The sequence below is a fragment of the Dendrobates tinctorius genome, unplaced genomic scaffold (genome assembly GCF_039654945.1).
Source record: "Dendrobates tinctorius isolate UK_male_01 unplaced genomic scaffold, ASM3965494v1 ptg000290l, whole genome shotgun sequence".
Lineage (NCBI taxonomy): Eukaryota > Metazoa > Chordata > Amphibia > Anura > Dendrobatidae > Dendrobates > Dendrobates tinctorius.
The window spans coordinates 3,984,254-4,209,704 of record NW_027361957.1 but is presented as its reverse complement, the minus strand read 5'-3'; the positions used below and the strand labels follow the sequence as shown (position 1 = coordinate 4,209,704).

Genomic DNA, 225,451 nt, shown 5'->3' with positions numbered 1-225,451 from the left:
TGAAGGTTTTACAATGGCCCTCACAGTCCCCTGATCTGAACGTCATTGAAAATCTGGGGCTAGACCTCAAAATAGCACTGCATGTAAGACAACCCAGGAATCTTACAGAACTGGAAGAATTTTCCAAGAAAAAAATGGATGAAAAGCCCTCAAGCAAGAATTGAAAGACTCCTGCCTGGCTACAAAAAGCGTTTACAACCTGTAATACTTTCAAAAGGGGGTTCTACTAGGTACTAACCATGCAGGGTGTCCAAACATTTGCATCAGCCCATTTTCCTTTTTGTAATTTTTAAAATGTAAAAGATGACAATATAAATATATTTTTCTGCCCAAAATACAAAGGATATGTTATCGTTAGGCCTTTAACTTGCTTAACTGTTCACAATAACAGTAATTTTGACTAGGGATGCCCAAACTTTTACATGCCACTGTAGTTTTGGAGCCTATCATCAGAATAATGCGCTCCTGAAGCTACCGCTCTATATCCATCACTCATGGTGCCCAATGTAAGAAAAAAGTAAAATATAAAACACACAATGTACATTTTTTTTTTTTTAGTTGCCTTCTATAAATGAAGGTGACTACCCCAACGGGGCTATAGTGACCCGCTCTGCTGCTGGCTTATTACTATTCATCTATACCAACGACAGACCGGACATGGCGCCCTTCGCACAGGACACTAGGGGAGACATTCAGGGGAGACATTGAAGGACAGCACCGCCCTGAGTGAAAATAGCTTAGATTATGGGACCAAACAGATGGGAAGTTAGGAGAAAGATGATTTGCCTTCGGCCCTCTCCTTTAAGGTATAGCTCAGGTGCAGTGAGTCGTCAAGTGTCTCAGCCAGTTCTAGAAAACTACCATAGTTACATGTCATAACTTGCACAGCCACATCTCCTTTGACAGTGGATGCTAGACAGGGCTGTTTTTAATTTTTTTTTATATAGGTGCATGTTGCAGGGGTAGGACCCACTTCTACCAGACAATTATGACATAGTCTGTGGATATACAATGAATGTAAATGCTGCAAATACTGCATTAAAGGTGATGCATCCTTGCAATATTTCATTAGGTAGTATGGGTTCTCAGTCTTAAGTCTGTGGCACTAAACTTCCTGTCAAAAATACTAGTCCTTATATTTAATTCGGCCCTACAGGATTTCCTAGGATCTCTTGAAACTGGATCTATTTCCACATTGACAAATCCTTGTGTCTTCAAGTATGCCTGGCATGGTCTGTCTACTGTATCTGACCAGAACTTGATGAGCCTCATATATGCCTATGAGGTTGGGAGACAAGTGGTTGGGCTGTGGACTATTCTGCTCTGCTACATCAATGCTCTGCAGGGTGAGTGAGCTAATTGGGTGTCATAGGGTGCAAGATGGTTGTGAAGGGGTGCTGGTGTGTGTGTGGGGGGGGGGGGTGGTACAGGGTGCGTGAGATATAAGCGTTTGAGGAGGTGCAGGGTGTGAGAGATATAGAAGTATGAAAGAGTGCATGAGATGGAGATCAGGACTGCACTACAGACCTGTCTCTAATCTCCATCTCTTAACTACTGAAACGCTTGTTCTAATCCGCTAGCTCTCAGATCACTCTGTTCTTGACCCTCTACAATCTGGTTTCTGCTCTTTACACTATACTGAAACTGCCCTCACTAAAGTCTCTAATGATCTATTAACAGTGGTCACTGCTGATTCTCCTGGATCTCTCTGCTTGACACTGGATCATCAGCTTCTCATCACCATGCTATGCTCTATCGACCCTCACTCCTAATGTAACTGTTTAAACTGTCTTAACTTATATTGAATTTACTGTCCCTATATGTCACCGCCTAATTGTAAAGTGCTGTGGAATATGTTGGCATTTTATAAATATTATTATTTTATAGAGGGGTGCTGAGTGCATGTGAGGGGGAGCAGGGTATGAGAGAGGGGCATAAGGGGGTACAGGTTGCGAGAGGGTGCATGCTATGTAGCTGCAGTGTGTATAAGTTAGTGACATAGAGGGCTGCATACTGTGTGTGTGTGTGTGTGTGTGTGTGTGTGTGTGTGAGAGAGAGACTGGAAAATTGCTCACAGGCACAAAATGACAAGTTATCACCTCTCTTCCCACCCCTCATTCTCAACCTGTAATATAGCTTTGGAGTCTGTGTGTAGTGTGACCCTGGCTGTACCACTATGTTATAACAGGTCAGGGGAGGTGAGTTATGTTGCTCCTTGTACAGTGTGTCCTTGACTGTACCGGTATGTGCCCAATTTTCCGTGTGTGAATACAGCCTTAGCCCTTTTTATTACACTGATATTTTGTCCATGTGCACAATTTTCCTGGTGGAATTCATGGCTGCAGACTGCGATATGGGGCTCACTGAAGCTTCCAGTGAGAACTGTTGGAGCCATAATCCAGGTGGTGAAATAACATCATTTCACCATATACCATACATGACCTGTTGCTCCCTGCAAGATTTCAGACAGAGGTGTGAAAAAAATTATCAGAAGAGTTGTCCAAGAGTCAAGGACCACCTGTGGAGCGCTACTTGAAACAGGTACAATTGTTTCAAAGCAAACTATGTCATGCACTCGACCTTTGTGGCCTGTATGCACACTCATCATGCAAGACTCCATTGCTGAACAAAAAGCATGCTTTTATTTCCACATTGAACCATTACATGATGATCTGGAGATAGTAGTATGTAATCTTTGATGTTGAGGTGGGCATATCAGTTCCCTTGGCAAAGCAACCCAGGACCTAGACAGTATGACCCACCCACATTCCAAGTACTCCTCCAGCAGACGTGCCTGCACTCCTTATGCTGGGTAAGTCAGCCAGGACATTATAAAGAATCCATGAAGTGCACACACCACAGTAGGCTTCAAGGTGCTACTGAATAGGGAGTGGATCCCCATTATACAGCTCTGGCAAAAAAGACCACCACATCAAAACCCTGTCATGGGCAGCCCATTCTCCAGACCTGAACCCCATTGAAAACCTCTGGAATGTAATCAAGAGGATGATGGATAGTTACAAGCCATCAAACAAATAAGAACTGCTTAAATTTTTTTGCGCCAAATGCAGTGTGAAAGACTGGTGGCAAGCACTCCAAGACGCCTGAAAGCTGTTTTTAAAAGTCAAGGTTATTCCACAAAATATTGATTTCTGAACTCTTCCCGAGTTAAAACAATAGTATTGTTGTTTCTAAATGATTATGAATTTGTTTTCTTTGCATTATTTGAGGTTTGAAAGCACTAGGTGTTTTAATTTTTTTTTCTCTCTGAAAAGGAGAAATGGTCAAAAAGATGTGTACTCACCGTAAAATCTCTTTCTCTTAGCCTTTAATTGGGGGACACAGAACCGTGGGTGTTATGCTGCTGTCCACTAGGAGGCGACACTATGCATAATCTGAAAAAGATTAACTTTGGCTCCTCCTCTGCAGTATACACCCCTGGATGGCGTCAGCCTTCTCCAGTTTTGTGCAAAAGCATGAGGAATATACCAGAAACATAACCATGCCTGTAAAAAAGGCTACTATAAACAGGCTCAAACAACAATATGAGAACCCAACCGTAACAACGGCCCGCAAGGGCAACAGGGTGGGAGCTGTGTCCCCCAATTAAAGGCTAAGAGAAAGAGATTTTACGGTGAGTACACAAAAATCTCCTTTACTCTGTCGCCTTATTGGGGGACACAGAACCGTGGGATGTCCCAAAGCAGTCCCTGGGTGGGAAGCAGTGGACGAATATTGTGCTGACAGTCCCCTAGACTTGGGGTACTGCCGCCTGCAGGACCCGTCTACCCAGGCTCGCATCTGCTGAGGACTGGGTATGCACTCTGTAGTGTTTTGTAAATGTGTGCAGGCTAGTCCAAGTGGCTGCCCTACACACTTGATGTGCCGAGGCTTGATGCCGAATGGCCCAAGAGGCCCCTACCGCCCGCGTAGAGTGTGCCGTACCGGTAGGCCCTTGCGAACGCCTTCTGGAAGAAGGAAAAGTGAATCAGACTTCCGGAAGGGAGCAGTCCTAGACACGTAAATACGCAATGCCCTGACAAGGTCAAGCGTATGCAGAGCCTTCTCTACCCTATGAACGGGAGCCGGGCAAAGAGACGGTAGTGATATTTCCTCATTGAGGTGGAAGCTGGACACGACCTTCGGAAGGAAGGATGGTACGGTACGGAGAACCACCTTGTCCTGATGAAAAACCAGGAAGGGTTGACTGCAGGAAAGAGCTGAAAGTTCAGACACCCTGCGTAGCGAGGTGATTGCCACCAGGAAAACCACTTTCTGTGATAGAAAGCGGAGTGAGACCACCCTAAGGGGTTCAAAAGGAGGTGACTGTAGTGCTGTCAAGACCAGGTTGAGGTCCCACGTCTCCAACGGACATTTGTAGGGGGGGAACCAATCGGGAAACCCCTTGGAGAAAAGTCTTCACTTGCGGCTTGTCAGCAATACGCCTCTGAAAGAGCACTGAAAGCGCTGACACCTGGCTCTTCAGCGAGCCCAGGGATAGCCCGGCGTCCAGGCCTGACTGAAGGAAACCGAGGACCTTTGGAAGAGAATAGGGAAGTGGGATCTGCCCACGAGATTCGCACCATGTGAAGAAAACCTTCCAGGTACGATAGTAAATCCTGGCTGAAGTTGGCTTTCGAGCCCTGATCATGGTTTTAACGACGTTCGGTGAAAAACCTGCTTGGGTCAAAACCCAGGTCTCAATGGCCACGCCGTCAAATTGAGAGCCCCTGAGTTCTGGTGGAAGAACGGGCCTTGTGACAGGAGGTCAGGACGTGTGGGGAGACGCCAGGGAGCGTCTGCTGTGAGTTGCACGACGTCGGCGTACCATGTACGCCTGGGCCAGTCTGGAGCGATCAGAATGGTGGGAACACCCTCTTGTTTGATCTTCCTCAGGACTCTGGAGATCAGGGGGAGGGGTGAAAAAAATGTACAGAAGCTGGAACTGGGTCCAGTCCTGAACCAGGGCATCTGCTCCGAGCGACCGCGGATCGCGCGTCCTGGCCATGAAATTGGGAACCTTGGCATTGAGATGGGATGCCATCAGATCCACGTCTGGGGTCCCCCTACGATAACAGATCTGACAGAGAGACCACTCCCCCGAGTCCATTCCTTGTCGGCTGAGATAGTCGGCTTCCCAGTTGTCCACACCCGGAATGTGGACCGGGGAGAGTACCAACCTTGCAGCCTCCGCCCATTGTAGGATACGTGTTACTTCGGTCATCGCCTGGATGCTGCGGGTGCCGCCTTGATGGTTCACGTATGCCACTGCCGTGGCATTGTCCGACTGTACTCTGATATGAGAGTCTGCTAGCAAGTGATGGAAGGCTTTCAACGCCAGGAAGATGGCCCGAATTTCCAGGATGTTGATGGGCATGGTCGCTTCCACCTGCCTTGCACTCTGTGATGTAGGTGCACCGCGCCCCAACCCATAAGGCTTCAGTCGGTGGTCAAAACCTTCCATTGACTGGAGAGAAAGGATTTTCCCCTTGCAAGCGAGGTTGGCTCGAGCCACCAGTGCAGGGACCTCCTGGTGTTTGCCGATAACCGGAACTCCCTGTCGAGGGAGAACGTATTCCTGTCCCAGGACTTGAGGATGGCCAGTTCAAGGGGTCTGAGGTGAAACTGGGCAAATGGTACCGCCTCCATTGCTGCTGCCATCCTGCCAAGTACTCTCATGGCATACCGGAGAGATCTGGGGGACTTGCGGAGGAGTGTGTGAACTCCCAGACGGAGAGCCAGTGCCTTGTCCCTGGGGAGAATCACCAGACCCTTGGAGGTGTTGAATAGCATCCCCAGGAAGGTCAGAGACTGACTCGGGGTAGTCGAGGACTTCTGTAAATTGACTAACCATCCCAGGCGCCTCAGAGTGTCGATCGTGATCGAGACGTTGACCTCGCAGTCCTTGAGGGTGGGGGCCTTTATGAGAAGGTCGTCCAGGTATGGAACGACTACTATGCCTCTGGAGTGCAGAACGTCCATGGTAGCTGCCATGACCTTTGTAAATGTTCTGGGAGCTGTGGCGAGACCGAACGAGAGGGCCACAAACTGGTAATGGTCTTGGTTGATTGCAAATCTGAGAAACCTCTGATGGGCGGGAGCAATCGGTATATGCAGGTATGCGTCCTGTATGTCTATGGAGGCGAGATATTCTCCTTTTTCCATGGACGCAACGATTGACCGGAGGGATTCCATGCGGAAGTGACGAACTCTAACATACTTGTTGAGTTGCTTGAGGTCTAGAATGGGTCGGACGCTGCCTCCCTTCTTGGGCACCACGAACAGGTTGGAGTAGAACCCTCGGAAGCGCTCTTCTGCTGGGACTGGCACCATGACTCCTGCTTGCAGGAGGGAAGAAACAGCTTGACGGAAGGCCTGAGCTTTGAGCGGGGATTTTGGAGAGACACAGGGAAAAAACCTGTGCGGTGGGCTGGTAGTAAACTCGATTTTGTATCCTGAAGACACTATTTCCTTGACCCACTTGTCTACTGTAATAAGCAGCCAGACCTGCTGAAAGAGTAGCAGTCGTCCGCCTACAAGTGGGGTGTCTTCCAGAGGGCATGAGTCAAGATGAGGGAAAAGTCTGAGTTTTTCCTCCTTTAGATTTTGCCTGGCTTGCCTTTGACTGCCAGTTCCTTCCTGTCCGGCCTCTGTGCCGCACGTGTTTTCCCTGCGGGGGGAACGATTACGGTTTTGTGCTGGGCATGAGACGGGCCAGCCTGAAGAATTCCGAAAGGATCGGAAACGAGATTGGATTACGTCTTTTAAACGTGCGTTTTGGTCTTAGTTGGGGAGGGAAGTACTTTTGCCCCCGGTAGCATTGGATATCATTGTATCCAGCTTTTCACTGAAAAGACGGCCACTGAAGTACGGGAGATTTGTTAGGGACTTTTTTGAGGCCGCATCCACTTTCCATTCTCTTAGCCAGAGAATACGCCGGATTGTGATGGCGTTTGATGCTATTCCCGCTATCCCTCTTGCAGAGTCCAACGCTGCATGGACCATGTAATCTGCCACTACTGCAATTTGCACCGCCTGGTCCGCCAGCTGAGGATTTGAAGCTTGAAGGCCCTTTTGCAATAGATCAGCCCAGGCCATGATGGCCTTGGCTGCCCAAACTGAAGCAAATGCGGGAGCCAGAGAGGCACCTGCCGCTTCAAAGATTGAACGAGCCATGCGTTCTACTTGTCTGTCTGCTGTGTCCTTGAGGGTTGAACTGTCCGGCAGCGAGAGAAGCATTTGTGCTGCTAGTCTAGAGACTGGAGGGTCCACTTCAGGCGGATCTGTCCAATCCTTGGTGTCTTTCTGTGGAAAGGGGTACCTTGCATCCAAATACTTGCGATTGGCAAATTTTTTCTCAGGCTGCGAAACATGCTTAGAAAGGATTTTTTGAAATTCCGGGTGATTAGGGAAGACCTTCGATGGTTTCTGAACACTTTCAAAGGAAATCTTGTGTTCTGGTGCTTCCGGGGTTGGATCTGAAATGTCCAGCACCCGAAGGATGGAAGAGACGATATCCTCAACTATCGCAGTATTGCTAGGGGGAGCAAAGCGTTCTCTGTTTCGTTATCTGAATTGGAGTCACATATGCCCTCTGAGTCTTGCGCATCGCTAAGGAGCGCCCTAACGGGCGAACTGGAGCAGAGGTTTCCCGTGGTCTGGGATTGTTGTGGAGATCCGCATTGTCCTTCTCTATCAGGGGACGACCTCGGTGACCTGAGGCCACTGTGTCTTTCCCTGGAGGGGGAAGACCTATTGCTATGCGAGGACGCAGATGAACGCGACCTGTGGGTCCGCTTACGCCTCGAACTGTCGGAAGCGCCCTGTTCATGAGACCGGACGTCCCTTTGCTGGGTAAGGTTCATAGCCGAGACATGACCCTGCAGTAATATGGAGGTCAGGTTATCTATAGACTGTGTCAGACTGCGACATCTGAGTCGCCCATTCCAGCGCAGTAGCGGTCGCAGAAGCGTTGGTAGGGACTTCTTGGGGGATCTGATCCTGTTTTTTGGGTACAATACCAGCAGTGCGGGTACGTGCTGCCGCTGGGGAGAGTGGCCTTGCAGGCTGTGCAGACTGCATAAAAGCAGTCTTGCCTGGTTCTTTTCCTTGAGCCCGACATAGTACCTGATTAGTGGAGGCCCTACAGGGGTATCTACGCAGAGGAAAGGAGTAGGAGAGTGCTATAGGAATTCACAGCTGAGTACAAAGAACCCAGCTGTGATCTTACCCCACCGGTGCTCCCCCTTAGGTCCAGCGCTGATAAGTCCCATGTCCTGTGCCCCCCAGAGACTGCTGTGCTGCCTTCCTTCAGGTGCAGCAAGATGGCCACCGGATTCTGAGGTGGAGAGGGAAGGGGGCGGAGAGCTGGAAGAGGGCACACTGAGCTATGTAAAAGCGCGCCCTTCCTGCCTCGATCCGCCCCTTCTATGACCAGAATAAAAGGAAGGCTGGCGGTGGGGCCATGCGCGTGACTGGGGCCCTGTGGAGGGTCCCTTGGGGCGCCATGTAGCTACTGCTGCCGCAGAGACCGGGGCGCATGGAGCCCGGTCTCTGATAAGTGCCGTGCCTCTCTGCACCTCCCCCTGTCCCAAAAGGAGCACACAGGTGGACTAGGGTCCCTGGTGCCTGGTACAGGCCCCTACCTGCGGTGTCTCAACCTAATACCCCCAGAAGGGGATTAGAGAGGGTGCTGCTTTCACCGTCAGGGGCTTAGTCGCCTCGACCTCGACCCAGAGCCGAACGGAACTGAGGAAGGAGGGGGGTCTCGACCTCGAACCAGTACCCGAGGGACTGGTGAGGGAGCGACATGGGGAATAGCCACCTCGACCTCAACCGGGTACCCCTAATGGGGGACCGAGGAGGGAGCCATGCCGGGAGTCTCGCTGGAGACCCGCTTTTCTTCATCTGTAGTCCTTTGGAAAAAAATCCAGGAAAAAGACGGAGTAAAAAAAAAAAAAAAAAAAATTCTTAGGTGTGCCTCCTGCAACACTAAGCAAAAACTGGAGAAGGCAGACGCCGTCCAGGGGTGTATACTGCAGAGGAGGAGCCAAAGTTAATCTTTTTCAGATTATGCATAGTGTCGCCTCCTAGTGGACAGCAGCATAACACCCACGGTTCTGTGTCCCCCAATAAGCCGACAGAGTAATTATTGCTTGGAAATTCGGACACATGTCAGAAGTTTACAGACTAAAAGAACAATTTACTCAAAAATACACCTATAAAGAGAAATCAGACAAACTGAACATTTGAAAGTGGTCTCTTAATTTTTGTCAGAGCTGTACATCCAAGGAATTATTTACCGTACACTCAATTCACTTCAATCAAAAGTGATGATGTTTATTTACAGCTGTATAGGCAGGTACAGACTGGGATTGAAATTCATCCCTGGCATTTGAAATCACACAGGCCCATGGAGTTCCCACCCCCAATCACCAGATGGGGATATATTACTAATATTACCCTGGGTGGAGAAGCCAAGATTTACTACAAGACCAATATTTCTAATGATACCTGTGGCCTGCTGGGGTAAGTGACGGAGTCAGCGACTTTGTGCTTCCTCACAGCTCTTAACAGTATGGGTGTCTTGAGAACAGCGATTCTGTTAACAACATAGCAGACAAGGCGGCCCATGACCAGCAGGCAAGTTGTGCAAAAAGTACTGAAACATTGAACAGTTGGGCAGGTGCGTCCAAAAGTTTACGGAAGGTCACATTAAGTTCACATGAAAAGGTTAGAGTGCATTTTAGGTTCATCCTGAAATTTCACCCGAAAGTGAAATATCCCTAACTTGTGAGTAGTGTATTTAGATTGTATCCTAAATGCTCTATAATACAAGCGTGTGAAGAAGCTTCAACTATCTCCTTCAAAGCATATCCTTTCTCTAGTGAAAATCAAAGTGAGTGGTTCTTGTGTTATCAACTAGTTGATGTACGTACTTCAATGTGAACAAAAAAGCCCACACATGGATATTAGATCTTATGTGCATGCAGCACCCATGAAACCATTTTGTATCTGTGGCTAGATGAATGAACTGTGCCAGTGGTCAATGGTTTATTGAAACTGGAAAACACTTTTAGACATACTAGCTGGTTCTCCAAAATTAGCACTGCTCAGGCCTGGTTTTAAAGAAGACATATATTAGAATATGCCATATTTTTCTTCTAAACACCTCTCTCCTCCAGAAGCACAAGGGAGAAAATTCACAGATCCAATACCACCTAACAAATCCGCACACCAAAGACGCATTACCATCCACTGGAAATCCGCATCAAATCCGCAAGCGTTTTCGCCTTGGGGCTTAAAATTGGAGCCAGTTTTAAGCCCCAACTCCCCCTCTAGCTACGATGTTGGATTGCCATGGCACTTCTGACATCTTGGCTTTAGGTTTTAAAGCCAACTCAGGCTGATTACTCAGCCGTAGCATTTAGGTAGTCGATTGTGTTAGCCACTATCCTGACTTTCTACCATGCTCCATTTATTTTGCTTTCAAGTGGGTCTGCTTACATACTCTGCAGTCAGACCCTGCTCCACCAGCACAAGCAGGTCTCCCGCCTTATCTCCGAGCGAGCCACAGGTCTTAGCTACATCGCTGCTGTGTCTCCATATCTACACAGCACTGCTGCAGGAATGAGTACTCCATTTTGGCATTATGCTGACTCTGCTTCATCAGTTTTGCTACACAGAATCTCTGGCTCCCTTGTGGTCTACCACTCTACTCTTCCAGCGGCAGTCCAGCACTATTACAGCATCCATTGCTCCAGCCTAACCACCTCACTGCATCAACGTCTTCAGTCCGTACTGCAAAATGGTCACTCATTCAGATGAAGACTGAGAATCCACCTTACCAATTGAGATATTACCACCAGGTGAGGAAAAAAAATGGGTTTATAAAGAACTGCCATTTTGAGGATTATGTAATATATTACAAAATGCATCTTTATACATATAGCCTTGATTTAATCATTTCTGTATATCATAAAGGGGTTGTCCACCAGGCTTGGGGAAAAGAAAGCGTGCGGTCACGCTGTGCAACTTTAGACTGGGAACGTGACCGTGTACTCGCTGTCACGATTTGTCGTTAATTCCTGGTGGAAGTAGGTACGCATGCAATTTGCATATTTATGGTTCGGTTACGTGCTGATTAGACGCAATCGACTTCTCTCAATATAGAAGCTGGATGAATCCAGTAGGCATATGAACAATAATGGAAATCATCAGTTTGGACAAGGAATACTAGCAACAGGCGTACACACGACCGCTGTCCCGATTCAAACAGTGTGCTGTCACATAGAATGATTGGCACCACTTGTCCCAAGCATAGACAAACCCTTAGAGATGTTAAATTTAAATCCGTGAAGCACTTTTCCCCAAATAAACTGTAGACATGATATTCTAGTCCAGTGTTATCTCAGTCTTTTATGTTGCGTTTTCTCAACCCATCAGTTGTATGTCCTGCCGTTAGGTTTTGTTCCTCAAGCAGAGAACAGTCTTCTTTACTATGAGACTTAAGCTGCATGGCTGGCTCTTCTGAAACAGGGTCATGTACAGCCAAATCAAGAACATCCGCATCAAGCTTTGAAATGTCTTTTCCTTCTCCTGAGATTTCAGATTTCTGAACGCTGAATGAATCAATCAGATTCTCAAATGTATCTTCACAGGACTGATCTACCGTAAACATAAGAAATTGGTTATCGATCTTGCGCATCGGTGACAAGAACATAAAAAAAAAAAAAAAATCACAGTCTAGTCCAATATCAGGCATCAAATGACATTTCTAAAAAACTTGGAACATGTTAGAGTGGGAAAATTCAACTTTCTTTCTCGCTTCATTGGGGGACACAGGTTACCATGGGTGTATGCTGCTGTCGCTAGGAGGCTGACACTATGCAAATGAGAAAAAGTTAGCTCCTCCCCAGGGCTGTGGAGTCGGTAAGCCAAACCTGTCACTCCGACTCCTCAATTTCCCTTACACCGACTCAGACTCCATGACTCCCACATATATTGCTTATATTTAAGTGAAAAATGTATTGTAGTACAATGTGAACATCAGACATTTAATCATTTTTATGATACAATAATCAAGATATTTAGATAGCACATAATGTATATTTATTGGAATACTTTAGAACACAAGAAACTGTAATAAATTGTAAATATGTAATACACTATATAATATTGATTACATATATACAGTACAGACCAAAAGTTTGGACACACCTTCTCATTCAAAGAGTTTTCTTTATTTTCATGACTATGAAAATTGTAGATTCACTCTGAAGGCATTAAAACTATGAATTAACACATGTGGAATTATATAATTAACAAAAAAAGTGTGAAACAACTGAAAATATGTCTTATATTCTAGGTTTTGCTTTGATTACTGCTTTGCACACTCTTGGCATTCTCTTGATGAGCTTCAAGAGGTAATTACCAGAATATGGTCTTCCAACAGTCTTGAAGGAGTTCCCAGAGATGCTTAGCACTTGTTGGCCCTTTTGCCTTCACTCTGCGGTCCATCTCACCCCCAAACCATCTCGAAAACCAAACCAGGCGTAGCACCTCATCACTCTCCTTCTTAGTCAAATAGCCCTTACACAGCCTGGAGGTGTGTTTGGGGGTCATTGTCCTGTTGAAAAATAAATGATGGTTCAACTAAACGCAAACCGGATGGAATAGCATGCCGCTGCAAGATACTGTGGTAGCCATACTGGTTCAGTATGCCTTCAATTTTGAATAACTCCCCAACAGTGTCACCAGCAAAGCACCATCATACCTCCTCCTCCTCCATGCTTCACGGTGGGAACCAGGCATGTAGACTCCATCCATTCACCTTTTCTGCGTCGCACAAAGACACGGTGGTTGGAACCAAAGATCTCAAATTTGGACTCATCAGACCAAAGCACAGATTTCCACTGGTCTAATGTCCATTCCTTGTGTTCTTTAGCCCAAACATGTCTCTTCTGCTTGTTGCCTGTCCTTAGCAGTGGTTTCCTAGCAGCTATTTTACCATGAAGGCCTGCTGCACAAAGTCTCCTCTTAACAGTTGTTGTAGAGATGTGTCTGCTGCTAGAACTCTGTGTGGCATTGACCTGGTCTCTAATCTGAGCCTCTGTTAACCTGCGATTTCTGAGGCTGGTGACTCGGATGAACTTATCCTCCGCAGCAGAGGTGACTCTTGGTCTTCCTTTCCTGGGGCGGTCCTCATGTCAAAAAAGAAAAAAAAAAATTCCAGCTACTAAAAGATCCATTTATTGAGTGAAAAGACAGTTCACATGATTGTCTCTATTAGGCTAGTTTCACATTAGCGTTTACGGCTGCAGCGTCTGGCTGCGCACGGCCGCCGCTAAGCCCCGCCCCTGCCACGGCTCCGCCAGTAGCTCCGCCTACAGACGCATGACGCTGCATGCGTCCCCTATCTTTAGCACTGGGGACGCAGGCCATGCGCAGTATGCGTTTGGCGGCGCATGTGTCCCTTTGACGCTGCGCCGACTAGTGCCAAACGCAACAGGTTGCAATTTGGTGCGCACGGCGCAGCGTTAAAAGGACCCAAACGCATACTGCGCACGGCCTGCGTCCCCAGTGCTAAAGATAGGAGGCGTGGCAGGGGCGGGGCTTAGCGGCGGCCGAGCGCAGCCCGACGCTGCGGCCGTAAATGCTAATGTGAAACTAGCCTTACGCGTTTCCAACACCCACACTGTGTTCTTTATCAAAACAGCTGACGACAATGCTGGCAAATGCCTTTTTGTACACAGCTATAGCCAATAGAAAGTGATGATACACGTGTCACATACAGTTAATTAAAATTACCCCATATGGGTAATTACTAAGACATGTAGAAAAGCATATATCAATTACTAAGACATATAGAAAAGCATTGAGCAGTTAACTACCATTAATAAAAAATAAACAAAACCACAATTGTTTGCATAATTTAACAATTCAATGTCCGCACATTAATAATGATATAAGATCTCCTTTCGTGCATTTAAACCGCTCGGTGTGCATGTTCCCAAACAGAAGATCCAATAAGCTTCTCTTGTTAATAAGCGTTTTCTGACATTCCCTCCTTGCGGTTGCTTCATAATTCTTTCAATGCCTGTTACTCTGAGAGATGAAATGTTTCTCTGATGGTGAGAAATAAAATGTTTAGGAGCTGAAGAAACATTGCGGTTGAAGCTCCCTACCGAAATAATATCCGTAATATGTTCGGAAATGCGGGTTTTTAGATGTCTGGTAGTACACCCAACGTAACTAAGATTAAGTACATATAATGCAGTTAATCAAATACACAACATTCCTAGAGTTACAATTGATATATTGAGAAATCCTGTATTGTTTGGCATTGTCACAGTTAGAAAACTCATGAGTCACCACAGAGTGAGCGCAGGTTCTACAACGCATAGAACTGCACTTAAAAAAAAAAACAGAATAATTAAGCCATGTTTTTTTAATTTTATCTGGAGAAAATAAACTAGGTGAAATGATGTTACCAATGGTAATTGCCTTTTTGGCTACTATATGACAACCAGGTGACAAAATGTTTTTTTTTTTTTTTTTTGTTGTTATTAAATGGTGGTTAACTGCTAAATGCTTTTCTACATGTCTTAGTAATTCTTACCCATACGGGGTAATTATAATAAACTGTATGTGACACATGTGTATCATTTTCTACTGGCTATAGCTGTGTACAAAAAGGCATTTGCCAGCATTGTCGTCAGCTTTTTTGATAAAGAACACAGTGTGGGTGTTCGAAATGCGTAATAGAGACAATCATGTGAACTCTGTCTTACTTTTCACTCAATAAATGGATCTTTTAGTAGCTGAAATTTTTTTCTTTGTTCTGGAGTAACTACACGCTGGACGACGTGATTCCTTGCTCCCACACACCACAGGCTGTTTTCAAGTGAGCTGGTAAGACCCTTTTTTTTTTTTTTTTTCTTCTCTTGTTCGGTCCTCATGTGAGCCAGTTTCTTTGTAGCGCTTGATGGTTTTTGCCACTGCACTTGGGCAAACTTTCAAAGTTTTCCCAATTTTTCGGACTGACTGACCTTCATTTCTTAAAGTAATGATGGCCACTCGTTTTTCTTTCCTCAGCTGCTGTTTTCTTGCCATAATACAAATTCTAACAGTCTATTCAGTAAGACTATCAGCTGTGTATCCACCAGACTTCTGCACAACACAACTGATGGTCCCAACCCCATTTATAAGGCAAGAAATCCCACTTATTAAACCTGACAGGGCACACCTGTGAAGTGAAAACCATTTCCGGTGACTACCTCTTGAAGCTCATCAAGAGAATGAATGCCAAGAGTGTGCAAAGCAGTAATCAAAGCAAAAAGGTGGCTACTTTGAAGAACCTAGAATATAAGACACAGTATTTTCAGTTGTTTCACACTTTTTTGATAATTATATAATTCCACATGTGTTAATTCATAGTTTTGATGCCTTCAAAGTGAATCTACAATTTTCAGTCATGAAAATAAAGAAAACTCTTTGAATGAGGTGTGTCCAAACTTTTGGTCTGTACTGATATACACTATGACTTATCTAAGCTAAGACAAAGCCTAGATCCTCAGGCTACATTCACACCATGGGTGTAGCCAGGATCAAACCTGGGGGGGGGTGCAGAGCCTCATACTGTTCAGCAGAACCTCATACTGCACACCCCTACACTTGAAAATAAAGCCTGCACCTTAAGAAGAGGTGGTGATGAATGCAGTCTATTTATTCCAACTATCAACTGATGTTGATGTGTTACTGGGCATCCTTTTGGGCAGCGTGCTGGCCAGCGGGAGACCAGCGATCAAAAAAATGTCCTGGCCATTTCTCAATCGTGAGATCGCTGTTGCGTCACAAAACTTGTGACTCAGCAGCGATCTCGCTATGTGTGACGGGGGCTTTAGTCTGTGTCCTACCCGGCTTTCATTCTTTTTGGTACAGATAAGATATGGATAGACAGATATCGATAAATGGATAGATAGAGCAGATTTCTAATCTGCTTTTGCTATTGAAAACATTATCTATGAGCTCAAAAACCTTTCAGGTGATGCGGTTTTTTAAAAAGCTGATCTGCTTTTGCAGCTGAAAAACGTATCCTCAAAAAACGCAGGAAAAACGCTGTGTGTGAATGTAGCCTTAGATCAGGAATAGAACAGCCATTTATAGGACATTTCATAACTTTCCCAAATTCCTATAAAAAAATATTCAGCACATTCTGGATTGAATTACTGTACCCAATTTATTATATATTTTAGGAGTCTGAGTATTTTATACCGACTCCACAGCCCTGCTCCTCCCCAGCAGTATACACCTACCGACAGGCCCAAATTACCTCAGTTTTTGCTTAGTGTCTGACTGTAGGAGGCGGACCTGGATCTAACCAGATCCGCAGTGTTTTTTTCTTACAGGTTTTTGTATGTGTTTATCATTTCACCTTTGTTTTTCAAGATACAGCTAGTCGGGTAACGGTGCAGATCTCTCACCCTGTTTTCCCACATTTAAGCGACCGAGAGAGCAGTGTGGTGTCACCCACATCGCCCACTCTCGAACCCACTGGCAGGACTTTGTCCCCTGTCCCCCGTCGGGGTGTTTCAGGACGACTCTCGTTGGCCAGTCCTTGCCTATTCCCCTCCTCACCCCTCTCCTCGGAGAGGGCTGAGAGGAAGACTGTGGTCACCGGTGGTGGCCTTCCCCCTTATTCCTAAGGGGTGACGCCATCTTCTGCACCGTCAGGAGACTGTGCGGGAATGAGGATCTTACTCCCAGGACACTCTCCCTCCCGAGGGCTCCTGATGTCATCCTCAGCTATGAAGAGGAGCTGGATTCAAGAAACAGGTATGTTCCCCCCCCCCCCACCCCACCGGTAGGCCCCTGCAGCACCCACCGGTATGCTCCTGCAGCTCCTGCTTCTCCCTCTACTCAGGATTCAGATTCAAATTCCGCACCATTTTTTCCTTATAGCGCGCGCTGTCCGGCATTTTACAGCCTTCTTCCTCCGGGCTGTTCAGTTTAGGCCACGTCCCCTCTGCCATTCCCCTTATCAACGGCTTCCTCTTCCCTGCCGCACAGCTCAGTGCGGCTATTCTCTGATCCTCGGACACACCTCCTTGCCGGTGACAGCCAATCGGCACCTTTCTTTCATTTTCCTGCGTAGGGCACGCCCCTGCCTGTTCGTAGGTCCCGACTCTGGCATTAGGCTCATAGCAGACTGGTCACGCCCCCACAGGCATGCCAGCCTATCGGGACGCCGCTTTCAGTTTCTACGGCCGGGCACGCCTCCTTTTTCGGCGCACTCGGTCAATTACAGGGGGTCCCTAAGTCGATAACCCCGCCCACCGTTCAGCGTGTCTTGTGGCGCAGGGTGCACAGCATCCATCTTGAGCTCCTGCAGCGTCTTCTCTCACTCCAGGGACTCCGATACATGCCTCCTGATCAGAGTTCCGGCGGGGGGACACAGCTACCTGCGCTGCTGCATCGCTGGGTGTCTGGTAGGCTCTACTTTCCTCACCCGTGGCCATCTGTTAGCTCCCCTCAGCAGTATCGTCTGCATAGCATCCTGCTGCCATCTTCACATAGGCCCTTACCTATGCCCAACCCTGCAGGAGCCGGCCTCTGGCTATATCCCTACGGTAGTTCACTACGCTTGAGCCCGCTGTAAGAAAAAGTGGGCTTCAGGCCAGCCATCCCCATTCTGCCCATCCTGCAGTCCTTCCATCATGTCTGCCCCTCAGGACACCTCTAACGCCTGGAATGAGAGCACTCCCCCCACCTCCAGAGTGGGCTGTTGCCATGTCCTAGTCAGTATCAGGTCTGATTTGCCATGTCTCAGTCAGTTTCAGACCTCACAAAAATATCACAGTCCCTGGTACAGGTCCTGGAACGTATGCCGCATCTCTCTGCCGCCACCAGGGCTCCGAACACCTCTCACGGTGATTTGCACGCACCTGACCACCACCTTCACAGGGACAGATCAGGAGAAAGGACTAGGAAGCGGACTCTGTCTAGCTTCTCCTCAGATTCGACAGCACCAAGGGTGCCCCTCGTGTCAGATGGAGCTTCTTTGTCAGAGTCTGACTCCGATGCAGATCACACCTCTAGAATGCTCGAACCCTCGAAATAAGAGGAAAATGCTACTGCTCAAGACCAATCCATTTCATTCAAACGGGTAAAACGTCCTTCCAAACTTTTTCCCAATCACAATGAGTTTGATGTCACTACCTCTAGACACTGGGAACATCCCGGGAAACACTTCCCGGGAAGAAAACGACTGGACATCCTTTACCCCTTTAGTTCAGACCTTGTCAGCAAATGGTCTGAATCTCCTAAAATTGCACCCGCCGGTTTCACGCTTAGCATCTCACACAGTCCTGTCCATTCCCGATGCGGCTTCTCAAGGACGCTACGGACAGATAGATTGAGGCTCTAGCCAAATCAGCCTTTGAGGCGTCAGATGCTTCCTTCTGTCCAAACTTTGCCTCCTCATGGGTGGCAAAAGCAATATCTGCCTTGGCAAAGATACTTAGCCAAGGCACTGTGGCAGGACCTCCCACAGGAGAGCTAGCAGATTTAGCAGACCAAATTGGCAATGCGGATAAATACTTGTTGAATGCCTCCCTGGATGCTGCTGCTTGCTCATCAAGAGCAAACAGCAACATTATTACTGTTCGCCGCATTCTTTGGTGGAAGGCGCGGAACGCAGATCCGGCTTCCAAAAAAATCTCTCACTGGCCTTCCTTTCCAGGGCGCCAGGCTCTTTGGGGCCAAGCTAGACCAGATCTTTTTGTATTTCACCTGAGGCAAAAGTACGTCTCTGTCCCAATCCAGGCCTAGACGCCCCTTCAACAGAAAGGGCCCCCAGCCTTTTCGACCTGTCTCTTCCTCAGGTAGATGCTCCCAGCAGGACCGTTCTTCCACACAGGGAGAAAGAAGGAAACCTTCCTTCAAACCTGCCCCTCGCTGGAGGTCTAGGAGCCACCCCTCTATGCCCTCCGTTTCTCACGGCCACAGATTTTCCTCTAAATGATGGGTCACCCCACCTGGGAATCTTTCCAGGGTGGGAGGCAGGCTTCTTCTTTTCAAGGAAACTTGGTTGGTGGCGGTCGACAACGCCTGGGTCAGGGAGACTGTCACATCAGGCTACAAAATAGAATTTTCTTCGCCCCAAAAGGACGTTGCTTCCTCTCTCATCCACCAAAACAGCCCTCTCATGCCCCAGGGCTTTCCCAGGCTGTCTCTTCTCTCCTAAACTCAGGAGTAATCGTACCCGTTCCTTGGCACAAACTGTTTTCCGGGTTTTACTCAAACCTGTTCGTAGTCCCAAAAAAGGACGGTTCCCTTCGCCCGATCTTGGACCTCAAACGGTTGAATCGTCACCTTCGAGTTCGCCACTTTCGAATGGAGTCCTTGTGCTCGGTGATCGCCTCCATGGAGCCGGGGGAATATATCTTTGCTCTGTGGACATTCAGGACGCTTATTTGCATGTTCCTGTTTGTGTGCAGCATCAGAGGTTCCTCAGGTTTGCCATACAGGAGTGCCATTACGGCTCTCCCATTCGGTCTGGCGTCTGCCCCCAGGGTCTTCACGAAGATCATGGCGGTGGTCATGGCCATCCTTCGTTCAAAGGGGATTCTTTTAATCCGTTATCTCGACGATCTCCTGGTCAAGGGTCCATCTCGCCGAGACTGCGATCACAGCCTCCAGATCACTCTGGACACGCTGAGTCTTCTCGGCTGGATAATCAATAAGGGGAAGTCGACCCTGATCCCAACTCAGCGTCTTATATTCCTGGGCATGGAATTCGATACCAGCCAAGCTAGTCTTCCTTCGAAAGAAGAAATTTTTGTCCCTCCGACAGGGGATCAAAGCCCTGAAGCGCCCAGACCCTCTTCCCCTTTGGCTTTGCATGAGAATCCTGGGGAAGACGATTGCCTCCATGGAAGCAGTGCCGTATGCCCAGTTTTACTCCCGCCCTCTCCAGCTGGCCCTCCTGTCTGCTTGGGACAAGACAACGATCTCCCTGGACCCTCCAGTGCCAATCCCTAACCTGGTGGATTGCTTCCCAACTCGGTCCTACGCGGGAGATCCTTCCTTCCCATTCGGTGGCAGGTCATCACCACCGATGCCAGTCTCCTGGGTTGGGGAGCGGTTTTCCTCAATCTCACAGCGCAAGGCCGCTGGGATGGTCAGGAGGATCTCCTCCCCATCTATTGGAGATCAGGGCAATCCTTCTTGCCTTAATCCGCTGGCAGTCCATCCTCACGGGGAAGCCGGTCCGCATCCAGTCAGATAACGCCACGGCCGTGGCGTACATAAATCACCAAGGCAGAACTCGCAGCAAGCAGATCACTCTGGAGGTGGCAAAGATTCTGTGTTGGGTGGAAAACCATGTTCCCACCATATCGGCCGTCAACGTTCCAGGGGTCGACAACTGGGAAGCCGATTTCCTGAGTCGTCAGGGGCTCGTGTCGGGCGAGTGGTCTCTCAACCCCGACGTTTTCCACCAAATTTGTCTGAGGTGGGGAGTTCCGGATGTCGATCTCATGGCTTCTCGAACAAACCACAAAGTTCACCGGTACGTATTCAGATCTCAGGATCCGATGGCCATCGGTTGCGACGCACTTGAGATTCCATGGTCCCAGTTTCGCATGCCTTATCTGTTCCCACCTCTTCCCCTGATTCCAAGAATCATGAAAAAGATAAAGGCAGAAGGGGTCCCCGTCCTGTTAATAGCTCCAGACTGGCCATGGAGGACCTGGTATGCGGAGCTATTGAACATGCTCTCGGACGTTCCCTGGAGGCTTCCAGACCTTCTATCGCAAGGGCCCCTCTTCCACCCGAATTCTCGGTTTCTGAATTTAGTGGCATGGCCGTTGAGGCCGCGGTCCTAAGGAACACAAGTTTTTCCTCAGAAGGTCATCCAGACTATGATTAAGGCAAGGAAGCCAGCGTCATCACACATCACAGATGTTGGAAAGCCTTCTTTCGGTGGTGCGAGGTCAGTTTGTTTCCTATGACCTTCTCTCTTCCCTCCGTTCTTGGTTTTCTACACTCGGGTCTCAACTCCGGCCCTTCCCTCACTACCTGAAAGGGTCAGGTGTCCGCTCTGGCTATCCTCTTCCAAAGGGATCTGGCTTCTCTTCCCCATGTGAAGACTTTTCTTCAGGGCATCGCTCATATAGCGCTCCTTACCAGTCTCCGATCGACCCATGGGATCTAAATCTTGTTTTGAGCGCCCTCCAGCATGCACCCTTTGAGCCGATTCAGGATATTTTTTTCCCTCCTCTCGTGGAAGGTTGCCATCACCTCTATTAGGAGGGTCTCAGAGTTGGCAGCATTGTCCTGTCGTTCTCCTTTCCTAGTTTTGCACCAGGATAAGGTAGTCCTCAGACCGGTTCCTGCCTTTCTCCCAAAGGTAGTCTCTGCCTTTCACATCAATGAGGATATCGTCCTCCCCTCTCGGTGTTCCTCTCTAACTCATCCCTTGGAGTGATCCCTCCACAAGTTGGACATGGTCAGGGCTATTCGAGTCTACCTTGCTAGGACTGCTTCCTTCCGTCAGTCCGATTCCTTGTTTGTCATCTCTGAAGGTTGTCGGAAAGGGTTTCCAGCCTCCAAATCCACCATTGCTCGTTGGATTCGTTCAGCAGTTCTGGAGGCATACCGGGTCCAGGACAAACGGCCTCCTCCAGGGGTGAGGGCTCACTCTACCCGGGCTGTGGGAGCTTCCTGGGCCGTTTGGTACCAGGCTTCGGCCTTGCAAGTTTGCAAGGCTGCTAGCTGGTCTTCCCTCCATACTTTTGTGAGATTTTACAAGGTAGATACTCACACCTCTGCTGACGCAGGCTTGGGTAGGAAGATACTGCAGGCGGCGATCTCCCACCGGCCGACCCAAGTACCCTTCTCTCAGCATTTTTTTCCCACCCTTGGGACTGCTTTTGGACGTCCCATGGTAACCCGTGTCCCCCAATGGAGAAAGAAAGAGGGATTTTTGGTACTTACCATAAAATCTCTTTCTTGGAGCCTTCATTGGGGGACACAGCACCCTCCCTTAATGTTGTACTGTGTTGGCCAATGTGCCGCTGTTTTGGTTGGTACATAGGTTGAGTTCTTATAGTAGCTCCTAATACTGCTTTTGCACCAACTGAGGTAATTCGGGCCTGTCGGTAGGTGTATATTGCTGGGGAGGAGCTAACTTTTTCTTATTTGCATAGTGTCAGCCTCCTAGCGACAGTAGCATACACCCATGGTAACCTGTGTTCCCCAATGAAGGTTCCAAGAAAGAGATTTTATGGTAAGTACCAAAAATCCCTCTTTTCAATCGCTATGATTTCAACTCTTACACATGCAAAGAAGCCTTTACGCCAGGGTATGGCGGCTGTGCCACTAGTATGGAGTATCCTATGGAAGTGCTACCACAGCTTCTCAAGGACAGAGCACTTTCCAGAATTGTATGGTTTTAGAGATCAGCAGCTTTTTTTTTCATTTCTAATCGTAGCTGAAGCCAAAGTTACGACAAGCACACTTCAGATGCAGCCGAGAGATCAAAGGAGACTTCACAAGTAACATTGTTGGGGCAAGTAAGAATTTAAGACATGCAGCGCCCCAGAATTTTTGGCGATTGCCCTTTTAAAAATTATAATGTCATTTATTCATAATGGTTTATTATGCTTTGAGGAAATTTAAAGTGGAGCTTTCTTTGTGTTTTTCAGTTAGTAGACACTTGAATTGCCTGTAGATTGGCGGGATCTGATTCCTGAGATCCCCCACGTATTGTGTAATAGACCTCAGAAAAATGCACAGCTCGCCAGACAGGAGTACACAGTTCCTGTTTGAGCACATTCATAGGACAGGATATGGATTCAATAGAAACCATAGGCATTGAAAAATTATTTCGAAGTTTGATAGACCAAAAAAAAAAAAAAAAAAAAAAAAAAAGTGACGAATCCCTGGAAAATGCAACGTACCTAAATATATATTGTAATAGTGCCTATAGTTTAGAGCAGGAGGGATAGTGCTATGGGGTTGTTTTTCTGGGTTTCCACTGGGCGCTTTATTAGAAGCGAAGAACGAGTTTAGTGCTGCAGTAGTCATAGAAGAATATTTAGAATTGAGAGTCCTCAGTGGTCGATACCTTTTAATGGCTAACGGAAAAGATGGTAACACATTGCAAGCTTTCGAGACTACGCAGGTCTCTGCATCAGGCATTGACTAATACAAAATCTGAAGAATCACATATTTATACACATTATTTATACATATTTATATTTGTGTATCAATATGTGATTCTTCAGATTTTGTATTAGTCTAGCCTGATGAAGAGACCTGCGTAGTCTCAAAAGCTTGCAATGTGTTACCATCTTTTCAGTTAGCCATTAAAAGGTATCAACCACAGAGGACTCTCAATTCTGAATATTCTTCTATCTACTGGCTAACACGGTACAAAGATATATATCTTTCCTGTAGCAGTATTCAAAGACACTTTAGGCTTCTGCATGCTTCAAACTTTGTGGGTCCATTGCTATTCCAGCTCGCCTGTGTCACTGCAAGATCCATAGTTATGGTTTGAGTATGGAATGCAGATTGCAAGTCAAAACTTCTTGTCCAACACCAGTGCCTGACCTCAAATGATCTTACGTAGAGTTTTCCAAGCAACTCAAATGTTCCACAATGCCAGTCCTTAAAAGTCACTAACAGATCATGTTTTCAGGATTTCCTTAGTATTGCACAGGCAATAATGCCATCACCTGTGAATACTAAGGAAATCGTGAAAGCACGATAAGTTGATGGCTCTTGAGGACTGGAACTGGGGAACACTGTTCTGTGCCATACAATGTATGTGGTTTGGCACAAAGTTGTAACAGAAAGTGAGCAACCAGAGCTGGGAGGATCAATTTGCAGGACTCCAGTCCATAAGACAGGTCGAAGTCTCTGACCGCTGTACTGAAGGCTTGCGGATCTCTTGCCTTTTCAGATCCACGGTGCAGCTTTTTATGCTGTTGCAGCATGGTGCGGCTTCATCTTTGCGGCATTACGCAGATCATCGCGCCAGCCCAACTAATCCAAAGCTGTGCTCGGAAAGCAGAAAATTTGCGAACCTCCTGTCCAGAGATCAGACTACTCAAATGGCTGATGGACTGGAGTCCTGAGAATCGATCCGCCCATCTCTATGAGCAAGACTTATGTTTATGATCACACCATTGGACAATTATAGGTGTTGAAAAATTATGGACTCATTACCTGAGTTAATAGTAGATTTATCCATCCCACTCTTCTTCATTAACTGTCTGATAGACAATAGCTGATTCATAATTTCATCTTTCTGCTCAGTAGCTAAAGAATTGACACTAAAAGTGAGCACAAAGACATTCTGCATGAATTATTTACTACCATAAGTCAATTATAACAGTAAAAGTCAACGACGATTTAGATTTCAGCTGAAGACAGTAAAGAGATTAACATGTACTTATGGATATGCCGGGATATGCTGGAAGAAAACCTCATAAAAGGTTGCAGCTGTTGGGCCGGGAAGCACCTAGTCCACAAACTTAACGCAAAGCTGGACTCGCTTTGCATATTTTAGAGTTTATTCAAATGCAACATCCAGTTCTACAGATTAGCCTTACTAATATGTGGAAAATTCAGCCCTGTAGCTGACGAAGTGCTAACGTAGCCCCTAGTCAAGTACAAAGGCTGCCTTACTACCTTAGAATCATTACATTTCATGTGACGATCTCAACAGAAATAGCATGGCTTACCAGCTGGAGAGCGGATCAAGCTGGGTCAGTAATGAATTTAGCATTTTCTCTGTTTGCGAAAGATGTTTTTCTAACTCCAAAAGCTGATTTTCTAGATGATTCACAAAAGAAAAAAGACAATCAAAATATGTTTTTAATTTAACAGATTATCCACTTGTTACTAGAAATACATTTTCAAAACTGTTCTGCAGAAGCAAAAGCGATGTTTCCACTGATATAAGGCCTTTTACTGGATATGAAGTCTGTGTTTCGGGCTTTTTTTACCACTCATGCATGAGCACAGCTATATCTCTATACAACCCATGCAGATTGTGGGGATCTCCATCAGATGCTGCCCATGACTCCTTCCTCCAAGTTCTACATAGGTTCTCTCTCTAAACTGATGCCGTGTCGACTCTGCCCTTGCCTCTCTGCAGGTTCTGCCTGGGATTTCCTCTCCCATTACACAGCTTGTGGTCTACCCTCCCACACCAAATAAGGCCTCATTCAGATGTCAATTTTTTTCTTGCAGGTTCTGTATTTTTTACTGATAGCAATTGTACCCATGTGGTCTGTGGGGTTGTTCGCAATCCGTATATACTTGTGTATAAGCTGACCCGTTTATAAGCAGACCCCCCTAATTTTGCCACAAAAAAATGGGAAAACTTATTGACTCGTGTATAAGCCTAGGGTGGAATCCATAGAATACGCCCCCATATGCTGCTCCATAGAATATGCCCCCATATGCTGCTCCATAGAATATAGGGCAGCATATGGGGGGCATAAACTAAGCCCCCATATGCTGCCCCATAGACTATGCCCCCATATGCTGCTCCATAGACTATGCCCCCATATGCTGCTCCATAGACTATGCCCCCATATGCTGCTCCATAGAATATGGGGCATAAACTAAGCCCCCATATGCTGCCCCATAGAATATTCCCCCATATGCTGCAAAAAAAAAAAAAAAAAGAAGCCATACTCACCACTCTTGGGTCCATCGCCGCTGTCTGCCGCTTCTTGTGTCAGTGACTGTTCAGCCAGCAGAGGGGCGGTGCGCAATAATCACGTCACCGCGCCCCCTGCTGCCTAATCGTCACTGACACAGGATGCAGCAGAAACAGCGGTGAGCAGCGATGGACCGGGGGACAGGTGAATATCGCTATACTCACCCATCCTGCCACTGTCTCTGCAGCCTCGCTCGCTTCTCCACTGTCTCCCTTCCCTTCTTCAGCGGTCACGTGGTACCGCTCATTACCACTCATGAATATGCGCATATTCATGAGTGGTAATGAGCGGCACCACGTGACCACTGAAGACAGGAAGGGAGACAGTGGAGAAGCGAGCGAGGCTGAGAAACGGCGGCAGGACAGGTAAGTATGATCTCTGACACCCACGCTCCCCCTTCCCCACCGACTCCCAGGTATATGACCCGTGTATAAGCCGAGAGGGCTGAAAATCTCGGCTTATACACGAGTATATACGGTAATTTTTTTTTTCTCAGACCAAGTGGTCAAAATCGGAAATCCAAGTCTGTGGATATGTGAAGAAAAAAAACAAAAAAAAAAACAAACCTTCAGCACTTGATGTCTGTCTTTCAGTGACAGATAGGAGAATTTTTTTCTAGCTTTTCTTTGTTTATCAGAGAAATCAATGAAACTCAGATGTCACTTGAATGTGAATCACTGGTAAACCTCATTGTGTTTTTGCCGTCCATGAAAAAAGACACCTAACTTATGAATGAGGCCCTTTTCAACACGTTTTATTTTTATACTCTGGCATAACCCAATTGTCAGAGATTTAATGTGTTTATTCTCCATTGACTTCTTACCATACCGCACTTATTCTCTTCAAAAGAAAATGCTGCGGCTGTCACTTAGCCTGGCGACTATGGTCTAGCGCATCATCATGCACGGGTCCTATATCTGCACCTAAGTGACATGTACACAAGCAAATATATTTTTACAGACACATTAGAAAAGTACCTGTTTCCTTTGATTTTTTCTCTTCACCGTCGGAGGTTTTGGATCCTATTTTCTCTTTTGGCTGCATCTTAAATGAGAAGAGGGGAAAAAAAGAAACATTCTCTTAGGATCTGTTCTCCACGAGTGCATTATGACAGCACTGTGTCGTGTACAGAAAACATGGCCTTAGGCTGGTGTGGAAGGTCGGCTCAGTTAGCTGCTCCTTGAGGAAGACACAGGACCACGTTTGGTTAAAGACTCTGGGTGGTTTATTACTTCATAAACCTAAAACCCAAACTGGTAACAGAAAACAGCCTGTCTGGCTCAAAAGAAAGGAAAAAGTTCATATACAGTCCTGCACAGCACTTCTGGGACGTATGGCAGCTCTCACAGGAGCTTCAGTATGTAGGCTTCCTTCCTCCACACAACACAGATAGAGAATAAAACTGGTTGGACATTTAACTCCCTCCAGCCACACCCTGGAGGTGGAGATATGGTGGGTAGGCGACCCACCCATCTCTGACCCACCCACCATGAAAGCCAGGCCCATATAGCCACTGGATTACTCTCAGCACATATCATGCTGGAGAAATCACTTATGGCTTTCACATCACGCAGGAAAACAACCTTTGTGACACATATCTCCCCTCATGTACGGCACCAGTGACCCTGTCACACTAGATTCAGAAACTTGGGCCAGTGAAGGTCCGCAAAATGTGGACACAATGATCCCTGTGTTCTTGCTACTTTACATGCATTAGCCTGGTCCATAAATCACAACAGAATAGTACGTCCCAGGACTTTTTTCACATAGACTGTTAATATCAGCCATATGCAATGGTGCATTATAATGGGTGCGTGCTTTCTGTGGGGCACACGGACAGCCCACTTCTGTATACAGTGCTTCTCTGAACAAGCCCTTACTGTACTGTCACACTTAGCGATGCACCAGCGATCCCGATCAGCGATATGACGCGGTCAGGATCACTGGTGCATCGCTAAGTGGTCGCTAGTGAGCTGCCACACAGGCAGATCTCACCAGCGACATCGCAGGGGTCGGGGGTCGCTACTTACCTGTCAGACGTGGTGATCCTGACGTCCTCCCGCCCGCGTCCACGCGTCGCTCGTCGTCACAGCAGGAAGCCCAGCAAGAAGCTGACGACGAGAAATGGTCCAGGACATTCTCGCGCGATCAGCGATAACCAGCGGGGGAGCGGTCGTAGGTAAGTATCAGACATAGCGATATCGCTAGCAATATCGCTGCTGCGTCACAAAACCAGTGACGTTATAGCGATATTGCTAGCGATATCGCTTAGTGTGACAGGCCCTTTAGACTGGAAGAGAATATCTTTAATGCAGCACCGCAATGGCATTAAAGTGGTCACGGGGGGTGGTGCCGCCCCACCACAACTATGATCGCTGTGATTGGCTGTTCAGAATTGAACAGCCAATCAGTGTTTTCAGCAATGAAACATTTACCTTTGATTGTTGTAATTGTAATTTCTGTTGCAAATACTAGCATCTCCACAAGAGAAATTGACATGCTGCGGTCCTGAAAGACGAGCCACGTGTAGGTCTCCACGGGTGAGCTGCAGCTGACTATGCACGAAGACTGGACATGGGATTTCTAGAAATCTCATCCACTATGCTGTAACATCTGGCCGCTGCGTTTTTGACGCTGCATAAATACGCAGTGTCAAACCCGTAGCAATTACTGATCGTGGGCACATACCTTAAGGCCATGTTCATATGTTCAGTATTCTACCTCAGTATCTGGTGAGTATTTTACCCCAGTATTTATAAGCCAAAACCAGGAGAGGAACAATCAGAGGAAAAGTATTATAGAAACACGTCACCACTTCTGGATTCATCACCCACTCCTGGTTTTGGCTTACAAATACGGAGATAAAATATTATTATTATAAGTTCCAAAATGGGATGTGCTAATAAAATAAATGTCCCTGTGCTGAGATAATCTTATAAATGTGCCCCTGCTGTGTAATGGCCGTGTCTCACTGTACAGGAACAAGGTCTGATTATACCACAGCTCCTGGGCAGGGGAGGATGCAAAGAATATACAGACAGGACAGCTTGGGATTGCAGCTTAACGTGTCCTTAAAAAGCCATCTGCTACTTACCTTTGAAAACTTATACGCAGCAAACAGCGCCACTCCTACAGCATAAAGTGGCATAAGGGTAAATGCCATGCTGTGACTTGTTTCAGTCCTCTCTGACTTCAGCTGTTTTTCCATCTCGCTTTTCATCTGTTCATAGTGGTTACTATTTTCCAATATTTTTCGAGATGAATGATATTTTGCTTGGCTCTCTAGAACAATTGAAAAGAATCAATCAGGCACTTCTAGCCGACCCCAGCGTACCCACTAGCCACTCCGATTTGCATCTCACAGGCTTGAAAGAATGCATGTAATCAACATGACGCAGGCTGTGAGACATCGACGGCTCGGCAGGATTTCTCCACATCAGGAGACAATTTTAGATGTAAATATACCGTACATATATCCATAATGGAAGTAAGCTGCTTAATGTAAGTGAAGCTCCACTTTGGGCTCATATTATAGGTTAAGGCTGTTGCTGGATTACCTCCCTTTAAAAAGCAATGCAACAATGTGTGCTGTTTCCAACAAGCACAGTTACAGGACCAATACCAGCCAAACTGCATCCTGGTTGTGGACTGCAGAAAAGTGTGGCCGAGCAGTGCCGTAGTCACTGGAGACTTCACTGATAATGCCCGACCCTTTAATGGCAGGGCCACAGATAGGGTTACCATCATCATTATTGCAATTACACGTTTTGTTCTACACATTTATTTCATTTGTGTATATTTGAACAAACACACAAAAAAGGGGCAAACTTTGTTTCAAAGATCTGATGCTCATTCAAACTCACTTGTAGCAAGTAACAAGTGTGGGCAGTATGAAAATCACACCTGAAACGAGTTAAATACTTCTGTACTGTTACATATTTAGACTTAACTGGTTCATGCAACAACAGGAACACCCGATTCTTACACTAGGGATGGTCCAAACAATAAAAGCAATTGTTACCATCCACCTTTCGTGTCTCCCCTTTTTCCTTATAGATTGTAAGTTCCCTCACTCCACTTGGTATCTGTTTTGATCTATGTGTTTATTGGTATGCTGTAATGTCTATTGTCTGTAGAAGTCCCCTCTATAATGTGAAGTGCTGCGGAATATGTTGGCACTATAGAAATAAAATTATTATTATTTAATAGGGGAAAAGTTGACTCAATCTTTGCAATGTGTGTCTATGTGCCACACTAAGCATGGGAAATAGAAAGAGGAGAAGAGAACAGAGAGGATTTGAGAATCAAAACTGTTGAACAATATCAACAATCTCAAGGTTATAAGTCCATCTCCAGTGATCTTGATGTTCCTTTGCCCACGGTGCGCAACATAATCAAGAAGTTTACGACCCATGAGACTGTAGCTAACCTGTCTGGACATGGAAGGCAGAGAAAAAAATAAAAAAAAATTTGATGAAAGGTTGTAGCGCAGAATAGTCTGGATAGAGGATAAACAGCCCCAATTAAACTCCAAAAAAATTCAAGCCGTCCTGCAGGCTCATGGTGCATCAGTGTCAATGCGAATTATCAGTTAACATTTGAATTAAATCAAAAGCTACAGCAAGAGACCCAGAAGCACCCCACTGCTGACAGACAGACATAAAAAAGCTAGACTGCGGCTTGCCAAAAATCCTTCTGCGAAAGAGGCGAGACCAAGATAGAGCATTTCGGTAAAACACATTATTCTATTGTTTACCGAATATGGAATGAGGCCTACAAAGAAAAAAAACACAATACCTACAGTCAATTATGGTGGCAGTTCAAAGATGTTTTGGGGTTGTTTTGCTGCCTCTGGCACTGGGGGCCTTGATTGGGTGAAAGGCATCATGAAATTTTAAGATTACCAAAGGATTTTTGGTTGCAATGTAGTGCCCAGTGTCAGAAATCTGGGTTTGCGTCCTAGGTCATGGATCTTTTAGCAGGACAATGACCACAAACATACTTCAAGAAGCACCCAGAAAGGGATGGAAACAAAGCACTGGGGAGTTCAGAAGTGACCAGCAATGAGTCCTGATCTAAATCCCATTGAACACCTGTCGAGAGATCTTAATACCTTAACGACCTCCGATACACCTTTTAACGGCAGTACTTACATGCCTCAGTGCAGCTTTTTAACGGCGCTGAGAAATAAGTGTATAGTGCCCCCCCAGATTCGGAATTTCACTGAGGTCTTGGCTACTGGGGGTAGTCGAGACCCCAGAGAACATGATTCGGGTCGGGTTTTACCTCAGTGTTGTGATCGCTGTTATTAACGGCAACCGAAAAAAAAAAAAAAAGAGGTCAGATTTCCCATTTAATTTCTCTCTCCTCTTATCGCATATCAGAGGAGGGAGAAATAGGGCCCCTCGATCCTCCCCGGTACCTCTGATGCCCCTGCAACCCCCGTGAAGTCCCCCGAGCCGCCGGCATCTTCTTCCGGGATAAAATGGCGCACATGCACAGTGCGCCCGCCAAGATCTCCCGGCCGGCATCCGGCAACAATAGGAAATGTTCCTACTGGTTCACTTTGATTACTGTGGTAGACCCTATCAAAGTGATTAAAAAAATAAAAAAAATAGTAAATCAAACCCCTCTCTTTATCAACCCCTTAGTTAAGTAAGCAAAAAATAAAAAAAATATTTATTTCCATTTTTCCATTAGGGTTAGAGTTGGGCTAAAGTGAGTTGGGTTAAAGTTAGGGTTGGGGCTAAAGTTAGGGTTGGGATTACGATTAGGGTCAGGGGTGTGTTGGGGTTAGGATTAGAGTTAGAATTTGGGGCTGGGGGGGGGGGGGGGGGGTTAAACTGTTTAGGTACATCAGGGGGCCTCCAAACGTGACATGGCGCCACCATTGATTGCAGCCTATTTTGCATTCAAAAAGTCAAATGATGCTCCCTCCATTCTGAGCCCTGCCATGCACCCAAACATTGGCTTCTCCCCCATATATGTGGTATCAGCGTACTCAGGAGAAATTGCACAACAAACTTTGTGGTCCATTTCCTCCTAATACCCTTGTGAAAATTAAAAAAAAAAAAATTGGTTCCAAATTTATTTTTTTGTGAAAAAAGTAAAATGTTTCATCTTTTCCTTCCATGTTGCGTAAGTTCTTGTGAGGCATCTGAAGGGTTAATAAACTTCTTGAATGTGGTTTTGTGCACCTTGAGGGGTCCAATGTTTAGAATGGTGTCACTTTTGGGTATTTTCTGTTATATTGCCCCCCCCCCCAACATGAGGTGGTCCCTAAAAAATGGTTTTGTAAATTTTGTTGGAAAAATGAGAAATTGCTGGTCAACTTTTAACCCTTGTAACTTCCTAACAAAAAAAATTATGGTTCCAAAATTGTGCTGATGTAAAGTTGAAATGTGGGAAATGTTATTTAACTATTTTGTGTGACATATCTCTGATTTAATGGTACAAAAAAATAAAAGTTTAAAAATTGCAAAATTTTTACCAAATTTCCGTTTTGTTTTTTTTTCATAGACACAAGTCATATCGAAGAAATTTTACTATTAAACATGAAGTACAATATGTCACGAAAGAAAAAAACAGTCTCAGAATTAGTGGGATACGTTGACGTGTTCCAGAGCAATAAAGTCACAATGGTCAGAATTGTAAAAGCTGGCTTGGTCATTAAGTACCAAATTGGCTCTCTCATTAAGGGGTTAAAATTACTCTTTGGAGAAGGCCCCCTTCAAATATGAGAGATGTGGAGCAGTTTGCAAAACAAGAGTGGTCCAAAATTCCAGTTGAGAGGTGAAGAAGCTTATTGCGGTTTACATGAAGTGACTGATTGCAGATATTCACTCCAAGAGATAGGCAACCAAATATTAAGATGAGGGTGCCGCCAATCTTGTCCAATTTGCCTTTTTTATCTGTTTTTCTGTGTTGTTCCAATACTCATGTGTAATTGCAATAACTTTCTAGGAGAAATACTACATTTTCTGGAACAATTTCAAAGATGCCAACACTTTTGACCATGACTGTATAAATCGGTCCCTAGCATGCAGTCCGTTTTTACTAACGTTTATGGAAGAACTACATGGAGGCCCGATGCGAGGGCGGTAATGTCACGATGGGGGCAGGCTTTGTAGCGTTGGGAATCTCTCCCCCCTCCCCCCCCATATGCTCACCCACCTATCCACTCTCTTTCCCCATGTGCTGAATTCTCCCGTCTGTGCTCTCGTTTGACCTGTCTACCCCATGTGCTATGCCCCTTGTCTGCTGTCTCTCCTTCCTGTGCTGTGTTCTCCCCTCATGAGCTGTCCCATTTGAGCTGTGCTGTCTCTCTTAACCCTGTGTGCTTTCTCTCTCCCCCATCTGCTGTCTTCTCTCATGTCATCTCTTCTTTGACCTGTGTACCCCATGTGCTCTCCCCCTTGTCTGCTCTCTCTCTCCTCCACTGTGCTGTCTTCTTCCCTCATGTGTTCTCTCGTTTGAGCTGTCTCCCCCATGTGTCCTCTTTCCTATCTGCAGACAGACAATTTCTGCATAAAAACAGGACTCCTTCCCAGAAAACGCGCGTTTTTGCTGCGATTTTTTGCCGTGTGTTGCGTTCGGCGTATACACTGTGTGTGTGTGAGGCACGATGGTGTTCCGCTGGTTGTACCGCGCAAGAGGCTGGTACCACCAGCAGTTTCCACATTGAGACACCCATCACTTAGGTGTCCCAATATGGCGGTCAGTAAACTTCCGCCGCTTGGAATTCTGGGATCCGGACGGAACAGGACCTGAAGACATTACAAGGCAAGTATATATTAGATGGTTAGTTCTGAAGAGCTCACCACTGCAGCAGTGTAATAGGGTGCCACCGTTGTTCATAAAATTTCTACCAAAATAAGTTATGAGTGGTGTAATTGGAAAATGGAATTGATTAGGAACCACAACACAGCCACAATGTGGCATACCACAAACATACAGAGTAGGGTCTGATAAGGGTTTGAGGTGCATAGTGCATAAAAGTCACTAACGCTCTGCTGACTCCTTAAAGGGGTTTTCCCATGAACAAAGAGCATTTTAATAAACAGAAATAATAATAATAATAATTAATAATAATAATAATAATGTTCCACAATGGGATGTGCTAATAAAATAAATGTTCCTGTGCTGAGATAATCTTATAAATGTGCCCCTGCTGTGTAGTGGCCATATCTGACCGTACAAGGACATGGTCTAAAGGTCCCGTCACACACAGCGATCTCGCTTGCGAGATCACTGATTTTGTGACGCCACAGAGATCTCGCCAGCGAGATCACTGTGTGTGACGGGGATCAGCGACCGGCCCCCCTACCGGTTATCGCTGATCGTGCTCGATCGGCCTGAGCCATCTTTCGATCGCTGGTCAGCACGCATCGCTGCGTGTGGCAGCGAGAGACCAGCGATCAGCGACGCTGGTTTCTAATGTGAACAGCAGGTATCCAGGAGTCGCTCGGCTCTTAGATACCCGATGTTTACCTTGGAAACCAGCGTGTACCCCGGTTTCCAAGGTAAACAGCGGGTATCCAGGAGCCGCGGCCCCTGGATACCCGATGTTTACACTAGAAACCAGTGTCCAGCGTTGCTGGTCCTGATCGCTGGAGGGGCTGTCTTGTGACAGCTCACCAGGGATCAGCCTAACAATGTCCCAGCGTTCCCATCATGTCAGATCGTTGGGACATCGTTATGTGTAACGGGGTCTTAATCATACCACAGCTTCCGGGCAGGGGAGAAGCAAAAGAAAGTATACAGGAGGGGATCACAGCTGATTCTGTGAGGTAAAACATTGCTTAAACCCTTTACCCCCAAGGGTGGTTTGCACGTTAATGACAGGCCAATTTTTACAATTCTGACCACTGTCCCTTTATGAGGTAATAACTCTGAAACACTTCCGTGGATCCCGGTGATTCTCACATTGTTTTCTCGTGACATATTGTACTTCATGTTAGTGGTAAAATTTCATTGATTTAACTTGCGTTTATTTGTGAAAAAAAAACAGAAGTTTGGCGAAAATTTCGCAATTTTCCAACTTTGAATCTTTATGCCCTTAAATCACAGAGATATGGCACACAAAATAACACTTAATAAGTAACATTTCACATGTTTACTTTACAGCACAATTTTGGAAACAAAATTTTTTTTTTTTGTTAGGAAGTTATAAGGGTGAAAAGTTGACCAGCGATTTCTCATTTTTGCAACACCATTTTATTTTTACGGACCACATCACATTTGAAGTCACTTTGATGGGTCTATATGATAGAAAATACCCAAAAGTGACACCATTCTAAAAACTGCACCCCTTAAGGTGCTCAAAACCACTTTCAAAAAGTTTATTAACCCTTCAGGTGCTTCACAGAAATTTTTTAATTTTTAAAAAAAAAAATTGAACTTTTTTTCACACAAAAAATTACTTCAGGTCCAATTTTTTTTATTTTACAAGGGGTAACAGGAGAAATAGGACTGCAAAAGTTATTGTGCAATTTGTCCTGAGTACGCTGATACCTGATATATGGGGGGGGGGGGGGGGGGGGGGGGGGGACCACTGCTCCAGCGCATGGCAGAGCTCAGATGGGAAGGAGCGCCGTTTGACTTTTTCAATGCAAAATTGGCTGGAATTCAGATCGGACGCCATGTCACGTTTGGAGAGCCCCTGATGTGCCTAAACAGTGGAAACCCCCCACAAGTGACCCCATTTTGGAAACTAGACCCCCCCCCCCTAGGATCTTATCTAGATATGTGGTGAGAACTTTGAACCCCCAAGTGCTTCACAGAAGTTTATAACACCCTGGCGTGAAAATAAAAAAAAAAAAAAAATCATTTTTTATTTCCACAAAAATGATATTTTTGCCCCAATTTTTTGTTTTCCTAAGGGTAGCAGGAGAAATTGGACACCAAAAGTTGTTGTGCAATTTGTCCTGAGCAGGCGGATACCTGATATGTGGGGGTAAAACACTGTTTGGGCGCATGGCAGAGCTTGGAAGGGAAGGAGCACCATTTGACTTTTTCAACGCAGAATTGGCTGGAATTGAGATCAGACGCCATGTTGCGTTTGGAGAGCCCCTGATGTGCCCAAACAGTGGAAACCCCCCTAATTCTAACTCCAACCCTAACCCACCCAAGACCCGGGAGCGCCGCTGATCGCAATGACATACTATCCCGTCCCCGGTCATAGGGGCCCGGGTACCGTGGACGGGATAGTACGTCAGATGTCAGAAAGGGGTTAAAAACAGGCAGTGAAATGTTTTACCTCACAGAAATAAGCCGGATTACTTACCGGTAATGCTCTTTTAATGAGTCCACGACAGCACCCACTGGAGGTAGCGGATCCGCCCCATTTGGAACAGGAAACCCTACAGGAAGATAAAAGGGGTGGTCCGCCTTTCCTCAGTTTTGCATTTCAGAGTACCAGGAGGACCGCCAAGGATTAGGCAATGTCTTTGCATCTCTAAACTTCACTTATTCATTTTTAGCAGATATACTTTATTATCGATATCTTTAGCAGGGAGGGAAGTGAGCGGCTGCTGTCGTGGACTCATTAAAAGAGCATTACCGGTATGTAATCCGGCTTTTTACCCTTCGCCACAACAGCACCCACTGGAAAGATTCCAGAGACCATCACCTGGGTGGGACCACCGTGCCAAGGACAGTCCTGCCAAACTAGATGAAAGGTCAAGTCTATAGTGATTATAGAAGGTAGAAGGTGTTGACCAAATTGCTGCCTTACATATGGTTTCAATTGGAACGTCTCCCCTCTCGGCCCAGGAGGTTGCCATTGCTGTAGTGGAATGTGCTCTGATGCTCTCCGGAGGATCTTCATTTTTCGCGGAGTAGGCTAAGCGAATAGCATCCCTGATCCATCGGGAAACGGTGCTCTTCGTGACTCCGTACCCTTTTTTACAGCCCTGAAAAGATATCAACAGAGCCCTACACTGCCTCCAGCTCCTGGACCTCTCAATATACTTTAAGACAGTTCTTCTAACATCCCAAGTGTGGAATTTCCGCTCCTCTGGAGTGGAGGGATCTTCAAAGAAGGTTGGGAGAAGTATCTCTTGAGATCTATGGAATTTTGTTGATACCTTAGGCAGGTATGAGCGGTCTGGTTTTAATATCAACCTATCTTGGTATACCTGAAAAAAGGGTGGATCTATGGATAAGGCCTGGATATCACCCACTCTCCTAGCAGATGTCAGTGCTACTAAGAGGGCCGTCTTGAGTGACAAGTATTTGAGGGATATCGTGTCTATTGGCTCAAAGGGTTCTTCTGTCAGGGTGTCTAAGACCAGATTTAAGTCCCATGCAGGGATTGTAGGTATATGAACTGGAGCTATCCTTTCGCAAGCTGTAATAAATCGTGAAATCCACTTATTTCCTGCTATATTATGGCCGTACAGTGCCCCTAATGCGGACACCTGGACTTTCAGTGTGTTTACTGCCAAGTCCAAGTCCTTCCCTCTCTGTAGAAATTCTAAGATAGGAACTATCGGGACTTCTGTGGTATGAGGCGCTGTATGAAACTGCAGGAATTTTTTCCAGATCCTTGTATAAATCTGGGTAGTGGACTGCTTCCTGCTCTGTAGGAGCGTAACAATTAGTGTTTCAGAAAACCCTCTTGATCTTAGTAGCTGCCTTTCATATTCCACGCCGTCAAGTGTAAGCTGTCCACTTGGGGGTGGAAGAAAGGGCCTTGGGAGAGTAGGTTGGGAATCGAAGGGAGGACCCAAGGATCTGTCACCGACATAATTCATAGCCATGAGAACCACGGTCTCTTGGGCCAGAATGGTGCTATCAAAATCTATCTCGCCTTTTCCTCTCTGATCTTCCGAATGATCTGTGGCAGGAGAATTATCGGAGGGAAGGCATATGCCAGGTTGAACTTCCATGAGGCCTGGAGGACATCCAGTATGTCTGGGTGATCTGACGGAGACAGGGAAACAAACTCCTTTATCTGTCCTCTTTTGTGGCAAAGAGGTCCACCTGAGGTTGCCCCCATAAAGCTACTATGTCCTTGAAAATTCGGTGATTGTGGCACCACTCCCCTTGCCGAAAGGTGTGTCGGCTTAAGAAGTCTGCCTCTTGGTTGTTCTCTCCCCTGATATGAAGAGCCGAGAGGGACAACAAATAACTTTCGGCTAACTTTAAGATTCTTGCCGCAGAAGACATCAGAGTCTCTGATCGAGTACCTCCCTGTCTGTTTACGTAGGCCACTGTAGTGGTGTTGTCCGACAAGATCCTGACATGTTTCTGTTGGAGCTGCGGAAGAAAATGGTGTAGAGCATAATATACCGCCGTCAGTTCTTTCAAATTAGACGAGTATCCCCATTCATCTCTATTCCACCTTCCTTGACAAAAGCTACTCCCCATATGGGCTCCCCAGCCGTGGGGGCTAGCATCAGTGGTTAGGATACAAGATGGTACTATAACCCATGGGACTCCTGAGGATAGATGGTTATCATCTAGCCACCATTCTAGAGAAGTCAAGACCTCCTGTGATAAGGTTATCTTGCTCTCGAGGTGACCACCATGTCGCCTGTCCTCTCGGAGGATCTGTTGCTGAAATGTGCGGATATGATAATGGGCCCACCGGACTGCCGGGGCACAAGAACTGAGCGACCCCAATAGCGACATTGCCCCTCTCAGAGACATGCGTGGTCTACTTATGGCTGCCTCTACTTTCTCTTTTGTGAGTGCAATCTTTACCTGAGGGAGTAGACATCTCTGGGCTGTGGAGTCTAACTGGAACCCTAAGAACATCTGAAGGGAATGCGGAACGAGTCTGGACATTGATGATCCAGCCTAGATCTTGCAAAGATGAGATCGCGTCAGCGACACGTCTGGTACACTGGGTGACCGAGTTCCCGATAATTAGGAAGTCATCTAGGTAAGGCACGATTAGAGTGTCTTTTTGACGAAGTTAGGCCATGACCTCTGCCATCACCTTGGTGAAGATTCTTGGTGCTGTAGAGAGGCCGAAGGGCATGGCTGTATACTGAAAATGACGGATCTTGCCTTTGAATACCACCGCGACCCTTAGGTTCTTTTGGAAAGAGACGCTTTATGGTGGATCTGATTGATTCCATCTTAAACTTATAATTTTTTATAAATGTATTAAGCTTCCTTAAATTTATAATTGTCCTAAACGTACCATCTGGTTTGGAAATTAAAAATAAAGGAGAGTAGAATCCTCTACCTTCCTGTCCCTCTGGGACCTCTACTAAAACCCCCTTGGATAGTAGGCTCCGAATTTCTTCTTCGAAGGTCTTTTGTTGAACTATAGAGTTTAGGCGGGTTATGATAAAGAAATCATAAGGGGTTTGAAGGAATTCTATTTTCATTCCTTCTTTAATAATACTTAGAATCCGTGGGCTCGAAGTTATTTGTTACCATTTTAAATAAAAAAATTTTAATCTACCCCCTACTGGTGGGTCTAATTCGTTAATATTTATTTTCCTTCTGGAATATTGAACCCCTGAACATGCTACCCTTTTGCTTTCCCTCCTTTGTGGGCCATCTATTTGATCTATCCGCTTGTCTCCTTCTTCCAAACGGTCGCCTTTTAAAGGTTCTCCTGTAGAAAAGGATAGAAGAATCAGAGAAGGCCTTCTTTTCTTTTGCTTTGGCGAGTATGTCGTCTAGGGCTTTCCCAAAGAGAAACTCACCCTCGCACAGGGTTGCGCAAATCTTAGATTTTGATTGCGCGTCCCCCTTCCAGCTCTTCATCCATAGTGCCCGCCTGGCGTTGTTTACAAGAGCCGCCCATCTCGCTGCCAGCCGCACGGTGTCTGCCGATGCATCGGCGATGAAGGCTGCTGCCCCTCTGATTAATGGAATAGCGGCCCGTAGTTTTTCTCTCGACACTTTCTGCTCGATTTGTTGATCCAACCATACATCTGGAAGGTGCATGTGCTGGCTACTGCTGGCTTAAAAATTCCCGTGGTAGACTCCCAAGACCTTTTCAATGACGACTCCACCTTACGGTCTAGCAGGTCTGCCAACAAGCCTGCGTCCTCTACCGGAATAGTAGACTGTTTCGAGGTAGAGGCTACAATGGCATCAACCTTTGGCACTTTGGTCCATTTTAATAGCTCATCATCGCTAAATGGATATTTTCTCTTTGAGGCCGATGGGAGAAAACTTCTTTGTGTTTTTCCCACTCTCTCTTTATTAGGGCCTTAACTGCCGGTATTACTGGGAACGCTCTCCTTTTCTTTTCTGCCAACCCCGCACATTATTTCTTGTGCGGTTTTGGCACCACTTGATTCCTCACACCCCATAGTGTTCCTCACGGATTTGACCAGGTTATCCACACTATCCAGAGGAAAACATGACCGTCCCTCCATGTCTGATGATAATGACGAGGATGTGAGTGAGGAATCGGAGATTAACCCCTGTTCTTCCTTTGACTCTAAGCTGAGGGTCACCTGTTTTTTGCTCCTAGCCTCTGAGGGAGTACTGGCACGGGTGATAGCCTGTATTTCCTCCCTAATTATGGCTCGAATATCCTTTGATGACACTGCCGACCCTTGCCTAGTCTCTCTGGTGCCCTGCTTACAGAGCTTTTTGGGATAGGAGTCAGGGAGAGGTTCAGCGCATAAAGCGCATTCTTTATGGTTGGATTTTTGTTTTTTCTTCGCCTGGAGAGGGGAGACATGGCGAAAGGAGAGGGGAGGGTGGAGAGGTCAGCTTAGTAGGCAGAGTATATACACTGCACACTCACCCAGTGAAGCTTTATATTAACGGATCAGATGGTTGAGATCCCGTCCTAGGTCTTGACTCTCCCACCTCGCTCCTGCGGGCGGTGTCTGTCCTGGTGGTGCGGTCCCTGGAGGAGCTGCCCCCCCGCAGAGTCTCCTGCTGGAGCGTGCACTTATGTTGGGGACGACATGGTTCCTGCCACTTAGCTGTGGCGCTTGTTTAAATAGATTGCTCCCTCCTTTTTTTTTTTTTTTTTTTCTTCTTTCTGCCCCCGGAAGTCGCTCCTCCTCCCCGGGTTCCCGCACATGCGCCGTCGCGCTCCTCAGCCATCCTGCCCCGGAAGTTCACTCATTACTTCCGGGGCTCAGGAGCCTCTGTGCCGGTCGACTACCACGCCACTGCTCCTGTATGCGGCCCGCGCTTCTCCCCACGCTGCCGCCACCGCTGCTCTCTTTTGTTTTTCTCTTCGCGCCACTGGCGCACTTACCGCTCCCTGCAGCGGCGGCTCCTGCGTTTGGTGCCCCTGGCGCGCTCCTAGGCGAGACCGGGCGGCCCCTCCCGGACCCGGTCATCACCTCTCAGCCATTAGACGGCTCCCCCCTCGTCTGACGGAGTCTACCCCGACGCTGCTTCCAGATCGCAGCCCCTGCCGTTCTCATGGACACTGCGCAGGCGGCGTGCAAATCCAGGTACATCTTCCTGAAGGATTAGTCCTGAGGTTCATTGGGAACAGGAAACCAAAACTGAGGAGGAAAGGCGGACGGCCCCTTTTATCTTCCTGTAGGATTTCCTGTTCCAAATGGAGCGGATCCGATACCTCCAGTGGGTGTTGTCGTGGCGAAGGGTAAAAATCAGCTGTGCTCCCCTCCTGTATACTTTTTTTCTCTTCCTCCCCTGGGCTGTGGTACGATCAGACCATGTCCCTGCACGGTCAGACACTACACATTTACTAGATTATATTAGCACAGGAACATTTTTTTCTTAAACGCATCCAAATGTAGAAATTACTTTCATTCCAAGATCTAGTATTTAAGATACTCTTTGTTAATGAGAAAATCCCTTTACCTGCTGAGCTGCATACATCCTCTGCCATTAGAATCAGCACAAAAAATGAGCACCGGATCCTTGCGTGGGTTTCCATGACTGAGCAGCTGCATGTAAGCTTTACAGTGGATGGAGTGGTGAACGGATGACACCACTGGAAATGTGCCCCATGAAGGGACGCTTCATGCTTCTCTATCTGGCTGACAGACAAGTCCGGAGTTGGTGAATGCCGGGAGAACGCTACCTGTGACTGAATTGTGCCGAATATAATGTTTGGTAGAGGAGGGATAATGTAACGAGGTTGTTTTTCAGTGGTTGGCCTAAACCCCTTCGTTCCAATGAAGGGAAATCTTAAATCGTTTGTCCATTTGACGACCCCCTTCTTAAGGCAGCTCTCTAGCGGTTTTCTTTATTGCAGCGCTGGAATGGTGTCACTAATGTAAGTTCTTTGCCCCTAGTCTTATACTAACCAGCCGCTGTCCTCATCTGTTCCCCCCACCGCTCCGCTTCTGCAGGCTGTGACCTGAAGGATCGCTCCAGTGTTTGCTGGGAGAGCCGGAAGTCACTACTCAGGAGCGGTGCTGGTAATGGCTGAAGACAGTGGCTGATAAGTGGCAACACTCCTGCACTGGAAAAAGTAAACGCTAGAGTACTGCTTTAAAATAATATACTACCACGTGTAAAATAAAAACAACAGATATTCATCTCCCGCACCAAAAGGTGTTCCGGCCATGTTGGTGCTAGGTCTCCTGAAGAGGAGTGCTGTGGCTAATTAGTGGCCGGCTATGCTTAATACTTCATAAGGCCGAATCTGCAGAGCTCATGTGGCGTCAATGTCACACAAGCCTAAGGAAACCCATCTAAGGATAATCCTGAATATACATGCTCTCTTTTCATCCATAACAATGCATCATCCCAATCCTCTCCATCACCAGTGTAATGTCAGACCAGACTAATGAGATAAAAGCCTTCCATTTATCGGAATCGCTTCTCCTGAACAACAGGAAGAGACAGAATCGGATGCCGTGCTAATGGCTCACATGCGATCACCAGCTCTGAGGCGCTGCCGCCTGTAATACACAAGCCCTTTCTACCCGAACACACCTAAAAGAAACCTCAGAATCTGCCGCAGAAATGGAAAAACAGGATTAAAAACGTGAAAAGGCAGTTTTACAGCAAATACCTCAAGACAACTGTGGCAAAACCAGATTTGCTTTACGAATTTGCTGTATAGAGAAGTCACCTTAGCGCTTCAGAGCCTTTCCAGAGTGATATCGGGGAGCCACAGAATAATCTGATGCACTAGAAGAGGGGTTAGAGGGCCGGCTAGAATGCTGAGGAGGTTTAATTCTTAGATATTTAGAGCGAAAAACATAAGTCACATGTGTGATACAGCAGCTGAACATTACCATGGTGGCCCACACAGGCAGCCGCCGGCGCTCCCCGGGCGGCCCACGCAGGCAGCCGCCGGCGCTCCCCGGGCGGCCCACACAGGCAGCCGCCGGCGCTCCCCACAGGCAGCCGCCGGCGCTCCCCGGGCGGCCCACACTTTTAAAGAAAAAATGTTAAAGCAAGCACTATAAACTAAAATCTTAATTTCTTTATTATAAAAAGAAGTTATATCAGGGTAAAAGAGTGTAAAAGCATAAGGGTAGAGAAGGAATGTGTGGAACACCAGATGTCCGTGTCTTCTCCCGGCTCTCGCGACCATTTGATGCTGGTGAACCTTGAATCTACGTAAGGGAAAACACATCAGGACTGGGACTAGAACCTGAGAAGCCTGGGAGACTGCAATGACTATACAGGGCTACTGAGGGACTGTGCGCTCATTTGTTTTTGCGTGGGGCATGTAGGCACTTTTCTTATCAATCTTTATCCGTAATCAGCAGGAAACGCGTTATACGCCCTATGTGTAACCTTTGGGACAGAGCTTATGCTGGTCGCCCACTATTAGTGAGAGTGGTGATATGCAACGGTGGTTGCTATTACACAGGGCCAACTGCGGACTACAGCCAGACAACCGGGAGTGGGCTGCCATTATGTATATTAGTGCCAACCCCTGCAGTAACATAGGGGGGAGACTGGTCCCCCTGCACCCTTATTGTGTCTTTATACTCTTTACACTGAAGTCATCTAGCTTCAGTTTTGAATAATTCAGGTTTAGATATTATATAGCTTTCTGTAAAATGTTTCCTCTGACCGACGGGGCCCCGCGCCATCCCACTGACCGGGGACCCGCGCCATCCCACTGACCCGCGCCATCCCACTGACCCGCGCCATCCCACTGACCGGGGACCCGCGCCATCCCACTGACCCGCGCCATCCCACTGACCCGCGCCATCCCACTGACCCGCGCCATCCCACTGACCCGCGCCATCCCACTGACCGGGGACCCGCGCCATCCCACTGACCGGGGACCCGCGCCATCCCACTGACCGGGGACCCGCGCCATCCCACTGACCCGCACCATCCCACTGACCGGGGACCCGCGCCATCCCACTGACCCGCGCCATCCCACTGACCCGCGCCATCCCACTGACCCGCGCCATCCCACTGACCCGCGCCATCCCACTGACCCGCGCCATCCCACTGACCGGGGACCCGCGCCATCCCACTGACCCGCGCCATCCCACTGACCCGCGCCATCCCACTGACCCGCGCCATCCCACTGACCCGCGCCATCCCACTGACCCGCGCCATCCCACTGACCGGGGACCCGCGCCATCCCACTGACCCGCGCCATCCCACTGACCCGCACCATCCCACTGACCCGGGACCCGCGCCATCCCACTGACCGGGGACCCGCGCCATCCCACTGACCCGCGCCATCCCACTGACCCGCGCCATCCCACTGACCGGGGACCCGCGCCATCCCACTGACCCGCGCCATCCCACTGACCCGCGCCATCCCACTGACCCGCGCCATCCCACTGACCGGGGACCCGCGCCATCCCACTGACCCGCGCCATCCCACTGACCCGCCCCATCCCACGGACCCGCCCCATCCCACGGACCCGCCCCATCCCACTGACCCGCCCCATCCCACTGACCCGCCCCATCCCACTGACCCGCCCCATCCCACTGACCGGGGACCCGCGCCATCCCACTGACCCGCGCCATCCCACTGACCGGGGACCCGCGCCATCCCACTGACCCGCGCCATCCCACTGACCCGCGCCATCCCACTGACCCGCGCCATCCCACTGACCCGCGCCATCCCACTGACCCGCGACCCGCGCCATCCCACTGACCCGCACCATCCCACTGACCGGGGACCCGCACCATCCCACTGACCGGGGACCCGCGCCATCCCACTGACCCGCGCCATCCCACTGACCGGGGACCCGCGCCATCCCACTGACCCGCGCCATCCCACTGACCGGGGACCCGCGCCATCCCACTGACCCGCGCCATCCCACTGACCGGGGACCCGCGCCATCCCACTGACCCGCGCCATCCCACTGACCGGGGACCCGTGCCATCCCACTGACCCGCGCCATCCCACTGACCCGCGCCATCCCACTGACCGGGGACCCGCGCCATCCCACTGACCCGCGCCATCCCACTGACCCGCGCCATCCCACTGACCGGTTTGCTGCGCCATCCCACTGACCCGCGCCATCCCACTGACCGGTTTGCTGCGCCATCCCACTGACCGTCGTTGCTCATGGTTTTTCGCTGCAGTGACCTGTAAGTTTGCGTCCTGCCATTTGTCTCCCCCATCACTCCAAACACATGGAAAGTGGCAATACATGGACCCAGCAGGACAGTAATGACCAGAGACGTCACACTGATGTCGGGACCCGTACACACCTACATAAATACCGGTTACCTTTGCTGGCGGGGCGGCCATGCACGGGTGTCTTCCCGGACTCCTGCTTGCCAGGGTCCTTCACACTGGCGCCAAACATCCGGGGCAGTAGAAAGCAGGCACATAGTGCCAGGGACAGGGCTAGGAGCAAGTGCTGGGAGCTGGAGAGCACCATGATGACTGCCGTGCGGTCACCACCCACCACTGTTCCGGGGCCGACAGCGCCACTCCTCGCGCGTTCTCTCATTGGCTGCCCGCAGTGACGTGTCCATACCTCCTGGCTGTATGTACGGTCCCCGGGGCAGGCGGCAGTGCACAACGTGACTCCACGTGATGCTGACCTAACACCGTGTATACGGCCGATGATTCCGCCCCATCCCCGGTACCGGCAGCTACGTTTAAACCTAGTGTATGGCTTAGAAGTGCAGTGATATCACGTGATATGCCCGAAGCCAATAGGATTTCTAAACTGCGTTCCACGAGTGGAACGCAAACACTCCTTTACGTTGCATGTCTGGTTTCCATGGTAACGAGCGTCGCACCTTTTCACTTCCGAGTGGGGCCGGTTTTATCGCGTGTTTGGGCTTTTCACTGCAGGTCAATCGCACAAGACCGGTGAGTCCGTGTGACCAGGCCGTGTGCTCTGCTGAGGCCGCAGCAGCGGTATGTGAGATATGCGTCTGTAATGAGGAGACGTGACAGGTGGCGTTATATGCACCGGGGCCAGTGGGGCTCTCCGGAGACAAGGGGCCACAGTGCCACAGGATTGGTGAGCGAGGGGCCGAGACCCCGCCGGGATCAGCACTAGGGGGCACTGCTATGCTTTAGGCTGTGTTCACACCTTGCTTTTTTCTGCAGCCAGAACCTGCTCTCTTGGCAGTAAAATAGCTGCAGCCCTCCTCTGTGTAGCAGAAATGCTGGGCTGCGCTCATTAATATCCAGCAATGACAACCACAGGGGTTGCCTGCAGACCCATCAGTGACCCGCGGTCATGCGCTTCCCCCCCCCCCTTGCCTGCAGACCCATCAGTGACCCGCGGTCATGCGCTTCCCCCCCCCCCTTGCCTGCAGACCCATCAGTGACCCGCGGTCATGCGCTCCCCCCCCCTCGCCTGCAGACCCATCAGTGACCCGCGGTCATGCGCTCCCCCCCCTCGCCTGCAGACCCATCAGTGACCCGCGGTCATGCGCTCCCCCCCCCTCGCCTGCAGACCCATCAGTGACCCGCGGTCATGCGCTCCCCCCCCTCGCCTGCAGACCCATCAGTGACCCGCGGTCATGCGCTCCCCCCCCCTCGCCTGCAGACCCATCAGTGACCCGCGGTCATGCGCTCCCCCCCCTCGCCTGCAGACCCATCAGTGACCCGCGGTCATGCGCCCCCCCCTCGCCTGCAGACCCATCAGTGACCCGCGGTCATGCGCTCCCCCCCCTCGCCTGCAGACCCATCAGTGACCAGCGGTCATGCGCCCCCCCCTCGCCTGCAGACCCATCAGTGACCCGCGGTCATGCGCCCCCCCCTCGCCTGCAGACCCATCAGTGACCCGCGGTCATGCGCCCCCCCCTCGCCTGCAGACCCATCAGTGACCCGCGGTCATGCGCTCCCCCCCCCTCGCCTGCAGACCCATCAGTGACCCGCGGTCATGCGCTCCCCCCCCTCGCCTGCAGACCCATCAGTGACCCGCGGTCATGCGCCCCCCCCTCGCCTGCAGACCCATCAGTGACCCGCGGTCATGCGCTCCCCCCCCTCGCCTGCAGACCCATCAGTGACCAGCGGTCATGCGCCCCCCCCTCGCCTGCAGACCCATCAGTGACCCGCGGTCATGCGCCCCCCCCTCGCCTGCAGACCCATCAGTGACCCGCGGTCATGCGCCCCCCCCTCGCCTGCAGACCCATCAGTGACCCGCGGTCATGCGCTCCCCCCCCTCGCCTGCAGACCCATCAGTGACCCGCGGTCATGCGCCCCCCCCTCGCCTGCAGACCCATCAGTGACCCGCGGTCATGCGCCTCTCCCCCCCCCCCCCCCTCGGCTTGCTGCACGTAATCTTCATCTGTGAATATCACAGATGCCGTAGTTTTCTGCGCCTGCGCAGTATGCTTTGCCCAACTGTGGGCGAAGCATATAATTGCTACTGCGCATGCACCGGTATTTTCCAGCGCGGTCTATGGCCCGGAAGTCTTCACATGCAGGACACACTTCTGGGGCATAGACCATGCTGGAAAATACTGGCGCATGCACAGTAGCGATTATATGCTGTGGGCAAAGCATACTGCACAGGCGCCGGAGGCCTTAACAATGCGCAAGCGCGGAAAACTACGGCATCTGTGCTATTCACAGATGAAGATTACATGCAGCAAGCAGAGGAAGGCGGGGGAGCGCGAATAAGCCATGCCCATCGGACCGGACCGCGGCGATTTGCATACATCCCCAACAAGATAAAAAAGGTATTTATGCCTCAAAGGTGCGGGGTCGCAGGAGTCAAAAGCCCTAATAGACTCCTTATGGGATGTGCAATAGGGTGATATCTTTACATGATATCACGAAATATGAGTGACAGATTCCCTTTAAGGAGTTTTAAAAGTGTTGCTCCCCTTCAGACAACGTTCTGCCCTACCTGCAGTTTGCTATAAAATGACCAGCCACATGTTCCCCAGGCCAACCAGAGAGTCCCCACTGCTGCTCCGGCACTGATATCGCCAGCATGGCAAACAGTCCGTGAGCTCAGCAGCTCTGCTAGTGTGGACACAATGCCCCCTCCAGGGCCGCTGAGCTCACTGATTGCCCATTCCCTGCTGTCGACGTGATGTCAGCACCACAGCCAATGCTGGACCAAGGCCAGGCGAATACAGAACCTTGTCTGAAAGGGAACAACCCCATTAACCCTTTCCCAATGGGGTCAATATTTGATTTTTTCAGGACAAGTTGTAGCTCAGAATTACACCATTTACTTTCACCATACTGATAATTGTTCTGGAAAACAGGAAATTCCGCCATTGTGGTTTTGCTTTCATGGAGTTAATTGTGCAGTAATATTGACCTGCAAGCATGGTTCTTCAGGTCGGTATGATCACAGCGATGCCAAGCTTATAGCATATATTAGTGTTTAAAGCACCACTCCGTTTGTTTTTTTTTAGGGCTGGAGTAGTGCTTCTACCATCAGGTCCCTGCCCCCGGTCTTATACTCATTGCGCCGCTTATTCACCTTTTTTCAGTGCCGCTCCGGTCCCACGGCGCCATCTTGTAACCGCAGCCTCTGACTGTCCAGAAGTTACGTCACAAGCTCTCAATGTAAGTCTCTGAGGGACAGAAAGAGGTTCTCAGACCGGTGCTGAGCCGTGGCCTCCGCGCAGCTCCATGATACACTGGAGCGATTCGGCACGTCACAAACTGTCGGAGACCGACGGGAGTGGCGGTGATAAAAGGGGAAGACCGCGGCAGGTAAGTATAAGACTATGTGCAGAGACCTTAGTTTGGAAGTACCACTCCAATGCTGCGATTAAAGAAAAACTCCGGAGTGGTGCTTGAAATAATATGTGGTTTGTGTCGCCATTTTACAAGACCTGTCTTTCATTTTTCCGTTCTCAGACTGGTGAGCTGTAGTCTTAGGTGACTGGCTGTACTATTGTGCTGCATCTCTGATGTTTCTTTTCCTTTTATTTCAGTTTTCAGGATGAATTTGGAAATAAAAGGAGTTGCTGCAAGTCCTCGAGGTCATAGTCATGGCTCATCAAACGCTGCTACTGCCAAGGTGATTGGAATAATTTGTCCGTTCCTGATTTTCTGCTGTGCTATATTCCATGGCATCGTATCTCAGAACATGACATGCACAGCTTATGTGGTGGCATTGTGGTTCAGAAATGATATGTGTTTCAAGGTGCAACCATTTATTCATTCACAGGTGTAATAATTTATTACCACTCAAAGAGTGGTTGCACATCCAATTGGAAAAGTGCTTGAAGTGGGTTACCACAAGGCTCTCTCCTGGCCCCAGTGTTGTTCAACATTTTTATAAATGATCTAGATAAGGGAACTGAAGGTAAACTGATCACATTTGCAGATAAAAGGATTCAGAAGGATCTAGATAAGCTTGAACTATGGGCAGCGACCAATAGAATGGCACTTAACAGGGAGAAATGCAAGATTCTACATCTGGGCAAGAAAAACAAAAATGACATATAGAATGGGAGGAATAGAACTAAGCAACAGCAAGTGGGAAAAAGACATGGTTATACTAATAGATCACAAACTTCACATGAGTCAACAGTGTGATGCAGCAGCAAAAAAGCAAACAGATCTAGGATGTATTAAGAGAAACATAGAGTCTAGATCATGTGAAGCAATTATCCCCGCTACTCCTCCTTGGTCAGGCCTCATCTGGAATACTGTGTCCACTTCTGGCCACTACAGTTTAAAAAAGACATTGAAAAACTGGAGCAAGTTCATAGAAGAGCTACCAGGATGTGACCGGTCTGCAAAGTATGGAACGGTTAAAGGATTTGGGAATGTTTAGCTTGCAAAGCATAAGGCTATGAGGAGACTTCACTTCAGATATTGGTAGACAGCTATTATTTCACAATGTAGAGAGATCATTATGATACTATTGAGCAGGGGGTTGGACCGATGACCCACGTGGTCCCTTCCAACTCTACCATTCTATGATTCATCACATAGATCATGCAAATATCAGCTACTTTTCTATGATGCAGATGGAGAAAAAAAGTCTCCATCTTCTCCGTTCTGTGAATCTGTAGAAATCAGATGTCATCTGAATGCAGTCCGATGGTTTCCATACACTCATTGATTTTCATGGCTGAGTGCAATCCAATGTTTTGTCAGATCACACTCAGACCGAAATTGCTCTTGTCTGCACCTGCCCTAATAAGAAGATTGAAACACTCTCCGGTCAGGAATGGGCAATCTGTATCACGTAACATCTATATATTTTTCTATGAGATTGGCACAGAGTGCACATTTTTATCTACTGACGTCTCAAGGACATGTTTCAAGGTCAGACAGCTAAGACTTGTACTGCTTTCTAGAATAAAGACCCTCATACACATTAGATTACTGCTGGCTGAACCAGCCGATATCGACGTGTTCGGCCAAAGATCTAATGTCTATGGGGGCGATGGCCAACTGATGGTCGGGAGAGATGTCAATTACGCATGTTCAATGTCAGACTGCCGATCACATTGTTCTCTCAGAGATAAACTGGCTGATGCGTCAGTCTGCGTATGAGATGGCTGTCTGCCGAGATGGCTGTCGGCCAGGATGGCTGTCGGCCGAGATGGCTGCTGGCTGAGGCATTGTTCGCCCAACAGCCATCTAATGTGTATGGCCAGCCTAGAGGGGTAGTGGACCTCCTCAGATTGCCATTTCTGCATTGTCACTCGGGGGGGCGGGGGGTGCCAAGGGTCCATTTTAGTCTACAGGCCCTACCCATAGTGTCAGTTTCCTAATCACCCTAATGAAGCCCCTAGTTTGGTCTTCAGAATGACTTGATTTTTTTAAAAACTTTAACTTTTTAATTTTGTAGCCTTACGGGCCTTTTGCAGCACAATCTGTAATTTTGAATGGCGGCCTTTTGGGTTGCAAAAAGTTATTTATATTTTTTAGTTTGGAAGTGGGTTGAAATTTGACTGAAATTCCACCATATTTTTAAAATGTGCCAAGTTTCTGTGTTGTGGTTCCGGCCATACTAAAGACACATTTTTTTCCATCTCTGATTTCTTTCAGTGGTCCCATTTTAGCATACAGATAATTTTTAGATCAATTTTAGGTTGATGGGAAGAACAAAAAGGCAGCAATTTTGGCACTTTTAATTTTACTTTTGTATGTTGCTGTTTGTGCTGGATAAATGATGAGTTAAAGAGCACCTGACAGCTGACCCACCTGACCCACGGGCAGCATGTATCCGGCACTGGCTGTACGTCTCAGCCAGGTACGTCTGGTTTGGAAACGCTGCAGCGTTTCATCGAAGACCATACTTTTGTAGTCGGACAGGCGGGTCCCCGGCGGCTTCTTCCCGCCTGCTGTCCTGGAGTGACAGGTCTTTGTCTACATGTGCGTATAGGGTGCAATTTGCCTAGGACACCAAAATGCCTTGTACGACCCCTTGATTGGGTAATTTTCTGCGACCTATACAGACTGGACTCTGAGATTGTGTCACTGCTCATATTATTATGAAGTATTTATCCCCTAGTGAAAAAATAGGTAATGACGTTCAGATTCTTGGGTGCTAAAAGGATTGTTCCCTTTCAGTGACATTTCTCGCCTGGCTGCATATTCTTCTTAATAAAACATAATCGCCTGCCCCAGGTCCAGCAGCAAGTCTCCGCCGCTGCTTCCGCTGGCACAGCCTCTGAGCTCACTGATTGGCTGTTGACGTGATGATAGCACTGCCACCAATGCCAGACATTAGGAGCAGCAGCAGAGACTTGCAGGTGGACCTGGGGAAGGTGAGCACAGCAGTATATTTTTTTATAACTAACTGCAGCCAGGGTAGAAACTAATTGAAAGGGAACAAGCCCCTTAAGTAATCATCGGGACAAGGACCTTTTTCCTCTGATTGGAGTGGTGGTCCAACATGCTCACTGCAGCTTTCTTGGGACTGCTGAAGATAGCTTAGTACCGCTCTTGCCTACCTCCATCAGTCCCATAAAGAATGAACAGAGCGGCAGTGTCCATGCATGACCTCCGCGCCTTACACATGGGGAGCATGCCTAGCAGGAATTGCCTGACCTGTGGATAGGGGGTAACTCCCTCTTACCGGAATACCCGTTTAAGTTTGAATGTAAATTGTGGTGCTTTATGTGAAATGTTTCTGGGAGACGCCAGAATAAAAAAGGTATCGTAAAGTTGGAAACTTATCAATGATCCAGTGATTGAGCTGTACTGATATAGTATCGGAAATCCATCCACCTTCTTACATACCTGACGGTAGAAAAAGCCATGGAGCGCACATCCAAAACTTACGGTATACATTGATCTATTGCCGAAAAGCAAAAATGTACCAAACCGAACATGAGGTTCTTAGATAGCATTCTGACCAGACAGTATGAAGCCCACCGGCACGTCACGGCAAACCTTAGTGAGACCCTGGAATTGACTTTGTGCTCGTATGCCTGTTGTGCGTGCGATATTACCACTTCTTTCTTTTTTTAGTGATCTTGCCTAAATGGCATATTCTGTTTCTCAATGTTGCAGGGTTGGAGCGCACAGTCCCAGGCTGCAGAAACACGGCCTAAAGAGTAAGTACTGCACGGTTAGCCTCTGTCAAAGGGGTTGTCCACTTCTTACCTACTATATTCCTCAGTGTAAAATGTAAATGATATTCCCTGCTACAGAATAATGTTGCCGCCGGGTCGTCCCGACCTTGTGTGACTTTGATATGGTACACGAACCCCAGTAGCTAATGGGCCCTCACTTTCTTTGGATGAACTTCGGACGTTTGTGGCCGCTGATTGGTTCCATGTGGCACAACAATGTCATGCAAGCTCTGGCAGCCCTGGGATCAACATTATTGGAACAGTAAATCACAGAGAAAAACAAGCGATCAAAGAAATCCGACCAACAAAAGATGTATAAGAAACATATAAAAATTTATTCAAGGAAACACAGAAAAACAGGACAGGAATTAGAATCATGAGTTGACCATGGTAGCGTGCAAGCGAACAATGGGGTACACATGGAGTAAAAGGACCTATTCGGAACATCAATAGAAGGCATATAGCTAGATGTATAATTGAAGAAATAAATGCCGGTTCCTAACAAGGTATAATAATACGATCAAACAGGACAAGTACATAAATAAGTATTATAAGCAAATAAACAATAGCAGACTTAATACCTGTTATGGTTGTATGTAGCGGTCCACTCCAGTATACCCCCCCCAACGCACGTTTCGGCAGATGGCCTTTCTCAAGGGGTACAGGGAAAAGAGGAAGTAAGGGGTATTTAAGACAGAATCAACCAATCAATCCAAGGATCATACCCATGTGATCAATCACCAATGGTGCACGTGTATCAAGGTTCCACCCAACCATAGCATCCGTTGTCATGGCTACATCCCATGGAACAAATTTATTCATATGGGTAATAGTAGACAGACTATCTGAAATAGAGAGCTAACACATAAATAAACACCTCCAAGATGGATCTCTTTATTGGGAATCACTGCTAGCATAAGTAGTAGCCACCATTATTATATTGATCAGCGCATTAAAACCTGTGTATCGTCCAACAAAGATGACATCATCGTTGGTGGAATCACATGAGTCGTCTTCACTTACTAACAACACCCAATACGGTACAAGTATTGGTGACCGCAGCACTAATCATGTGACTATCGTCACGCTGCCGGGGCTCCTCCCCTATTGACGTCACCGCGCCGACGCGTCCACCTTTCATGACGCAAGTTGCCCCGACAACCAGTGCAATACAAGTATTGGTGACCGCAGCGCTAGTTAAGTAACCATCATCACGCTGCCGGGGCTCCTCCCCCATTGACGTCACCACGCCGACGCGTCCACCAATCATGACGCAAGTTGCCCCGACAACCAAAACAATGGGCGGCGGCGGCAACTCCAGCGTCATAGCTGTAACCACCCACAATAGGGAGGAATCAAAGAAATCAATGACTCCTCCCTAGCTGTATCAGCCATGGCAACGCGTCCACTCATAATGACGCAGGCGTCACCCCGGCAACCAAAACAGCGGGCGGCAACGGCATCAATGTGACGTCAACTAAGTGACTGGCCACAATGGAGATGCCGAGAGGCGTCCGATGTGAAGGAGACAGCAGTGCGCATGCGTACAGAGCGAACGTCATCCAATGGCATAGGGTATAACAGCCATAAACCTAAACAGAAACAATATAGGAGACACGCAGATTAATAGCCCGGCGCCGCCAGACAATAGTCCTAAAAATAGCGACAATAGCGATGGACAGCACATGGTAACAAAATAAACTAGCAAAGGCGGTAATAAAGCATAGACCCAAGGCATAAAAGATATATATATGTATACAATGAAGATAACTCCTCAAAACAAACAAAAACACATAAAGAAGCAGAACATATATATATAGATTTCATAACAAAAATAGTCCTGCTATCGTTATCTTCATATGATAATATGCCGACAGGGAGATCCAGACACCCAGAGGGATAAAACAGTGGAGATGTTCAGCCGAGGGAACACAGATACACTAATATGGCAAAGGAAGACTCTGAAAAATAAAACCAAAATTAGAACAAAAACAATAAAAACAATAAGATACACAGCAAACAACCCATGATCAAAAAATGTAAATATAGCCAAACCATCATATATTCAAAAATAGAAACACTTAAATGAAGGGAGCAAAGCTAATAGCCTCGTTCAATCCCTTCGGATGTACTGTATCCAACAGCCATATCCATCTTGTTTCACGTTGCAACAGTCTCTGAGTTAGATTGCCACCACGAACCCCCGGATTGATAATATCAATCCCGCGAATCCGTAGTAGAGACCCATCGCAACCATGTTTGAGTTTAAAATGTCGAGGTATTGTCCTGAGTGTGGAGGGATCCTCCTGGCCGGCTGCCGCCTGTATGCCCAACACGTGCTCACGAACACGTGTCTTCAATTGCCGCGTAGTCATACCAATATAGATCAGGTTACATGGACATAGCGCAAAATAGATAACGTAACGTGAGGTACATAGAATACGGTTGCGAATATTAAATGTCCGAGTCCCTGAGGAATTGAAGAACGTGTCCGTTCGCTCAATGTTGGAACAGGCGACACAGCGGCCACAAGGAGCACACCCACACACAGGACGAACCGAACTGAGAAAATTCTGTTTAGGTTCAGGTTGATAATGACTATGGACGAGATAATCCTTGAGATTCCTTGATCGACGGATAGTGACACTTGGTTTAGATGGAATAAATTTGTTAAGAATAGGGTCCGTCTGCAGAATGGGCCAAGCCTTTTGAAGACAGCCTCTCATTCTAGCAAATTGCGCATGGTAGTTTGTAATAAATCTGATCTTATTATCAGTTTTAGTTTCCCTCTTCTTATATAGCAATGACTGACGTGTAGACCATCTTGCACGGTTAAAGGCTTTCTTAACAGATCTCCTACTATAGCCTCTCTCAAAGAACCTTTCCGAAAGGTCCTGGGCTTGGACTAAAAAATCCTGATCATTAGAGCAGATCCTGCGTAACCGCAGAAACTGCCCTATAGGAATAGAGTTGATCAGAGGTTTAGGGTGAGCAGAGGAGGCATGAAGTAACACATTGGAGGAAGTTTCCTTCCTAAGTATTCCTGTCTGCAATGTATTATCAAAGTCTCTCCAAACATTGACATCTAAAAAACTAACCCTGGTCAAATCATAATGATATGTTATATGAATATTCATATTGTTCGAGTTAATTCCTTCCATAAAGGTTGATAACTGAAGCTCATTCCCCTGCCAGACCAGAAAAATGTCGTCGATGTACCGCACCCAAAAAGGGATGCGGTCCATCGACTGACACTGGTCAGACAGGGGGAGGTCCCTCTCCCACAGCCCCAGGAACAGGTTGGCATACGATGGGGCAAAGGAGGCCCCCATGGCTGTCCCCTGGAGCTGTAGGTAGAAGGACCCCATGAACGTAAAAAAATTATGGGTCAGGGAAAACTCGAGCAATTCAATGACCAGGGAGATGATTTCCGTAGGTAAGTTTGACATGTTTAAAAAATAACGAGTAGCAGCCAACCCATCGGCATGTCTTATGCTGGTGTAAAGGGACTCAATGTCACCTGTCACCAGCATATTACCACTCCCGATATGAAGGCCATCAACTCTCCTAAGGAATTCACCGGTATCGAGTAAAAAGGAGGGCAGACTTTCAACGAGGGGCTGTAATTTGGAGTCAATCCAACGATTGACTTTTTCCAAATAATTCCCAGAGCCAGAAATAATAGGACGACCGGGGGGGGCCTCGAGACACTTGTGTATTTTAGGTAATAAATAAAATGTTGCAATGGTAGGTTCCTGTACCTGCATCGTAAGAGCCAATTCCTTGGTGATAACACCATTTTGAACGGCTGTATTAATGATTTTATTCAGCTGTAACACAAGTGAGGCAAGGGGGTTAAACGTCAAACGCTTGTAGCATACCTTGTTAGTTAATTGTCTGAATGCCTCCTTCTCATAGAGGAACTTAGGCCATATTACCACATTGCCCCCTTTATCAGCTGGCTTTAACACAATGTCAGGAAGCCCCCTCAGGACGTCCAATCTCATGCGTTCCTCACGACTAAGATTATCCCTGCCCACACCCCCAGGGATTTTCATAAAGTCCTTAGTAACGACCTGAACAAAAAGATCAATAGCTGCACATGTCGCCAGTGGAGGAAATTTTTTAGATTTCATTCTGATGGATTGAGGAATCTTACCTCCCTCTCCAGTTGTATGTTCAATGGAAAGATCCTCAAGATCCTGCAGGGCTACTTGCTCCTCTTCTGTGGGAAAAAGATTTTGCAAATCTGAGTTGAAAAAATGTCTCTTGAAAATCAGAGATCTAGCAAAAAGATGTAGATCTTTGATGGCCATAAAAGCATTGAAATGAGACTTTGGAGAAAACGTGAGTCCCCTACTCAACAGTGAAAGATCAGAATCAGTTAAAATATGAGAGCTCAGGTTAATTACCTTATTGTTATTATTAGTACGTTCAGGTGATCTGAACTTCATCCGCTTGTAGGGGTGGAAATTCACGTCTCTTACTCTCTTAGATCTTGCTCCAGATCGTGTAGTTATCGATGAAGTAGACCATTCTGAAGAATCACTCATGGAGGAAAGGGAACTCACTGAAGATACTCCATGCATTTTAGGGGCTTTGATATTAAATTTTCTCCAAGCATAAACACTCTTATTTGCAAAATCTTTAGTATCACGATGCAATTTAGAGGTCTGCATTTCATTTATTTTTTTGACACAAATGTCCAGATTCTTTTCAATACGAGATTCATATTCGACAACCTTCTCAGATGGACACAATGCTTTAAAATTACGTTCAGCCTCATCAATCGATTTATCCAAGTCTACAATAAGCTTAGAATTCCGTTCAATCAATAGCTTCAAGAAAACATTAGAACAAACACCACATGCTTCCTCCCATCGACTGATAAAATCATCATCGTCGATAGGGAATGAGGGAATAACCCTTATTCTCAGACCTCTGGGAATAATGTTAAAAGAGACATATTTCTCCAGGAAGGCCCTATTCCACCATATCCTCGTCCGTTTTAGTAACAGTTTCTCAATTTCAAGAACTTGGCTATCAAGTGTTTGATCCATATGTGGCTGTAACTCGACTCCACCTGTCCCGAATACCTGGTCTATTTGTCCGAGCCAGGCCTTCTCTTTAGCTCGAAAATCCATATCCAAAACACCAAAAGAACCTGTGCATAACACAGTAAAATTAATACATAACCATATTAAGGATACTAATCCCATTCAATCAGATATAAATATACCAATCCTAGACTAAAAGTATGAAAAATTGGGATTATAATGAGGGATATCTATAACAGGATAATCGCAAAATATAATAAATCACAGAGAAAAACAAGCGATCAAAGAAATCCGACCAACAAAAGATGTATAAGAAACATATAAAAATTTATTCAAGGAAACACAGAAAAACAGGACAGGAATTAGAATCATGAGTTGACCATGGTAGCGTGCAAGCGACCAATGGGGTACACATGGAGTAAAAGGACCTATTCGGAACATCAATAGAAGGCATATAGCTAGATGTATAATTGAAGAAATAAATGCCGGTTCCTAACAAGGTATAATAATACGATCAAACAGGACAAGTACATAAATAAGTATTATAAGCAAATAAACAATAGCAGACTTAATACCTGTTATGGTTGTATGTAGCGGTCCACTCCAGTATACCCCCCCCAACGCACGTTTCGGCAGATGGCCTTTCTCAAGGGGTACAGGGAAAAGAGGAAGTAAGGGGTATTTAAGACAGAATCAACCAATCAATCCAAGGATCATACCCATGTGATCAATCACCAATGGTGCACGTGTATCAAGGTTCCACCCAACCATAGCATCCGTTGTCATGGCTACATCCCATGGAACAAATTTATTCATATGGGTAATAGTAGACAGACTATCTGAAATAGAGAGCTAACACATAAATAAACACCTCCAAGATGGATCTCTTTATTGGGAATCACTGCTAGCATAAGTAGTAGCCACCATTATTATATTGATCAGCGCATTAAAACCTGTGTATCGTCCAACAAAGATGACATCATCGTTGGTGGAATCACATGAGTCGTCTTCACTTACTAACAACACCCAATACGGTACAAGTATTGGTGACCGCAGCACTAATCATGTGACTATCGTCACGCTGCCGGGGCTCCTCCCCTATTGACGTCACCGCGCCGACGCGTCCACCTTTCATGACGCAAGTTGCCCCGACAACCAGTGCAATACAAGTATTGGTGACCGCAGCGCTAGTTAAGTAACCATCATCACGCTGCCGGGGCTCCTCCCCCATTGACGTCACCACGCCGACGCGTCCACCAATCATGACGCAAGTTGCCCCGACAACCAAAACAATGGGCGGCGGCGGCAACTCCAGCGTCATAGCTGTAACCACCCACAATAGGGAGGAATCAAAGAAATCAATGACTCCTCCCTAGCTGTATCAGCCATGGCAACGCGTCCACTCATAATGACGCAGGCGTCACCCCGGCAACCAAAACAGCGGGCGGCAACACAATCACTGTGATTTATTATATTTTGCGATTATCCTGTTATAGATATCCCTCATTATAATCCCAATTTTTCATACTTTTAGTCTAGGATTGGTATATTTATATCTGATTGAATGGGATTAGTATCCTTAATATGGTTATGTATTATTGGAACAGTGTCGGTGTGGTAGGTACATGTCACTCATTTTTTTTATTACACTGGGTAATGTAGTATTTAAGAAGAGGTTGTGTACGACCATTGGAAAATCCCATTGGATTGTATGTGCAATATAGATTAGAAGTATACATAGAGAATAAAGTTATTACAGATTTATTTAAATAAGCTCTTTTCCCATCATACATTTTATCCTCTTAATATATTGCAGTCATCATGTTATATAGCGTCGTGTACTTACTATTGCTCTTTTTGCCTTTCTACCCAGTTATTTCTTCTCTTTTCTCTGCACTATGTAGAAACAGACTCTTTCCCCTCATTAATCATTCCTGTCTTCTACTCCTGACCCAACTGCTCCGCTCCCAAACCCACCCCCACTAAACCTCCCCACCGCCAGGGACTTTTGCAGTGACTTATAACTCATGCAGGGAAAATTGACCTCTGGTTTATACATAGAAATTCGGCTAAAGTATAGCCTTGTGGTTTTAGGGTCTGCGACTTGGTTACCTTCATTACTGCTTAGATTTACCTCTGAATTTAAAGGGGTTTTCATTCCATGTAATGACGTAATATCACTAGGACATGCCATCACTTACTTCTCTGTGATGGTCCAGCTCTGGAACCCTTATCAATTTGGAAATGAAGGGGCTGGAGTGCTAATTTACTTCAAAATTTTACCTGCAATGTGGCGCATATGACTTGCTTAAAGGGAATCTGTCACCAGGTTTTTTTCTACCCTGAGGGCAGCATGATGTAGGGCAAAGACCTTGATTCCAGTGCTATATCACTTACAGGGCTGCTTGCTGCTGTTTTAATAAAATCCTTGTTTTATCTACTGCTGATCTAGTAGTTCTCTAAATTCTGAGCTCTGTGTAACCTCACTGGCAGGTTTCTGTGTACACTGCATAGGCAGAAAGCTGCTAATCAGTCTTGGTAAGGTTAGAGCTCATGAATATGGAGGACTACATGACAAAAGGTTAATTAGTCCTCTTTGTCAAATCACTGTTTTATCAGTAGATCATCACTAAACTACACTAAGCAGCCCAGTAAGTGACACATCACTGGAATCAGGGTTTCTGCCTCTGTGTCGAACTGCTCTCAGATTAAGTGACAAAATCATGGTGACATGTTCTCTTTAATTATTGCATTACAACTCCATTCAAGTGAATACAGGGACAAACGGCAGCAAAGTCGCCTGTGCAAATAGTCTATAAAAAGCCCACCCGTGTTATGAAAACCTCGAAGGGGCGTATTCTCCGGATTAGTGGGAGTCCCAGAAGTTGGACCACCACTGGCCATAAAATGGGGAAAAATCGGGTTACAGGTAAGAAACGTTTCCCATGTTACACTGACATTCCTGTAGGCCGGCCGGACGAAGGGCATGTGTCACACTTCTGTATTTAGGCTCTATTGTGTGTGATATTCCATGACTGTTTCCCATCTATTACAGAGTACCCTCTCTTGACCTTGGAAAACTTGGAGATTCGGATGATGAGGTAATAAGACAGAGGGCAGACAGAAATGGGCATTGCCTCTTCTTATAAGGAAACATGAGGTTTTAGAAAAGAAAGCCACAAGCCCAACCTGGAGCACGGCAGAAGCCTTTGTGTTGTCAGGGAGCCCATAGACACACCAGTCAGCTTCAGTCAGCGCGGGTGATATGGAGGAACAGAATCTCGCCCCTCCGATCCTGAAGGTTGGGATATACTGGGCCGGGATTTTCTTTGGGTGATTTGAGATTAGAGGATGTGTATAGCAATGTAGCCATTGATGTTAGGGGAGAGATCAGTCACACTATAAAGAGTTAATAGTGGAGAAAGTATTCAGGCAAAGCAAAGTTATTCTACATGACTGTGTTTCTCTATACAGTATATGTATGTATTTGTTATAAGCTAAACATGTATCAGCATGGCAAGTTTTCGGTATAGTTTACTATCTACACTACCTTAAATAAGTCTTTTTTTCCATTTTACTATTTCATTAAGACAGAAGGTAAAGTAAACCTGCATAGGGGCAAGTTTATGTTGGGAGAATGTGGACTGCCATTCACTGCAGACTATATCCTCTCCATGCCAGCCTGTGCCCGCATTGGAAAATCCAGCCGTTATTATTAGACTACACCTGATTGACTCTGGTAATGATGTTGGTTTAGGATATTGCTATGAAAGGAGTTGTCCACTACTCGGATAACCCCCCTCTCAATCACTATGTCTCCCCGCAGTAAAATAATAACACGTGTACTCCCCTCTGGTGTCGCGCCAGCTGTGTCCTCACTGGCTCTTCCATAGCTTGTGCGACATAACAATTAGTGACCGCTTCAATGACCCCTCATTGGATATAATTGTCATCCGGAGGAAGTCAGTGCTGCAGCCACTACCTCACTTCCTCCGGACAACACAGGTGGAATGGCGCCTACAACAGAGGTGAGTGTAGGTGTTCTTATTTTATTGGGGGCAATGATTGAGACGGGGTAGTCTGAGTAGTGGACAACTCCTTTAATGATATTTTTCCATGTAATTGTTAAACTAAACGGAGTCTCGCTATGTTCATGCTGCACTCTTTGAGAGCGGCATAAAGTAAGGGCGGAGACCCTGATTCCTGCTCTTTGTTACTTCCTTGGCTTCATGTTGTAGTTTGTATGATAAGGGTATGTGCATACAACTGTTACACACCTGTTCCAGGTCTGGGCTCTGCTCCCAACATCCCAGTTTTTTTAACTTTGTTGGCTCCATTTCGGGCTTTGGAAGTAATCCAGGGTGCTCCCATGTGTTAATCTTCCTAAGTCCATATAAGGAATACCAAGAGACATACTTGTGTCTTGGTATTAAGACTTTATAGTAAGTCTTTTAGTTTGTCTGTGCACATTTCCTATCTTCAGTCTCCAGGACATCTCCTGTCTGCCTGCAGCTTCCAATGTCACGGTTCCCTTTCTGTGGTCTCCAATACGTCTTCTGTGGCTTTCATGGTATTCAGATTTTTCTACAGTAGTTGCTCCATAGTTCTGTCTGCTACCTGTTCCCGGTCTCCTAGGACTTCTGCTACGTGTCTGCCTGCGGTCTCCAGGATGTCTCCTATCCACCTTTGGGTTCCATGGTATTAAGACTTTCTAGTTACTCTGGAGTTTTGTCTGAGGTCTTCAGAATTTCGCCAGTCTGCTTGTGTCTTCCAGTCACTGAGTTACCTGCCTGCGGCTTTCAGTACCACTGCTACTTGTCTGTGGTCTCCAGGAAGTCTCCTGTAATCCTCACTATTCAGGAGCTACAGGTAGCCCGTCCTCCTCTGTTGTTGGTTGATAGGTTTCTGCCATTGCAAGTAGTAAGTGAGCCAGTACACCGACCCACGCTGATTGATAACATTTTTCCCGTGCACATTATATGCAGTATTGGGGATGGGGTAAGTCAGGGCTTAGAAGTATCACGGACAACATAGCAGAAGCTCATCACTGAGAAGAATAGTGGAGCTGCAGACGATAAGTGTTTTATGAAAACTACAGCAAGACTCTCAGTAATTGACCCAAAGTTGGAATCAGGGTCTCTTCCCCTATTTCAGGCTGCTTTTAGTTTGGGCAACATAAACCTGGTGACCATTTGCTTTTAACTTTAAAAGTATGGCCTCACTATATCGTGACTGTGGTATATTTTCTCCAGATTAGTCACAGAGAAACGTTCAAAAAATTCAATACCAGTTTCCAGTTTGTAGTGTTTTTGGCTCACGTAAGTTTACTGTGGCTTTTTTTTTTCAGGACACTTATGTACCTTTAAGTAAGGGGTACCCAAGATTTGGCCCTCCAGATTCATCCTCGACTGTTAGTTGGGGGACACCTCTGAACACTCCATATGCGCAACATGAACAGAAGCAGGTATGTAGAGCTGAGCTGATGAAGAAACATAGAACAAGACACAGTTACACTCATCTGTGATGCATACAATTTCATATAGTCCTATAATTATATTTTCTATATTTGTTTTTATTTTTAATATTTCGATCCCTTCAGCAGTAAACTACCAATATTTATTATCAGAATTCTGCATTACCTTATTACGGTCAGCAGGTGGAGCAGGAGAACCACTAGTAGAGTAAAGATAACATTATCACTAAAATGGATTAGTCATCAGTGCATGGTGGCAGACAGACACTCGGAACACAATAATTGTTACTTGCTTATGTCACTTTAATGGGGATCTCCTATATTGATTTCCTTTTTCAGGAATCTGAACCATAAAGATTAAACTTCTATTTAAAGAGAAAAAAAAGTCAAATTATTATTGCTTCACATTTCTGATAAAGTGTGGCGCCAAACAGCTGTCTGTTTCCAAGAACCGCCGCTAGACGTTTTAATGCAGCAATTACATTACTAAAAATTGATACAAAAACTTTACCTTTTATGTACATTTAAACTGAAACACCATGTTGCTACGGGAAGTTCACTCTAAAGCAGTGCCTCTCAAAATGTGGCGTGCCCCCTGGTTGTCGGAGAGGTGTGGCGGTGGAGGTAATTCTCTCAGAAATGGTGAAAAGCTGCACAGTTCTTTCTCTTTCTTTAGCAACCCCTGGTGTAGCAACATGGTTGGCTCATTTTACATTTATTTTGCTTACATTGAGTTTAGAACACTAGTAAAAGTTAGATTGATCAATATGTTATTATTGGCTTGGACTTCCACAACAGATGGTGATGTACAGGTATCTCCTAGGTCTTTCTGGTGAAGCCTGGCCATCACCTTGGCCTGTTTAGTGATGATCCAGTAGATCAAGTCTGAGAAACCTCTCTTTAAAGGGATTTCTTAAGCCTTAGCCATAAAGGTTGGGTTGGTGGAGGTCTGCCCACCCTGGGTTTTCCAGCGATCAGAGCATAATGAATGGGATAGAACTGCATCACCGGGCACAACTAACGTATGGACTGGCTGACATTTTGATCTGATGGAGGATCCAGGGGTCAAACATTAGGTGCAGTCTTATGGGCTTTGAAGGCTTTTTTTCCGGTAAATCCCTTTAATAAAATGTACTGCATTGAAGTTCTCCCTTTATTCTTACATTATATCCTTGCTCTTTGTCGTACTGAAAACTACGCTGTAATAAAGCGCACTTGCGGTGCCGGTGATTAGAACTTCTATCTTTATTTCCCATCATCACTGCACACGAGTCTTTGATCTCCGTTTATGCCGCCGACTACTATGGACTCGGAAAGATGTCATTATGATAACACCCGATGGGCATCCTCAGATTTCCATGCGTCACTATGGTTACTTCCACTTCAGCTTTGTATTTCTAACTAGCTTTATGAACATATAAATGAAAGTGCTTTTTGTAATACTAATGTCATTTGCCTGGCCTGCTAATAAGCCTACATGTGATTGGGAATGGGATACAGTCAGGCAGGGTGATACTGGTAAAATCAGGATCTTTCTCATGCACTGTATTGTGACTGCTTCCGTCAGGGGTTGGCCACTCCAGGAAACCCTTGTCCATATATTCGCTCATGAGACTCTTGCTCTGAAGGCACCATTTATAGTCTGGTAAGGTAGGCTGAGCCTGATGACCATCTGATGTGTATAAGGGCTGACTGAGCACCAGGCAGATTGAAGTTAAATCCCTTGAAATAAGAATTATCTGTCTATGGGTTACCGTCCTCCCCAATACAGAAACATGGGCCCGACTGAACCAAATGTAGATATTTATGGGCATGGCTTGGAGCAATGTGTGGATATGCGTGGCCACTGTTAAAGATTTTATGTAACCATACGATACATGGTCTCTGGTGCTGTTTTATGGGAAATACAAATGCACTTTGTCTGGATGGACCGCCATCCTATTATCTGCTGTGGCTTAAAGGGACTCTGTCAGGAGGATCAGCCCTCCTAAACCATCTATACGGGCATGTAGGTCATAGGAAGCTGAATAAAATGATACCTTGATATCTGCAATCTGATGTCTTATTCCAGAGAAATTCACGTTTTTCTTATATATAAATGAGCTGTACTGGGCTGTGTGCAGGACACAGATCTGCCTCCAGAGCTTATTTTACATGAAGAGGGAGCTACCAGTGTGATGTGTAATGGCCGCTCTCTGCTCTACGTATCTCCCTGCATAGTTGTGTGTGATTATAACTGACACATCTGCAGGTTCCGCTATGCTTCAGTTTCCATCTCACAGGCACACAGCTTGGTAATATCATTGTAATACAGCAGAGCTGTGAGAGCTGCAGAAAATGTGTTTGTTAGGATGCAAAGTTCAGTTCTGTCCTGTTAGCTACATGTCTCACACTGGTAACCCTACCTTTCATATAAAATAAGCTCTGGAGGCAGATTCTCAGGGAGCTCTGTATCAGTCCCGTAGATCTTAACAGCTCATTGGCATATAAGAAAAATGTGGCTTTGTCTGGAATATGACATCGGACCACAGATATTAAGGTATAATTTTATTCAGCTTCCTATGACTGACATACTCTTATAGATGACTTTGGAGGCTTTATCCAATTGACAGACTCCTTTTAAGCCACAGTTGATAACAGGGTACTTGGCTGCTCTGGTTTCAAATTTTCAGCTGACACTGGGCATTCCCTGTACAATGTCAAAACTGTCTTAGTGCAAATAAGGATTTCTTGACCATGGTAACCTATCAGAGTCTTAAGGGCCCGTTACACATAGCGATATCGCTAGCAATATCATTGTAACGTCACTGGTTTTGTGACGCGGCAGCGATATTGCTAGCGATATCGCTACATGTGAAACTTACCTCCGACCGGCTCCCCCGCTGATTATCGCTGATCGCTCGAGAACGTCCTGGACCATTTCTCTTCGTCAGCTTCCTGCTGGGCTTCCTGTGGCGCCGACGAGCGACGCGTGGACGCGGGCGGGAGGATGCAGGATCACCTCGTCTGACAGGTAAGTAGCGACCCCCGACCCCTGCTATGTCGCTGGTGAGATCTGCCTGTGTGGCAGCTCACTAGCGACCACTTAGCGATGCACCAACGATCCATATCGTTGTCGGGATCGCTGGTGCATCGCTAAGTGTAACGGTATCCTTAGACTATTTTTACTCAGACATGCGCTGACTAAAAATCTGACAGCACACTCACTAGTGTTATTCAATAGGACTGCTTAGATGACATTTTGTTTCCAATGGTCTAAGTGTCTGTGTAAAAAAAAAAAAAAAATCACGGCGGCTTGCACTGGCCCCTTCTGTATTTTGGATAAGACTTGCCTATTCAAGTCTATGGGTGTGCAACAAAATTGGATCCCATACGGAACAACTATATTGCCTGTGATTTTTACGGATACATCTCTATTTTTAAAATAAGGAAACCTGTATTTAATCATTTATATTTTAAACTGTTAATGTATCGACTCGGATGTAAAATACAGACACGCAAATGGCACATGGAGGACAATACGGATGAAAATTGTCCGAGGTTTCCAGATAAAAATGGGGCAATTTTTCATATTCTCGTCAGACCTTTGCCGAATACTGAATTTATCACAATCTTGCATTTTATTATGCATTCTTATACTACAGAAAGTTTATTTATCCCCTTTTGCATATTCTTACTTCCACGTTCCAGTCCTCTTTTATTCTTTTTACTTTAGAGATAATTTTATGTTGGCACTTGTTAGGGGAATATAACCTAATTTTCTCATTCTCTTATGACTAGCAGATCTCTGTAACACAGTTAAAAACCGTCCCTGAGAATTTACCATCGGCATCTGACAGATTCCGCTTGAAGTATCAGCAGTACGAAGAAGATATGAAGAATAGCTACAAGCAATATACAATTAGAGAAAAGAATAAACAGCATTCTGCAAGACAGGGTGATAAACAAGAGGTGATAGTAGTTTAATATTAACTCCTTTATTACCTTTAGGCTGGGGCTACACTCCAACTTTGGCCATAACACTTGTCGCCTAGTTAGTTTGCTAGATGAAGCTGCTATACAATGAAAAGGGTCGCATTGCGACCCCGAGAGTACTGCGACAGAAGTCCAAGTGAATTGGATTATTAATGACTTAACATCACAGTCCCATTACCCTGGGGGTCACAAAAGTACCCCATTTCCTTGTCTTGCACTGCAATGTATCAGCGACACCTAGCAATCTTTCTTTCTCTATTGCTTCATTGGGGGACACAGGAACCATGCGTGTGTGCTGCTGCCACTAGGAGATTGACACTATGCCATGAAAAAAATGTTAACGCCGCTTCCGCAGTATACACCCCTCCTCCGTCCGGCTGTAGGACAATCAGTTTTTGCTTAGTGTCTGCAGGAGGTGGACAGGGTTCTCTCACCAGACCCATACCTACCTCAATGTGTGTCGTTCCCTTTTAGGTAACCATTGGAAGAATACAGAGTGGATCTGTAAGCAATAATAAAGGATTTTGGGGATATGTCAAAAGTAAAAGAAAAGTCAAAGATGCTATAGGATTTTTACAGGATGAAAATGATGAAATGGTAAGACAGGATGTTGAGAAGGCTGAACTTTTAAATTCCTATTTTGCATCTGTTTTCTCTCAGAAAGGAAATGTAACATCAACTGTTATTCACTGTCCTATTAAGGGAATAGAAGAATCCAGGATATCTATAAACAGAAAGATAGTGAGGAAACACTTAGCTAACCTAAATGTATTCAAGTCTCCAGGTCCAGATGAATTACACCCCAGAGTACTGAAGGAGATAGCAGAAGAAATTTTTGAACCCCTCTCCATAATCTTTGAAAATTCTTGGAGAACAGGAGAAGTGCCAGAAGACTGGAGAAGAGCAAATGTTGTTCCTATATTCAAAAAGGGGAAGAAGGTGGACCCAGGCAACTATAGGCCGGTGAGTCTGACTTCTATACCAGGAAAGATCTTTGAACAAATTATTAAACAACATGTATGTCAATACCTGGATAAGAATGAAGTGATTAAACAGAGTCAGCATGGGTTTGTAACTAATAAGTCATGTCAGACTAATTTAATTTCCTTCTATGATGGTATTACTGATTGGGTGGATCAAGGAAATGCTGTAGATATAGTATATCTTGACTTCAGCAAAGCATTTGACAAAGTCTCTCATACAATCCTTATTGAAAAAATGACTAAGTATGGAATGGACAAGGCAACTGTTAGGTGGATTCATAACTGGCTTAGTGATCGGACCCAAAGAGTGGTCGTAAATGGCTGCACATCCAGTTGGAAGAATGTCTCAAGTGGGGTACCACAGGGCTCTGTCCTGGGCCCTGTATTGTTCAACATCTTTATCAACGATTTAGATGAAGGAATTGAGGGTAAACTGATTAAATTTGCTGATGACACAAAGCTAGGAGGGATAGCTAATACTAGAGAAGAGAGAGAGGGGATTCAAAAAGATTTAAATAAACTGGAGAAGTGGGCAGCAACTAACAGAATGGTTTTTAACAGGGAGAAATGCAAAGTACTACATCTGGGCAATAAAAATGAAAAAAGCATATATAGAATGGGAGGAATAGGGCTAAGTGACAGCACATGTGAAAAAGACTTGGGTATACTAATAGATCACAGACTGAATATGAGTCAACAGTGTGATGCAGCAGCAAAAAAGGCAAATGCAATTCTAGGATGTATTAACAGAAGCATACAGTCTAGATCACGTGAAGTAATTATTTCCCTCTACTCCTCTTTGGTCAGACCTCATCTGGAATATTGTGTCCAATTTTGGGCACCACATTTTAAAAAAGACATCAACAAACTGGAGCAAGTTCAGAAAAGAGCGACCAGAATGGTGACCGGTCTGCAAACCCTGTCTTATGAGGAAAGGTTGCAGGATTTGGGAATGTTTAGTTTGCAAAAGAGAAGACTGAGAGGAGACTTAATAGCTGTCTACAAATATCTAAAGGGCTGTCACATTGTAGAAGGATCAACTTTATTCTCATTTGCACAAGGAAAGACTAGAAGCAATGGGATGAAGCTGAATGGGAGGAGACACAGATTAGATATTAGAAAAAACTTTTTGACAGTTAGAGTGATCAATGAGTGGAACAGGCTGCCACGAGAAGTGGTGAGTTCTCCTTCAATGGAAGTCTTCAAACAGAGGCTGGACAGACATCTAACTGGGATGATTTAGCGAATCCTGCTTTGAGCAGGGGGTTGGACCAGATGGCCCAGGAGGTCCCTTCCAACTCTACGATTCTATGATTCTATGATTCTACTGCACAGGAGTTATGAGTACGGCGTGTACTGCCACCCATATCCTCATACGGTTAGGTCCATATATATTTGGACAGAGACAACATTTTTCTAATTTTGGTTCTAGACATTACCACAATGAATTTTAAACAAAACAATTCAGATGCAGTTGAAGTTCAGACTTTCAGCTTTCATTTGAGGGTATCCACATTAAAATTGGATGAAGGGTTTAGAAGTTTCAGCTCCTTATCATGTGCCACCCTGTTTTTAAAGGGACCAAAAGTAATTGGACAGATTAAATAATTGTAAATAAAATGTTCATTTCTAGTACTTGGTTGAAAACCCTTTGTTGGCAATGACTGCCTGAAGTCTTGAACTCATGGACATCACCAGACGCTGTGTTTTCTTCTTTTTGATGCTCTGCCAGGCCTTCACTGCGGTGGTTTTCAGTTGCTGTTTGTTTGTGGGCCATTCTGTCTGAAGTTTAGTCTTTAACAAGTGAAATGCATGCTCAATTGGGTTGTGATCAGGTGACTGACTTGGCCATTCAAGAATATTCCACTTCTTTGCTTTAATAAACTCCTGGGTTGCTTTGGCTTTAGGTTTTGGGTCATTGTCCATCTATAGTATGAAACGACGACAAATCAGTTTGGCTGCATTTGGCTGGATCTGAGGACACAGTATGGCTCTGAATACCTCAGAATTAATTTGGCTGCTTCTGTCCTGTGTCACATCATCAATAAACACTAGTGACCCAGTGCCACTGGCAGCCATGCATGCCCAAGCCATCACACTGCCTCCGCCGTGTTTTACAGATGATGTGGTATGCTTTGGATCATGAGCTGTACCACACCTTCGCCATACTTTTCTCTTTCCATCATTCTGGTAGAGGTTGATCTTGGTTTCATCTGTCCAGAACTGTGCTGACTTTTTTAGATTTTTTTTAGCAAAGTCCAGTCTAGCCTTTTGATTCTTGATGCTTATGAGTGGCTTGCACCGTGCAGTGAACCCTCTGTATTTACTTTCATGCAGTCTTCTCTTTATGGTAGATTTGGATATTGATACGCCTACCTCCTGGAGAGTGTTGTTCACTTGGTTGGCTGTTGTGAAGGGGTTTCTCTTCACCATGGAGACTATTCTGCGATCATCCACCACTGTTGTCTTCTGTGGGCGCCCAGGTCTTTTTGCATTGATGAGTTCACCAGTGCTTTCTTTTTTTCTCAGGATGTACCGAACTGTAGATTTTGCCACTCGTAATGTTGTAGTAATTTCTTGGATGGGTTTTTCTGTTTTTGCAGCTTAAGGATGGCTTGTTTCACCTGCATGGAGAGCTCCTTTGACCGCTTGTTTCCTTCACAGCAAAACCTTCCAAATGCAAGCACCACACCTCAAGTCAACTCGAGGCCTTTTATCTGCTTAATTGAAAATGACATAACGAAGGGATTGCCCACACCTGTCCATGAAATATTATTGCCTTGGAGTCAATTGTCCAATTACTTTTGGTCCCTTTAAAAACAGGGTGGCACATGTTAAGGAGCTGAAACTCCTAAACCCTTCATCCACTTTTAATGTGGATACCCTCAAATGAAAGCTGAAAGTCTGAACTTCAACTGCATATGAATTGTTTTGTTTTTAAAATTCATTGTGGTGTAGGGTTCAGACAGGATCTCAGGATGCAGTGACGAGACGCGAGACTGAGTGTGATTTGTAAAATAAACGTTTATAAATTGGTGCCGCCGGGGCTTTGCTGAACAAACCAAATAGGCAAAAACAAACTGTCCTCGCAGGGACTCGATAACATTTAAAACACTTTTTCTAATATTAAATACGACTAATCCGGCTAGTCCGGGTGTTGCAGGCCACATACGGCCGAACTAAGGGTCCTTATTTCCTATGGACAACTTATCCTTCCAGGCGTCGTTCAGGATCGCAGATGCGGCCGCTTAGAGATCGTTGATGCGGCTGTCTTGACGCCTCGGTATCCCGGGAAGATTTGGGCTCGACAGGCCCTGAAGAAACGATGGCGGTGAGGCGCAACAGGCCCTGAAGAAACGTGGCGGTGAGGCGCAACAGGCCCTGAAGAATCAATGCCGGTGGGGCGCAACAGGCCCTGAAGAAACTGTGCCGGTGGGGCGCAACAGGCCCTGAAGAAACGGTGCCGATGGGGCGCAACAGGCCCTGAAGAAACGGTGCCGATGGGGCGCAACAGGCCCTGAAGAAACGGTGCCGATGGGGCGCAACAGGCCCTGAAGAAACGGTGCCGATGGGGCGCAACAGGCCCTGAAGAAACGGTGCGGTGGGGCGCAACAGGCCCTGAAGAAACAGTGCTGGTGGGGCGCAACAGGCCCTGAAGAAATTGTGCCGGTGGGGCGCAACAGGCCCTGAAGAAACGGTGCCGATGGGGCGCAACAGGCCCTGAAGAAACTGTGCCGATGGGTGCAACAGGCATCTCCTTGAGACTCTCGTCTCACAGCGGAGTCATGACGCAGTCTCTAAATATAACCATTCACCAACCTCTGCTCAGAGTCCCTTAGCAAACCGGACGGGGGCCTCTACGGCCTCCTGTAGCGAGGTGGCGCCCGCTGTGGCCGGTGACGACAGGGCGCAGCTGTGGGAGGAGGCAGGGGGGCAGTGTCCTGACCGCTGTAACCGAATGATCTGTAGTCGCAGCGGTCACTTGAGGAAGCGGACTTGTCACAACAGGGCGGGAAACAGTGGGAGTGGCTGTATGCGACCGTATGCAGGGAGCGGCCGCCAGTGAAAGTCTCTCACATGTCACTTGTCAGTGAGTGCGTAGCTTTCCCCTCACAGACAACTTTCCCCTCACAGACCCCTGCCGGCCTCTCGGTCCTCTCTATCTCACACGGCTTCCTGTCTATTGTCAGGCTCTGTCAACTGCCACTTCAGCGCGCCCCCTGCTCCTATTATCCTTGCCCCGCCCCCTGTTTCCCTGACAACTTCAGTCAAGTCTCTCCCTTTACTGTCCTCCCAGTATCGTTCCCTCAGGAACCCTGATGGCGGTCCCCTGGGTACCTGCCCGGTCACTGCCTGGGAGTCTTCCTCCCCACACTCCCCCACCCTGTAAGCTCTCCAGTCCTCGGGCGAGGGCCTTAGTCTATTGAGATCGATCTGTAAGGGTTTCAATGTTCGTTGCCATATGAATTGATCTTGCTCATATCGTTCAGGGGGTTTGCCGGCTGTTGACCGCTCGGAGCGTCTAAGTTCAACTGGGGTAGAGTCGTCTGGCGTGGTGGACATCGGTGGGCTGATTGGTGCGGTCGGGCAAATTGTGTCAGATGATTGATTACTGAATGGAGGGCCTCTGTGTCCTGGGAGACAATCTTCATCGTCATCCGGGTCCCAACATACGGAAGACGGTACGGATGTTGACGGGGTAGGCTCCGGTTGCTTCGGGTCGGAGGAAGTACATGGGCGTAGCATATTACGATGCACAATACGAGTGGGCAGTGTTTCATCCTCCTCAGGTCGTATTTCGTACACCGGTCCATCTGGATGGATACGGCATAAGACCCGATAAGGACTTTCTTCACAACGCGGCTCCTGTTTGTTCTGGGGGCGTTGATCTAGTACAAGCACCCGGTCCCCGCTTTGGAGGTGAGGAGGTGGGGTTGCATTCTTCCCTGGGTGCTCCCAGTCTAGGAGCTTGGTGTGTACAATTCGGTGAAGAGTTTGCAGCCGGTGAAGATGATTTCGGACCCAAGGCGACACTCCAGTCCAGGGCTGAGGCTCTTCGGGGTCTAACTCCACCTCCGTGATCCCTTTACCTTCTCGTCCGAACAACAGGGAATAGGGGGTATAGCCAGTCACTCGATGTACCCTATTGTTATAGACCCAAACTAATTCAGAAACATATTCGGGCCAATATGTTCCCCAATGAAGCGATAGAGAAAACAGGATTTTTGGTTGCTTACCGTAAAATCTGTTTCTCGGAGCCTTCACTGGGGGACACAGCACCCTCCTATGTTTATATTACTTGTTATGATTATTTGAGTGGCTTGTTATGCCAATATGATGAATTCTCCTACTGCTTTCTCACTAACTGATTGTCCTACAGCCGGTCGGGGGGTGTATACTGCGGAGGTGGAGTTAACATTTTTTTCACGGCATAGTGTCAACCTCTTAGTGGCAGCAGCACACACCCATGGTTCCTGTGTACCCCAATGAAGGCTCCGAGAAACAGATTTTACGGTAAGCAACCAAAAATCCTGTTTCGCTCCGCAGGTATCTGAGCCAAAGTCGCCGTGTAGCCCCAGCCTAACATGAGATTTTTACTTGCATTTCTCAGAATCTTTAATGTCACAATTCAGCTTGGAGAAATATTGGTAGGAATATTCTTCCTGTGGATGATTGCTTGGGCAAGGCAAATATTGATCTGTAGGAAGCGTCATGGAAGATGTACACGTGGAGTGGTTGATTATACTTTGTTTCATTAGGGAAACATTTACATATTAAAAAAGAAGGATGCTTTTTGGTTTTGGTATATGAGGTTAAACAATCTATAATATACCGCTGTAAGCGTCACTGTCCGAAGCCTTTATAGACTGTGCAAGCTCGACGCGCCTGTGCAGTCTGGCTCCAGACAGAGTGACTCATCCCCCCCCAGGAGATCGCGGTATGTGTTAGCACTGAACGCATACCGCGATCTCCGGCACAATGCCTTACCGATCCGGTGTTTCTGTTGCCGCGGGGTCTTGCATCTTGCTGTGATGTCAGGAGAGGGCCGGAGTCGGCGCATGCGCAGTCCGCGCTTTCTTCCGCCATTTTGTAGAAGACACACCCGCAGTGTCTTCACACTACAGTGTGCCTCCAAGAAAATGGCGCCGGAAAGCGAGGACTGCGCAGGTGCCGAGTCCAGCACCACAACACGCCCTGTCCAGACAAGACAGCACAACAACGTAATGATCGGATATTGATGCGAGGTCTCACCGTGATGTCAGGAGAGGGTGGGTTGTGGTGCCGGAATCGGGTGAGGGGACCATGCATACCAGGATTGGGGATGAGGGGACCATGCATACCAGGAATGGGGGGGTGAGAGGACCATGCATACCAGGATTGGGGGGTGAGGGGACCATGTGTACCAGGATTGGGGATGAGGGGACCATGCATGCATACCAGAATTGGGGGTGAGGGGAACATGCATATCAGGATTGGGGATGAGGGGTACCATTCATACCAGAATTGGGGGTGAGGTGACCATGCATACCAGAATTGGGAGGTAAGGGGTGCCATGTATACCAGGATTGGGTGGTGAGGAGACCATGCATACCAGGATTGGGGGGTGAAGGGACCATGCATACCAGGATAGAAATGAGGGGGTACCATGCATACCTGGATAGGGATGAGGGGATGCCATGCATACAAGGATTGGGGGGTGAGGGGACCATGCATACCAGGATTGGGTGGTGAAGGGACCATCCATACCAGGATTGGGTGGTGAGGGGACCATGCAGTCCAGGATTGGGGGGGGTGAGGGGACCATGCATTCCAGGATTGGGGGGTGAGGGGACCATAAATACCAGGATAGGGATGAGGGGGTACCATGCCTACCAGGATAGGGATGAGGGGATGCCATGCATACCAGGATTGGGGGGTGAGGGGACCATGCATACCAGGATTGGGGGGTGAGGGGACCATGCATACCAGGATTGGGGGGGTGAGGGGACCATGTATACCAGGATTGGGGGATAAGGGGACCATGCATACCAGGATTGGGGGGTGAGGGGACCATGCACACCAGGATTGGGGGGTGAGGGGACCATTTATACCAGGATTGGGGGGGTGAGGGGACCATTCATACCAGGATAGAAATGAGGGGGTACCATGCATACCAGGATAGGGATGAGGGGATGCCATGCATACAAGGATTGGGCGGTGAGGGCACTATGCATACCAGGATTGGGGGGTGAAGGGACCATGCATACCAGGATTAGGTGGTGAGGGGACCATGCAGTCCAGGATTGGGGGGGGGGTAAGGGGACCATGCATTCCAGGATTGGGGGGGTGAGGGGACCATAAATACCAGGATAGGGATGAGGGGGTACCATGCATACCAGGATACGGATAAGGGGCTGCCATGCATACCAGGATTGGGGGGTGAGGGGACTATGCATACCAGGATGAAGAATGGGCTTCTGGAAAATATGGTATATTGAGTCCGACGTCTCAGTCAATTTCCGGTATGTATTTTTAGGCCGAGTTTAAAATATATTTTTTACACGAGTTTCAAAGATGACCAAATATATATTTTTCCTCAAGAATAAAGGCGTTTTTTGGACAACTTTTATTGTGTTTTTTTTTTTTTTTTTTTTTTTATTATTTGCCTTTTTCTTGATTTATTTAGGTTTGGCATTACAGTGTGACACTTTACATGTTAATTAGTTCTTTTGTAGCCACCCCGTACATTGTGTCCTATTTAGCAATATATTTGGAGGTAGGTATAGACCGTACAGTATACATACCTCTCATGTAAACCACAGTATGTTGGCACTTATATATTTAGAGAATCCCAAATAAGCCATAAAGTTTGCCCCATTCACACTGTTGCCAACATTGTTATTTTTAAGGCTAAGTTGTTTGTTTTCTTGCTGTGGATTAATAGTAGCCTATTGGTACGTGTTTAGTTCTGTACAGCGTGAGCCCCTATGCTGCCTGGGGTCTGTGTGTGCCTCTTGAGATATCTATTGCTTTATTGTGGTGTTTTCTAATCGAATCCAATTGACCAGTAAAGTGATTTTCTGTTCCGCTGTCAACAGGGTGGAAGACCTGAGGATGAAGGTTTTGCCTTGATAACGCCATTTGATGATAAGGTCTACCTTCAGCACTGCTACACAGGCAAGCCGTACACGGCACAGCATAGCCTCAGGAAGCTGGACGCTGTAAGTCTGGTGACAATATGTGCTGGAGTAATGCACAGAAAACTATAGCTTTACGCCACGTACGCCTTGTAGGATTTGTCATTTATAGGAAAAGAAGCAGTCTAAATACTGTAAGTAGAGGGTATTGCTAGGTCTTATAAATTGTAAAGTGATACTCAGAAATTGACCTCATATATGAACCAGGCTTTATAGCAGTAGTTGTAGGGCAGAGACAGACGGCCTTATTTCTCTTGCGAGAATCGCATCGTAAACCTCGTCCTGGCTGTTGGCTCTACTGACCTGAGCTTGACTGCTGCATAGTAATCCATCACGCTGTCTTGCTCAGGTCAGGAGAGGTGCCGGCCAGTCCGTGCAGTGCGATGTGATTCTCTCACGAGTTATACGGTCATCTGACTCTGCCCGTAGTGTGATAGTAGTACCCAGTGATGTCCTCCATTGCCCTGGAGGTGCTGTTTACAGCAGCTTGTCGTCTTGTCAGCTCTTTTCTTGTTTTTTAGAGGTTGCTATACACTACATTTCTATATTCTGAAATTTATAGTGGTTGAAACTCTTTTTTCGCTTTGGGTGTTTTCACATTACATTTAGTCACACATTCGTGGGTCTCTTCGGGGCTCACATCCAAACCCCATCGCAAAACGGGATTGGGACGTTACCGCCAAAGGGACAATAGACTTTAATGGTGCCTGCAGAATGAACGTGATTTTCGGGCATGTACACTTACGGGAGGCAGACTTTTGTGAATTCCATTGCTCGGACTTCAGAGCCGGAGCTCCCTCTGGTGGTTACTGGGAGTAGTGGAGCTGGCTAGTTTGATGGGAGTTTGCCACCTGACGACGATGATTGGGAATCTGGGATTACTGGCTACGAGCATATAAGTGAGCAGGCTTCCCTTAGTGGTTGCTGGTGATTTCCTCCTTGAGCATTTTGAGTTCTTCTGTCTCCTGCCTGATCTGCATGGTTCAGTTAAGTGATTATTTTGCTAATCCTTTGCATCTAATCTGGTTGTGCCTTTTTTGCTTTCTGTTTTGTTGCGAAGGTTCAGCGTACTCCCTGCTGGGGGCAGCGCTGGGTCCCGCTCCATATGTTACAGCTTGTGTCAGTCTGTTCAGTCCCGTTATATTAGTATCTTTTGCTTTGCTTCCAGTTCACACCAGAGTGCTGATCTAGCGGGGGTGAGGTCGTGTGGCCTCGGGTTTTTTGTATATCAGATGTGTTGGATTTTTTAGTGTTTTTTTGCGTGATTGCAGACAGTGTCTTTTCTGTCCTGTCCTATCTAGACAGTTTGGGCCCCATCATTTGCTCAGTCTATTTTCTGCCTATGTTTGTGTCTCATCTTGTCTCACCGACAATATATGTTTGGGGGCTATCTATTCCTTTGGGGATCTGCTCCGGGGCAGTTTAGATTTCACCTTTCTGTCTTTAGGCTTAGTTAGTTATCCGGCTGTGCCGAGGCATCTAGGGCATCATAGGAACGCTCCACGGCTACTGCTAGTTGTATTGTTAGGATCAGGGGTCTGCAATTTGCTGAGTTACCAACCTCTCTGGTTTTCTGGTGGCCTAGCCTGTTCCTGCCATCCTCCTCGGTGACCCATTCATAACAGCAGACACCCAGACCCAGTCTTCTTTGCCTAACTAAATGCAATGGGAAAGCACGTACAGACCTCCAAAGCCTCCCATCTTAGCAAGATATCTCGTTAATTTGTTTCTTTTAGGGGAAGTCTGACCCTGGGCCCTGACTGTTTCTGAGGACTAATGCTTTGTTACAGTCACGAGATGGCTGCCCTCGTGCACCACTATGGATGTCTTCATTTATGGGACTACCAGAGATCGCCGAACGCTGTCCTCATCTACCTCTGATGTTCCTATAAATGTAGATAGGGCTTGACAGCTGATCGAGTAAATTCACATTTTCTATGTAGCTCAATGCTGTTTATGGCCATGATGTAAAATCCATATTAGCTCCATCCCTTCTGATAGGGTTAATGTGAGCAGCCGATGGAAGCATCAATTAGTGGAGGAGGCCAGGGAGTAAGACACACCAGTGAGGGAGAGAGGTAGTTTTTAAATACTGTGTATGCTGCCACTAGAAAAATGCTGACTAGTCAGTTCGGGAAGCTGCAGGGAGGAGGCTTCTATGTTTGTGAGAAGGTGGAGTAGGAGTACTGAGGTCACATCAAGATCATTCCTGTGCAGGAGCCTGTACTCTAGTGGCAACAGTCACTCCGCTGATGATCTGTGGGAGGTATGATCTGTAATCTTTCATACTGATGGGTTTGGGTTGTCACTGTAGACAGTATACTACAAAATCATGCACAGGACTGATACTGCATCTGGCTACAGAACATCACGCCTTGTATGCAGGATAATATGTGACTGGTATTATATCTGATGTCCTTTAGTCATAGCATAATGAATATATATACACAGTAAAATGGACCACACAACTCCCACACAGTATGATGGACCATACAGACCCAGCAGTGTATGATGGACCCCACAGCCCTCTACACAGTATGATGGACCACACAACTCCCACACAGTATGATGTACCATACAGACCCAGCAGTGTATGATGGACCCCACAGCCCTCTACACAGTATGATGGACCACACAACTCCCACACAGTATGATGGACCATACAGACCCAGCAGTGTATGATGGACCCCACAGCCCTCTACACAGTATGATGGACCACACAACTCCCACACAGTATGATGGACCATACAGACCCAGCAGTGTATGATGGACCCCACAGCCCTCTACACAGTATGATGGACCACACAACTCCCACACAGTATGATGGACCATACAGACCCAGCAGTGTATGATGGACCCCACAGCCCTCTACACAGTATGATGGACCACACAACTCCCACACAGTATGATGGACCATACAGACCCAGCAGGGTATGATGGACCCCACAGCCCTCTACACAGTATGATGGACCACACAACTCCCACACAGTATGATGGACCATACAGACCCAGCAGTGTATGATGGACCCCACAGCCCTCTACACAGTATGATGGACCACACAACTCCCACACAGTATGATGGACCATACAGACCCAGCAGGGTATGATGGACCCCACAGCCCTCTACACAGTATGATGGACCACACAACTCCCACACAGTAAAGTAAAGTCTGAATGACTTCTTTATCAGGAAATACCACGTAAAATACCTGTGTATTTTGTGTGGTATTTCCTGATGAAGAAGTCATTCAGACTTTGAAACGCGTTGAATAAACCACCTTTTTTATGTGAAACACCTTTGGACCTTCCATTATTCAGCAGCACGGACCATATCCACATTAACCCTTTCATCCATCCTGTATATAACATCTGATATCTATAGTCATAGTATAATACACAGTATACCAGTCACGTACTATCCTATATGTTACATCTGATGTCTGTAGTCACAGTATAATATATGCATAACACATAATCCTATATGTAAAAATCTGATGTTATGTACTCACAGTATCTCATACAACAGTCTCATGCTATCCTGTGTACCGTATGTGGTATACTATAGTATGTGCACAGTCTATAAATCATATATACAGTCATGGCCAAAACTTCACAAAGTTTGCTGCTTTAGTGTTTTTAGATCTTTTACTCAGATGTTTCAATGTTACATAAAATAGACCTATATGGATACCATGGGCACAAAGTAAGCTGGGCAATTAGCACAAAAATTAGAGAAAGCCTACAGAGAAATGAGTGCAAGGCATCAATATCTTTAATAAAAAAATTTTTTTTAATGAATATGATTAAAAGGTATTTAAAAGGAATATTAAAACATAGTATATACAAGGCTGTAGAGCATGACAATAAAAATCAACATGATACATGTGTATTACTGACGTAGATTACCGAGAACCATACATACAGTGGGTATGGAAAGTATTCAGACCCCTTTAAATTTTTTCACTCTTTGTTTCATTGCAGCCATTTGGTAAATTCAAAAAAGTTCATTTTTTTCTCATTAATGTACACTCTGCATCCCATCTTGACTGAAAAAAACAGAAATGGAGACATTTTTGCAAATTTATTAAAAAGAAAAACTGAAATATCACATTCTCATAAGTATTCAGACCCTTTGCTCAGACACTCATATTTAAGTCACATGCTGTCCATTTCCTTGTGATCCTCCTTGAGATGGTTCTACTCCTTCATTGGAGTCCAGCTGTGTTTAATTAAACTGATAGGACTTGATTTGTAAAGGCACACACCTGTCTATACAGTTGTGGATAAAAGTATTGACACCCCTGCAATTCTGTCAGATAATACTCAGTTTCTTCCTGGAAATGATTGCAAACACAAATTCTTTGGTATTATTATCTTCATTTAATTTGTCTTAAATGAAAAAACACAAAAGAGAATGAAGCAAAAAGCAAAACATTGATCATTTCACACAAAACTCCAAAAATGGGCCAGACAAAAGTATTGGCACCCTCAGCCTCATACTTGGTTGCACACCTTTAGCCAAAATAACTGCGAACAACCGCTTCCGGTAACCATCAATGAGTTTCTTACAATGCTCTGCTGGAATTTTAGACCATTCTTCTTTGGCAAACTGCTCCAGGTCCCTGATATTTGAAGGGTGCCTTCTCCAAACTGCCATTTTTAGATCTCTCCACAGGTGTTCTATGGGATTCAGGTCTGGACTCATTGCTGGCCACCTTAGAAGTCTCCAGTGCTTTCTCTCAAACCATTTTCTAGTGCTTTTTGAAGTGTGTTTTGGGTCATTGTCCTGCTGGAAGACCCATGACCTCTGAGGGAGACCCAGCTTTCTCACACTGGGCCCTACATTATGCTGCAAAATCTGTTTGTATTCTTCAGACTTCATAATGCCATGCACACGGTCAAGCAGTCCAGTGCCAGAGGCAGCAAAGCAACCCTAAAACATCAGGGAACCTCCACCATGTTTGACTGTAGGGACCGTGTTTTTTTCTTTGAATGCCTCTTTTTTCCTCCTGTAAACTCTATGTTGATGCCTTTGCCCAAAAAGCTCTACTTTTGTCTCATCTGACCAGAGAACATTCTTCCAAAACCTTTTAGGCTTTTTCAGGTAAGTTTTTGCAAACTCTAGCTTGGCTTTTTTATGTCTTGAGGTAAGAAGTGGGGTCTTCCTGGGTCTCCTACCATACAGTCCCTTTTCATTCAGACGCCGACGGATAGTACGGGTTGACACTGTTGTACCCTCAGACTGCAGGGCAGCTTGAACTTGTTTGGATGTTAGTCGAGGTTCTTTATCCAACATCCGCACAATCTTGCGTTGAAATCTCTTGTCAATTTTTCTTTTCCGTCCACATCTAGGGAGGTTAGCCACAGTGCCATGGGCTTTAAACTTCTTGATGACATTGTGCACGGTAGACACAGGAACATTCAGGTCTTTGGAGATGGACTTGTAGCCTTGAGATTGCTCATGCTTCCTCACAATTTGGTTTCTCAAGTCCTCAGACAGTTCTTTGGTCTTCTTTCTTTTCTGCATGCTCAATGTGGTACACACAAGGACACAGGACAGAGGTTGAGTCAACTTTAATCCATGTCAACTGGCTGCAAGTGTGATTTAGTTATTGCCAACACCTGTTAGGTGCCACAGGTAAGTTACAGGTGCTGTTAATTACACAAATTAGAGAAGCATCACATGATTTTTCGAACAGTGCCAATAATTTTGTCCACCCTCTTTTTTATGTTTGGTGTGGAATTATATCCAATTTGGCTTTAGGACAATTCTTTTTGTGTTTTTTCATTTAAGTCAAATTAAATGAAGATAATAATAACAAAGAATTTGTGTTTGCAATCATTTTCAGGAAGAAACTGAGTATTATCTGACAGAATTGCAGGAGTGTCAATACTTTTGGCCACAACTGTATAAGACCTCATAGCTCACAGGGCATGTCAGACCATATGAGAATCATGAGGTCAAAGGAACTGGCCAGGGAGCTCAGAGACAGTATTGTGGCAAGGCACAGGTTACAAAATAATTTCTGCATTACTCAAGGTTCCTAAGAGCACAGTTGCCTCTATAATCTTTAAATGGAAGAAGTTTGGGACCACCAGAAGTCTTCCTAGACCTGGCCTTCCAGCCAAACTGAGCAATCGTGGGAGAAGATCCTTGGTGAGAGAGGTAAAGAAGAACCCCAAGATCACTGTGGCTGAGCTCCAGAGATGCAGTAGGGAGATGGGAGAAAGTTCCACAAAGTCAACTATCACTGCAGCCCTCCACCAGTCGGGCCTTTATGGCAGAGTGGCCCAACGGAAGCCTCTCCTCAGTGCCAGACATATGAAAACCCGCATAGAGTTTGCTAAAAAAACACATTAAGACTCCCAGACTATGAGAAATAAGGTTCTCTGGTCTGATGAGACGAAGATAAAACTTTTTGGTGATAATTCTAAGCGGTATGTGTGGAGAAAACTAGGCACTGCTCATCACCTGCCCAATACAATCCCAACAGTGAAACATGGTGGTGGCAGCATCATGCTATGGGGGTGTTTTTCAGCTGCAGGGACAGGACGACTGGTTGCAATTGAAGGAAACATGAATTCCGGCAAAGTACACAGATATCCTGGAGGAAAACCTCTTCCAGAGTGCTCTGGACCTCAGACTTGGCCAAAAGTTCACCTTCCAACATGACAATGACCCTAAGCACAGAGCTAAAATAACAAAGTAGTGGCTTCGGAACAACTCTGTGACCATTCTTGACTGGCCCAGCCAGAGCCCTGACCTAAACTCAATTGAGTATCTCCGGAGAGACCTGAAAATGGCTGTCCACAAAGGCTCACCATCCAACCTGATGGAACTGGAGAGGATCTGCAAGGAAGAATGGCAGAGGATCCCCAAATCCAGGTGAGAAAAACTTGTTGTATCATTTCCAAGAAGACTCATGGCTGTCCTAGCTCAAAAGGGTGCTTCTACTCAATACTGAGCAAAGGGTCTGAATACTTATGACTATGTGATATTTCAGTTTTTCTTTTTTAATAAATTTGCAAAAATTTCTACATCTGTTTTTTTCTGTCAAGATGGGGAGCAGAGTGTACATTAATGAGAAAATTGACATTTTTGAATTTACCAAATGGCTGCAATGAAACAAAGAGTGAAAAACTTAAAGGGGTCTGAATACTTTCCGTACCCGCTGTATATAATAGAGAAACTAGGTCTGAGCTGAAAAAGTAAATTAATGTGTACGCAAAATGTAAATGCATATAAACACATGACCATAACACAGAGAAAACCCAAAACAAAAAACAAGTATCCTAAAATAAAAAAGTAAAAATTAAATTGGAAAAATTGCATACAGGTAGTAATAATAATAAGGGTATTTGGTAAACATAATTTTGATCAAAAGAATGTACAAGCTACATCAAGGCAACCTTTGTGGGATGGTCTTAACTCTTGTATTTTAAGACCTTTCCAGTCCCATTGTCCTTGTTCACATTTACGTCACTTGACAAGTGGAAAGGTTTTAAATACAAGAGTTAGGACTGTCCCACAAGGATTGCCTTGACGTGGCGGGATGGCTTGTACATTCTTTTGATCAAAATTATGTTTACTAAATACCCTTATTATTACTACCTTCATGCAATTTTTCCAATTTATTTTTTACTTTTTTTATTTTAGGATATTTGTTTTTGGTTTTCCACTATATATAATAGCAGTGCAATAGCGAGTAAGTATGGTAATCAGAAAGTCAAAATATCAGACATAGGAAATAGATAACGGTAAGTAATCACATGAACCTAACCCCAATATCATAGATGGATACCAGTTGTCATGAAGTAACGTTTGGCCACGACTACACAGAGTAGTTTCTATCTGGTATTTATTATACTGTGACCTATTTGCATTGTTATGTTACAAAGAGGTCTCTTTCTCTCAAATAGTCTTTAGTGATTGTCTCTTCTCACCGGGATACGCCATCACAAGGCAGCCGTGGTGGCAACCATCATTTGTGGAGTGTACAGATGAAGATGCAGCCAACACGCTCCGCCTCACTGCACATGTGCTGGTTGTCACCAACGTTGCTGTGGCACCAAAAACAGGCAGAACTGCTCAGTTTTGGCACAACACCATGGCATCGGAGGGACAATTTTGATGATCAATTTGAATTAAGAAATGTGGTGCAAGCAATTGCCTTTTGTATAAAAAATGATATGTATCTATATTTTTAGCATTTTTCATATGTATTTGTATTTTTAGTGTAAAAAAAAAAAGGATATCGAGATTTAAATAGAAACTCATCCTTAGCTTTGAAAAATTTGAGATTTTAATTTTATGCAGAATCACCCATCTTTAAGTGCCAACATGTCAAATTGGTGCAAAAATGACACTATTTACACGCTAGACACAGTATACAGACATGTTTGCTACAATACTTGCCATCTTGGCTTCTACAGTACAGAAATTCTGGGCGACCGAGCTCCACAAATAGAGCATGAGCGAGATGCCAATTCATGTGGTACCTGCTCCATCGGCATAGTAAGAGATGTCAGAACGGCATGCCTGACCACCGGTGTATTCACATCTGTGGGACTCGTAAATGGCTGAAAGGAGTGAATAAATTGGTGGTCACTTCTGCCCACTTCCGATTGGTGATAAATGCCATTAATCATATGTAACAGTACACAATATTAACTGCGAGAACATGTCAGCTACATTGTTAAATTGAGTTGTTTGGGACTTTAGTACAGATAAATGACTTTTGCCGATATTATGTAAGAACGTGTCTGCTGCATAGACTTCCTGGGGGCTTCTTCCGTGCTGGAAGGTGCAGTAACAGGCAGCCCTGCTTAGTTTTGCTCAGTCTACGTGTACTTTTATGCACCGCTAAGCAATGTGCTGTTGATGTCCAATCGCTGAAGGGATTTATTGTTTTTGCACTGTGATTTTGAGTTTAATTGGAGATGTTGCTGACATTTCGGCTGCTTTAGGACATGCCTGGATTCCTTCCTTATGACGGGTGTCTTGCAGAAGCCTCAAAAGCAAAGAGCTTCCTTAGAACAGCACAGTGAAATCCCCATCTCACTTGTGAATCTCGCACTGTCTTGTCATTCTGCGCAGCCTGATTATCCTACTTTCTGCTAATCGGAATGTTTCCTTTTTGTATTTCCCTGGACATTATCGCAGGAAGACCTGGCTGCGGAGAGAAGGAAGCAATCTGTTGTCGAGCAAGTTATGATAGACCATCTTTCTAGGTACATTAACCCTTTTTACTAAAAATGTCTGTACACATTGTAAAATATCTCTTGTGAACAGAAAACGTCCGTCTATATTTATTAGAGTACGTGTTCAAGACTGAGCTAGCGGGGACACTATTGTCTATTAACCAGCCCCCCCAAATGCCAGACAGGATGGGAGAATAGTAGGTACAGTATGACCCTTACCATTGTCAGTGTTGTCTACCCCTCCTGCAGACCTGAGAAGGCCGTATTAGCACTTCTCTACAGCTGGGCTCAAAACAGATTTCTGATGAGCAGGAAAAGCGAGAGCAGGGCTTACTTTTGAGTTCATTTGGTACTTTTGGGCCATTTAGGGGGTACCAATATTTTTTTTACTTAGATCTGACACCGGAAAATGAGTCGAGGTTCATTTCCTAAGACATCCACTAATTGCTCAAAATGCTTGTCATGTGCTCCGCTCAGAAAGTAAGAGCAATATGTGAGTGCACACGCAGAGCGAAGCCTCCTGAGCAGCCCAGATGTGACAGGTCCTTTGAATGATCGATCGGCTGGTGTCTCTGCGCATGCAGTCCAAATGATTTGTGGGGCATCACATGTTAGAATGGCAAAAAGAGTGTAGGTGTGACCCCAATTTCAAAAATGTTGGAATGCTTTGTAAAATGTAAAAAAAACAAGAATGCAATGATCTGGGCACCTCCTATAGCCTTATTCACAACAGAACGTATAACATAGATTAGAAGGTGTACGTTACACATTTTTCCATTTGTCAAAATTAAAGTGCACCTGTCACCTGTTTTGGTCGCTATAAGATGCGGCTGCTGCCTTTCAGGGCTTAGCTACAGCATTCTATAATGCTGTAGATAAGCCCCAGTCCGACCTAGTAGATATGAAAAATAACTTTTATTATACTCACTCGGGGGGGGGGGGTGGTCCGGTGCAGTATTTGGTTTAGCATTGTCTTGATGAATTACTCAAGGCTTCAATGACATCGACATTGTCTGGATGGTAGCAAATGTGCTAAAAACTCTATATAATGCTCAGTACTGATAGTGACTTTCAAGATGTGTAAACTGCCCGTGCCATAGACAATAATGCAACTCCAAACTGGATGGTCCCTCTCCTCTTGAGTCCCCAGGACACAATGTTCATGATTTCTATAAAGAATTTCGAATTTTGATTAATCTCCCACAGAACAGTTTTCTATTTTGCCTCATTCCCATTTAAAAAGAGCTTTGACCCAGAGAAGACGGCAGTATTTCTGGATTGTGTTGATATCTGGCTTCTTCTTTGGATGATAGAGCTTTTACACATTTATGGAATGCATAGCAAACTGTGCTCACAGACAGTTTTTGGAAGTATTCCTGAGCCCATAAGTAAATCAAACCTGCTTGTAGAACAATGCCACCTGAGGACCCTTAGATAACCAGCAGCCAGCCTCGTCACTTTTGAACATGGATTCCCCCAGAATCTCTGAATCTTTTGATGATATTATGCACTCTAGATGGTGGAATATTCAAAGTCTTTGCAATTTCAGGTTTAGGAACTTCTGACTATATTTGCTTCTGAGACTCTACCTCTCCAACATGGTTTCTTTATGCATTCATGTACAAATTTAACTCTCTAGATGTTTTTCATTAGTACAACTTACTTTTTCAGTAAGTGTGATGTGTTGCTGCCATCAATTTCTAAATTAATTAAATGAAATGGAAAAAATGTATTTCTTCATCTGATCTGTGCTCTATGTTCTCTTGTGAATAAAATACGGCTTTGAGAGATTTCCCATTCATTGCATTCTTGTTTCTGTATGTAACGCCGGTGTGTTTGTACCTTATTTCTCCGGCGTTACTCTGCATGTCTCTCCTTTCCCCCTATTTAGCTGGGATACTGTTGTCTGTTACCTGTATGGATGCTGCTCAGTTCCCTGCTCTGCTGCGTAGCCGTACATGTGGTGTGGTGTCTTTTCTCCGCTGCATGACAATCCGCATGTCGGTTCCCTGGCTGCCGCTGTAGAAGCTATCCACGGGTTGCAAGGTCCTCTGCAGCTGGTGCGTGACTTTCCACATGTATCCAGGCTTGTAGCCGCTGCCAGGTGCCTTAAGCCTCAGTTCCTGTGCTGATTGTGCTGTAATGGTTTCTGTCTGTGCTTAAGGTGCGCGCGGCCACACCTTCCCTGCTTTTATTAGGGTTTGTGTGTACACTTGAATTGCTCTCCCCAGCCTATTGCTGAGGGGCAGCTACTATATAAAGTTGCTCTTTCCTGTTGGGCGTTGCCAGAGCTTCGTATTAAGTTCCTGAACCAGCCATGTGTGTTTTGTATTCAGCTCCTGTTCTGCCTGCGATCAGTTCTAGGAATGCTGATGTCCTTTGATCCTTGACCTGTCCTGTCTACGTGTTGGTTCCAAAGTCTTTGTCCTGATTCCTGCTGTGTTATGTTCCTGAAGTCCCTCCGTGTCTGGAACCATGTACCCAGTGACTGTGAATTTCCTGTAACTGGTGTCCTGTGAACAAACCTAGGTTCGTCTTCTGAAGAAGGAATCCGGTGTTTTTGCTGAGCGTCTACAACGCTATGCTCGGCTTGCTAGCTCCGTCTGGCTCCGGTCCAATCCGGCGGTGCCTGCACGATCCCTCTTGAGTTCCTTCCTACGTCCCATGTCCGGAACCTGCCGACCGCAGCCTGGAGTCTGACGTCCGCTACCTGGTGATCGTGTCTGGTGACCGCTGTCTGGTGCCTGGAGCCTGACGATCGCTGACTGGTGCCTGAAGGTCGTGTCTCATGTCCGGAACATGACGACCACTTCCCTATGTCATGCCGGTGTCCCGATGTCCTGTCTGTCTCCTGATGTCCAGCCTGTGTCCAGATATCTGGTCCGTGGTCCTGGTGGTCCAGCCTATGTTTCAGAGTTGGTCCTGCCTGTGTTCCTGGATGGACTCCTCTTCTGTGTTCCTGGGGAGTCTCCAGCCTTGTTTCTCGGTGACGGCTCTGTCTGGATCTGACCAGCTGATGACCTATGCTGCCACACCGGTGTTCCTGGTCCTGTGCCGTCCGTGTCTCAGCCGATGACCTGAGCTGCCACGCCAGTGTTCCTGGTCCTGTGCCGTTCCGTGTCTAAGCTGATGACCTGAGCTGCCACGCCAGTGTTCCTGGTCCTGTGCCGTTCCGTGTCTAAGCTGATGACCTGAGCTGCCACGCCGGTGTTCCTGGACCTGTGCCGTCCGTGTCTCTGTCGATGACCTGAGCTGCCATGCTGATGTTCCTGGTCCTGTGCCTTCCGTGTCCCAGACGATGACTGAGCTGCCACACCAGTACCGGTGTTTCTGGATCTGTGCTGCCTGGGTCCCAATGTTCCGCGGGTCTCTGGGGTCCACCTTGTGATGTCGTCTGTCCTAGGTCGGTGTCTGATGTTCTCCTGCTGAGCCTGCGCTACGTCTGAGGCCTGAGAGAGAGGCCCTCCTAGTATGCCCGTGCCAGATGATCCTTGACTGCATCAACCCGTGATGACCCCCTGCCATCGTCTGATGTCTGTCCATGGTCGGTGTCTGATGTTCTCCTGCTGTGCCTGTGCTAAGCATGAGGTCCGAGAGAGAGGTCCTCCTAGTATGCCCGTGCCAGATGACCCTGGACTGCATCTACGCGTGATGACCTCCTGCCTTTGTCTGTTAACCTGAGATGTGTACCCTTCCCTGATGTGCGGAATCGGGAGCCTGGCATTATGTTCTGTTTATGTACTGTGACTTTGTTTTTAGTAAACTTTATGTTTATTCATACCTGAAGTTGTGCGGTGACATCTGGTCCTGCATGTCGCCATCTTGTCCACATGCTCAGCTGCCACAGACCCTGTTCGCTGACCTTCCCTAGTCTGGGTAGGTCCAGGTCCCCCTCAGAGGTCCAGTGGGTCCACGTTACGTTCCCACCTGGGACGCTCGCCCCATGTCGTCGTGGTCTGGTGACGTGGAGGCGTTGGCTGGGCCGCGGCCGTAACACTGTACATTTAACATGGCGTCTCAACTTTTTTGAAATTGGGGTTGTATATGAATACTGTTTTCTTTACCAGTCTTCATTAAATGAGTCATAAAAGCCCCCACAAATGCCGTGCATTTGAACTCTGCTCGTGTCACTGCAATCTTTGGCTTTGTAGGGGCTCCCCTGAATCCAGTTTTTAGGGCTTTTTGGGCAGAACTCCAGATGAGACTGCAAAAATGAAGACAATTAGAAGATTTCAGCAGAGTCAAAGTAGACTGTAATAGAAGCATTTTCCTAGTTTTGTCTTTGGAATAGCTCCATAGCCTCATTTTGGAACCTATGTCCCTCATTTTTCAAAAAAATGCTCAAAAGAATCAGAACAACCAGTCAGAGCTCAGTCTTCTTATTTTCAACTGTGCTAGTAAAGCAAAAGCTGGACTGTGATTAGTTTCTATCGGCAGCAAAGATGGTTTCAATAAATCTGTATCCTTTGGCCCCGATTCATTAAGACTGATGTTATGTACGCCAGTCTTAATTATGGGCGTTCAGGCATAACATTATTATTTATTATTCTTTGTTTATATAGCGCTATCATTTTCCACAGTGGTTTAAAGACATTATAAGATGCGCTAAATTCATTAAGAGGCCACACCCTATCCCACCCAGCTCTTCCTCAGCCCCGCCTACATTGGCGTGAAAACACTAAAAGTTGCTGTATGTCAGAAGTGTTAAACATCCTTATGAGTCGGGATTTCTGACTTTACAACTCTGTTCGTCCTGAATTTGATTGATTTTCAACAGATAAGTCTGCTGAGTTATTATGCTTAGCCAAAAAACTTGACAGGCTGATAATGTCGATGATATCCATGGCAAAAATCAATGACAATGGATCCCTCATATCTGTCTTTGTGGAAAAACCTTGTGTGTGACGTCCCTGTAAACAGCCTGAAGGATGAGAGCCCTTCTTGTGTGTGGTCGCCTTCCGTGGCTAGGAAAATAGCGTAATGTCGACTACATTTAAATTGTTAAATTAAATGTAAAATTGCTTATTGTGTTCACGACCTTGAAAAAGTCTCGCAAAGGCATTGTCAGGTATAGAGTGTGCAGAGCTGCTTGTTATACAGAGATGAACAGTTATACCATAAAAACAGATCCACCAATGTAAAAATCCTGTTTTGGAGATTAATGAGCTGCCGACATGAGCAAGCAATTATATCTGTATGCAGCCAGCAGCCTTCCTGGTAAAGTTTGTTTATTCAGTTAGTAGGCTGATTGTATTTAATGCTGGTCCTCTCTAATTACTATCATGTCACTGTTTGCATTTTGCTTTTCTAGCTCAAAGTACATGTGATGTTGTTTTTCCAGGGCTGTTATTAGTGACCCCGAACAAAATGTAAATACATCCTTTCCGAATCATCCTCAGCAAGACCTGACATCTGCCCCACTCCGCTTCAGGAAGAGAACGCTACACGAAACCAAGTAATGTCCAACTCTGTGGTTTTTATTTTTCTACCTGTTAGTTACCTGTAAGTGACTTCCCTTTTGGGGCTAGATTACTTAGATTACTATTTGTGGCTTTATTTCTAGTGATGAGCGAACACCCTCACAGTCCCCTGATCTGAACATTATTGATAATCTGTGGCTAGACCTAAAAATAGCAATGCAATCAAGACGACCCACTGATCTCACAGAACTGGAAGAATTTTTCAATGGAGAATGGATGAAAATTAGTGAAGAGCACCGTGCTTGGATAAAGTGTTATTGGAGCATGCACGGGTGCTAACCGAGTGTCTTCGGCGTGCTCGAAAAATATGTTCGAGTCCCCACAGCTGCATCTCTCGTGGCTGCGCGACAGTCACAACACATGCATTACCTTTTTGTTAGGCAATCCCTGTATGTGTTGTGGCTGTCGCACAGCCGTGAAACATGCAGGCGCTGGGACTCAAATATATTATTGGAGCACGCCGAATTCACTCGGTTAGCACCCGAACATGCTCAGATAACACATTTTCCAAGCATTTTTGCTCATCACTATTTCTCATTTTCTTCTTAATAACTTTGGAAAGCCTTGACATTGAAAAAATATTTTTTACATATGTTAGTGGTAACCATTTAGTTAATAATATTGCACTGAATTTCAGTCTACACTCGTAATTCCTTTATTCATTTCGTACACCTGATATGCAGGCTGTAGTCTGATCCAAGTTTTGGAATTTTCTCTTGGAGAAGTCTCCTGTCATGATCCCAGTGCAGGTTTTTGAGCTGCACACTGGGGGTTAATGTCTGGAGCTCTGTGCAGGTTTTGACCTGCACACTTGGGGTTAATGATTGTTGCCTTTTTCTGGTTCTGGGAGAGCTTCTTAAACCCCTGGGAAGCTTCAATCCCTGCCAGTTATACTTTTGCCTTTGGCCTAGTGTGCTGACCCCTGTGTGCCTGTTTGTTGCTATAGCTTGTTTATATGGTTCTGACCCGGCTCTGTTTCCCGTTGTGAGTTTGCCTGTTGATTTTGTACTGCGTTATTATCTGTGTATGACTCATTGCCTGTGACCGGACTACTCTCTGCTCGCCCCTTTGGTACCTTGCAGCTATATCTGTGTGTGACTCATTGGCTACGTCCTGACTATTCTCCCTGTCTATGCCCCTTGGTAACTTTGTCTCGCAGTTACTCTGCTAGGAGTTCTCTTGCAGCTCTTAGCTCTCTGGAGTTTAGGCCACGCCCCTAGCAGTCACGTGCTTCAGGTCCTGCGGCTCTGAAGTACGCATCTACTCGGTTGCTGCCCGCTCCACAGGTATCTTTGAGCACTGTTTCACTTTACTCAGGACACGCGCATTGGCTCAGTGAGCAAGTGCAGTGCGGTGTTCCTGACATTATAACTGACCTACAATTTTTTTTTTCTCTCCTCACTTCTGCAGCATGGACCCAATGTGTGCTTTATCTGAGCAGGTGAAATGCTTGGCTCAGTCGCTGCAGAAGCTTAGTTTGGAACACCAAGCTCTGGCCCAGTCCCATCGGCGGGTGGAGGACTCAGTTCAGGGGGTACTTTCCGCAGGCTTCCAGCAGGTGGGGAATAGAGATGTCATTTTAGTCCCACCTGAATCCCCGGTTAAACTGCCAGATATATTTTCTGGTAACAAGGATGATTTCAGGCCATTTAAGGAGGGCTGTAAGCTTTTTTTTTTTTTTTTCTTTGAGACCCCGCTCCTCTGGGGATGAGAAACAGAGGGTGGGAGTAGTGATGTTCCTGCTTAGGGGTCCCCACAAGCCTGGGCATTCTCGCTTTCCTCTTCTGCCGCTGAGAGAATGTCTGTGGATGCGTTTTTTGAAGCCTTAGGGCTTATTTATGATGAGCCTGATAGAGTGCGGTTGGCTGAGGACAAAGTGATGAGTGTCTGTCAGGGGGAGCACTCGGCCGAATGGTTCTGTACTGAATTCAGACGTTGGGCAGCGGAGATTTCCTGGAGTGATGCCGCCCGTCGGGGGCTGTTCCACAGAGGCCTGTGTGAACGTCTGAAGGATGCTTTGGTACTTCATCCTCCGCCTGACTCCCTGGAGGATGCCATGGTCCAAGCGGTTCGCATGGATCGCAGGCTGCGGGCTAGAGGCATTATGCAACGGGAAACGCCCTTATTCTTCAGTGGAGATGAGACCCGGACTCTTCCTATGGCTATGGAGGTGAGCGCTGTCACCTGTGAGGGAAAGGAAAGAAGACGCCGCCGTGAAAAGCAGTTGTGCTTCTATTGTGGGAAATCTGGACATTGGAAGAAGGACTGCCCCTCCTGTCCGTCATCCTCCAAGATGGCGGGAAATGACTAGGTTTGGGTAGTAGTCGAGGAGGCTACCCAGACCTTCAGGTACAATTTTCCTCATGTGCAAAAATGGTGTTGCAGGTGCAACTGGAACTTGGTTATGGTCCTGTTCAGACTACTGCTTTTATTGACTGTGGTTCTGCTGTGAACCTGATTGATACCAAGGTTATGACTCTTAATATGATAGGGACAGTCAGGCTTCACGATCCTGTTAAACATGTGGCAATTGACTCATCTCCTCTTACCCAAGACGGTATCTGTTGCAGGTCTGAACTTTTTTTCTCTAAAAGTGGGTTCCACTCATGTGGAGAAACTAAGTTGTCTGGTGCTAGATAACTTGCCTGCAGGACTGGTACTGGGGATGCCTTGGCTTCAACGCCATAATCCTACCATTGATTGGGTTACAAGGGAAATCACTCAATGGGGATGCAATAATATATGTGGTAACCGGGGACATCTTGTTAACGCTGTTAAATCCGTGTCTGTGTCGTCTGTCGATCTGGAAGGTATTCCGGAGTACCTGAAGGATTTCGAAAACGTTTTTTACGAAAGTGAGGCTGAGGCGCTGCCACCACATAGACCCTATGGTTGTGCCATTGATTTAGTACCCGGAGCCAAGTTACCTAAGGCTCGATTGTTCAATTTGTCTGGGCCTGAGCGCCAAGCCATGAATTAGTACATAGCTGAGAGCCTCCGCAAAGGGCATATCAGGCCTTCTGTGTCACCTGTGGCAGCAGGGTTCTTCTTTGTGAAGAAAAAAGATGGTGGTTTGCGGCCGTGCCTCGACTTTCGGGAACTGAACAAGATAATGGTTAGGAACTCTTACCCGCTTCCCCTCATCCCAGACTTATGTAACCAGTTAGCTGGGGCCCAATGGTTCTCCAAGTTAGATCTGCGGGGAGCCTACAATCTGATAAGGGTTCGGGAAGGGGACAAGTGGAAAACGGCATTCCTCACATCAGAAGGACTCTTTGAGAACCTGGTAATACCATTTGCGTTAACTAATGCACCCGCTATTTTCCAAAATTTCATCAATGTTGTGTTTTCTGATCTGATAGGCCGTTTTATTATTATTTATTTGGATGATATTTTGGTGTATTCCCCGGACAGTCATTCTCACTTGCAACATCTAAAGACAGTTCTCCAGAGACTCAGGGAGAACCAATTGTTCGCTAAATTGGAAAAATGTTCGTTTTTTGTACAGGAGCTGTCTTTTTTGGGGTTGATTTTGTCCTGTGAGGGGTTTCGTATGGATCCTAAGAAGGTTCTGGCGATCGCTGACTGGGTTCAGCCTCGAGATCTCAAGGGGCTCCAGCGCTTCTTAGGATTTGCGAACTATTACCGGAGATTCATTAAAGGTTTCTCACAAGTGGTTAAACCACTCACGGATCTTACCCAGAAGGGAGCTGATGTAAAAAATTGGTCTGTACTCGCTAAGGAATCCTTCTCAGCGATTAAGAAATGTTTCATGTCTGCCCCGGTGTTGGTACAACCTGACCTGTCCAAACCATTCATTGTGGAGGTGGATGCTTCTGAAGTGGGGGTGGGGGCTGTGCTGTCCCAGGGTCCGGCCACCCTTACCAATCTCAAACCCTGTGCCTTCTTCTCCAAGAAGTTCTCTTCAGCTGAGAAAAACTATGATGTAGGCAATAGAGAACTTCTTGCGGTCAAGCTGGCGTTTGAGTAATGAGGCACTTTTTGGAAGGGGCGGCTCACCCTATCACGGTTGTCACGGATCACAAAAATTTGGCATACCTTGAATCTGCTAAGAGGCTTACTCCTAGAGAGGCCCGTTGGTCACTTTTTTTTTCACGATTTCAGTTCTCAATTACTTTTCGACCGGGGTCCAAAAATGTCAAAGCGGATGCCCTGTCCAGAAGTTTTGATCCAGTGTCTCCCCCTGAGCCGCAGTCCTCCATTCTTCCCCCAGGGGTGGTAGTGGCGGGGGTCTCAACTGAGTTGGAACAAGAAATCCTAAGGGCTCAGGCCCTAGCTCCGGCAACCAGGCCAGGCGATAAACTGTTTGTTCCAGATTCATTGAGGCCTAGACTTCTGCAGGAGTTTCATGATTCTAGGCTGAGTGCTCATCCAGGTATCACAGCCACTAGAGAGGCAGTAGCCAGGGGTTTTTGGTGGCCTTCATTAAGGTCCGATGTCAAGGAATTTGTTTCTGCTTGTGGCATGTGTGCCCGTTCCAAAAGCTCGCATAACCGACCGGCTGGGGAACTCATACCTTTACCGGTTCCTGATAGGCCATGGACTCATCTTTCCATGGATTTTATTACCGGCCTTCCACCTTCCAGGGGCAATACCGTGATCTGGGTGGTGGTGGATAGGTTTTCTAAACAGGCCCATTTCATTCCCGTGGCAGCATTACCTTCAGCAGAAACATTGTCAAGGTTGTTTGTGCAGCATGTGGTCCGATTGCATGGGGTACCCCTGAATGTTGTGTCTGACAGAGGTGTGCAGTTTGTGGCTAAATTTTGGAGGGCGTTCTGTATGAAATTGGGCACCTCACTCTCCTTCTCGTCGGCATATCACCCGGAGAGCAATGGTCAGACAGAACGCACCAATCAATCCCTGGAACAAATTCTCAGGTGTCTGACCTCCGCCAGACAGGAGGATTGGTGTGATGCGTTACCGTTGGCTGAATTCGCTTTTAACAACCGGGTGAGTCAGTCCACCAACATGTCCCCATTCCTGATTAACTATGGCTTTAATCCGCATTTTGTGGAGTTTTCTCGGGTGGATTCCGGTTGTCCAGGAGCAGAGGGGTCCGTTCAACGGTTAAAAAACCTCTGGGCTGAAGTCCGGTGTAATATCTCTCGGGCCCAGGGGAGATACAAATATTTTGCGGACAAAAAGAGAGCCTCGGGAGACATGTTTCAGGTGGGAGAGAAGGTTTGGCTCTCCACACTTAACATCAACTTAAAGGTACCATCAGTTAAGTTGGGACCAAAGTTCATTGGTCCGTACGAGATTATGGAGATAGTCAATCCTGTGGCATATAGGTTGCGTCTCCCCGCCTCCTTAAAAATATCTAATGTGTTCCATAAGTCTCTGTTGGAACCCGCAGGATCTGTCAAAGAGAACTCTGAGACTGTTGTTCCTCCAGTGTTGGTGGAGGGTCAATTGGAGTATGAGGTCGGACATATTGTAGACTCTCGGCGGGTGCGCCGCTCTTTGCAGTACCTGGTCCACTGGAAGGGATATAGACCAGAAGAGCGCTCATGGGTCCCTGCTCGCTCGGTACATGCAGATCGCCTGGTCCGGGCTTTCCATGCCAAGTACCCGGGGAAGCCTGGGGGTCCAGAGGCCCCCCGTTGAGAGGGGGGTACTGTCATGATCCCAGTGCAGGTTTTTGAGCTGCACACCGGGGGTTAATGTCTGGAGCTCTGTGCAGGTTTTGACCTGCACACTTGGGGTTAATGATTGTGGCCTCTTTCTGGTTCTGGGAGAGCTTCTTAAACCACTGGGAAGCTTCAATCCCTGCCAGTTATACTTTTGCCTTTGGCCTAGTGTGCTGACCCCCGTGTGCCTGTTTGTTGCTATAGCTTGTTTATATGGTTCTGACACGGCTCTGTTTCCCGTTGTGAGTTTGCCTGTTGATTTTGTACTGCGTTATTATCTGTGTATGGCTCATTGCCTGTGACCTGACTACTCTCTGCTCGCCCCTCTTGTACCTTTTGCAGCTATCTCTGTGTGTGACTCATTAGCTACGTCCTGACTATTCTCCCTGTCTATGCCCCTTGGAGTTGGTATCCCTGCACCAGTGCGCTGGTAACTAAGGTACACATCGGGTTTCGAAGCGCTACACGCCGCATAGAAACCCGATGTGTACCTTAGTTACCAGCGCCAGCTCGCTGATCGCTCGTCTCCCTCCTGCCACACGCAGTGATGCGTGCTGGCCAGCGGGAGACCAGCGATCAAAAAAATGTCCTGGCCATTCCAGGACGATGAGCGATACCCGGCAGGAAGGCCGGTCGCTGGTAAGTGTCATACACAGCGATCTCGCTGTTTGTGACGGGGGCTTAACTGAAAAGATGGTAACAAATTGCAAGCTTTCAAGACTACTCAGGTCTCTTCATCAGGCATTGAGTAATACAAAATCTGAAGAATCACATATTTATGCACAACACAGCACAGAAAAAAATATAATAGATAAGACAAGTGACGTGAAGAAGAATTGTCATGGGAGCGGGATAAGCATAAATATTGGAACAGTTCATAGATAAGGATTGAAAGTTATATTGTCCTCTGACTGGGGACTGGTAATGTGTTGTGATGCCCCCACAAGGCCTTAGGAGCAAATTCCTTAATTGATGTAAAAAGACGTAAACCCATGCTACACATTCATTCCTGCATTGAGTGTGTCAAAGGCCGACATGAGTTAGTACTCACAGACTCTTCTGTCTCTGTGAGAAAGGTAACTTCACATCTCAGAGAGACAGAAGAATCTGTGTGTACAAACTCAAGACGATTTTTGACACACTCAATGCAGGAATGAATGTGTCGCATGGATTTATGTCTTTTTACATTAATTAAGGAATTTGCTCCTAAGACCTTGTAGGGGCATTACAACACATTACCAGACCCCAATCAGAGGACAATATGACTTTCACTCCTTATCTATGAACTTGTTGTGAACACTCTTAACCTGACTTCTGAGTTTGGGCTCCCTCTGGTGGTTGTTGCGGGTAGTGGAGCTGGTCGGGTTGACAGAAGTTCATCACCTGAAGACGATGAGTGGAAGTCAGGTGTTACAGACTGGGAAGATTTAAGTGAGCAAGCTTCCCTCAGTTGCTGCTGGTGATTTGTTTTTCTTCCTGTGTATCTTGAAGTCCGCTTGTCCCCTGCTTGGTCCAGAATCGTTCAGATAAGTGATATGTTTGCTGGAATCTTTTTGTAATTGATCCAGTTTTTGCCTTTCTCTGCTTTCTGCTTTGCTGTGTGGGTTCGGCATTGTTCCCTGCTGGGACTGGTGCTGGACCCCGCTCCATATGCCACAGCTTATGTCATTCTGTTCAGTATTGCTAATCCCCTGTTATAGCAGTGTCTTTGGTTTTGCTTCCAGTTCACACCAGAATGCTGATCTAGTGGGGGAGAGGTCGTGTGACCTCAGTATTTTTGCATATCAGACGTGTTGGATTTTTTTAGGGTTTTTGCGTGATTGAAGACAGTATCTTTTTTTGTCCTGTGCTATCTAGACAGTTTGGGCCCCATCATTTGCTTACTCTATTTTCTGCCTGCGTTTGTGCCTCATCTTGTCTCACCGGAAATATATGTTTGGGGGCTATCTATTCCTTTGGGGTTCTGCTCCGGGCAGTTTAGCTTTCCCCTTTCTTGCTTCAGGCTTAGTTAACTCTTTGGCTGTGCTGAGGCGTCTAGGGCATCGTAGGTACGTCCCACAGCTAAGTCTAGTTGTGTTGTTAGGTTTAGTATATTGTCTGTACAAGTCCCCTCTGAAATGTAAAGTGCTGCGGAATATGTCAGCGCTATAGAAATAAAATTTATTATTATTATTAGGGATCTGCAATCCGCTAAGTTGCCAACCTTTCTGGTGTTCTGGTTGCCTAGCTTATTTCCCGTCAATCCTCCTCGGTGACCTAATCATAGCATGAACTGTTCCAATATTTATGTTTATCCCTCTCCCATAATGACAATTCTGCTTCACGTCACTTGTCTCATCTATTGCATTTTTTCTGTGCTGTGTTGTGCATAAATATGTGATTCTTCAGATTTTGTATTACTCAATGCCTGATGAAGAGACCTGAGTACTCTCGAAAGCTTCCAATGTCTTACCATCTTTTCAGTTAGCCATTAAAAGGTATCAACTACTGAGTCCCATCATTTAAAGCATATTTTTAACGCACAAATGTGGACAACCACAGTTCTGTGACCTCCTAAAAAGATGGATACCACCGAAGCAAACCCCAGACGGACTCCAAAGTGTCTCCATCTGCCTCATTATAGTGAGTGGTTCCGTCGGGGGTTTCATCTGAATCGCATTTTAGTGGGATTTACAGGGAAACTCTGAAGTACAGTTAGGTCCATATATAGTTGGACAGAGACAACATTTTTCTAATTTTGGTTCTAGACATTACCACAATGAATTTTAAACAAAAAAATTCAGATGCACTTGAAGTTCAGCCTTTCAGCTTTCATTAGAGGGTATCCACATTAAAATTGGATGAAGGGTTTAGGAGTTTCAGCTCCTTAACATGTGCCACCCTGTTTTTAAAGAGACCAAAAGTAATTGGACAATTGACTCCAAGGCTATTTCATGGACAGGTGTGGGAAATCCCTTCGTAATGTCATTCTCAATTAAGCAGATAAAAGGCCTGGAGTTGATTTGAGGTGTGGTGCCTGCATTTGGAAGGTTTTGCTGTGAAGGAAACAAGCGGTCAAAGGAGCTCTCCATGCAGGTGAAACAAGCCATCCTTAAGCTGCAAAAACAGAAAAAACCCATCCGAGAAATTGCTACAACATTAGGAGTGGCAAAATGTAGAGTTTGGTACATCCTGAGAAAGAAAGAAAGCACTGGTGAACTCATCAATGCAAAAAGACCTGGGCGCCCACGGAAGACAACAGTGGTGGATGATCGCAGAATAGTCTCCATGGTGAAGAGAAACCCCTTCACAACAGCCAACCAAGTGAACAACACTCTCCAGGAGGTAGGCGTATCAATATCCAAATCTACAATAAAGAGAAGACTGCATGAAAGTAAATACAGAGGGTTCACTGTACGGTGCAAGCCACTCATAAGCATCAAGAATCAAAAGGCTATACTGGACTTTGCTAAAAAACATCTAAAAAAGCCAGCACAGTTCTGGAAGAACATTCTTTGGACAGATGAAACCAAGATCAACCTCTACCAGAATGATGGAAAGAGAAAAGTATGGCGAAGGCGTGGTACAGCTCATGATCCAAAGCATACCACATCATCTGTAAAACACGGCGGAGGCAGTGTGATAGCTTGGGCATGCATGGCTGCCAGTGGCACTGGGTCACTAGTGTTTATTGATGATGTGACACAGGACAGAAGCAGCCGAATGAATTCTGAGGTATTCAGAGCCATACTGTGTGCTCAGATCCAGCCAAATGCAGCCAAACTGATTGGTCGTTGTTTCACACTACAGATGGACAATGACCCAAAACCTAAAGCCAAAGCAACCCAGGAGTTTATTAAAGCAAAGAAGTGGAATATTCTTGAATGGCCAAGTCAGTCACCTGATCTCAACCCAATTGAGCATGCATTTCACTTGTTAAAGACTAAACTTCAGACAGAAAGGCCACAAACAAACAGCAACTGAAAACCACCGCAGTGAAGACCTGGCAGAGCATCAAAAAGGAGAAAACACAGCGTCTGGTGATGTCCATGAGTTCAAGACTTCAGGCAGTCATTGCCAACAAAGGGTTTTCAACCAAGTACTAGAAATGAACATTTTATTTACAATTATTTAATCTGTCCAATTACTTTTGGTCCCTTTAAAAAGAGGATGGCACATGATAAGGAGCTGAAACTCCTAAACCCTTCATCCAATTTTAATGTGGATACCCTCAAATGAAAGCTGAAAGTCTGAACTTCAACTGCATCTGAATTGATTTGTTTAAAATTCATTGTGGTAATGTCTAGAACCAATATTAGAAAAATGTTGTCTCTATCCAAATATATATGGACCTAACTGTATGTGCTCAGAGAAGAACACAAGAATGTAAACCCAGCCATATACTGAAAGCGATCAAAACATGTTATGTACCCCAAAATGTTACCAATAAAACCCTAACTTTTTCCTCACAAAACTAGCACCGTCATCTGTGATTGGAAATGTAGAAGGTTCCCACATTACTGTTAGAACAAAGACTCCGGCAAAGAGACATGGCTCTAACCCCCTCAATTAAAATCCAGTGAAATCTGCACTCCCAAATCCAAATGTATTCACTACACCCCTAAATTAACGTAGTTTTCGGACTATACGACGCACCCCAAATTTTCAGAAGGAAAATGGGGGGAAAAAGGTTAATGCATCAAATGAGGGTCCGTCTTACAGTCTTGAATTCATCTTACCCAGGTGGTATCGGTAGCGCTGGTGGCTGCAGGAGTCGGGCGATTCTTCTGGTGGTCAGACTCTGCAGCACAATGATCTCGCTCCCATCCCAACCTGGTGCAGCAGTTTCGTCAGTGCTGCGATGGGCCTCCAGCGACATTATGTGAAAGCCTGAAACCCCGCAGTTCTATTCTATGGCTTTCACATAATGTCGCCGGAGCCCCCCGCAGCACCGAGTACCGCCAAAACTGACACACCAGGCTGGGATGGGAGAGAGATCATTGCCCTGCAGCGTCAGACCACCGGACGAATCGCATGACTCCTGCTGCCACTATGCTAACTGTAAGTACATTCCGACTATAAGATGCACCCCCGTTTTCCCCAAAAAAAATTTGGGGGAAAAAAGTGCGTCTTATAATCCTAAAAATATGGTAAATTGCTTAGAAAGTAGAGTTTTCAATACGGGTCACATGTGGTGGTTTCTGCTGATTTGTCCCCTCAGGGGCTCGGCTATTGGAGCCCACAATCTATTCAAACAGAATCAGCGTTTTAAAAGTCAAGTAGCGCTCCTTCCCATCCGATTCCTGCTGTGTGCTAATGCCGTGGTGTGCAACCTCATATATGAGGTACTGCCACATTCAGTAAAAATTGCATAGCAAATTGTCTGGTCCAATTTCTCTTATTACTCCTTGTGTGAATTAATACTTTAAGGGTAAAGTAAAATTTTAGAGGAAAAACGCTAAATTTTTCATTTTCATTGCATCTTATAAAATTATGTGATGTGGTTTGTGGGCTAAAAATGCTCCTTTCTTATGGGGTTTAGTTTGCCAAATGGGATCACTTGTGGGTGTTTTTGCTTTTTTGACTCTTCGGGAGCTCTACAAATTGCTTTCTAAGTTTTTCCATATACCCAAACATTACTTTTTCACCACATATGGGGTATCGCTGTGTTGTGAAGAAATTGCATAAGAAATTATGGGTTCCATTTTCTCCTATTACCCCTTGTGGAAATTATAAATTTGGTGCCAAAACATTATTTGTCATGTAAAAAAAGTGTTTGTTTTTTTTTATTTTTACACCTAAATGTTAGAAAGGTTTGTGAGTCACCTGTGGTAATGGAACACACTCCTAGATTAATGCTTTGAGAGGCCTAGCTTCCACAATGTATGGGGGATTCTGCTGTTTTGGCATGTAATGGGCAACATGACATTCACAATCTATTCCAGACAAATTTACGCTCCAAAAATTAAATAGCGTGCTTTGCGAGCCCTGACATGTAACCAAACAGCAGTGTATGACCACATCATCGCGTTCGTGAGAAAATGCCTAACGAATGTTGAGGTCCATTTTCTCCTAATACCACTTGTGAAAATTACAAACTTGGGGCTAAAATAACATTTTATTACAAAAAAAAGAAAACAAATTTTCATAATCACACCCAAATGTTATAAAGTTCTATGATGCACCTGTTTGCTCAAAATGCTAAACACACCCCTAGGTGAATTCAAAGAGGGGTTTAGTTTCCAAAATATGGTAAACTGTGAGGGTTTCTTCTGTTCTGGTTCCTCAGTGGCTCTACAAATGTGACATGGTATCTGCAGCCTATTCCAGCCGACTATACACCCCAAATACCCAATAGCGCTCCTTACCCCCAGAGCCCTCCTGTGCTCCTAAACAGCAGTTTTTGACCACATATCGGATATTGCCACGTTCGGGAGAAATTGTGTAATACATTTTTGTGTGCATTTTCGCCTATTACCTTTTGTGAAAATGAAAAATTTGCAGCTACATAATGTTTTAGTGAAAAAATTTTTTTTAATTTTGTCAATCCACTCTGCCTTAATTCCCGTGTAGCACCCAAAGGGTTAATACACTTCCTAACAGGAGTTTAAAATAATTTTGTGGGGTGAAATTTTTAAACTGTTATAACTTGGGGTTTTTTTTCCGATATATAGGCACCTCAAAGTCCTTTCAGGACTGAAGTAATCAGTAAAAATGTGGGATTTGTAAATTTCCTTAAAAAAAAAAAGAAAAATTGCTGCTAAATTAACCCTTCTAGCACCGTAACAAAATAAAAGGACATTTGAAAAATAATGCTAATATAAAGTAGGCTTATGGGAAATGTTATTTAGTAACTATTTTGTGTGACTGATTTAAGGATATAAACATTCAAAGTTTAAAAATCACAATCTTTTTTCTACATTTTCAAAAAAAAAATTCAGTTATTTTCCCCAGAAATGAAAAATTTATTGACCTTAATTTATGCTAACACAGAGTACAATGTGTCATGAAAGAATTCGCAGAATCACTGGGATATATAGAAGCGTTCTAGATTTATTACTTCATAAAGTGACACTGGTCAGATTTGAAAAATGGGGCTTCATCATTAAGCTCAAAATTGGCTCTGCCAACATCTGCAAGAAGTTTGTATGTTCTCCCCATGTTTGCGTGGGTTTCCTCCGGGATCGCCAGTTTCCTCTCAGATTCCAAAGACATACTGATAGGGAAATTAGATTGTGAGCCCCATCGGGGACAGTGCCAATAATGTCTGTAAAGTGCTGTGGAATATGATAGCGCTGTATTAGCAATGCATAATAAAAAAGGCTGGTTTACTGATTAATCACTTATAGACCTCAGTGATGTAGCTTTGTGTACTTCTGCATCATTTCAGTCAAGGACATACACAAGAAATGGGGGTTAGCACTCCAGCCGTCCCTAAAGCGGGAGTCACACATAGCAATCTCGCTAGCGAGATCGCTGCTGAGTCACAACTTTTGTGACGTAACAGCGATCTCACCAGCGAGATCGCTGTGTGTGACAGCGATCAGCGACAGGCCCCCCTGCCGGTATCGCTGCAAGAAACCTCTGGACATATTTTTCGTCGCTGGTCTCCCGCTGGCCAGCACGCATCGCTGCGTGTGACAGGTGGGAGACCAGCGATCAGCTGTAAAAAATAATTAAAAAAAATAAATATAGTTATTCTCACCTTCCGACGTCCCGCGCAGCCATCCCGCCTCTCTCCACGCTCCGGTCCCAGTGATCCTTTGCACGAATGACCGCGAGATGTCGCGAGACCGTGACATTCTCGCAGTCATTCTCGCAAAGGATTACTGGGACCGGAGCGTGGAGAGAGGCAGGATGGCTGCGCGGGACGTTGGAAGGTGAGAATAACAATAATTTTTTATTTTAATTCTATTTTTTTACAGGGATATGGCATCAGCGCTAACGAACACAGCGATGCCAGGCGCTCGGCGTCGCTGTGCTGATCGCTGGTGAAGCTGTCTGTTTAACAATTCACCAGCGATCACATAGCGACTTACCAGCGATCCTGACATGTTGATATCGTTGTCGGGATCGCTGGTAAGTCGCTATGTGTGACTCCAGCTTTAGACATCAGTGTATCCCCACGACCAGTGGTGTTACAGGCAGCATACGAGTGATATCATTGTATTAGGCAGTGGCTCGATAGCTTTCACCTCTTGGCCAGATGCATTACATGCCACCCGTACAGATAATGAGGCTGAGTGTACCGGTGACGTATAATGCTGACACCCAAGCAGTGTTCTAGAAAATGACTGTATGTATGTGTAACACATTTATTTATTATACTTTGTTTATATGGTGCTATCATATACTGCTTTATATGTCAGTATCTAGGTAGCTACTGTATTTCTGTATGATTGTATGTAGTAAGTGCCAGTTTTTAGTTACACTGTTTAGATGGACATTATGGCGTGTACAATGTAGTGGCATTATTATATACACTTTCGTGTATTTTTCTAATATGTATTCCCTTTGTGCACCATACATGTGACTGCGTGCAGGTGTCCTTGAGCAGCATGGCCATCACCTCATAACAAAGTCGAACGTATATCTCTTGTTTGAATTCCATGGAAATACCATCTACAGAGGCTGTGAGATCATTTATTGATTAACGACTTACTCTAAAAATGACCTTTGTCATTGAACTCACTACGTTAGTCTAAAGTAGCATTGTATCCTTAGATGCAAACTCATTTCTTTATAGTACAGATAATAGCCTAAGAAGGCCGGTATTAGATAAAATGTGGCCCTGGCAAAATTTAAAAGTGGAGCCCTAAATGCTAACATGTTGCACATCACATGAAACCATTTAGGTTGCATTTATAGGCACTAAGTTCAGAGTGCGCCATCTACTAGGTCAAATGGGGTGACAGATTCCCTTTAAATATATCTAAACTATTAATATAGGCATACATGTTATAGACTTGTCACAACTCTGTTGTTGGGTGCCCCGGGACCAAGGATTCTTCCCTGTCCCTAAAGCTAGGGGCACCCTAGCTCGCCCTGTTCCCCGGAATGCTTCTGATGGTGAAGACGCTGGGTCCACGTACCTTGCCTTAAGGGGAGGTGCCGTGTTTTTTCATAATTTAATGTAGAAAAGAAAATTGTATAAAAAGATATTGTCCCCCCTAAGCTTGACTCAGTGGTGTGTATGGGTTTTTTTTCTGTAGTAATGCAGCCACTGGGGGCTGCCATCTTACCTCTCTGGCTGCTGAACGACACTTTCCATGCTCATTTACGGCAGTCCGTGGGCATAAGACATAACAGTCGGCTCCCGACCCTATCTCTTTCATTGCAGCTGCATCAGGAGTGAACTGGGCACGCCTCTGTGGAGCTCAATTCACAGCTGTAGGTGTGGCAAGACGCCATCTTATTAGAGCCCAGTGCTTTCCTTTTAGCTCCATTTACACTCTATTGCAAGCCCTGGATGCTGTACTGTTCCACCATAACAGGGCTTGGATGTTCATTCTGCACATACCAGCTGCAGGAGAGGATACATGACGAGCTCCTGGAAACCGAGCTGCTCTTTCCAAAACACCCGACCAGCTGCTGCCCCTGCAAAACATACTGTAGGAGGAGCTGCTCCCTTCTCTTTCAAAACACTTGGCAATCTGCTGGACATCTAATCCTCTTCTGTGTAATACTGACTGCTGTGACGTGTATCTAATCCTATTCTGTGTGATACTGACTGCTGAGCCGTGTATCTAATCCTATCCTGTGTGATACTGTCTGCTGAGCCGTGTATCTAATCCTCTGTGTGATACTGACTGCTGAGCCGTGTATCTAATCCTCTCCAGTGTGATACTGACTGCTGAGCCGTGTATCTAATCCTATCCTGTGTGATACTGACTGCTGAGCTGCGTATCTAAGCCTATCCTGTGTGAACTGACTGCAGAGCCGTGTATCTAATCCTATCCCGTGTGATACTGACTGCTGAGCCGTGTATCTAATCCTATCCCGTGTGATACTGACTGCTCAGCCGTGTATCTAATCCTCTCCAGTGTGATACTGACTGCTCAGCCGTGTATCTAATCCTATCCCGTGTGATACTGACTGCTGAGCAGTGTATCTAATCCTGTCCCGTGTGATACTGACTGCTCAGCCGTGTATCTAATCCTCTCCAGTGTGATACTGACTGCTCAGCCGTGTATCTAATCCTATCCTGTGTGATACTGTCTGCTGAGCCGTGTATCTAATCCTATCTTGTGTGATACTGACTGCTGAGCCGTGTATCTAATCTTATCATGTGTGATACTGACTGCTGAGCCGTGTATCTAATCCTCTCCAGTGTGATACTGACTGCTGAGCCGTGTATCTAATCCTATCCTGTGTGATACTGTCTGCTGAGCCGTGTATCTAATCCTATCCTGTGTGATACTGCTGAGCCGTGTATCTAATCCTCTCCTGTGTGATACTGACTGCTGAGCCGTGTATCTAATCTTATCATGTGTAATACTGACTGCTGAGCCGTGTATCTAATCCTATCCCGTGTGATACTGACTGCTGAGCCGTGTATCTAATCCTCTCCTGTGTGATACTGACTGCTGAGCCGTGTATCTAATCCTCTCCAGTGTGATACTGACTGCTGAGCCGTGTATCTAATCCTATCCTGTGTGATACTTGATACTGACTGCTAATCCGTGTATCTAATCCTCTCCTGTGTGATACTGACTGCTGAGCCGTGTATCTAATCTTATGTGTGATACTGACTGCTGAGCCGTGTATCTAATCCTATCCTGTGTGATACTGACTGCTGAGCCGTGTATCTAATCCTATCCTGTGTGATACTGCTCTCCTGAAATACTCTGTGCTGCTGTCACCCTGCTCCTCCACCATATATCTCCCTCTGTGCCCCCCATAGACCAGCACACTGCTCTCCTGAAATACTCTGTGCTGCTGTCACCCTGCTCCTCCACCATATATCTCCCTCTGTGCCCCCCATAGACCAGCACACTGCTCTCCTGAAATACTCTGTGCTTCTGTCACCCTGCTCCTCCCCATATATCTCCCTCTGTGCCCCCCATAGACCAGCACACTGCTCTCCTGAAATACTATGTGCTGCTGTCACCCTGCTCCTCCCCCATATATCTCCCTCTGTGCCCCCCATAGACCAGTACACTGCTCTCCTGAAATACTCTGTGCTGCTGTCACCCTGCTCCTCCCCCATATATCTCCCTCTGTGCCCCCCATAGACCAGTACACTGCTCTCCTGAAATACTCTGTGCTGCTGTCACCCTGCTCCTCCACCATATATCTCCCTCTGTGCCCCCCATAGACCAGCACACTGCTCTCCTGAAATACTCTGTGCTGCTGTCACCCTGCTCCTCCACCATATATCTCCCTCTCTGCCCCCATAGACCAGCACACTGCTCTCCTGAAATACTCTGTGCTGCTGTCTCCCTGCTCCTTCCCCATATATCTCCCTCTGTGCCCCCCATAGACCAGTACACTGCTCTCCTGAAATACTCTGTGCTGCTGTCACCCTGCTCCCAGAATCCTTCATCCTCAGTGACCAAAGACCCCATTCCTCTCCTCAGATCCTGTCATGGCAATGTGTGAAAGCGAGGCGACAGAGGCCTAATGTATGGTGGAAGGAGCGGGGCGACAGCAGCACAGAGTATTTCAGGAGGGCAGTGTGCTGGTCTATGGGGGGGCACCCTGTTTGGTGCCAGGGATTGTACATAGAGCGCTGTGTTTTATACACATGGATGGACTGACTGCTTGTCTTCTCCACAGAAATCCAGGAAACATTTCTGCTGATTGGTGACCTGTTCTGATCCAGACTTTGCATGCAAAGACAGTCAGTAACTTTGCAGGCCCCATCACAATGGCTGCTCACTGTGTTCCTAAATGTCATCCTCTCTTTTCCCTTAGCAAACACCCAGAAGGGGAGGAGAGGAGTGACATCACACCCATGTCAGCAGATTCCGCCCATAATTACTGCAGGGCAGTAATGTGAGCTAGTTGTACACTAGGTTTTTGTGCCAAATTTCAGTAGCTGCTCCCCCTAGTGTTCATAAGTGGAAATGCCAAACTTTTTAAAATTATTTTTCATATTTTACAAAATTAAAAACAAATGATAATATTTTTTAAGAAAATGTAAACATTAATTCTTCACATTTTTTCAATTCCTGAAAAAAATTTTTTTGGATGGCACCTTCCCTTTAACTCCTGAATCTGCACTCAGTCTGTACCCCTCCCCCATCCAGGGAAGAGGGGAGTATTAGAGTACCGTAATACACCAGCAAGACTAACAAAGTAATACAAACAGGGATAAAGGAAAATACCAATCATACAAATATATTCACACACACAACAGCATTAATCACCGGGTAGTGGAGGATGGTGTAAAACCAAATTAGGAGAAGGAGGGGAATTAGCACACACCCAAAACCTAGCAGCTGTCTCAGAGAAATCCACCAAATGCCTTCTCAAATAACAACCGCCAACCACCATCTCCTAACCATGCAGCATTGCCCAGACTATATACAGTGGGGAAAAATTATTTAGTCAGCCACCAATTGTGCAAGTTCTCCCACTTTCTGGCAATGAGTGCTAGCCAGGGTCCAGATTATCTACAGTGGGTAAAAAAGTATTTAGTTTGAAACATAAATCTTACCAAATCAGACAAGGTGATTTTCTGGATTTGTTTTCTCATTTTGACTCCCATAGTTGTGGTCTACCTATGATGTCAATTACAGGCCGCTCTCATCTTTCTAAGTGGGAGAACTTGCACAATTGGTGGCTGACTAAATACTTTTTTTCCCCACTGTAGGAGATAGGAGTGGCTAACAGTGAACAGCTAAGAGCCTTAATGCAGGAAATCTTCCAAGAGCGCTCATCTGAGCAAATTAACCCCCGCACTGCTAAAAGAAACCTGCACCATTTAATACGAAGATGAAGTGCTTCTAAACAGTGCAGGAGTAGGAGAAATCAGATGCTGCGGTCTTCTTGCTCCTCTCTGTTGCGGTAAACCTGTTTCAAGACTGCTGAAAGAGTTCTACTTGTATGCCTCATATCTGATGTGTAGCCATAAAAAATGTAATCTTTATTAACGCATAATTGCCAAACCATAAAAACACCTAAAAGAAGATATAGGTCTGTTATGGATGAGTCACCGAAGGAGGAAAAAACAAAAATAATAGCTAAGTCCAGAAAACCAGAGAAGTTGGCAGCTATCGGATTGCAGACCCCTGAACCTATCCACAACAACTAGCAGTAGCCGTGGGGGGTTCCTACGATGCCCTAGACCCCTCGATCACAGCCGGAGAACTAAATTAGCCTAAAGACAGAAAGGGGAAATCTAAACTGCCCCAGAGCAGACCCCAAAGCAATAGGCAGCCCCCAACATATAATGACTGTGAAGCAAGATGAAAAACACTAACACAGATCGAAAGATAGGTTGAGCAAATGATGCTGCCCAAGCTAACAAAATCGGACAGGATAGAAAAGCTGCTGTCTGCAATCCGCAAAAACCCTATCATAAAAATGTACCAACAGACTGATAGGAGAAACAGGCCCTGAAGTCGCTAGGCTTCAAAAGACTATATCAGCACTCAGGTATATTCTGAAGACAGAGCCAGAGATCAACAGATCAGAGACAAAAATGGAATTCAACTCACCCCCGGCCGGGGATGGCTGAACTCCAAAAAAACCAAGGCAAACAAAACCAGAACTAAAGTGTACAAAAGGCAGAGCTAAACTTAGCTTTGAGAAGCAGAAATCAGACTGGTCTCCAAGAATCCAGCAGGAAAATCACCGGCAAGGCAGCAGAGCGTCGGCTGCCTTATATCCAGTCATCAGTTCCTGTGACCCAGTCATCATCTACCTGCTCAGCTGTTTGGTAATCAGCCTCACTACCTTCCTTCGCCAGAAGAGGGAGTTCATCAGACCTCACTGGTGAAGGGAAAAATGAACTCACAACAGTACCTCCCCCTTGAGGAGGGGGTCACCGAACCCTCATCCATGCCACCAGGGCGATCAGGGTGGGCCCGATGAAAGGCACGCACCAGTCTTTCGGCATGAATATCAGAGGCAGAGACCCAGGAATTATCCTCCTGACCATAACCCTTCCACTTAACCAAATACTGGAGTCTTCGTCTAGCCAGACAGGAATCCAGTATCTTCTCTACCTCATACTCCATGTTACCTTCAACCAATACAGGGTCAGGAGGTGCCACCCCAGGAACTACTGGTTCAACAAACCTCTTCAACAAGGACTTATGGAACACATTATGAATCTTAAACGTGACAGGAAGAGCCAACCGAAAAGAGACCGGATTAATAATCTCCAAAATCTTGTAAGGTCCAATAAATCTAGGCTTAAACTTAGGAGAAGCCACCTTCATAGCGATATTTTTTGATGACAACCAAACTATATCACCCACCTTAAACTGGGGACCAACGGTCCTACGCCGGTTGGAAAACCGCCGGGCCTTTTTCTGGGCGAGACACAACTTATCCACTACTTGGTCCCAGATCTGGTGCATTCTCTCCACCACAGTGTCAACACCTGGGCAGGCAGAAGGCTCCACCTGCCCTGAAGAAAATCGAGGATGAAACCCAAAGTTACAAAAAAAAGGTGACATCAAAGTGGCAGAACTAGCTCTATTATTTAAAGCAAATTCGGCCAAGGGCAAAAATGAAACCCAATCATCCTGATCAGCCGAAATAAAACATCTCAAATACGACTCCAAAGTCTGGTTTGTTCTCTCCGTCTGCCCGTTGGTCTGAGGGTGAAACGCAGAGGAGAAGGACAACTGAATTCCCAGCTTGGAACAGAAAGTCCTCCAAAATCTAGACACAAACTGAACTCCTCTGTCAGATACAATGTTCTCAGGAATCCCGTGCAAGCGAACTACCTGTTGCAAAAACAAGGGCACCAACTCAGAGGAAGATGGCAACTTAGGGAGTAGTACAAGATGGACCATCTTAGAGAATCTATCACAAATCACCCAAATAACGGTCATTCTCTGAGAGACAGGCATATCAGAGATAAAATCCATTGAAATATGGGTCCATGGCCTCTTGGGCACCGGTAAAGGCATCAACAACCCACTAGAGCGAGAACAAGGTTTAGACATGGAGCAAGTCCCACAGGACTGCACAAAATTCCTGACATCTCGAGACAAGGCGGGCCACCAAAAAGACCGACTCATCAGATCTCTAGTACCAAAAATACCTGGATGACCAGCCAATGCAGAGCAATGAACTTCAGACATCACTCTCTTCCTCCACTGGTCAGGAACATACAACTTTCCACTGGGACAACGCTCAGGTTTGTCCTCCTGAAACTCTTCCAGAGCACGTCTCAAATCGGGCGAGATGGCAGAAAGAACTACCCCCTCGCCTAAGATGGTAGCAGGCTTGGTCACAACAGGAGAATCAGCAAAGAAACTCCTAGAGAGGGCGTCTGCCTTGACATTCTTAGTGCCCGGAAGAAAAGAGACCACAAAATCAAAACGTGTGAAAAACAAGGCCCACCTAGCCTGTCTAGGATTCAAGCATTTGACCAACTCCAGGTAAATCAAATTCTTGTGGTCAGTAAGGACCACGACCTGGTGTTTAGCTCCCTCCAACCAATGTCTCCACTCCTCAGATGCCCATTTCATGGCCAACAGTTCCCGATTCCCCACATCATAGTTACGTTCGGATGGGGAGAACTTTCGGGAAAAGAAAGCACAGGGATTCATTTTAGATGTCACAGGATCTTTTTGGGACAAAACAGCTCCTGCACCAATCTCGGAGGCGTCCACCTCTACCTGAAACGGGAGTGAGACATCAGGTTGCCGCAGAACCGTAGCAGAAGTGAATCTTCGCTTCAGCTCCTGAAAGGAAGAAACAGCCTCCAGAGACCAATTCAGCACATCAGCACCCTTCTTAGTCAAATCAGTCAATGGCTTGGCAATACTAGAAAAATTAGCTATAAATTTCCGATAAAAATTAGCAAAACCCAAAAACTTCTGGAGGGCCTTCAAAGAAGTGGGCTGATCCCAATCATAAATGGCCTGTACCTTGGCCGGGTCCATTTCAATAGTTGACGGAGACAAAATGAATCCCAAAAATGAAATCCTCTGTACCCCAAAAAGGCATTTCGATCCCTTGACATACAGGGAATTCTCCCTCAAAATCCGGAACACAGTCCGAACATGTTCCACATGGGAGTCCCAATCCTTGGAAAAGATCAAAATATCATCCAAATAGATAATCAAAAATTTATCCACAAAGTCTCGGAAAATATCGTTCATGAAGGATTGGAAGACAGAAGGGGCATTAGTGAGCCCAAAAGGCATCACCAGGTACTCAAAATGTCCCTCCGGAGTATTAAACGCCGTCTTCCATTCATCCCCATGCTTAATGCGAATTAGATTATACGCCCCCCTGAGGTCAAGCTTGGTAAACCAGCAAGCACCTTTAACTCTGGAGAATAAATCAGAAATCAGGGGTAACGGATACTGATATTTAACAGTAATTTTGTTGAGGGCACGATAGTCAATAAAAGGCCTTAATGAACCATCTTTTTTAGCCACGAAAAAAAACCCAGCACCTAACGGTGAAGAGGATGGTCTAATATGACCCTTCTCCAACGACTCCTTAATATAGGATCCCATAGCCTCGTGCTCGGGTACAGATAAATTGAAAATCCGACCCTTGGGAAATTTACATCCCGGGCTCAGCTCAATTGCACAGTCATAACTCCTATGAGGAAGCAAAGACGCAGACTCATTCTCACGAAATACATCATAAAAGTCAGCCAAGTAGTCAGGAACATCATGCGACTGGGGAGAGGTGGAGAAAACAGGAGCATCACTAAGGGCACACCGACAACCCCAACTCACCACAGACACAAATTTCCAATCCAAAACTGGATTATGGATTTGCAACCAGGGAAACCCCAGAACAATGGTATCATGCAAATTATGCAACACCAAAAATCTGCAATTTTCTTGATGGTCTGGGGCGACCCGCATTACCACCTGGGTCCAAAACTGAGGTTTATTTTTCGCCAAAGGAGTCGCATCAATCCCCCTCAAAGGGATAGGTGTTTGCAGAGGTGTCATAGGAAATCCACAACGTTTAGCAAAATCCAAGTCCATCAGGTTCAGAGCTGCCGAATCCTTGGCGGAAAATGTGGACAGGGAGCAGATCAGAGTAATTGCCAGAAGAAACTTAGGTAGAACACCACCCACAGAAAACGTGTGAGCACAACGTTTCTCTCGTTTAGGGCAGACAGAAATATTATGCGAGGTATCGCCACAAAAAAAACACAGCTTATTATGCCTTCTGAACTCCTGACGTTGGACCCTGGACAAAACTATCACATTGCATAGGTTCAGACATTTGTTCAACAGGTGGCAACACCTCTCGTGCGGTCTTGCGTTCACGCAAACGCCGATCAACCTGAATGGCTAATGACATAGAATCATCAAGACCAGAGGGAACAGGAAATCCCACCATAGTATCTTTTACGGTTTCTGACAAACCTTTCCGAAAGAGAGCTGCCAAGGCATCATCATTCCAGGTAGTAAGGATCGCCCACTTTTGGAATTTTTGACAGTACAACTCTGCAGAATCTTGACCTTGGCTCAATGCCAACAGGGCCTTTTCAGCCTGATCAATAGCATTAGGTTCATCATACAACAACTCCAAGGCATGAAAAAATGCATCCACATTATTTAGAATAGGATCATCAGGTTTCAAAGAAAACGCCCAATCCTGGGGATCGCCGCGCAGCAAAGAGATGACAATTATAACCCGCTGCGCGGAGCTCCCCGACAAGTTAGGCTTCAAGGCAAAAAATAATTTACAATTATTCTTGAAATTCAAAAATTTAGATCGATCCCAAAAAAACACATCAGGAGTAGGGATCTTTGGTTCAGCAGCATGTGAATGAGCAAGATAGGTGGAAATTCCCAGCACTTCCGCAGCGAGCTGCTCCACATGATCAGACAATTGCTTCATCTCCATTGAGAGAAAAAAAAATTCCCCCTACGGCCTCAGAGATATAGAGGAAAAAATATACACAAAGAAATTCTGACACTTTTTTTTTTTTTTTTTCTTACAATTCTTTCCTGCTATTGAGTACCCTAGGAACTGCGGTATGGCCGGTGATTCTGTTATGGATGAGTCACCGAAGAAGGAAAAAACCAAAATAATAGTTAAGTCCAGAAAACCAGAGAAATTGGCAGCTATCGGATTGCAGACCCCTGAACCTATCCACAACAACTAGCAGTAGCCGTGGGGGGTTCCTACGGTGCCCTAGACCCCTCGATCACAGCCGGAGAACTGAATTAGCCTAAAGACAGAAAGGGGAAATCTAAACTGCCCCAGAGCAGACCCCAAAGCAATAGGCAGCCCCCAACATATAATGACTGTGAATCAAGATGAAAAACACTAACACAGATCGAAAGATAGGTTGAGCAAATCATGGGGCCCAAGCTAACTAAATAGGACAGGATAGAAAAGCTGCTGTCTGCAATCCGCAAAAACCCTATCATAAAAATGTACCAACAGACTGATAGGAGAAACAGGCCTTGAAGTCGCTAGGCTTCAAAAGACTATATCAGCACTCAGGTATATTCTGAAGACAGAGCCAGAGATCAACAGATCAGAGACAAAAATGGAATTCAGCTCACCCCATGGCCGGGGATGGCTGAACTCCAAAAAAAACAAGGCAAACAAAACCAGAACTAAAGTGTACAAAAGGCAGAGCAAAACTTAGCTTTGAGAAGCAGAAATCAGACTGGTCTCCAAGAATCCAGCAGGAAAATCACTGGCAAGGCAGCAGGGCGTCGGCTGCCTTATATCCAGTCATCAGTTCCTGTGACCCAGTCATCATCTACCTGCTCAGCTGTTTGGTAATCAGCCTCACTACCTTCCTTCGCCAGAAGAGGGAGTTCATCAGACCTCACTGGTGAAGGGAAAAATGAACTCACAACATAGGTCCACATGGCCAACCATAAGTGAGTAAACACATATAGATCCAAATATGTCAATAAGAAATAATGTTTTCCATAAATCTATTGAACACAACATAGTGCTATTGGAAAATCTCCCATCTTAGTTGCACTGACATGCAAGAATATGAGAAAGGTTATAAATTTATTGCTACACTTACAACAGTTAAATGTGTGCACTGTGTTATATGCAGTATCCACCGCCCCTATACATGTGCTACGTGAATACCACTTATTGGTTAGTAAGTGTGCAAATGAATGCACATTTTGTTCATTGTGTTTTCTCATGCAGTTCATTGATGGGTGTTCCTAGCGCACACTCCCCATCTGTGCCATGCGCATACTATTGCTTATTGTCTACTCAGTGTACTCTTATGGCACAGAGATAGGGGCTATGGATAGTGCGCTATGTACCCCGTTCAATGTGCACCCTTATCTTACAGGATTATCCTAGAACATTCTCTCTATATGTGCCATTTATGTGCATTCATTTGCACACTTACTAACTAATAAGTGGTATTCACGGAGCACATGTATAGGGGCGGTGGATACTGCATATAACACAGTGCACACATTTAACTGTTGTAAGTGTTGCAATATATTTTTAACATTTCTCATATTCTTGCATGTCAGTGCAACTAAGATGGGAGGTTTTTCCAATAGCACTATGTTGTGTTCAATAGATTTATGGAAAACATTATTTCTTATTGACATAGTTGGATCTATATGTGTATACTCACCTATGGTTGGCCATGTGGACCGATATCTTCTCTTAGGTGTTTTTATGGTTTGGCAATTATGCGTTAATAAAGATTATATTTTTTATGGCTATGCTTCTTTTGTCTTTTTGGATATAATTGTATTTTCTAAGTGCCATTATTGGTAGACTTGATATCTTAGATCCTCATATCTGATGTGTTGTTGCTGAGAAATCATCTTTTGTCACTTTATATAAATTACTTCTTCCAGTCTCTGGGGAGGATGCTGGCCGGAAGATAATTCTTCCTCCAGAGCTTGTTTTACGTGAAGGGGAGTCACCAGTGTAATTGCCGCTCTCTTCTCCGGACATCACTGCAGAACTCTGTGTGATTTTAAAGGGAACCTGTCACCCCCCCCCCCAGGGCGTTTTTAACTAAAAGAGCCACTTTCAGCAGCACTAAGGCTGCATTCTGTGAAGGTGGCTCTTCCGTTTCTGACCCCCAGTAATGCTGAAATATCAACTTTTATAAATAGGTCCTCATACCTGTAATACGTCCCATAGGTATGGAGTCTCCCCCTGAAGCAGCCGCCTCCCCGTCATCAATCATGTCTCTGCAGCGTCTGGGCCCCGCCTCCCATAGCCGTCCATCATGCCCCTGTTCTGCCATCTGGGCCCCGCCTCCAATAGCCGTCCATCATGCCCCTTTTCTGCCGTCTGGGCCCCGCCTCCCATAGCCGTCCATCATGCCCTTGTTCTGCCGTCTGGGCCCCGCCTCCCATAGCCGTCCATCATGCCCCTGTTCTGCTGAAGGTGGCTCTTTTAGTCAAAAACGCCCTGGGGGGGTGACAGGTTCCCTTTAACTGACACATCTGCAGGTTCCTCTCCACTTCAGTTTCCAGCTCACAAGCAGACCGGGCTGTAATATTGTTACAATATAGCAGAGCTCAGAGAGAAGTAGAAAATGTGTTTATAAGACAAAACTCATATTCTCCTATTCTGTGTTAGTTACTTGTCTCACAACTTCACCTTCATTGATCACGAAATTGGTTACCAACCAGAATGAATACAAGGGTAGCCAAAAGTACTTCTTAATAAAAAGTCATTTTTCTTGATATAACAATATAAAAAATAATTTCATGGGGAACGTCCTAGGTCTTTAAAAGAGGGTCGATAACGACATGGAGTGCCACATTGCACAAGCTATTACAAATAGCAAAGCCTAATATAACGAAATACATGAACAAAATCCAGAAATAAAATCCAAGAATATAAAGTGCAAATATGTAAACACAGCACTGGAATGACTTGATGTGAAAATATCAAGAAGATGTTGCCAAGTGAGGCAGCAAACTATGTAATTAAGAAAGTGAAGTGACAATCACATAAGCACTACACTAGTACTGCCATTGGCTGTAATGAAAATATATAGGTCTGATATGTGTCATGCTTTAGTCACCAGAGAGTTACATTTATCCGATTATACCAATTCCTTGTCGCTGCTGTAAGAAATATATAAGTTGCACTTAATAGGATTCAGGTACACATAAAATGACGATTACAGGGCATACTTTACCAGGTGGTGTGCACGTGGGGATCCTGGGCAACCCTCTGCCCCAACGCGCGTTTCGCACTGCTTCTTCAGGACATGCCAAATTTGTAACATCTGATATATGTAACTCTAGTGATTTTTTTTCCTATTAATTAAAACTTCTTGCCCGTGTAAAGTGGAGAGGTCACTGCTACATGCACATATAAACACAAAAAGAACTCTGCTACATGTGCATATATAGAAACACACGCAGCTCTGCTACCTATGCATATAGAGACACACAGGTCTGCTACATACGCACATATACATACGTAGCTCTGCTGCATGCACATACATACACAATTCTGCTGCATGCACATATACACATACACAGCTCTGCTACATGCACACAGAAATACACAGCTCTGCTACATGCCCATGTAGACATACGGCACGTATCTCTGGTACATGGCCATGTAGACATACACAGCTCTACTACAGGCCATGTAGACATACACAGCTCTGCTACATGCCCATATAGACATACACTGCTCTGCTACATATCCATATAGACATACACCATTTTGGAACATTATTATTATTATTATTATTATTAATTATAAAGGCATACACATCTGTTACATGCCTATATAGACATACAGAGCTCTGCTTGTTTCCCATAGACATACACAGCTCTGTTACATGCCAATTTAGACATACACATATAGACATACACAGCTCTGCTGCATGCACAGTACATGCACAGATAGACATACATACATACATACTCACACACTGTACATTACCACATCCTGTAGTTCCTGAGCTGGACCTTTATGGGGGCTGCAGGATCTGAGCATTTGGAGGCCCTGCCACTTGACTTGAAAGGTACTTGAGTTAATCATGTGTGATAAAACACTCCGGGATCGCCTTTGCTGGGGTCAAAGGTCACGTGCGTTCAGCATGAAACTCAGGCGCAGAGCTGGGATTCGGGTATAACTGACACTGGGTCAGGTTTATTAACGGTGAAAGCAGTGCATAAAAGAAATAAAACATAAAACAAATCCTTGCCTGTCCGGCACTAACTAAACAAAGTACAACCTAACTACCAACTGGCGGGCTTCTCCCGTCCAGCCAAACCACAGTTGCAGTGGGCACTGCTTCCACTCACGTGTGTGTCTCTCACACAGACAGGCTCTCTGTGTTCCCAGGCTGAGACACTCACACAACCACCTGGCATCCTTTTATATCCACCTCCCATTATCCATTAGTAAGCAGGTGCGATACTGACCAGACTAGGCCACATAGGAAAGGAATCTGGGCGAGATATACCTGCCCTCATCCACTATTCCCACATGATTCTCACATATCCCCCCCCTCTGCTCAGACCACTCCGGTCGAGCAATGACACCCGCCAAACAGTGCACTCCGGACAGGGCATCTGCATTCCCCATCTGTACCCCTGGGCGGTGCTCCACCGTAAAAGTGTAGGCCTGCAGGGCAAGGAACCACCGGGTCACCCGGCTATTCCGTTCCTTGTTCAAGTGCATCCACTTGAGAGGGGCATGGTCAGTGATCAGCCTGAACTTTCGGCCCACCAGGTAATATTTGAGGGCCTCTAGAGCCCACGTAATGGCTAGGCACTCTTTTTCCACGACTGCATACCTTTGCTCGTGTTTATTCAGCTTCCTGCTGAGATAGAGGACTGGGTGTTCCATTCCGTCCCTCACTTGTGAGAGTACGGCCCTGATACCGGTATCAGAGGCATCCGTTTGTACCACAAACTGGCTGCGGAAGTCCGCAGTCACCAGTACGGGCTGAGAGCAAAGTGCCCGTTTTAGGCCATGGAAGGCTTCTTCAGCCGCTAAACTCCATTTAATCATGACGGAGTCTTCCCCTTTTGTAAGATCCGTCAGGGGGGTAGCGATGGCTGCAAAATTGGGTATGAACCGGCGATAATAGCCGGCGATCCCCAGGAAGGCTTGCACCTGCTTCTTGTTGACAGGTTGTGGCCAGTCCTGAACCGCCTGAATCTTATCAACCTGGGGTTTAACAACACCCCTCCCAATTACATACCCCAAATACCGGGCTTCTTCTAGCCCGACGTGACATTTCTTGGGGTTCGCGGTTAGACCTGCCTCCCACAGGTCGTCAATCACAGCTTGTACTTTCTGGAGATGAGTCTCCCAGTCCAAGCTGTAAATGACAATGTCGTCCAAATAGGCCGAAGTGTACTGCCTATGTGGCCTCAGGACTCGATCCATCAGTCTCTGGAATGTCGCCGGTGCTCCGTGCAGTCCAAACGGCATATACACATACTGAAATAGACCTTCTGGGGTAGCAAATGCTGTCTTTTCTCTGGCAGCCTCCACCAGAGGGATCTGCCAATACCCCTTTGTTAGGTCTAGGGTCGTAATATACCGGGCTTTTCCTAACCGATCTATTAACTCGTCGACCCGGGGCATGGGGTAGGCATCAAATTTTGAGACCGCATTCAGTTTCCTGAAGTCATTGCAGAACCGGATGGTGCCGTCCGGTTTAGGAATTAGCACAATCGGGCTGGACCAAGCACTGTGCGATTCCTCAATGACACCTAACTCTAACATTGCCTTCACTTCTCGGGAAACGGCTTCACGGGATTCGGTAGGGCTTTACGTGAACTGTGACACCAGGTTCCGTTACGATGTCATGTTTTATTAGCGTAGTCTGCCCGGGTTTTTCTGAGAAAAACTTTTGGTTGTGAAGTAGAAACTGCCTGACCTCAGTCTTTTGCCTCTCCGAGAGAGTCTCTGCAACCCGTACCTCCGGTACGGTATGCGAGCAGACAGGACGGGCCAGCTCCGCTGACAAGGCAGACCGATCCTTCCAGGGCTTTATCAGATTTACATGATAAATCTGTTCAGGTTTCCGTTTACCTGCCTGGTATACTTTGTAGTTTACTTCACCAACTCTTTCCTTAATCTCAAAGGGGCCCTGCCACTTTGCCAGGAACTTACTGTCCACCGTGGGAACCAGGATCAACACCCTATCTCCGGGTGCAAACGTACGGATCTTGGCGCCCCTATCATAGATTCTTTTTTGGGCTCCTTGGGCCTGTATCATGTGTTCTTTGACGATAGGCATAACAGCCGCAATACGCTCCTGCATTTGTGTGACGTGATCTATCACTGTTTTAAACGGAGTGACCTGACCCTCCCAGGTTTCTTTTGCAACGTCTAATAGTCCGCGAGGACGTCGGGCGTACAATAACTCGAAAGGCGAGAATCCCGTGGAAGACTGGGGTACTTCCCTGATGGCAAAAAGCAAATACGGAAGTAAATAGTCCCAGTTCTTCCCATCCTTGTCTATCACCTTTCTCAGCATCTGCTTCAGAGTTTTATTGAACCGTTCGACCAACCCGTCTGTTTGAGGGTGATACACGGATGTGCGTAACGGTTCGATTTGTAACAACCGACAGAGCACCTTCATTACCCTGGACATAAAGGGGGTCCCCTGGTCGGTGAGTATCTGTTTCGGTATACCGACCCGACTAAACACATGCACCAGTTCCTTGGCAATCGTCTTGGTGGCCGTGTTACGCAAAGGGATGGCCTCTGGGTAACGAGTGGCATAATCCAAGATGACCAGGATATGTTGGTGTCCACGTGCAGACCGTGGAAGGGGCCCAACTAAATCCATCCCAATCCTCTCAAACGGGACTTCAATAATAGGTAGGGGTACCAAAGGGCTACAGAACCGGGGCTTAGGTGCAGAGGCTTGGCAGTCAGGACAAGACTCACAATATACACGAATATCGTGATGCATGCCTGGCCAAACAAAACAGTGTAATATCCTTTCGGTGGTTTTCTGGACTCCCAGGTGACCTCCCATCACATGTCCGTGGGCCAGGTCCAGCACCTGCCGCCGGTAGGGTTTTGGCACGACTAATAGTTGCACCATATCTTCCCCCTTTTTCTCTATCTGATAGAGTAAATCATTCTCCAGAACCATGTAAGGATATGCCAGCCTAGAGCCAGGTTCAACGGGTACCCCGTTTATCACTTTTACATTTGTCCTAGCCTGAGAAAGGGTAGGATCCTTTATTTGCTCACTTTGGAAGTCATCTTTCTGAACTTCCAAATCCGGCAAACGGGGAGGTGGACGGCTGTCGGCCTCCTCCTCTTCCCCGGTCTCCTCCGTATCACCCGCCATGACTGAAAACGGGAACTGCAGGTCATTTCCCGCAGACTCTTCCCCCGAGTCTTCCGGGGAGACCTCTTCCAGGGGTTCGGGACCCCCACGCGCCCTGGGAGAAGAATCATGTACACGATTACCCAAGGGCATCAACTGATTCTCCCACAATTGCCAGAAGTGGGGAAAATCCCGGCCCAGGATAACATCATGCAATAACGCCGGGACGAGTCCCACTTTATGTTGCACAGACCCATAGGAAGTAGTAATGCATATGACCGTGGTGAGGTACGAACAGGTGTCTCCATGCACACACGTTACAGAAAATTTGTCTGATGGTCCAGTCGGGGCTGACACCAGACTGGCCTTCACCAGAGTCACCACACTTCCCGAGTCTAACAATGCCACCACATTTTTGCCATCAACAGTTAAATCACACAAGTGTTTTTCCGCATCCTTTTGACCGGCATTCACACTCACTACCCGTGCAACCATAGAAATGCGGTTTTTAGAGTCTGTGACGTCGCACTGCATGGGTTCAGTAGTGACCGGACAGTTCGCAGCAATATGTCCCATCTCTTGGCAGCGGAAACACCTAACGGGCCCCTTGCTTAGACCATAGTTCGTTACTCTCGGCCTCGCAGTGCGGGCAGTCCCGTTTTCCTCCCCCACTGTCTTAGGGATTTTTCCATCTCCCCTACTCCCTGGAACAGTCTTACCGGTTCCACGTGGAGATGATGAAGAATGAGGTGGGGTAGCGTCGTCTCGGAGTCCTTCCGCCACGGAGTAACGTTCAACCAGATCCACCAGTTGATCTGCCGTCGTAGGATTTCCATGGCTTACCCACTTCCTCAGGGCTGGAGGTAGAGCTCTCAGGTACTTGTCCATGACGACTCTCTGGATTATCTCTGGCGCTGTCAACACCTCGGGTTGTAGCCACTTCTTCGTCACGTGGATCAGGTCGAACATCTGTGACCGCGGTGGTTTATCCGGCTGATAAGTCCATTGATGCACTCTCTGTGCACGGACAGCGGTCGTCACTCCCAGCCGGGCCAAGATCTCAGCTTTCAATTTGTCAAAGTCCTGCGCAGCTTCAGGTTCCAAGTCATAATACGCCTTTTGGGCCTCACCGGAAAGAAACGGGGCAATCAGGCCGGCCCATCGTGCCTTCGGCCATTTTTCTCCCACCGCCGTCCGTTCAAACGTGGTCAGGTATGCCTCGACGTCATCTTCGGTCGTCATCTTCTGCCAGTACCGACTCACGTGAATCACTCTCGACTCGGCTTCCAGGTTAACCTCATGTAGGCTTGCCAGGCGCTGCGCCACCTGCTGGAGAAGCGAACGATCGGTAGCTGTCATGTCCACCAACTCCTTCAGCTGGGCCATCATCACCCGATTAGCTTCTTGCTGGACGGCGGTGGACTGTACCAGCGCTTTCACCACGTCCTCCATGCTCATGCTTGCAACGTGATGCCCGCGTTCTCCACCACAATGTGATAAAACACTCCGGGATCGCCTTTGCTGGGGTCAAAGGTCACGTGCGTTCAGCATGAAACTCAGGCACAGAGCTGGGATTCGTGTATAACTGACACTGGGTCAGGTTTATTAACGGTGAAAGCAGTGCATAAAAGAAATAAAACATAAAACAAATCCTTGCCTGTCCAGCACTAACTAAACAAAGTACCACCTAACTACCAACTGGCGGGCTTCTCCCGTCCAGCCAAACCACAGTTGCAGTGGGCACTGCTTCCACTCACGTGTGTGTCTCTCACACAGACAGGCTCTCTGTGTTCCCAGGCTGAGACACTCACACAACCACCTGGCATCCTTTTATATCCACCTCCCATTATCCATTAGTAAGCAGGTGCGATACTGACCAGACTAGGCCACATAGGAAAGGAATCTGGGCGAGATATAGCTGCCCTCATCCACTATTCCCACATGTTTCTCACACATGCGATCAGTCACATGACCTGAAAGGCCCTGGAACTACTCATGCTGAAGGTCCTGCAGCCTCCTTTCAATCCTGGTATGCTTCCTCTCCTGCACTGCCCCGATCACATAGATTAATACAGGTAATGAATGAGTGCAGAGTAGGAGGGCTTCTTAACGATAAACTAACAGGTCTGTGAGAGCCAGAATTCTTGCTGGTTGATACGTGATCAAATACTTATTTCACGAAATAAAATGCTATTTAATTATTTAAAACTCATACAACGTGATTTTCTGTTTTTTTTTTTTATCTTTCGATTCTTTCTCTCACAGTTGAAGTGTACCTACAATAAAAAATACAGACTTCTCCATTCTTTGTAGGTAGAAAAACATGCAAAATCAGCAGTATATCAAACACTTATTTTCTCCACTATGTGTATCTATATCTCATATCTGTTTATCTATCTATTTATCTATCTATCTAGGAATTAAAAAATGGAGGCAGCACACTGTTCTCATTCATAGATTTAAGGTGCTTAAGTTTAATATCCCATCAAATTTAAGCACCTTAAATCCATGAGTGAGAATGGTGTGCTGCCTCCATTTTTGAATTCCTGTATAAGGTTTGGTATATGCCTGGGGGCCTTGCACCCTTATTGCAATTTTTGTGCTGCTCTTATTTTTTTTCTTGTTTTTATCTATCTATCTATCTACCCAGGGTCGGCGTCAGCACCCGGGCAAGTACAGGTGCCCTGAGCAGGCAGGTTGCCCACTCTTCGTCGGGGACAAGTGCATGCTATAGGGGCCCGATTGCTTACGGCCCCGTCACTTGCGATACTTACCAGTACCGGGGCCCTGAGCAGGCGGGGGGGCCCATTCATCATCGGGGAAAACTGCGCGCTATAGGGGCCCGCTTGCTCACGGCCCCAGCACTTGCGATACTTTCCTCTTCACGTTCCACTGCTGCAGCGTCTTTTGCGTCTCCTGATTGTGACGTTCAGGTCAGAGGGCACGATGACATCACATCTGTGTGCTTTTTACTTGAACAGTCACAGTGCAGAGAGCCAGAAGATGTCGACGTTCAGGAGTCCGGTGTAGAGCAGCGGACAGCTGCGAGAGGTGAGTATTTCATTTTTTTTAATGTTTGGAGCATTATATATGGGTCCATCATACATGGAGCATCATATATTGGGCCCATCATATACTGGAGCGTCACATATGGGGCCCATTATATATGGAGCATTATATGGGCCCATCATACACTGGAGCACTATATATGGGGCCCTTTATACACTGGAGCATCATATATGGGCCCATCATACACTGGAGCATCACATATGGGACCCATCATACACTGGAGCATCACATATGGGGCCCATTATACACTGGAGCATCATATATGGGCCCATCATACACTGGAGCGTCACATATGGGGTCCATTATATATAGAGCATTATATGGGCCCATCATACACTGGAGCATCATATATGGGACCCATTATATATTGAGCATTATATGGGCCCATCATACACTGGAACATCACATATGGGGCCCATTATATATGAAGCATTATTTGAGGCTCATGGAGCATCATATGGGACGAATTATATATGGAGCATCATATGGGGCCCATTATATATGGAGCAAATATATGGGGACTATTCTGTGTGGAGCATTATATGGGGTCCATTCTGTATGGAGCAATATATGGGGCCTGTCATATACTGTATGGAACATTATATGGGATCTACTATGTATGGAGTAATATATGGGGCTCATTATTCTTTATTGAGCATGATATGGGGCTCATTATACAGTATAGAACAATATATGGGGCTCATTATACTGTATGGAGCAATTTATGGGGCCTATTACATACTGCATGGAGCAATATATGTGGCTCATTCTGTATGGAGCAATATATGGGGCCCATTATACTGTATTGAGCATTACATCGGGTCCATTATTCTGTATGGAGCAATATATGGTGCCCAAAATACTGTATGGAGCAATATATGTGGCTCATTATGCTGTATGGAGCACTATGTGGAGCCCATAATACTGTATGGAGCAATATATGGGGCTCATTATTCCGTATGGAGCAATATATGGGGCTCATTCTGTATGGACCAATATATGGAGTTCATTATTCTGTATGGAGCACTATGTGGTGCCCATAATACTGTATAGAGCACTATATGGGCCTTATTCTGTGTGGAGCGCTATGTGGTGCCCATAATAGTGTATGGAGGACTATACTGTCCGGTTTCTGATCTGTTGTAGAATTTACAATAGATATTACTCATGTAATGTAAGAAGTGAAATCTTTACCTATCTATACCTACAGTGCCTTGCAAAAGTATTCGGCCCCCTGAAACTTTTCAACCTTTTCCCACATGTCATGCTTCAAACATAAAGATACCAAATGTGGGACACAATTGTGAAGTTGAATGAAATTTATTGGTTATTTTAAATATTTGTGGAAATTCAAAAACTGAAAATTGGGGCGTGCAATATTATTCGGCCCCTTTAACTTAATACTTTATTACGCCACCTTTTGCTGCAATTACAGCTGCAAGTCGCTTGGGGTATGTCTCTATCAGTTTTGTACATCGGGAGAATGAAATTCTTGCCCATTCTTCCTTGGCAAACAGCTCGAGCTCAGTGAGGTTTGATGGAGATCGTTTGTGAACAGCAGTTTTCAGCTCTTTCCACAGATTCTTGATTGGCTTCAGGTCTGGACTTTGACTTGGCCATTCTAACACCTGGATATGTTTGTTTGTGAACCATTCCATTGTGGATTTAGTGTTATGTTTGGGATCATTGTCTTGTTGGAAGACAAATCTCCGTCCCAGTCTCAGGTCTTTTGCAGACTCCAACAGGTTTTGTTCAAGAATGGTCCTGTATTTGGCTCCATCCATATTCCCATCAATTTTAACCATCTTCCCTGTCCCTGCTGAAGAAAAGCAGGCCCAAACCATGATGCTGCCACCACCATGTTTGACAGTGGGGATGGTGTGTTCAGGGTGATGAGCTGTGTTGCCTTAACGCCAAACATATTGTTTGGCATTGTTACCAAAAAGTTCGATTTTGTTATCATCTGACCAGAGCACTTTCTTCCACATTTTTGGTGTGTCTCCCAGGTGGCTTGTTGCAAACTTTAAGCAACACTTTTAATGGATATCTTTGAGAAATGGCTTTCTTCTTGCCATTCTTCCATAAAGGCCGGATTTGTGCAATGTACGACTGATTGTTGTCCTATGGACTGACTGTCCCACCTTAGCTGTAGATCTCTGCAGTTCATCCAGAGTGATCATGGGCCTCTTGGCTGCATCTCTGATCCGTCTTCTCCTTGTTTGAGATGAAAGTTTAGAGGGACGGCCGGGTCTTGGTAGATTTGCAGTGGTATGATACTCCTTACATTTCAATATGATCACTTGTACACTGCTCCTTGGGATGTTTAAAGTTTTGGAAATCATTTTGTATCCAAATCCGGCTTTAAACTTCTCCACAACAGTATCACGGACCTGCCTGTTATGTTCCTTGCTCTTCATGATGCTCTCTGTGCTTCAAACAGAATCCTGAGACTATCACAGAGCAGGTGCATTTATACGGAGACTTGATTACACACAGGTGGATTATATTTATCATCATTAGTCATTTAGGACAACATTGGATCATTCAGAGATCCACAATGAACTTCTGGAGTGAGTTTGCTGCACTGAATGTAAAGGGGCCGAATAATATTGCACGCCCCACTTTTCAGTTTTTGCATTTCCACAAAAATTTTAAACAACCAATAAATTTCGTTCAACTTCACAATTGTGTCCCACTTGTTGATTCTGAAGCATGATACGTGGGAAAAGGTTGAAAAGTTCCAGGGGGCTGAATACTTTCGCAAGGCACTGTATATTTCTAAGCTGTATCTGTGCATCATGAATTGTGACATGTGTTAAAGCGGCCCACTGAGACTCTTTCGCCCGGGGCCTACGAAAACCTGGAAGCGGCCCTGTATGCATGTATCTGTCTGTCTGTCTATCTTTCTTTCTTTAAAATTTTTTATAAAGTCCCCTTAAAATTGAGTGTACAAGAGAGTAAAGTGCAGTCACCATGCCCTAAATGCCTGTAGGTCCATGTGTATGAACTGGTAGAGGTGAAAATTGACTGCTTACTTATGTGATTAACTTATCAGTGCTGTAATTTGCTAACTAATATAAATGAAATATATTACTCAAGTAGACCTAACCCAGCGATATTGGTAAGATTGTCCAACCGTTTAATGGCTATGGGGAGGCTCCAACTCTCTCTCCGACAGATGTTTCGGGGGGACACATGGATCAGGAAGTTTGAATTCGAAAGCCAAACTCCAGCGTTTTCTTTTTTTATTTCGGATCAGGAGTGTTTCCACTTTTCAGAGCTCCTTGACCCTAGTATTATATTCACCGGCTTTTATTTTCAGCTGTTCCCAGCACCGCTCCGGTCCTACGTGGCCATCTTGCGACCACAATGTCTGGCTGACCAGAAGAAGGAGGTGAGGGTCACAAACTCTCAGTGTAAGTCTCTGAGAACCTCGCCCTGATCTCATTGTGGCTCTCATAGTGTACACTGAGTAGTGACTTCCGACTCTCCCAGCAAACGCTGGAGCGATGCGTCAGGTCACAGCCTGCAGAAGCGGAGCGGCGGGGGGAACAGATGAGGACGGCAGCTGGTTAGTATAAGACTGGCAGCAAAGAACTTACATTAGTGACACCACTCCAGAGTCGGGGAGACTGGAGAGATAATTAGTGGCTGAATGAACGCTTTGCCATCAGCCATCATATGTTTCTACTGTATGTACCTCCAGAATCCAGCAGTGTACAGTTAACCTATGTCTTTTGCAACATGTTGGAAATGTAAGTTTTTCTTCCCTTTTTTTATAGGATTAAAACAAGCTCAACACTAACAGAAAAGATGCTGTCCCACAAGCTGCGATTTGATGCACGAATTCTATGCAGGTAGTGTGCCCAAATTCTAATGTGTGCTCCGGTCTCCTTGCTGCATAGGACCATTGTATGAAAGGATTTCATTTCAGGAGCCTATATTCATACATGTAATGTGTAGAAAAGCACGCACTGTAGTATTTTCACAATATGTAAATGAGACTGTAACGGTGCATTTCCTTCTAAAATGGAAAAAAAAATACTCTTGAATATCCAGTACGTCCAGTAACACAGTGATAAAGTTGTACGGATATACACACCCAACACGAGAAAATGCTCTTGCACAAGAGTATTTGAACATTTGAAAAAAATACCTGGCCTTAATGGCTAGCCGAAAAAAGGGAATCTTTCAGCAGGTTTTTGCTATTTATTCTGATAACGACATAATGTAGCACACCAGAGCCTAAATACAGGGATGTGTCACTGATTAGGCTGTGTGTTTTAGTTTCAATACAAACAGTATTTTATCAGCAGGAGATCATCTCTGCAGGACTACATCTCACATGCAGAGCAGTCAGGCTCATCAGCGTAACCCTGCCCCACCACTGATTAGCAGCTTGCTCACAATGTTCACAGGACCCTGCCAGTCAGGATTGTGTGCAGGGCTATACACAGAGCAGAAGTATTAGGTTATACATCAGGCAGAACAGGGATTGCATGAAAACTACATCAGGCAGCCGAGTAAGTGGTATATCTCTGGTATAAGGCCTTCTTGCCTTACATTATATTGCTCTCAGATTATATAACCACAATATGACGACAGATTCCTTTTAAGTTACAGCAGCTGTAGGATGTATTTTTCCTCATGCTATCATCATATTATATAGCACTGTGTACTTACAATTGCTCATTTTGCCTTTCTACCCAGTTAATCCTTCTGTTTTTCATTAGGTCTATGACATCACATGATTACAAACTGACTAGCTGAATCATTCTAAGCTCTATGTACAAACAGTCAGTTTTCCCTGCATGACTCACTAGTCACTGCAGAAGTCCCTGACAGAGGGAAGAGGGAGCAGCTGGGTCAGGAGTTGAAGAGGGGAATTAAATTTGCAGGACAAGAGACTTCCTGTTTCTATATAGAGCAGAGAAAAGAGAAGAATATACTGGGTAGAAAACAAAATGAGCAATTGGAAGTACACAGCCCTATATAATAAGCTAACTGCAATATATTAAGAGGATAACAACTTTGATGGAAGTGCTTCTTAAGAGATGGTTATTAATTTGACTATTAAATATGGCTTTTGTATTCTCAATTTAAAGTCTAATTCCCAGCTAGAAGCCAAAAGGACCCCTTTGTTTATTACACCACGAGGACCCCCAACAATGACAAGTTGTAATGTCTAGATCTATGAAGTTCTCTACATTTTAAAGAGGTATCACAGTACTTTGATGTTAATGGTCTATCCAGTCAGCAGATTAATGTGGGGTACTAGGATAGGGACCACCAATGATCTGACATTGATGTCCTTTCTTAACAGTAGGAAAGCCCCTTTAAATAGGACCTGAACCAGATTTTAGACTCCATACATTATTTAATAGATGCACATTGTATCTGAACATGGTAAGACATTGGCTGGTGACCAATTCATCCCTGTCTTCATGAATACCCCTAATTATTATAACCATGGCTGGACCACATACTACGAGCACTTTTTAATTTTTTTGTGTCTCTCTTGTTTCCTTCTAGATTGTAAGCTTTTGCATAAGTAAGCACCCCCTCATTCCTCTTGGCATTGTTGAGTTATGTGTTACTCTGTAATGTGTTATATCGTCTGTACCTGTCCCCTCTGAAATGCAAAGTGCTTTAGAATATCTTGGCACCATTCAAGTAAAGATGATTATTTTTAAATATGTCTCCTAGACCTGACCTTTCTTTTTCAAATCCTTGCCAAAATTACAGTTTATTCCTCATTTAAAATGAGCATTTTAGTACAAAGGATTGTACAGTCATGCCTACATGGATTTTAAAAGTCAGGTCTTAGTAAAGTCCTCAGATCTATTTAATATGTATGATTTTTGTGTTGTGAAATCTGATGACAGATCCTCTTTAACCCTGTAAGGACCCAGCCACTTTGTGTATTAATGACCGAGCCTCATTTTACAAATCTGACCACTTTATGTGGCAATATCTCTGCAACGCTTCAACAGTTCCCAGTGATTCTGAGACTGTTTTTTCGTGACCTGTTGTACTTCGTGTTAGTGGTAAATTTTGGTTGATATGATTTGCGTTTATTTATGAAAATATTGAAAATTTTACGGAAAATTTAGCAATTTTCAAACTTTAAATTTTTATGCCCTTAAATTAGGCAGTTACAGTGGCATGTAAAAGTTTGGACACTCCTGGTCAAAGTTACTGTTAATGTGAACAGTTAAGCAAAAGAAGATGAAATCATCTCTAAAAGGGCTAAAGTTAAAGATGACTGTATTGCCAAGTTTTTAACACTAGGGTTTGGATACAGCTTTAAAGAAGGCTACTACTTGCAATATAACGCAATTTTATTTCAAAGTAAAAAATTAAAGGAATTTTATGATTGCGTACATTTTTGTTTAGTTTAACGTGCAAAGGTTAAGTACATATAAAGATTAAATGCATATAATGATTAAGTATATATACTCACATCATCACCAAACGGGCTTTTAATCATCATTCGTCTGGAATATCAGAGAGGCAACACCAAGACCGAACCACTGGGAATTCACAACACTGCGCTGATGTCCCCACTTATGTAGGTATCACAACACTGTACACGTGTACAAGTACCCAAGTTTCTGCTTCTGTCTTAGTCATGTTTCTCTGGCCTTATATAGTGATTTGCACTATGTGTAACTCTGGTTTCACCCTGCCCCTCCAGTGGCCAGCTCTTAAGAGAAGATGAAACAGTGATACCATGGAATCATCAGACGATGGGCAATAAACCCTGAATATAATAACGTACAATAACTCCACCACAGACAGAGGTTAAATTAACCTTCATGTTTTACAATAACAAACCACAAACATAGAACTGTTTGTGAGGTGAAAGGGCTTAAGAAAATAAGTAAACAGTTCTCAAGATTGTGTCACTATGAGCATTGTCTGTCTGTAAATGTATGACCCGTAATGCTGCTATGTAATGGTCTGAATGCATTCTGTATATTTTAATATGGACTCAAAATATCCATTTTTATATTCACACTACAATCCACCATTGGCTATTATGAGCCATACATTATTTATGCAAGGTACTATACCCTAAGGGGACAGTTTTAGTAGACGATTGACATAAGGATATTAATGGAAGTTTACAATGTATACAACAACACAAAGCAATGCATGCACAAGATATAGCAAAAATTACTATTGTATGTGAATGTCATGTCCGCCATGTCTGTCATGTCCGCCATGTCTGTCATGCCGCAAGATGCCTGGAGCAGTTTGCACGCGTGCCTTACCTCATGGCTGCACGCTGTTGCTGGGTAACCATCCGTCTCTGTCTGACTCTGCAATCCGCTGTATTCCTGGAAACCCCTGATCATGTGACCCTTCCTATGTTTCAGTTCTGCTCTGATTCTGCAATCCGCTATATTCCTGGAAACCCCTGATCATGTGACCTTTCCTATGTTCCAGCCCTGCTCTGATTCTGCAATCCGCTGTATTCCTGGAAACCCCTGATCATGTAATCTCCTCTATGGTTCTACCCAGGCTGTTCTAGCGATGCTCTCTATGATCCTGGAGGATCTGAACCCAAAGTCCCTCCCTGGTCCTGACCCGGAAGTACTTGTGCTATGGTGCTATAACAGACCGCCCCTCCCTATGGTCAGGGCCTGAGTATCGTGTTGCGTCCCGGCATGGCTGCTTGACTTGCTGGGTCGCTCCTGTATTCTGTGCCAATGCATTTTGCTCTGTCATGTGTCTCGGCACACGCTCTATGCTTGTACTCTGTCTCTTGTCCCGTGCCTTGTCTTATGTTGGTCCGTTGTGCTATGTTCGTCCTTGTCCTGCTTGGACTTGTTGTCCTTTTGGTGTTCTCTGCCTTGCCCGTTTCTGCCATGTCTTGCCTTCGCTTTGCTCAGTCTTGTGTTCCCTCCTCTGTTCTCTGTTCTTGCCTGTTCTGCCTCGCTCTCTTCCTATGGTGCTCTGTAGTGCCTCCTGGCACACGCACCATTCCTCCTCTTACCTTTTTTACTCTCTTGCACATTTTTATGTCTAGTCCCAAGGCTCTGCCTTGGCCCGGCTCTGGGCTTCGGCCTACGCTCCGCTGCTAGACTCTGCCCTATCGTGCTCTCTTGCACATTTCCACGTTAGTCCCAAGGCTCTGCCTTGGTCCGGCTCTGGGCTTCGGCCTACGCTCCGCTGCTAGCTCTGTTCTCGCTCTGATCTGACTCTGTGTTTCTGCTTAAGTTTCCGCTCCATGTTCCGTACCTGCCTAGCTCTGCCTTGTTTCTTGTCTTGCTTTGCTTTGTTGCTTCGTGTGCCCTTTGCATGTGCCTGGCCTTCCTAGCCTCCTGCTTGTGCCTCAACCGTGCCTGCCCTAGCCGTGCCTACCTGCTTGTGCCTCAGCCGTGCTCGTCGGTCAGTGACAGCTGTGTCGCCTGCTATGCCTCAGCCGGGTTCGCTGGAGTCTTGCCCGCCTGTTAGTGCTGCAGACCGATCAGCTAGCCAGTGCCCCGTGCTCTCTGTGCTTCCTTGCACTTCACGCTGTTTCTGCACTATGCTCTACGTGCTCTCTATAGCACACGCAGGTCCTCGCCTGACCTTGGCATACCTCCCCGTGCTTCTCTAAAAGTACGCACAGGTTTTGACATGTACCCTGTCGTGCCCTCTAGCACGCACAGGTCCTAGTCTGTACCTTGTCTCGAACCCTGACCCTGGCGTGCCTCTCTGCACGTGCAGGACTCTGCTTTTAAACTCTGTGCCTGGCATGCCCCTCGGCATGCGCAGGCCTCCGTCCTTGAACCTGACCCTGGCGTGTTCCTTTGCACGCGCAGGACTCTGCTCTGAACCTGTCCCTTGCGTGACCCTCTACATGCGCAGGCCTCCGTCCTTGTACCTGTCCCTGGTGTGTCCCTCTACACGCGCAGGCCTCCGTCCTTGTACCTGTCCCTGGCGTGTCCCTCTACACGCACAGGCCTCCGTCCTTGTATCTGTCCCTGGCGTGTCCCTCTACACGCAGGCCCCCATTCTTGTACCTGTCCCTGGCGTGCCCTCTGCACGCGCAGGCCTCCGTCCTTGAACCTGACCCTGGCGTATCTCCTAGCACGCACCCTGCCTCGTATCCTGGTTTGTCTGCTGTTTTCCCGAAGCCTGCCTACCGCTGCCAGAGATCCGGAACCAGATGACTACATCCTGATGCCTGGATACTGTCAGTCCTTGCCAGTCTTTCGGAGTCCGATGCCTTTGCACGTGTTTTGGACCCTGGCGTGTCTTCTTGCACGCACTCTGCCTTGGACTCTGGCGTGTCTCCGAGCACGCACCTTGTCTTGGACTCTAGCGTGTCCTAGCACGCATCCCTCCTAGGAACTCTGGTGTGACCCCTAACTCATACCCTGCCCTGGACTCCGGTATGTTTTCTGCACGAGTTATGTCTGAAACATTTGGCGTGCCCTTGCACGCACCTTGCCGTGTTTCACGGTTGGTGCCCTGCATCTGATTCTCTGTTTTTGCCTTGTATTTGATTAAAGTGTGTAACCACGTTTGCTGAAGAAATCCTGTGACTTCGCTTTGTTTCGTATCCTGTTTGTCCTGTTGCCTAACACTCAATAGTGTCTCCCTGAGCCGGCCGTCTGGTCCAGCTGCCGTGGTGGCTCACCCCCTTGGTCTTGCCCCTGACACTCCCTGTACAGGGGGTGGGTTCTCACTAGGTCTGCTCGCCCTAGGTGGGTGGGTGCCACGACCCAGAGGGTCCACTCTAAAAGCAAAAACGACTCAGCGTAAGCTGACGCTCGACACAGAATACGTCACAGTGAAGTTTTGAATGACATCTTCTTCTATGTCTTCATCTTGAGTAGATACCCCTATCAGTGTCAGGAACACCACACTGCACTTGCTTACTGAGCCAGTGCGCATGTCCTGAGTACAAAAACAGTGCTCAAAGATACCTGTGGAGTGGGGCAGCAGCGGTGATGATGCATGCTTCAGACTATCAGGACCTGAAGCACGTGACTGCTGGGGGCGTGGCCTAAGCTCCACAGAGCTAGGAGCTGCAGGGAAACTCCTAGAAAGGTAACTACGGGACAAGTTACCAAGGGGCATAGACAGGAACGTAAACCAGATCCAGATCAAGCCGGGTCAAAGCACGAGATAGCAGGACAGTACCAAAGGGTTAGACAGAGCGAATAGTCAGGACGTAGCAATAGATCAGAAAACCAGAACGGGCAATGGACAGTAGAATAGGGACAAACTGAAACGGAGTAACAATAGCCAAGCCAGGAGGTCAGAACCGGAGAAGACAATACCAAAGCGTGAGACAAAGAACTGAGTGAGGGGACAGACCGGGTCATACACGGGAGTCAAACAAGCAATGCAGTATCCACGCACACCAGGGGGGTCAGACACACAGCCAGAATAACAGTATAGCTGACAGGGAATCCTAGTCTGGAGTGAATATAAATACCTCTCCCAGATCCAAAGAGAGGCCGGCAAAAGTTAATCCTGTGAGAACAGGACATTAACCATGTCCTAACCATGACAGTACCCCCCTCTTAATGGGGACCACTGGACCCCCAGGTTTCTCAGGCTATCTGGCATGAAAAGCCCGCACCAGTCGATCAGCGTGCACCGAACTGGCCGGAACCCATGACCGATCCTCAACGGAATATCCCTTCCAATGAATAAGGTACTGAAGTCTCCGGCGCACCCACCGTGAATCAATGATGCACCCTACCTCATACTCCAGTTGACCCTCTACCAACACTGGTGGAGCCACAGATGAGGGATCTTCTCTAACTGTCCCCACAGGTTTTAATAGGGACCTGTGGAAGACGTTAGATATTTTCAAGGAGGTGGGCAACTGTAATCTGTATGCCACCGGGTTGATCACCTCTACAATCTTGTATGGGCCAATAAATTTTGGGCCCAACTTCATAGAGGGTATTTTAAGTTTGATGTTATGGGTGGACAACCAGACTTTTTCCCCCACTGTTAACGCAGGACCCAACCCCCTCCTCCTGTCCGCAAAATGTTTGTACTTCTTCTGGGCTTTGGAGATGTTCCCCTGCACCTCCCTCCAGATGGTTTTTAACTGTTGTACCATCCCCTCGGCACCAGGGCAATCCAAATCCATACGGGAAAATTCCCCAAACTGTGGAACAAACCCATAATTGACCTGAAAGGGAGACTTTCCGGTAGACTGATTAATCCGACAGTTGAATGCAAATTCTGCCATGGGCAATACCTCACACCAGTCTTCCTGACTGGAGGAGGCCAGGCATCTCAGAATCTGCTCCAGTGACTGGTTGGTGCGTTCAGTCTGTCCATTGGATTCCTGGTGATAGGCAGAGGAGAATGACAATGTGACCCCCAACTTCATACAAAACGCTCTCCAAAACCTGGCCACAAATTGCACACTCCTGTCCGACACCACATTCACGAGGGAACTCCATGCAATCGAACAATGTGCTCTATAAACAAGTGGGCCAAGGTTTCAGCAGATGGTAACGCAGGTAATGGCTATCAACCACTACCCATACCACTGAGTTGCCCTTGGAAGATGGAAGATTAGTGATAAAGTCCATGGACAGGTGTGTCCATGGTTTATCCGGAATTGGCAAAGGCACCAATTCCCGGCCGGCCAGACCTGAGAGCTTTTAGAGCGCGCGCACACCCCACAAGTATTTACAAACCTTTTTATATCAGTACCCATAGAGGGACACCAAAACCCCCTAGTTACTGCCCCCCGGGTAGCTGCAATACCAGGGTGTGCACTTAACACAGAATCATGAAATTCTTGAATGAGTGTGAGACGGAATTGTTCAGGTACAAACAATTTACCTGGGGGTTTATTCCTGGGAGCTTGTGCTTCCAGAATCTTTCTCTGTAACTCTGAGGAGATTTCGGCTACAACCACTCCCGGTTGAAGAATGGAGGAAGGAGGTTCTGGAGGGGACACAGAATCAAAACTTTGGGATAAGGCATCCGCCTTTACATTTTTAGATCCTGGTCGAAACGTGATGGTAAAATGAAATCGAGAAAAAAAAAGTGCCCACTGAGCCTGTCTGGGGGTCAATCTCTTAGCAGACTCGATATAGGCTAGGTTTTTATGATCAGTGATGACCGTAATGGGATGAGCGGCCCCCTCCAAAAAATGCCTCCATTCTTCGAAGGCCAATTTAACCGCTAACAATTCCCTGTTACCGACATCATAGTTTCTCTCAGCCGAAGAGAACTTAGAGAAAAAGGTCTGGACGAATCGGGTTGTACCAACACAGGGGCTGTGGTAAAACACTTCTTTAATGTAAGGAAGGAATTTATTGCGGCCACGGACCAATTTTTTACATCTGCCCCTTTAAGAGTGAGGTCCGTCAAGGGTTTCACCACCTGCGAGAACCCTTTCATGAACTTCCTATAATAATTAGCGAAGCCCAGAAATCGCTGCAACCCCTTCAGGTCATGAGGCTGCACCCAATCGGTAATGGCCTGAACCTTCCCTGGATCCATGCGGAATCCCTCCCCGGATACAATTACACCCAGAAAAGACAGTTCTTGCATAAAAAATGAGCACTTCTCCAGCTTAGCATACAAATGGTTCTCCCGGAGTCTCATAAGCACCGTTTGCAGATGATGCAAGTGTGACTGACTGTCCTCAGAGTATATCAAGATGTCATCCAAGTAGACGACTACATAACGCCCAATCAAGTCAGAAAAAACAACATTAATGAAGTTCTGAAAAACAGCATGAGCGTTAGTGAGGCCGAAGGGTATACCCAGGTTTTCAAACAGCCCCTCAGTTGTCAAGAACGCTGTTTTCCATTCGTCCCCCTCCCAGATCCTTATAAGGTTATAAGCCCCTCGTAGATCGAGCTTAGAAAACCATTTGGCCCTCGTGAGTTGGTTGCATAGATCAGGAATCAACGGGAGAGGGTACGTGTTCTTAACAGTAATTTTGTTCAGTTCCCGAAAGTCGAGGCACAGTCGCAACCCACCATCTTTTTTCTTTACAAAGAAAAACCCCGCTGCCACGGGTGAGACCGAGGGCCGAATATGCCCCTTGCGAAGGCTCTCTTTGATGTACTCTTTCATAGCTTGGCGCTCAGGCCCGGACAAATTAAACAAACGAGCCTTGGGTAATTTGGCTCCAGGTACTAAATCGATAGCACAATCAAATGGTCTATGTGGTGGGAGCGCCTCAGCCTCGCTTTCGGAAAACACGTCTTCAAAGTCTCTCAGGTACTCTGGTATACCCTCCAGACCGACAGACGACACAGATACAGATCTTATTGGATTAACAAAATGAACCGGGTTACAACACAGACCATTATCACTACATCCCCATCGGATGATCTCCCCCTTCACCCAATCAATGAGAGGATTGTGGTGTTGCAACCAGGGCATCCCCAATACCAGTCCTGCAGGCAGATTATTCATAATGAAACAACTTAACTTTTCCACATAAGTGGAACCCATTTTCATAGAAAAAACTTCAGACATAAAGCAAATTCCATCCCGGGTAAGAGGGGATGAATCCACAGCCACAATTTTAACAGGTTCTTTTAACCTGATTGTCCCTATCTTATTAAGAGTCACAACTTGGGCATCAATCAGATTAATGGAGGAACCACAGTCAACAAAGGCGGTGGTCATAACAGGACCGCCAACAAGTTCCAATTCAACCTGGAGCACCATCTTTGTACGTGAAAAAAAATGTACCTGGGAGTCTGGACAACCTCCTCAATTGTTGCCCAGACTCAGTCGTTTCTCTGAAGAAGGGCAGGAGGGGCAATTCCTTTTCCAATGTCCAGAGGTTCCACAGTAAAAGCATAGTAGATTGTCTCTACGGTGCCTTCTCTCTTTCTCCTTAACCGAGACTGACCCAACCTCCATGGGCTCAGATACAGGTGCAGTGTCACACAATTTGAGGTACAAGGGAGACTCTTGTTGCATCAATGCTCTAGCACGGAGTCTCTGGTCCATAAGGACCGCCTGCATCATGGCATCCTCCAGGGTATCAGGGGGAGGATGTAATGCCAGAGCATCCTGCAGACGGTCAGACAGGCCCCTGCGGAACAACCCCCTCAGGGCGGCGGAATTCCAGGACACTTCGGCGGTCCAACGTCTAAACTCTGAGCAGAACCATTCAGCAGAGTGCCTCCCCTGTGTCACACTCATCACCATATCCTCTGCCAGACGCACTCTATCAGGCTCATCATAAATGTGCCCCAGAGCCTCAAAGAACAAATTCACAGACATACGTTCAGGAGCAGAGGACGAGAGAGAAAGCCGATGCCTGTGGAGCCCCCCGAAGTAGGGAAATGACGACCCCCACCCTCTGGAACTCATCCCCGGAGGAGCGGGGCCTCAGACAAAAAAAAAGCTTGCAACCTTCTCTGAACGACCTGAACTCCCTTTTATCCCCTGAGAAAGGGTCTGGCAATTTGACCGGAGATTCGGGGGGATGCCAATGACACATCTCTATCCCCAGCACTAGGAGCCCCTGCAGCGACAGCCCCCTGCACAGTATCCACCAACTGTTGCTGGGTCTGGGCCATCGTACGCTGTTCCACATTAAGTTTGTGGAACATTTGGGTCAGGTGCTTGACCTGATCAGCCAAAGCTTGTATGGGATCCATGAGGATAACACACACTTTTTTTGGTTTTTTTTCTCCAGAGGAAAAAAAAAACTGAAAGGGTCAGCTATAATGTCGGGAACACTGCACTGCACTTGCTCACTGAGCCAGTGCGCATGTCCTGAGTACAAAAACAGTGCTCAAAGATACCTGTGGAGTGGGGCAGCAGCGGTGACGATGCGTGCTTTAGACTATCAGGACCTGAAGCACGTGACTGCTGGGAGCGTGGCCTAAGCTCCACAGAGCTAGGAGCTGCAGGGAAACTCCTAGAAAGGTAACTACGGGACAAGTTACCAAGGGGCATAGACAGGGACGTAAACCAGATCAAGCCGGGTCAAAGCACGAGATAGCAGGACAGTACCAAAAGGTTAGACAGAGCGAATAGTCAGGACGTAGCAATAGATCAGAAAACCAGAACGGGCAATGGACGGTACAATAGGGACAAACTGTAACGGAGTAACAATAGCCAAGCCAGGAGGTCAGAACCGGAGAAGACAATAGTACCAAAACGAGAGACGGAGTACAGAGTGAGGGACAGACCGGGTCATACATGTGAATCAAACAAGCAATGCAGTACACACGCACACCAGGGGGTCAGATACATGGCCAGAATAACTGTATAGTTGACAGGGAATCCTAGTCTGGAGTGAGTATAAATACCCCTCCCAGATCCAAAGAGAGGCCGGCAAAAGTTAACCCTGTGAGAACAGGACATTAACTATGTTCTAACCATGACAACAAGTTTCTAATATATTGGTAGCAGCAGTAGTAGTCTTTGTCATACAAAAATGGCTAGTGTTCATCAGCTGAGCCAAGTAAATCAATAAACTCTTATTTGGTTTTCCATAAAGCCCCATTTTACATGGTTGGTCTCTCGTTCTTGGTCTGAAAATCTCTTGGGTAGTGACAAACGTTGAAAGGACCAATGCACCTGGAGGCTGCAATGATGCACCATTTCCAGATTTTGATCTAAAGGAAAAAAATTTATATACAGTATATTATTCTCTGAGATAAAACCTGTCAGTTGGGACGTGTTCCTACTTCTCTTGCCAGGTTTCATAACTATCAGCATGTTTTCAGCTCCACAAACAATTACTTCAGCAGGTTCTGGAGGACCTTTGTGGCCCAGTTGTTTCACCAAGATTTTTGCACCATCATTGATAGGATGTGAAGATGCAAATCCTTTATCAAGTCTAACCTAATGGGCACGCCTCTGGTCTGTGCACATTGGTAAGTAGCTTTTTTTCCGAGGTGTCCATATTTTTTGTTTTCTCTCTAAGTCAAACTGAGCAGTCCCTCAGTGGTGTCAGTCTTTGAACTGGATTCAGCGACTGATATTTTGGAATGGTCATCTGCTACTGAGTTGAAGAATCCTTCCAGTGTACCTGAAGCACAATAATCATCAACATTAAACACAGTCACTTTAACCCCTTCACTACCAAGGGTGGTTTGCACGTTAACTCCCGGGCTAATTTTTACAATTCTGACCACTGTCCATTTATGAGGCCATAACTCTGGAACGCTTCCATGGATCCCGGTGATTCTGACATTGTTTTCTCGTGACATATTGTACTTCATGTTAGTGGTAAAATTTCATTCATATAACTTGCATTTATTTGTGAAAAAAAACAGAAATTTGGCAAAAATTTTGAAAATTTCGCAATTTTCCAACTTTGAATTTTTATGCCCTTAAATCACAGAGATATGGCACACAAAAAACATAATAAGTAACATTTCCCACATGTTTACTTTACATCAGCACAATTTTGGAACCCACATTTTTTTTTCTTAGGAAGTTATAAGGGTTAAAAGTTGACCAGCGATTTCTCATTTTTGCAACACCATTTTATTTTTACGGACCACATCACATTTGAAGTCACTTTGAAGGGTCTATATGATAGAAAATACCCAAAAGTGACATCATTCTAAAAACTGCACCCCTTAAGGTGCTCAAAACCACATTCAAGGAGTTTATTAACCCTTCAGGTGCTTCACAGGAATTTTTTGAATATTTAAAAAAAAATGAACATTTAACTTTTTTTCACAAAAAAAATACTTCAGGTTCAATTTTTTTTATTTTACCAAGGGTAACAGGAAAAATTGGACTGCAAAAATTATTGTGCAATTTGTCCTGAGTACGCTGATACCTGATATGTGGGGGGAAACCACTGTTTCGGCGCATGGCGGAGCTCAGAAGGGAAGGAGCGCCGTTTGACTTTTACAGTGCAAAATTGGCTGGAATTCAGATCGGACGCCATATCACGTTTGGAGAACCCCTGATGTACCTAAACAGTGGAAACCCCCCACAAGTGACCCCATTTTGGAAGCTAGACCCCCAAGGAACTTATCTAGATATGTGGTGAGAACTTTGAACCCACAAGGGCTTCACAGAAGTTTATAACGTACAGCGGTACAATTAAAAAATCATATTTTTTCCACAAAATGATCTTTTCACCCCCAATTTTTATTTTCCCAAGGGTAACAGGACCCTAAAAGTTATTGTGCAATTTGTCCTGAGTATGCTGATACCCCATGTGTGGGTGTAAACGACTATTTGGGCGCATGGCAGAGCTCGGAAGGGAAGCAGCGCCATTTGACTTTTTTGGCTGGAATTGAGATCGGACACCATGTCGCGTTTGGAAAGCCCCTGATGTACCAAAACAGTGGAAACCCCCCACAAATGACCCCATTTTGGAAACTAGACCCCCCAAGGAACTTATCTAGATGTGTGGTGAGAACTTTGAACCCCCAAGTGCTTCACAGAAGTTTATAACGCCCAGGCGTGAAAATAAATCATATTTTTTTCCACAAAAATCATATTTTTGCCCCCAATTTTTTATTTTCCTAAGGGCAACAGGAGAAATAGGACCCCAAAAGTTGTTTTGCAAATTATCCTGAGTAGGCTGATACCCCATATGTGGGGGTAAAACACTGTTTGGGTGCATGGCAGAGCTTGGAAGGGAAGGAGCATCATTTGACTTTTTCAACGCAGAATTGGCTGGAATTGAGATCAGACACCATGTTGCGTTTGGAGAGCACCTGATGTGCGCAAATAGTGGAAACCCCCAATTCTAACTCCAACCCTAACCCCAACACAACCCTAGCCCTTGCCGTAACCCTAATGGGAAAATGGAAATAAATACATTTTCATTTAATTTTATTATTTTTCCCTAACTAAGGGGGTGATAACGGGGGTTTGATTTACTATTTAAGGCGGTACCGTATTTTCCGCTTTGTAAGACGCACTTTTTTTCCCCCAAAATTGAGGGGAAAAAGGGGGTGCGTCTTACAAAGAGGATATACATTTGCGCTGCCACTGAGGGTACTTGCCGCGGCACTCTGTGCCCTGATGCTGCCGCTGCGCTGTCCGCCACCGCCGCGCTCCTGTCCCCCGGTGGTTTCTTCCGCCCCACCGCCGCCGCCGCGCTCTGTCCCGTTCAGCGTGGGGGGTCTCTGTCGCTCCATGCCTGCTTTCTTCCTGGAAAATGGCCGCCGCGCATGCGCAGACGGACATCTCGGCACTGAAATCTCGGGAGATGAGATTTCAGCGCTGAAATATCATCTCCCGAGATTTCAGTGCCGAGATGTCCGTCTGCGCATGCGCGGCGGCCATTTTCCAGGAAGAAAGCAGGCATGGAGCGACAGAGACCCCCCACGCTGAACGGGACAGAGCGCGGCGGCGGCGGTGGGGCGGAAGAAACCACCGGGGGACAGGAGCGCGGCGGTGGCGGACAGCGCAGCGGCAGCATCAGGGCACAGAGTGCCGCGGCAAGTACCCTCAGAACGGGACAGAGCGCGGCGATGGCGGCAAACACCGGGGGATAGGAGCGTGGCGGTAAGAACCGGGGGACAGAGCGCGGTGGTGGCGGTAAGAACCGGGGGAGAGCGCGGCGGTGGTGGCAAGCAGGCACCGGGGGACAGCGTGGCGGTGGTGGCAAGCACTGGGGGACAGAGTGCGGCGGTGGTGGCAAGCAGGCATCGGGGGACAGAGCGTGGAGGTGGTGGCAAGCATCAGGGGACAGAGGGCGGTGGCAGTAACAGACACCGGCAGCAGCACGCTGCACATCAAAACACCCCCTCATCCCAGCAGCAATGTTCCACTCCGGCCTCCTCCATCACCACCCCTGGAAAGCAATAAGACGCATGGATTATAAGATGCACCACCATTTTATTAAAAATAAAGTTTTTTTCCTATTTTTCTCCTCAAAATTTGGGGTGCGTCTTATAATCCGGAGCGTCTTATAAAGCGAAAAATACGGTATTTATATTTAGCAGCTGTCACACGCTAAAAGGCGCTTTTTATTATAAAAATAGTTTTTGCATCACCACATATTGAGAGCTATAATTTTTCCATATTTTGACCCACCTAGTCATGTGAGGTCTTATTTTTTGCGGGACGAGTTGACGTTTTTATTGGTACCATGTTCGGGCATGTGACATTTTTTGATCGCTTTCTATTTCGTTTTTTGGGACGCAGAATTTACAAAAACCAGCGTTTCATGAATTTCTTTTGGGTGGTGCGTTTACGCCGTTCCGCGTGCGATAAAATTGATAAAGCGGTTTTCTTCTTTGGGTCAGTACGGTTACAGCAATACCTCATTTATGTCTTTATGTTTTGGCGCTTTTATGCAATGAAAACAATTTTATATAAAAAATAATTATTTTTGCATCACTTTATTCTGCGAGCTATAACTTTTTTATTTTTTTGCTGATGAGGCTGTGTGGCGGCTCATTTTTTGCGGGACAAGATGACGTTTTCAGCGGTACCATGGATATTTCCAAAAAAATGAATTTATTGGGGAATATTTTTTTTTTTTTAATTTATTTAGCATTTTTTTTTAAAATTATTTTTACACTTTTTTTTTAATTTTTTTTACTTTATTACAATGTCCCAGGGGGGACATCACTGTCCTGTGACAGATCAGCGATCTGTCACAGGCACTGCTGCAGGCTTCCTCATGCCTGCGCTTTGCGGGCAGTGAGGAAGCCAGCTTCTTGCAGGCCCCCGGAGGTCCCCGCCGCCATATTGGATTCGAGGACCTGCAGGAAAGGAGCCCCCCGCAGCAGCGCTGCACATTGCGCTGCCGAGGGGGGCTCAGGGAAGCACGGAGGGAGCCCCCTCCCTGCCGATGCTTCCCTTTAACCCCCGGTACACCGCGATCATGTTTGATCGCGGTGTACAAGGGGTTAACGTGTCGGGGGCGGGCCGTGACCGCCCCTGACACATTGTGCCGGGTGTCAAATGATAATTAGCTAACACCCGGCCGCGATAAGCGGTGCTCACCAAGTGGGCGCCGCTTATCGCTATGACGTAATATTCCGTCCATGGTAATTAGGGCCCAGGGCACATGGACGGAATATTATGTCCAATGAAGTAAAGGGGTTAATTCTTTGTACAGTTGACCGGATATCTTGCCACAACTCTTTTACCCAAATTACAGGATTGTTCCATTCAATAGTAGTAGGCACAAGCACACCGGTCTCTATCAAATTCTGAATTGTCTCAATTTGCTTTTCTCCGAATCCTGTAATTATAACCTTGTGACCACTGAATTGTTTTGGATTTACATAAATCAAACTGGCCTCCACCCTTGTATCTACCAAAGCTTTAACATGTTGGCTGTTTTTGTTTTTCCAGCCAAATCACCAAATCTACCTTGGGGCATCTATCTATTGGTGGGACATTGCCAGCAAGTCAGTCACTCTTATCTTTTTCGCCCCTTCGATCCCTCATTGTAGATGAAGATATCTTGATTGGATAAAATGATAACCTTTTCAGTTGGGCTTTGAATTCCTGTATCAAGGATTTGACTTCAGCATAAAGATCCTCAAATTCCGGTGCTGTGGGCTTTGACAGACATGAAGAGGGAGTGGGCCCTCTCTCTCCCCGTGTCCTGTCTCGCCCCCACTGTGGAGATTCAGAATCTTTTACTGTAGCCTTTTTATTATGTGAAACACGTAGCTTTTCATTAATTCATCTCTTTTGATACAATTTCCACATCGCATCAGTACTAATCCTGTCTATTTTATCCCTGTGGACGCCATCCTTTATTAAGGCCATAAACATATGTTTCCAGGTAATAGGGGATCTAGGATTGTAATGACTTTTGACATCGATATACTGCTCTTCAGAGGGAAAATTACCCTTTTGTTTGGGACCCCAATCTCCCAAACCCCTTAACTGTTGAATTGCCTCCGATGTATTAGCGATTGTTTTCCCAGTTTGATTTACCATTAGCGTCATCATGACATGTTTATAAGCTGGAGGGGCATTTCTAATGATACAATTTCTAACAGATACACTTACACCAACTTGCATATAATCATCATGAATGTTTGCTGAAATAGTATTTTTCACGACCTCCTCCTTCAACCTCTGAGCACAATCTTTTAATGTAAACCATGGTTTTTCATTGGGTGGCCAGTCCCCCCAGATGGGTATTTATGCCGCAATGCCATGGCCACAACGTAAAGCATACAACACACCACATGTGGTTGCTGGATTATCAAGGTGCGGAATGCCTCCTTCACTACAGGCTCATGACTGAGTTGGACAAATTTTGGGCCATCCACAGCATCCACCTTTACTCCATGAGCCCCCATCTCCCATAATCTGACTGCCCAAGCTACCAGGAGTTCATTTGGCTTTTGAGAAAAACGATCATGAAGATCATTAAGCTCCTGCTGACTGTAATCCTCTACCACATTCTCATTCCATTTACCTGTAGCTGTCTCTACAATCCATCTCCGAATATACAGGATGAACTTTCACTGTATATTCTTTTGGAGTCAGTTGAATTCCAAACATCACCATCCCACTGATCAGGGTTCCACTCTATCCCTGCTTTGCCTATGGCCAAAGCTACTTTCTTTTTATTCACCTTCCCTCGCTTCCTTCTGTACTTATACTCTGCTACACAGCCTTTTCTGCAACATTCTGATATCCATCACATTTGTCCATTAATATCTTATTCTGACATTGTGTTATAACCAATGCATTCTGGACCTCACACAACTGTTTTTCCAAGTCCTGTACTTTTGTTAACATACATATTCTTTCCTCATGCTGTTTTCTATAGGCAGACAACAATATCCATCCGCACCTACCAACAGTGCTCAACTCTTTACCTTTCTCCACTTTCATTTTCTCTAAGCATGCAACCACATCAGCAGGTTCAGCATCCTTCAAACATTTGTCCCATGCTTCACCCAAACCAGCACTGTGCGGTGCGACCACTTGGTTGCCAAAATATCATAGGGAGACTGTTCCCAACCTGGAATCTCAATAGACTCATTCACAACCACCTTTTCCTTAAAGAGAGGCATGTTTTACGCAATATCACACTATTAAACAGAGTCCTGTTAATATTATTCAAAAACTTCTGAGCCTTCATGTATTGTCAAGTTTTTAACATTAAGGTTCAGATATGGCTTTAAAGAAGGCTACTACTTGCGATATAACACAATTTTATTTCAAAGTACAAAATTAAAGGAATAGTATGATTGCGTACACTTTTGTATATTTTAACGTGCAAAGGTTAAGTACATATAAAGATTAAATACATATAATGATTAAGTACATATACTCACATCATCACCAAAGGGGCTTTTAAACATCATCCGTCTGGAATGAGAAGCAACACCAAGACAGAGAACTCCTGTGAAATTCACAACACTGCATGGGTGTCCCCACTTATGTAGGTTTCACAACACTGTACACGTCTACAGGTATCCAAGTTTCTGCTTCTGTCTTAATCTTGTCTCTCTGGCCTTATATAGTGATTTGCACTATGTGTAACACCCTCCCCCTCCAGTGGCCAGCTTTCAAGATAAGATGAAACAGAGATACCATGGAATCATCAGGCGATGGGCAATAAACCCTGAATATAAAAACGCACAAGTATTAGATAACTCCACCACAGACGGAGGTTAAATAAACCTTCATGTTTTACAATAACAAACATAGAACTATTTGTGAGGTGAAAGGGCTTCAGACAATAAGTAAACAGTTGTCAAGATTGTGTCATTATGAGCATTGTCTGTCTGTAAATGTATGACCCGTAATGCTGCTATGTAATGGTCTGAATGCATTCTATATATTTCAGTGTGGACTGAAAATATCACTTTTTTATTCACACTACAATGACACATTTCCTTTGTATTTTAAACAATATATATGTACAGTATATACATATATTTTGATCTTTTACATTTTAAAAAATTACACAAAGGAAAATTGGCAGATGCTAAAGTTTGGCACCCTGCATGGTTAGTACCTAGTAGCACCCACTTGTGCAAATATCACAGCTTGTAAACGCTTTTTGTAGGTAGCCAGACAAGAGTCTTTCAATTCTTGTTTGAGGGATTTTCGTTCATTCTTCCTTGGAAAATTCTTCCCGTTCTGTGAGATTTTTGGGTCGTCTTACACGCACTGCTATTTTGATGTCTAGCCACAGATTTTCAATGATGTTTAGATCCGGGGACTGTGAGGGCCATTGTAAAATCTTCAGTTTGCGCCTTTTGAGGTAGTCTATGTGGGGATTTTGATGTGTGTTTAAAATCATTAACCATTTGTAGAAGCCATCCTCTTTTCAACTTCAGCTTTTTTACGGATGGTCTTATGTTTGCATCAAAAATTTGTTGAAATTTAATTGAATCCATTCTTCCCTCTACCTGTGAACTGTTCCCCATACCATTGGCTGCAGTAAAACACCAAAGCATGATTGATCCTTCCTCATGCTCTCCACACATGCCTTTGTTCATTGTGACCAAACAGTTCTATTTTAACCTCATTGGTCCATAGGACTTGTTTACAAAATGCATCAGGCTTATTTAGATGTTCTTTTTCATACTTCTGACTCCGAATTTTATTGTTTGGATGCAGGAGAGGTTTTCTTCTGATAACTCTTCCATGAAGGCCATATTTTGTGCAGGTGCCTCTGAACAGTAGAACATTATATCACAACTCCAAAGTCTGCTAAATCTTTCTGAAGGTCTTTTGCAGTCAAGCTGGGGTTCTGATTTGCCTCTCTAGCAATCCTACGAATTGGCTCAAAATTTGGTGTGCAATTTCTCTTGAGTACGCTGATAACCCAGATGGGGGGAAAAATGACTGTTTGGGCACACGGCAGGGCTCGGAATTGAAGGAGTACAGCTTAAGTTTTTGAATGCAAAATTAGCTGGAATCGAGAAAGGGTGCCATGTAGCTTTGGAGAGAACCTGATGTGCCTAAACAGAAGAAACCTCCCATAAGTGACCTCATTTTGGAAACTAGACCCCTCAAGAAATGTATGTAGATGTGTGGTGAGCACCTTGAGCTCCCAGGTGCTTCACAATGTTTTATAACGTTAAGCCATGAAAATAAAAAATAAATCTAATTTTTTCCAGAAATTTGTTTTAGCCCCGTTTTTTAATTTTCAAAAGGGTAACAGGAGAAATGGGCCATACAGTTTGTTTAATTTCTCCTGAGTATACCGATACCCCATATGTGGTGTAAGACTTCTGTTCGGGCACATGGCAGGGATCGAAAGGGAAGGAGGATCATTTTACTTTTGGAGTGCAAAATAGGCTGGAATAGAGAGCGGATGACATGGTGCATTCAAATCACCGCCAATTGGTAAAATGTTATCTATTGTCAGTTTATCGTGCCACCAGTCGGTCTGTTTAATCAGACCCTTAGGGACAGAAATGGTCTAGATCTTTTGTGAAATCTATGTATGTGATAATTTTCTCAGAAGTATTTATTCTTTTTCCCCACATAGCCCAATTATAGGCAGATCATTTATTCAGGTAGAATAGGGTCACATAAGGGCAGAATTAATTGCTGACTATTTCAAGTGCACGGTAAGAGGCAGCAGATTTGTTTCTGTGAGCAGGCATTGTTCAATGTGAACACTCTTTGCACAGAGAAGGTCCAGGAATTGATTTTATGATTATTAGACCACTACATAATCCCTCTAATGTTTCCAGTCATAATAGCTGCACTACTGGATAATGTAACTTTCAATACATATCATGTATAAATACAGTTAAGATCACTGCCAAAGGAAAGCACGCCACCAATGTGTATTTATTTCTCAGCAATATATTCAGATTTGGACCAGGAAAAATAGGTTAGCAATAAACCATATTGTTTGTACTATAAGATGTATATTTTAGCAAAAAAAAATCTTGTTAAAAAATACTGTCATCTTATAGCCCACAGACAGCTTCCTCTGATTGAGGATAATGTTGACAGTCTCCATCCCGATCTCTTGGAGAACTGCTCCCGCTCGATAGTAGAGTAAAGTCCCCTTTACAATTAGCGATGCACCAGCGATCCCGACAACTATATGAACCCGAACCGGTCAGGATCGCTGGTGCATTGCTAAATGGTCGCTAGTGAGCTGCAACACAGGCAGATCTCACAGCGATGTAGCAATGCAGCAGCGGTCATTACTTAGCTTTCAGACGCAGCGATCCTGATGTCCTCCCGCCCGCGTCGCTCGTCGGCGCCAGCAGGAAGCCCAGCAGGAAGCGCCCGATGAGAAATGGAGCTGCGCGATCAGCGTCAGACAGCGGGGAGCCGGTTCGGAGGTAAGTATCACACTTAGCGATATCGCTAGCGATATCACTGCATCACAAAATCGCTATGTGTAAAGGCCCCTTTAGCCACCATGACGCGCACATATGCATAATTAGCTGAATGACCTTTGATGTAATATGGTCAGTCACATGCCTGGAAAGAACATCAAATTGTAGTAATATATACACAGGGTGGGCTGCCTTATGTGTGTACTTGTTTGTAGCAGAGCTATGTGTGTATGTAGGAGAGCTGTGCATGTATGTTACAAAGCTGTGTGTATATGTGGCAAAATTGTGTGTATGTAGGATAGCTATTTGTATGTGGCAGAGTTGTGTGTATGTAGGATAGCTATGTGTGTGTGTGTGTGTGGCAGAGTTGTGTGTGTATTTAGCACATGTGTGTGTCAGAGCTGTGTGTGTCTATATACAGTCATGGCCAAAAGTATTGACACCCCTGCAATTCTGTCAGATAATATTCAGTTTCTTCCTGAAAATGATTGCAAACACAAATTCTTTGGTATTATTATCTTCATTTAATTTGTCTTAAATGAAAAAACACAAAAGAGAATGAAGCAAAAAGCAAAACATTGATCATTTCACACAAAACTCCAAAAATGGGCCGGACAAAAGTATTGGCACCCTCAGCCTAATACTTGGTTGCACAACCTTTAGCCAAAATAACTGCGACCAACTGCTTCCGGTAACCATCAATGCGTTTCTTACAATGCTCTGCTGGAATTTTAGACCATTCTTCTTTGGCAAACTGCTCCAGGTCCCTGATATTTGAAGGGTGCCTTCTCCAAACTGCCATTTTTAGATCTCTCCACAGGTGTTCTATGGGATTCAGGTCTCGACTCATTGCTGGCCACCTTAGAAGTCTCCAGTGCTTTCTCTCAAACCATTTTCTAGTGCTTTTTGAAGTGTGTTTTGGGTTATTGTCCTGCTGGAAGACCCATGACCTCTGAGGTAGACCCAGCTTTCTCACACTGGGCCCTATATTATGCTGCAAAATTTGTTGGTAGTCTTCTGACTTCATAATGCCAAGCACACAGTCAAGCAGTCCAGTGCCAGAGGCAGCAAAGCAACCCCAAAACATCAGGGAACCTCCGCCATGTTTGACTGTAGGGACCGTGTACTTTTCGTTGAATGCCTCTTTTTTCTCCTGTAAACTCTATGTTGATGCTTTTGCCCTAAAAGCTCTACTTTTGTCTCATCTGACCAGAGAACATTCTTCCAAAATGTTTTAGGCTTTTTCAGGTAAGTTTTGGCAAACTCCAGCCTGGCTTTTTTATGTCTCGGGGTAAGAAGTGGAGTCTTCCTGGGTCTCCTACCATACAGTCCCTTTTCATTCAGATGCCGACGGATAGTACGGGTTGACACTGTTGTACCCTCGGACTGCAGGGCAGCTTGAACTTGTTTGGATGTTAGTGGAGGTTCTTTATCCAACATCCGCACAATCTTGCATTGAAATCTCTTGTCAATTTTTCTTTTCCGGCCACATCTAGAGAGGTTAGCCACAGTGCCATGGGCTTTAAACTTCTTGATGACACTGCGCACGGTAGACACAGGAACATTCAGGTCTTTGGAGATGGACTTGTAGCCTTGATATTGCTCATGCTTCCTCACAATTTGGTTTCTCAAGTCCTCAGACAGTTCTTTGGTCTTCTTTCTTTTCTCCATGCTCAATGTGGTACACACAAGGACACAGGACAGAGGTTGAGTCAACTTTAATCCATGTCAACTGGCTGCAAGTGTGATTTAGTTATTGCCAACACCTGTTAGGTGCCACAGGTAAGTTATAGGTGCTGTTAATTACACAAATTAGAGAAGCATCACATGATTTTTCGAACAGTGCCAATACTTTTGTCCACCCTCTTTGTTATGTTTGGTGTGGAATTATATCCAATTTGGCTTTAGGACAATTCTTTTTGTGTTTTTTCATTTAAGACAAATTAAATGAAGATAATAATACCAAAGAATTTGTGTTTGCAATCATTTTCAGGAAGAAACTGAGTATTATCTGACAGAATTGCAGGGGTGTCAATACTTTTGGCCATGACTGTAGGAAAGCTATGTGGTATATGTGAATGTGGTGGAGTTGTGTTTATGTAGCAGAGCTGTGGGGTGTATGTATCAGTGCTGTGTCTGTATATAGCATATGTGTTTATTTAGAAGAGTGGTGTGTGTATATCCAGCAAAGCTGAGTGTATATGAAGTATACATGCAGCAATATTGTGTATATATGTTCACTGCAGAAAATGTACATAGTGTGTGTACTGTAAAGCTATATGTGTTGTGGTAGTTCAGCTCACTCAGCGGTACATGGAGGTAGAAAACAGGAACACTGTCTCTTTAAATCTTCTGTTGGTATATTAAACATACGGCATAAACCAACATGAAGGGAAAAATAAATACAGCCCTTCAGGCAAAACGGGAAAAGAAAAAAAAAAAATGCTGCAGCACAGTCCATACAATTGCGGGGAGCTGCCCGCTCTGGAGCAACACAGGTTCAGTCATTCCTCCTCCGGACACAAACCACTGGAGATCCTCTCTCCAGCCCTACTGAACCAAGACTGCGTCTGGAGTCCAGCTACTTAAGCCCCAGACCACACCCTGGGGTGGAGATGAACTGCACAACCTCCCAGCCACTCTATGGATGTCCACATAAAACCCAGCCCATTAAAAAAATTAGGTGTTAACCCCTCGCAGCACTTAATGTGCTGGAGGAAAATCTCTGTGTTTTACATTGCTGACGCTATCAAACGCAGTGAAACGGTGTTATCCCCTCGCAGCACTTAATGTGCTGGAGGAAAATCTCTGGGTTTTACATTGCTAACGCTATCAAGCGCAGTGAAACATATCTCCCCTCCAGCACTTTACCAGTGACTTTGTCGCAATGTATTCTAGACATGCTGCAAGGAAATACTAACTGATAGATCTATTATCTCCCTATTCTATCCTTAGGCATTAAAATTAGTGATATTGATACCTCTACTTCTTTACATCGCCAGGGAAGTGTTAGTAAGAAATATGTTTTTCCTATTTTCTGCCATATGCACCTGGAGTGTGTCTTAAGCCCCCCGTCACACACAGCGATCTCGCTAGCGAGATCGCTGCTGAGTCACAAATTTTGTGACGTAACAGCGATCTCACCAGCGAGATCGCTGTGTGTGACAGCTATCAGCGACCGGCCCCCCTGCCGGGTATCGATGATCGCTGTTGAAATGTCTGGACATTTTTGGGGTCGCTGATCTCCCGCTGGTCAGCAAGTATCGCTACGTGTGACAGGCGGGAGACCAGTGAGCAGGAGCTGGTAACTAAGGTACACATCGGGTTTTTAAGGGTGCGCGCTGTGCTTAGAAACCCAATGTGTACCGTCGTTACCAGCGCGCTGATGCAGGGAGCTGGTAACCAAGGTACACATCGGGTTTCTAAGTGCTGCGCGCCCCTTAGAAACCCGATGTGTACCTTGGTTACCAGCTCCCTGCATCAGCGCGCTGGTAACTAAGATACACTGCGGGTAACTAAGCGACGTGCGTCGCTTGTTACCCGAGTGTCGCTGGTTCTGATCGCTGGTGAAGCTGCCTGTTTGACAGCTCACCAGCGATCCTGACAAGGCGATGTCGTTGTCAGGATCGCTGGGGAGTCGCTCTGTGTGACGGGGCCCTTGTATTAAGGTGTGTCCCATAGTTAGAAAATATATGGCGTTTAAAGGTCCCTACGCTTGTCAAAATGTACATTTGATTTAAATGTCTCTGAGACTTTGCCTCACAGTATTTATGTACCGTATTTTCCGGCATATAAGACGACTTTTTAACCCCTGAAATTCTGCTTAAAAGTCGGGGGTTGTCTTATACGCCGGGTGTCGTCTTATACGCCGAGAGCATATGGCGGGGGAGTGGTCCCGATGAAGAAGGGAGGGTGTAGGTGGTGTTATCATCCCCTTTTACCTCATTGGTGGCAGCGGTGCGGCGGCTCCTCCTTCAGCAGTGTGTCGGCTCTGTGCTGGGGGTCGGCGGCGGCGGCTCCTGTTTGTCCAGGGTGGGGGCGCTGTGCTGGGGGGCGGCTGCGGCGGCTCTCTGTCCAGCGTCGGGGATCCTCCGGCATTTCCCCATAGCCGAGAGGCCCAGGCAGCTTCATTGCTGCGATGGGGTGGCCTCCGGGAAAATGGACGCCGGAGCCCGCGCGAGCTCAGATTCAGATCTCGTCCCGAGATCTCGGGAGACGAGATCTGAATCTGAGCTCGCGTGGGCTCCGGCGGCCATTTTCCCGGAGGCCAGCGCATCGCAGCAATGGAGCTGCCTGGGCCTCCAGGCTATGGGGAAATGCCGGAGGATCCCCGACGCTGGACAGAGAGCCGCCGCAGCCGCCCCCCAGCACAGCGCCCCCACGCTGGACAAAGAGGAGCCGCCGCCGACACCCAGCACAGAGCCGCCACACTGCAGATGGAAGAGCCGCCACACTGCAGATGGAGGAGCCGCCGATCCCCACAGCACAGAGACCCGCAGCACCGCTGCCACCAATGAGGTAAAAGGGGGATGATAACTCCACTTACACCCTCCCTTCTTCATCGGGACCACTCCCCCGCCTTATGAAGATTGCTCCGCACCCGGCATATAAGATGACACAAACTTTTAAGAAGATTTACTATTTTAACTGGAAAAGTTGGGGGGTCGTCTTATACGCCTGGTTGTCTTATACGCCGGAAAATACGGTATGTATTAGTAATAATAACTGCATACAAGAAGCAAGCGTGACATGTACCAGGATGGTAACTGTAACCGCGTAACTGCATGAAGTCTTCAGCCTCAAGGGTAAAATGTGCTCCTCGCTGCCCTTTATCTGACATTCCCCACTGATTGATATATAGGTCAGCCTATCTGATTCTAATGATCTTTTGCAGATTTACGTTCGGTGTCATTTATTTTTAATCAAGACGCCCGCAAAATTTCTCTCTTTTTTTAAAAGGATTTGGAATAGCTAATTCTCCTGCGTATCTCAGCCATTCTCATTTTTATTGCCTTGGGGACATTGCAGCTTTACTTTTATTTGAGTAACCACCTAACAATGCTAGATCCTAAGTGGATTATTTCTGATGCTTTGTAATGGATATACAAGGACATACTAGATGCCAGTAATGGCTCTATGTTGTGTTCTGTTTGCTGTGAGGACCACAACAAGTGGAATAAAATGGATGGCGGCAACATCAGTGTCTTATTGTTAATGTAGTAAAAAGGATAGTGAAAGTCACTGGTATAAATGTGGTGCACACCAGTTTAATGATGGGTGGCTTAAAGAATCTGGAGTCTCACATTAGAAATGAGTGCATGATCTTTTTATGGCTAATAATATTCAGTCCAATATTGTTTTTCGTAAAAAAAGAAAAAAAAGCATAAAAGACTGCAGACACGTAGCTGACTGCTCCTGCTCTATGCACCAGCAACCTATACCGCATTGTGAACACTGGGTCCTACAGTGCTACAGTCAGCGGTATCAGGATTTTTCATGGTTATTCCTATGTTCTTATATGGAAAAAACTGCAAGGTATTGTAAAAACAAGCAACTTGTATTAAAAATCTTTTATGTTCTGAAGAACAAAAGTGTTTTTATCGTTTACGGTTTATTGCTGGCCACCTCTGCAATTTAACCTCTGGCTAAAGATTTTGTAAGCACAGCTCTGAAGCTGGCTCTGATCGTTGAAGTGCGCTTTTAACCCCCGACTGCGCCAATGTCAGTGCCAGTGCACTCTTCCTATACTACAGAAGCAAAGCTGCTTCATATCGCAATATTGGAGGATGCACAGTTCAGTCCCAAGACTAAAGGGGGTTTTACACATAGCGATATTGCTAGCAATATCGCTATAACGTCACCGATTTTGTGACTTTATAGCGATATTGCTAGCGATATCGCTATGTGTGATAACTTACCTCCGACCGGCTCCCCCGCTGTCTGTCGCTGAGCGCGCAAGATCGGCCGGCTCCATTTCTCGTCGGGCGCTTCCTGCTGGGCTTCCTGTGGCGCTGACGAGCGACGTGTGGAGGCCGGCGGGAGGACGTCAGGATCGCCGCATCTGAAAAGTAAGTAACGACCGCTGCTGCGTCGCTACATCGCTGTGAGATCTGCCTGTGTGGCAGCTCACTAGCGACCATTTAGCGATGCACCAGCGATCCTGACCGGGTCGTATCGTGGTCGGGATCGCTGGTGCATCGCTAAATGTAAAAGGGCCTTTAATCTAGCAGGAGAGTTTGCCCAGGAAGGTGGAAGACTGGGGACCATGGTTCTCCTGCTAAATAAGATGGTAATAACTAGTGATGAGCATATACATTTGGCACTATTCGTTACTCGCACGAATAGTACGATATTTGGGCTATTCGTTACTCGGCGAGTAATTAGGTATTCGCCTTGGTATATTCGAGTGACCCGCCCAGCATGTTCAGCACTTTATTTGCAGCCAGTGAACATTCTGGGCTGGCTTGCTAATCACAGTAATTCCGGCGCCATCTTTGATTTGGCATTGCTGTGACTGGCTGGCCTTCCAGCATCATAGGGACTGTTTAAAGTTTGCTGGCGCCATCTTGTGCACATTGCAGCCAGAAACAGCGTAGGGAGAGCGGGAGAGCGTAGCTTAGGAAGAGTGATAGGAGGTTATAGCGAGCGTTATTTATTCCAAAAAGCTCTTTTAAGAGCTGAAGATTTGCGAAGAGATTACTTGTTTGTTAGGTGGGAATTTAAGAAGGGAGAGATTTAATAGGAGGGAGGGTGAAAGGCAGGCAGGCACCTGGGTGTTTTCATTATTGCAAGTACATGCTGCAGATCTCTGCTATTTTCCACTGTGTTGTATAGTAACTAGTATTAGGAACAGACTTAGGGTGAAATAGGCAGCCTTCCATCCACTGCAAAAATATACAAATCAGCTCTTTGTAGAGGAAAATAATATTAGGCAGTGCCAGCATCTACAAAACCAATTTTTTGGGAGCTACATTATATTCCTGTGCAGCAGCCTATAACTTTTTTTCCCCGCAAAATAATATTCCTCAGTAGCAACATATAGTAATATCCATTTTAAAATCTAATTGCTAAATAATATTCCTTGTCTATTGCTTAAAATACCTAATATTTGTCTAGCAGTTGTGCGACTGCCGCAATCCGGGTAGAGATAATCTGACGTGACAATTTAGCAGGAGCAATAAACTTCATAACTCCTCATTTGGAGTGGGTCAGCAAGACGATCTAAAAGAAAAAATCCTAATTTTCTATTGGTTTAAAAAATAGCATTTCTTTATCTAGCAGTTGTGCGACTTGCGCAAAGCCTGTAGAGATAGGCAAACATGACTATTTACCTGTAATTTACATCAGTTTGCTGTTACCATGTATAATCCAGCTGCGATCTCCAAAAAAATAGCCATACATTGCTAGATACAGTGAATTTGTACATAACTCCTCTGTGAAGGTACTTGTGAAAAATAAAGCCAGTATTTTTTTGTTTAATAAGCATAACGCATTCAAGATGAGAAAGGGTGACATAAAGGGAAGTGGATATTGTGGTGCCCACCAAGGCCGTGTGACAGATCCGAAGGTGACTGTATCTCATTCTATTTTCCTGGCACAATTTGTTCAGCGCGCTACACCACAAACCCAGACAAGTGTGGGTTGGATGGCAGACAAAGGCTCCAGTGTGTTGACAAGCAGCACCATGAAGTCTTCCACACTGTCCAGTCTCAGTAGCCAAGAGGCTGGGCCTCTGAATCCCCAACCTGGTCCTTCTTCCTCCCGCCATCAAAAGTCTCAGGAGACATATGCCCCAACGCTGGCCACTGTGAGGAACTGTTTACATTCCCTTGTAATTTGTCAGGCCTTTCAACTTACACCATTTAATAGGGTCATTAGGAGGTGGAGTGCAGCGATGCCCAAACATTTGAACACCCACGTCCAGGAGAGAAGCACATTGGGGAAGGTCAATTGATGTCTGAAGTGGTGGAGGATAATCATGAGGCACAGTTGTCTTCAGGTCAGACTCAAATCACAGCTCAGAATAGAATCAGATTGAGGAATTGGAAGACGTCGTGGTCGAAGATGAGGCCATTGATCTAACCTGGCACGGTGGCACACCTAGCGAGCACAGCAGTGCAGAGAGGGATGGTTCCATAGCAAGAAAACAGATAAGAAGAGGTAGTGGTTTGCCAAGATGTAGAAATCAGTCAACTGTTCCACATAGCCCCCCCACTCGGCTAGATTAACAGGCCAAGGGTGCGATCTCCCCTGCATGGCAGTTTTTTTCTGAAAGTCCATTAGATTATTATTATTATTATTATTTATTGTTATAGCGCCATTTATTCCATGGCGCTTTACATGTAAGGAGGGGTATACATAAAAACAAGAACAATAATCTTAAACAATACAAGTCATAACTGGTACAGGAGGAGAGAGGACCCTGCCCGCGAGGGCTCACAATCTACAAGGGATGGGTGATAATAGAGTAGGCGAGAGTAGAGCTGGTCGTACAGCGGTTTGGTCGATCAGTGGTTACTGCAGGTTATAGGCTTGTCGGAAGAGGTGGGTCTTCAGGCTCTTTTTTAAGGTTTCGATGGTAGGTGAGAGTCTGATATGTTGTGGTAGAGAGTTCCAGAGTAGGGGTGATGCGCGAGAGAAATCTTGTATGCGATTGTGGGAAGAGGAGATAAGAGGGGAGTAGAGAAGGAGATCTTGTGAGGATCGGAGGTTGCGTGCAGGAAAGTACAGGGAGACGAGGTCACAGATGTATGGAGGAGACAGGTTGTGGATGGCTTTGTATGTCATGGTTAGGGTTTTGTAATGGAGTCTCTGGGCAATTGGGAGCCAGTGAAGGGATTGACAGAGGGGAGATGCTGGGGAATAGCGGGGGGACAGGTGGATTAGTCAGGCAGCAGAGTTTAGAATAGATTGGAGGGGTGCGAGAGTGTTTGAGGGGAGGCCACAGAGCAGGAGGTTGCAGTAGTCAAGGCGAGAGATGATGAGGGCATGGACTAGGGTTTTCGCAGATTCTTGGATGAGGAATGAACGGATTCGTGAAATATTTTTGAGTTGAAGTCGGCAGGAAGTGGAAAGGGCTTGGATATGTGGTTTGAAGGAGATCAGCGTCAAGGATTACTCCGAGGCAGCGAGCTTGTGGGACTGGGGAGAGTGGGCAGTCATTTACTGTAATTGATAGGTTCATATGGGGGGTCGCGTGAGATGGGGGAAAGATGATGAATTCTGTTTTGTCCATGTTGAGTTTCAGAAATCTAGTGGAGAAGAAGGATGAAATAGTGGACAGACATTGAGGGATTCTGGTTAGTAGGGAGGTGATATCTGGTCCAGAGATGTAGATCTGTGTGTCATCAGCGTAGAGATGATACTGAAAGCCATGAGATTCTATGAGCTGTCCCAGGCCAAAGGTGTAAATAGAGAACAGCAGGGGCCCAAGGACTGAACCTTGTGGGACTCCGACAGATAGGGGGCGAGGTGAGGAGGTGGTGTGTGAGTGGGAGACGCTGAATGTCCGATCTGTTAGGTATGATGAGATCCAGGATAGGGCAAAGTCTGTGATTCCGAGGGATGAGAGGGTCTGTAATAATAGGGAATGGTCCACTGTGTCAAAGGCAGCCGACAGGTCCAGGAGGAGGAGGACAGAGTAGTGTCGCTTGCTCTTGGCGGTTAAGAGGTCATTGGTGACCTTAGTAAGGGCAGTTTCAGTGGAGTGGAGTTGGTTTTGAAGGTGGAGGGCTGGGAAGTCGGGAGGAAGGGCTCTGGGGGTTGTTGACCAAAACTGTCTCTGATGTTATCAATCTTCTGCTTGAAAAATGAGGCAAAGTCTTCAGCTGAGATGAGTGGGGAGGGAGGAGGTGCTGGGGGACGGAGGGGAGAATTGAAGGTGTTGAATAACTGTTTAGGGTTGTGAGACAGGGAGGATATGAGAGATGAGAAGTAGGTTTGTTTAGCTGTGGCGAGTGTGGTCTTGAAAGTAGTGAGGGACTGTTTGAATGCGATGAAGTGCCCGTTGGAGTGGGATCTTTTCCATCTGTGCTCAGCAGCCTTGGAAGCTCGCCTCAGCTCTTTGGTCAGGCTGGTGTGCCAGGGCTGTCTGTTGATTTTGCGAGTTTTGGTATGTGTAAGTGGGGCAGCGGATTCCAAAGCTACAGCTATTGTGGTGTTATATAGAGCAGCAGCGTCATCCGCATTGTGTAAGGAACTTATATCTGTAAGAGGGAGGAGGGATTCAGAGAATGAGTGTAGGTCAAGGTGTTTAAGATTCCTGCGAGGGTGTGAAAGTTTGTGGGGTGGGGATTGTAGACATGGAGTGAAGAGGGAAGAGAATGTGAGAAGGTTGTGGTCAGAGAGAGGAAGAGGTGAGTTAGAGAGGTTAGATAAGGAGCAGAGGCGGGTGAAGATGAGGTCCAGTGTGTGGCCATCTTTGTGGGTGGCTGTAGAAGACCATTGAGTGAGGCCGAAGGAGGAAGTGAGAGATAGGAGTTTAGTGGCAGCTGAGAGGGAAGTGTCAATGGGGATGTTGAAGTCGCCCATGATAGTAGGGATGTCCGCGGAAAGGAAATGAAGTAACCAGGTGGTGAAGTGGTCAAAGAAGGTGGTGGCTGGCCCTGGGGGGCGGTAGATGACAGCCAGTTGGAGGTTGGAGGGGGAGTAGATGCGCACAGAGTGCACCTCAAAGGAAGGGAGGGTAACAGAGGGTGGCAGTGGGATTGGGGTGAAGGAGCAGGTATCTGACAGGAGAAAACCAACTCCTCCGCCATGTTTGCTGCTGGGGCGGGGGAGTGAGAAAGGTGGAAGCCGCCATACGAAAGTGCAGCAGGAGAGGCTGTATCAGAAGGGGTGAGCCAGGTTTCGGTGATGGCGAGGAAGGAAAGTTTGGTAGTAACAAAAAGATCATGGATGTAGGAAAGCTTGTTGCAGACAGAGCGAGCGTTCCACAGAGCTCCTGTTAGTGGGACTGGGGAAGCGGGGGCCGGGTGAATGGGTATAAGGTTGGAGAGGTTACGGAAGGTTGTGATAGAGCGTGGATGGGAGGTAGAAATGACTGTGGGAATGTGGTGAGGAGGACCAGGATTTGGAGAGATATCACCAGCAGTGAGAAGGAGCAGAGAAAGTGTTAACAGGTGGGAGCAGGAGAGGGAATGAGGGGGCTGTCTGTGTTTGGAGACAGAGGATTGTATGGTAAGGAACAGTTTTGAGGCGGAGGTGAGGTGGATGGGGAGGATTGAAGAAGAGATGAACAGTTCCTTACTAGGAGTAGGGATTAGGGGAATTAGCAGAAAATGAAGGATTATTGGGGTGAAAGTGAAAACAAATAGAAACATTGTTTACAGTGACTGTGTACAGTTACCTTCAGTTCCCTTCTGGTTCAATTCTGGTTTTAATTCTTAAATTAATCTTCACACTTCTAGAACACACTTATAGGAATCACACTGCAGACTGAAGTCTTTATGCAGACTTGAGCTATGCAATATATGTACAACTAAGTGCAGTCAGGTGTGAAGCAGAGAGGAGAGGTCTCTGCTCATCTTGGTCAGACAATTAAGAGTGGACCAGATGCATATGATCAAGCCAGAGTAAACAAGGTCATAAATAACACTGGGGTAAGCTGGGGTTAGCTGAAAGGCATACCATGTGAATGCTAGGTGCAGAGGCAAGTCTATGTGCAAAGCTGGGTGATGCACTGTGTGCCCTTCATAGACAGACAGCAGGAGAGCTGGGTGGATGGACATACCTGTCGGAAGAATAGATAAAACAACTGTAATTTGCAGCATCTGCCAAACCAAGCTAAGAAGAGGCAAGGACACTGCCAACCTGAGCATCACCAGCATGCAAAAGCACATGGCAGCCAAGCATCCCAGTAGGTGAGCGGGATGCCTGGGTACCAAATTTGTGTCTGAGGGTGACACCACTGCCCCTTCCCCTGTGTTACGGCCTTCCCAATCTGCTGACCATGAAGCAGGTGCTGATGCCTTCTGCCCACAACTAACGGTTGCACACACACAACAGTCAACAACCACTTCCACTTCATTGTCCCAGTGCTGCGTTCAGTTGTCCCTGCCCCAGATATTTACTAGAAAACAGAAATATCCACCCACCCACCCACAGTCCCAAACGCTAAACTGCCAGATTGCCAGCCCTGGAAATGTTGGCATTTCAACTTGTGGAACTGAGTCTTTCCGCGACATCCAAGTAAATTGCTTTTTTATGCTAAGTGGTCAGAACACTATTGAACACCGCCTTTAAGAAAGAAGGGGATGGAAAGGACACAGTCCAAAGGAGTAAATAGGAAGATTATTGATGAGTAACCTGCTGTAAGACTGGAATGAAGGCAGGTACAGCGGATCTATGCGCTGTGTATGGAGTGCTGGTGAAGCTCCCAACGCTCCCATATGCACTTCTCAGCATAAAAAAGCAATTTACTTGCATCGCTGAGTACACACCTACTGTCCTTTCTCATAGGGTATGTGCACACGTTGTAGATTCGTCTGCGGATCCGCAGCGGATTTGGCCCTGCGGATCCGCAGCAGTTTTACAAGGGATGAATAGTACCATGTTATCCTATGGAAAACAAGAACAGCTGTGCACATGCTGCGGAAAAATCCACGCGGAAACGCAACGGTTTATTTTCCACAGCATGTCAATTCTTTGTGCGGATTCCGCAGCGTTTTTAGGCTATGTGCACACGCTGCAGTTTTTGCTGCGGATCTGCAGCAGTTCTGCAGACAGTGTACAGTAGCATGTTATCCTATGGGATTTACAATCTGCTGTGCACATGCTGCGGATTTTTATCTGCGGAAAAGCTGCGGTTTTGAATCCGCAGAAAGAAATGACATGTCACTTCTTTTCTGCGGATTCTGCTGCGGTTTACAATCTCCTCCATTGTAGAGGTGATAAACCGCAGGCTAATCCGCAGGTAAAACCGCAGGTCATTTTACCTGCGGTTTTTACCTGCAGTTCCGCAGACCAATCCGCAGTGTGTGCACATATCCTTGGGGTATGTGCACACGTTGCGGATTCTGCTGCGGTTTTGCAGCGGATTTGGTCCTGCGGATCCGCAGCAGATTCTATTGTGTTGTACAGTACCATTAAAATCTATCTAAAACCAAGAACGCTGTGCACATGCTGCAGATTTTTCCACGTGTATTTTCTGCAGATTTAAATCCACAGCATGTCAATTCTTTGTGCGGATCCACAGCATTTTGACACCTGCTCCATTATAGGAATCCGCAGGTGTCAAAACGCATGGGAAATCCACACAAAATCTGCACTAAATCCGCAGGTAAAGCGCAGGTCATTTGACCTGCGGATTTAGCCAAAACTGCGCTGAAAAATCCGCAGGGTAATCCGCAATGTGTGCACATACCCTTACACCTATTCTATCCTAGGAATACACAGTTGTAAAAATGCAGTCAAAATCTGCACTAAATCCTCTAGAAATCCACAGGTAAACGCAGGCATTTGACCTGCAGATTCTGCAGATGCCGCGTTGAAAAATCTGCAGACGAATTCGTAACGTGTGCACATAGCCTTGGGGATTTTAGGAATCTGTGACATTTTTGGTCCAACCTCCCCCTCCTGTTTTTGAAGTGTATTTTCTCTGTGCACTTTACTTATTTATTTACAGTTACACTGCTGTTAATTACCTGCTATCATATATTATTATTTATTTATATAGCGCCATTGATTCCATGGTGCTGTACATGAGAAGGGGTTACATAGAAATTACAGATATCACTTACAGTAAACAAGCTAACAATCACAGACTGATACAGAGGGGAGAGGACCCTGCCCTTGTAGGCTTACATTCTACAGGGTATGTACTAATGCTGGTTAACTTCCCCCTTTTATTGGAGGTCCCTTTTGCCCTGTGTTTTTTTTTATCATCTTTTAATTATTTTTAAATTATTATCAATAATATAATCTTTTAATTATACTTTCCTTCACTTCCTTTCTTTTATGGCCCCGTACCATAATAGATTATGTTTCTAATATATCACTGAAGCGACTTTATCCACTGCTAAATAGGATTATGGGAATAACCATTCTTGACCCACGGTACAAGGAGAAATTTGCTTCTGTAATGTCGGAGGCAGACGTGCCATTTTTACTGCATGCATGTCAGAGGGCTGTAGTGGAAGACTTGCTCACAAGATTACCCTCAGGCAACGCTGGTTTCAGAGGTACTGGCTCTTTTCGCCCACAAAGATTACAGGGGAAGGCCACAAACACCAGGTGCAACTCCGAGAGATGGGGAATGTCCACCAACTGCATCATTTTCATGAGACCATCCCAACAGCAAGGACTATCTGTGGGTGTAACTATGACGAAGAGGGAGAAGTTGACCAAGATGGTGAAGAATTACTTAAGTGACCATACCAGCGACCTTCCTGATTCTTCAGTGCCCTTTCACTATTGGTTGTCCAAGCTGCACACTTGGCCAGACCTCTCCTTGTACACCTTGGAAGTGCTGCCATGCCCTGCCGTGAATGTGTTGTCTGAGCGGGTTTTTAGTTCGGCTGGTGCAGTCATAATGAATAGGCGCACACGCCTGTCAACGGAAAAGGCAGACTCTTCTAAAATTGAACAAGGGCTGGATTTCCTCCGACTTTCTAAGCCCTACAGATGACAGCAAAGTTATTTAAATGCAGGCCAAATATTCTTTACCATCCAAAACCATTTTGTTCAGGTAATCAACTCCTCCTCCTGCAACAATTACTTAGTATTTATCTATGTATACCCAGCATGGGTATTTTGTACTTTTTGAAACCTTTGCACATTGTGCAATGATGAAACTTGTACCCCCTATCTCTACCTGTTGTAAAAACTGCAAAATGTATTGTGAAGTCCCCATCATGGTCTCTTTCAGCGTGTATGATACAGCCCCCTTGGGGTAATTTTTGGAAGCCTTTGTACATTGTGCAATGGTCCAATTTCTACTCTCACTCTCTATATATTCCATTATTATAATTTGTATAATTTTTTTATTGTGATGCCCTTGTCACTGTCTCTTTAAGCGTGTATCTGGTAGCCTGATGTTGTTTTTTGGATCTGCACTTGGACATTTTAGAACATAAGCGCATCAATATGCTCCACATACTTCTTCAGGTTTCAGCCTTACACAGAATAATAATATGATTAATGAAACATGCTCTCTATCTATCTATCTATCTATCTATCTATTTATATACAGTATATGCTGCTAGTTTGAAAATCTTACCCACACATCCCTTTATAAAGTGAAATTCAACATAATACTTGTTAGCATGTTAGCACAACCAGCATTTGCACAGACACAACAGTCAGCAACCACGTGCAGTTCGTTGTCCCAGCGCAGCGTTCAGTTGTCCCTTGTCAACATATATGTCTGTTCACAATGTTCACAAATTGTTAGTTAGATAGGGCATACATATTCGTTAGCAGTTTACATTGTCCGGTGCTGGACAAAGACCATTGCTGACTTTTCCAGGCTCCTAAATGAGACTTGTGTCTCTATTAAACTGTTGCTTCCCTTACATTTTCTAAATTTGTGTCCTTACAAAAAAATGGTGGTGGGGTCTTGGCCAGTTTCTGTACATTTTAAGCTCGTCTAAGAGACTGGGTTAATACTTACACATATTGGAATAAGGTCATTGCCACGCTAAGGCCTTTACCTAAGCTCTGTAGCACTGCCTGTCACTTGAGTTATACACTCCACCGACCTCGACACTCTCTGGGACATATCCTGTAATTACTCCATTGTTGCTCAAAACCATGCAAAAGATACATTCTGCCTGGTTGGGTAGTTTCCAGAAGAACTGCGTAGACTTGTGCAGATTGGTCAATGGCACTCATGTCTCTTTCCCTTGAGAAATCTGCTTCCAAGTAAAATGAGGCTTGTACATGTTCCTGACATGGGTTTCAGATCTGACAGACTGACCACAATACAGGCCCTCACTTGCATACACTGTATACCGAATTTAATTCTAATGCTTTTGGTGTCTGGCAGAATCCAGTTTCCTGACATTGATCATAAAGCTCACCCAACTCCTGTTTTATATTCACCTTACAGCGGCGTCATCCGCTATGACAATGGTTCCATGGGGATCCGGAGGAAAAAATGAACTCTGGACCTTACAAAATGCAGGTTTCACAGCACCTGGTGGCCCTCTGAAAATTAAAAGCGTGGACCGCATAATGACATGGCGGTGGACATGGTGGTGGTGGCGGCGGGCGAAGCCCAAAATTCAAATGGGCATGTTTGAAATTGCATTGTAAAGGGATGGGGAGTATGTATTCCACTACCTTGCTATTTTGTATGAGGGAGGGACCTCTCAAATGTAGGAGTGAGAGCCTTCACAAATGTGAAAAGAAAAACTAAAGCCAAAACGCTCCGTGTGAACATATGCTAAGGGGGGGTATAATTTATTTAGCGTTGTATATATGGAATTATGAAGGAAAAAATGTTTCTTAGCATTTTTCCCTTTAAAAAAAAGTTTTGGTTTGGTAGGTCTTTTAAAAATCCTAAACTGGCGCAATACTCTAACAACATTATTCCCAGATACCATATGTGAGTCAGAAAGGCATGCAGGCATCTTCTCCATGCTGTTCCCATTTATTTTAGTTTTAGCTCTTTCCCATCCCTTTCAGCTTTTTTCCCATGCCCCCAGACCTGTTTGTTGGGTCCAACAGAAAAATATTCGTCTGTCCCATTGATTTGCATTGGATTCGTTTTTCGGTACAAATACATAGATATTTGTAATTATTCTTGCTGATTTTCCCAAATCCAAATATTTCACTATTCGATCATCACTAGTAATAACTGTTTAACAGGCCAATCTGAGTACATGTGCCATTATGATCTGTCAAGGGTTTGCTTTGAAGGTGTCTTTATTTTGCAGGGACATACTTGGTTTCATGAAGTTCTTTATATGCTTAAAGTGGGCATTGGCATATTATAGAAGGTGTATACCTCTATAATAACAGCGGAATAAACTCTTCTACATTATGATACTATACAATGAACTGATCCGTCACTTCAGAAATTAAGCTATTAAGCTCCAATTTTTCATCATGCACGTGGATCGTGAACCCACCGTGTCACGGTCCGAGCTTACCTTTGGAGCAGTGTGGCTCAGCGGCCACGTGGTGTCCGTTAGAGCTCTAGAAGATGGAGTTAGGCTTGAGCTGCAGGTGGCCGCCAGGTACCACTCCAAGGGCAGTCCCCGGTGCTGCGGCCGCTGACCTCAAGGGTCAGGATTATAGACACTGGCCAGAAAAGTATATTTCCATGTTTGTGAATAAAAGTAGAATCTATATCCAAACTTATTATTAGTAAAAGGATAACCAGACATTCTCTTCATTGTTTTTAATAAAACAGCAATTCTAAATATCCCTCGTTACTACTTGTATATTATGTATAAACACTTTTAAATCTGTATAATTAAGTCAAAACGCATATTTGTATATAAATCCCTCAAGAAGCAAGGCTTTTCTTATGGGTAAAAACATCTTTATTAATATCAAATACATTAAAAAACTACATCTAAATAGAAGTAAAATTGAAAATGGGACAATACAGATAAGGTTGGGTTGGTATATCTGGAGAACAATACAGTAAAATACTGGTAAGTTAAACACAGTTATATGCTACAAAATCAAGATGTATGTATGTATGTATGTATATATATATATACTGTATATACAGTAGTATTATGCAGAAAGATTAGAAGAAAAGATAATTATAACGTGTCTAAGTATAGGTAATACATTTAGAAAAAAAGGAGACATTTTGCATGTATATAGAGACATAGTCTGAGAAGTATGACAACAGTAATGTAATAAGGCCACTCATATATGTCTCCAAATACATGAGACACTCATTGTACATGAAAATATGTTATCCATCCATGCATTACACCATATAGCATAAGAACTGTATATCATTTCATCATAAAAAATATATGTAGGAACATTACCTCAATAAAGGAGATCCAGGAACCCACCACATCCAATGCGCGTTTCGCTATGAAATGCTTCAAGGAGTCTTTGAACAATACGTGCACATTGTGGTGCTCAGTGAGATGCTGTTTGATCATACTTTGATGGGCGCTATTTTGTGATACCGTATTGATAATAAAACTAATCTAGTCGTGATTTGATAATGCCTGTCCTGGAAAAAAAATAGACTTTTTCTGGCTCAATAGCAATTAAAAGCATTATTTGGAATGATTTCCTATGTATTGTATGTTTAGAATTTCTCCCATTTTTTCATCAAAGTGTCCTGTGTTGCCAATATAATCTGGATACTACCAGAAAAAAAGGATACTACTGGATTATGATGCATTGTGTTTTTATATACTGTATCATGTCTTTCCGTATCCCAAATAAATTATTGCATTTTTAGACAATTTGTGACCCTTTATTCTGTCTTAGAAGTGGCCGTGATGCCTGCAGGGAGCTTATTGGGTTCTTTTTCGCACATGACAAGTCTGTTACAGTGTATGAATATCGTCAGTTTGGCAAAAACAGGTAAGATGACAAAAATGTCAGAATTAAAATATAAAAATCAATCTCACTCTGCTTCAAAATGATGTAGCCATGCAAATGTCCATTTAAAGGGGTTGTCTGATATAGATGACTTGTCTATGTAAAAAAGGATCAGCATAGATGTCTTGGCTGCATTAAGAAATGGAAGCCATGACGCTAATGTAAACAGAGCCTTAGACAAAACCTTGATGTCAGCTGCCTTACACACAGCTTGGCTTATTAACATGTGATATTTAGGACGCTCTAATTGAATGCATAGAACATTGCTGTGTATAAACCATTAACATTGCTTACCACAGAACTGTAGGAGGAATTGTGTCTTCTATTGGTCTCTACTGCTATGTTACAAGTGACTGATAGCGTTTCATTAAAGGACATTTGCCTGCAGCTCTTCTGATGCTAATCATGCCACTTGCTAATTTGAGGATTTCCAACATTATTGGCTGCCAGGCTGTCAGATTGTATTGACTTTTGGTGGCTATATGAGGCCTTTGTGGCTAATTGACTTTGTTTATTATCACAAATCAACTTTCAGCTCTTTTTTTCCAATGTGTTAGTGCAATCATAGATTTTGTGTTAGGTAATGAGCCATAGAGTTTTATCAGTTACTGAATGAAGTGAACACATGGTTCAGTAATGCAGTTTTAAAGGGTTTTTTACAGTTTTGTGTAAATAAAGCTTTATCATAGTGCAGGGTAAAATGTGCTTGATTGGGCATCTGATAGTCGGGAAAGCCAATAAATCAGGCATTTGCTCTCAGCCCAGAAAGTACAACAAAATATGACATTTTACAAATCAGAAAATCAAGCAAAGTAAACCCATTAGCGCATTTTGTGATTAAGGATGATGCAGCATGGCCTCCTTCTTCTATCAAACTCCTAAAATTCTATGACTTCTATTAAACGCTGCATCTGAGGAATTCTTGGTTCCCCAATACCAACCCTGAATCTGTCTGAAGAAGGATGCCTCTGCAAAACATATTTTGGTCATTTTTACTATTTCTATTGATACATGTAAGAATATTGAGAATCCAGTTTCATTGATGCTGGATTAAAATAATTCTACTCTGTCTTGTGCCTCTGCTGTCGGTTACAGCTTTGAGAGTCATGGTCTTGGCTCTTCTCCCGTTTCTGCAACTAGTGCTTCCTGTTGACTATCAGTCCAGATGGGCTATTTAAAGATGACTCCATCGTCACCACTTTGCTTACTGATTAAGTTATTTTGTGTACTTGTTGTCGTATCTGCAATGTACTTGAGCTTGTTTTTGACCATGACTACAGCCTTGAATGATGAAGAGAGGGAAGATTCCTCCACACCACAATATCACCAGTGCCTGACGAATTGGCACTTAGAGCATCCACTTTATCAGTGAGAAACACAACAAAATCTGTAGATTATGAACCACAAAAGTGGTACAATGACTATTCAGTATCTTGTGGATTCTTAGACACTTGATGGACTAGTAGCTAAGCATGCCTTCTTCCAGAAAGAAGATGTGCAGGCTCTACAGGAAATTTCTAACCATCTGGACTCTTTGAACCTGACTGCCTTCACCTCATTCACTTCTTCAGTGATCCATCAAACCTCAACCGTGAACGTCCAACTTGAGCCTTTCATTTCAAAATGTCCCTTGACTTCAGCTTCCTGCATCTTGTTGATTTGCCTGGAATTTGTAGACATGGCAACAGCTTATCAATAACATAACAGCAGGGCTGTGGAATCAGTAAGCCAAACCTTTGACTTTGACTCCACAGTTTCCATGACACTGACTCCAACTCCACCAAAATGGGCTCCAACTCCACGACTCCGACTCCACAGCCCTGCCAGGGCTGTGGAGTCGGTAAGCCAAACCTCCAACTCCTCAATTTCCATGACACTGACTCAGACTCCACCAGAATGGGCTCCGACTCCACAGCCCTGCTAAACAAAACCAAGGTGGTCTACATGATTTTGCTCTCACAGGCGAAGCTCTAGATTCGGGTTACTATCCCAGGAGTGAAGTGACCCAATTGTGTCTTCCTTAAATCATTCCTATCTACATTTTGGAGCTTCATTTAGGTACCTGGCTGTAATGTAGCATCTGAAATAAGGGATATCCATCACATTTCATATCTTGTCTTCCCAATAGCACAACAGGGTTGTTTAGTATTTGGTTTGGAATCCTTTTCGAAAGCCGTACTTTGGATGGTGCGGTATGAATTTATGTTTTTCAGTTTAAAGAATAGGTAATTGTACACCCAATCTTCAAGAGTGATTCATTTTACTATATTTTCATGGTTCTATTTTTATTGTAACTGATCTTGTTGTTTTTGATATTTTTATAGGACAAATGCGTTACCCTTTATCCAAAAAGGAATATATTTTCATAAATGTGGAAAAAGAAAAGGAAAGCCATATGGAGTTGAAGACTTTTACCTTGTAAGTTTAGCAAAAAATAATTTATTAGAGTAAATGCAGGTGTATATTTGTAGTGTCCTGTCACTATACAGCGGCCGCTCTTGCCATCATGCATGGGAAATGTCAAACTCCGTTTACTGGAAAGAAAGCCATTTCATTGATCTGAACACATAGGTTTCTGGATGCTTTATGAGGACAGTAATTGTACTAATTTATCTACATGCTATGAACTCTCTCTCAGAACTGTCATTACTTCTTTGCCCTGTGTTCACTTTATGAAACGTAAATAATTGTGTGTCAGAGAGAAGACAAATTAATTATGGATCATGATGTCTCCAAAGACTGAATAGATTAGATAAATCTTTGTTTTCCAGCTACTGTACAAAATAGCCATTTTGTGCAGACATATTGACAGAATTTATAAAGATTACATTTTGAAGTAAGTGATCAAATACCAGTGTCTGGGGCATGACACCATCATTTTTATCATGTCTTTCCACTGCTATATTTAGCTATACAGTGGGTCTACACGCCCCTTTTAAAATGCCATGTTTTTGTCATGTAAAAAAAATCTCGCCAAGAAGAATAATTTCATAACTTTCTCTTCTTTAATGTCACCCGTAATCTGCATAATTCATTTGAAAAACAAACAAATCGTTTTGAATGGAAAATCAAAATTGAAGAACTAAAATAATGCGATTGCATATGTGTGAACACCCTCTTATAATTGGGGATGCGGTTGTGTTCAGAACTAGCCACACATTTAAACTCATATTAAAGTGTAGTCAGTACACAGCTACCATCATTTAAACTGATTTTAAATACCTCTAAAGTTTAGCTGTTCTAGCAGGATTTTCCTGACATTTTCTTAATTGCATTTTACTGCAAAGCCATGGCCCATAAACAGTTTACAACACAGCAAAGGGATCTCAGTGTTGAAAATGATCAGCCATGTAACACTGTGAAGAAGATCATTAAAGGGAACCTGTCACCTTTTTTTGGCTTGCTATAAGTTGCGGCCACTGCCTTTCAGGGCTTATCTACAGCATGCTGTAGATAAGTCCCCGGTCCAACCTGCAAAATAAGAAAAATAAGTTTTATTATCCTCACCCGGGGGGAACCGATCCGGTGCAGTGCGGTCTGGTCCGATGGGTGTCACAGGTCCTGATCCGGTCTCTCCCATCTCCTTGCGACACCGCCCTCCTGCTTGCGTCATCGCTCCTCGGCATTGCGCTTCTGCGCAGGCGTACTTCTCCTGGGCAGAGCAATGTACTGCAGTGGGCAGGCGCCGGGAAAGGTCAGAGAGGCCCAGTGCCTGCGCACTGCAGTACTTTGCTCTGCCCTCAAGAGAGCAGAGAAGTATGCCTGCGCAGGAGCACGATGCCGGGGAGCCATGAAGCAAGCAGGAGGACGGCGGCGCAAAAAGATGTGGGGTGCCGGACCTGCGACACCCATCGTACCGGACCGCCCACCCCGGGTGAGTATAATAAAACTTATTTTTCTTATCTTTCAGGTTGGACCAGGGGTTTATCTACAGCATTAGAGAATGCTATATGGGTTATGGTGGCAAGACAGAAGCCTTTTCTTACAAGGAAAAACATCCTTACCCGACTTTGTTTTGCCAAAACCTACATAAAGTCTGTCAGAAGCATGTGGGAAACGTTTTATGGTCTGCTAAAACTGAGGTTGAAGTTTTTTTCCATCCAAAAAGGGTGTTTGATGCAAAGCCAACTGTTATGAATGAGTCACCGAGGAGGGAAAAAAAAAAGACAAGCTAAGTCTCAGAAAACCAGAGAAGTTGGTAACTATGCAGAATGCAGATCCCTGATCTTAACTGCACAACTAGCAGCAGTCGTGGAGCGTTCCTACGATGGTCCTAGACGCCTCGTCACAACCGGAGAGCTACATAAGCCTAAAGCAGGAAAAGAGGAAAACTAACTGCCCCAGAGCAGACCCCAAAGGAAAGACAGCCCCCCACATGTATTGAAGGTGAAACAAGATGAAAATACAAACAAAGGCAGGAAAATAGGCAGAGCAAACGATGGGGCCCGGCTAACTAAAAAGGACAGGAGAGGAAAGACACTGTCTGCAATCTGCCAAAAAAAACCTACAAAAATATTGTCCAACACTTCTGATAGCAAAATTAACCCTGAAGTCACTAGACTTCAAAACCTATATCAGCACTCTGAAATATTCTGAGACAGAGCAAAAAGAGGCGAATCTAATAAGGGACAAAAAGTAGATTGGCAAATACTGATAAATAGGAGTGGAAATTCAGCATAGCCCCAGCAGGGGCAGGCTGATTGCACAAGAAACTGAATTGACCAACAAGCGCAAGTGTGAACATAAGCAAAAAACAAACTTAACTTGAGAAGACTGGAAGAGAGCTGAAGTCCAGGACCTGAGAAGCAGACTGAATCACCAGCACTAGGATAGGGCGTCAGCTGTCTTATATCCAGTCTGATACTCCAGAGATCCAATCGTTATCTTCCTCATCAGCTGGCAGATCACTACCACTTAAACCAACCTCACTACCTCCTGTCACCACTAGAGGGAGAACGGAAGGGGAACTCTCAACTGGTGGAGCAGAAAATGAGTTCATAACTCCAACACTGCGCATCACCAAGTGAACACCATACTCATAGTGAAGCATGGTGCAGACAGCATCATGCTTTAAGACTTTTTTGACAGCTGGATTAGTTGCTTTAGTAAAGGTAGAAAGAATTATGAACAGTTCCGCAAAAAAACCTTTAGAACTCTGCTAACTAGATGAAGAGGAATTTCACCTTACAGCACGACAATGACCTGAGCACATTTGGAATGAGCCAGCTAGAGCCCAGACCTAAATCCAAAGGAAAATCTGTGGGTTGACCTGAAGAGGACTGTACACAGGCTCTTGCAGTCTGACAGATTTGAAGCACTAATATAAGGAAGAGTAGGAAAAGATTGAAAATTCTAGATGTGCCATGCTGATAGAATCCTACTCTAAAAGACTGAATGCTGTTATTTGCCTCTACCCCGTCACCACTTGCTGCACCTTTCACTCTTCTGTCACCGGTCACTTCAGAACACTGTGTGAGCGGTAACAGGTAGAGATGGGTGGACCCCTGGATATTCGGTTTCAGACGAAAAGTTAAAAAAAAAGTTTTGTTTTGTGGGCCAGAACAGTTCCCTCATTCACTTGAATGGGCGGCCCGAACATCCAGTGTTTGTCACACTGTCATGTGCATGACAAGCGCGGCAAACACTGCTTCTGATGGGCAGTAAAATCATTATCGCCAGTCAAACAGCCGCGGTTTCCACACTGTCAAATGACAGCAGCTGTGATCACTGGTGTCAACCGCTCACTGGTGTCAACTGATGGGACTACTGCTCACATCAGCCAATGCCTGCTGCTTCTAATAACAGTGATAGCAGGCGGCAGCTGAAGGGAGTATTCATCAGTCAGCAACTATGCTCTAAATAAAAAGTTTAAAAAAAACGGCATGGGGTCTCCCTCATTTTTGACAACCAACCTTGCTAAAGCAGACAGCTGGGGGCTGGTATTCTCAGACTGGTAAGGGGCCATGGATATTGTCCCCCCCAGCCTAAAAAAAGCAACCCGCAGCCACCCAAAAAAGGCACATCTATTAGATGCGCCAATTCTGGTGCTTTGCCTGGCTCTTCCCACTTACCCTCTGGCGGTGGTAAGTGGGGTTCATATTTGTGTGGTTAATGTCACCTTTGTGTTGTCTGATGACATCAAGCCCACGGATTAGTAGTGGAGAGGCATCTATAAGACACCTATCCATTACTAATCCTATAGTTACCGTATATACTCGAGTATAAGCCAAATTTTTCACATTTTTGTGCTGAAAAAGCCCACTTCAACTTATACTTGAGTGAGTGTCCCATAAGACAGAGGGGCAGGGGGTCACATGAGGCAGGGACCAGCTGCTGCAGCTAAAGCCTAGCATGCTGTTAAAGAGAAATGATTATTCACTGCACTGGCAGTGAATATTCTTTTCTCTGTAATAGCGTGTGCACAGTGTCAGCCGCAGCCACTGGCTTCCTGCAGCGGCCGGGCGATCACATGTGCCCGTTACTTAAGAGAAATAAATATTCACTTCTCTCCACTCCCATAGGCATGGAGGGCAGTTAATATTTATTCCCTTAAGTAGTGGCACACGTGATAGCCCGGCTGCTTTAGCTGCTGGCACCGGAACAAGACCATTTAAGTGAGCGCAGGGACGGCAAGTAGGATTGTTTATTTTTTTTGTTTTTGTGATGGGGGCCAAGGATAAGGAGCTATGCATACCAGGCTAGGGATGAGGAGCCATGCATACACGGTTAGGGATGAAGAGCCTTGTCGACCAGGATGGGGATGAGGAGGCCGAGCCTACCAGGATGGCATTTGTGGGACAATGCATACTTGACTGTACTCCATTCAATAAGTTTTCCCAGTTTTTTTGTGGTAAAATTTGATGCCCCAGCTTATACTCAGGTTGGTTTATACTCGAGTATATAAGGTATATTATAAATAAACACACAGCCAGAATAAAGTCCTTTATTTGAAATTAAAACAAAACACAGTTTTTCTTTTTTATTTAAAAATAACAAACACAGCTGTACTCACCTAACGTCTAATTCCACCAAAGCAAAAATAAAAAACAGCAATATCTCTCACCTGTCTGACGTTCTGTCCCATGCTGTAAATCCATGTCTGGGAATTAATAATTTTCAACCTGGATGGTGCCAAGATGTGACCTTCCAGACTGAGAACCACTGATGAATGAGCTACTGCGAGCTCAGCATCAGTGAGCAGCGGTGACCTCATCTAGATTACAGCAGATCACTGAGGTTGCGATTCCAGCTGGGACAGTGAACTGCGGTGAGATCACCGCTAGCACAGTGAGAAAAAGTCTCATGATGCAGAAGTGAGTTCATCACGGTTCAAATTCACCGCAGTGAAATTCTCCCGGTGAACTCATCTCTGCACCGTGAGACTTTTTCTGCCGAGAGACATTGCTGAAGTCACCGCAGTTCAGGGGCCCATCTCTGGACTATAGTAAAATGGTGCCCAACTCCTCTCACAAATGAGAACTGGACAGCCCAGGAGGCATGCCCAGTTCATGGCCGAGACAGCCACAGTGTAGGATATGCGGTCGGACACCATCTGCAGTCTCCTATGACCAGGGGATGCCGTATTTGTGGTGTGTAAGTGTCATACTTAGATACTTACACATCAACAAATAAAAATGGCTTTCTCCCATGGCTGTAAAGAAGATTAATACATAAATAGATATTAAAACAGTACATGCAATTTTGTATTAAATATAATTGATTTTATAATCATTAATTATTCATGTAAAAATCACGACACATTCCCTTTAAAGGGAATCTGTCACCCCATTTTCGGCCTATAAGCTGCAGCCACCTCCATCAGGGGCTTATCTACAGCATTCTGTAATTCTCTAGATAAGCCCCCGATGTAACCTGAAAGATAAGGAAAAACAAGTTAGATTATACTCACCAGTGCGGCGGGGGAGGTGGGTGTCACAGTCCAGTCCGTCGCCTCCCATCTTTTAGCGATGTCGTCCTCCTTCTTACTTCTGCCGCGGCTCCTGCGTAGGCATACTTTATCTGCCCTCTTGAGGGCAGAGTAAAGTACTGCAGTGCGCAGGCGCCGGGAAAGGTCAGAGAGGTCCTGTGCACTGCAGTAGTTTACTCTGCCCTTAACAGAGCAGAGTATGTACGCCTGTGCAGGAGCCACGGCAGAAGTAAGAAGGAGGACTTCATCTCTACAAGATGGGAGGCGTCGGACTGGACCGCGACACCCATCGGACCGGACCCCGGGGTGAGTATAATATAACTCGTGTTTCTTATCTTTCAGGTTACATTGGGGGCTTATTTACAGCATTACAGAATGCTATAGATAAGCCCCTGATGGTGTTGGCCACATCTTATAGGCCAAAAAATAGGTGACAGATTCCCTTTAATAAAGATTGTGATAAGGTGCAAAAAAAACTATTCCATATTAAAAAAATGTAACATGAAAGCATGATTTAAACTATAGGGAAGTTTCTCATATAGTTGGCCTTTAACAAACCCTTTAATGGGAATCTGTCACCTCATTTTTGGCATATGAGATGCGGCCACCGCCATCAGGGGCTTATCTACAGCATTCTGTAATGCTGTAGATAAGCCCCCGATGTAACCTGAAAGATAAGAAAAACAAGTTATATTATTCTCTCCCGTGAGGGGTGGTCCGGTCCGATGGGTGTCGCGGTCCGGGTCCGGCGCCTCCCATCTTCTAGCGATGACTTCTTGCTCCTTGCTTCTGTCGCGGCTCCTGCGCAGGCGTAATACTCTTCCTCTCTGACCTTTCCCGGCGCCTGTGCACTGCAGTACTCTGCTCTGCCCTTAACAGTGCAGAGTATTACAGAACGCTGTAGATAAGCCCATGATGACGGTGGCCGCATCTCATATGCCAAAAATGAGGTGACAGATTCCCTTTAAAAACCATATTAAACATTGTATCATGTGCAATAAGTTTTTCTTGAACATTTACCTATTACAAAAATCCCTTTGTAATTAACAGTGATGTAATGTATTTAGATATCGGTGTGTGTGTATATAGTGGGGAAGAAAAGTATTTAGTCAGTCACCAATTGTGCAAGTTCTCCCACTTAAAAAGATGAGAGAGGCCTGTAATTGACATCATAGGTAGACCACAACTAGGAGAGTCAAAATGACAAAACAAATCCAGAAAATCACCTTGTCTGATTTGGAAAGATTTGTTTTGCAAATTATGGTGAAAAATAAGTATTTGGTCATTAACAAAAGATCATCTCAATATTGTGTTATATATCCTTTGCTGGCAAAGATAGAGGTCAAATGTTTTCTGTAAGTCTTAACAAGGATGGCACACACTGTTGATGGTATGTTGGCCCATTCCTCCATGCAGATCTCCTCTAGAGCAGTGATGTTTTGGACGTGTCGCTGGGCAGCACGGACTTTCAAATCCCTCCAAAGGTTTTCTATGGGATTGAGATCTGGAGACTGGCTAGGCCACTCCAGGACCTTCATATGCTTCTGACGAAGCCACTCCTTTGTTGCCCTGGCGGTGTGCTTTGGATCATTATCATGCTGAAAGACCCATCCACATTTCATGTTCAATGCCCTTTCTGATGGAAGGAGGTTTGCACTCAAAATCTTACGATATATGGCCCCATTCATTCTTTCATGTAGACGGATCAGTCATCCTGATGATCCCTCTGCAGAGCAACAGCCCCAAATCATGATGTTGCCACTCCCATGCTTCACAGTAGGTATGGTGAGATCTTGCGTGGAGCACCAGATCGAGGGAGATTATCAGTGGTCTTGTGTGTCTTCCATTTTCTTATTATTGCGCCCACAGTTGATTTCATCACACCAAGCTGCTTTCTTATTGCAGATTCAATCTTCCCAGCCTGGTGCAGGGCTACAATTTTGTTTCTGGTGTCCTTCGACAGCTCTTTGGTCTTCACCATAGTGGAGTTTGGAGTGTGACTGTTTGAGGTTGTGGACAGGTGTCTTTTATACTGATAACAAGTTCAAACAGGTGCCATTACTACAGGTAGTGAGTGTAGGACAGAGGAGCTTCTTAAAGAAGAGGGTGCAGGTCTGGGAGAACCAGAAATCTTGCATGTTTTTAGGTGACAAAATACTTATTTTCCACCATAATTTGCAAAATAAATCTTGCCAAATCAGACAAGGTGATTTTCTGGATTTGTTTTCTCATTTTCATTCTCATAGTTGTGGTCTACCTATGAGGTCAATTACAGGCCTCTCTCATCTTTTTAAGTGGGAGAACTTGCTCAATTAGTGGCTGAATAAATACTTTTTCCCCCCACTGTATGTATGTATGTGTATATATACACTCACTGGCCACTTTATTAGGTACACCATGCTAGTAAGGGGTTGGACCCCCTTTTGCCTTCAGAACTGCCTCAATTCTTCGTGGCAGAGATTCAACAAGGTGCTGGAAGCATTCCTCAGAGATTTTGGACCATATTGACATGATGGCATCACACAGTTGGCGCAGATTTGTCGGCTGCACATCCCTGATGCGAATCTCCCGTTCCACCACATCCCAAAGATGCTCTATTGGATTGAGATCTGGTGACTGAGGAGGCCATTTGAGTACAGTGAACTCATTGTCATGTTCAAGAAACCAATCTGAGATGATTCGAGCTTTATGACATGGCGCATTATCCTGCTGAAAGTAGCCATCAGATGTTGGGTACATTGTGGTCATAAAGGGATGGACATGGTCAGCAACAATACTCAGGTAGGCTGTGGCGTTGCAACGATGCTCAATTGGTACCAAGGGGCCCAAAGAGTGCCAAGAAAAAATTCCCCACACCATGACACCACCACCACCAGCCTGAACCGTTGATACAAGGCAGGATGGATCCATGCTTTCATGTTGTTTACGCCAAATTCTGACCCTACCATCCGAATGTCGCAGCAGAAATCGAGACTCATCAGACCAGGCAACGTTTTTCCAATCTTCTACTGTCCAATTTCGATGAGCTTGTGCAAATTGTAGCCTCAGTTTCCTGTTCTTAGCTGAGAGGAGTGGTACCCAGTGTGGTCTTCTGCTGCTGTAGCCCATCTGCCTCAAAGTTCGACGCACTGTGCGTTCAGAGATGCTCTTCTGCCTACCTTGGTTGTAACGGGTGGCAATTTGAGTCACTGTTGCCTTTCTATCAGCTCGAACCAGTATGCCCATTCTCCTCTGACCTCTGGCATCAACAAGGCATTTCCGGCCACAGAACTGCCGCTCACTGGATTTTTTTTCTTTTTCGGACCATTCTCTGTAAACCCTAGAGATGGTTGTGCGTGAAAATCCCAGTAGATCAGCAGTTTCTGAAATACTCAGACCAGCCCTTCTGGCACCAACAATCATGCCACGTTCAAAGGCACTCAAATCACCTTTCTTCCCCATACTGATGCTCGGTTTGAACTGCAGGAGATTGTCTTGACCATGTCTACATGCCTAAATGCACTGAGTTGCCGCCATGTGATTGGCTGATTAGAAATTAAGTCTTAACACACAGTTGGACAGGTGTACCTAATAAAGTGGCCAGTGAGTGTGTATATATATATATATATATATATATATATATATATATATATCTATCTGTGTGTGTGTGTATATATATTGTGGTAGAACGGCTCACTCAGCTGACACAGAGGTAGGCCCAGGAACACTATCTTTTTAAGTCCTTTCACGGTTTATTATAGACATGCGGCATAAACCCTGGTGAGGACAAAATAAACAAGAAAATAAAACAAAATTGTATAATAATACAGTCCATTCATGTGCGGGAAGTTCGCTCGCTCAGGAGAAATCAGCATAGAAAGGTTAAGCTTTCCTTCACATGACACAACGCACTGGAGCACCACTGTTATGAATGAGTCAACGTAGGAGGCAAAAGCAGAAATACAAGCTAAGTCCAGAAAACCAGAGAAGTTGGCAACTATCAGATTGCAGACCCCTGAACCTATCAACACAACTAGCAGTAGCCGTGGGGGGTTCCTATGATGCCCTAGACCCCTCGATCACAGCCGGAGAAATACATAGGCCTAAAGAAAGAAAGGAGAAATCTAAACTGCCCCAGAGCAGACCCCAAAGCAATAGGCAGCCCCCAACATATAATGACGGTGAAGCAAGATGAAAATACTAACACAGACAGAAAGATTGAAAGAGCAAAGACGGGGCCCCAAAACTACCTAGATAGGAAAGGACAGGAAGGCTGCTGTCTGCAATGTGCCAAAACCCTATCAAAGACATAAGCCAACCAGCTGATATGAAAAAGGCCCTGAAGCAGCTAGGCTTCAAAAACTGAATCAGCACTCAGGTATTTTCAGAAGACAGAGCTAAATGAATTCAGCACACCCCAGCAGGGAATGGCAGAAATCTAGAAAAACAAAGAAAAAACAAAGTCAAGGCACAAAAGCAAAAGGCCGAGCAGCAAACTTAGCTTTGGAGGAGCAGGAATTCAGACTGGTCTCCAAGGATCCCACAGAGAAATCACCCGCAGGGCAGAAGGGCGTCGGCAGCCTTATATCCAGTCCGTAACTCCACTCAGCCAGTCATCATCATCAGCCTCAGGTGTTTGACAATCAGGCTCACTACCTTTCTTTACCAAAAGAGGGAGTTCCTCGGGCCTCAGTAATGAAGGGGAAAATGAGCTCACAACACACCACCCTCCAGGCCTACAGAAGGCTGACTGCCTTTGGAAGCCAGCTATTTAAGCCCCAGACCACACCCTGGAGGTGGAGATAGGATGGACAACCTCCCACCCACTCTATGGTCATCCAGATATAACCCAGTCCATTATGTAAATTAACAGTTAACCCCTCACAACACTTAGTGTGCTGGAGGAAAATATATGGGTTTTATATCATTCACGCTATTAAGCCTAGTGAAATGTATATCCCCTCCAGCACTTACAAAAAAGAAGGCTGGTGGAAACCATCTATTCGCTTTGAGCCTGTAATTGGCTGATTTTTTTAGACACTGACTTCAAGAGGTGAAGTTGTCAATTATCTTCTCTTTTAGAAATGTGCTCAATGTAAACTGTTTTTAGATATTTGTTCTCATTTAATCCTTTGTAATTCATTATATATATATATATATATATATATATATATATAATACATACGTACGGCTCTGGCAAAAATTAAGAGACCACTTCACAGTTTTATAAAAAATCAGCTTCTCTACATGTCTGACAGCCATTCCATTCCAGTTTCAGTTGAATTCCACCCAGAGTACACCTCATTCTACTTAAAGTGCCTCTCTTTATGTGATCACCTGAACCAAATCTTATTTAACGAAGGAAAGTATACAAAAACCTGCTGTAGTGTTCACAATCCTCTTGCAATAGGACAATCTGGATTGCAAAACATGTGCTAGTAATATCCCAAAAGTAATAGGAATGAAAAAATAACTTTTAACCATGCCAAAGGAGTTGAAAAGGAAAGTCTCGAGTGAGGAAAAGAAGAGCACAATTCTGGCTTCAGTAGCAGAGGGATACAGTAAGCGTCATGTTGCCTCCATCCTTAAACTTTCTAAGACGGCTGTCCATTACAACAAGTTCAAGCAGCAGACATTGGGGACAACAAAGCTACAGACCAGAAGAGGGCGAAAATGACTGTCTTCTGACCTGGATGACTGTCATCTTATTCGAATGTCACTCAGCAACCGCAGGATGACATCATCAAGTGACCTACAAAAGGAATGGCAAATGGCAGCTGGGGTGAATTGCACAGCAAGAACAGTTTGTAACAGGCTCCTAGAGGCAGGGCTCAAGTCATGTAAAACTAGAAAAAAACCTTTCATCAGTGAGAAGCAAAGGAGAGCCAGGCTGAAGTTTGCCAAAGACCATAAGGATTGGACCATAGAGGACTGGAGTAAGGTAATCTTCTCTGGTGAGTCTAATTTTCTGCTTTGCACAACAGAATAAAATAGCAATTTACATTTTACTCAAAAATATACCTAGAAAGAGAAAAATCAGAAAAATTCTTTTGTGTCTCATTTTTTGAGAACCTCCCAGTATTTTTTGTGTGAAACACACCAGCAGAAAACTAATAAGCAAACACCACTACATTCATGAAATATATTTCATGCTCGACAAGAACAAAATGTTTTTGACTACACATCTTTTCACTGAGCAAGACCTCGCTCGTGGGACAGTTGAAGTAGACCTTGAATTAAAAATCCTGCCCCAGTGTGCCTTCACCTTGCTTACTTATTGAGTCATTTTTAGGTTTTTGTTTATTTGCTTTTCATCTGAAATTGGTTTTGAAAGTCCCACTAATTTTCAATCTGAGTTGTATATACAGACGTCTCCTGGCGCATTCTCCTATTTATAATCTCGAACACTTGCTCTATTATACTGTCACATGTTATTACGGGAAAATGGACAAAGGGTGGTTACCGAGAAAACAATTGGAGAACTTGAATTATGAAAAAATGAAAGAGGATTGATGGGTTGAAATGCAGAAGCCATAATAACTATTGACTAAGCATGAAGGTTATTTATTTAAATTTGCCCTCTTTTGGAGGCTGTCATGGTAATGTGAAAATAAGTACAACGCTGGACAAGAGATAGTCACATCTAATCACTTTTAGAATTGCATCTCTATCACACCCTAAAAGAAGGATTTAGATTCAGCATCCCCCATAGAAATCACTTTAGGTGTCATATCCAGAGTATTTATATATCCACTATCTGGATAGACTGATAACAGTCTAGTCTTGGCAGCATTTTACAGTATATCTTTTTCATTAGCTTGAGTAATGCGTGATTACTGGTGGAATGAACAGCTATTGCTTCTAATCCTTAGTTTCATCTTTGCAGGGAGCAGATCTTACTTTCTTGACAGCAGAACATCAAAGTCTTTCAGAAAGCTTGAGGCAAAAGCCAATACTTACCATTCGGATCACAGCCATTGACGAGGAAGCTTTGGATTCCTTAAGGTACCCCCGTAGAATGCAGAATTCGCACTATCCATATACTTTTGGGCCTGTTTTTCTTTTGTGTGTGTGATGTTTTTTCCCTTATGTTCTGTATTGATGTGTACAGTGCCTTATAAAGGGAATGATGATGGCTGCTAATGTCGTTCTATAGTCTTGTCATTCAATTTATCAGTGGGTAACCTGACCTTTCATCCCCAGAAACATCTAATGAGAGATAATAGGTAGGTGAGTCCTGTCTATGGGACATTTCGCCACCTTGTGGGATTTCATTATAGTGCAATTTTTTGGGGATGTGTTCATATCTGTTTGTTCACATACAGGTTGCGTATTTCCGAGAAATAAATGGTCTTTTCAGATGGAGGTATAATAAAATAATTTTGCAAATAAAATGCACCAGTAAAATGCTTGTGTCAAGTGTTACAGAACAGAAGCAGCCATGTTTACCAATGCCGACTCACAATACCAATATACTGCAGCATGCAATAGACCCTTATGATAAAAGAGGCGGGCGCAAAGGTATAAAACCAAACGCACACCTAACATTCATGATACAAGCAGCGCACCATTACATCTTACATCCAATTAATAGATACTATACTATTACATCATGCAGAATGCCCAGCTCTATATATACGTGCACCCTACAAAGAGAGACACCCCAATTTTCCTTGACCAACATTATAGGGCCTGGTTGCAAAGATGAAAAATGGGAAAGGTATTATTTTAGACTTTGGTCATAGTATACAAGCTCACAACCCACATCAAGGGTCCTCATTGTCTTGTGAGTCTTTACGCTAAAATGAAAGCAAGTCACTGAAAAGGACATAAATCCCCCATATATCCCAGAAAAAAATGACGCCATAATTTCCAATGCCTGGCCACAGTACAAATAATACTGCAGGAAGCAGCAAACCTACGAGATAAAAGTGGAGGTAGCACAGGTGCAGAACGCTGATAAGCAACTACACACATCTATTATGGCTGGGGGGTTTTCTGTGACATTTTTTGGATTTTATATCCTTTTCAGTGAATTGCATTTAATTTTATGTTTTAAATGTTACATCATTAAAAAAACATACTATTAAAAGCTCTTATATAAAAAGAAATAAAAAACTTGCCTTGTTACATTTACATGTATTTCAAAATGACAGCATACTGTAGGTAAAAGGAGCTTTAAGCTCCGTTCACACTTTGCAGCCACCGTGTATTTTAAAGAGGATTAAATCGGATTTTTAACCCGTTTCAGCATGTTAACCTGCCTTCAAAACTTTACAAGCTAATATCTCCACAACAGAGTGGAAAATGAAAAAATAAATACTGTTTTACTTAATTCTGTGGCTAGTTTAAGATACTCCAACAGATGAAAGGTCCTCTTGAAGCTTTTATGGACAAAACTCTTATTTTTGCACTCCTTAATGGGGTTGTCTAATATAAACATTAGGTAACCTTTCTGTAAAATATGTAATAAATGAATGACTGCTAGGGGTCCGACCATGACAACCACCACTGGTTGATAAGAACTTACATTTTATTTTTTTGTCACTGGAGCAGTCAGTATACGTGACCACTGCTTCATTCAATGTATAAAGAAGTAATTTTTGCATGTGCTCAGTAAAGCTCCATTAACCTGGGGGACATTGGACCCCTCATCTTTGGTATTGGTGTAAATCTCAGCAATTGGACCCACTACTGATCATACACTTACTGTGGGGAAAATAAGGATTGGATATACTGCCGATTTTGCAAGTTTTCCTACCTACAAAGAATGGAGAGGTCTGTAATTTTTATTGTAGGTACACTTCAACTGTGAGAGACAGAATGTAAAAAAAATCCAGAAAATCACATTGTATGATTTTTACATAATCAATTTGCATTTTATTGCATGAAATATGTATTTGATACAATAGAAAAACAGTAGTTGATATTTGGTACAGAAACCTTTGTTTGAAGTGAGAGGTCAGACGTTACCTGTAGCTGTTGACCCAGTTTGCATACACTGCAGCAAGGATTTTGGCCCACTCCTCCATACAGAATGGCTAGGTCACTCTGAAATGCTTCTTACAGACCCACTCCTTAGTTGACCTGGCTGTGTGTTTTGGGTCATTGTAATGCTGCAAGACCCAACCACGACCCGTCTTCAATGGTCTTACTGAGTGTAGGAGGTTATTGGCCAAAATCTCGTGATACGTGACCCTATCCATCCTCCCTTCAATACGGTGCAGTCGTCCTATCCCCTTTGCAGAAAAGCACCCCCAAAGTATGATGTTTCCCCCACCATGCTACACAGTTGGGACAGTGTTCTTGGGGTTGTTCTCATCTTTCTTCTTACTCCAAACACAGCGAGTGGAGTTGATCCCAAAAAGTTCTATTTTGGTCACATCTGACCACATGACCTCCTCCCTTCCTCCTCTGGATCATTCAGATGATCATTGTCAACCTTCAAATGGCCAGGACATGTGCTGTTGTGAGCAGGGGGACCTTGCGTGCCTTGCAGGTGTGAGCAGGTAGCCGGATACAGTAACGGACAAGAGGCAGACTAAGGGTTAACAAAGGGTTTAATTCACAGGAGGATACTCCTCGCAGGGAGATATTTAAATGAGGGGGAGAGTACTTCCCTAATACAAAAAAACACTTCTAGGGGGTTTTAATTAATAGAGGAAGAAAATGTAAACTATGCACTTATCACTTTGCGCTCCAGTCACAGATGTGCCCCTCACTTTGACTGGGGCCAGTTGGAATGAGCCACAACGGGGATCTGTTACAGTCTTGTGGAAAATGGGGGAAGCTTTTCTGGCATTGAGAATGTCCTCTTGTGTCTTCTCTTCAATCCTGTCGCTGGCGGTGATTGGCTGGGGTCCTACCATGGGCACTGGCCCCAACGGATGCAGGGCAGAAGGAGGAGCAGATTCTTCCCTCAGCGGTGAGAATTCTTGTACTATCGGGGCCTGGGAGACGGTCCCGAAACAGTTCACGGTGGTCTGTTCGATCTGCTGAGTTGTACCGTTGAGCACCAGTATCCCTAACACAGACCTTGCCTTCCCCAGTCAGTACCGTCAGCCGGGGTGGTTGTGTCAGCGTCGTCAGTCAAGTTTGCAGTCTTGTCAAGGACCTTGATGTAGGCGGGGACAGCGATGTTAGCTGGGACAGCGGTATATGTGGCCTGTCAACGGGACCCCGTCGGTCAGCTCTTGTCAGCGCATCCTCTCGTCTCCAGCTCCCCTTAGCTCCGCCCCCTCGCCTCACAGCAGAAATGACCTCACACCACTCACACGCACTCAGCGTTCCCGCCTCCACATTTTGAATTTCTGCGCACACATTTTCTGTCTCCTTAGCCACGCCCCCTTTTCTCGAGCACAGGGGACATCATGTTACTCTAAGCGCTCCCCCTGTAACTGAGGTGACAGACCCGACGGTTCTGAGCCAGTTATGGATGAGACAAGCCTGGCTTGCTTCTCCTTACTCAGGATTTTAATTCATGACAACGTAGTGTGTTACTAACGGTAATGTTTGAGACTGTGGTTCCACCTCTCTTCAGGTCATTCCCCATGACCTCCCGAGTAGTTCTGGGCTGATTCCTGAGCTTTTTCAGAATCCTCCTTACCCCACAAGGAGAGATCTTGCAAGGAGTCCCAGACCGAGGAAGATTGACAATCATCTTGTGTTTCTTCCATTTTCTAATAATTGTGCCAACTGTTGTTCCCTTCTCACCAAGCTGCTTGCCTATTGTCCTGAAGCGCATCCCAGCCTTGTGCAGGTTTACAATTTTTGTCACTGATTTCCTTAGACTGCTGTTTGGTCTTGGCCATGGGGCAGAGTGTGGAGTGTGATTAAGTGTGTGGACAGGTGTCTTTTATACAGTTCAAACAGGTGCAATTAATACAGTTACTGAGTGCAGAGTAGGAGGGCTTCTTACAGAAAAACTAACAGGTCTGTGAGAGCCAGAATTCTTACTGGTTGGTAGGTGATCAAATACTTATTTCATGCAATAAAATGCAATTTAATTATGTAAAAATCATACAATGTAATTTTCTGTTTTTTATTTTTAGTTTCTGTCTCTCACAGGTGAAGTGTACCTACGATATAAATTACAGGCCTCTCCATTCTTTGTAGCTGGTAAAACTTGCAAAATCGGCAGTATATCACATCCTTATTTTCCCCACTGTATCTATGCTATGGGTAAGAGATGTATATGTGACAAACCCTTTAAGTAAGTCATGGAATAACCTGGGCACCACTGGGCTGGTATTTACCCTTTTATTTAAAGGGAACCTGTCACATTTTACATGCAGTCTGATCTATGGACACCTGATCTTGAGGAGAATCCCAACAGAATGATATATAGGTTTATTAGAAAAGCATCTGTATAACTTGTCATTTTGTAAGTCTTTAGTCACTGAAATCCCTCATGTTTGTATGCATGAGTCCAGTGGGCGGGCCACCTAGTGATTGACAGCTATCTCTACATGCACAGACATACAGGGAGACCTGTCAATCACTGAATAGGACCACCCACTGGACTTGTAGGAATACTAACACCAGGGATTTTAGTAAATAAAATGCAAAGTTTACTGAAACTTTCCCTCACTAATGTACATCAGTCTGATCAGTTCCTTTACAACATCCTGCAGCAGATTAGGTTCCATTTGCAACATAACTAGTTCTTATAAAGCAGGGAATGTACCCATTTACTAATTACAAGTATTGTAGCAGACAGTATATTAGAGAGTTGCATGTCTCTTCTTTGCTGCATTCAGACATTTCTTTGTCTCACTTCTTGTAGAGACTGTCTGCTGGTCTCCTGACCCAAACCGATCAGCCTCATAGCCATACATGACACTGCCAAGTTTGGGTCAAGAGACCCGCGGACAGTCTGTGCACCAAGTCTAAGGGTATGTGCACACGCTGCGGATTCTGCTGCAGATCCGCAGCAGATTTGGCCCTGCGGATCCGCAGCAGTTCTGCAGACATTGTACAGTACAATGTTAGCCAATGGGATTTCAAATCCGCAGTGCACATGCTGCAGATTTTTCCGTGAGGACTTGCTGCGGTTTTAAATCCGCAGCATGTCAATTCTTTCTGCGGATTCCACAGAGGTTTGACACCTGTTCCATTGTCCAGGTGTCAAACCGCAGGGGAAAACCACTGGCCAATCTGCAGGAAAACCGCAGGTCACTTTACCTGCAAATCCGCGCGGAAAAATCCGCAGGTGAATCCGCAGCGTGTGCACTCACCCTAAGGACACATGAACGTATGAATGGAACATTATGCAATGATTATGCTTCACTGATTGAAGACTGGAAATAAACCTGATGGACGCTCCAGATGCTCCAGCGATCTGGCCATCGTTAGGTATGTGCCGCCCGTTCACCCTGCTGGACTGCAGTGGTGGCCGGTCACTAGACAGCGAGTATTAAACAATATGAAAAATCTCCCTGTTCTTGAGAAGGAAGACGCTTTAGAATTAGGTTATACTTGCACAGTGTCTCTATGAGCACTTTGGAATTGGAACCGTTATTGATTTCGAGGCATCCCCTTCCATGACATGAGAAGTACGGCAGTGGGTGTGCACTCCGCTGACTGTCAGTAACGGGCTGGAACGGCATTTCCTGCACTTACTTTCCAGTCCTGCTTCCATTTATAGAACCTGGCAAATAATATTGGCTCATTGTTTTCGGTGCACCTGCATAATTAATCTAATTACATCTCCAATTATAGAGCTGGGAAGACTTCATGGCCAGACAAGGATATAAACAGACTTCCCCACTAAATTATAATGCCCGGCGCTGTCAGTGCTGACAGCCTAATACTCAGGGAATCAATATTAACAGTAATGCATTCGCGTTTTTTAACTCTGCTTTAAATGATGGTTTCCAAGATATTATATAAAACAATGATCTATTGCTGTGAACACATTTATTTTAGTAATGCAGTATAATAGATCATGTAGTTTGTTGTTATATCCTAGCTCAGATTTTATTCCATTTTTTTTAAAATGTGCAGAAGGAAAAATGCATAAATGTTGATATTGGGTCTATAGTCTATTAACGGAATGTTAGCACAGGTTTTTTGGCTTGGGCAGAAGCAATAGATCTAATCAATGGAGGTGACATGGCAGCTCTTTTAATATGAATCCAGCATGAAAATTTGTCTATACTATTTAGTGGAGGCATACAGAGGTACAGAGCCGGATTAAAGGGAATCTGACAGTTTATACATGCTACCCGCTCCACAGCATGTATCAGAACATGATTGCACGACCTTAGCTCTGAAATACTGCAGCGTTTCAGTGAAGATCATACATTAATAGGCGCCGGGGACTGAGATGTACTGGATGCTAGTCGGTCTTCTACGCAGCTTCTCTCTTCCCACTGCTCTGGAGTGACAGGTCTCTCATTATACCTACATTCAGGGAGAGACCTGTAGCTGTAGGCAGCCTAGTTTCTTGTTCCGATTTGTCCCCGTCATCTATTAAAGTATGTTATTCTTTGGAGCATCACAGCATTTCAGAGTGTGTCTGAAACTGTGCAGCCATGATCTGATTGCATGTTGCCCATGGATCAGGCAGTATGTATTAGCTGTCAGGTCACACTCAGGTCTGCTATTCTCCAGCACATGTCATCACACTGCAATTAGGCAAGCAGACTGTTTGTCAATGCTAGTGCAAGGGAATGTTCTTTCCCCAATGTGTTGCTGCCTTCTTATGATTGTCCAGCTTTAGGGTATCGTTACACCTAGCGATGCACCAGCGATCCCGACTAGCGATATGACGCGGTCAGGATCGCTGGTGCATCGCTAGGTGGTCGCTAGTGAGCTGCCACACAGGCAGATCTCACTAGCGACATCGCAGCGGTCGGGGGTCGCTACTTACCTGTCAGACGCGGCGATCCTGCGTCCTCCCGCCCGGCTCCACGCGTTGCTCGTCGTCACAGCAGGAAGCCCAGCAGGAAGTGACCGACGAGGAATGGTCCAGGAGCTTCTCGCGCGATCAGTGATAACCAGCGGGGGAGCCGGTCGGAGGTAAGTATCACATGCAGCGATATCGCTAGCAATATCGCTGCAACATCACAAAATTGGTGACTTTACAGCGATATTGCTAGCGATATCGCAGTGTGTAACGTGGGCTTTAGAAAGAGGAAGACGTGCACGCCTCTAGTGAAATCTGATAATACCCACTTGGAATTTAAGAAAATAATAGATGTTTAGGTGCTAAATACTTTGCTAATATCTCAGCAACAAAAAGGCAAAATAAAGATAAAACACTATTACATTGTGTAACCAGTTCAACATGAAAAAACTGGTGAAAGGTCCTCTTTAATGCAAATTTTGGCCTGGTGCTACATGGTACTTTGACCAAGACACAGGTCATATGCCACTGCTACACTGCAGCACAGTGCAAATGAGCGGGGTTGTATTGTGACCTGCAAAGTACTGCAACAGATATGTCTTCAAAAATCCAAATTTTTCTTGTTAAATATTTTTATTGAAGTTTTTTCATAAAACTGGGAGTAGGAGGGGGAACAGAACAGGAAAGGGAAGGGGGAGGGAGAAGGGTATATGTACATAGGATGGGTGAGGGTCATAAAAAAAATAGAGAACCCTTGTAACAAAGCATACCTTAATAAGTATACAATATACTTATACCACTAAGAGGTACAATAATACTAAACCTTTAAAGAGGAGATGCATGAGGGCGGTCTAGTCCAACCACTTAAGGAGGTGCATGAAAGAAATTTAATCTCGTCTAAATTTACTGTTCCAGACTTTCCACTTATTAGTGTAGGCGAGAATATTATTATTACTGACTGCGTACCTCCATTTGATAGCATTATGTTGGTAGATTTTGTCTAGGATGTCTGAAAATTTTTGGGGGGTCAAGTTTCTTCCAAAAGAAAGCCAAGTTATTTTTAACTACCAAATGGATGTGTATAACTACCTGTCTCACCGACAGATGCAATTGATCCAAGTCCAAAAAAAGCAATGCTTTTTGGGAAGTCAAGGTGAAGTTTCCTGTAAAGGAGTCAATATGACGAGAAAACTGGAGCCACAGACGTTTTAGTTTCAGGCAATAACAAAGGATGTGGTAAAGATTCCCCTGTTGTCTGCAACCGCTCCAACAATGGGGGAGTGGTCCTGGTTAATGTGGGAGAGTCTGATAGGTGTGAGATACCACCTGTTAAGTAGTTTGAAATAGGACTCGTGAAGAGTCATCGATATGGTAAAATCCAAATGTTTCCATCTTTTTGCGACTAGCTTGCCACAGCACTTTACAGTTGGAATTCTTTCCATTTGCGAGCACTATAATGCAATATTGCAGCTGCATACAGTGGCAATCTGTGTAACAGCCAAAGTCACCATGTAACCACAGTCATATTGAATTTCTTTTGAAAATAAGAATGGAAACTTCAAATATGTGTTTCAGGGCCATTTGTGAAGGAAACAAATGGGACCTGGAGGTTCATTGGAATGATGACCTGAACATTTTATTAGCTGTGCAAGGTATGTGCTAATTTATTTTTCTATTAATTCTATTAAAGAGGTATTCTCAAGTTCTTAAGTTGCCTTAATTAGTTAGCATGAAAATAAGCAAGTTTGCAATGGACTTGCTTTTTATATTTGCTGTCATTCTGCAAAAACTGCTTTTATCTTTAATGGTGTACAGATGGTTTCTGTGGAGCTCGGATTCTAGACCCTGGCCAAGAGTGTGCAGTAGTTATATTCCAGGACAGGGTTTAACACTTGAAATCCCAGTCAGCTCCCTCCAGCCTATTGATTTCTACACAGCAGTGATCTGCTCACCTATCTCCCCCTTCCTTTTCCTCTCAGCTCCTGACTGAACTCTCATCAGTACTGTACAATCACAGTTCCCAGCACCTAGCTGCATCCACAGCAGGTTTCCTAATCGTATCACTTTCCTGAGCCGTGTGCTTCCCCTCAGCTTCTGATGAGATGCAGTTATAAATCACCAGTGGGCAGGTTTCATAGCAGGTCTACTAATTTCGGGTCTCTGCTCTCCCAGAGTTGTTGTCTGGACCTTTGACCTTGTTCAAGTGCCTTGTTATGTCTATGTGTGAATACAGGAATAGCACTGCACACACTCGGGAACAAGCCACTGATGGCTGAATATGTTGCAGCAGAACTTATTCTGAGCTCTCGGCCATGTTCACATGTTCAGCATTTGGTCAGTATTTTACCTCAGTACCTGTAAGCCAAAACCAGGAGTGGGTGATAAATCCAGAACTGGTGACGGGTTTCTATCATACTTTTCCTCTGACTGTTCCACTCCTGGTTTTGGCTTACACATACTGAGGTTAAATACTGACCAAGTACTGATAGTGTGAACGTGGCCTTATAGTTCTACTAATACTTTAGTTTTCCTGTTCATTAGAGCTGTCACTCAAGGAGGAGAGCCCACCCTGCCAGAAGCCAGGATGTGAAAGAGACTGGAAAGCTGTGTGCTGCTCGAGATACAACTTGAGAATAACCTTTAATTATTGTAGTAGTTTTCTAGACTGCTGCCTCATTATCATGTCAGTGATATGTCCATGTTCTTTTGTGAAGTTTTACGGTTTTAATATATACCGTAGTTTAGATGAATATTTTTATTTTACCTTTTATAGATGTGATGAAGGAAAAACTGAAGAAAAGAGGCGTTCGAACTTTGACTGGATTAGGGAAATACTTCAGGCAACTTGACAAGTGTGGATCTGGATGTTTGGAGAAAGCGGAATTTCAGCTGGCTCTTCACACTTACCACTTGGAGCTATCTGAGAAGGTACATATGATGTTCCTTATCACTGTGCACATAATGCACCAGAGGGCATAGTCATGTACACTACATTATATTAGGAGGTTTACGATGAACTGTACTATACATAGTTTTCTTAAAATTAAAGCTTGAAACACATAATATAAAACAAATATGTTAAAAAAAAACAACTTTTTGGGTTTGGTCACCTCCCCGGTCCTATTGATGCCCCTAAAATGACTTGTCTGTTCGTATTCAGCCACTACAATGGCTAATTAGCTCTTGGCTTATTCCCTGACAATTATGCTATGGCTGGTTTCTATTTGTGTATGCAAAGTGGCTGCTCCTTTGGTACAAAGTATTTTGCAGATTTCTAATCGTAAGTTAGTTGGAAACATCTTTTGATCTGTACAAAAGTTTTGTTTTTCGGCAGCACATTGTCCTGTGTAAAGAACAAGTGCTGCCAAGAACAATGCAGATCATCGACTAATTGATAAATATTTATTGAATTGCGGTAGTTTATCCATCAAAAATTGGCTAATGTAAATGCACCTTTACTTCAAGTGAACCTCTTAGCAGAATTTTTATAAGTAAACTACAGACATTGTCATGTTGCTGCAGTTACACTGATTAAAATGATACCTGGGGTGAAGAAATCTGTCTTGTGGTTCTTGTGTAATCAGTGCTAGAAGTTTTCAGTTAATGATATTCCTGTGCACCGGGGAGAGACTGTAGGCAGAGTCTTATCTTACTGCTCTAAACCAGAGAAACCAAGGAGAGACCTGCCCACAGGCCACCCCGAAGCACAAACATGTTCCTCATCATAGAGATAGAGACGGACTGTTTGTGCTTTGGAGTGGTATGTGCACAGGTCTCCTTGGTTTCTTTGGTTTAGAGCAGGAAGATAAGGCTCTTCCTACAGTCCTGGCTCCGGAGCCAGGAGTATATCATTAACTGAAAACTTCGAACACTGATTACAAAAGCACCACAGGACAGATTTCTTCACTCCAGGTATCATTTTAATCAGTATAACAGTGGCAACATGACAATGCCTGTAATTTACTTGGCAAAATCCTGCTGATGCGTTTGCTTTAAAGGTTATTTGATGTCAATTTTTGCTACCCCATCTGAGAGCACCATAATCTTGGGGCAGAGACTCTGATTTCAGCAATGTATCGCCAACCTACTGGGCTGATTGCTGCAGTTTTGATAAAATCACTATGTTATCTGCTGCAGATCTAACAGTTCTCTGAATGCTGAGCTCTGTATAACCCCAACCACATTCCTGATTGACAGTTTTCTGTGTACACTGTGCATAGGCAAAAAGCTTCCCATTAGTGGTGGGGTGGGTTGTAACAGAGCTCAGAATTCAGAGAATTACATTGCAGCAGGTTTACTAGTCCTCTAGTTATAATCTACTTATAAAAACTACACTGAATAGCTCGGTAAGCGTCACATCGCTGGAACTACGCTAAATAGCTCGGTAAGTGTCACGTCGCTGGAACTACGCTAAATAGCTCGGTAAGTGTCACGTCGCTGGAACTACGCTAAATAGCTCGGTAAGCGGCACATCGCTGAAATCAGGGAGTCTGACCCTACATCATGCTGCTCTCTTATGGGGTATTGAAAGATTGGTGACAATCCCTTTAAAGGGTTTTTTCCCTTGCAATGCCAGAACTGTATGAGACCCATAACTATGTGACAATCGGCATTTTTCTGAGGCCCATCCCTCTCATTCAGGCAGCTTCTGTACTCTGCATTTAGAGGACCCAATTCATCATTGCCTTTGCTCTTATTTTTTTGGCTAGTTTTGTGTTTTGCACCTTTTTTTGTTGTCACCCATTTCATTATTCTAGTTATGCCTTTTTGAAGTCAATTTTATATTTTTTTTTCCAGAGTTTAGCAATTCCAGATGTTTTCATCATTTGCAACGTTTTAAAAAAAATCACAAAATTTGGCGCAATTGTACTCCAGTTCCCCATGGTGTATTGTTGAGTACACCAGTATTTTGGCAAAATTTATGCCACTTTTGGCACCAAAATTGTCTGCGTTATATTTGGCAACATGAATTGTGTGCGTTATATTGATGAATTTTGCGCCAAAACGGAAAGTAATATCACAGTACAAAAAATGAAAGTGACTTTTAACCCCCCAAATGATGAATTGGGGCCAGAGAGTCAACCACTTTCTGTTGTGACTCATACATGAGTGTCCTGAATGGAGGAACCTTTTTAATAACTTGTAATTCTAGAATAAATTTGACATTTTTTTTTAAACAAAGTTGTTGTTTTTTTAGAATTTTAATCTGTAATTAATTTTAATTGTATTACCAACCATCTGGCGAATTAATCAAGATTTTTTTTTCATGTAAATTTGACTCGTTCAGTAACAGCCATTAATTAGGTATGTTAACGATCTTCCAGGATGTAGAAGGGAACATAATACATTTCTATCAGAAATACACACCAATCAATACAACATTACACAAAATACGATTCCAGTGGTTATACAAAAAGACCACAGTAAAGCGCTATGTTTCTGGAAATAGTAGCAGCCCGTAGTTCATAATTATACAGTATGGAGCCAGTTAATTTTGCAGAATCGTGCATTGAATTCAATGTAATCAATGTCAATGAAACAATGTTAACTATAGATAAATTCAACTTACGCTGCCAGTAATCCCTCAACTAGTTGTAAGTGTAATTGTAAAAGGAATGAATGTAATCGCTTATATAGCCACATTAATTTCCACAGCACTTTACAGACCTCATCAGTTAAAAGAGTTATGCCCAAAGGAATACTGCCTGGTGAAAATACTTGTGCCAGATCTAATTTTTAATCTATAACCACTGTTGCCATTTATTGACTTTTTTAATGTGCACCCCAGGCTAATCTGCTGTACTAACAAAGCGATGCATAATATAGCGCATATTTCTTAGTTTTCTGTAACCAACGAACATTTATTTACTTGTCTGTTTAATACATATTTACATAGCTGATTATCATTCATAGCCTCATCCCTGAATTCTCCAATATACTTCGGATACCATAACCATTCCCTTTCTAAGCTGGATTTCCAGTAATAAATTTGGGTTCATTAATATTGACAAGATTCATCTGGCTTTAGCTGCCCATACACTGTAGATAACTTTCAGCCTGTTTGCCTGACAGCTATCACTTCTGACTCCCTTGTTTTTGCTGGGAGTATGGAAGTAAATCACTCTCAGACAGCTCTGGCAGAGGTTTATCTCCCTAGAAAGCAAATGGATCAGGTTTTGAAATGAAAAAAGCCTGTTCCTTCGAGGTGCTTGATTGTTCCTATTGTTTTTATTTTTCCTTCTTGGTTTACTCTTCTGTGGATGTTTTCATTTTCCTATTTTGGTTTGCCCTATCACATTCTGGGTTTAGCTTTATATGTTATCCCTTCACTGCATTTCCTTGCTGGTTATACTACTAGGTGGTGTTAGGGGTGGCACTCTCTCAGGTAGTCATTAGGCCTTTGGTAGCGTTCACACAGGCATGGAGTTCTAGCCCTTAAGTTTTCTTTGCTAGGCAAACCCTGTTTGTATTCCTGCTGTGTACCTGTTTATCTGCCTTCCCAGCACCTTTTCCTTTTACCACAGTTAAGGTTCAGGGAGGTTATTCTTGTTTCATTTATTTTTGGTTCTCTGTAATTTTTCTTCTCTCCCCTTTATGAATGTACTTTAAGTTTTCTCATCCTAAGTCTTACTATCGTCCTGCATAGTTTCCTCTCCCCTTGTTAGCAGTGTGTAGTGACCACCCCTCTGGTTCCTCAAGAGGTACGGGAAACCCCTTGACAGCCTTTTAGGGAGTCAGGTCCGAGGTGGTGTTTTTCAGTTGTGTGGCTAGGGATCGTCTAGTCTGTACTAGGTCCAGTAAGGTGTGGGTGCGGCTGCTCTATGATTGATCTTCCTTATTCCTGTTACCCATGTGTGTGTCATGTTCATAACACTTGCTAATTTTAATGCTGGCTAACTAACCATGCCAATTTCATAACCGGAGATTACCCCTTTAAAGATACATTGACTCATCCATATCTATTTTTCTTCTGTGTAATATGGACCGTTTTTCTCTCAGGTGTCCTCTGTATTAATCCATTATTCCTCATCCGTCTTTTTTATTGAAGCAGGTATATCCTGATTATTTATTTTCTCCATTGACACTTAACAATGTATCGGTGACAAATAGATAAACTCTGCCAGAACTCTGAAGTACACAGAGTGTATGTCTTCAATGTGTCATCAATCTGACACGGATTCCTCACATACTTTGGTGTGCAAGTCTGGTCTGCAAAATGGATGAAAATGGCACATGCTGAGTCTCACGGACCAGGGACTCAGATTAGACAACCCATTAGACAACTGAACTGTGTATGGATCACTGAAACGTTATGGGTCAATGTGCCGTGCAGAAAAAAAAGGACAGCACTAGGTCATGTCACACGGATTGTGTGAATATAGCGTGTCTTGATTTGCCATAATTCATCATTGAAATTGCATTCTAGATATTTGAATCCTTCTGGCTGATTCTGGATGAAGATAACGAGGGAAGAGTAGACTACAGGAGCTTCATCCGAGCTCTTATTGGGGAAATGAATGAGTACAGAAAATCGTTTGTACGAAAGGTGATTTTTCGTTACAATTTACTCTTTGTGCTTTGGTTTTCCGTAGCGCAGAATATGAGAATGATCACACTTTATGATTACTGCTCTTTAGTGAGTGCTGCTGTTTTCTGTACATAATATGGACGACTAATCTTACGTTTTATGTGTTTTTCATTATCAAGTAATAAATAATTTCATGCCGTCAGTCAAGCAAGACATTTTGTAATCTAAACTGTATACGTTCATGTCATAAATGAATGTTATTACCAGCCCTAAGCATTCCATGTACTGGTATTTCAGGCTATTTACTAAGCAGATAACACAACATTTGCACCTTCCGGCCATACTCATCCAAGTGTATAGCCGGGTTTTACTTGGCCAACTTTTATTACTGCTTCATACATCAACTAGACACTAATCATAATGTACACTATGATATCCATTCATTTAATTGGGTTTCTCAGTCGTGCTTTATTTTCCAAGAGAGGACGTGACGGTAAAGTATGAGATTACAGAATGTCGTATATTAGTGAGGCTGCGGGAGTGTAGTGCAAAGCAGTAGCCCCCTGTGTGTCACTCCACGGTGGTCTGTATTATGATTCTTTTTTTTGCTACCCTGATATTATGGGCATGCCACATTTCAAGTGACTCAAACAACAAAAGCTTGAAATGCGTCTTCTTTTTGTAGCATGAAACCATTTAAAGACTTGTATGTTTTTAAAATGAAGAGCATGCAGTGCAGTTTAGCGCCTTTCTTCCATACCAATCATCCCGGGAACTACCATATTCAGTTGAAAAGAACAGTATTGCATTTCCCAGAGCAACCACCATGCAGAGAAAAGCATTAATAAAGGTAATGCACAGCAAATCAACACTACATCCTCTTCGTTTTCAGGATCGGTGGGGTCTTGAGGTTAGATCCCCACCAATCATAGATGTTGCCATCACTTTATAAGGGGGAAATATCCCTTCAACGGAAACTTGCGTCGCTTTTTATCTTTGCTTTATAGTATATATTGTGTATGGTATATTTTCTATTGTAGTGTCTTATTTTCTTAAATTCCAAAATTTCTAATTTTATTAGGCCTTTATGAAACTGGACCCTAATAAAACTGGCGTGGTGTCTATGGTAGATATTAGAAAGTTTTACTGCGCCAAAAAGCATCCACAAGTGTTGGCAGGTGAGTAGACTTTGGAAACAAGGAGCAAGAATGCTTCTTATTTGGGCATTCTCAATGGCGGGAAATTACTACATGTGCTCTATAGTCTTGCAACCTAAAGAATAGCTAAGTTTGGCAAAGACATATGCTGGCACCAGTTCCATGACAATTGTGTACAAGATAATTGTGTACGGACAATTGTGTACAGGCCAATTGTGTACAGGCCAATTGTGTCCAAGGACAATTGTGTACAAGGACAATTGTGTACAGGGCAATCGCCTTGTACACAATTGCCTTGTACACAATTGTCATTGTACACAATTGGCCTGTACACAATTGTCTTTACACAATAGTCCGTACACAATTATCTTGTACACAATTGTCCTGTCACCGCTGGCACCATATGAGTAACAACCCACTGATAAGTCCTTATGTGGGAAAGTATGAGTCCAAGCCACCCAGAAGGAGTTACAGGTGCTCACCAAAGAAAAATTGAAAGTAGGTAATGTGGCGGAGTAGAGTGAAAAGGGCTGCACTCACTGCTCCATAAAAATTCTTGTTTATTTCATTGATATAACGAGCAGCAGGAAGAGACAAAACCTATAGAGGATGACGTCCGTTTCTTGATAAATGGCACTTTAATGTGTCCTTGCATGGAGGTAACTGGATTTTATCTTCCTTAAATATCCACGCCATATCTAATTTCTCATTTAGTCCCTCGCACCTTGTGCTCAGAAACTGAGGATCCACCTGGCTTCCCTTCTTAATAGACATTTGCTATGAGCACCACCCTGTACTGGAGCCTTAACTCTTTCCAAGCCAGCAAACCGTATGGAATCTGGGTTGGAATCATGTTGTTCACACATATGCTCTAGCAGGCGACAGGAATCTTTGCCCGTAATCATGGATCTCTGATGTTCCCTGAAACAAATAAATATGGGCCTAATGGTCTTGCTATTCTAGAATAATGTGTACCCAAGACAAAACAAACTTGTGGTCATAAAAGAGGTCAGAACCAAAGTGATGAATTAACAAAACTTTATTACCAAACAATGGTAAGAACCACATTATTAAAGGGAACCTGTCACCAGGTTTTGCCAATATGAGTCACGGCCACCGCCTTTCAGGGCTCATATACAGCATTCTATAATGCTGTATACCTGCCCATAACCCAACCTGGAAAAGAAGAAAAATAACTTATTATACTCACCTGTGGGACGGAGGGATGTCGTTCTTGGTCCGGTGCCTTCCATCTTCTTGCGATACCGTCCTCCTTCTTGGTTTGTGTGGGTGACAAGTCCCTGCGTCATTCACAGAATTCTCCTCTATATCAAGCTCCTGCCCTGAAAAATGGTGGCCCAGAGTAACTGAGTGTGGCACCCGCCCCGAAGTGCGTTTCGGATTATCCTTCGTCAGGGGGTCAGTATGGAGGAGTGGGCCAAAATCCCTGCTGCAGTGTGCAAACTTGGTCAAGAACTACAGGAAACATCTGACCTCTGTATTTGCAAGCAATTATTTGATACAATAGAAAAACAGAACTTAATATTTGGTACAGAAACCTTTATTTCATGCAATAAAATGCAAATTAATTTTGCAAGTATGCGATATGCATACATGTGGTCACTAGACTGGACTAGACTGTATCCGAACTTGTGCAATGCAAATCACATACTTGCGGTCACATGACTGCTCGCTACCATTGCCAGGGAATCCTCACAGTGCGCAGTGTGTGGTATGTGAGGATTCACAAGTCATATAGTGACTGCAAACTTGTCGTTTTAGACCGAATAACCCCTTTAACTAGATTCTCTGTTATCATGGCTCCTTATGGTATGTTCACAGTGAGCTTGGAGGCGGATCTGATTCAAAATCTACATCAAAGAGGGTTGAAAGAGAATTTAAAGCAGGTTTTGATGTGGATTTTGAAATCTATGTCAAAATTCATGCACAAAAAGTACATTAGTAGTTGTTTTTTTAACTGTATTGTATTTTGATGCCCATAAACATAAGAGAAAAGTCTACCAAAATGTTTGACTTTCGTTGATATCGGTTTAAACAAACAATGATTCATAATTGTTTAAAATACATTTACAATAAAAGCTGGAATGACAATAAGCACCAGAGGGTCTTATCCGATTTACAAGGGAAAAATAAAACGGGATTTGCTCACCTGGTGGGGTTGTGACAGTCACAACCCCGTAGTTTACTTTTATGAAAACGGCTGCTGCAGAGCCACCAAATGATAGCGTGTAAACTTGGAGAAACAGTAGATGTAAACCCGCACCGCTGACGATCCAATATACGACGAGAGACCAGATTGACCAAACACATTGACCAATAATATAGCATCCGTGCTGCATCTGGTCTCTCACCGCACATTGGATTCTTGGCAGTGGGGATTTACAACCACCTTTTCTCCCAAGTTTGCACCCTATAATTGTTCAAAACACAGATTGAGCTTTATTTTTTTTTTTTCACCTCCGATGATAAGCAAAGACTGAATCATTGACTGAAAAAGATCCAATATTGGCCAAAGTAATCTAGCATTTTTTTGAGGGGTTGATCATTGGGGATAAGATAATAGGAGTAGTTATAAAGACTAATTAATCCAATGAATAGTGTAACATCTTTGTCACATCCTTAGGCCGCTAGGCGCTGCTGCACCTTTGTTGTGGGTGATGGTTGAAAGCATCAATTCTGTTCTATATTTGGGACTTTGGTGCCACAAGATCAGGGAACTATGGGGGTTAGTTTTCTGGTTTTGCTTGTTCTTTTCTGAGACCCTTTGGCAGGGCTGTCTGCTATTTAAGGTTTCTGACTTCCACTGCCAGTTAATTGTTTTTTACTGCCTGGCTTGTGCTAGTCTTTTCTTGTGTTTGGTTTCCTGATTCCTCCTATTTTCTGACCTCGGCCTTAATTTTGACTATCCTCTTGTTTTACAATTTTGTTCCTGACGTGACCTCTTGGCTGGCGACCCTTCCTGCCTCTGTTTGTTCTTCTAGACGACAGTCCTTCCATGGAAGAAATTCAGTGGACCCCTCGGTAAAACCAGATCCTTGTACACTTAAAGAGTGAAGGTCATGATTCCTCTGGAATCAGCCAGACAAAGTGGCTTGTGCCACGTCTGTCCGGGGTAGCCTTTCTGAGCTTGTGGCCTCTGATGGACATGACAAGTAACATGGGAAAGAAAAATGTACCGTATATTCCCCACAGGTGTTGGCGAACACAGCCCTTGGTGTGACATAAAGTTCTCACTTGAGGTCACAACAACTTTTCAGATGGAATATTTGGCAGAGAACATGTAGTAAATACACATGAAACAACGTTCTTCAGTGCAATTGACGCAATTGAATTAGTTCCCAACTTCCAGTGTTTCACTGTCTGAGATTCCCATTAGCGTCTACGTGAAATCTACATGTACAAATAATGAAGACAAAAAGAACATGGGTGATATGGAAGGTAGGGAAGGAACAAAGGAGGAAAGAAAGAAGTGGGATTAGTGATCCTGGCATTATAGTGCGGGCAGGGTTGGCCTGTTGACTACAAGACTATTTGATCCTACTGTCACCAGTGAGGAAGACTCTTGTCTCCTTGCAATACAGTTTGTACATCCAGCTTGTCACAGGTGACAGTCATGAAATCTGGAAGCTCCAATATTCCCACTCATTAGTAAAAATAGCTTTCTACTCTGCGTTCAAACAGTTTGTGTCTGATTCATGCACGTGAATAATTAATGATAAATTACCTCTCCGTCCTCCAAATTCTGTGTTGTAAAAACAGAATCCAGCGTGTTTGCATTATATGAGGCATATGGCGTCACTTCTTTATTGTGCCTTCAAGAAACCTCTGTGAGTGCTCATTTACTAGCATGTCAATCCATACACCAATGTGTTTTAGTGCCAAGTCCCTGGAGTGCAGTGGAGGCCAAGATTTTAACATCTCCCTGCATGTGTCCAATTTGCATAAACTTATTACTAATTACATTTAATTGAAAGTGATTTGCATATGCTTTGGATGCCTGAAAGCCTTTTTATGGCCCATGAGACCTGGAGTAAAGGAACACTGCCATTTGTATTTTGTGTACAATTGCATGCTTGGAAAGGGAAGTCTCAGTTTCTTTTTTTCTTTTTAGGTTTTTCATCAGAAGAGGAAATAAAATCTGCATTTTTGGAAACAATAGAGAACGCTTGCAGTAATCCCCAGGAAGTATCCTACAGTGAATTTGAAGATTATTATGAAGGACTAAGTATTGGCATCATGTCTGATGAAGACTTCATTAATATTTTAAGAAATTCTTGGGGCATATAGGGTACTGTGCCTGGTATCATTCACCTAGTTTTGAAGGAAAATTTATACTTTTAATTTTATCACGAGCAGATTTTTAGTACCCTTAAAGTGACAAGTTCAATGATTTATTATGATACTTTTTTTTTTAAATTTACCCTTTTTGTTTTATTTTTGTTTAAAGTATGTTGACACCTATCAGGGCATTTTTACTAAAATAAATGTACAGTATTTTAGGCTTAAAAACATTTTTACAACTATGTTTTATGTAAAAAATGAACTGACTGACATATTCTGATAACTCATCCAATAGCCCACAATGTGCACGGAAACAGAGGGCCTGGGAGAGCAAAATGGTGTCAATTTTTTAGTGAAACGCAATTGCAAAAATGACTTTAGGCTAAAATACTTGCATTTAAATGGGAAAAAAAATATGTTACCAAAGATGTCAATATGTTTAAGTTTTGTTCATTTATATCTAATGACATAGTGATCACATTCCAAATAATTTCTGCAGCTTTGCTTCACTAACTGAACATGTATTTGTTGATAATCATTTTTTGGACTTTTGCTTGCTTTGCCATCTTGGTGCAGTTTTTGCTTGTGTCTAATTTTCTGCAGCGGATTGTAAAACCAGAACGTAATAGAAAAATTTGCTGGTCTTGTTTCAGGATTTAGGCTGGTTTTCCACGGCACTTTTATGTGCAGTTTTCTTGGCCTAAAACGCTGCGGACAAATGTCTATAGTGCAATTTAAAATTCACTACATACTGTGCCTTTTCCTCTTTGGTGTTTTGGTGGCAACTGTGCTATGTACATAGGACTTTTTCTGTATTTTTCTCATAGGTTTGTATTTATGACCTGAATGAAAGCTAGCAAGGAAAAGTATGCTACAAATGTAAAACCTACATAACAAAAAGAAAAGTATGTCACAAATGAAAACGCCACCAAAAACACTTAAAAAAAGAAAGTTACTTTAAAAAACTTTTGATATTCATGTTTTTTTATTTTTTTTTTTACAAGGGATAAACAGCACGCTGCAACATAAACACAAATAGTGTGTGTGAAGGAACCCAAACTGCAGCAAACATGTACTGGAATATGAATTTCTGCCTCTTGAGGTGACCCCATTGTATGTTTTGCATCTACGTTATACCTCAGTGCTGTGTTTTTTTTCAGCAGGTTATTTTTATTTTTTAGTTATTTTCACACATTGCAGGATGTCATGATATGTTTTTTTTATCAGGAAAATAAGCAGTACAAAAAGAGAAATGTATGATTGCTCATTTTATTATGACCAGTAAGATAATTAAGGGGGGGGGGTGATAAGAACAAAATACATTTTAATCAATAGATCTTGGCATAATGATAAGTTTTACAATTGGATGTGATAAAAATGTGTTCCCAGTCCGATATGTGCTCGTAGAGACAATGGAGAAGATGGAGAAATTAAATTCTCCATCTTCTCCACACCTGTGCTGCAGTTCCCTCATGCCAGAGAATCTCAGCACTGTAAGATGACACTCAGCGGAAACTCTGTCATTAGCATAATCATATGAGAGAATGGATGGCCATGTGACCCAAAAATTATAAGATTATCTATGCACAAGAATGCTTTTTTTGTTAACACACTCAATTGTGAAGCTTATTATTATAAGATCTATTAAAATATTCTTTGTTCGTAGGACAACCCATTTAATGCAAAGTGTCCATTGCGCCTATGTTAATGATGTCAGATGATTGAAAAATAGACAAAGTGAACACATTCAGCAAATGCAAGTATTTAGCATTAGAAATAATAGGCAAGCAACGTTGTCTCATAAACTACGGATAAGGTATATTGTGTACAGCAATGTCTGTTACATAGTTGACTGGGATCAGTTTTTATCCCCTGTAAGTAAGCAATAGAGGCTCCCAGTCAATGACTTCTGAAACTAATACAAAAATATGCTACAAAATTACACATCTTCTAGGTATTTGCTTAGGTAGCCGTTAGGTAGCATTCATACAGGTATGCAGTTTCTTTTGTCCAAGCAGGCAGATTTATTGAAAAGTTCATAAATTTTTTCCAACAAAACAGATAAACGGCCATTCGTCATAAAGAAAAATACAATAGTTCATACAGTTGTACAGGGCTCACCCCTTCACAATATCGTCTATACTCTCACCATATACCTGTAGGTATCTCGGTGACACATCACTCCATTTCAAACTTGTCAGCAGCAGACGTCATGTTGCTGCATGTCTACATACCCTCCCCCTCTACCCAAAGCCGAGAGGCGGGCACCTTCCACTATCATATGATACTAATACTATACTATGTCATACTGGTACTATATAGAATGTGTGGCGCTGATTTAATTAGTACTTATAAGGACATGATTTCCATTTTATGAAAGAGAACCTCAGGCAGTATGAAATAAGGACAGGCTCCCTGGTTGCAAACAGATATGTTATTAACCAGCGTTGTAGAGAAAACACAACAGGACCTCGGAGTGATAGAACAGCTTCCTTCTTCCTCTATTTGTGTTTATATCTTACCTCGTAATTTCACTTTCATGATAAGTTTGTTTGTTTGAATTACATTTACTGCCTTATTGAAAGTTACTGCCTTCGTATATCATTTTTATGGATTTATTGATGTATTTTATAATTTCAGTAACGTTTTTCTTGATCTAATTACAATTTCTAATAATTATAAAGTTTTATGCAATTGTCAAGTTCATTTTTAATAAAAATATTATTTAGCCCACATGTCTAACTGTTTATTTTAATCGCTGTACATAAATTTACCTTGACTGAAGTTAGAGTATGGTTGGAAATCAGCATGATCTACCTATAGTTTTCTGCGTAAAGGGTTTCTATGCCTATTAATTAATCTGACTCTTAACAAACCTCAAAAAAGCCCGCATTTACACTTTAATTTTTTTTTTTTTTATGAAAATTTTTTTTAACAGTTTGCTGGAACCAATTTTCATTAGTTTTTGTTCATGTGTCCGTTTCACCATCAGTGTGATATTTTTTTCTCGTATGTAAGAAAAAAAGGGTCTCGAGGCTTCTCACCCATGAAACCCATTTAGAATAGACTTCACTAGATTTACAGCTAAGTGCTATCCATTTTTTTCATGGACTCATTGATTTGAATGGATCTCCATAATGATTTCTGGTTACTTGGTCCACAAACACGTATGAGAAACTCAGATTTTAGAATAAGGCCTTACTGGTCTTATGCCAGCCTTCAGTGCCACTTGAAGTGCATTTATAACTAAGGCCCCTTTTCACACATCAGTTTTTTGCTATCAGTCGCAATCCGTCGAATTTTGAAAAAAAATCGCATCCAGCAACTGATGACGCTGGATCTGTTTTTTTCTCATTGACTTGTATTAGCAACGGATTGCGACAGATGGCTGCACATTTCATTTGTCGAAAATTGTTTGTCTGTCGGCCGGAGACAACGGCCATAACGTTTTTTGTCTACGTAGAAAAATCAGACAGCGACGAATCTGTCGCTGTCCATAGTTTGCTAGAATGGAAGCCTATGGGCGACGGATCCGTCGTAATACGTCAAATGACGGAATCTGGCGACGGATTCCGCTTTTTTTTTAACTGAGCATGCTACGACAATTGAGTTGGGCACTTGTACAGCAAAACCGCAGATGTAAAAAAGATCTGCGGTTTTGCTGCCGATGTGGGTGAGAAACGCTGTGGACCGGGAGGAGGGAAGTGTGTGAGTGGTGATTGTGTGCGTGTCTGTGTGTGCGGGTGGGGTCTGCGGGGCTGTGTGTGTGCGGGTCTCTGTGTGTGTGACCCTGTGTGTGTCTGTGTAGGCAGCCATTGTCTGAAAGGACTACTACTCCCATCCGGCAATGAATGCTCACAATGACAGCACTGCCGCTGATGGGAAAGTAGTCCCATCAGACAATGGCTGTGATCTGTAGTAGAAAAAAAACATACAGAACATACATGACATGCGTACAGTATAACATACAGTACATACACATATCTGTCACAATCCCACCTGGTACCACCGATATGTCATGGACCGGAGGATGTGACATTTGGCCGCACACGGCTATCACAGGCACAGGGGGGCTCATCTTAGTTATCCCACCGCTGACACCATGTGATAAAAACAGCAAGCTAGTCTTGCCGTAACAATTTACCACAGGGCAGTTTATTTTGGTTATCCCACCACTGCCACAATATATTACAAGCTGTCGGGATTTATGGATATCCCACTTTCCCAGTTTCACTTTGGAACTTGCAGCTCTCCGGCGCTCCCTTACCCTCAGGTCAGTCAGGGAACTACACCTAGGATAATTGGTCACCGGACGGGCAGCTTCTTGGTCAGTGGCTATTAGGCCCTCTTGCAGTGAGGGAGTTATAAATGCTTTGGCCGCAGCCACACAATAAGCTTATAAAACCCGCTCAGTCACTGCCAGCGCTACCCACCTAGCCAGAACACACTTCTCTGCCACCAGCTAATGATTCCTCATATTAATATTTAAAATTAACAGAGGGGTTCGTAGCAACCCCGAATCAGTAGCGTAATTAGCTTACAGGTGCATGAATTCATCACAGAGCAAGGAGGCAGAACTAATACATTTTATAGTTTATTCCCAAAAGATGGGCAGTGTTTACAGAAGATAAAAAGGTTTTATGAAATGAGACCATAAAATATGTACAATATGCTTACAAATAAAAGGGGTTTAAAAGCAGAGAGATACGCTTACATATTACTTAGATCATTTCAGGCAGAACCATGCTGGGGGTGGAGCCAGACATCGTAGTTCATGGATGACGTCTTTTGGCACAGAACTCCCAAGTAGCAACTAACTAGGGGGGCTTAGTTGCAGACTTATAAATCTGGACTTGTGACATCACCAAAAGGGGCTGGCTGGTGACGGTCCTTCCCTTTCTCAAAGTATAGATTTGGGTCCTGAAATCTTATAACCATCATATCTAGGCTTGAGAACCTAGCAGAATATTGGCAGAACCATCATTCATCTTATATTGAAATTAGCTTTGTAATGACATCAAACACTAACTGTTTATTCCGCTCTGTTCAGGAGAACTCAGTTTCTCGGATTCTGTTGATGCTAGAATTTAGCAAGAACCACTGTAGTGAAGCCCGATCGGTGCACATTATCTTTATGTAGTTTTCATATTTCTGTCACGGATGGGGTCCGAGGTACGGTCCCTTTAATATTTCCCACACTTATATCCACCACATGTTGAGGACAAAGGAAAATCCTCTCCTGGCTAATTAACATTCCTTAGATCAACTGCGATGGTGGGAACACAAATACCGAAAGGAGAGAGCAAAACTAGGAATCAGTGTAGCACCTCTATATTGCACATGGATGTAGCAAGGATGATTGCAACCAAAAAATCAATAAGTCAATGCAAGTTAATGCATCATGCTGGAGATATAAATATATGTTCAAAAGAAGTGCCCAATCAATACCTGGTGCCCGTGGTGCAGGATTCCTAGGATGCGCCTGACCCTGACGCGCGTTTCGGCTGTAAGATATGGATTCAAGCGGCCACTGAGCCTATACCATATAAGCCCATATGTGCATTATTCATTTTATTTTTTAATGGTATTTTTTTGCATGTGCACAGTATCGTAGCTCCCGGGGGGGCAGAGGGGGCGGTCGACCAGGGCCCCGAGCTCTGAGGGGCCCACTGAGCTACGCTACTGTAACTGTATCGGCATGCACAGCGCGCCCATACGGTTACATTCTGCGGCAGAGCAGGGAGAATCGATCTCCCTACTCTGCCGCCCAGCTGCTACAGGCCACTGAGAAGGCGGTGGGGGGCCCCGGTGCTAGCAGTGGGCCCCCCACCTCACAGCCAGCAACGTCATCCTGAGGTTTTCTGTGCGCACAGGACCTGTGATGAGGTCACAGGAGGGGCGGAGTCAGGGGGTCACATGATCAAGGGCTTCAGCACAGGGCTCTGCTGTGCTGATTGTCATGGTGCTGGATGAGGTGAAGTAACTTTCTGTGTGGGGTCAGGATTGGTTTACAGACAGGGTGGATGTAGCAGAGCTGTGTGTGTATGAGGTGTACAGAGCAGAGCCGTGTGTGTAGAAGGTGTACGGAGCAGAGATATGCATGTATGAGGTGTACAGAGGAGCAGAGCCGCGTGTGTATGGGGTGAGCGGAGCCGTTTGTGTACGGAGCGGAGCCAAGTGTGTACGGGTTGGGGTGTACAGATCAGAACCGTGTGCGTACGGGGTGTACGGAGCAGAGCCGTGTGTGTGCAGCGTGTACGGAGTGGAGCCGTGTGTGCAAAGTGTATGGATTTGAGCCGTATGTACGAGGTGTATGGTGCGGAGCCGCGTGTGTGCGGAGCAGAGCCGTGTATGTACAGGGTGTACAGAGCGGAGCCAGGTGTGTACAAGGTGTACAGAGCGGAGCCAGGTGTGTACAAGGTGTACGGAGCAGAGCCGCATGTGTACAGCATGTACGGAGCAGAGCCATGTGTGTATAGGGGGTGTGGAGCAGAGCCATGTGTGTATAGGGGGTATGAGGTGCAGTAATAGGGACACATACGGCAGCAGCGGCTCAGCATTGGGGTATCAGGTGCAGTAATAAGGACACATGGCAGCAGCAGCTCAGTATTGGGGTATCAGGTGCAGTAATAGGGACACATGCGGCAGCAGAGGCTCAATATTGGGGTATCAGGTGCAGTAATAGGGACTCATACAGCAGCAGTGGCTCAGCATTGGGGTATCAGGTGCAGTAATAGGGACACATACGGCAGCAGCAGCTCAGCATTGGGGTATCAGGTGCTGTAATAGGGACACATATGGCAGCAGTGGCTCAGTATTGGGGTATCAGGTGCAGTAATAGGCACACATACGGCAGAAGCGGCTCAGTATTGGGGTATCCGGTGCAGTAATAGGGACACATACGGCAGCAGCAGTGGCTCAGCATTGGGGTATCAGGTGCAGTAATAGGGACACATACGGCAGCAGCGGCTCAGCATTGGGGTATCAGGTGCTGTAATAGGGACACATACGGCAGCAGTGGCTCAGTATTGGCGTATCAGGTGCAGTAATAGGGACACATACAGCAGCAGCGGCTCAGCATTGGGGTATCAGGTGCTGTAATAGGGACACATACGGCAGCAGTGGCTCAGTATTGGGGTGTCAGGTGCAGTAATAGGCATACATACAGCAGCAGCAGCTCAGTATTGGGGTATCAGGTGCAGTAATAGGGACACATACGGCAGCAGCGGCTCAGTATTGGGGTATCAGGTGCAGTAATAAGGACACATATGGCAGCAGCGGCTCAGTATTGGGGTATCAGGTGCAGTAATAAGGACACATACGGCAGCAGAGGCTCAGCATTGGGGTATAAGGTGCTGTAATAGGGACACATACGGCAGCAGTGGCTCAGTATTGGGGTGTCAGGTGCAGTAATAGGCATACATACAGCAGCAGCAGCTCAGTATTGGGGTATCAGGTGCAGTAATAGGGACACATACGGCAGCAGCGGCTCAGTATTGGGGTATCAGGTGCAGTAATAAGGACACATATGGCAGCAGCGGCTCAGTATTGGGGTATCAGGTGCAGCAATAGGGACACATACGGCAGCAGAGGCTCAGCATTGGGGTATAAGGTGCAGCAATAGGGACATACGGCAGCAGCGGCTCAGTATTGGGGTATCAGGTGCAGTAATAAGGACACATATGGCAGCAGCGGCTCAGTATTGGGCTATCAGGTGCTGTAATAGGGACACATACGGCAGCAGTGGCTCAGCATTGGGGTATCAGCAGGATGAGTGGTTTGTGCAGGTTGGGGATACATGGTGATGGGGCTGGAATATGAGAAGTGAAACGTGTCGTTGTTGTATTCTCTGTAGCAGAGTCCTGGCTGGAGGAGTTGTCATGTCAGTCTGGGCCAGATGGAAAAGACGTGAAAAGTGGCCGATTCCATCAGAAAGGACGTCAGCGGTAAGACACCAACTATACCTGTGCAGTAATCACATGTGTTTTGTAGGACTGGTATTTACCACTGACAATATTGCAGTAATATCCATGTTGGTCTTTATATAGGGATTATTTTCAGTAACAGCGCAGTCATCTCCTACATCCACTATTAGGGGGTGCCACCGAGTTGTAATCAAAGTTACCTAGTTAGGGGCCCACTCATAAGTTTTGCCCCCCCTGAACCGAAACCCTAGCTACGCCTCTGCATGTGCACTTTATATACCAGTACATAGTGTTATGTTCCAGCCCTCTTCTTACTATAGTGGCACTTCACAAGTACATATGTATCTCAACTGTTGAGTTTGCTGACATTTTCGCATTTGCACTTTATTTTCTGAATCAGTGTCTTTTGTGAATTGTTCTATTTTTACCTGGTCATTGTTTTAATGTATGTTTTGCACTCTGGCACTTTATTAATATAGCCATATTTGCACATTATGCTTTGTTCAATTTTTGACTTATTGATTTTTTGGTTGCAATCATCCTTGCTACATCCATGTGCAATATAGAGGTGCTTCATTGATTCCTAGTTTTGCACTCTCCTTTTGGTATTTGTGTTCCCACCATTTTTTTGTATGTTATTAAATTTTGTGAATAAAATATTTTATTTCAATCATTAGACACATGTTGTTTGGATTTTTTCGCAGTTGATTTATTTAAATCTCCGATATGTCCTTTTCTTTTTGACCTTGTCCATTTGTGCACCAATCTGATAGTCCTATTCTCCATTCCACAATATGTATACTTTAAATTGATATGCACATTTGCCCTGGATTTTTGTTGTAATTAACATTCCTTGCAGTGAGGAGGGGAGGACAGGAAAGAGCGGGTGTAGGATTGCAGAGAGCGTGTGTGAAGCTTCAGATGCAGGCACAGAGCTGCAATGTGTGACAAGGGGGAAAGAAGAAGGGGGGGTCACCTGGCTCTGGGCTGCTATGAATAGAAGGGTCTGGAATGTTCCAGAAATAGGGATAATAAGGGGAATCTTAAGTCATATTTTACATTACCATTACAATAACATACAACACATAACAGAGTACAGTGGCATGTAAAAGTTTGGGCACCCCTGGTCAAAATTACTGTTATTGTGACCAGTTAAGCAAGTTGAAGATGGAATGATCTCTAAAAGGGCTAAAGTTAAAGATGACACATTTTCTCTGTATTTTAGGCCAAAAAAATTATATATTGTCATTTTAAAAATTACAATAAGGAAAATAGGCCAATGCAAAAGTTTGGGCACCCTGCATAGTTAGTACCTAGTAGCACTCCCTTTTAAAAATATCACAGCTTGTAAACGCTTTTAGTAGCCAGCCAATAGTCTTTCAATTCTTGTTTGATGGATTTTCATCCATTCTTCCTTGGGAAATTCTTCCATTTCTGTGAGATTCCTGGGTCGTCTTGCATGCACTGCTATTTTGAGGACTAGCCACAGATTTTCAATGATGATCGAATCGGGGGACTGTGAGGGCCATTGAAAAACCTTTAGCTATCGCCTTTTGAGGTAGTCTATTGTGGATTTTGATGTTTGTGATCAGTATCCATTTGTAGAAGCCATCCTGTTTTCAAATTCAGCTTTTTTACACATGGTGTTATGTTTGCATCAAGAATTTGTTGAAATTTCATTGAATCCATTCTTCCCTCTACCTGTGAAATGTTCCCTGTGCCATTGTCTGCAACACAACTCCAAAGCATGATTGATCCATCCCCATGCTTAATGGTTGGAGAGATGTTCTTTTCCTGAAATTCTATGCAATTTTTTCTCTGCACATACCTTTGATCATTGCGACCAAAGAGTTTTATTTTAACTTCAACAATTCACAGGACTTGTTTCTAAAATGCATTGGGCTTGTTTAGATGTTCTTTTGCATACCTCTGATGCTGAATTTTATGGTGAGGATGCAGGAGAGGTTTTCTTCTGATGACTCTTCCATGAAGGCCATATTTGATAAGGTGTCTCTGAACAGTAGAACAATTACCACAATCTTATCTTGACCTCCACTGTTCCTGTAAACTGCTATTTCTGAATTACATATTGAACTGAGGAAAGGACAACTTGAAAACACTTTGCTATCTTCTTATAGCCTTCTCCTGCTTTGTGGGCCTCCACCATTTTCATTTTCAGAGTGCTAGGCAGCTGCTTAAAAGAACCCATGGTGGCTGTTTTTTCGCACAAGGTTAGAGGAGGCTAGGTGTTTCCAAACCTGTGGAATCTGCATCAGCTGGCCTTTCCTAACATTGAGGGTGAACAAGCCATAACCCTTACAGGCTAATTAAGGTCTGAAACCTTGGTCAAAGTTATCTGAGCACACAAATCTCCAAAGGTGCCCAAACTTTAGCATTGGACCATTTTTCTTTTTGTAATTTTTAAAATGTGAAAAAATTACAATATGTATTACTTTTTAGCCTAAAATACAAAACAAATGTGTCATCTTTAACTTTAGGCCTTTTAGAGATCATTTTATCTTCAACTTGCTTAACTGTTCACAATAACAGTAATTTTGACCAGGGGTGCCTAAACTTTTGCATGCCACTGTACATACTTACCAAACACCCAGTCCCCAAAGCCCTCATCTCCTTTAATAAAAATAAAATAAAAAAACAATCTATACTTACCTTTCCGCCGTAGCCCAGATAATAACGAGTGTCCCACAACGATCTCCCGTGTAGAACACTGACATCGGGTGATGTCAGTGCTCTACACGGCTTCCGGCATGCACTGACAGCAGAGGTAACCCTCCGCAGTGTATATCCCTCCTCCGCTGCTGGGAGAGAGGTGACTTCAGTTCATTCTCTCACCAGCAATGCTGGGTGAGAAAATTCCCATGCAGCATTGCTGTAAAGTGAGAGAATGAACTCACTTGACCTCTTCAGTGATGCACTGCAGGAGGATTATCTCCTGTCAGTTCATCACAAGGAGGCCCTATAGAGCAGTGACATTACCTGATGTCACTGTTCTATAGGGGAGATCGTCGTGGGACACTCGTTATTAATTGGACTGCGTCCGAACAGGGTGTATACGATTGGTTTATTATTTTAAATTTTTTTGCTGGAGATCGAGGGCGTTGCATGGATTTTAGGCTTGCAATAAAGATTGAAAACCGTGTTGTGTTTTGTTTCATTAAAATACTTTATTCTTATGTGTGTGTTTTATTAACGCTTTGATACCATAAGATTAATAATGGATAGGCGTCTTCACGCCTCTCCATTATCAACCGGGCTTAATGTCACCTTACAATACAAAGATGACATTAACCCCTTATTACCCCATATGCCACCGCTACATGGCAGTGGAAAGAGAGGGGCTAAGTGACATAATTGGCGCATCGCACAGATGCGCCATTTCTGGGGCGGCTGCAGGCTGGTATTTGTAGCCGAGGGGGCCCAATATTCATGGCCCCTTCCTAGGCTATGAATATCAGCCTGCAGCTGTCTGCGTAGCCTTTCTGGCTATAAAATATAGGGGGACCCCACGTCATTTTTTTGCTGGGATCCCCCTATTTTAATAGCCAGTAAAGGCTATGCAGACAGCTGCGGGCTGATATTCATAGCCTGGGAAGGGGACATGGTATTACCTCCTTCCCAGGCTACAAATATTGGACCCCAGCCATCAGCTTTCCCTATCTGGCACAGAAAATTGCGCGGGAACCCACGCCATTTTTTTTCCGTTTTTTTTTTTCAAAATTAAACATTGTTCGTTAATAAATATCGGCCTTGCTATTATGTATCTATCTATATCTATTCATAGATATATCTATGGATTCTATCTATCCGATATCTATCGATAGATAGATAGATAGATATGGGATAGATAGCTCTATCGATCTACTGTATGTATAGATCTATCTATCCCCTATTTATCTATAAATCTGTCTATCTCTCTGTGGGTGTTTTTAAAAAATGAAAAAACTGGTGTGATGGATCCGTTTTTTCACCAGATCCGCTAGTCGGATCCGTTAAAAAAACGGATTTGTCACATCAGTTTTTCACAATCTGCGAAGGATCCGTCAAGCCAACGGATTGTGACTGACGGCAAAAACTGATGTGTAAAAGGGGCCTAAGGGTACGTTCACACTACAGTTTGAATCTGAGTGCTGTTTGTGAAAAACATTGATGGCTGTCAGACCAATGTTATTCAATAAGGTTGTTCAGATTACCGTTTTTTCACACAGACCAAATGTCCGTGTGAAAAAAATGAAATTCTAGCATGTACTATTCTCTTCTAGATTTCGGAAATAACTTTCCTTTTCAAGTCTATGCATGTGCAAAGAAAATCGGATCTCTTATGATCGTCCATAAAGCATCCTATTATTATGGACACACTGCATTTCTTTAAAATTAGAAAATGCTTTTGATCTTGCAAATTTTAATAACTGATGATGTATAAAAGTGGAAGCCATACTTATGGCATATAAATGACCATAGAGAAGAAAAATTTTTCTGGCTGAAAATCAGATGATTTTTTTATACACTTGTGTGAACTTAGTTCAACAGAAAATCAGGACTGTGTCTGTTATGAGCAGGTGTTACAGCTGCAGTCCGCGATACTTAACTCGCTCCCTCCGCTTCCTGACTTGATGACGAGCAGGTCCCTAGCTGGCACTTCCTTGTCCTCGTCCATTCTGGGGATCCTGCTGCTCACGCATGCACGCCGGGCCGCTTAGGTCACGGTCGCGCGCTTTCCCAGCATCTTAATAGTGCTGGGATGTTTTGACCCGGAAGCACTGCCCTGACATGGCAGTGGCCACCGGGTATATCGGGCTGCATCCTGCTTGAGGAGGTGCCTGATTGTTAGTGCCTACCCCTGTGCCTTCTCTAGGTTTCGCGCTGGTGCTGCCCCATACTCAGGCTCCCTCGTTCTCTGAGCACTACCTCCTGTTGTAGTTTCATCCCTGTCTTGTCCTTATTGTCTTTCAAAGTCCTGGATTCCGTTTTTCTCAGTACCCTGCCCTGCCTCCACGGTCCCTGGTCCTCGGATCCCTTTCCTGCACTTTCCTCTTCCGCCATTGTGCTCTGTGTTTCCGTCTGTGCCTTCCCTATTCCCAGTCTCCCAGCACACCTTGTCATCCGTAGTCCTATTATCTTTTTTCAGGTCTCCTATGAGCAGCCCCTCGGTACCGGCTGTCATGGTATTAGATCCCCTGGGCTTGCAAAACACCAAAAAAGACTAAGTTTGACAAAAACAACCAACGCACAGGCAAAAGATGCTTACACTAAGTGCACTTATTCTGTGGCCTGGGTAGGTAAGCATCTTTTGCCTGTGTGTTGGTTGTTTTTGACCTCCTGGGCTTGCCCCTGATGCTCCCTGTATAGGGGTGTAGGTTAACTAGGTCAGCTCTATCAGGAGGGCTCAAGTACCACGATCCTAAGGGTCCACTCTAGGAAGCCTTACAGCAGATATTTATCTCCCCAAAATTGTGCACCCTTTGAGGCTTTGGATAGGATAGGAATATTTTTAAACTGCTGATTTATCAGATGATAATCTAGTATCAGTGAATGTAAATTGGTAGAACTTATTTCAAAGCCGTAAGATATTCATAAATATATAGTGCTCGTGCTGCTTCTTGTTTCTGTCCTACTTACATTTACAAAATCTAACGGGTAAAAAAGGCAAAACGATCAATCTATGTGTACAACACCTAAAAGAATCACATACACACCCATCCACAGATCATCACTTTTACTTCCAGGGCTTCGAGATCCAGTAATAAACCAGAATCTTCATTTCTAACACAAAGAGGAAATAACATCCAACATGACCATGAATCAAGCTTTCCCCTGGTACAGTACAAATGAAGCTGTAATGGTTTCTTATTTTAGACTGGAACAAGATGAAGTCATGTAGGGTTTGAGTTTCAGACAAATTGGCATATTGTAATGCAAGATAATGTACTGCTGGTATTATTCCTTTTTGTCTTAGTAATACAAAGTATTATCTAGACGGGTTCACATACATTAACACAGCCTGAGAGGCAGCACTAGGGCAGTGATCAGCACCCTGAGGCACTCCATTGTCTCATGTGGTTGACCACAGCTGGAGTGACAATGGTTCCTGACCTCTATACCAGCAGGCAAATAACGCTATATGGCCATTATTTCCCACAAGACGCGATTGCATGAGCATTCTCAGTTTTTCACTGACACCATAGTGTCCAAACATGTCTCGAAGCAAAATCTGTAATGGGGCCATCACTTACGTGCCAGTTGTTATTCCAGTGTCTCTTTGTGTAGAAGAGGGGCTTCTGGTTTACTAGTTTTGCGTCATCTATGTTCAGTTTTCATTTCTTTGTGGATATTATGGCTATGTTTTCCAGATTGTATGGGTAATACATTTGGAGGCCACTTTACAATCCGTATGTAGCAGGTTATACCTGTCACAGCTTTCATAACTGGTATTGATAAGGAATTACAGCAAGAGCCAGTGCTGGACAGACATGTTAGAAGAATGGAGACGTCATTAAATGTCTGCTTCTTCTGGTCTGTACTGTCTACTGATAAAACCCATGGGTGGCTTAGTATTTCCAATGTGTTGTGCTATGATAATTTCCTTTGGACATATGGATTCTGTTCTTATAAATTGGAATCCCACACTGGGAAGCAGCTTTCTAAATCTGTAATTCATCCAGCCTGCTTTTCCAGAACTACAATGGCTCATCATACGGTAGTTTTATTTCAGAAAATAATATAATAGCTCAAAATACTTGATGGATTTCAGAAACTACAATTTGACCTTTTTATTAAATGCCATTCTTGCATATTTCAAGTTTTAAAAATATACATTTCACTTAAAAGAGATGTCCACGACTGGAAAATATAGTCTTTTTTCTTCTTCTCTGGCTATAATGTCTGTTATTGCAGTCCAGCTTCATTGACCAGAATAGAGATGACCTACAATGTTTCTGGAAAATATCAAAGTTCTGAACAAGCCCTTTAAGTAAATGATGCTTTTATTATTACCATGCTAGTACAAGATTTATTTCCCTTTAGCGATTGCCTTGGTAGGAAGAAAGATGGTATGTGTGTCTGTCTGCGAGCTTGCCCATCTACCAAATTTATGGGTGTGGACACCCACGTATGGTAACGCCTCCAATTTACTATAATTAAATCTTATTCAATCTAATAGTGACACATTATCCGCAATGTCAGACCACCCCCACAATTTAAATTTGTCATTAACGATAACTTGATACATGAAATTTAGGGTTGTGCATATTTTTTATTCCAAACATTTAGTAGAAGTCTATCCCGCACCCCCGGCGTTCCAGCACTAATAGAATTTGTGCTTTTTATAATTTATGTAGAAACCATGTCCCCTGTAGTCAGTACTTTTCTCATTACATATGGCCTTTTGTGCACTTGGATCTAAAACATGTTTTGGGAAGAATTTTAATAATGCAATGCAGTGAATAATTCTGCCGAGGTTATTCAATGTGGTTTCACTAACTCCTAAGCAAATTTATGCCTGTAAAGTAGCTGTAGTTTTAGAAGTCATGCCTCAAATATTCAACAAGATCACTTCCCCCTGTATTATTCTGAAGACTAAACAATCCATTACTTCAAAGATATTGATACTTTTCATTTTTTTTGCACTTGAAATTGATATTTATGTCTACTGTTTCTACAATATTCACCAAAAAATATCGCTCACCACTTCATAAGTAATTTTATTAAATATAGGTTCATAAAAATAATATAAAATAGACATAAATAAAAGTGAGAAACAAAAAACTCCCGGTAGTCAGATCATAAACAGCACATTGCATATGATGTAGAAATGTTAGTGTGAACCTGTCATGTAAAATAAGGATCAATTAACTTGCAGATACAGGGTTAATCTGCCGGACTGAGATCCCCACTGCTACCAGGAAATGAACTATATTTTGCTGGTAGCCTCTTCCTTTCAGTCACAGGGGAGTGTCTACAGCCTTTGCACTCTATGCACAAAGCGGAGACTGAAATCGCACCGCCACCACACCTGTGATTGAAAGGGAGAGACTGCTTGGAGAATAAAGTTAATTTCCTCCCGGTAGTGGGGCTCTCAGTACCGGCACCGTTCTGTGTCAGAACGCTATTAACCTGCAGACTGACCCATATTTGTAAGTTAATTGTATTATTTTACATGACAGGTTGTATTTAAAGTACTACAGTTCTGGCCAAAAGTTTTGAGACTGACATTTTGGTTTCCACAAAGTGTTCTGCGTCAGTGTTTTTAGATTTTTTTTAGTCAGAATTTTCTAAGGTTGCTGAAATGCAATTTTCAGCATTTCATGAGTTTTTATACTTTCATTGTCAAATACATCAAGTTTAAGCAAAGGCTCAACATTTACATTGTTATCCTTTGTCTTCCAAGACTTTTGAAGTTCACCCTGGCATGCTGGATATCAGCTTTTGGGTCAAATCATTACTGCTGGTAACCCATTTTTTGGTCCGTCTCTTTTTGAGGATTGACCACAGGTTCTTAATAAAAATGAGGTCTGAGGAGTTCCTTGGCCATGGACCCAAAATTCAATGTTCTGTTCATCAAGCCACTTAGTTATCACTTTTGCCTTGTGACGTGGTGCTCTTTCATGCTGGAAAAAGCATTGCACATCACCAAATTGCTCTGAGATTGTTGGGAGAAGATGCTTTTGGTGGATGTTTAGATACCATTATTTATTGATGGCAGTGTTCTTAGATAAAATTGTAAATGAGTCCTCTGCTATGGTTGAAAACGCAACCCCACACATGAATGATTACAGGATGCTTTACTGTTGTTACTCACAGTATTCTTTTTCTTTTCAAGATAAGCATTCTTCCAGATGTCCCAAATAGTCTGAAGGGGCAGAATGTTAGTCTCCTCCATGTTTTGGAGAAAAGTGGCTTCTTTACTGTGAGTATCTGTCGCCCTCTATACAGGCCCACTCACTGATTCCAAGATTGTAGACACCTGGACACGCCTTGATTTAAAATGTCCTTTTTGTCACATTATTTTCAGGGGTACCATCATTTCTGTCCAGGCCAATTTCATGAGTTTTATTTTTTTAAATATTCTGAAGAAGCATGGTTGAAAAGCAATGTCTGAATTTCATTTGTTCATTTTAATAAATTTTTGATTATTACTTTTGGCAGATTAAAGTTATTTCTGTGACCATTGTGGGTTTGTCTGTAATTAAACGAGGGGTACCAGCAATTTTGACCGTGTGTGTGTGTATATATATATATATATATATACACTGTATATATATATATATATATATATATATATATACACTCACTGGCCACTTTATTAGGTACACCTGTCCAACTGTGTGTTAAGACTTAATTTCTAATCAGCCAATCACATGGCGGCAACTCAGTGCATTTAGGCATGTAGACATGGTCAAGACAATCTCCTGCAGTTCAAACCGAGCATCAGTATGGGGAAGAAAGGTGATTTGAGTGCCTTTGAACGTGGCATGATTGTTGGTGCCAGAAGGGCTGGTCTGAGAATTTCAGAAACTGCTGATCTACTGGGATTTTCACGCACAACCATCTCTAGGGTTTACAGAGAATGGTCCGAAAAAGAAAAAAAATCCAGTGAGCGGCAGTTCTGTGGCCGGAAATGCCATGTTGATGCCAGAGGTCAGAGGAGAATGGGCAGACTGGTTCGAGCTGATAGAAAGGCAACAGTGACTCAAATTGCCACCCGTTACAACCAAGGTAGGCAGAAGAGCATCTCTGAACGCACAGTGCGTCGAACTTTGAGGCAGATGGGCTACAGCAGCAGAAGACCACACTGGGTACCACTCCTCTCAGCTAAGAACAGGAAACTGAGGCTACAATTTGCACAAGCTCATCGAAATTGGACAGTAGAAGATTGGAAAAACGTTGCCTGGTCTGATGAGTCTCGATTTCTGCTGCGACATTCGGATGGTAGTGTCAGAATTTGGCGTAAACAACATGAAAGCATGGATCCATCCTGCCTTGTATCAACGGTTCAGGCTGGTGGTGGTGGTGTCATGGTGTGGGGAATTTTTTCTGGGCACTCTTTGGGCCCCTTGGTACCAATTGAGCATCGTTGCAACGCCACAGCCTACCTGAGTATTGTTGCTGACCATGTCCATCCCTTTATGACCACAATGTACCCAACATCTGATGGCTACTTTCAGCAGGATAATGCGCCATGTCATAAAGCTCGAATCATCTCAGATTGGTTTCTTGAACATGACAATGAGTTTACTGTACTCAAATGGCCTCCTCAGTCACCAGATCTCAATCCAATAGAGCATCTTTGGGATGTGGTGGAACGGGAGATTCGCATCAGGGATGTGCAGCCGACAAATCTGCGCCAACTGTGTGATGCCATCATGTCAATATGGTCCAAAATCTCTGAGGAATGCTTCCAGCACCTTGTTGAATCTCTGCCACGAAGAATTGAGGCAGTTCTGAAGGCAAAAGGGGGTCCAACCCCTTACTAGCATGGTGTACCTAATAAAGTGGCCAGTGAGTGTATATCTATATCTATATATAGTCATCATTTTAAAAATTACAAAAAGGAAAATGGGCCACTGCAAAAGTTTGGGCACTCTGCATGTTTAGGATTCGGCAGTGCCCCTTTTAAAAGTATCACAGCTTGTAAATGTTTTTTTGTAGCCAGACAAGAGTCTTTCAATTCTTGTTTGAGGGATTTTCATCCATTCTTCCTTGGAAAATTCTTCCAGTTCTGTGAGATTCCTTGGTTGTATTGCATGCACTTCTATTCTATTTTAAGGTCTAGCCACAGATTTTCAATGATGTTCAGATCAGGGGACTGTGGGAGCCATTGTAAAACCTTCAGCTTGTGCCTTTTTATGTAGTCTGTTGTGGATATTGACAAGTGTTTAGGATCATTATCCATTTGTAGAAGCTATCCAGATTCAAGCCTATTTTTGCTCTCATTCGAGAACTTGAGGAAGGTGAGTTTCAATGCTCTTTTCTTTTGGTGTTGGTGCTGTGGGGCGACCATTGTTGCTGTGGTTTTGCGCTTGTGGAGTAGTGTTGTTTGGCATCATGGGTACTCAGTTTTGAAGCACGGAACCAGGCCACCTGCCCTGCTGGTGTATTGTCGCTGCGGCAGTGGTTAGTGCACAAGACTGCTCCTTTAAGGCGATAGAAGTTAGGACCCACTGAGAGATTCGCAGTGGGCTTCATAAAGTCTGATCAGAATGTTAAACTAAGAACTTCATGTTCAGTTATATATATTGTTGCCTAGTGGCATTACATCAATGTATGGATTTTTTGAGGTGGCGGTCCATGCTCCTTTGTAAGCATATTTCATATTGCGCTCATCACTTAAATATTTTGTTCCCCCTTTAGCATTATTCAGTGGGTAGAACCTTGAGAAAGTACAAAGTCTGGGCAAAGTGTCTAATTATTCAGTTGCAACCTTCAGTTTAGTGCTCACAAGCAAAATACTTATTAATGAACACCACAACAATCCATTCAGTGTTTCAAAATTTGTTCCTTTGCCTGGAAAATATTTGTTTCTCGATATCCAAACAGGATAAATCACCCGTGTATTTTATGTGTAAAATACCAATCATGGTCTTGGCAGCCCACCCAGATGCAGGAAGAACTGTCTCTCTTGTATTGCTTTGGACAACATCATGATTATTTAGTTGTGGCTCACTGGCTCCTTGACAGTTGGACTATTTTTCTTCATTGCCAAGCCAGAAACATGAGTCACTCTATCATCATCTGTTACCCCATTTACTAGCAGAGGGGCTTGCTATGCACGGTTAGCCATGCTGGAAGCAGACTTGTTAGGTATGTGGAGCTATAGCTCCTATATACTGTATGTTATGCTGACATTGAGCAAGAGCTGCATTTATGTTGTAAACTAATAGATCACCAATAATGAAGGATTACACAATAACCCATATCAGAACCTGAAGAATAACATTTTAGATAAGACAGTGCAGTGGAAGTAAATTGAATGTGTTAATTCATCTAACAGGATACTCTATAGTGTGTTCACACATTTTCCTAAAGTACTTGCAGATTTAGCATGCTTTGTTTGACCAATAATTAAGTAGGCACATTTCGATTTATCATTCAAAATGTTTTTTTCATGTACAAAACAAACTTGTCAACGTCATTTTGCATTCTTCATTGTCACCTGGAAACTTCAATATATTTTAAGTGACATTGCTAAGGACTAAACTAAAAGGGTTTTCATGGGCCTAAGAACTTATGTTAGGTTGAACAATAAGAAATGTTCACTAGTTGCCTGCTCCTGGCCCAATGGATATTGATCAGTGCGCACTAAAGAAATCACACCAGAGACAGTCAGATGTAACCTCTCTTTGATTAATCTATGGCACAGCTCCAGGAGGAAGAGAGAGAGCTTTATTAATCCAAACATAGGTTTATATATCCCCTGTAAAGGGGCTCGGTTAACTCTAAAATGGGAGTGTTTGGATGTATTCCATTGGTTAGTGGGTTGGGCAGTGAGCTAGTCCGTGGGTGGATCCATGAGGTCATCAGGCTGGGTTGGTCCATGAGGTCATCAGAGTGGGTGTCATTGTGGGAGGATCCATGAGGTCATCAGGGTAGGCATCATCTTGTATATCACCACATGGTGTCTGGTGAAACAGGAGATGGCAGCCATCTTTAGTGTCACATTTTGATCTGAAAAAGCTCATGTAAGGTGAAATAATACTTTGCGGGTAGTTCCTCTCAATCTCTTATGTCTTGAGGTCAATTATGTATTTGATCTTAAGGCTCTCCTTCACACTTACAGGCAAGTTGTTACTAACTATTGTGCCCATCGCCAATCTCCACTGGCCCAGAGCAGTTACAGATGCTCTTTTAGAGCAAAAAGTCACAAACTCTGCAAAGTTTTGCAAAATTTGTCAAAAAATCTGGGGCATGGAAAAAATCTGTAGGGAAACAGTGACATTTATAAGTTTGTGCGCTCCTGGTCAAAATTACTGTCAGTAATTTTGCCAAAATGCTAATTTTGCAAAAATCCTGAACAGTAAGGCAAGTTGACCATGAAATGATCTTTAAACAGCCTAAAGTTAAAGTGATGAAAATGCAATGATGATTCTGGACTCATGTTAGCTACATTGAAAAAATGAAAGTGCCAAGCACTTACTAACAAAATGAAAGAAATATAAAGATGCAGGCTGCATGGATGCATTTCTGTAGCATCCAAACAAACAAATATAACCATACTCTGTATTTTAGTTATGTATGATGGATTTATTGGGACATTTTTATTGTGAGCCATGGTGTCGCTTTAAGGCAACCTTTACACGTCAGTATTTTAGATCATTATACCTAAGCCAAAAGCAGGCGTGGAACAATCTGAAAAAAAAGTATTAAGCCACGTTCGCACAGTCAGTGTTTAGTCAGTATTTTCATCAGTATTTGTAAGCTAAATCCAGTAGTGGAACAATCAGCGGAAAAGTATAATAGAAACACGTCACCACTTCTGTATTTCTCACCCACTCCTGGTTTTGGCTTACAAATACTGAGGTAAAATACTGGCCTAAATACTGAATGTGCGAACGTGGCTTAACAGTAAACTGTGAGAAACCAGAAGGACCAGATGGTGATAAGGGAATTGGTTGGGGCGCTCTAGGCTGAAGGATTCTGATTAAGGCCACGTACACACATTCAGTATTCAGTCACCCATTCCTTGTTTTGGATTACAAATACCAATGTTAAATACTGAGAAAATAATCAATGTGTGAACGTGGCCTTAAGCGTAGCTTGCTTTCTGCTTGAGGCAGTAGTGTGTTTCTCTATGCCGCTTACTACCACATATACTCTAGTATAAGCCGAGTTTTTCAGCACATTTTTTTTTATGCTCAAAATGCCCACCTCGGCTTATACTCGAATGAGGATCCCAGAAGATGGAGGGGCAGCGGCAGAGCAGCGGGACACGAGGCAAGAGCCAGCTGCTGCGGCATCTCCTGTGCCCACTGCTAAAGAGAAATGAATATTCACTCCGCTCTTAGTGAATATTCATTTCTCTGTACTAGCAGGCACAGTGGTCGCAGCTGTGGACTTCC

General features: G+C 44.7%; 2 protein-coding genes across 7 annotated transcripts; one reads left to right on the top strand and one right to left on the bottom strand.

Annotated features, from left to right (window-relative positions):
* Positions 1 to 9,313: 9,313 nt before the first annotated feature.
* Positions 9,314 to 45,614, bottom strand: CCDC107 (coiled-coil domain containing 107). The gene is made up of 6 exons (XM_073559998.1): positions 45,322 to 45,614; positions 28,837 to 29,024; positions 26,720 to 26,786; positions 24,756 to 24,846; positions 24,238 to 24,344; positions 9,314 to 11,667 (listed from the first exon to the last, which is right to left on the bottom strand). Exons 1-6 carry the CDS (start codon positions 45,545 to 45,547, stop codon positions 11,411 to 11,413), a joined length of 936 nt encoding a protein of 311 aa, XP_073416099.1. The 5' UTR covers positions 45,548 to 45,614; the 3' UTR covers positions 9,314 to 11,410.
* On the top strand, positions 45,574 to 206,187 carry CAPS2 (calcyphosine 2). Of its 6 annotated transcripts, none has more exons than XM_073559988.1 (18): positions 45,574 to 45,682; positions 48,960 to 49,045; positions 52,504 to 52,547; positions 60,678 to 60,723; positions 62,970 to 63,086; positions 66,876 to 67,046; positions 76,132 to 76,254; positions 85,394 to 85,461; positions 90,773 to 90,886; positions 128,792 to 128,866; positions 168,599 to 168,694; positions 171,037 to 171,130; positions 183,505 to 183,623; positions 192,043 to 192,119; positions 193,241 to 193,395; positions 197,894 to 198,013; positions 199,077 to 199,173; positions 203,285 to 206,187. In XM_073559988.1, the coding sequence occupies exons 2-18, from the start codon at positions 48,968 to 48,970 to the stop codon at positions 203,458 to 203,460; spliced, it is 1,770 nt and encodes a 589-aa protein (XP_073416089.1). In that variant the 5' UTR covers positions 45,574 to 45,682; positions 48,960 to 48,967; the 3' UTR covers positions 203,461 to 206,187. The 6 variants fall into 6 exon arrangements, with proteins under 6 accessions (XP_073416089.1, XP_073416093.1, XP_073416088.1 ...); XM_073559992.1 differs by lacking the exon at positions 45,574 to 45,682 and adding an exon at positions 45,718 to 45,915 and having other exon boundaries at positions 66,879 to 67,046; XM_073559987.1 differs by lacking the exon at positions 45,574 to 45,682 and adding an exon at positions 45,718 to 45,915.
* Positions 206,188 to 225,451: the final 19,264 nt, after the last annotated feature.

Excerpts from the sequence above, each read along its gene's own strand:
- CCDC107 (XM_073559998.1), bottom strand. The coding sequence starts at position 45,547 with ATGAGAGAACGCGCGAGGAGTGGCGCTGTCGGCCCCGGAACAGTGGTG. Across the intron at positions 29,025-45,321 it reads TGGCCGCCCCGCCAGCAAAG|AGAGCCAAGCAAAATATCAT; the intron begins GTAACCGGTATT and ends CAATTGTTCTAG. Across the intron at positions 26,787-28,836 it reads CTGCGTATAAGTTTTCAAAG|ATGCAGCCAAAAGAGAAAAT; the intron begins GTAAGTAGCAGA and ends TTCTCATTTAAG.
- CAPS2 (XM_073559988.1), top strand. The coding sequence starts at position 48,968 with ATGAATTTGGAAATAAAAGGAGTTGCTGCAAGTCCTCGAGGTCATAGT. Across the intron at positions 128,867-168,598 it reads GATGCACGAATTCTATGCAG|AAGTGGCCGTGATGCCTGCA; the intron begins GTAGTGTGCCCA and ends ATTCTGTCTTAG. Across the intron at positions 168,695-171,036 it reads CGTCAGTTTGGCAAAAACAG|GACAAATGCGTTACCCTTTA; the intron begins GTAAGATGACAA and ends ATATTTTTATAG.